Genomic DNA, 257,238 nt, shown 5'->3' with positions numbered 1-257,238 from the left:
CCTGACATCCACCTCCCCCACCCCCGCAGTTCCTCCCTGACATCCCCCCCCCCCGCAGTTCCTCCCTGACATCCACCCTCCCCCGCAGTTCCTCCCCGACATCCACCCCCCCCGCAGTTCCTCCCTGACATCCACCCTCCCCCGCAGTTCCTCCCCGACATCCACCCCCCCCGCAGTTCCTCCCTGACATCCACCCTCCCCCGCAGTTCCTCCCTGACATCCACCCCCCCCCGCAGTTCCTCCCCGACATCCACCCCCCCCGCAGTTCCTCCCTGACATCCACCCTCCCCCGCAGTTCCTCCCCGACATCCACCCCCCCGCAGTTCCTCCCTGACATCCACCCTCCCCCGCAGTTCCTCCCTGACATCCACCCCCCCACACCCCGCAGTTCCTCCCTGACATCCACCCCCCTCGGCTGCAGAAGGAGGAGTTGCTGCAACTCTGTCTGGAGTTTACGCAGTTCCCTCTGCCCCTGCCTTGCTCTCTGGATGCCCTTGCTGATGAAGAACCTCTTGATGTTCTCCTTGGTGGCTTCCCACCAGTGAACCGGGGAATCAAAGAAGGCTTTCAAGGTTCTCCAACCTGTGTACTCCTCTAGTTCCTCGATGTTCTCTGGGGTCAGCAGCTTGACGTTCAGCTTCCACGTCCCCCTCCCTGCCTTCCGGTCCGCCCGCAGGTGACAGGTGGCTCGCAGGAGGCAGTGGTCAGAGAAGACCACCGGCGTGACGTCGGTGGATCTGACCGTGAGGGGCTCTGACAGGAAGAGGAAGTCGATCCGGGAACAGGCTGAGCCGTCCGATCCTGTCCAGGTGGCTTGCGGCTGAGCTGCACCTGTGGGGTCGCCAAAGGCATCGCGCAGCTTGGCTGTCTTTACCGTATCCATCAGGAGTCTGGAGGTACTGTCCAGCCTGACGTCGGCGCTGCCGGATCATCCAGCCGCATCTATGGTGCAGTTGAAGTCTCCGGCCAGAACGACGGGCCGGGACGCCACCAGCAGCGGTGGAAGCTGCTCGAGGACGGCCCGCCGCTCGCTCCGCACGGGGGAGGCGTACACGGTGATCAGCCGGAGTGGAGTGCCCCGGTATTTGACGTCTGCTACCAGGAGGCGCCCAGCAACCACCTCTTTGACTTGGGTGATTGAGAAGTTGCCTCCCCGTAGCAGAATCCCCAGGCCGGAAGCACGACAGGCGTTGCCCCCCGACCACACCGACAAACCCCGGGTCCACCAACGTGACCACCTCCGGTAGTTGCCGAGGTGTGGCAGTCCACACTCCTGGAGGAAGGTCACGTCGGCCTTTACCGAGTCCAAGTACTGGAGCGTGCTGACGCATCACCCGGTACTCTTCAGACTGCGCACATTAACAGACGCCAGTGAAATGTCCGCCATTTAAAGTTCTTTATTTCAGAAGCACACTGTCCTTACCTTCGCAGTCCTGAGCCTTCATGCCCACGGCCTCTGTGAAATCCTTCACCTTCTGTGGGCTCAGGAACTGCAGGTTGTTCTCCCCTGGGTGTGGCAGTTCCTGTTCTGTGCCTGGGGGCTTGGTGTCTCCCAGGCCTGCTGCCCCTTCAGGCTGCGAGGCGTCATACGTGGCTCCGCTCCCAGGTTCCCCGAGCGGGGGGTCTCTGGTGGTCTCCGCCTCCTGTGCTTGTGCTTGGGGGGGTGGCCAGCAGGCTTTCCCCACTCTCTCTCCTCCTCTCCGCTGGCTTTGTCTGCTGCTTCGTCTTCTGGGGCTGCTGCTGGCCTCCCCCAACTCCTTCCTCGTCTGATGTGGACAGGCTGTGTGGTCCCCTGCCCTTGTCTTCACGTGCTCCTTCTGTTCCGCCCTCTGTCGTTTGGCCAGAGCTTTTTGGGCCTTCTTTCATTTGCCCACTGTTCGCTGATGACACGGCCATAGTGGGGTGTGTCAGGAATGGACAGGAGGAGGAGTGTAGGAAACTGATACAGGACTTTGTGATATGGTGCAACTCAAACTACCTGCGTCTCAATATCACCAAGACTAAGGAGATGGTGGTGGACTTTAGGAGATCTAGGCCTCATATGGAGCCAGTGATCATTAATGGAGTATGTGTGGAGCAGGTTAAGACCTACAAGTATCTGGGAGTACAGTTAGACGAGAAGCTAGACTGGACTGCCAACACAGATGCCTTGTGCAGGAAGGCACAGAGTCGACTGTACTTCCTTAGAAGGTTGGCGTCATTCAATGTCTGTAGTGAGATGCTGAAGATGTTCTATAGGTCAGTTGTGGAGAGCGCCCTCTTCTTTGTGGTGGTGTGTTGGGGAGGAAGCATTAAGAAGAGGGACGCCTCACGTCTTAATAAGCTGGTAAGGAAGGCGGGCTCTGTCGTGGGCAAAGTACTGGAGAGTTTAACATCGGTAGCTGAGCGAAGGGCGCTGAGTAGGCTACGGTCAATTATGGAAAACTCTGAACATCCTCTACATAGCACCATCCAGAGACAGAGAAGCAGTTTCAGCGACAGGTTACTATCGATGCAATGCTCCTCAGACAGGATGAAGAGGTCAATACTCCCCAATGCCATTAGGCTTTACAATTCAACCGCCAGGACTTAAGAACTTTTTAAAAGCTATTATTAATGCTTTTTGAGATAGTGATTTAGATGCATATCATATTTTTTACTGAGTTAAGTATTGTATGTAATTAGTTTTGCTACAACAAGTGTATGGGACATTGGAAAAAAGTTGAATTTCCCCATGGGGATGAATAAAGTATCTATCTATCTATCTATCTATCTATCTATCACAACGCTCCAGCCTTCCTTGTGTTAGATATGGCCCTTGTGGCTAAAGGGATCAGGGGGTATGGAGAGAAAGCAGGTACAGGGTTCTGAGTTGGATGATCAGCCATGATCATACTGAATGGCAGTGCAGGCTCGAAGGGCCGAATGGCCTACTCCTGCAGCTATTTTCTATGTTTCCTCCCTCTTGGCTCTCCCCTCCTCCGTGGACTCCTCCTCCTTTTCCTGTGGCAGGTCTTGCAGGGTCTGCAAGGGGGAGGGGGCCTTCGGGGTGGCTGCGTCTTCTCCTCCGCTGGGGTCTTCCGTTGCTTCAGGCGCCGTCTCTGCAGGGGTGGCGGGTACATCCGATCCTGCCGGGGCCCTTCCAGTGCCAGCACCTCCCCTGGTCGCCTGTGCATGGGTGCCGGCACGTTTCGGACAGACACTGTACAGGTGGTCGGTGTCTCCGCAGAGGTTGCAGGACTTGGCCTGCGTGCAGTCCTTGGTGAGGTGGCCCTCCACCTTACAGTTCTTGCAGATTTTCGCTCTGCACTGGACTGCGACATGCCCCGCCTTGCCACAGTTGCGGTACAGCCTGGGCTGCCCGGCGTAGACCAGGTAGCCTCGGTTCCCTCCGATGGCGAAGACAGAGGGTGGGTGGACGATGCAGCCATTGGAGTCGACCTTCAGCTTCACCTTCACCTGCCGTTTGCTTGTCCAGCACCCCAGGCTGTCCTTCACGACCAGACAAGCTCCTACGCTCTCCACGTACAGAGCGAGGAATGTAAGGACGTCGGCCACCGGCACGTACGGGTTGAACATGTGCACGGTGGCGGCCCGTTCCTGCTGGGCGGCAGCGAAGAGGGGCTGTGCTTGCAGCAGCGACAGCAGCGCCTCTCTCCCCTTCTCCTGGAACAGCTGGAGCAACTTCTGCCACCCTGCGGGTCGTCGGAAGGTGACATCGAAGAGCCCAGCAAAGTCCTGGACGCAGTAGATGTCATCGATCATGAAACCGCAACAGTCCATCAGGACCTTCTGGATGAAGGTCACTCTCGTAAATCCATTGCCCTCGCTCTGGCGTCGCACTGTCAGCCGGACAGTGTTCTTGATGCCCAGGCCTCGGTCCGATGCGCTGTTGTCTTCAGCCATCCTCTTCACCACTGACTGTCGTTGTTGTTGCTGGAAAGGGGTGTTAGATTGGGAGCCAATCAGCATTAGGATCCACCCCTGCATCAGCGCAAAACCTTCTCTGCCTTCTGATCATCGCGTATACCAAGGGAACTCCACTTGATCTTAGCCAAAAGGCCGAGATCATTGATATAGATGACAAAAGACGGACCCAGCACTGATCCCTGTGAAACGACAAGTCACAGGCCTCCAGTCCTTGTCAAATGCCTTACTAATGCCTTATTGTAGCCCATTTCAGCAATATTTACTGCCTTGCCTTCATCAACTTTCCTGGTAATTTCCTCGAAAAGCTGTATAAGATTGGTTAGACATGACCAAAGCCATGCAGACTATCCTTAATCAGTCCATGTCTATGCAAATAATCATATATCCAGTCCCTTAGAATATCTTACGATAACTTTCCCACTACTGATGTCAGGATCACTGTCCTATAATTTCCTGGTTTATTTTTAGAGCCTCTCTGAAACAGGGTAACGACATTGGTTATCCTCCAATCCTCTGGTAACTCACCTGTCACTGAGGATGATTTAACTATCTCTGCTAGGGTCCCTGCAATTTCTACACTTGTCTTCCGCAGGGTCCGAGGGAACACCTTGTCAGACCCTGGGGATTTATCCACCCTAATTTGCCTCTAGACAGCAAACACTTCCTCAGATTCGATGGGCGGAATGGAGCAGACTTGATGGCCCGAGTAGTTGATGCCGCTTTGCCTCACTTCCATAGATCCTGCGTCTGTCTCCTGAGTACATACAAATGAAGATCTTCCCCCATCTAGAGGACCAATTTTGTCCCTTGCAATCTTTTTGCTCTTTACATATCTGCAGGATCCCTTAGGATTCTCCATCACTTTGTCTGCTAGAGCAACCTCATGCCTTCTTTATCCCTCCTGATTTTCTTCTTAAGTGTTCTCTTGCATTTCTTATACTCCATAAGCACCTCATTTGTTCCTAGCTGCCTGTACCTGCTATGCATCCCCTTTATTTTTCTTAACTAGGGCCTCAATCTCTCTTGAAGACCAAGATTGCCTACACCTGTTATCTTTACTTTTTATTCTGACAGCCATCTACATGCTTTGGACTCTCATAATTTTACTTTTGAAGGCCTTCCACTTACCAAGTACACCTTTGCCAGAAAGCAAACTGTCTCAAACCACACTTGACAGATCCTTTCTGATACCATCAAAATTGGCCTTTTTCCAACTTAGAATCTGAACCCATAGGCCAGGCCTATCTTTTTGCATATTTACTTTGAAATTAATGGCATTGTGATCACGAGATGCAAAGCGTTCCCCTACACACTAACTTCCATCACTTAACCGGTCTCATTCGCTAATAGCAGATCAAATATTAAACACTCTGTTAGAAACAACCTACAGCACAATACAGGCCCTTTGGCCCACAAAGCTGTACCGAACATGTCCCTACCTCAGAAATTAGCTAGGTTACCCATAGTCCTCTATTTTTCTGAGCTCTCTGTACCTGTCCAGGAGTCTCTTAAAAGACCCTATCGTATCCGCCTCCACCACTGTCGCCGGCAGCCCATTCGATGCACTCACAACTCTTTGTATAAAAAACTTACCCCTGCCATCTCCTCTGTACCTACTTCCAAGCACCTTAAAACTGTGCCCTCTCATGCTAGCCATTTCAGCCCTGGGAAAAAGCCTCTGATTATCCACATGATCAATGCCTCTCATTATCTTATACACCTCTATCAGGTCACCTCTCATCCTCTGTTGCTCCAAGGAAAAAATGCCGAGTTCACTCAACCTATTCTCAAAAGGCATGCTCCCAAATCCAGGCAACATCCTTGTAAATCTTCTCTGCACCCTTTCTACGGTTTCCACATCTTTCTTGTAGTGAGGCGACCAGAAATGAGCACAGTACTCCAAGTGGGGTATGACCAGGGTCCTATATCAGAATCAGAATCAGACTTTAATCGCCAAGTACCTATGCACATACAAGGAATTTACTTCCGGCAGATGCTGTCTCTCTGCTCATAACAATAATAATGATAAATATAAATGAAAATATAGATTATACATATAGATTATATGTATAGAAAATATAGATTACACAGGTAGTGCAATCCAAGTAATAGTTAGCCGACAGTTAACCGGCAGTTAACTGTTCAACAAGGTGACCGCAGTAGGGAAAAAACTTCTCCAGTGCCTATTAGTCTTAGTCTGGAGGGATCTGAAGCGCCTACCAGACGGAAGCAGATCAAACAGTCCGTGCGCAGGATGAGAGGAGTCCTTTATGATGTTCCCCGCCCTCTTCTTCAACCTGGAAGAGTACAGGTCCACAATAGAGGGCAGGGAGGCTCCAATGATGCGCTCAGCAGTCCTCACTGTGCGCTGTAGTCTGGTTCTATCCTGCTTGGTGGCAGCTCCAAACCACACAATGATGGAGGTGCACAGGACAGACTCAATGACTGCAGTGTAGAACTGCAGCAGCAATTCCTGCAACATTACCTCTCGGCTCCTAAACTAAATCCCATGATTGATGAAGGCCAATGAACCATATGCTTTCTTAACCACAGAGTCAACCTGTGCAGCAGCTTTGAGTGTCCTATGGACTCAGACCCCAGGATCCCTCTAATCCTCCACACTGCCAAGAGTCTTACCATTAATACTATATCCTAACATCATATTTGACTTGCCAGAATGAATCACTTAACACTTATCTGGGTTGAAATCCATCTGCCACTTCTCAGCCCAGTTTTGCATCCTATCAATGTAACCTCTGACAGCCCTCCACACTGTCCACAACACCCCCAACCTTTGTGTCATCAGTAAATTTACTAACCCATCCCTCCACTTCCTAATCCAGATCACAAAAGAGTAGGGGTCACAGAACAGATCCCTGAGGCATACCACTGGTCACTGACCTCCATGAAGAATATGACCCATCTACAACCACTCTTTCCCTTCTAGAGGGCAAGCCAATTCTGGAACCACAAAGCAAGGTCCCCTTGGATCCCATGCCTCCTTACTTTCTCAATAAACCCTGCATGGGTACCTTGTCAAATGTCTTGCTGAAATCCATATACACTACATCTACTGCTCTTCCTTCATCAATGTGTTTAGTCACATCTTCAAAAAAATTCAATCTGGCTCATAAGGCATGACCTGCCTTTGATGAAGCCATGCTGACTATTCCTAATCATATTATGCCTTTCCAAATGTTCATAAATCCTTCCTCTCAGGATCTTCTCCATCAACTTACCAACCACTGAAGTAAGACTCACTGGTCTACAATTTCCTGGACTATCTCTACTCCCTTTCTTGAATAATGGAACAACATACGCAACCCTCAAATCCTCCAGAACCTCTCCTGTCGCCATTGATGATGCAAAGATCATTGCCAGAGACTCAGCAATCCCATCCCTCACCTCCCACAGTAGCCTGGGGTACATCTCGTCCAGACCCGGTGACTTATCCAACTTGATGCTTTCCAAAAGCTCCACCACATACCCTTTCTTAATATCTACATGCTCAAGGTTTTCAATCTGCTGTAGTCATCCCTACAATTGCCAAGATCCTTTTCTGTAGTGAATACTGAAGCAAAGTACTCATTAAATACCTCTGCTATCTCCTCAGGTTCCATACACACTTTTCTACTGTCACACTTGATTGGTCCTATTCTCTCATGTCTTATCCTCTTCACATATTTGTAGAATGCCTTGGGGTTTTCCTTAATTCTGTTTGCCTTGGCCTTCTCATGGCCCCTTCTGGCTCTCCTAATTTCTTTCTTAAGCTCCTTCCTGCTTGCCTTATAATTTTCTAGATCTCTATCATTACTTAGTTTTTTAAACCTTTCATAAGCTCTTCTTTTCTTCTTGACTAGATTTACAATAGCCTTTGTACGGCACTGTTCCTGTACCCTACCATCCTTTCCCTGTTTCATTGGAACATACCTATGCAGAACTCCATGCAAGTATCCCCTGAACATTTGCCACATTTCTTCCATACATTTCCCTGAGAACATCTGTTCCCAATTTATGCTTCCAAGTTCCTGCCTGATAGCTTCATATTTCCCCTTACTCCAATTAAACACTTTCCTAACTTGTCTGTTCCTATCCCTCTCCAATGCTATGGTAAAGGAGATAGAATTGTGATCACTATCTGTAAAATGTTCTCCCACTGAAAGATCTGACCGTGTTCATTTCCCAACAGCAGATCAAGTACAGCCTCTCCTCTTGTCGGCCTATCTACATATTGTGTCAAGAAACCTTCTTGAACACACCTAACAAACTCCTCCCCATCTAAATCCCTTGCTGTAGGGACATGTCAATCATTATTTAGGGAATTAAAATCTCCCACCATGACAACCCTGTTATTATTACACCTCTCCAGAATCAGTCTCCCTATTTGCTCCTCGATGTCCCTGTTACTATTGGCTGGTCTATAAAAAACACACAGTAGAGTTATTGACCCCTTCCTGTTCCTAACTTCCGCCCATAGAGACTCCGCAGACAATCCCTCCATGTCTTCCCCCTTTTCTGCAGCTGTGACACTATCTTGGATCAACAGTGCCACACCCCCACCTCTTTTGCCTCCCTCCCTGTCCTTTCTGAAACATCTAAAGTCTGGCACTCAAAGTAACCATTCCTGCCCCTAAGCCATCCAAGTCTCTGTAATGGCCACAACATTCTAGCTCCAAGTCCTGATCCACACTCTAAGCTCATCTGCTTTGTTCATAATACTCCTTTCATTAAAATAGACACATCTCAAACCATCGCTCTGAGTGCCTGCCTATCTCCCTCTCACACTGTCTCCAAGCTTTCTCTATTTTTAAGCCAACAGCCTCTTCCTCCGTCTCTTCAGTTTGGTTCTCACCCCGCAGCCATCCTAGTTTAAACTCTCCCCAATAGCCTTAGTAAACCTCCCCACCAGCATATTGCTCCCACTGGGATTCAAGTGCAACCCGTCCTTTTTGAACAGGTCACTCCTGCCCCAAAAGAGGTCCCAATGATCCAGAAATCTGAATCCCTGCCCCGTGCTCCAATTCCTCAGCCATGCATTTATCCTCCACCTCACTCTATTCCTATACTCACTGTCATGTGGCACAGACAGTAATCCCGAAATTACTGCCTTTGTGGTCCTGCTTCTCAATTTCCTTCCTAACTCCCTGTAGTCTGCTTTCAGGACCTCCTCCCTTTTCCTGCCTATGTCGTTGGTACCAATATGTACCATGACCTCTGGCTGTTCTCCTTCCCACTTCAGGATATCATGGATGTGATCAGAAACATCCCAGACCCTGGCACCTGGGAGGCAAGTTACGGGGCCTGTCTGACCCCCTAACTATAGAGTCCCCTATCACTGCTGCCATCCTCTTTCTTTCCCTACCCTTCTTGTTGGGACTTCTACATACTGTTTAAGGAAACTTTTAACAAACTCTATTCCATCTACTCTTTTTACAGTATGGGAGTCCTAGTCAATATGTGGAAAATTAAACAACCTTATGTTTCTTGCAACAGACTGCAATCTCTACAAATTCATTCCTCTAAACCGTTGGACTGCGGGGTAGTCTGTAATATAGCCCCATTAATGTGGTCAGACCTTTCTTACCACTCAATTCTACCCATAATGCCTCAGTAAACGAGTTTTCCAATCTGGCTTGTGAGCCCTGCTGTGACATTTTCCATCAATAGTATCGCAACCCCTCCTCCTTTAATGTCTCCCACTTGCTCATGTCTATAACAATGGAACCCTGGAATATTGAGCTGCCTGTCCCGCCCCTACTGCAACCACGTCTCAATAGTGGCTACAATATCATAATTCCAGGTTTTGGTCCATGCCCTGAGCTCATATGCCTTTCCTATGTGATGCACCATCAATAACTCACGCCGAGACTTAGGAAGTGAGATATCGGCTTTTATTGACTGAAGAACAACACTACATCCTGGGGAAAATGAGGGAGAGCAGCAGGCCACAGTCGCCTTTATACAGGGGTCTGTGGGAGGAGCCACAGGGGTAGTCAGCAGGGTCTTGGGAGGAGCCACAGGAGCAGTCAGACAGGTATATCTAGTTCACCACATTATGATAATTCTTGCATGAAATATAAACAGATTTAGGCATTAGTCACACCGTGCTCAACCTTTTGAAACCTGACTGTGTCTTAACATCTGTCAACTCAATCTCTGCAATAACTGTTCTGGCACTCTGGTTCCCATCCCCCTGAAACTCTAGTTTAACAACCACCACCGCTCCTGTGCAGCACTAGCAAACCTTCCTGCTTCCCACTGGGATATTAGTCCCCTTCCAGTTCAGGTACAAGCTTTCTCTTCTATACAGGTCCCTTCTTTCCTGGAAGAGAGCCTGATGATCTAAAAAATCTTACACCCTCCCTCCTACACCAACTCCCTAGCTACATGTTAAACTGTATAATCTTTCTATTTCTGGCCTCACTAGCATGTGGCATTGGTAGCAATCCTGGAGGTCCTGCCCTTTAACTTAGCACCTAACTCCCTGAACTCACTTTGAATACCTTGTAAGTCTTCCTACCCATGTCACTTCCTACATGGACCACGACCTCTGGCTGTTTACTCTCCCACGTAAGAACGCCGAGGACTCGATTCAAGATGTTCTGGACCCTGGCACCTGGGAGGCCACAAACCATCCAGGAATCTCTTTCTCTTCCATAGAACCTTCACTCTGTTCCTCTAACTAATGAATCACCCTCATTACTGCTTACCTCTTCTCCCTCTTCCCTTCTGAGATTCAGAGTCAGACAGTGCCAGAGACCTGACTGCTGTGACTTTCCTCAGCCAGGTCATTCCCCCACCCACCCCTCCAAAAGTATCCAAAGTGGTATACTGTTGTTGAAGTGGATGGCCACAGGGGTACTGGCTGTTTATCCCCTTTCCCCTTTCTGACTGTCACCCATTTTTTTGTGTCCTGCATCTTGGGTGTAACTACTTCTCTATATCTCCTATCTATCATTCCCTCAGCCTCCTAAATGATCTGGAATTCATCCAGTTCCAGCTCCAACTCCTTATTGCAGAGTGTTAAAAGCTGTACTTCTCGTAGGTACAGTCATCAGGGGCACTGGAGGACTCTCTGCCTTCCTACAACCGGCAAGAAAAGCATTCCACTATCCTTCCTGGCATGTCTACTGTTCTAACTGGGCAAAATGTAAAGAAGGAAGAACTGTGTGTTGGGGGAGGGGGGGTGAAACTCTACCTATAGCTTTTTTTTGCCTTCTCTCACTCAAGCCTCTCCTTGCTGATGCCTAAAAAGCTCCACTCTAAATCTGACCACTCAAAAGATGGCCACTCTGCTTGCCCCAGCCTTACTTTAATTTGTTCTTGCTAATCAATCCTGAATGCTGGTTGGTCACTGCTCAAAACTCCAAACTGCCACAAGTCGCTGCCTTTTCTCCTCAGTCGGTGAACCTGAATGAGCTATGTCTTCTCAAGCTTCTGATCTCTAATTAGCCATTGCTCAAAGTACAATTCATGTACAGTTAGGGGTAGATAATAAAGACTGGTGCAACCAATGATATCCAAAGTCTGTGAATGAAAATATTAAAATAGTATTCAGAAAATTAAAAGCTGACAGCAAGGAAATCTGGATGAACTGAGTAAGTATTTTGCATCAGTCTTCACTGTGAAAGACACTAGTAGTATGCTGGAAGTTTGAGAGTGTCAAGGGGCCGAAGAGAGCACAGTTGCTATTTCTAGGGAGGTGGTGATTGGGAAACTGAAATGTCAGTAGGTAAGTCACCTGGACTACACCACAGGATTCTAAAAGAGGTAACTGAAGAAATTGTGGAGGCATTAGTAATGATCTTTTAAAAATCAATAGATTCTGGCATGGTTCCAGAGGACTGGAAAGTTGCAAATGTCACCACTCTTCAAGATGGGAAAGAGGAAGAAGAAAGAAAATTATAGGCCTGTTAGTCTGACTTCAATGGTTGGGAAGTTATTGGAGTTAATTGTTAAGGATGTGGTTTCGGGGTACTGGGAGACACATAATAAAATAGGCCATAGACATCATGGATTCCTCAAGGGAACATTTTGCCTGACAAATTTATTGGAATTCCTTGAGGGAATAACAAGCAGTGTAGACAAAGGAGAGTCAGTTGATGTTATGTACTTGGATTTTCAGAAGGCCTTTGATAAAGTGCCAAACATGAGACTGCTTAGCAAGCTACAAGCCCATGATATTACAGGGAAGATACTAGCATTGGCTGATTGCATGAGGCAAAGTGTAAAAATAAAGGGATCCTTTTTGGATTAGCTACTGGTGGCTAGCGTTCCACAAGGGTTTACGTTGGGATAGCTACTTCTTATGTTGTATGTCAATAATTTGATGATGGAATTGATGGCTATGTGGCCAGATTTACGGTGATACTCAGATGGGTAGAGGTGCAGGTTGTGTTTAGGAAGCAGAGATTGCAGAAGGACTTAGATTAAGAGAATGGTCAAAGAAGTGGATGGAATGCAGTGTCAGGAAGTGTATGGTTATGCACTTTGGTAGAAGGAATAAAAGCATAGACTATTTTCTAAACAGAAAATTCAAAATCCAAGGGATTTGGGAGTCCTCGTGCAGGAGTCCCTAAAGGTTAATTTGCAAGTTGAGTATGTGGTGAGGAAGCAAAATGCAATGTTAGCATTCATTTCAAGAGGACTAGAAAACAAAAGCAAGGATATAATGTTGAGGCTGTATAGGGCACTGTTGAGGTCTCTGTTAGAGTATTGTCAACAGTTTTGGGCCCCTTATCTAAGAAAGGATGTGCTGACATTGGATAGGGTTCAGAGGAGGTTCATGAGAATGATTCTGGGAATGAAAGGATTATCATATAAGTAGCGAATGATGGCTCTAGGCCTGTACTCGCTGGGATTTAGAAGAATGACCATGCATTTCCATCGAATGTTGAAAAGCCATGATAAAGTGGATGTGAAGAGGCTGTTTCCTTTGATGAGGAAGTCTAAGGCCAGACGGTACAGCCTCAAAATATAGGGATGTCCATTTAACTCAAAATTCAAAGTAAAATTTATCATCAGAGTACATACGTCACCACATACAACCGAGATTCTTTTTCTGCGGGCATATTTAACAAGTACAAATTCCTGCAGCCGGTAGAGAGTCACAGATGTACACTGGACCAATGTTTGAGGAACAGAGATGAGGAGACATTTCTTTCACTGGAGGATGGTGTATCTGGAATTCATTGCCACATGAGGCTGTGGAGCCCAGGTCATTGGGTGCATTTAAGTTAGAGATTGGTATGGGCTTAATTATTCAGGGCGTGAAAGGTTATGGGGAGAAGGCAAGAGAATGGGGTAGAGAGGGAATTAGATAGGCAATGATGAAATGGCAGAGCAGACTCGATGGGCCGAATGGTTTAATTCTGCTCCTTTGTCTTGTGGTATAAGTAATAATTAGTGCATATTTCAGGTTAGAAACAGGTAACTTTATGAAATTGGTTATATTTCTAAAGAAACAAAAATCTGGTATTCATAAACACAAGAAAATCTGCAAATGATGGAAATCCAAAGCTACACACACAAAATGCTTGAGGAACTCAACAGGCCAGGCAGCATCTATGGAAAAAAGTAAACAGTGTTTTAGGCCAAGACCTTTGATTGGGACTTGATCTGGTATTCATAGGTGTAAACTCTGTGCAGTGTGGATTGAAACCTACAGTTGAGCTTGTTCAGATGCATCTATTTCATGCTGAAACATTGAAATGAGATAGAAGACCATGATGGCCCATCAACTTATTCTATCAATCAGTGTGATTTCACTGTATCCCTTGACATTGTTCGTTAATAAACGTCAAGTGTAAGATCAACAACTGACTGAGCCTCAGTTTGCATTTGTGGAATAAAGTTCCAAACACTAAACTGTTCCTAACTTCAATCCCAAAAAATTCTACCTTAATTTTTAGACTATCCGTGAAAAAAACTTTCTTCCAGGGTTCTCAATTTCTCTAATTTCTATTAAACTACTCCATTACCTTTTACGTTTAAGGAAATACAATTGTAGTTTGTGAAACCTCTCAAAATATGACATTTGGGTTGAGGTATCATAATCTCCATTGCACTTGGGGAAAAAAGCAATATTAATGTGCCAAATGTGGTGTAAACACCACCATTTTTGCTCGAGTATGTTTATGGTCAGTTCTTGGAATCAAAATGATCAGCTGTTGTATATAAAAGTAAAAGTAACCTAGACAAGATAAAAATTATGCCATTTGAAGCTTACTTTAAGACTGTTGTCAGGTCTGTGTTTCATATGAAGCTAATTGTTGAGTATAAATAAATAAAATTGCTTTTGATTTAAAGCCAGTGCCATGTTTCCCTCATAATGCTTATTGTCTGCCATACTGGTGGGGAGGAGAATTTGTTTCCACATGTTTCCTGGAGTTGATGTACAGAATAAATACTGTTAATAGCCATGAGTCATGTCATTTAATTAAGTGGACAAGTGTGTCATCCACAATTACAACAAATACTTACCATTAGTTTAAAGCGCACTAAAATGTGACTTGTTGAGGCTGGTAACATCATAATGGAAAGCTGCCTTAAGTTATTAAGGAATTATGTCTGGGGTAATGAGATTAATGTAGGAATTGAAGATTGTGTTTAATTATAGTTCAACCATAGATGAATATAGCCATACGAAATAGTGTTCCTCTGGTGCCAAGGTGCAAAACACAGTAACAACACTAGCATAGGACAAATAGCACGTATGGTTACTATTTCATAAAAACATACAGTCACAAAGTAATACAGCAAAAGTCATTGAGTGTAGAATTACTGTAGAATTCATGGTAAGTTGCCCTGGTTCAGCTTGTTCTTCCACCAAGTGAACATTGGAGGGCAGCACTAATGGGAGGGGCCAGCCCCCAACACCAGAATGGATTCCACAGAGGCTCTCCCACACTGCCTCTACATTTCCTTTCCTGGTTGGCTACCCTGAAGCATGGACTTAGTCCTCTCCACAACCAAGGAAACGCAGCTCCTCTGTTGTTGGTCTCGTCAGTGAACCAGACCTGTGTCGTGGTTTCTCGTGCCCCACAAGTGACCAGGAGACGCAGAAGATTCTTCAAGAAGGGTTAAACTTTAATTTGCAAATCAAAGCTGAGACAGTCATTGAGCTAGTCGCTGATTGCCCACCGATCCTTTGGTCACAGCATTCTTTATAGCAATCTCCTGGTCCAGTTGCATTAGCATATGCAATCGGTCTATAGTTGCGTATCACACGTACATCCTGCCACTATCATTATCATTATCACTATCATTAACATTATCATTATCATTATCATTATAAGTGTATGGGACATTGGAAAAAGTTGAATTTCCCCATGGGGATGAATAAAGTATCTATCTATCTATCTATTGTTTCTACCCATTGACTTAATCATGTTCTAATCTACATCTCTTAGCTACCTCTCATTAACACACCATTGTCTTCTACATTCTTAAGATTTCATTCTCCTACTAAATTGGGTACATGCATAGCAAATAGCAAGTTTCAAAACTGACTACATAGTTTTGGTTACACAGCAAAATTTATACTTTTATACTCCAATATATCCCCCCTTTGAGACACAGAGAAAGAAGACTAAGAGTCTGCGCACAAAAGCCCCAATAAACTCAAGCACTTATTCCCAAATCTCGGGTTAAACTATAATTTTCTGCGCCAAGACCTCAAAGTATTCTCTCCCTGTTACCCTGGGCCGCTGAGCCAAAAACCTGTCCCTCTGTACCTGAGACAGGGAAAAAGAAGCCCTTACAATCTACTCCCACACTGTCGTTTTGCTCTTGTTCATCCTGCAGGTGTTGTAGGCTGTAACGATACATTTTCGGTGTTTCTTTCTCCACTAAGCTTGCTTCAGTAACTGTCACGAGCATTGGAAATTGTTTGGTTGCAGCACGCACTACAAGAGATTTGAGACAAGGAAGAAAACAGCACAGCACAAGCGCACAGCTCAACAATATAATACTGACAGTTATTGCTATCTTAGATAGCCATGCTCCCCATCCTCCGAGTCTACTTTCCAACCAATCAAAGAACTGATGTTCAAATCCTGCATTCTGTTTGACCTCCGTCCGCAGATTCTTTAATTTATTCATTGCTCTGATGAAAGATCCATCTGGGCTAGTATTGTTCGGTATGAAAGTGCAGCATTGTTCTCCAAACCTTACACACACACACACCCTTTTTCTGCCAAAAGCCAATCCAGTACCTGTCTGTTTTGCCACGCCACCCTGCTAGTTGCATCTAGCTGTTGCCCTAAGGCCTCCAGTGCATCATCGGTGTAGTTGATGAACCTCTGTTGATTGTAGTATATATAGTTTATCCATTCAGCATTTTTGCTTACCCCTATCACAGGTATGATAGCTTCCCAGTGAGCATCTCATGCGGTGTCAGGTATGTCATTAGGTTAGTTTGCATGCAGTAACTCATCAATGCTAACGGTAAAGCATCGACCCAATTAAGTTTAGTGGCTGCACAAATTTTGTTTAGTTTGGCTTTCAGGGTTCCATTAATTCTCTCTACCATGCCCTGCAACTGAGGGTGGTATACACATCCAAACCTTTGCTTTATCCTCAGCGCCTGTAGTACCAGTTTGAGCACTTTCTGGATAAAAGCTGAACCATTGTCTGAGCTAACTTCTGTAGGTATTCCAAACCTTGGGATCACTTCATTTGTCAGAAATTTTACCACTGTCTTTGCCCCATGATCTCTTGAAGGTATTGTCATGACCTCAGCCCCCTCCTTTGTGAGAATCGCAAGAGGGAGAGAGCCTTACGGTTTGGAATGTGGGCTGGCCGCTCAGCAAGACAAAAGCCTTGGACATAGCCATTGTCTTGGGAGACACCTTTGTGGAATAAGGAACTGGACTACGTGCAAACCCTCAGGGCAATGTGAGATGGGTGATGGGGGAAAGATTGCCTCGCTCCCACCCTGATTGACATCTACAACCTTGCCAGTCCAGATAAAAGGTGGGCTGCCGAGGCGGGGCCTCAGACGCACCAAGGAGACACACGAAGAAGACACGATAGTGCTTCCCGTCGGAGCGGGAAGCCATTCTGAAGGAAGCCACGTGCGTTAGATTCCGGATCGGGAGTCTGTGGCTGGACCCAAAAGGAAAAACCGCTTTAACTAACAGCAGGGATTTGCTTCGCAAGGACAACGGGCAAGTGTTCCTTTTCTCTCTCTCCAACACGAGAAATGCCAGCGGTTCCCGAAACGGGGAAGCCTGCAGACTTTGAGTGACTCTTATATTCCATTGGACTCAGTATCCCCTAGACAACGATAGAGCTCATTTTTGATTGATTATTACTATACCTGTGCTTTAGATTGAGTTTTGACGATGTATATGATCTGAATGTTTTGTATTAACCATACGTTTGTGCCCCTTTATAAATAAAACGTTTGAAAATAGTATCATCAGGCTTCAGCGGACCTCTCTATCTTTGCTGGTAAGTCACCCGGTTACTGGGGAACGTAACAAGTGGGGCCTCGTCCCGGATTTGAAACCAAAGGGGAGGGTCAGTGAATCGGGCTGTAAGTCCAAACTTAAATCTGGTTACGCAGGTAGCCAGACAGGAAACCAGCAAAGATGGATGTGGATGAATTTATGAGAAACCCGACTGTAGAGGCGCTAGGGGCGGCTACCAAATTAGACTTGGTAAATCTGGCAAAGGGGTTAGACCTCGCAGAGGTGAGGTCATCAATGAAAAAGCAGGAAGTGCGAAGGGTCATAAATCAGTATTACATTGGGAAGAAGGTGTTTGCAGCTGAGGATTTGGAAAATATCCCCGAAAAGAGATTAGCGAGTGGGACAGATCAGTTAGAGTTGGAGAAAGTAAGGTTGGAACATGATCTTAAAGTAAAGCAGCTAGAAGCGGCTGCAAAGGAAAAGGAACGGGCTGAGAAAGAAAAGGAAAGGGAGCAGGCATTCAAACTAAAGGAATTAGAGGTGAAACGGGGTCATGAGTTCCAGCTAAAGCAGCTGGAAGCAGAAGAGAAAGAGAAACAAAGGAGCCATGAATTGGAGCTGGACAGGCAAAGGCAAGAGCGAAGAGCTCAAGGGGAAGAGAGAGAGGAGGGGTTTGATGTTAGTCGGGCGTTGAGGTTGGTCCCCCCGTTTGAGGAGACGGATGTTGATAGTTATTTCTTGCTTTTTGAAAAGGTGGCAGTGAATCAGAAGTGGCCCAGAGAGCAGTGGGTGGCGTTGTTACAAAGTGTGTTACGAGGGAAAGCACAGCGGGCATATGCAGCGTTGCCCCCAGAAGGGGAAGGGAATTATGACCAAGTAAAGGAGGCCATTCTCCGAGGTTACGAGTTAGTACCCGAGGCGTATAGACAAAGGTTCCGAAATTTAAGGAAAGGGTGGAATCAAACGTATACCGAGCTAGCCCATGAGAAGGGTGTGCTCTTGGACCATTGGTGCACCGCGGAAAAGGTGGCCGAGAATTATGGGCATCTCAGGGAGTTATTTTTGATTGAGGAATTTAAAGGTTGCGTTCCGGAAGAGATCCGAATGTATTTAAATGAGAGGACGAATCAGTCCATCTCAGAAATTGCTAGGTTCGCAGATGAATATGCCCTAACCCACAAGACAAAGTTTTCCTCGCCAAAAAGTTACCCGAGAGACCGTGGGAACGGTAGAGAAAGCCCGCCAGCTGAGGCGGAGATCCCGCTGGGAGCTAGTGGTAAAATTGAGGAGAGGCAAGACGGCAGGAGAGGTCCTGGCTTGACCTGTTTTAATTGTGGAAAGGTGGGTCATATTGCATCTAAATGCTTTGCTCCGAGAAAGGAGCCAGAGAGAGAGAGAGCAGCGATCCCTATCGGGCGTGCAGTGGTAATCAGAAAATCGGCAAGAGGGTCCCAGGGGAGCAGAGAGCGCGAGGGGTCGGAGATTTATCTGTCACCCGGAATCGTATCTGTGAGGAAGGGGGACCCGCCAATCCCCGTATGGATTTGGAGAGACACGGAGGCGGAGCTATCATTAATTAGCCGTAACGTATTACCATTCGGACCACCGACGGGCGAGGTAGCCCTGAGAGGCATAGGAAACTGGACCGAGGTAGTGCCTTTGCATAGGGTCCTTCTAGATTGTGAGTTGGTGTCGGGACCAGTGGAACTGGGGGTCCTGCCGGAGTTGCCAGGGCAAGGCGTGGACGTCCTTCTGGGTAACGACCTAGCGGGTGGGAAGATGGGAGCCGCCGTGAAGCTGACAACCCAGCCCGTGAGTGTTGAGGCCCCGCCCATAGAGTCCCCGAGCTATCCCGCATGCGCGGACACTCGCAGCCTGTCGAGAGCGGCAGCTGAGAAAGCGAGCAGTTTAAAATTGGCCCAGACGTCTTTACCGACCCTGTGCCACGAGGGTTTCGAGGGTGGTAAAACGAGGAATAGTAACGTAAAAGGGGGTAAAGGAGAGAAGGGAGAGAAGGTAGATCCTCCCTTAGCGAAGAAAAAGGTCCTAGAGGTAGGAAATAAAGATGAGAAACAGATAAAGCTGTTAAAAGGTCCAGGGTTGGACATGGATGAGTCTAAAGGTGTTCCCGATCATGAAATGAGGGCAGTCCTCGATGAAAAGGATGCCATTACCTTGAAGAAGTCTGCTGGGTTGGCTGATGAGGTTGTTTCAGCCCAAGGGGTTGAGTTTACTTCGGAAGTGAGTTGCCCAGAGAGTAACTGGGAGGATCAGGGGAAGTTAGAATTTGAAAAGGGTATGGGTATTGAAAGCCTGGAAGAGGCCAATGCCCCGTTTGAGTGTGTCCAAGATGGGGAGGCCCGTGGTCCTAAACCTAGTCACGGAGCTCAGAAAAAGTCTGAGGTATTTGACTCGGCTGGACGAGACGGCCGTCCTTTTGGATCAGATAGACTTGGTTCGGGGAAGAAGGTGTCTGTGCTGAAGGGGGTGTTCAGAGTTAAGGTGGAGTTTACGAATGGGGAGATAACTGTTGTTGTGGAGGAGAACGGTAAATCTGTAGTTCCCAAATCGAATGGAAAAAAGTTAAAGTCTAGATTGATGCCTGCGCATCGATTACAGGTTGATTTGGAATGTAAAGGGGCCTCACACACTATTGTTATTCAAGAAAGCGCTGTGAGGAAGCCGAAATTTAAATGCGGCCGGAGGGAAAGGTTCGAACTGAAACACATCAGCCTGTATGGTCTTGACAAAAGGGTTAACTACCTGTGTAGCATTAAAGAATTGGGCAGAAACTCCCATGATGGACTAGGTTGGGGACACGGAGTTAAGAGAATAATCCTCGTAGAAAGGAAAGGCGGGAGAGTACCTCGCCAAATTACTCAAGTTCCCCACGGGGGGACTCCCCGGGACAGAGGCGATGGTTAATAGAAATTGTCATTTTTAAACAGCAACGCCGGTTGTACGGGTTTGTGCCAAAGCATGTGAATAATAAAGACAACCCCTTTGGAGACCTGCCGGTGAAATAACACGACCAAAACGATTAGTATTTGTATAAACTTTTGTAGATGCACCTAAGCTAAGATCACACCTCCTTAGTTGTGTTGCTGAAGAAAATAAATAAAAATAGGTGGTTATTGAGCTGAAGTTTGATGCTACCAGACTTTAGTACGGTACGTGACGTTAAGATATTAAAGAAAGGGCCACTGTAATTGTTACCTGATTAGATACTGACTGGAATGTGTAACGGTAGTACTCTGTGAAGAGAAATGCTTGTGTAGTATGTTAGAGTCCAAAAAAATCCTGTACCAACTTGTTTTTAACCGCTGGTAAAAAACTTTTAAGAGGGGAGGTGTCATGACCTCAGCCCCCTCCTTTGTGAGAATCGCAAGAGAGAGAGAGAGAGCCTTACGGTTTGGAATGTGGGCTGGCCGCTCAGCAAGACAAAAGCCTTGGACATAGCCATTGTCTTGGGAGACACCTTTGTGGAATAAGGAACTGGCCTACGTGCAAACCCTCAGGGCAATGTGAGATGGGTGATGGGGGAAAGATTGCCTCGCCCCCACCCTGATTGACATCTACAACCCTGCCAGTCCAGATAAAAGGTGGGCTGCCGAGGCAGGGCCTCAGACGCACCAAGGAGACACACGAAGAAGACACGATAGTGCTTCCCGTCGGAGCGGGAAGCCATTCTGAAGAAAGCCACGTGCGTTAGATTCCGGATCGGGAGTCTGTGGCTGGACCCAAAAGGGAAAACCGCTTTAACTAACAGCAGGGATTTGCTTCGCAAGGACGACGGGCAAGTGTTCCTTTTCTCTCTCTCCAACACGTGAAATGCCAGCGGTTCCCGAAACGGGGAAGCCTGCAGACTTTGAGTGACTCTTATATTCCATTGGACTCAGTATCCCCTAGACAACGATACAGCTCATTTTTGATTGATTATTACTACACCTGTGCTTTAGATTGAGTTTTGACGATGTATACGATCTGAATGTTTTGTATTAACCATACGTTTGTGCCCCTTTATAAATAAAACATTTGAAAATAGTAGCACCAGGCTTCAGCGGACCTCTCTATCTTTGCTGGTAAGTCACCCAGTTACTGGGGAACGTAACAATATGCACACGTGCAATGAAAAACTAAATTCCAGCAGCATTACAGGAATATAGTGTATATAAGCAGCATTCGCAAGAAAAACATAAACATAAATTATGCACAATTTTTACAAGGAAGTTTTACAATGACTATCACAAAGTATAGTAAAGTATATTTTAAAATAACTATTAATTCATTTTTATTTATTTTCTCTAATTCCATGGCATGCATTGCTATGGATATTAGGTGGCCCCTTCAGCTTGATCATCTCAATACCATATTCCTACTTTTTATCCCATTGCCATTGAATCTTTTTGCATCTAGAATTTTCTTTGTCAGTGGTCTAACTTCCCAGCCCTCCATCATTGTGCATTTTACAGGATCACTACCCTCTGAGTGAAGGAATTTCTCGTTTGTCCTAAATTCTTGTCCTGTAATCTGAAGCCATGAGCCTCTGTTCTCGATGCACAAGGCAGGATAAACATCCTCCAAACATTTCCTTTGCCTGGACCTGTCAAAATTTTTTCAGTTTCAATTAGATCCTTTCTCAATATTTCAATTCTAATGAATATGAACCCTGGTTGACTAAAACTCCCTTTGTACTGCGGTTATTCAGCCTAGTAACAATGTGGTGAATCTTTGCTATTCTCACAATATGGCAGAAATATTGTTTCTTAACAAGGAGATTAATATTCTTGCAGACAGGTTTGCTAGAATTGTTGGGGAGGGTTTAAAGTGGGGGTGGGAAAATGAGTGACAGCTGAGGATGAGGTATTTGGTATACAAGCAGAGGCAGTGTATAGTGAGAGTGTTAGGACAGGCAGATGTTAGGGCAAATTGCAGTCAGTGAAATGAGTTGCAGTGTAATATGGAGACAACATCAAAAAGGGTGATGAATACAGGACTGAAAGTGTTGTAGTTGAATGTACGCTGTATTTGAAATAAGATGATTGTGTAGACTCGAGCAGTTAGAGATTGGCAGGTATGACATGGACATCACTGAGTTGTGGCTGAAAAAAGATTATAGTTGAGAGCTTAACATGCAAGGATACACATTTTATCGAAGTTACAAGCAGTAGTCAGAGGGGGTGGGGTAGCTCTGTTGGTAACAAATGAAATCAAATCCTTAGAAAGATTAGAATTGTGTGTAGAGTTCAGAAACTGCAAGGGTGAGAAGACCCTGATATGTGTTATATACAGGCCTCCAAACAGTCGCTGGGATGTGGGACACAAATTAAAAAGGGAGATGGAAAATGCATGTCAAAAGGACAATGTTACAAAAGTCATGGGGGATTTCAATATCTAGGTAGATTGGTGTTGATTTTGGATCCCAAGACAGAGAATCTGTAGGATGCCATGAGATGGCTTTTTTGTGCAGCTTGCTTATTTATTGACATACAGCACAGAATAGTAGCTTGTGGTGAGCCCACTAGAGATTCAGGTATTCTGGACTGGGTGTTTGATTCAACAGCTTAAGGTTAAAGAGCCTTTTAGAGGCAGTGATCATAATATGATAGAATTCACCCTGCCATTTGAGATGGAGAAGCTAAAGTCAGATGTATCAGTATTACAGTGAAGTAAAAGGAATTACAGGGGCATTACAGAGGAGCTGGCCAAGGTTGATTGGAAGGGGACACTAGCAGGGATGACAGCAGAGCAGCAATGGCTGGAGTTCTTGGGAGCAATTCAGAAGGTGCAGGATAGATACATCCCAAAGCAGAAGAAGATGTATTCCAAAGGCAGGATGACATGACTATGGTTGACAAGGGAAGTCAAAGCCAACATAATAGCAATAATTAGTGGGAAGTTGGAGGATTGGGAAGCCTTTAAAAACTAACAGAAGGCAGCCAAAAAAGCCATAAACAGATAAAAGCCATGAAAAGATAAAACATGAAGGTAAGCTAGCCAATAATATCAAAGAGGATACCGAAAGTTTTTTCAGATATATAAAGAGAAAAAGAGAGGCAAGAGTAGATATCAGACTGCTGAAAAATAACATTGGAGAGGTAGTAATTGGGGACAAGGAGATGGCAGACAAAATGAATAAGTATTTTGCATCATTCTTTACTGTGGAGAACACTACTAGTATGCTGGATGTTTGAGAGTGCCGGGGGCAGAAGTGAGTGCAGTTGCTATTAAAAGGTGCTTGGGAAGCTGAAAGGTCTTAAGGTAGATAAGTCACTTGGAGTAGATGTCAGAACCCCAGGGTTCTGACAGAGGTAGCTGAAGAGATTGTGGAGACATTACTAATGAGCTTTCAAGAATTAATAGGTTCTGGCATTGTTCAGGAGCTCAGGAAAATTTCAAATGTCACTCCACTCCAAGAAGGGAGGGAGACAGAAGAAAGGAAATTATAGGCCAGTTAGCCTGATCTCAGTAATTGAGAAGATTTTGGTGTTGATTGTTAAGCATGAGGTTTCAAGGTACTTGGAGCCACGTGATAAAATGGACCAACGCCAGCATGGATTCTTATGAGAAAATCTTCCTTGGCAGACCTATTGGAATCTTTGAGGAAATAACAAGCAAGTTAGACAAAGGTTCCTTAAGGTTGTTACAGCCAGGGCTGATAATGGGGACAAGCTCCCACTACCTATTAAGTGCTTCCAATGGCGTGCGCCGCAAATAGCCTTTGACAACCAAGATCAGCTCCTGGCCTTCATGTGTGTCTTAGTTACCAAGCCTGGTGGAACCATTTCTACTGACAGGAGAAGGGGCAAAGGTGGGTTACTGGTGCCTTAAAACCAGTCACATTGTGCAGGTGGGGCTTGGTAGTTGTGGTTGGCAGCTCATCTAGGAAAAAGAAGCTTATTATTTCAAACTTCAGTAACTTGTAGCTATACCCACTCATGGGGAAGACTGGGAGTAAACCCGGAGGGAAAAATCTGGAGCTGGAGTCCCTAAGGCAGTCCTACATTGAGTTCAACGCTGAGCAACTCCTGTGATGATGCTGGTACCAAACTGTATCGGTCTCTGCCGTTCCTGGTTCATTGGTTGCGTGGAGAGGGGGAGCTTGCTACATGGGCAACAGCTTGCTCTCCATATCATACTGCCCAGGCTTGCATATCTAGGCAGCTAGGATGCAATATCCATGGTCAATTCTGACCAACAGACGTCCTCACCTCACAGTCAAAGGAGAATTGATGGATGTTGTGTACTTGGATTTTCAGAAGGCCTTTGACAAGGTGCCTCACAGGGTATTACAGGAAAGATATCAGCATGGATAGAGCATTGGCTGATTGGCAGGAGGCAAAGAGTAGAAATAAAAGGATTCTTTCAGTTTGGCTGCCAATGACTATTGGTGTTCCACAAGGTTTGGTATTAGGACTGCCCTCTTTTTACATTGTATGTCTATGATTTGAATGATGGAATTGATGGCTTTGAGGCCAAGCTTGCGGATGATACAAATAGAGGTGGAGAGGCAGGTAGTGTTGAGGAAGCAGGAGGTGTACAGAATGACCTGGGCAGATTAGGGGAATGGGAAACACATGGCAGATGGAATACAGTGTCAGAAAGTGTATGATTATGCACTTTGGTAGAAGGAATAAAAGCGTAGACAATTTTCTAAATAGGGAGAAAATTCTAAAATATTAAGTGCAAAGGGACTTGGGAATCCTTGTGCAGGATTCACTAGAGGTTAACTTGTAGGTTGAGTCAGTGGTGAGGAAGGTAAATTTTAGCATTCATTTTGAGAGGACTAGAATATAAAAGCAAGGCTGTAATGCTGAGGGTTATAAAGCACTGGTGAGACCTCATTTGGAGTATTGTGAGCAGTTTTGTTACCCTTATCTAAAGTCCTGACAAAGGGTCTCAGCCCGAAAGGTCGACAGCGCTTCTCCCTATAGATGCTGCCTGGCCTGCTGTGTTCCACCAGCATTTTGTGTGTGTTGTTGTAAGACAGGATGTGTTGGCATTGGGGAGGGCTCAAAGGAGGTTTGTGAAAAAGATTTCAGAAATGAAAGGCTTATCATATGAGGAGCGTTTGATGACCCTGGGCTTGTACTCACTGGAATTTAAAAGAGTGAGAGGGAATCTCATTGAAACCTATCAAATGTTGAAAGCTCTAGATAGAATGGATGTGGAGGGTATGATTCCTAGCATGGGGGAGTTTAAAACCAGAGGGCACAACCTCACGATAGAGGGACATCCATTCAGAACAAATATGAGGAGGAATTTCTTTAGCCAGAATCTGTGGAATACATTGTCACAGGTGGCTGTGGAGACGAGATCACCGAGAGAAGTTAAGGTGGAGATTGGTAGATTCTTCATAAGTCAGGATGTCAAAGGTTACAGAGAGAAAGCCGCAGAATGGGGTTGAGAGGGAAATGAATCAGTCATGATCAAATGGCAGAGCATACTCAACGGGTCAAATGGCCTAATTCTGCTCCAAAATCTTATGGTTTTTATGGTTTAAAACTGTACACTCTGGTGCCTGATCGTTCAATACGGAGTATTTGGGATAGCAATGAGAACCAAACTTGCGTAGCTGGCTGTCTATAGTGCAGCAGATAAACTACTCCCTGCCCCTAGATGGTAGCACACTTGAAAGCAGTGGCTACTTTAGGTCCAGTTAAAGATTTGTTTGTCTTGTAAGTCATTTTTATAATTAAAAGTCACTGCTGGATACTAAGAACATTAAGTCCTGCAGGACTATCCCATCAATGAGTTACTTGATAGCGATGGAGCTGGACTTATTGCGTATCATTGTTGTGTTGATGTCTGGACTTGGTGTGTACCATTGGACAGGTGTGTGGGTGATTGTCTTTTATTGTGATCACAAGACCCTGTTGGACATTGGTAACATAGAATACTGCAGGTATTGGAGTATAAAAGTATAAATTTTGCTGTGTAACCAAAACTATGTAGTCAGTTTTGAAACTTGCTATTTGCTATGCATGTACCCAATTTAGTAGGAGAATGAAATCTTAAGAATGTATAAGACAATGGTATGTTAATGAGAGGTAGCTAAGAGATGTAGATTAGAACATGATTAAGTCAATGGGTAGAAACAATAGTGGCAGGATGTACCTGTGATACGCAACTATAGACTGATTGCATATGCTAATGCAACTGGACCAGGAGATTGCTATAAAGAATGCTGTGTCCAAAGGCAGCTTTGATTTGCAAATTAAAGTTTAACCCTTCTTGAAGAATCTTCTGCATCTCCTGGTCATTTGTGGGGCACGAGAAACCACGACAAAATTGACAACCGCGGCAGGACCGGAAAGAGACCCGCGGAAAGGAAACGGCAGATTGGGGTCGCTTCCCAGTCCTCTAGGGACCCCCACAAGGCTAACAGAATTAAGGGTGCACCCAAACAAAAGCTAAGCGCTTTTTGCGACAATTTGGACTAAGAATTCTGTTGGCTTTGGGGAGGTCTTGGAGTCTCAGAAGTGTGGAACCACTGCCGAAGGGTCTCTCTAGTCCAAAGAATCTGGCAGAATTGGGGGTTAACAGAGGAGGCTCAGAGGATTGCTCAAGAACACTGCAGTGAGGGTAAGTACAAATAAGTTAATAAGAAGTTAAGAAAAAGTCCACGTGGTGTTGGTAAATCCCTGTGGGTACCGCTTCGTATGAAACGAAGGGCTGAACGGGCAGGGAAAGGAAAATAGAGAAAATCCTCGTAGATACCGCCTTAAGAGATAAGGGTCTGAATAGACAAGGTGCAAAGAGCAAGTTCTGTGGGTACCGCTTTGAATAGAGGTCTGTACGGGCAGAACAGAATAGACTAGGCATAGAATTAGAGTAAATAATATTATCCAGTAAACGAACTGCGAATGTTTGAAATACCTTAAAAAGAGAAAATAACATGACAGGTAAAGGAACGGCAGTAGAGATTCTGAGCAAAAAATTCCCGTTAATTAAATATGAGATCACAAAAACTTCAGAAAAATGGGAAAAAAGAACCAAAAACCTGGTCACAAAGTGGCCAAGAGAAGGAACGTTTGATGTAAGTTTGTGCGAAGAAATGGAGGGACTAATTAAAAATTACAACCCAAAAGATAAATCTAAGAAAAGAGGGCAAAAAAGAGAACGAGAAATGGAAGTGCTAAATCTCTTCAGAACGGAGGGAGAAAGGCTGAGGAGGACAGGTAGAATATTGATTACAAGCGAGGAAGACACTAAGGTGCTGGAGAAACTGCCTGTTAGAGAGAGAGGAAGGTACAGTGAGAAGCTGGCTTCAGATCCATACCCGGATGTGAAAGAAGCAGAAAGACCCCCTCCCTATAATGAGGAAGGAACCCCTAAGCAGTGCCCCCTGCTGACGGGAACAGTAAACATGCAGGGAGAAGTACAAGTTTGGGATAATGAGGAGGAAGAAAAACAATACGAGAAGGAAAAAGCGGCGATATGTGTCAGAAACGAACCACGCTCCCGAATAATGGCTTCAAGACAAATTCAAGGAAACAAAGTTTATTAACAGTTCTGCAGAGCTGGGCCCCCTCAGAGAAGGGAACCCTGAACCTTACAGGGCAGCAGGTTTTATCCTTCTTCCTTACCACCCCCCTCCCTGACTCCATTCCATATTTGGAGTTGTTTTTTTACACGTTTCTATAAAACAATAGTCCATATCTCAGGACTTCAATGATTCCACAAACAGTTAATCTTGTCAGGGCTTCTGCATTCATAATTAAATCACATTTGTTTACAGACTTTAACCCAGACATAATTAAATCACATTTGTCCCCGGACATAATTAAATCACCTTTGTCCTTTGACCTTAACCCAGACCTCTTTCAGAAACGCACATCTTAATTTTGAATCTTACAATACCACCCTTTTTCTTTTTAAGATGTGCGTTTCAGCTAGCATTTCTCTCACTCCCAGGGGGGCCAACTTTCTTCTTTAATAGCATAAGTTTTAGCTCGTTTGTCCCATGTTGGGGTATCGCTACTGCCTGGAGCTGGAATATACTGCGCCTGATCAGTGTTCGTATACAAGGAATCAAACACGGCAGAAGTAAGAGAATCATTAGACCCCTGCCTGCTACTAGGAGAGCGGTGCGCCACCAACTACCTCCCAGTAGCCTGTCTAGCCAACTCATGTTCCCCAGGGATCTCCAGTTTTGTACTGGCACGTGGGCCAGTTTCCAAATTTTGTCGGATATTTTTAACACGGCCTTTCCACTGTCGTCTATCTTAAGGCAACAGTTTGTAAGATTGAACTTCCCACATACCCCGCCTTCAGAGGCCAATAGGTAATCCACAGCCAGCCTGTTCTGGTATATTGCTGTTCGCATCTGACTCTGCTGTTTTGCCAACAGCTCCAATGCCAGTGCCGTGCTGAGGTATTGCTATTGCCTGAAGTTGTGACACACTTTGTCTTATTAGTGCTTGTACACAGGGAATGAGGCAGGGTAAAAGCATCAAACTCATTAATCCACCTCCCACCATCCAGAGTACTGTTCGCCACCAACCGCCTTTATTATAGACCTGATAGTACGGCTTACCATTTTCCCAACACCCTTCTGCTTTTATCATAACAACGGTCATTTACATGCGAGTGGGACACAAATGATCCTGGGAACACCCTCTGCCCCACTCGTACCATGGTTCTGCACTTGTCACATTTCCCTTCAATTTCCCTGACATATAGAATCAAATATATTACAGTCAATAATGTTACAGTCCACATAGAGTTCATTTTTGCTGCCTTTTTAGCTTCACCACCAACGGTTCTTTACCGGGAACACAGGTCCACTCAGTGCGCTTTCGGGCTTCACCGGGTCCTTTTACCCTGGATGCGTGTGTCCACCCTTTTTCTTTTGTCCGTACAGCCGCCTCTGCTGTTAGCAGGACCTGGAAAGGGCCTTCCCACTGTGGCTGTAACTTCTCCGGCTTCCAGGTCCTTACCAGAACCCAATCTCCAGGCACGATCTGATGTAAAGCAAAGTCGAGCGGCAGAGTCTGGGCTAAGAGACCCTTTTTCCGCAGTTCTGCAAAGGAACGGGACAAGGCCAGTAAATTGTTCTTTACAAATAAATCACCCCCCTGTAGTGTGGGATACCCCTCTATTTTATTCCAATATGGCAGTCCAAAGAGCATCTCACAAGGAGATATTCCTATATCCTTGCGGGGCGCTGTATGTATTCTCAGGAGAGCGATTGGCAAACACTTGGTCCATGGTAGCTTGGTTTCCAACATCAACTTGGTTAGCTGTGCCTTCAGGGTGCTGTTCATTCGTTCTAGTCTTCCCGAACTCTGGGGATGCCACGGGGTATGGTACTTCCATTCGATATCAAGTGCATCGCAAATTAACTGGTGCGTATCTCCTTCTTGGTACGTGGTAGTGACATACCCGTTATTCCAGCTATCCTTTCTGGGGTAATGCATCGCTGTCCTTTACTGACCCGGTGTCCCAGATACCTTACTTCCTTTTCTACAAATTGTAACTTTTTCTTTGAGACCCGTAGCCCCTGCTTCCCCAGGAAGTTCAGTAGTCTGATGGTGTCTTCCTGCACCCCTTCCTGTGTTGGCCCGGATAGTAATAGATCGTCCACATACTGTAGCAGTTGGCTCTCTGGAGCACATTGGAATTCCGCTAGTACTTGCTCCAAGACCTGCCCAAATAGGTTAGGTGATTCGGTGAACCCCCGTGGCAGGACCGTCTACCGGAGTTGTCTTTTCCGCCCCGTCGTAGGATTTTCCCATTCGAACGCAAACATGTCACGACTGCTCTCTTCTAGCGGGCAACTCCAGAAGGCATCTTTTTGATCTATTACACTGAACCATTCATGGTCAGGGGAGATCTTACTCATCAGTGTGTAAGGGTTGGGCACTAGCGGGTATCGGGTTTGGACTACTGCATTTAGGCCCCGCAGGTCTTGTACCATCCAATAAGTCCCATCTGGCTTTCGCACCGGGAGTATTGGGGTATTATATGGTGACATACATTCCTCCAGTAGTCCGTCAGCGATCACTCCCTCAATCACCGGCTGCAGCCCTTTTCTTCCTTCCATCGCAATGGGGTACTGCTTCCTTCTCACTGGGCGACTGTCCGGTAACAAGGTAATCTGTAAAGGGCTGATGTTCAATCCTCCCGTTTCCCTCTCTATACCATACCTCGGGCTCTATTTTCCGATCGTCTTCCTCTTTTAATGCGAATAGTTTTACTATTATCTCTCCATTGCTTGGCACTGTTCCAATACCCAATTGAACTTGCAGATTTCTTCCTAATAGATTAAATCCTGCCGAGGGCAGCAGGAGGAGGTCTCGTCTAGTTGCTCTATCTTCATATCCGACTTCCACATTGTCCACAATGGGCACTTGTATTGTCTTTCCTCCGATACCGGATACCCCCATTACCTTTGTTCCAGTTCGGGCGCCGGGAGGTATCTGGATTACGCTAGATCTTTCGGCACCCGAATCTACCATAAAGGTTGTATCTGACCCTTGGGGACCTACTTTTAAATTTACCAGGGGTTTCTGCCGATAATTCATCCCCAAGGGGTGGAACCCCCCACCTCCCTAGTCTTCATCTTCCATCATAGCGTACGAGCGCACTTCCCGTCGGTATCTGGGGCACTCGCGCCTGAAGTGTCCTTCTTCGTTGCAGTGAAAACATCTTAAAGCCTTCCTTAGCCCTCCTCCTTGCTCCTGGCTACTACCTCGATCCAACCATGGTCCCTGTCTCTCTCTCTACTATCTGCGGTTACTTGTCGCACTGTCTGGACCATTATCCTTGCCGTCTTCTGCTTCTCTTCATCCCTTCTTACAAACACTTTCTGTGCCTCCCTAAGTAGTTCACTTAAGGGTTTAGTATTCCAATCTTCTAGTTTTTCCAGTTTTGTTTTTTTTCTTATATCTGGCCATGCTTTAGACACAAACTCCACTCGTATTAACTGTTGTCCCACCTCTTTCTCTGGGTCTACCCCGGCATATTGTTGCATATTTTTCCGAATCCTATCCAGGAAATCGGTCGGGGTCTCATCGGGGTTCTGGTGGTTCCCGAAGGCTTTGGTGAAATTGTGTCCTTTGGGGACCACCTGCCTTATCCCCTTTATTAGGAATTCTCGCATATCCCTCATATTTTTCCGGCCCCCCTCTGTTTGCTTATCCCAGCCTGGGTCCACAAGAGGGAATTTCTGTTGTGGCTCTGCTTCGTTTGGCCTTTCCTTTTCCCACGTTACTATGGCCGCCTGTCTTATCATTTGTCTTTCTTGGGTGGAAAACAAGGTTCCCATAATTGAGTACATTTCATCCCAGGTATAAATGTTGGGTCCTAGGAATTGATCCAACTGTTCGGCCAGGCCCATGGGGTCTTCTAATAGGCCTTTCATTTCCTTTTTAAAATTCCGTACCTCAGCGCTAGTCAGGGGAACATTAACATACCCCGTCCCTCCAATTGCTCCTCCCATAGGCACTTCTCTCAGAGGATATAGTCTGGCGGTCTGTTCGACTTCCTCTTTGTGATTTTTAGCTGTTTGTGACCTGGTTTGCACCCTCCTAGCTTCTACACCCCGCGGTTTTGCACGCTCCGTTCCCTCTTCACCCTGGTCTGCATTTTCTCCAGCTGCAGCTACCGATTCATTTTCACTTTCCCTTGCCTCAAGGTCATCGATTTGCGGAGCGGTAGGGGGCACATATGGGGGCGGCAGGTGGTTGAGCACCTCCCATGTATTCTTTTTCTGTCCCCCTTCATTTATCATTTTCAATTTATAACTATTTGTCGTTGGTAACAAGCATAGGGCATAATCACTTTCTTCGGGTTTAACGTTAGGTTTTGAATTCACGTACAGATTAAGGGCTTGTTGTACCCAATCCTCGCTAGACCCGAACTTAGGCCACCACACAGCCGACCCTTGGATCGGCTGGCGGGACCAGAATTCACAGTACTGTATCATTTTTTTCTTTGACTTCCCTTTTCGCCTCCCGTAATCCCAATTTTCTAGCATCCGTCCCAACGGACTATCAGGGGGTACCCCGGGGTATTTTTCATCATTGGCGCCTGGATTTCCTTTACCCTTTTCTCTCTTAGACCCCTTATTCCCCATCTCGAGGACTTGCTCGGTTCCAATCCACCCGCAGGCACCCCGTAATTCCACAATTCTCGTGCACTACGTCTCTGCAGGAATTTAATTTAAATGTGACCCACCTAGCTCGGTCACTCCTGTCCAATTCCGGAACCTGTATTCCAGCGATCGCCCAGGAATTCACCTGCAGGCACCCCGCAGTTCCACAATTTTCGTGTACTACGTCTCTACAGGAGGAATCACCTGCAGGAACCCCGCAGTTCCACAATTCTCGTGTACTACGTCTCTACAGGAGGATCCACCTGCAGGAACCCCGCAGCTCCACGATTCTTGTGTACTACGTCTCTACAGGAATTCAATTTCTTACCTGGGTCCTGTGCACAGAAATTACTCGATCGCTCACTGTCTCAACTGCCTCGACAACCCCTCTTTGTTTCCTTGAGTCCGCCGGATATCACTCGCTCAAGCCGCGCGGGGCGACGAGCAAGGAATCAGGGACTGCCGAACTCGGCAGGGTGCACCTTCTCCGATGTCCTTCCTTGCCCCCCTCACGGCTGGAGTGTGGATCCCGGACGAGCCCCCAAGTTGTCAGAAACAAGCCACGCTCCCGAATAATGGCTTCAAGACAAATTCAAGGAAACAAAGTTTATTAACAGTTCTGCAGAGCTGGGCCCCCTCAGAGAAGGGAACCCCGAACCTTACAGGGCAGCAGGTTTTATCCTTCTTCCTTACCACCCCCCTCCCTGACTCGGGAGGTACACAGTGTTTTCCCATTCCATATTTGGAGTTGTTTTTTTACACGTTTCTGTAAAACAATAGTCCATATCTCAGGACTTCAATGATTCCACAAACAGTTAATCTTGTCAGGGCTTCTGCATTCATAATTAAATCACATTTGTTTACAGACTTTAGCCCAGACCTAATTAAATCACATTTGTCCCCGGACATAATTAAATCACCTTTGTCCTCTGACTTTAACCCAGACATAATTAAATCACATTTGTCCTTTGACTTTAACCCAGACCTCTTTCAGAAATGCACATCTTAATTTTGAATCTTACATGTTTCTTCTTTGGACTTGATACTATCCCTAATTTCCCTTGTCAGCCACGGGTGCACTACCTTCTCTGGTTTATTCTTTTGCCAAACTGGAATGAACAATTGTTGTAGTTCATCCATGCGATCTTTAAATGCTTGCCATTGCATATTCACCGTCAACCCTTTAAGTATCATTTGCCAGTCTATCTTAGCTAATTCACGTCTCATACCTTCAAAGTTACCCTTCTTTAAGTTCAGAACCTTTGTTTCTGAATTAACTATGTCACTGAATTAACACAGTCCAATAATGAAGATTTGCATGGTACCTCCTTGAAACGACCCTAACGTCTCTACATCGTGTTTCTTCTTCTATTTCCAGCAGTTTAGACGCATCTAGGCATATTACTGCCCTCCACAGGGTGTACAATTAATTACAGAATTTCAAGAAACTCAAATATATACTCGCACGTAGAAACAGAATAAGAATTTTGTGTGTGTTGAATAAACTTTTCAATCAGATGGTGGTTCTCTTGGTGGCCAAACAAAGATTTAATAGAAAAACAAAATATATTTAAATCAGACAGCCTCTTGTGTAATATTCTTCTTTCAATTTTATATCGATTACAACTCAGCAAAACATGCTGAACTGTCTCTGGACTACCACAGTCACATAATCCAGTTGGATGTTTTCCTATTATCTTTAAGTAATAGTTTAGCCCACAATGCCCCAAACCTAAATCTTGTTAATTTCAGCATATCTCTACAATTTAAAGAGTAACAGTCTGAGACCTTTTTAACTAGAGGGTGACTAGAAAAGAAATGCCTTCCCTTTAATTCATTTTTCCAATCCTTTTGTCATTACTTCTCAATTCTGCTCTGCCTAGGGGTATTCTAATTCTTACTTGCCTGCTCTGTAAAGAAGACTTTGCAATGCCATCCACAATTTTATTTCCCTCCACCCCAGCATGCCCAGGTATCCATGTAAATCTAACTTCACAATCCATCTTCCCTACTCTAAACAGAACTAAGAGAATCTCAATAACTATGTCAGGACGAACTTTTGATTTATTCCCTTTTATTGCCTCTAAGGCAGCAGCAGAATCCGAACAGATGATAACCCTGCATGGTCCAGAGTCTTCTATCCACCATAAGGGCCAGAGGATTGCTAATAATTCTGTTGCAAAGACAGAAACACCATCTGAAACCCGGTGACCAATCTCAACTCCAAGTTGAGACACGTACATCTCAAATCCTGCCTTACTGCTCTCTGGGTGCACTGAGCCATCAGTAAAAATCTTCAGATAAGATCCCCATTTACACATCGCGTCTGGTACAGGCATTATCTATTTCCCGCCGTCTCCGAGTCCCGGCCCCCTAGCCTCCAAACCACACGCTCTCAGCCAAAATGGACCCCTTAATGTTCGCTAATTCACATCCTGAGGAGATTCATGCCAGTCGCACAAAAATGTGTCCTTAACTCTACAGTTAAAAAAATATACGTTCTCATCATTGTCGGTCTGAAGTGTAATAAAAATAAAGCCAGGCAGTTAAACGACGAGACAGGCATTCTCGGCAGACGGCTTATTGGGACCTGAAACTTGGAACGAGAAAGGGCGCCAAGCTCCGTTGCTAAGCGGGTGAGTGTGTGGTTTGGTGTTGGTACCGGGGCTCGGATACCGGGCCGGGAGACCTCCGAGTGCCGCGGAGAAGGGGCAGTGATGGGCATGCCAGGCTTGTCCACCGGTCTCTGGCTGAGAGGGAACGGGAGGAAGAAACTAAGTGAGGGAGAGAGAAAAGGGAGGGAATGAGGGGAGGGGGCGGGGAGCAAGAAAAATCTTTACATCGCTTGGCCTTCCAGGTAATCCCAAACAGGGGTTTTAAACAAAGTTCTTTTGAACACTTGGCACTGTTGTAAGAAGTCAGAAGTTAATAAATGAAAGGAGCAAAACAGCTCGGAGAGAAAGTAGAGAAAATAAATTCATTATTTATGTATAAATGAGACGCTTTTTAGAAAAGATGTTATCCATAGGTTGAATACACTAGACTTCGGAGATATGTGGGCCGTCGCTGGGCACTTCAACTGGATTACATTGATCAGATTTTAACATTTCGCGTTTGTAATTTAGAATCACGTACAAATCTTTTAGTAATTCGTCACTATTGTCAACGGTATAATCTAAGCAATAACTTAGCTTCTCCTCTTCGATGCTGTACTTTTGTAACATTAAGTCATCCATGCCCGTGTGTTTATTGATGACAACCTCTACTATCTCGACCCATGTGTCTTTGTTTAGTTTTTGACTATTTGCTAGTAATGAGTACTAAGTTCTTAACAGAATAGTTAAAAGAACTTAATCATATTCTTGAGTTAATGGTATGTTCGTTGGATGAGATGTGGGAACTTTGGGAGACCTCAGTGACCCTGATAACTACATCTACACGAATTGCACCAAGCTTAAGCTCCTTAAAGACAGTGTTAAGGAACTGGAGCAGCAGCTCGATGACGTTCGCCTCAAAAGGAAGAATGAGGAAGTGATAGATAGGAGCTACAGGGAGGTAGCCACCCATAAGTTGCAGGAGGCAGATGCCAGATTGTCAGGAGAGGGAAATGGAATAGACAACCAGTGCTGAGTAGTCTTGTGGCCATTTCCCTCAATAAGTATACTGCTTTGAATCCTATTGGGGTGGTGATCAAGCTACCAGAGAGAATCCACAGTAAGCAGGTCTCCACCACTGAGTCTGGATCTGTTGCTCAGAGGGAGGAGGGAGAGAAGAGGTGAGTTGTAGTATAAGGAGGTTTGTTGTTTCTGTGGATGAGAATTCTGGATGGTTTGTTGGCTCCTGAGTGCCAGGATTAGGGACATCTTGGATTGAGTTCATAGCATTCTTAAATGGGAGGATGAGCAACCAGAGGTCATGGTCCATGTAGGTAACAATAACAGGTAGGATGGATGATGAGGTCCTGCAAAGTGAATTTAGAGTTAGGTGCTAAGTTAAAGGACAGGACCTCCAGGGTTGTGATCTCAGCATTGCTACTGGTGCCACGTGCTAGTGAGACCAGAAATAGTAAAATCATACAGTTTAACACATGGCTAAGGAGTTGGTGCAGGAAGGAGGGCTTCATATTTTTGGATTATTGGGCTCTTCCAAGGAAGGTTGGACCTGTACAGAAGGGATGGTTTGCATCTGAACTGGAGGGGGACTAATATCCTTGTGGGAAGGTTTGCTAGTGCTGCACTGGGGGGGGGGGGGGGGGGGGGAGAGGTTAAACTTGAGTTGCAGCAGGAGGATGGGAACCAGAGTGCCAGAACAGATAGATGAGTGGTTGTGGAGAAAGATGTTGTTAAGCTGATATACAAAGCTAGGAATCAAGGATGAGTAAAGTGGGACTAATGTCTGAGCAGCATATATTTCAATGCCAGGAGTAATGTAGGGAAGGTGGATGAGCTTGCGGCATGGATCAGCACATAGAACTATGACATTGTAGCTATCAGTGAGACTTGATTGCAGAAGGGTCAGAACTGGCAGCTCAATGTTCTGTGTTCCGTTGTTTTAGACGTGACCAAGTGGGAGGGATTAAAGGAGAGGGGTGGTATTACCAGTCGGAAAATGTCACGGTAGTGCTCAGTCAGAACAGATTGGAGATCTTGTCTAGTGAAGCTTTATGGGTGGAACTGAGGAATAAGGTATGACCATGATAATGGAGCTTCATTCTAGACCAACCAACAGTACACAGGATTTAGAGGCACACATTTTTAGAGAGGTTGCAGATTGATGCAAGAAACATGAGGTTGTGATAGTAAGGTGATTTTAATTTTCCACATTAACTGGGACTCCCATACTGTAAAAGGACTAAATGGAAAGAGTTTATCAAATGTGTTCAGGATAGTTTCCTTAATCAGTACGTAGAATGTGCAACTAGAGAGAGAGTATGATACTAGAGACAGGGCAGGTGACAGAAATTTGTGTAGGGGAACACTTTGCATCCAGTGATCATAATGCCATTATTTTCAATGTAATTATGGAAAAGGATAGGTCTGGTCCTTGAGTTGAGATTCTAAATTGGAGAAAAGCCAATTTTGATGGTATCAGATCTGGCGAGTGTGGATTGGGGTAGATAGCATTCTTGTAAAATATCTCTGTATCTCTATTGCATCTATATCATGTTTATAAGCAGTAGTAACCCAAGTTGTGTGCAGTATTTCACGTGTAATGTAATTTCTGTACCTTTCAATCATATCCTTCCACAAATAAATCTTTGTGCTTGGTTTACTTTGTTTAGACTTTTGCTACCCTATAGTGTAACTTATTGAATGTACACCAAGGTCCTTTTGAATCCTTCTCTGCTTCTCCCCATCCTGGTTCACAACTTTCAACTAATTATCTCCTTATTCTTCCTAGCTGAATATACTGCCTCACATTTACCTGTGTTGAGCCTTACCTGTCATTTATTTTCTAATTCTGCAATCTTTTTTAAAGTCCTCTTGAAATTTGTTGTACAGTTTGACAAACATTGTTATACATAGATTTAGAAACACTACTACAGTTTCTGAAATCAAAACCATTAATGTAAGTTAGGAATTGGAGTAGTCCCAGCACTGATCTTTGTGGAATGTGTCTATTGATCATCTTGTGAAGAGTTCGCTCCAACTTTCACTTTTTTTTAAGCCAGCTAGAATAAGTTGTTATTTGCCCCTGAACTCTGCATTCTCTGACTTTATTCATTAGGTGATCACAAGGCACTAAGTCCTAGAGCCTTTGAAATTCTGAATAAATTGTATCCATTCAATAGGGTTGATCAAGCCATACCTGTCCATTTTAAATCTATACTCACTATTCATTAATATCCTTTTTGTTTCTATGACTTTCTGTTTAGTAGTGGAATCATTAATTTTCACAGCAGTTAAACTAAGTAATACTAATTCCCTGAAATGTTCTATCACCTTTCTTAACATTTCGATATTAGCAACTGGTGCTCCGCAACTGAATATTTTATTAGGTTCTAATAAATGTACATAATAATGCCTCTGTAATCTGTTCACTATTATTTAAAATCCAAATTGGTATTTTATGCTCCTGTTTGATTCGTTTTTTGTGTATCCAGTTTTTCTATTAAATGCACATGAGTGCATGTTATTACTTATCATGCAATTATATTCACCTTTACTGTCATTGTATAACATTCAATGAGTCTGCAAGGAATACTAACTATTTTGTTATCTTAAGCAAAATATAAATAGCATAGCATTGTTTCAATTCTTCAGATGCTACAAACTTTTAAAAGAGTTGAACAATATATATCTGAGGTCTCCACGGGGTCAACCATGGATGTTGCATCCTATCTGCCTAGATATGCAAGCCAGGGTAGCACAATATGGAGAGCAAGCTCCCCCTCTGCCTTAGGGACAACACCTCCAAATTTTTCCCTTGGGGTTTACTCCTGAAGCCTTCCCTGTGAGTGGGTTTAGCTAATATATATTGTACTGAATTTATTTAAATCTTTCATCCGTCCCACAACTTGCGGAAGTACAAATCTTTGTGTTATGACTCGGTCGTAATGTACAGACATGTGAATTTGTAAGTTTATTAGTTTGTAGAAAGAAGCTGTCCTATAGCCTGTTGGTTCTGCTTTAATTCTGTGCTACCATTTGCTAGATGGAAGCAGCTGGAACAGTTTATAGTTGGGGTGACTGGTTTCCCTGATGACCTTTCAGGCCTTCTTTATGCTCCTGCTACTGTAAATGTCCTCAGTGAGGGAAGTTCAAAGGAGGAAATGTATACTGTATAGTTAAATTTAAAATCAATAATTTGTAAGATTTTGTCTTTTAAGAGCATTTTCTAATAAGACATTACACTGTGAAATAGTAGAAATCATATCATCATTTCAGACAAATTATAGTGTTTAAGAAGCTCGGAATTATTTTATTAAGGTTGGATTCAGGTGTCTGGCAATCTCAGCAGATACTAAATTTGCATTTTGATCCATTTCCTAATTTAATTTTCGTACTGGTTTCATAAAGCAACTTAAGAGATTTATAACAGGCTTTAAATAGTTCATGATGCACTAAATTTATATACTTAACAAGCTCATATAGCTCTTAGTTATTTAATCCACAATGTTTGTTTCTGTTTTCTAGTAAAGAGGATGCCTGGCCTAGTCCAGAATGAGTGTAATGGAAGGGGGAGCCCTAACAAAAGAAAACGACTTTCCCTTAAATTCTTTCAGAAAAAAGAAGCCAAACGAGCTCTTGATTTTACTGAGAAGGAAGAAACTGAACACTGTCCTTCGGAGCCAAAAAGGCTAGATAAGTATGTTGCAATATTTACTACACATATAAATTTTGCAAACTAAAATTTGCTATCATCAGCATTATTTGGTTTATTTTTTTTCAATCAAGAGAACTATACATAGTTAAATCATAAATGTGCCTTCAAGTGTTAAGTTGAAATAATAAGGGAACTTTCTAGATTGTTTCAAAGGTATGTCATGTTGTGCCATTTTGTTTCTTGAACTTCAGCTTATCAGCACAGGTGGACTCTGGTATCAGATAGAAATGCTAGGACACAGAAAGAAGCCACCTGGCTCAGTGAATTCCTCTCAGTGCCAGTCCCACATCACCCTTTTTTCTTTAACCTTGCTGGTTATTTTCCCAAAAGTGCCTATCCAGTTTTGAAAACCTTCATTGATTGTCTCCATCATCCTTGCTAGCAGTTAGTTACAAATTATAAAATTCTATTTTCTTAAAAATGTTCTCAGTGCTTGGTTTTCATTCAGTACTTTGAATCTGTATCCTCTGCTTCTGTCATATGCACAAGTACATATGCAATTCTGAATATCTTATTAGGTAAAGAGACAGGGCGGTTGACAACTGTGTGTAGGACCTTGTGATCATAATTTTATTAATTTCAAGATAATTATGGAGAAAGATGGGACTGGTCCCTGAGATTCTAAATCGAAGAAAGGGTCTGACAAGTATGGATTGGGAGAGGTAGTTTTCTGGTAAAGGGATGCTTGGTAAGTAGGAGGCCTTCAACAGTGAAATACTGAGTACAGAAACTATATATTCCTGTTAGAAAAGAAGGCAAGGGAATCTTGGTTTTCGAAGGGTATTGAGGTCCTGGTAAAGAAGAAGGTATATATTAGGCAAAGGCAGTAAGGAACAAATGAGGCACTTGTAAGAGAACATTTAAGAGGGAAACCATGGTTAAAAGAAGGCATGAGATTACTCTGATAGATAAGATGAAAGAGTACCTCAAGGGTAAAGAGAGTTTTTGGCATATTGGCCTTCATAAATCAGAGTGCTGAGTGCAAGAGTTGGGATGTTACTGTGAAATTGTTTAAAATGTTGGTGAGGCCAAATTTTAAGTAATCTCTCCAGTTTTGGTCACCTACCAACAAGAAATATATCAATAAGATTGAAAGAATACAGAGAAAATTTACAAGGATTTTGCCAAGATTTGAGACCTGAGTTACAGAGAAAGGTAGAATATGTTCGGATTTTATTCCCTCAAGTGTAAGAAAATGAGGGGAGATTAGCAGGGTACAAAATTAAGTGTTATAGATAGGGTAAATGTAAGCAAGCTTTTTCCAGTGAAGTTGGGTAAGACTAGAACTAGGGTTATAGTTTAAGGATGAAAGGTGAAATATTTAAGAGGAACTTGAGGGGGATCTGCTTCAGATGGTAATGTGAGTGTGGAATGAGTTGCCAGCGGAAGTGCTGGATGCAGGCTCGGTTGCAATATTTAAGAGAACTTTTAATAGGTACATGAATAGGAGGGGTATTGAGGGCTATAGTCTAGGTTTGGGTTGATGGGACTATGCAGAGTAAGTTTGGCACGTACTACATGGGCCAAAGGGCCTGTTTCTATGCTTTAGTAGCTTATTACTATATATGTATGCATAGGTGCTTCAAAAAAAATACTGGATCACAGGCACATGGCATCAGATTTATAACCTTTACAATGAATCCCATCTCTGCTTTTGTATAGTTGTTTTATTAATGTTTAGGATCCCATTTGATTTTTCAGCAAGTTACACGTTGTGTAATTTCAAAAGTTTATGTACGCCCAGATACCTCTGTTACTGAATCCCAAAGGTTCACAAGCTTGTCTGGAACAAGGTCAACCTCAATTTGTTTAGTAAATCCACAGAATAACACTGATCTCTAGAATAATTTTTGTAAATACACACTCCCTTTTAACCTATCACATCTTTCCTAAAGTGCAGATCAGAATAGTCCAGGGTGGCTGAGCTTTTTTTTAAATTTATAATGATATGTTAGCTACTACTTTTGTGACCTTTTTTCTCAACATGCTCTGTCAAAGTACCATGCAAGTATAGTTCCAGATATCTATGTTCTTAATGTTACACAATTATCATATTTTCAAATTGTTTCTTCTAGTTTATACTGTCACTTCTTATTCTCCGTACCAAGAACTTCACATTTACCAGCATTAAAATTCATCCGGAATCTATCTGTCAAAATATTACTAAAAATAGATGGTCCTTGTTGCAAATTAGGTGGTGCTCCAATATGTCTGTCTTTTCAGGCAGCGAAACAATCTTTTGCTATCAGTCTTTCATTTTGACAAGTAAACTATCAAATGCCTTCTTCAGTGCAAACAGTGCTGTGCAAAAGTCTAAGACAGAATGCCAGAGGTGGGGAGATGGTGCAGACACACTTGGCACTGAGACATCAGGCAAGGTAATTTGATTCCAAACAATTGGCTTATTGATCATTACAGAATGTCTCTCTGGTGCTTCCCACTCTCTCCCTTCTCCCTTCACCTTTTGTCAACTATGATTCCCTTCTCTCTGTCCCCTTCCCACTCTCAGTCCATAGGAGACCCATATCAGAGTCAGGTTTATCATCACTCAGATTATGTCATGAAATTTTTTTTTGTGGCTAAAGTATGGTGCAGTGCATAAAATTACTACAGTACTGTGCATAGTTGTCTTGGGCATCTTGGTGCTCTCTCTATATTTAATATCTAAGACTTCACACGCCATTGTATAGACAACATCAAATACATTTCCCTCATTGACCTTTTTGAGGACGTAACTATGAAAATGGATAAGGGAGAGCCAGTGGATGTAGTGTACCTAGACTTTCAGAAAGCATTTGATAAGGTCCCGCATAGGAGATTAGTGGGCAAAATTAGAGCACGTGGTATTGGGGGTAGGGTACTAACATGGATAGAAAATTGGTTGGCAGACAGGAAACAAAGAGTAGGGATTAACGGGTCCTTTTCAGAATGGCAGGCAGTGACTAGTGGGGTACCGCAAGGCTCGGTGCTGGGACCGCAGCTATTTACAATATACATTAATGATTTAGATGAAGGGATTAAAAGTAACATTAGCAAATTTGCAGATGACACAAAGCCTGATGGTAGTGTGAAATATGAGGAGGATGTCAGGAGAATGCAGGGTGACTTGGACAGGTTGGGTGAGTGGGCAGATGCAGTTTAATGTGGATAAATGTGAGTTATCCACTTTGGTGGCAAGAATAGGAAGGCAGATTACTATCTGAAATGGTGTCAAGTTAGGAAAAGGGGGAGTACAACGAGATCTAGGTGTCCTTGTTCATCGGCCACTGAAAGTAAGCATGCAGGTACAGTAGGCAGTGAAGAAAGCGAATGGCATGTTGGCCTTCATAACAAGGGGAGTTGAGTATAGGAGCAAAGAGGTCCTTCTGCAGTTGTACAGGGCCCTGGTGAGACCACACCTGGAGTATTGTGTTCAGTTTTGGTCTCCAAATTTGAGGAAGGACATTCTTGCTATTGAGGGAGTGCAGCGTAGGTTCACGAGATTGATTCCCGGGATGACGGGACTGTCATATGTTGAAAAATTGGAGCGACTGGGCTTACATACACTGGAATTTAGAAGGATGAGAGGGGATCTGATTGAAACATTTAAGATTATTAAGGGATTGGACACGCTAGAAGCAAGAAACATGTTCCCGATGTTGGGGGAGTCCAGAACCAGAGGCCACAGTTTAAGAATAAGGGGTAGGCCACTTCGAACAGAGTTGAGGAGACCAAGGGGCAACTTCCCGACCTGAACTAATTTTTGTAATTACCCTTGTTCTCACATTAACAACCTAGTATCCATGCTCTTTCTACACTGATGTTCTGGGAAGATAGAGGAGCCTGTAGCCCATCCAACTTTGGTGTCATTTGCAAATCTGAAATTTTACTCCACAAATTTATATGGTAGTGGTCGTTGCACTGGTTCTTGGTATCTATGCTAACTACAGTTCTCTTTCAAAAACAGAAGGTTAAATGTTTTCTATCATTGACACTTTTATTCAGTGATTCTCATTTACTAACCAGCCTTTGTAAATCTATATAGACGAAATTCCTTGTATTCCCTTCAGCAACTTTCATTGTTATCTGCAAATAGATTTACTCAAATATTGGGTAATGTAATAGAATTTGAAGGAACATTTATTCAACTTACTTTCAAAGAACATTTACATAAAATTTTTGCAATAAACATCAGTTGAAATATTCACAATTGTATAATCTCCACCAAACAAGTTCATATTATTTTCAAATTCAAAATAGATTTGTACAGTATTAAATAAAATATAGCAAATCTAACAGATTAGCCATCTGTACAATATTAGAGCATTGTTGAAGCATAACTTTAAATTTGGGAGACTGGGCAGCTGAAAGAAGAGGAAGGCTGTGAACAAACAAATGGGAGAATTAGTTCTTCTGATTGAACATTGCTCACCTGGTTTCTGCACCAGAAAGGACTTTATATTAAGCTGATTCAAATCATGTTTAAAATCAAAGTGTTCAAGTAGATTGAGAATAGTTAATAAATCTACACATTTGTAGCCAATCCATAAGGTTCTTTCATATATAGACAAAGTGGATTGGAGAGAGCTTATTAACTTATATAGGTTTATTGTTTTCTTCATATATAACTTTAATTATTCTGAATTGATAATTTCTGCAAATATTTTTTAATATTCTGATTTTGTTATTAAATTCCATAGCTGAAAATGTAATCTCCCTTGCTATGATCAACAAGCAGTTCAGTTTTAATAGTTCATATATGCTACCTAGCAATTAAGAACTATCATTTTTCTTTGAAAATATAACCGATGTTCTTCATTCTTCTTACCTTTGCACTTGCGTATTTTAAATTGTATTAATACATCTCTACCAAAGGCGCTCCTTCCCTCTGCTAGCCTGCAGGCCACCCTTGGGCAATGTGTAGCGCTTGCTTAGCCCACTGACCAGGGTCATGTGAAGACATGGAAGCAGGTGGTGGATGATCGTATGAACAGCTGATGCATATCACAAAGTCCTGGTTATGCAACTATGCCAGGCAGACAACCCCTGAAGGGTATTGATAATAGTTGGGGTCACCCGTCTTGTAAATACTCTGCCCAGAAGGCGGCAATGGCAAGCCACCTCTAGAAAAAATTTGCCATGAAAATCATGGTCATGAGACCATGATCACCTATGTCATACAACACTGCACATGATGATGCTGAATAAAGGATACCTTTAAAATACTTTATGCACCATGTCAAAAAATATCATGTTAGCAGACTATATGGTGAACAGTAGTCTTCAGGTAACTGAGCTGATTTTCTGTGACCCACAAATGACATCTATGCTTCTCATCCTTTTATCAGTTCATGATTATAATGTATTTACCATCTATATTGCAGCTATCCATTGTTCCTTCTTTACATTAAGTCATTCACTTAATGTGATCTGACTTTGAACTATTGTAATATGTTTTTTGTTCAGAATTGATTATTGTTCTAGTGTCCCGATTTATCACTTTTCCCCCATTTGTTCAAATTTAAATAGGTGTGACAAGACTGTTTCTGGAACCCAGCTGGTAGCTTCTACAGTTGATTATGAAAAGAGAGAGCAGCTTCTGCCATTTGTTGGCCTAAACAATTTGGGAAATACATGTTATCTCAATAGTGTGCTTCAGGTAAAGTATTCTGACGTTGGTAGTGCCAGTCCCCAGAATGTCTTCATTAGTAGCATCAGTCAAGTTATATGTTATATATCTGTTTTTGTAACTGAGGAAGCAGCTATTTTAAAAATTGTGATTTTTTGTTAAGTTTGAAATTTGAATATGAGTTTTTAAATCTGTGTTCTTTTGACTTAAATTGTCTTGCTTCCAGTGTGGATTATTATCTTCATGACTTAAACTGGAATGCTAGTCTCAAAAATGTACTCTAATTTTTAAAAAAATCACAATGTTTATTGAGATTTCGATCAATTGACTTGACATTAAAAATGAACATGAATTGGGTGAAAATGGAAGTATTTAGTTTTGAAACTGAACCTTGGTAAACAAAGTGAGTATCTTTTGTTTAAATTTTTGGCTCACATCTTGTTTTATGGGGACTATATGCACATTCACTTCCATAACATCCACCATTGTTCCTGTACCTAAAAAGACCAAGATAACATGTCTGAATGACTAGCGTCCTGTCGCACTCACCTCAATACTAAGCAAATAGTTTGAGAGGCTGGTCAAGGACTACATCTGTAGCATGCTACCACCCACGCTGGACTCCCTACAATTCGCCTACTGATGCAACTGATCGACAGATGACACAATAGCCACAGCTCTACACACTGTCCTTACACATCTGGAAAAGAGGATGCTTATGTGAGAATGCTGTTCCTGGACTAAAGTTCAGCATTCGACACCATAATTCCCTCCAGGCTTGACAAGAAGCACAGAGACCTCAGCCTTCACCCTCCTGGTCTTCCTGTCAGATTGCTAGCAGGTGGTAAGAGTGGACTCCCTCACCTCTGACCTGCAACACAGGTGCCCCGAGAGCTGTACTAAGCCCCCTTTTTTACTCCCTGTATACCCATGATTGTGTCGCCACCCACAGCTCCAATCTGCTAATTAAATTTGCAGACGATACCACACTGATTGGCCTAATCTCAAATAATAATGAGGCAGTCTACAGAGAAGAAATCATCACCCTGACACAGTGGTGTCAAGGAAACAAGCTCTCCCTCAATGTCGCAAAAACAAAGGAGCTGGTTGTGGACTACAGGAGGACTGGGGACATTCCCTATTGACATCAATGGATCCGGGGTTGAAAGGATGAACAGCTTTTAAGTTCCTCGTTATAAACATCACTGAGGATATTGTGTGGTCTGTACATACTGGCTGGGTGGTGAGAAAGGCACAACAGTGCCTCTTTCACCTCAGATGGTTGAAGAAGTTTGGTGTGGGCCCCCAAGAAGAAGTTTGGTGTGGGCCCCCAAATCCTAAGAACTTTCTACAGGGGCACAATTGAGTGCATCCTAACTGGCTGCATCACTGCCTGGTATGGGAACTGTGCTTCCCTCAATCACAGGACCCTGCAGCGAGTGGTGTGGACAGCCCAGCACATCTGTAAAAGTGAACTTCCCACTATTCAGAACATTTACAAAGACAGGTACGTAAAAAGGGGTGACCCGAGTCACCCCAACCACAAACTGTTCCAACTGCTACCATCTGAGAAAAGCTACCACAGCATTAAAGCCAGGACCAGTAGGCTCTGGGACAGCTTTTCCCACCAGGCCATCAGACTGATTAATTCTTGATGATACAATTGTATTTCTATTTTTATGTTATATTGACTGTCCTGCTGTACATAATATTTACGGTATTATAAATCACTATAAATTGCACATTTAGACGGAGACGTAACATAAAGATTTTTACTCCTCGTGTATATGAAGGATGTAAGGAATAAAGTTAATTCAGTAAGTTCCTGTTTTTAGGCAATTCAATACTTTGGGCCATTTCTGGTAAATATATCGAGTAGGTGATGCTAATTTCATTCTCTGCTTAGTATTTCAGTGAGGATAGAAAAAGACCTGCAATTCATTCAGTTCCATTGGATTACTTTGCATGTTTCAGAAACAAGCCATTCAGCCCAACCTGTCCATTTACACCCCATTCAAGCCATCTGCTCTGTTGAATAGCTTTGTACAATTTAGAAGCTAGGAATCTTACATTTTTAGTAATTCACTTAACAAAAGAAAAATTAAGCCAGTAAATAACAGTCTGATTTCTTAATTTATCAGTGAAGAAATGAAAGGCCACAGCTTTTTCCAGGTTACTCCAAAATAAATTAGGAGGGTTTTCATGGGTAGATATCAGTTAGAAAATAAACTTATAATGGTAGGTTAGAATCTGCCATGGAATAACTGGCTATCAGATTTGCCTCAAGTAGTAGCACATTCATTTAGCCAGGATGTAAAAGATCCCAGGGAACTACTATGAAGAACTGTAGGAGAGTTATAGAGGAACATTCTCCTTGTAAGCAAAAATGATTAGATAACCCCTTTTGGGATCATAAACAGGATGCCAGTTATTTCACTATAAAACAATTCTGGATGTCCTAATATTTTCATGCGGAATTTATTGAAACAGTTGATAAAATATTTTAAATTTTATTTGTGTGATAGATTCAAAGAACATTGAATGTTAGATGAAAGCTTGAGGAACAAAGTATTATTGTGCTGTGACATGTTAAGCAGTTCATAATGAGTGATTTAAAGCTGATAGAGTTCCCTCTAAATTCATACAATTGTAACAGTTTTTTAAAAATATTTTTTTAATAATTAGGTGTTGTATTATTGCCCTGGATTTAAAACTAGGATGGAATTTATGAATGACATAATCATCAAGAACCAAGAGATGCTGAAGAGTGACGAGGATCCCAAAACAGACCAGGTAATTAAGAAGGAAAAAAACTTGTATGTTATAAGGCTGAAAGTCTTGCACAATTATTAGGTCATTATAATTTGCCACAATGTATGTAACTAAAATAGGTTTGTTTACTAGTATTGTGTGATCAAAACAATGAATTACTAATATATTGTCCACTGGTAATGCTAAAAACATTTAAACTGGGTAACTTCAGCACTAGATTGGTATCTTAAAACAGTGTGCAGTAGGAGAAATAACAGGATTCTAACAAAATAAAACTTTGCAAAGTCAGTATAGGAGAATAAAAGTAATTAAAAGCACAATGCCATTTTTTACTTTTCAAAATAATGTGAATATGTAAAGAAGAATAGAAGCTATTTTAGTCGAGTATATCCTGATAATTGCTGGATTTGAAAGATTGAAACCAATTAAGTTTTGAACATCATTGCTGATCTGTGAATGCTCATTTGCTGTAGGACATAACAAATGGTCGAGAGGAATTGCCAGTTTGCTTAGAGCTGATCTGTAATTTGCATAGTTTGATTGGGTTGATGGAACAGACTCAGGCCAGCTACCTTCTCAATGCCGAGAATTACACAGAGGGGGAGCTTGCTATTCAGCCTAAAAGACTGATGGGTACATTGAGGTAAGTTTTTAAATGCAAGAATAAATTGTTACGTGTATGTAAGGAAGAAATGTGGAAGTTAGATCTTGGGTGTTTTTAAAAAAAAATTGTATGCATAGGATGATTAGCCATAAGCAAAAAATTGGGGTCTTTGTCACAATCATTAAGTATTTTGTCTTTCACTAATTATCTTAACTATCAGAATCCTTGCTAAGATCAGAACATATGAACATTTATTTATTCATCTCCAGGTGAACTTTCTGAACTACATGTGGTAGGACAGATTTCGCTGCACTATATTGCTGCTTTTTCCTATTCTTGCCTTCGTGTCACTTATCTTAAAGATGATGATTACAGAACCACAATATGACTCCATTGGCATGCTTCAGTCGTTTAGCTTGCTTAAAGTATCCACTTTTCCATGAGCCTAAAAATCATTACTCTGGCTATTTTACTGTTAGCCTCTGCCTGAATTGCATTGGCAGGTTACTCTATCAGAAAAAGATAGGAAGCTAAGATTATCATTTTCCTCCATTTTTATTTGCCCATCTCAGTTTTGCATTGATTTGTATGCTCCTGAAATTGTAATTGAATCATTTAGTTTATCACTGTAATTAAATTCTAATTTATCCTTGGTATTATACACAATTCTGTTACTTAGAGAATCAAAATAATCTTATTTTTAGCCATGAATGTTATATGGAAATACTCTGGGACAAATTCAACTATCCCTATTCTCACTTCCTGCTTCATCTGACCCCTCCCAATCCATAATACATGTTCATATTATTGTGGGATATGGGCATCACTGGCAAGCCATCATTGTTTGAGATTGTGGTGGTGAATCATCTTGAACTGTTGTACACTCTGGTGACTATTCTCAAGTGCAATTGAATAGAGAGTTCCAGTGTTTAGACTCAGTGAGGGTAAAGGAATATAGATCTATTTTCAAGTCAAGATGCTATATGACATAATTCCAATGTTCCTGATGAATTGGTGGTAGAAATTGTGGATTTAGGAGGTGCTGTACATTGTATCTCAATAACCTTTGTAGTGGTATATCCAAAGTATTTTGCAAACCAAATCTACACTGATTGTTTTCCCTTCCTTATTCTAATTATGATTACTAAATCTGTTTTCTGCCTAATTTGGTAAATCTAATAGTGGTAGTTAAAATGCAGTTGTCCCATAGCTCAGTAGCACTAAACCCATTTAAGGTAACTCACTTGATTTTGATTCAAATGGCAACCAATTCACTTGTTTGCATATTACAGAGAGCTAAAATGAATTGATGTTCCTAAGCCTTGTATTTTAAAGTTTAACATTTTAGTTTCTGTATCAAAATCATAGACAGATTTATTATCACTGACTTATTTGTCATCAGTTATCTTGTCTCTTTTGAAGACTGATGACAAAGTCTCTTCATGACTTTGCTTTAATGTAATGACTAAGTTGTATGAATAAGATGATTATTGCAGTTGCCATTTAACAAAATAAATTCTAGTTCTGTGCAAAATTGAATAAAAGAGTACAAGTGTCCCACCAAATAATTAATAGACTGTTCACATATATTTTAGAGAGCTGAATCCAATGTATGACGGATATCTCCAGCATGATGCACAGGAAGTTTTGCAGTGTATTTTAGGATACATCTTAGAAGCTTGCCAGTTATTAAAGAGTCATACATCTGCTGAAGAAAAGATTGATCCCGAAACATGTGTGGAGAATAAACTATCCACTGAAATCACTGAAATATCTTCTGAAATCTCAAGCGTCAGTAATGTTGTACAAGAAAACCATGAAATGCTTGATCTGGAGAAAGAGGAAACACTGAAGAAAAGTGGTAAAAGGAAAAGTGTTACGCAAGTGGGCAATGCCATGAAAAGGTCTAAACTGCCAAAAGATCCAAAAAATATACAAGGGAAGCGACAAACTAAAGGGAAGAGAAAATCTTCGGGAGACAATATTGAGCAAGAGTTTGATACTGATACTAGGAATATATCTGAAAGTGGCACTGCTGGCATCGTTGCCCAGAAAAAGACACGACTTGGGTTAAGATGGCTGAAGCCAACAGTGAACCAACCAAGTATACTTTCAAAATTCTGTAGTCTTGGAAAAGTGACATCAACTATAAGCACAAAAGAACCAAGTAACAACGATGCAAGTGGATGTCAACCAGATTATGCTGTAAACTCAGTGGTGACAGATTACCACTGTTCTTCATCAGGCTCTGCAACCCAATGTGATAAGGAAATCAGTGAGAAAAATCTAGACCTGTGTGAAATTGAGGGAATGAGCACAAGTAAAGCAGGTTAGTAAGTCTACAAGTTGCATTACATTTTTTTCTTTTGAACCAAATCAAGGATTCATTGATTCTCTTAATTGACATTTCATAATGCCATTTGTAAGTTGGACACATCTTCTAATTAAATATTCTGGGAATGGTGCCATTATTATTAAACATCTTTCTATACAGAGTAGTAAGAAGGCAAGTAAGAGCCGGGAGGGGGACAAGAAGGAAAGTTACAAAATGCAAACAAGTTGAAAGTTAACACGAAGAATAGGAGGTGTATGTTGAGATCTTATCAAAAAGCCATCTGGTTAATATTAAAACATTTTAAAATGTTATATACAGTACAGTAGTTAACATCTTTTCCACTGAACTTGGTAGGTTTGAAGGAACATGATAAACTACTAGGTGAGTTTTAAAGGTACTGTAGGAACCAAAGTCTGTGTGTGTTGGAGAGTGTGGTAATTGAGGCTCCAAAGCATCAGGATTTCTGAACAGTTGGATAGTGATTTAGTGATCAGCCAGCTAATACTATACATTTGGAGTTTTATTTAAAGTTGTAGATGAAGGATTGGGATAAAATGGCTCTGGGCCTGTATTCACTAGAATTAAGAAGAATAATAGGTGACCTAATTGAAACCTATCAAATGGTAAAAGATCTTGATAGAATAAATATGGAGTGGATGTTTCCTATGATGGGAAAGTCTAAGACCTGAGGACATAGCCTCAGAATAGTGGGGTGTTCTTTTAGAATGGAGATGTGGACGAACTTCTTTAGCCAGAGAGTGGTGAATCTGTGGAATTCTTTGCCAAAGGCAGCAGTGGAGGCCAAGTCTTTATGTATATTTAAAGCAGAGTTTGATAGATTCTTAATTGGTCAGAGCATGAAGGAATATGGGGAGAAGGCTGAGAGGAAAATTGGATCAGCCATGATAAATTGGTGCAGATTTGATGGGCCAAAATGGCCTATTCTGCTCCTATATCGTATGGTATAACATAGCCCTTTATAGCTTTTTGATAATGGATTATTTTCCAACATATTTCCTATTTAAAACTAAGATCTGACTAATGAAGGTGACACTGGTGAGTATTTTTATAGAAGATGCAAACTACTTATTCCCTTATTTGTACAACTGTATTCCACATGGTATACTTTAACACTTGTGGACAATTCAATCATTTTTCCATGTTAGTACAATGATTTGGTACAATGGTAGTGTAAAATATCAAAGGGGAATCTATTTCCTCCTTTAATCGGGTTTATAATTGTGGCCCTCCACAGGAGAAATTTCAAAATGCTTCTCTAGATTGTACCATATCATTCGAAATTGTATTTGAGCTTTAGCGTTTCTCTGCTTTTTCTTTCAATTTGTGATCAGTTGTTTAGTTGGAATTTACAGAGTAAGTACTCAATTGCCTTGTTGTAAATTTTATGATGAGATTTGTATGTGGCATTCCATATATAGAAATGATTCCTATACAATACAATACAGTACAATACTTAATGGTTTCTAGAATTCATTGTCTCATTCATAATGTTTCAGCAAATAGTTTGGTTTGCTGATATCTGTTCCAATGAATAAAACAAAAAGACATTAAATATTTTGGCAGGCAAGTGTGCAGGAACTTTAACTTTTGCAATTTATCTCTCTCAAAAATCTCAACTCTCTTGGCTCCACAGCTACGTGGTTTCTGTTTTACGAACTGTTGTTTTAACAGTTGCTTTTTGTTTGTCTAGAGCTGTCTGGCTTAGAGATGATAGATGGAATGTTCCAAGGACAATTAGTTCTAAGAACACGATGCTTAGAGTGCGAGTGTTACTCTGAACGAAGAGAGAATTTCCAAGACATTAGTGTACCTGTTCAAGAGAATGACCCCAAGGACAAAGGATCTGAGAGTAAGTTATTAAATAAATAGACTTTTACCATTACTGTGGCAACCTAGAAATAACTTGATTTGCACTTAGTAAATGCAGTATTTAATTTTACGGTGGTGCAGCATCTGATTTTAATGCTGCAAAAGCAAATTACTGAAGTGCTGGAAATGTAATATAAAAGTAGAAAATAGTGGAAGTACTTAATCTGCTGGGTATTCTCTCCTTTCTCTATTTATCTTTCTCTCTTGCACTTGGGTAGATTGGAGGAAGACTGAGGGTAGTGGTGGAGAGGTGTTATTCTGACCGAAGATTTGTGACCATTGGTGTTGATAGTGTATTGTTTGTGTGTAGTCAACATAAAGATTGGAGGAGTTGTAGAAAATGTGGTTATCAAACGATTAAGCAGTATATAGTTCAGTTGGAAAGTTGACAAAGAAATCACAGATGGCGTTTAATCTGAACAAGTATGGGGTATTGCACTTGTAAATGTATACAGTAAATGGCAAGACCGTTGAGGGCACTGATGTATGGAGAATTCTTGGGAATCAAGTTTCCTGAAGATGGTAACACAAGTAGATAGGGTGGTAAAGAAGGTATATTGGCATACATGCCTTCTGTCAGGGTGTTCAATATATATGTTGGAAAGTCATTTTTCAGTTGTATAAAACTTTTCTGAGTATTGAGAGTAGTGCAATACTGCATTACAGGAAGGATGTGGAAGTTTCGGAAGGGTTGTAGAAGAGGTTCACAGAGATGTCTGGATTAGAGATTATTAGCTAGAAGAAAAGTTTGTACAAACTAGATTTTCTGAGGCAGGTTGGAGGCTGATGGGCAACCTGATAGCATACTAAATTATGAGAGACATAGTTAGGGTAAATAAAGTCAATTGTCAAAGTGAAAATATCAAATACTGGAGGACATAGACTTAAGGTGATAGGGGATAAATTTAAAAGATTTACAAAGCAAAGTTTTTGGAGTGTGGTAGGTGCCCTGGAATGCACTGCCAAAGGAAGTAATGGAAGCTAATAATGATAGCAGTGTTTAAGAGGTATTTAGACAGACGAGTGAACAGGCAGAGAATGGAGGGATACAGGCCACATGCAGGCAGGTGTGCAATTTAAGTGAGCATTATGGTCAGCACAGGCATTTTGAACTGAAAGACCCTAAGACATGTGGGCTGAAATAGGATATTCGGAGTGTGCTCCACAATTACATCACGGCTGATTTATTATCCCTCTCAACTCCATCCTCCTGCTTACGTCTCATAACCTTTCCACCCTTGCTAATCAAGAACCCATCAACCTCCACTTTAAACGTACCCATCTGTAGCAATGAAATCCACAGATTCACTAGCTTCTGGCTAAAGAAGTTCCTCACTTCAGTTCTAAAGAGATGTCCTTCAATTCTGAGGCTCTTCCTTCTGGTCCTAGACTCCCCCACTATAAGAAACCTCCTCTTCACATCCACTCTATCTTGGCCTTTTAACATTGCAGAATCAGGATTAGGTTTATTATCACTGGCATGTGATGTGAAATTTGTTAACTTAGCAGCAGCAGTTCAATGCAATACATAATCTAGCAGAGAAAAATAATAAATAAACAAGTAAGTCAATTGTGTATATTGAATAGATTAAAAAAGTGCAAAAACAGAAATACTGTATTTTGTTTTAATGTGACGCAGTGTCCAAAGCTTCAATGTCCAATAATTGAATCAGATGGTAGAGGGGAAGAAGCTGTTCCTGAGTCGCTGAGTGTGTGCCTTCAGGCTTCTGTACCTCTTTCTTGATGGTAACAGTGAGAAAAGGGCATGCCCTGAGTGCCGGAGGTCCTTAATAACGGACGCTGCCTTTCTGAGACACCGCTCCCTGAAGATGTCCTGGGTACTTTGTAGGTTAGTGCCCAAAATGGAGCTGACTAGATTTACAACTTTCTGCAGCGTCTTACAGTCCTGTGCAGTAGCCCCTCCATACCAGACAGTGATGCAGCCTGCCAGAATGCTGTCCACGGTACAACTATCTAAGCTTTTTGAGTGTATTTGTTGACATTCCAAATCTCTTCAAACTCCTAACAAAGTTATAGCCACTGTCTTGCCTTCTTTATAACTACATTGATGTGTTGGGACCAGGTTAGATCCTCAGAGATCTTGACACCCAGGAACTTGAAGCTGCTCACTGTCCATTTCTGATTCCTCTGAGGATTGGTATGTGTTCCTTCGTCTTAACCTTCCTGAAGTCCACAATCAGCTCTTTCGTTTCACTGACGTTGAGTGCCAGGTTGTTGCTGTGGCACCATTCCACTAGTTGGCATATCTCGCTCCTGTACACCCTCTCATCACCACTTGAGATTCTACCAACAATGGTTGTATCGTTAGCAAATTTATAGATGGTATTTGAGCTATGCCTAGCCACACAGTCACGTGTATATAGTGTAGAGAAATGGGCTAAGCACACACCCCTGAGGTGTGCCAGTGTTGATTTGTCAGCGAGAAGGGTATTTTATCACCAATCCACACAGACCGTGGTGTTCCTGTTAGGAAGTCGAGGATCCAACTGCAGAGGGAGGTACAGAGCCCCAGGTTCTGCAACTTCTCAATCAGGTTTGTGGGAATGACGGTATTAAATGCAGAGCTATAGTCGGTGAACAGCATCCTGACGTAGGTCCAGGTGGTCTAAAGCTGTGCGGAGCGCCATTGAGATTGTGTCTGCCATTGACCTATTGTGGCGATAGACAAATTGCAATGAGTCCAGGTCCTTGCTGAGGCAGGAGTTCAGTCTAGTCATGACCAACCTCTCAAAGTGCTACCCGGTGACAGTCATTAAGGCAGCCCATAGGTTTTGATGAGATCTCCCCTCATTCTTATAAAATGTGCGTACAAGCCCAAAGCCATCAAGTGCTTTTCATATGTTTCATACCTCGTATCTCTTCTGGACCCTCTCAAAGTACAGTACATTTATTATCAATCATATCCTTACAGGCAGCCATAAAACAAGGAAACTCAAAAGAGCCTATAAAAAGACCATCAAACACCCAACGTACTGAGGAAAACAACAAATCGTGCAGATGATGAATGTAAACAAATAGCATTCAGAATGTGAGACCACAGACACAAAGCCAGGCATCACTGCAGCACAGAGCCGAGTAAACATTGCAGAGCAGTGAGAAGGTCTGGCCTGACCAATGCCTTTGGTCCCAACACCCTGCCTTATCAATCTGGCTCATCCAAACATTGGCTCATTCTTCACTCTAGGACCTGGGCTCTGTCATTTCGATAAGATTTGTCCCTGGAACTTGCCACCACATTTCTGTCCATACCTGACCTTTCCAAATTGATCTGATGCTTAGATCGATCAAACCTCTGGTCTGTCTGTGCTCTCGGTTTTGGTGGGTGTGCCTCCATGTTAGCACATCTTTTCTCAGATAAGGAGCCCAAAACTGCTCAAAATATTCCAAGTGTGGTCTGATCAATGCTTTATAAAGCCTCAGCATTATATCCTAAACATGAGAAATTCTGCAGATGCTGCAAATTCGAAGCAACACACACAAAATGCTGAATGAATATGGCATCTATGGGAATGAATAAATATTATACCCTTGTTTTTATATTCTAGTCCTCTGTGAATGCTAACATTGCACTCGCCTTCCTTGCCACTGAATCAACTTGCAAGTTAACCTTTGGAAAATACTGCACGAGGACTCCCAAGTCCCTTTGTACCTTTTATTCCTAAATTTGCTCCCTGTTTAGAAAGTATTGCACCTTTATTCCTTCTACCAAAGTGCATGACCATACACTTCCCTACACTGTATTCCATCTGCCACTTTTGTGCCCATTCTCCTTGTGTCCTTCTGCAGACTCCCTACTTCCTGAACACCGCCTGCCCCTCCATCTATTTTTGTATCATCCTCAAACTTGGTTACAAAGCCATCAATTCTGTCATCCAAATCATTGATAAATAATATGAAAAGAAGTGGTCTCAACACCAACCCTTGCAGAAAACCATAGTACCAGCAGCCAACCAGAAAAGACACTCTTTATTCCCATTCTTTGCCTCCTGCCAGTCAGCCAATCTTTTATCCATACTAGCATCTTTCCTGTAATAGATGACCTGTTCCTAAACAGTCTTGTTCTATAATATAAATTTTCTAGTTCTATTTATGCAAATGGAAAGGAAATTTGGGAAATGGGGCCCCAGTGAACACTCATCACTTGGTGAGCCAGATGCTAAACCATTCAGATATCTGCATAGATATCAGATTATTGTAGTTTTACCATCGATGGATTTGCAAAGGTTATTTGATGTTGTGTCTTAGAATGGAATTCTTTCATCAAGGTTGAAATGCATGGCATAGAAGAGGTAACGATAATGGACTTATTATGGTTAAGTAACCATGGTTACGTAAAATGATTAAGTAACAAGGAACAATTGTGATGAAAGTGGGAAGTCTGGGAAATGTACAGTGGAATTCTCCAAGAGTCAGTTCTGGAATCAGTTTTTCTTTATCATTTATTTTATGAGGCCTTTTCTAGTCTATTGCCTTATGACTCCACCAATGACAGGTTACATCTTAAATTTATACAATAAATTTTGGGTAATAGCCAACAGCCAAACATATTTGTTCAAGAAGCACTTCTTGGGTATCAGGAAGTCTATAAATGTTCCTGTGCGATACACGAAATTAGAATTGCATGTCTACAGTCAGTTTCTGTATTAGCTTGACAGTCTCAGATGAAGGTAACAACACATCATTGGCATGACATATTGCTGGCTATTGTTAGCTTGCACAAGCAAGGCAGCGTCTGCATCTTATCCTGTCACCCTCATGATCCAAGTCTTCAGCAATACTTAGCTAGTCAAGCTTGACAATAAAATTTAATTTTCCTCTTAATTTTTCTTCCACACGTGATTGGAGGTGCCTGAGGCCTTTTAGACCATCTAGTTCAGGGCTACTCTCAGCATAACAATCCTATCACACCCATTCCCTTAGCTTAATCTTTCATGTCTTTCTAAGAAGAAATCTCCTGTGACCCCTTGTTCCGGTTCCCTTTTATATTACACTGGTTTGGCAACTGCTGGAGTCTTTTAATCAGTTTTGAGCACCATACTTAAGGAAAGTTGCAAGTACTTTGTGGACAGTTCAGAAGAGATTTTACTAAAATGATTCAGGGATGAGTTACTTTAAAATGTGCATGGGCTGCAGAAGCTGGCATTGTTCTTGGAACCAGAGGCCATAAGGAATCTAACAGAAGTGTTCAAATTCATGAAGGATGTTGATAGAAACTATTCTTATTGGTAGAAAAGCTCAAGAAACAGAGAACATAAAATGAAGGTCAATGGAAAAAGAACCAAATATGACATGGCTTTTTTATTTTCCAAATGCTGCAAATGGTTAGGATCTGGAGGTACTGGCAGCAATCTTGTGTATTTACAGTTGTAGCTTTCAAATGAAAACTGGGCATCTGAAAGAAAATTAAAATCTGACCTTATGGACAGGAGGGGAGTGGAACTACTTGGATTGTTTATATACAACTGATAGGAATCAACAGACCAAATGGTCTTCTTCCAACTGAATCACCAGGGAGTCAGTGCTGTGAAGACTCTTGAGGCTGATTCTAGGAACTAAAGGGGAAAATTACAAGAAAACTTGGAGTGATTTTTAGATTTTTGTAATTTCATTTCTTCTAGTCTCACCAGAACCGAAGATGGAGATAAAAACACTGAACTGGGCAATATCACAGTTTGCTTCAGTGGAAAGAATCGTTGGTGAAGACAAATATTTCTGTGAAAACTGTCATCATTACACAGAAGCTGAACGCAGCTTGTTGTTTGACAAGATGCCAGAAGTTGTGACAATCCACTTGAAGTGCTTTGCAGCATGCAACTCAGAGTAAGTATGAACATTGATTAAATCTATGTATTCTGTTTTATACTACTACCCCAACACTTTTCTTTCCTCTTTGTTATAAATAGCCATCATATCTGACTGAAAACTAGAGGGATAACAAATTCACATTCCTGTATATTAAGAATATGAACAATTTCTCTGTCCCCCAGTAGTGCAAAATATTTATTTTTCAGGTGAAGAGAATGACGGATAGTGGGTGGGTAGTTGTTTATTTATAGTATGCCAATGTTGGCTGCTTTGTTCTGGATAGTTTGAAGCTCCTTGAGAATAACTGTAGTTGTATCCCTCCAGGCAGGTGGGGAATATTCAGCCTTGACTTTTAGCATATAGATGGTGAAAAAGCTTTACAGTCATAGGAAGTCAGTCATTTGGTGCTGCTCAACCAGTCTCTGACCTTCTTTTGCCAGCACACATTATTTGTGGTTGGACCAGTTGAGTTTCTGCTGAATAATGTATGAATTTTTGACGGTGGGGTAATCTGGCATTGAATGTTGATTGCCTTTGGAGATGATCATTGTTTGCCACTTCTGAGATACAGAAGCAGAAGAATGGAACATTTTCAGAGGTCGTCTATGTGAAATTACTTTTTTCATGGACTAGATATAGCAACTAAGACTACATGCAAAATATTATACAAATCTACATTAGAGTTAGAGTTATACAGCACAGCAGTGGGCTCTTTGGCCCAACTGATCCTCTCTAGTATCTTAGCTACTACAGACTTACTGGCCTACAGTTCCCAGGATTTTGTTTTGCTGCCCTCTTTTAGTAAAGGCCCAACATTTGCTATCCTCCACCCATACCAGCACCTCACCCGTGGTTAGCATTGATGCAAATATCTCAGAGCTCTTCCAATTTCTTTAGCCTGCCACTGTGTTCTTGGATTTATGTGGTCAGGCTCTGGAGATTTGCCTGCCTTCATAACTTTTAAAATTTGGAGTATGTCCTGCGCTGAGAAAAGATTAAAAAAAGATTAGCTTCATTTGTCATATGTACATTGAAACATGCAGTGAAATCGAGTGTCACCATCCTTACAGACCAACAGAGTATGGCCAGAACTTACTAACCCTAACCCATACATCTCTAGAATGTGGGAAGAAACTGGAGGCACCCAGAGGAAATCCACACAAGTCAAAGGGAGAATAAGCAGATTACTTAAAGACTGTAGTGGGGTCTTGCAGCTGTTGTTGCAAAGCTTTACCCTTAACCTTTACACTACCATGTCTGCAATGTGGACTACCGCCCAAGACCTCTCCATTCATCTCTCTCTTCCTCTCTCATTATAATTTCTCCATTAAAATACTTCAAATTTCTTTGGATTATCCTTTATTTTCTCGGCCAAAGTTATTTTATTTTTTCCCCTTCCAATGCCAACAGATACCAAATGCTGGAAGAACTCAGCAGGTCAGACAACATCTATGGAAATGAGTAAAGAGTTGACATTTTGGGCTGAGACCCTTTCTTCAGGGCCTCAATTTCCCGTGACATTCACCTAGCATATGACACTGGAAGTAATCCAGAGATTACTACACTCAAGGTCCTGCTTTTTAACTTCCTCCCTTGTTCCCTATATTTACTCTGCAGGACTTCATCCCTTTATCTACCTATGTTATTTGTGCCAAAGTGCACCATGATTTCTGGATGTTTATCCTCCACCTTGAGAATGTTACATGCAAAATTAATGCATTTGTCACAAATTACCAGAGCTGGAAAACATATTTAATGTACCATACCTATCTAGAAGAGTAGAAGTTTCAGTTTATGATTGTGACATTAGAATATAATCAAATGTTTAAATATTTGGAGTCTGTGGCCGGCATTGAATAATGCTATTCATGAATAATCTTGAAATTCCCACAAAAATTCAACCATGTTTTAGACTTTATAGAGTCATTTGGTCTAACTCATCCTTGCCAACCAAAATGCCCATCTAACCTAATCCCATTTACCTGCAGTAGCCCCACCTACATCACTCTACTCCTTTCCTATCCAAGTTCAAATTCCTTTTTAAAATGTGTAATTGTATATACCTTTACCACCTTATCTGGCAGCTCATTCCGTATAACCATTCCCCCCTGGAAAATCTTACTCTTGGATCTTCTTTTAATTTCTCTCTCCCTCTAACCTTAAACTTGTACCCTCTGGTGCTTAGACTTTTCTTCTAAAAAGGTTCTGACTACACTGTCTATGCCTTCAGAATTTTATATTCCTCAATGTCTCTCAGTTTACATTTCAGTGAGAATAGACCCAGCCTATCCAATCTCTTGTAAGTTAAGACTTCTATTCTACCACATTTTTCCTGTAGTATGGTGACTGGAACTGTACATTGTTCTGCATGGCTTGACCAATGTTTAGTAAAGTTGTTACATGAGGGCAAACATGCCAAATGCCACTCTCTACACGTATTGCCATTTTTAGGGAGCTGTGAACTTGCACCCCAAGATCCCTACTATTTATTGTACGTATCCTGTTAGTATTTGACTTCCCCAAATGCATTACCTTCATTTGTCTGAATTAAATTGCCTTTGCCTCCCTACCCAACTCCCATTGTATCTTTCACAATCTTCTTCACTATCTACTGTTCCACCAATTTTTATGTCACCAGTGACCCTACTGAAAAGTCTACCATATATGTTAAGTTTTTGACAAATAACAATGGTCCCAGCACCAGTCCCTCTGGTAAATCACTAGTTACTGTCTAGTCAGAAATAGCACCCCACGATCACTTGATGTGGCAGCACGGTCCAGATAACTAGCACACTCTGTGTAGAAAAACTTGCTCCTTGGATTTGCTTTAAATTTCTCATATCAAACCAATTTAAGCTCATCAATTTGCTTAGTAACGTACTCAGAAAAACTCATCTAATTTGTGAGACAAGATCTCCCCTTGCACAAAATAATCAGCCTCTGCTTTTCCAAGAGAACATTAATCCTGTTCCTTAATTTTTTTCCAATAATTTTCATTTAATTGATGAAATGCTTATTGGTCTGTAGATTCCTGCCTCATCTCAACTGCTCTCCTTGAAAAAGGGAGTATTATTCGTTATCCTCTGTGGCTAATGAAGATGCAAGAATCTTTGTTAGAGCTCCAGCAATCTCCTCTCTTGCTTCCAAAAGTTTCCTGGGATTGATCTCATCAGATACTGAGAATATATTCACCTTTAATGGTGGCAATATCTCTGAACAGTTCCTCCTTTATGACACAGATCTGTTCCATAGTATCAGTGTAATCCCCTCCAACTCTCCTTCCTTCCAATCCTTGCTCCTGCTCATACCTCTTGGCTGCATGTATAAATTCAGCATTGGTAAGTTTTTTTTTGCTTTCCAGTATGCTGTTTGAAAAATGAGATCTCAGCTGTTGGAGATGTTACTATCTGGAATTAGTTCACAAGGTTAACAACCGTGAAGCCCAATTCTCAGCAGTACAAACATTTTTAAACATTATACTGTGCTGCTTAAAGATCAAAATATAATGATGGGGGTGTTAGAAAAGTAGGCAGAATGGAAAGAATGATAGAGGCTGATATAACACAAAACTCTTGTTTTATACTGTTCATGTAACGACATTGCACTTTAAGATAAAATTTTTGGGGGCAAATCAATTCTAGATATGTCTCTCATTAAGATTTATAATGCAATACAAAGGGTCAGAGTTAGAGTTATTTTACAGCACAGCCAGTTCATATTCATCAGCTGGCATTAGTTCGAGTGAATGTTCTTCATATCATTGTAGAAGGCTACAACTGGAGGCAATTGTATTGGTTCTATTACCAAATCAACAACAAAAACTTTGTAATTTCTATGAAACATGGAAACCCCCAAGTTGCTGTTATATTCATGCAGGAATAATGGTGCATGGCAGTTGTTGCACTTATAAAATCTAGACCTATATCATTGCCACTCATGGTCTCTTTGCTTTTAGGTTGGAACCTTATGGCAATCTCTCAAAAGTGAACACTCCCTTACTGACTCCTCTTACACTTTCACTGGAAGAATGGAGTACTAAAGAGGCCAATGACAGCTATGAACTATTTGCTGTGGTCATGCATAATGGGGTGAGTATTAGTAGTGGTCATTACACAGCCTATATAAAAATGACATATTTTGGCAGTCAAGAGATGCCCAGTGAAGAACCTGCATTGAACTGTGCATATAGTATGAAACAGGAATCAGTCAGTGAAGAACAGGCAAAAATCTCTACTTATTCACATGAATATGATGATGGAGAAATATCAGTTAAATTAAAAGGAAACTTTCAAGCAACAGCATCTGGTAAAACAGCAAAGAAGAATGCAGAAAGTGTTGGGCTCCTAGGTGGACAAAAAAAATTGTCTAGCTTTGAACCGTATATCTCCAAGAATAAGATTGTCCCTGAAAAACCTGGATTTGCACTGAAAGAAAATGACAAATTGGACCTGGTTAACTTTGAAGACAAATATAATTGTTTCCTCAACAGCCAAAGCAGTTTTAACGGTCCATGTGGAATACCAAAAATTGGAAGGAATACCCCAGAAAATGGGGTTCCTCAACGCTGCTGTAGTCTGCAGGAGTATGAAGGAAAATGGATGTTGTTTGATGATGCTGAGGTGAAGCTTATAGATGAGCAAGATTTTCTCAGCTCACTTTCTCCATCGACCTCTTGTGCATCAACCCCATATTTGTTGTTTTACAAGAAAATGACAAACCCATAAAAAATGAACTTGAAGAAATTTGTTCTAAGTAATTTAACTGCTTGTTTAAGGGGATTATTTTCAAACCTTGCTAGTGAAGCTTCATGAATCAAGCATAATCAAAACAGTCTGATTAAAATAAGCCTCCAAATTGATGTTCAACTGAAAAAAATTGCAGGCTCTAAATTTCTGAACATTAACACCACTACACTATTCACACAGATTATGTGCAAAATATATATATTTTTTTGTCTCCTTAGGAGATGGTTTTGATTTTACAATTGTACTCCACCTCAATTTGTTTGGCTGTTAGTTTTCAAAGGTGATAAAAATCACAGTTAAGTGTAAAACACCTTGTGATATTTATAACTGTCAACAATGTAAACTGCTACATTTTAGAAGGATGGTAAAAGATAGAGTTTGACCTGAATCCCTCTGACTGAACCCTCCTCCATTCCGAATATTTCCAAGTACCTTGAGGAACTGCTATGTTACTCCATCTAGAAGTCAAAGTATGATTACTGCCAGATATTTGCTATTTCTCCTGCTCCTATTTAGTTAGTTGAGATAAACTCTGAACAAACCTGAACTTTGGACTGCATATATAGTCTGAATGAATCTACTAAATTATAGTCTTGGCACTACTGCTGAGTTATCTTAATAAAACCACACATCTTAAAAGTTTATAAAGTTTTGCTCTTAATTCAAGCTTTTGATGTAGACATATCTGACATTGTGTTCTTTGTCATATGGATGATGATTGTAGATACTTCATATCCTATCCTAAAAAAGGACCTTTCTTTCTAGGTTACCTTCTCAAAAATTCTCCACATGTTTAAGAATATGTATATTAAATCTGGAATATAGTCACTGTCTTCTATTTTCTTAAACATTGTAATGTAGATAATTGTAATGTAAATATAAAACTTTGTACAAAATAACTATAAAGTGTAATTATACAACTAGTGTATAGTTTCTAAGGTATTTTAAAATCTGCCCTATTCACATCAAATTTGTAAATGGACTTAAAGGTTGTACATTGCCTCCATTGGTCTTTCAATAACATTTATTTGAATTGACAAGCCTGCATGCTTATGTTGATACTATGTCTTGGGACTTTTTAAATTTCTCAGAGGTGATACATTTAGCACAATGTGGAGACTAAACAAGTGTCTATCAGTGTGTATTAGTAAACCACAGCAACTTTATTGCAGCATAAACTGATGTGTTTTTTTACATTTAATTTATGTGTTAATTAAAAGCAAAGGCCATTACCACAAATCTGATACCTACCATTATTTTTTGCTTTAACATTAACAATTTTGTCTTCAGTTTAATGTTTTCCTGAATTTAATAATTTCATTGTTGTAATATAGAAATACTATTGTGATCATAAACTTTTTACTTCTGATTTGAACCTTGCCCTGGATATAACTTACTGTAGCATAATGAGCTAATGAAGTTCAACTATTTTTTCACTTCCTAATAAAACAATGGCAAAAGCATATAATGTATTATTACAAATAATTTCTTTAATACTTTCATTAACTTAGTGTACAATTGCATGCTAATTGTGTTAATTAGACTGTGAGCAGGTATTAACACCAATCCAAATCTATTGTTCACAATTCCTGCAGTCATGCAATAACCCTGGCTAATATATATTTCTCACTTTTCGTTCCTAAAGGAATTCACATTCTAATATAAACCATGGGTTATTCAACTGTAGGAAATTACTATTATATCTCACTTTACTTTGGCATTAATATCATTGTAGTCTCATGTGAAATCAACTTTTGAACATTAGCTGAACCTGGAGAGATCTTCAGGTACAGTACTGCACTGAATTGTATACTTGTTAATTTGAGGGAGTAAAATTTTGGATTAATCCAGAGCTGTTAAGTGTCGGAACTCATATTTGATAGTTTATTTAAAACATTCCTATCTTGGGTTATTACCAAGGCATATAGTATGTGGGCTTAATTCCTCTTCATTAAGCAGAAGCTCTCTCAGTAATAAAACACTTGTATAAAAAATGAACAGGCTGGAGCAAAGCAAACCAATGTACTAGATATTTAGTAATTTCATTATTTAATCGTACCTTTTTTTTAGAAAATAATTGCCAATTACACAACAAAATCTAACAAGGGATCTTGTTCAAACTTGATAAATAGTACATGAGATAACAATATATAATGGTACATAAATACATGACTGTTAGTGAATTTGAACAATTGTAAATGCTTGTGACAAAACAAACAACAGCACAATACTGAGACTGTGTAATCAAATGTACCCATAGCATTATCAAAATAATCACTAGTACCATCACGGCTGACATTTATCCTTGCCTTCACATTTAAAGAAATGTAGTGTATTTAAAATATCCACACTTGTATAAAAATTTGAGGTATGAATTTGTTCCTTTTATGTACTTTTGATTACCATGTTTGTTGCCCGATGATGAAATGGAAAGGCTTTTATTGTGTTCCTTCACATGCAATTGTAGATAAATGTCAAGTCCACTTTCAGATGTCCATTTTTCGAAGGCTTAGTCGACTGAAAGAATCCCTGTAACCACAACAATAATGAATCAACAAAGAAGCATTTTTTGTAATTTTCATTATTTTCAGTTATAGTGGGAAAATTGAAGTCATTTTTTAAAAGATATAACTAATACATTGTATGCCACTCAGACAAGATTCTGTATTTGTGGCAAGCTGTTTATTGATGTTTTGTAGTCAGATATGGCATGCTTTCAACCAAACAGCTACTACTGGAAAGCCAGGCAGTTTGTAGTGCTTTAATACTGATCTAAGTTAAGTTTGATAATTACTTGAGATTTGACTGTAAACTATCAAACCAGACAGTTCAAGAAAAATTAATCAAATGGTGGATAATGATAGAGCACTGATGGTATTGTGAATGGCATTTACAAAACAGTCCCCCTTAAGAGTAAATATGTTTTAATAGAATTCTAAGTCAAAAATCAACAGAAATAATGTGATGCTTTTAACGGAAGTATAATTCTGAGAGTATTTCCCATTCTTCCATGACACAACTTTTTTCATGATTAAATCTTTTAGTATTAAAAGAGAAAAATTAAGCAGCCACTATCAGTTTTATCTCAGTTAACTTCATCACCAGAAACAACAACATTCCTGTTTATATGAACTGTAACCTACCTGTGGCAACTGCTTGGTAGAACTGCTTTATAAAGTTGGGGTATTTTCCTGTTTATCAAAGGCTGAAGAGCTTCTTTGAGTCGATGATAGTTCCTTTCAAGCTCACGTTGATATTCCTTCTGGTCAGGACCTATTAAACTCTTGTTCTTCCGTAGTGCATCTTCACATCTTAATTTAAACAATGCAGTCAGTAGACTTCAACATCCTTGTACTGTTACTAACCAGCAGAACTGGGTTTTGGCACTGGATTTGGTTATTAATCATAGCAGTAACTTCTTTTAAGGTTCCCAATACTTCATCTCAATTTTGCCTCTGTTTTTACTATCTCAAGTGACTGACTTAACAATACATTTTAGTTAAATAAAAACATGAAGTGTCTCAAGAAATCTTGCTGTAATTTGGATGTAATTTATATTAGACCATGACTTGACCCTAAATAACACCCAATTGATCCAATGGAAGAATATATGAAAACAGCCATCACTTTCTTGCCTAGAGAGAGAAAGAATATTGTGTCAACCTTTCCTAACTTAATAACATAGCTGAAATACAATGTTCAGCCTCAATATTATTAGCCCTGCAGTTGCAAACAGCAACAGCCAAAAGGTTTCTATGGAGGTGATGAAATGACAGTGCAAGGTCTTTTGAACTAAAGACTTTCTGTTGCACTGATAGTTGGCTGAGAGTTCAGTTCTATCTGAACGTTGTCATGAATAACATCAACAATATGGAAAACAATAAAAAAAACTTACTTTTTGGTGAAGTCTTTGAAGCATAAGCGTAACTTGTTATGGTGTCGGAATAGCTTGGGATCATTTGGAATTTCGGACAAAAATACTTGAGCAACTTCTAAAGGTCCCTGTGTAGAGGGAATAAAAGATAATAGCATGATTTAGCTTTCATTACCATCAAAACCTTAATGCATGTTGAAAGCATAATACAAAGAATTTGGTTATTTGGTCAAAGAACAGATAGATTCATCACCAGCAGACTCCTATACTGATATTATATAATATAAATAGTATAGTAGCATTATTGGTGGATTAATCCAAAACAAACAACACAATTGAAACAAAAAAGCTTATATATTCAAGTTTCAATTTTCTTTTTGCCTGTGTTTCTATTTTAAAAACTATTTAAGATACTTAATTTTCTTGTTTTACACAATATACCTTTCCAGTGCCAGATATAAAAGGAATAAGGCATTTCATTCACAATGAAGTGTTTTTATATGCCAAATATATAAAACAATTATGTAATGATACTTGTATCATCAGTCCTTTCTCTCAGCTTGCCTAAGCATTTCCAGGAATTGGCCTCAATAATTCACAAGCATTAAAATTTAACAACCACCATTTAACTAAAGATTTAAATTAGATCAATATGACAACTTGAGGCTTCCTTTATCTTTCTGTGTATAATCCTTAATTCTAATTAATTCCACCTTGCACATGATCTTTCCGCCCATACCAGCCAACCTTTGTTGCATCATCCAAATAGCTACTATCAATTTCAACATTAAACTGCAAGTAGATTGTAGGACCGGAAACTTATAAGTGCTCAAGTGAATATTTCCTTTTTCCTTCCCAACTGGGGCTTTGGGGTGGGAAAATATGTTCATTTAGGCTGAAGACAATGCAAAACCCAGACTTGCAACTGAGCAACCTTTGAACTTGGCCCATTCCTTAGCTGTGTAATGGCACATACAGTACTGTATATTAAATGAGCAATCAGAGCACCTTGATGTGAACTTTACGTCGGTACAGACTTCCAGTCAGTGACTATAGTAACATGCTAAATTTACTAGATTTTATCCCTCTCAGGTAGGTTTGAAGCCATACTTGATTAACTGTCGTTCCTACTGAGCCCTGCAACACCATCTGAAGCATCTTAGGATCAGCTGGATCTTGATGTGTTGCAAAAGCCAGCTCTTGAGTTTTTTTCTGCATATCTTCTATGGCCACTTCGATTGGTGTTAAAATGACCTGTAGATAATAAAGATAAAATTTCATCATGCTTCACTCAGCATAATTTCACTAAATTCAGATACATTTCTCAAAGCAATTATATCCATGCCTGTCATTTTTGTAAAGTTCAATCTCTACAGAATAGTAATAATGCACGTTTAGTAACAAACCCATCACAAAAGCTTGATCTCCCCAAACTCCATGCAGCTGAGATCTTCATCTCCACTGAGAAAAGTGTGAAGGAGAGAGGACCAAAATGAATGATTAGTCCCTACAAATACCATATTCCATATATGTCATGTCAGAACAGTAAGCATCCATTTACCCTACTGGCTACAATTAGTGCAGTCTATGAAATGAAAGTTACCCAGAAAACAACAGCCATGCACCTTATAAAATACATTTACTGTACATTTAGATATACTCATTGGTCACTTTATTAGGTACTTCCTGCATGTTCATGGTTTTCTGTTGCTGTAGTCCATCCACTTCATGTATACTCAAAGATGCTCTTATGCACACGACTGTTATAACATGTGGTTACCTGAGTTAGTGTTACCTTCCTGTTAGCTAGAACCAGTCTGGCCATTCTCCACTAACCTCTTACTAACAAGGCTACTCTGCTCACAAAACTGCTACTCACTGGACGGTTTAAAAAAAATCACACCATTCTATATAGAGACTGCTGTGCATAAAACCTCCAGGAGATTAGCAGTCTCTGAGGTACTCAAACCACCCCACCTGGCACCAATAATCATTCCACGGTCAAAGCTACTTAGATCACACTTCTTCCCTATTCTGATATTTGGTCTAAACAAAAACTGAACCATGACCATATCTGCATGCCTTTATGCAATGAGTTGCTGCCACATGATTGGCTGATTAGATATTTGCATTAACAAGCAAGTGTACAGGTGTATCTAATAGAGGCCACTGAGTGTCAGTTCCGACAATGTTGGAAAATAATTTAAATCTTTTGAGGCTATTCTTCAGGGTTACAGATGACTTACTTCTATTTCAATTTGGTGGGTTCTTAAGTGACTAAAAGAATCCTGAATGTGTGCGCAAGTGGTTAAGGCATTGGTTTAGTGATCTGAAGGTCACTAGTTTGAGCCTCAGCGTGTTGTGTCCTTGAGCAAGGCAGTTAACTGCACATTGCTCTGCGATGACACCAGTGCCGAGCTGTATCGGCCCTTGCCCTTCCCTTGGACAACATTGGTGGCGTGGAGAGGGGAGACTTGCAGCATGGGCAACATCCGGTCTCCCATACAACCCTGCCCAGGTCTGCGCCCTGGTAACTTCCCAAGGTGCAAATCCATGGTCTCTCAAGACTAACGGATGCCTATTAAAAGATTCTTATCTGGGAAATGCAGACTCTACCACTTGGAACTCAATCTGCAAGAGATTAGAATGATGTATTTCTGGAATGGAGATGATGAAGGTTCGTTAGTTTCCTATCCATCCTGTAGATCATATCTTTGTAAAGTATTTTTTTGAAAATGAAGTACAAAATTAAGTGACTATGAGAAGGGTTTGATGAAATGACGCATTCTAGCTTGACTCCAGTCTATTGTTGTGTCCTGGATTCACTGGTTAATAACACAACTTGCAAGTTGTACTGTTGATGAAACTGAATGATAATATATTTCTTTAGGGGCTCAAATTTGAGAGTTTTATTTATATGATCCATCTTAGTTGAAGCTCATCAAAAAAGACTATTTACCTTTGTTGGTCCTTCCTATATTCTTCATAGATTTCTTGCTCAGTGAAGATAGTCTACAGTGAGTCTAGATGAATAGAACCCAAATTCTAACACTTGGAGGTGCTCTCTGGCCCTTAGGAGGAGGAGTTGAAGAGGATCATTGGAAAATCTTCCCCTGTGGCAAACCACAAGGAGGCCCCTTCTACATTTATTCCCAATAGGCCTATTTTTTTTTTAAAGAATCACAATAATGGCACTACTAAGATGTCTTGCCAGAATCCATGTTTTGGTTCTGCAGCATGGATTGATTTATTCCAATACCCTTGTCAGATGGCAGTTTCAACATCTTGCGGTGGAAATCATTCTAGATAATGCATTATAGAGTGTCAAGGATACTCTTTTCAAAGACAGAATCAGTCAAAGACTTTAATGAGCTACTGAACGCCTTTAGGTCCACAATAAGTTCTCTTCTTGGCTCCCAGTGGAACGTTTGGGTTGTAGACAGCATTGTCAGTGCTGGAATATCCATATGTGGTTGTAATCTGGTTGCTGAATCTCTTGCATTCTTTCCTTCTACACCCACCAAATATAGATAAAATATTCTACAATACTAGGAAGAAAATCATTAAGTTCTGGATTTATAACTGGAATATCAGATTTTCTATTAATGTATTTTGGGAGTGGATGCATGAAAATAAAATATTAGCTCAGTTATTATAAAACAGGGGTTTCCAACCTGGGGCCCACAGACCCCTTCGTTAATGGTCAGGCTCCATAGCATAAAAATGGTTGGGAATCCCTGTTACGAAAGTACATTGATGAATGTACTAAAACCACAAATGTAGGCAGATTGCTCTGAATCGCTGTATATGACTTCTACTGCCTGCTGAATGGGTTAATCACATTCCAATAAAAGATAGGCTAGAGATTAGAACACATCACCATTCTTGCATTCATTGAAAAGTAAGATGCAGAACTTAGTATTTTCTGTTCATTTGGAGTTTCACTGAATGTAACAGTTAATGCTGAAACATGAAATCATTTCCTCACCTCCTCTTTGTGGATTACATTAATCCTAGTCTTAATGTAAGGGAATGCATGTGACACCGTCAGAATTGTTTTGCGTTTGAACTGTTCATGAAGATCACCATGAGCTCGGCCATCTAGTGTGAATGGTGTGCAATACATGAAACGCCTGAGGTTATAATTTTTGTCAAAATAGGTAATCCTGTCCTTCATTTCATAGGTGTCAAAATATGGTTCCACGTAAGTTATCTGAATGTAGGCCTGTAAAAATAATTTATAAAACAAATGATGGTCACAAACAACTTACAACTTCGTCTTTCAAAGTACATCACCAATTGTAAATGGGTTTTTACAGATTTTTGAATTGTCCATTTCCTTACTGAGAACTCTGAGAAATTCAGAAGATCCCATTCTGCCAATTCCCACTGTATCTACTCTTCAGTGGGCTTCTATTCGAGTAATTGTGTCACTGCGCCCAATTTCTGGCCTAAAGCTTTTGGCAACCCAGCCTTTACAAGGAGCAAAGACAAAGAAGATTGCAGGTGTTGAAATCTGGAGCAACAAACGATGATCAAATTCAGCAGGTTGAGCGGCGGGTGGGGGGAACTGTTGACATTTTTGGCTGAAACTCTGCATGAGGTCTGATACAGGATTTCATCCTGAAATGTTGACAATTCCTTTTTTCGACCAACCCACCCCACCAACACACTGCATGACCTGCTGGTTCCTCAAGCAGATTGTTTTACGAGTAGTAAAGCCACTCAGCTGAATCCTGCAAAACTGCTCCTTTACTGAAGATATTTATTGCTGCTGCAGCTTCCCAACCTTCCCCTCCTTCAGCCCTTTGCCTGTTCACCTATCATCTCCCAGCTTCTCACATTATTCTCTTTCTCTCCCTCCTCACCTTTCTACCTACCACCCTCACCTGGATGCACCTATACCTGCCAGCTCATGCTCCTCTCCCTCCCCTTACCCTTTATTCTTGCTTCTGTACTCTTTCTTTCCTATCCTGTTAGGGTCTCGGACTGAAATGTCTGTTCATTTCTCTCCATAGATGCTACCTGACCTGCTGAATTCCACCAGCATTCTGTGTGTGTTGCTCCAGATTTCCAGCATCTGCAGAATCTCTCATGTTTCCTTATAAAGCATTCTGTGTGCCTTTTCAACTATACATTGATCTGTCCTGCTACCTTTTAAAAAAAAATACACTTCAAGGTCCTTTTGTTCTTCTACACCTTTGAGTTCCCCCCTGGCTTGTTGCACCTCTCCAAATAAATCTCTTTGCATTTCTCTGGATTAAATTGCATCTTCTGCCCAACCAACCAGCTCACTTACACCTTCCCCCTTAGTGTCAAGCATTATTTTTGTATCATCTGCAAATCTCATTAGTCCTCACTTTTAATGCTAAATCACTAATTAAAGTGCAAAAATCAAGGGCGATGAGAATTCCATGGCAATGGCCTTCCAGTTACAAAAACACACATCAGCCTTTTGCTTTCTGCCACTGAACACATTCTGCATCCAAATTGTCAATCACCCTTGTGTCCCATGAGCTTTTATTTTTCTGGCCAGTCTTGCACGAGAGGCCCTGTGAGGAACCTTGCTGAAATTCATGTTAACTACAGCAAACGTACTGCCCTCCCTTGCCCTTAAGACCTCGACCAAGTTCTTCAGAGACAAACTTACCTTAAAAAATCTAGTCCTTGATTAATATATGCCATTCTATGATGCATTTATTTGGTATACTTCCCCTCAGAATTAATTCCAATATTTCCCCAGAATCAAAACTAAACAGCAGCCTTGTAATCACAGTTATTTTTAAAATAATAATACAACATGAATGATTCTTCAATTCTCTGGCACTGAGGAAGGTGAGAAAGGAATACATGTTGATAAAAATCAAACGTATTCCTAATCGATTTTGTTTTCAAGCAACCTAACAGACCTCACTAGCTGGACTGACACACGAAGAACCACCATCTGAGGAACAAGAACTGGGTTGCCAAATATCAGCAAAAATCAAACGAGCAGAATTTCTTTTGAGAAGATCATAAAGTGCTCCATACAGTCAGAATATTAAATGTTCTTACCCTATTTGGATCCAATTTGCATTTGTCCACAGGATTGGAATCTTTGATAACTTCCACAACATCCTCACCAAAACGTTCGCCGTAAAATGCCTAAACCAAAAGAAAATGTAATTTTTCATGATGGGGGTGCAGGGTTATTTTTCAAAATACTTGCAAGTCCTTGGAAAAGTGTTGCTATGTGCTTGCAGTACCATTTATGATATTAGGTGGCGCTGGAACTGCCTCGTGGCCCATGAACTTCAATATTTCTAATCATGCATAGGCCTTGTTAAAACCCTTGAAGGAATCCTACATCAGATGGTGCCCCTTTTTGACCTTCAAATAAAATCTCAATCAAGTTCATCAGAGATGGCCCTCCCTTAAAAAAAATCCATGCCTGCTGTTCTTGATTAATATGCACATTGATTTGGTGAGTAAATACTCTTGAAATACTACTACAAAATGCGTTTTACCTACCTTTTGAGACACCTTTCCAAGAAATTTTCTGATTTCTTTTACTATGAGGACCACGATCTGTGTGCTGATTTTAGAGTATGTTCCTAACATCCATCCAAATCAAGCAACCATGCCTCCATTAATCTCCAGTCCCAAGGCTTGTGAGATGTCCTGGGACAATTCCATATGCATTATGTTTGTTGTGAAAACAACTTTGCTACTGCCTCTCTAAGTCTATGTCCAGAAAACACAGAAGTTCCTACCAACACGCCCAGCCCTTTTACCAAGAAAGCATCAGTATTCTGATATATTTCTCCTAATTTTGATCTGGGAAGTGTTCTCTTTTGAGAGAATACATAGTCTATATTATTCCCTACACTATATCTGAACTTATGCTGATTACACATGCAGCATTTTTCTTTGGGCAGCAACCCACTATGTCCACCTCCTTGGCCTTAAGGTTTCTTTACCATATCTTCTCTGGCCTTCTATAATGTTTAGTATTTTCTTGTCATCCAGCTTTCTTTTACTACCTTGGCCCGGCCATCACCTCCTTTCACATTCATGTTCTCTGGCTTCTACCTCTTCAAGTCTTCCTTGTTTTTAAACTTGGATCTACCTACCTCTCTGCACAACTAGTTTGCTTTATCTACTCCAGAATCATATGGTTAAATCGTGTCTCAGTATAATTATCTCCTCTCCTCTAACCAGATAAGATCTTTGGATTTCATCCATTCTTGTTTCCTCATCTACAATGTTATAACTGACTTGTTTTATTGAAGTAAAAGTCTGTGAACAAATGATTCAAACTAGCTACTTTTGTAGAAAGAATATCAATATTATCCCATCACTGTCTTAACATACCTCAAGCCGGTGTGAGATTTCAGCCAGTTTTGTAATGGCTGGTTCTTTGTAAACAAATTCTTGTTCATCCAGATCACCAAACCTGGACCCATAGAAGCCAACACGAAAATAGGTACCAAACATCCTCTTTCCATCCTATAGAAGGAGTAATTTTCATAATTATGTTGGAGAAACTAGATACATCCATACAGAGCAGATTTTGATTTATTAAATCATGAAATGAGAAATACCCATCAAGCCCACTGTCTCCACAGTTTGCGTATACACTCTGCTGTATCTTTTCAAATTTAATGTGAGGCTTGACATAAATATTGTTTGATTTGCAAAAGAACTAATATTTTTCAATCACCCATATGTGGTAGATTTTAAAAGTCCCTGTTGGGGTTTCCTGCAGAAATTCAGGTCACAGAACAGCTGCTTGCTGAGAATATGTGCCAGATTTAAAATGTGAGTGGGACCTGTTGGGACCTTCTATAAAGCTTGAAATTGTTTGGGTTATTGGGCATTTGGCAAAGGCAAAACAAAAAGAACTTGGGTTTAAGCAGAACAACCATTGTGGGCGTGGGCCAGGATTAGAGTGGAGAGCTGAAGCTTTGGCTCAAGACACTTCAGCACAAAGAGATGGGGAGTAATTTTTTTCTTTCTTCTTGCAGTTAGAGCACTGGAAATGCTAGTCATGACAGTGTAGCTCTCCTCTTGCAGGACATGGGAAGACAGGGAGACATTTAGTATTCCTGACAACTACATCTGCAAGAAGTGTATTCAATTGCAGGTTGTTCCAAACTGCCTTCGGGACCCGGAGCTGGAGCTGAATGATCGTTGGATCACTTGGGAGACAGAGAAGTTGAATGACAGGAGATATAGGGATGTAGTTACAGCTAAGGTGCTAGACACAGGTACTCAGGTGACCATCAGGAGAAGGAAAGGAGATGGGCAGACAGTGCAGGGTACCTCTGTGGCCATTTCCCTCAATTACAAGTATATTATTTTGGATACTATTGGGAGCAATGACCCAATAGTGTCAGAGGAAGAGGCAGAGGAAGGCCACAGCATTCAAGTCTCAGGCATTGAGTCTGCTCTGTGACTCAGAGGGGAATTGGTTGGGGGGGGGGGGGAGAAGAGGAGAACAGTAGTGCTGGGGTATTCATTGGTCAGGGGAACAGAAAGGAGTTTTATTGACAAGAACAAGATTCTCAAATGGTATATTGCCACCTAGGTGCTAAGGTCAGTTGCATCTTAGATCAAGTCCATACCATTCTTAAGGGAGAGGATGAGCAACCAGAGGTAATGGTTCACATAGGTACAAATGACACAGCCAGGAATGGTGATGAGCCCTCAAAAGTGAGTTCAGTGGTGCTAAATTAAAGGACAGGACCTCCAGGGTGATTATTTCAAGATTGCTACCTGTGCCACATGCTGGTCAGGCTAGATAACACAGTTTAACACACGGCTAAGGAGATGGTACAGAAGAGACAGCTTCACATTTTTGTCATAGAAGTGCTCAAGCAGGACAGACTGCAGGGCTCGTGTACTGAAGCTCTAATGGGTGGAAAGGGATGTCCACATTAAATGGATTATATTAAATCACTCTCAATAGTTAGTGGGATTTACAGCAGCCAATTTGTAGAGAGGTAGCAGACAGATATAAGAAAAATAAGCTTGTGACAGGTGATTTTAACTTTCCAAATGTTGACTGGGACTCCATTACTGTAAAAAGACTGGATAGGGTAGGGTTGTCAAATGTGTTCAGGAAAGCTTCTTTAATCAATGAATACACAGAGGTTCCAACTATAGAGAGCATGATTCTGGATCTCTATTAGGGAATGAGATAGAATTATATGTAGGGGAACACCTTGGATATAGAAATCATAATTCCGTTATTTTCAAGATGATTATGGAGAAGGATAGGCCTAGTCCTCAGGTTGAGATTCTAAACTGGAGAAAGGCATCAGCAAGGATCTGCCAACTGTGGATTGAGATAGTTTGTTTTCTGGCAAAGGGATGCATTGTAAGTGAGAAGCCTTCAAAGTGAAATATTCAGAGTACAGGGTTTATATGTTCCTGTTTGAATAAAAGGTAAGACTAACAGGTTTAGAGAACCTTGGTTTTTGAGGGGATATTGAGGCCCTTATTAAGAAAAAGGAAATGCATAGCAGGTTTAGTCAGCAAGGAATAAATTAGGTCCTCGAGAAGCACAATAAATACAAGAGAATACTTAAGGGGGGTAATCAAGAGGTTAAAATAAAAGCACAAAGAATTTCAAGAGCAATAGGAAAGCAAGGAACAAAATTGATCCACTTGAGGATGGAGACAAAACAAATGGGTGAGATTTTCAATTTTGCATCTGTATTTACTTGGGTGACAGACAGTCTGTGAACTGCATGTGGATTGTAGAAGAGGATGTGCTTGTGCCTTGAGGCGAATTAGGGTGCTTAAATTTTGCGCACTACAGTTCCCGCGGAGATATTGGATTGTGTAGAGGGAGACGGAGTTTAAAAGAAGTGACCGCAGGCAGTCAGGACATTTTGCACACTTAAGTTCCCAATGAGACATTGGATTGCATAGAGAGAGGTTAAAAGAAGAGTTTGCACATTTTGTGCACCACAGTTCCCAAGGAGACACTGGATTACGTAGAGAGTGAGAGAATTTAAAAGAAGTAAGTGGGAGCAGTTGTGACATTCTGCATCCAGAATTCCCAGGGAGGTTTTCGATTGCACACAATTAGGCACGGGCAAGGTCTGATAAATATAAGTTAAGCAGAGCAACTATTCCATTATGCAAATAGCCAATGTTAAGTGTAGGAAGCTGAGGTTGTGACTCATCGAGGCTTTGACAAGGAGCGGCACAGGCCAAAGGTGGACGTTTTTTTTTGGTTATGCATTCTTTCTTTCTTATTGCACATTTGGAGCAGTGGGGATGCCAGGCAGGATAATGAAATGCTCCTCTTGTGGGTACCGGAAGGCAGGGAGACCTCTAAGGTCCCTGGGGACTACACCTGCAGCTTCTAAAAGACCATGCTAAGGAGTTGGGAGCAGGAACTGGAAGAACTCTGGATCATTTGAGAGGTTGATAGACAGGACATACAGGGAGGTAGTTACACCAAAGGTGCAGGACACAGATCACTAGGAACAGATAAAATCAGGAAGGGGAAAGGGGATAGGCAGCCAGTGGAGAGTACCCCTGAGGTTGTTCCCCTCAACAAAAGCTAAACAGCTTTCGATTCTGTTGGAGGGACAACCTAGCAGAGTAAAGTCACAGTGGTCAGGTCTCTGGCACTGAGTCTGGCTCTGTGCCTCAGAAGGGAAGTGGGGGGGAGGGAAGAAGAGATGAGCTGTAGTGATGGGGGATTTGTTGGTTAGGGCAACAGAAAGGAAGTTCTGCAAGGAGGATGAGATTCTTGGATGGTATGCTGCCTTCCAGGTGCCAGGGTCAGGGACATCTTGGATAAAGTACACAGCATTCGTAAGCGGGAGGGTGAGCAGCCACAGATCAGGGTCCCCATCAGTATCAATGACATGGGATAGGAGGGTGACAAGGTCCTGCAAATTGAGTTCAGAGTTAGATACTAAGTTAAAGGAAGGGACATCCAAGATTCTGACCTCAGGATTGCAACTTGTGCCAAGTGCTGGTGAGGCCAGAATTAAGAAGATCATATAGTTTAACACATGGCTAAGGAGGGAAGGTTTCAGATTTTTGGATCAATAGACTCTCTTCCAGGTGGGATCTGTACAAAAGGCAACTGAACTAGAGAGGGACTAATATCTTAACTGGAAGGTTTGCTAGAGTTGCAGGGGGTTGTGAGGGGGTGGGATTTGGGTTTAAACTAAAGTAGCAGAGGGATGGGAACCAGAGCATCAGAACAGATAGTGGAGTGGTTGTGGAGAAAACTGTTGCTAAGACTACATACACAATCAGGAATCAAAAGAGTGAGCATGGCAGGACTAATGTTCAGAGCTGCATATATTTCAGTGAAGGAGTATTGTAGGAAAGGTGGATGGGCTTGGGGCATGGATCAGCACGTGAAATTATGACATTGTATTCATTACTGAGACTTGGTTGCAGGAGGGGCAGGACTGGCAGCTCAATGTTCCAAGGTTTCATTATTTTAGACATGATAGAACGGGAGGGATTAAAAGGGGAGAGGTGGCATTAGTGATCAGGGAAAATGTCACAGCAGTTCTCAGTCAGGATCCTGATGAAATACTGGATAAATACCATCCACAAACCCGTAAGGAGGCTCAAATCACAGCTTATGTGGGAGAAAGATGACCTGGGACTCAGGACAGGGGGCGTGTACAGGAATCCCTGTTAATGTGGAGCAGCATCTAATCAGTCAGATGGAAGACACAATGGAACCCACATCAAGCAGCACTGGAGGTTGATCCGTTTGGATTACCCAGAGAAATCAGTGGCAGCAGAACATCGCATATGCAATGACCACAGGATTGACTTTGACAGCACAGAACTACTATGCCACGCCAATGGCTTTTGGGAGCGCCTGGTGAAGGAAGCCGTTGAAGCACACCAGAGAATAAGAATTTCAACAAAAACAAAGGTTTTACTCTAAGTAAGAATTGGAATTTGATTGTAAACAAGGTGTAAACAAAGTATTGAGTACATGAGTTGAGATGTTTTGCTGAAGACATGGTAAAGCCAAATTTGGGGTATTTTGTGCAGTTCTGGTCACCTACCAACAGGAAAGATATCAACAAGAAAGAGTGTAGAGAAAATTTACAAGGATGTGCCATCACTAGTGAAAGATTGAATGGTTAGGAATTTACTCCTTGGAGCCTAGGAGAATTTCACGCCACATGCTGGTGTGATTCTGATGAGAGGTATACAAAATTATGAGGCGTATAGATAGAGTAATGCAAGTGGGCTTTTCCCGCTGAGGTTGGGTGGGACTAGAAGGTCATAAGTGAAGGATGAAAAGCTATCTAAGGGGGACCCCTTTACACAGGGGGTACTGCGAGTCCGGAATGAGCTGCCAGCAGAAGTGGTGGTTATGGGTTTGATTGCAACACTTAAGAGAAGTCTGGATAAGTGCATGAATGGGAAGGGTATGGAGGACTATGGTCCAGGTGTGGGTCGATAGAACTCAGCAGAATAACAGTTTAGCATGGACAAAGGGCTCGGTTCTCTTTGACTCTAAACCCATATAGCAGTTTCTTTTTAGGTCAATCATTTTAATTATTTTACCCAAGATGAGAATGGAATGAGAATTAACTCACTATTGCAGACAAGTGTGAGATGTTACACTTCAGAAGATCAAATCTAATGGGAAAGTACACAATAAATGGCAAAACACTTAGGAACGTTGATGTTGAGTTGTAAAGTCTGGAATTTATGCTGCATCTGTTAAAACTTCAGTGAAGCCACATTTGGAGTGTTGTGTCGAGTTATGGTCACTGGATTGTAGGAAGGATATAGAGGCTTTGGAAAATACATAGATGAGGTTTGCCATGATGCTGCCTGGATTAGAAAGTGTTAGCTAAAATAAGATGTTGGACAAACTTGGATTGTTTCTTTGTGAACAGGAAGCTGAGGGGCAAACTGACATAAATGTATAAAATGATAATAGGGTAGATTTAGGGTAGGTGGAGTCTTTTTCCCATGGTGGAAATGTCAAATACTGGAAGGCAAAGCTTTGAGACGAGAGAGGGACCGTTTAAAGGGGATTTACAAGGCAAGTCTTTGTATTACATAGAGTGGTAGGTACTTGGAATGCATTACCAGGGCAAGTAATGAAAACAGATATGATAGCAGTGTTTAAGAGGCATTTAGACAGATAAACAAATTAGCAGAGAATCGAGGGATATGTATTTCATGCAGACAGATGGGATTATTTTAAATAGATATCACAGTCAGCACAGGCATTGTGGGTTGAAGGAACTATCCCTATGCTATATTTTTAGTGTACATTTTTTCATATTTATCCCCTCCCCAAATGTTAACAAATCACTCGGCCAGAACAGGGTTTGCTTCCATCGGTTGTATGCATCTTTCTGCTGCTTGCCTCTGTGTGGCAAGATGAAGCGAGTCATGAGGACATTTAGCTGTGGAATCATCACCACTGATCCAAGTTAATTTAAATGCACACTGTCTAACAGGAGCCTTTTCTGCCCTATCTCTCAAGATTGGGAACACTGATGGAAGTTTTAGTGTACTGATTTCTTGCCTTCATCAAGACAGCCTTACTAAATACAGCCTATAGACTGGATTCAAGAGCTTCTCTGCCTCCATCCAAGAACAATCAAAGGCAATTTTTCAGTATGTGTAATGATATAAAGACTAAAGTCATTAGAATTCTTCTGTTAAACCATGACAATGTCTTTATCCGATGATAACTATAATGTGGACAGACAGGGCAAGAATTTCATTCTGGTAGACACTGGAGGCTTAGGAAGAGTTGGCCAGATTGTGTTGGATACTGAAATGCAAGCCCCACATTTCCAAAATGCTAATACTGTATGTCCCACCATCTCTGAAAGTAATATTTGATGAAGTCTGTCATTCCATCTATAATACATATGATATACATTGATATTAATATTAATGTACAATTCACAGCACATTTTGGGCAGATTTAATACATGAAAAAATTGCTAAAAGCAATCCACACCAACAAGTGTTGAAAACATGAAGTAAACATATTGTTAGTCATTAACGGACAACAAAAGACTAGAATGTTAACAAAGAGTACTTTAATTGCATCTGATGATTTTGCTATATAATTTATAAAAGAATAAAAATTCAAATATGTTTTATAATCCTGAAATATTTTGCCTGTTTTTAATTTATGGTGTCATTTCTAGATGTATGTGATGTATGTTTAAAAACAGGCTTCGAAGAATTTTGCCTAACATATTGCCCATTTCCAGACAAAGAGCAGCTTCAAGCATGTAATCAATGTCTCTATTATATAATGGAAAGGAAGGAACTACTTTTTTACTGCTTTACTCTTATTACTGTAAGGTGTTCTTCAACAGCAGTTTGCATGTCAATATGTAGAAGTTTCAACTGTGTATCATTTATGCCAGTGAGGCGGGAATTGTGCAGGTTGTTGCCTATCTCTTCTATTGCCCGCTTTGGTAGCTTTAAAATCTACATATAATATGGCAACACCACCCACTAGCTTATTTTGATAATAATGTAGAACAGTGAATTAGAACTTGCCTTCCCTATCTGTGCTTCTATATATGTGTTTGTCCATATGAATATTTCTGGTTTGTTTCAATCAGGAAACTGATATTTCCTATGTATTTGCAACATATGGAAAGTCTACAGGCAAAAAAGACACAGAAGGTAACAGCAGAAAAAAGCAACATGAGGATTAGACAGGAATACAATAGATAATTATGTTCTTTCAGACTGCAGGGAGCGCAACATCAATTCATGCAATATTCACTCCAGTTGCTACTTACAAATAAGTAATAAAAATTATAGATTATTTTTCTACATGAATGTGTTTGGAAAAACCTGTGTTTATATGAAGCCATATGCATGTTTATTACAGTTAAGACACATGTAATGAGGTGAACATTCTGATGTCACAATTAAGGTTGATCACTGAACCCTTGTGGACATTCAATATGGTGTGCATGAGATACTACTGGAGAAAGTGAGACTGTGCTATACTGGACTTGTTTTGGAATCAGGGACATGTATTCTGTATGGTGGGATGTCATACATAACATTTTCCAGGGACATACTCTGGAGCCTCAACTTCTCATGATATTTATGAATGACCTGAGATGATGGAATAGGTGGTTGCATTAGTCCTTAAGTAGAAGTGACAGTTAGTGATCTGAACATTATAGAGATATAACAGATTAAGTGTGGGCAAAGGAAGAACAAGTGGTGTTTTATATAGCCAAGTATAAGGCCATCTTCGTTGAAATCAAAATAAAATAAACTGAAAAACTGACATGTATATAAAAAAGAGGAGAGATCAAACAGAAATCAGTAAAAACAAGTAGATCGATTAAAAAAATGAAACTACAAGATTAGGAGGCATTTATTTATGGCTGAGTTACAAAAGAATGTCTCATACTGTCTGGAAATGTCTGGTAATGTCTCTACCCTGAAGGGTGTGGAAGTGAGATGATTGGGGTTACTGATAGAAGAAGTGGATACACTTCTGAAAGGTTAAGGGATTGAGAGCTATGGGGAAGAGGCACAGATGAGGAACACCTAGGGCAAATCGGTCTTGATTAAACTGAATGGACGGCAGGTGTGTAGGGCCAAGTGATCTACTGCTCCTATTTTCTTACATGCCTATGTTCTTATTGATGTAGAAAGCAGCCTCCATTTCTAAGGGGTTGGAGAACAAACAAAACAAGTTATGCTAAAGTTCTACAGGGTATTGAATCCTGGCCATAAATACAAGTTTTGTTTTTGGCACCACTTGTGCAAATAAGTAGTTTGGCCTTGGAGGGCCTGCAGCACAAATTCATTAGAATGATAACAGATTTAGAGGGTTAAGTTATGAAAATGACTTGCACATACAAACAATCTCTTGTACATGCAGGCGACTGATAGGTAATTTGATGAGATATGAATGTTTATTATGTAATTAGCTCCTGATTCTATAGATGCTCCAGAAACACCAGTTAGACTATCTGTTCTTCATGGTTTCAAGTGACAGAAATCATAACTCTTGGGTCTCCAAATTAGCCAATGAAGAGCAGATTTATTATGGTAATGACAAATCCCTGACCATTTTGTCACTATTTTTTATGTTATATAGTGCAACAACCTCCTTTTATGATCATACTTGCATTCATGACTCCACATTAAAACAGTATGTAGAAAATTGAGTTTTCAAAATAGGTCTTTGCTTGGGGTCCTCACAAGGTTAAAACCATTCCTAAGAGAAATTATGACTACAGAATGAAACAGTTTCCATGGGATCTTTAACACCAGTCAACACTATAGATATAGCTAAGATATTGGACAATATAGGGCTCTATTTCATGGTGTTCCAAGGAAAGGTTACCAATCCAGTGGAACAGAAAACTTCTGGTCTCTGCTCCTCATACACCATCTTACAATTGAGAAATTCCTGTGAGCTGGAGTGTCTGCTTCTATCATAGCCCATGAAGAGCAGAGCGGCACATTTGGAAGTTGTTCCTGCTCTTTCACCTGAATGTCCTCTGCGACCCAGTATGCTGCCCATTTTAAAGAGAACTTCGAGAAAGCAGGTCAAAAGAATGGAGAGTGAAAGTCAGCAATAAGAGAAACTAACAACAAATTTAATTTAGCATGGGGTCAAATGACTAGGGAGCATCACCACAGGACTCAAGGCTCTCTGGACAACAGCCAGTAGAGCTGATCCAGCAGCACTTTCCTCTTTCCAGATGGGATGTGTTCAGGAACTGCCTAGCATTTTAAATGACTAATCCTGCAAATAACGCTGGGTTCCATTCCATCAGAGACAAAGATTGGGTGCAGTACTCATACATATACTTGTCAGCACTCAACTGAAAAATCAGGCTTAATGTCCACAATAGTTACATTATATTGAGAGTCATGGGTCACTCATTATATAATTACATTTTAGTAAATTCAGAATATTTACAAAACTTCCTAAGATTACAGAAGGTTAAATATTGATCCAACAAAAATCACCTGTTTGAGCTTGGTCATCAATTGCAAAATCATCTTGAGAAGTAGCTTTAAACAGCGGATCAATTCTAACTGGTTGAAGAAGTTTTGCAAAAGGGAATGATTAGATTCCTGAAGCTCTCGGACCAGTTAAGTCAACATCATATGCCCAAGTATATGTACGCACAGGTACAATGAAAAAGTACTTCTTCTGGAGAGAAGTGGGACCTGGACAGGAAATATGGAATGCCTTCTTGACAAAGCTGCGACCAATGTACTTGCAGGGACAACTGCTAGCCTTGGACAGAGAGGATTATATTAATTCAGCAGGGGACAGGTGCAGGAAGGTAGCATTGAAAGGAACTTAAAACTATGCTGAAAGGATTGGAAGAATTAAACAGCATCAGGAATGAATATAAACTATTTTTGATAGGGTTTGATCAAGGGAGAGATGACAGGTCTAAGATATGTTTACATATTAAGACACTAACAAAGATTTACTAATGATAAGGGGAGAATCAATGATGAAAATGCAGAATAATTTAAACATTTTAAAAGGAGGATAGTAATACAAGTTAAAAATCTCTACTCTGGCATCCTTGTGACCTCACCGGTGCCTGACCACAGGATCCTCTGATCATCAAATTTTGAGCAGGGTGACTGTTCTTTTAAATATAGGCACTCCCCAACTTACGAGTTCTGAGAACTGACAATACCCTGGAATTTCTGTAAATTGAAAACGCTGTCAATCAAGACGCAGAAGTTGCATTCATAAGTTGATTAACTAGAGATTAGTAGAAATCTTAGTTAATTTAAAATCTGAATTAAATCCTACTTCAAATTAGTTTATTAAGTTCAGATTTGTACTACAGATTCAGAATATGTTGGATAACAGGAGCTACCAGACCACAGAGTCTCAAGCTGTAAAGAACAGGGCAGATGGAAATGGGCAGGTAGCAAATTAACTTATTATTTTTTTTAATTTATAGATCCTTTCCAGTCCAATGAGCCTGTGCTGCCCAATTACACCCATGTGACCAATTAACCTACTACCCCGCACATCTTGGGACTGTGGGAAGAAACCAGTGCACCCGATGTAAACCCAAGCAGTCAATGGGAGAACATATAACCTTACTCCCTGTTTTTAAACAAAGTTTTTAAAGGTTGCAGCACCTTGTCCCATGTCCTAGTTGCTGTGGCGTAAACTACAAAAATATTCATGACAGCCCATTCCACATGGTTTGACCTGTTGAAATTGTGTTGGAGTGATGGGGGCTGGGATGCTGGCTTGTGGGAAGGAGTTTCTTGGCATGTTGTAAATGTTAAGTTTTGCAAAGAATGAAAAGAGGCAAAATTCAGAACAACAGAGAGATCTGGGAATCTATGCGCATTATTAATTTAAAGTGGTAGGCTACGTTACGAAAGTAGTTTAATTGGAAATAGGATCCTAGGGTTCAAAAACAGAGACATCAATTATAAGAGTTATGAAATCATGAATCTCTAAAATCTCTGGCTTGATCACATTTGGAGTATTCTTTCTGATTCCTTCCCTTAAGGAAAGATTTAAAGGCTTTAATAGGTGAGGGAAATATTTACTAAAGTGATTCCACAAGAGAGGCATTCATTATGTGGATACAAATTCTTTGGAGAAGCTGGTGCTGTTCTCTAACAAAGGGAGGAAATTCTGCTGAAATATGATTAAGGATATTATAATTGTGAAGAGCATCAACCAAGCAGGCAGAGACAAAATCATGGATCAGAAAACCTAAAATAAAGGTAACTGGCAACAGAACCAAATGTGACATGAGAATAAACCTGTAACTGTATAGAATTTGGAAAGGAGGTTCACAAGAGACTGGGATAAACAAATGAAAGATAAGAACTTAGAGCTGTGGGGAGAAAGTAGGGGAGTGGGACTGCTGAATTGTTCTTAAATAAAGCCTAACTGGACTTGATGAACCAAATGATCTTCACTTGGACTGTAATCGTTCTGTGATAACTAGAAAGCTTTCAGGTATTCAATTCTGTTGAACTTGCTACAGAAAGCAAGTAACCACTGTGGTGTTTAACATAAAATGAAGAAGATATAGCAAAACTATTCTACCTATGTTAGGGTTATTTGCCCCACCTTTTCCTCTACTGAAATTAACAATAACTACAGAAAAGATGTTGAAATTAAAGCTTACAGGAGTGAATGTTGCAGATTTATTAGAATATTTAGTCACACCAAACAGCATGATTCCAACATAATAAATACAGGTATGTAGAATGCAATACCAAAAATGCCCAGAGAGAAAACAAAAAGTTATGCAATTGACAGCAAATTTAATATCTTTTCCTCAGCAAGGACTGCTCAGTGATTGCATCAGCTATTGCAAAAGATCAACAAAGTGCAAAACTTACCACAATAGGAAAGTAATAAAAGTGGGAAGAAGGGGCCAGCACCAGGGCGAGCAAAAGGGAGAGAGGGGAGAAAACAAATTACTTTAATCAGGGTGGGGATCTTTGAAATAAAAAAAACAATAAATTCCAGCAATAAAATTAAATAAGAAAAAGACAAATATCAAACCCACTCAAACAGCACAGCACAACAGGCAGTACCTGTATAAGAGGGTTAAAATATTCACTATACCATAAGATAAATGATCAAGAATGTAAAGGAAGCTAACAGTGATCACAATTGGACAAGCAAACAGACTAGAAAGATATTTTACCATGCAATGTTGTAATGTGTGACTTGTGAACAATGAACATAAATAATCGCACTGAGAAAAGAATGTATAAATCAGATCTAGAAAAATAAAAATCTTACTGCCAGCAGCAATGAGAGGCAATAAGATGTCTGTGAAACAAAAAAAATTAAAGCTAGTGATAATGGAAGTGACTCATTCACAGGACTCTTCATTAGTGAGAAAATGTTTATTTGACATGCACCATCTGTGAGATCTGTTCATCTGAAAGCATTTCATATGACCTCAGCAGAAGGATTTACAATTCTGAGATCAAAGGAAATGTTTTCTTAACTAGACAACAACAGAATACCCACAGGCAGCACACACGGGCAAAGCATTCGCATGAGTCTTAGAAAAGACATTAGTGCTCCAACATCAACTGAAGTGACACCTACCTCCCAGCCAGTACTCTGTATAACAGAAAGTAGAGTCATGTCAAATAGTCACACAACAGACAAGTTCCTGTAAAGTTGGGATTACATATGCAAAAAGCAAAGCATGCACGTACACATTTAAATGTACTGTATTCTTCTGGACACGTAATTCCAATTGTGCTATTCATAGAGGGAAACTGAATTAAAGTCACTACTTTAAGAACTTACCTAAATCAAATATTCACAATTATATTTTTTCAAAACTTCTGAATTTAAATTTAAGTGAAGACCATAAATTAATTACCTGATGAACTATTTTGCTGAATGCATCTTGGAGTCGACCATGAATAGTTGCTAGTTTTTTTGCATCACGATTGGCCTCATGGATTGGAATTAGAATTTTGTAAACTTCATTAACTGCTTCGTACATTCCAGCCTGTTATTTGAAAGCCCAAAGTTATTGATAATAGCAAGTACAATGAGCCTCCTGTTTAACAGTATTTGTTTAAATAAAGTACATTCAAGGCAAGTTATGATTTTGCAGACATCAACAAACAATTGAGAATGTTTTCTTGCATCAAGAGGCCAAGCTAACAAGTTTCTTAGAGCATTTTTTCCCTGTATCTGTTAGTGGTCACTAAGTGAAGCACTGCTCAGTTATAAATAAAGGTGGTGAGCGAGATCTGTGAACTGATTGTATTTATAGGCAACCTAATTTTGATTCATATAGATAGCCATCTAAGCTGTTACCAAAGTAACTATTATTCAATAAATCAACAGTATTATAGTCTAGCAATGCTTAGTAAATTCTGATGAAGTCACATAGAGGAAACAGTTGATATATTTAGACTTTCAATAGGTCTTTGATAAAGGACATGTTTCTCATTAAGATTGAAGGCTGAGGAATGAAAGAAACATCAGGGATATAAAACTAGATTGTGTAGCAGGAAACAGGAAGTGGTTAAGAGTTATTTTTCAGACTGTAAGTATGTGTTGGAACCTGGACTGCTGTTTTTCTTAAAATATACAGCACTGTGTAAAAGTCGTAGGCACATAGATATAGCTAAGTGCAAATTACTGTAGTAATTTTATGTAGTGCACTGTGCTCGTGCTAAAATAAAACAAATTTGGTAACCTGAGCGAGAGGTGATAAACCTGATTCTGATCTGGGTCTCTATTGTGGTCTGAGATTGGGAAGGAGCCAGGAAGAGGGGAATCATGGTAGGCAAAATGGGAAGGAAAAGGGGAGGGAGTGAGATGTAACAGAGAGACGTTCTTTAATGATCAATAAATAAATCGTTTGCAATCAAATTACCTGGCCTGGTATCTCAAGGCTGGGTGTGTCTGCACCCACACTCCCCCCCCCCCCGCCCCCCCACCCCTGGCATTCCTTCTCTGCCACCTGTCCCACAGCTGTCCTGCAGCGCTCCTCCCTCATCCTTTACTCTCGTCAGATTTACAAACTTGCTCTCTGCTCCACATTGACTAATACAGTACTGTCCAAAAATCGTAGGCACCCTAGCTATACATGTGTGTGCCTAAGACTTTTGCATGGTGCTGTAATCAATGACTTTGAGCTGAATGCACAGAGCACAATTTCCAAAGTACCAAGTGTCAGGGACAGAGACAGTTTCAAGGAGAAAAGCAGAAATGAGGGGCTGATAGCAAATAAAAATTACTAAGAAATGCCAGGTTTGGTATTTTGGTAGGAAGAAAATAAGAAGTACAATCTAACCCTCTACGATCACAGCGGAGACAGAGAGTACAGCAAAAAACTCAGTTACCTGTGCGACATACGTCTGCGGTACAGACACCATAATGATGTCAGTGGTTGATATAGCGCTGGTTACAAGAAGATCACAAAGGGTATACAGAGAGAGAAGATATGGGGAAATTGTTCCCATTATTTTAGGGAACAAAGAATGAAGATGACTGGGAAAAAATGCAAAAGTAACATGCAGAAAAACATCTTTATTCAGCCAGGTATAGTAGCAGAGAGGGGTCACAGTGTCATAGTAGTACAGCACACATCCTCACTAAGCTGCTCAATTAAGCTCACCCCATTTGCCTGCATTGGGCCCATGTCTTTCTGAACTTTTCCTATCCATGTATGTCCAAGTGTCTTTTAAATGTTATAACTATGCCTGCCTCAAGCTCTTTCCACATATTGCTCCTCAGATCCTTTTTAAGTATTTCCTCTTTCACCTTAAAACTACACCCTTGCCTTGGAAAAAATAGACTGTGCACATTCAACTTAGTTATACCTCTAATAGTTTCATGCACTTCTTTAAAGTCATCCTTCCGTCTCCTACATTCAACAGGATAAAGTCCTAGACGGCCCAACTTTTCACTATAACTCAGACCCTCGAGTTCTGGCAAAATTCCTGTAAATCTTTGCTCTCTTCCCAGCATAGTGATGTCTTTCCTATAACAGAGGGACCAAAACTGTATACGAAGCTGATCAAAATGCCCCTGTCACTTTTGAAAACCTTATTCACTGTCTATGATACTTTCTATTCCAGTGCATTCAAAAGGAATTTGGTGAATAGCCGAGGAAAGATTTTCAGGGAAGGGGGAACAATTTGGGGGAGTGGGGTAGAGACTCACTGGACCCAATATCCTTCCACTGTGCTGCAACTGCTCTCTGTAAGGAGCCCATGTTATAACTCATGACATACACTCAAGTTCAAAGTTCTCTGGCTAAGGTGCGCTACTTAATTGCTAAATTATATTTACCTACATTCTAAACAGTAATTGGCACAGCTTAGGTTGTGAAAGATGAGTGTTCACCAAATGGGATAGCCCTAATGACAAAGATCCACCAAAATCTGAAAATGTAATCCAAACTTAAATTCAAATATTCTTGTTCAGGGAAGAGTAAACTCTCTTATTAATCGTTGACCGCTGTATAAATGGATTTATTAACCTGCTGCAGTGACATAATGAAATATTCCCTTTGGGCACCCTGATGGTAATTGTTTGGCACTGCATTAGAACAATACAAAAGCAACAAAGCTACAAACTACAGAATGGGATGGAGAGGAAATTGGCCGCGACTCTCTGCACTTTGTTATACAGCATTTGATAAACAAACATTGTGTTGCTTGATCAATATTCTACCAAACAGATAAACTTTCTTTGGCTTTTTTTGTTGCCTAAATAAAATTTCATTGAGGGGACTCAGCAATGTATATATTGATGTAAGGCATGAATTAACTATGCTTAAACTACGGGAAACTCAATGCATAAACTCTTATCTATGTTAAATGCAGGAGATGTTTTCTCATGCCTCCTTATTTTCCATTATTAGTATTGATTGATCAGGTCATAATGGGCCAAATGGCTTACTATCCTATTCTACATTCTGGAGTCTACAAATAAACTCTTGATCTGTTTCCTCCACACGTCTGTACACAGAACTTAAAATGCAGAAAACACATCCAGGAACCAAACATCAGGCATTTTTTCTAACTATACACAAAAAAGCTGGAATTAGATTTGTCACTGGTACATAATAAGTCCACCTAAATGCATTCTGCAAGCAGATAAACAGGGAAATAATACATATACACACACACTATATATACTTTTGTTCCTTTACCCCATTAGAAAATGAGGAATGTGAAATCAGAACAGGTTGTTCAGATCATCAGACCCACTCTTTTGATGGACTATGCACAATGTACCTAATTTTAACTCTAATTAACTCATTTAAGCTCATCTTTCTCAAATATGACGTGTCTATCTGTAAAAGATAGGCATTCACTAACTTTTATTTCATTCACATTGCACTTGGTCTGGTGATCTTCATTGCACCCACCAAGAGAGCAAGACAAGTGAAACAATAAGTACCATTGAAAACAGGTCTGCAGCTTGTTCCATCAATCCTACAAGACCAGCTTCTGTAAAATATTTTCCAGAGCAGATTCCTTCCTCATCTGGCGAAAGTACATCATCCGAAACTGCAGACTCCTCCAAAACATTAAAAGAGATGTTCTGGAAGGAAACAGAGAAAGATATAGTTAATTTCAATGACAGAAAGCTTTTAATTAAGGTCATCAATTCAGCTCACTATTGATTAAAGTCTCCACAAATACAGATGAACAACCATGAAAAACAATTTGCCTATATTTCTCTCAAGAGTTATGAATGTAACCAATTAACTTCAGTCCATTCAAAGAGAATTTCTAGAGTCCTCACGGGGATTGTGCCTCTGCAGAACAGGTAAATCCTAACCTAAGCTTTGTTCCACTTTACAGTTCTGCAGAATTGCTGTGAATGAAGAGCAGTTGTTTCCAACTTTATTTGGGTTACTACCCCCTTGGCTCTCAGACCACAACCCCAGTGACCCCTCTGTTCCTGGCCGTTCCATAAAAACTATAATGGATCTAAAATATTACTAAGCAACTGCCATCAACCGATCACTTGCAATACCAGAGAAACAACAGACTGGATCATTGTGACGCCACCATCAAGAATATGTACTGTGCTATTCCATGTCCTCACTTTGGGAAGTCTGATCACTTGTCTGTACTTCTACTCCCTGAGTACAGGCAGAGACTGAAGACTGCAGCACCAGTAGTGAGGACCAAGAAGGTTTGGACAAGGGATGCACAGGAGCACCTACAGGACTGCTTTGAATTGGTGGACTGGACTGTATTCAGGAATTCATCTTTGAACCTAGATGAGTATGCTGCAGTTGTTACCGACTTCATTAAAACCTGTGTGGATGAGTGTGTTTCTACAAAGACTTACTGTACATTCCCAAACCAAAATCTGTGGATGAACCAGGAGGTACGTTGTCTGCTGAAGGCTCGGTCTGTGGCATTCAAGTCTGGTGACCCAGGCCTGTACCAGGAAACCGGATATGATTTGCGGAGGGCTACTTCAAGGGTAAAGAGACAATTTTGAACGAGGTTGGAGGCAACATTGGATTCACAGCAAATCTGGCAGGGTCTGCAAGACGTTACAAAGTGAAACCCAATAGCATGAATGGCAGCGATGCTTCACTACCAGATGAACTCAACGTCTTCTATGCCCACTTTGAAAGGGAGAACACAACTACAACTGTGAAGACCCCTGCTGCACCTGATGATCCTGTGATCTCTGTCTCAGAGGTCGTTGTTAGGCTGCCTTTAAAGAGAATGAACCCTCGCAAGGCAGAAGCTCCTGATGGAGTACCTGATAAGGATCTGAAAACCTGTGCCAACCAACTAGTGGGTGTATTCAAGGACATTTTCAACCTCTCACTGCTATGGGCATAAGTTCCCACTTGCTTCAAAAAGGCAACAATTATACCAGTGCCTAAGAAGAATAATGTGAGCTGCCTTAATGACTATCACCCGGTAGCACTCACATCTACAGTAATGAAATGCTTTGAGAGGTTGGTTATGACTAGACTGAACTCCTGCCTCAGCAAGGACCTGGACCCATTGCAATTTGCCTATTGCCACAATAGGTCAACAGCAGATGCAATCCCAGTGGCTCTCCACATGGCTTTAGACCACCTGGACAACACAAACACCTACGTCAGGATGCTGTTCCTTGACTTAGCTCAGTATTTAATACCATCATTCCCATAATCCTGATTGAGAAGTTGCAGAGCCTGGGGCTCTGTACCTCCCTCTGCAATTGGATCCTCAACTTCTTAACCGGAAAACCACAATCTGTGTGGATTGGTGATAACATATCCTCCTTGCTGACGATCAACACTGGCACACCTCAGGGGTGTGTGCTTAGCCCACTGCTCTACTCTCTATATATGCATGACTGTGTGGCTAGGCATAGCTCAAATGCCATCTATAAATTTGCTGACGATACAACCATTGTTGGTAGAATCTCAGGTGGTGACGAGAGGGCGTACAGGAGTGAGATATGCCAACTAGTGGAGTGGTGCCGCAGCAACAACCTGGCACTCAACGTCAGTAAGACTAAAGAGCTGATTGTGGACTTGAAGGAGCACATATCAATCCTCAAAGAGGGATCAGAAGTGGAGAGAGCGAGCAGCTTCAAGTTCCTTGGTGTCAAGATCTCTGAGGATCTAACCTGGTCCCAACATATCGATGTAGTTATAAAGAAGGCAAGACAGCGGCTACACTTTATTAGGAGTTTGAAGCGATTTGGTATGTCAACAAATACACTCAAAAACTTCTATAGTTGTACCATGGAGAGCATTCTGACAGGCTGCATCACTGTCTGGTATGGAGGGGCTACTGCACAGGACCAAAAGAAGCTGCAGGAAGGTTGTAAGTCTAGTCAGCTCCATCTTGGGTACTAGCCTACAAAGTACCCAGAACATCCCCAGGGAGCGGTGTCTCAGAAAGGCAGTGACCATTATTAAGGACCTCCAGCACCCAGGGCATGCCCTTTTCTCACTGTTACCTTCAGGTAGGAGGTACAGATGCCTGAAAGCACACACTCAGCGATTCAGGAACAGCTTCTTCCCCTCTGCCATCCAATTCCTAAATGGACTTTGCAGCTTTGGCCACTACCTCACTTTTTAAAAAATATACAGTATTCTGTTTTTGCACTTTAAAAAATCTATTCAATATATGTAATTGATTTACTTTATTTATTATTATTAATTTTATTTTATTTATTACTACTTTTTTTCTCTCTTCTAGATTATGTATTACATTGAACTGCTGCTGCTAAGTTAACAAATTTCACCTCACATGCCGGTGATAATAAACCTGATTCTGATTCTGAATCTTAAATTCGGATATACAGTGAAAGAATATAGGAACTACAAACTCAAAGCAGTGAAAATAATAGCAACAAATATTCAAATCTCTTTATAGCTACAAATGAGATTATTTCCTTAATTACAGTAAAAACAACTTTCATCAACAATTTTAGAGTGTACATTAGTAGTCCAACTATTCACTGCATCATTGCTTTTTCAAGTTTCAATGAGATGGATGGGCTTGATGCAATGATATCAGCTTCTCAATATCAGGCTGAATGTCACTCAGGAGTTTCCAATCCATATGTTCAGTCATTTGTGTCTGTTTCTTTGCTTTGAAAGAAGTCGGGTAATTGCACTGAAATCGCGCTCCACTAAATATGATATTGGAAAGGCAATAAAGAACATTTTGAAATTTTTTACACAGTACAGGATATTGTTCAGAGATTTCTTTCTGCAAGCAAAAGTCGTGATATGATTTTTTAAAAATCCCAGCTTCAGCTCAAGATCAATTTGTGGAGAGATCAGTTCTTCCACCATCCTTCCTGTTACTACCTCATTACAAGAATCCAGGAATTGATTTATTACCCAATCTAGAATTTGGATCAAGAGAAGTTCCTGAAATTTCCCTGACATGTCTTTGTGCAGTTCACCCAGGTGGTCACAATACGCTTGAAGATCATTATCTGGTATGCTTTCTCTCTCTTCCAACTCAGAGAGACTTGGCAACTGGAAAAGGTTGTGAGGGCCAATGTTGCACTTAAGTAGGGTTAGCTTGGACAGAAATGTGGATAAAACTGATTTGACTTTGATAAGATTCATATCATGTCCTTGCAATTAAAGATTGATTTCAGTAAATTTTGTAAATAATTCTGACAGGCAATGTCATGCCTAATATTCTTGAATTGATTATTGAATGCATTTGAGTCTTCAAAGAATTTCATCAGTTACAAATAGTGCATAAAAGTAACTCAGGAAGTTTCCTTTTGAGAGCCACCTGACTTCCGTGTCCAAAGCAAGCAGATAAACCATTCATCAATACAAAGCTCTCGAAATAGTTGAGAATTGAGAGTACGGGACTTGATTTTATTTACCGATGTGATAACAGTATTTAATGCTTTGTGCAACTGAAAACTTAAGATTTTTGCAACAAGATATTGTCCGTGAATTACACAATGGTACATATGTTAGGTACAACTTTTTTCAAGAAAGTAATAACCCCATGGTGATGGGACTGCCCAGACTTGTTGCCTGGCAAAGTTGATTCATCCAACTGTAGAGCAAATTCTGTTGTCCTAAGTATGTTGCACACGTATCTTCCACATTCTCAGACATTTAATTTATTCATCTTTGAACAGAGTTGTCGCCGAGTGGAGTTGCTTTAATTATTTGGTTTGATGACTAATGCAAAACTGTTTTCAGAACCTCCTTTACTGCTGGCAGATCAGTTCTTCTCCAGTTGTAGGAGGCTTTCCAGATTTAGCAGTGTGCAATGAAATGTATGAAGCACACAAACCATCACTGTTTCGTTGTGAAGTGCTGGCAAACATGTTTTGAAGTGTTTTTCATTCCTGATTGAAAGTAAGCCAATTTCCTGTTTGCTTTATCAGAGTGTATTCTCTTCAAATGTTCAAGAAGCCTGGACAGTTTAATTGTCTCATTTGAAAAAAACTTTTTCACACAACAGATACATTGGCTGAGTTGGTTGTTTGCTGCTGGTATAACTCCATATTTCAGATATTTCTCTTATACTGTCTATACATTTTTTGTTTGATCAGTTTCTGCCATTTTCATTATGGATTAATGACCAGAGTCAGTCACCTGTTGTTTAAGTCCAACCTCAAGCACTCTGATCAATAATCAGGAAATTATTAAGGAAATAATTTATAGGCACTGTATCTGATGATATGGTAACATATTGTTGAAGTAGCACTTAAATGTAAAATAGTGTAAGGAAATGCATAAAGCACCAAAAACCAAGGAGAGAGGGAGCATATGAGATAATGTCTCACAAACAAATGTGACATTTACAGAATAGAAAAGAAAAGTGATTTTCATTATTCCTAGTTCAGGACCTGAGCATCGCTGGTGTTATTTTCCTTTTTCAAGTCACCTTTGAACTGAGGTTTTGTATGACCATTTCAGAGGGCTTTGAGGAGTCACCACACGTAGGCCTGAGTTAATTGCTTGCACATTAGTGCCAGTAATGATATCAGCAATAAGTCTAAATAAGTCTAAACTTTAGCAAAAGCTGCCCATTTGAGCAGGTTATAAGAAATAGCAAAATCCGTGATTCAAAGGTTCTCTGTGAAGTGGAAATGGCTGGTGGACATCTCCCATAGTGGCTACAAGTCCACTCACTGGAGGGAGGATGGAGCACACCATACACGTTTGTTAGCTTGCCTATGGCCCTCATCCTGGATCTTCTAGTCATTGTAATTTGGTACTGCATTTTGCCGTGATCAAGATTCTCTATGAGAGTTTGAGGGCAGCTTCCATTTTTTGCCAGTAGAAATGCTGAGTTTCTTGAAAGCTTGCTTTACCTAATCCTCACTGTTAAAGAGCCTAGGATATTGTACAGTTAGCCCTCCTTATCTGCAAGTTCCGCATGAGCGAATTCAACCAACTGCGAATTGGGAAAACCTGGAAGTGCTCTTCCAGCACTTGTTGTTTGAGCATTGTTCGCCTCGCGTCTCGTTCGTTCACTACTTTGTTCCTGTGAAAAAAATGGCTCCTAAAAAGCAACTAGGTGGTCAAAGCAATTCCTCAAAGGCTAAGAGGGAGTGTAAAGTGCTATCTCTCACCAAGAAAGTACAAATATTAGAAGCATATCACAGAAGCATATCCCTGTCACTGGCCAAATTATACGTGAAAAAGCTCTTAGTCTCTATGAGCACTACTGTGACGGGGTTGATGAGTTTCAAGGAGTTTAAGGCTAGTAAGGGATGGCTGGCTGGCTACGTAAAGCGCTATAGCCTCAAGAACGTAAAGATGACGGGAGAATTGGCATCGGCTAATGCCAAGGCTGCAGCAGCGTTCCCAGAGGAGCTCAAGAATCTCATAGAAGAGAAAAGCTACCTTCCAGAGCAAGTCTTCAATTGTGATGAAACGGGCTTGTTTTGGAAGAAGATGTTTATCAACAGGTGCAAGTGTTAAAGGATATGATTCTTGACTACAATCCTTCGATGGAACGAAGCCTCCATGTCACCCGATGGATAACAACATGCCGACAACCACTGCAAGATTTGTTTGATGATGCAAAGAAAAAGAAGAGACAGCTTCCTAAAACAATGTTTCTAACTAAAGCATCTGCAATTCTGAAGTCTCGCTGTTCAATGCTGTAAGATCCTTAGCCCTCAACCTCCACAGTTCCTGACTTTAGTATTATTGAGCCTCCTCCAATGCATCCTTACTCCCTAAACAAGTGTAGCAACTACTGTAGGGTATTACAAGTTTTACTCGTTGTTCGATCATTGTTCGCCACGTGTCTCGTTCATTTGCTGCTTGTGTTGTGAACGAGAGGAACATGTTGGTTTTTTTCTTGTCAATATTCCCTAAACACGACAGTGTAACAACTATTTACATAGCATTTCCATTGTATTAGGTGTTATAAATTCTGTAATCTAGAGATGATTAGAAGTTTTACTCATTGTTTGCCTCGCGTCTCGTTCGTTCGCTGCTTGCGTTGTGAGCGAGAGGAACATGTATAGTTTTTTTTAATCAATATTCCCTAAACATTACAGTACAACAACTATTTACATAGCATTTACATTGTATTAGGTATTATAAGTAATCTAGAGATGATTTAAAGTATACGGCAGGATGTGCGTAGGTTATATGCAAATACTATGCCACTTTATATAAGGGACTTGAACATCCACATTTTTTAGTATCCGCGGGAGATCCCAGAGCCAATCCCTCGCGGATAAGGACTGTATGCATTTGTTGCATTCTGGACTGTATATAGAGTACCATCTTTAGCAGATAATCTTGAGGGATGTGCTTAAGGTGACCATGCCAGCAAAGCCTGCAAGCATTTGGCATAGTACATGTGAACTGCAAGCCAGTTCTCTTAAACATTTCCTTGTCAGTAACAAGGACTCTTCATAATTTTTCTGAGACATTGAAGGTGCTAGCTCTTGAAGATCTCAGCTCTTCTTTGGAGAATCTGATCCGGCTTTTGCAGCCATGACTACCGAGGACTCCGGCTAATGGACTTACACATTTGTGTCCACGATTGGCAGCTTTTGCTTCAGATACCTTCTTGAGTTAGATGAATCCTGTGGAAAGTTAATTCATGGAATCATACAACATTTATATGGGACTTGTCAGAATAAATCCAAACTCATTATGAAAGTTTGGCCAAGACAGAGAAGAAATGTCTTCACATAGATGGTGGAGAGTCTTTGGAATTCTCTAACTGGGATGTGGAGGTTGAACTAATGTGCAACCTCAACACATACTGTCCTTGTTAGCTATTAAAAGAATTTAGAGATATGAGGCTGGTGCAAAAAAATAGCATTGAGATAAAAGATTAACCATAAATTTATTAATTGGCAGAGCAAGCACGAGGAGCCAAATGGAACATTCCTGATCAGCTTCTTACTTTCTCATGATACATGAGGTGAATTTGCCAAAGAGGACACAGAATAGACCAAATTTGACATCATCCTCTTTCGTCCAAGCTTAACCCTGAGGATTTGCCTAATTTGCACAGGTAGAACATCCCCCTCCCGATATAACTACTGAGTGGCAACAGTCCGTTTCACAAAAGTTTCAAATATACTGAATCAGGAAGTCCAGTTTGAGAAATTAGATTTTAAGTAAAGAAGTACAAATGTTCAGGTAAATAGACTGTAACCATAAAAGGCCTGTGAAATGTAGGTCTGATGCGGTATATAAAGAAGACAAAGGAGTACAGCTTCAAGAGTTCCTTGAAGACCTTTAGAGACATGGAAGCAAAAAGATACTACATTTCAAAGCATTTAGGCCATTCACTGAACCACACATTGAAGTCCTTCAGAATGCTACGTTACAAAGTGCCATGTGTTTATCTGCAATGTGTTGTTAGAAGAAAGAAGATTGACTGTCAACAATAGCTTTAGGTGAGGAAAGGTCCTCATCTGCAGTTATTTTTAAAAGTAAGTAAATCTGGCTATGCAATAAAAATAGCAAGTCAGTCAGCATCTATGCATCTAACTCTGTTAGAGTTACTGTTCCAGGTCAATGAGCGTTCATCAGATCAGTCATCAAGCTTGATAGATAGATAGATAGATAGATAGATAGATACTTTATTCATCCCCATGGGGAAATTCAACATTTTTTCCAATGTCCCATACACTTGTTGTAGCAAAAACTCATTACATACAATACTTAACTCAGTAATAATATGATATGCATCTAAATCACTAACTCAAAAAGCATTAATAATAGCTTTAAAAAAAGTTCTTAAGTCCTGGCAGTTGAATTGTAAAGCCTAATGGCATTGGGGAGTATTGACCTCTTCATCCTGTCTGAGGAGCATTGCATCGACAGTAACCTGTCGCTGAAACTGCTTCTCTGTCTCTGGATGGTGCTATGTAGAGGATGTTCAGGGTTTTCCATAATTGACCGTAGCCTACTCAGCGCCCTTCGCTCAGTTACCGATGTTAAACTCTCCAGTACTTTGCCCACGACAGAGCCCGCCTTCCTTATCAGCTTATTAAGACGTGAGGCGTCCTTCTTCTTAATGCTTCCTCCCCAACACGCCACCACAAAGAAGAGGGCGCTCTCAACAACTGACCTATAGAACATCTTCAGCATCTCACTGCAGACATTGAATGACGCCAACCTTCTAAGGAAGTACAGTCGACTCTGTGCCTTCCTGCACAAGGCATCTGTGTTGGCAGTCCAGTCTAGCTTCTCGTCCAACTGTACTCCCAGATACTTGTAGGTCTTAACCTGCTCCACACATTCTCCATTAATGATCACTGGCTCCATATGAGGCCTAGATCTCCTAAAGTCCACCACCATCTCCTTGGTCTTGGTGACATTGAGACGCAGGTAGTTTGAGTTGCACCATATCACAAAGTCCTTTAGTTTTGGATGTAGTTTTACATCCAAATGAAGGACTTTAAATTCAGGTATAACAAGATACCAAATATAAAACAGGTAGTTCTCCACATGAACTAAATTCACAGTTTCATACCACCATGTAGGGCGTGTTTCTGTAACAAAGATCTTATCAAACGATATAAACCATCACTTGGCCCAACTGCTCTGTGCCTGTACTGGGAACCTACAGGAGCCCGCTCCCATTCTACTTCAACTCACTCTACCAGTACATTCTTCTGTTCCCTTTTGGGATGGATCTTCACTTTGCATCAGGCCACAGGTACCTTAGGAATACCAAAAGTCAGAGGATAAAGCAGGAAGGTTCTATCTTACCAGGTAATTTTATGCAAAGGGGAAAAAATGTGACTGGTACAACTTTACCTGAAAGCTCACACACCCAACAGGAAGGTACTTGCGATCCTCCAGCATACTTAGGTATTCTGCTACAAGTGCTGCTGAATGCACCAGGCACTGTGCTGCTTCAGCACGATTACTCTTCTCTGAGTGCTTTCCAGCCATGTTTTGGAGCCATGTCAGACGTAGATCTGGTGATGTTTGGTATCCTTTAGCAATCCTTTAGATGAAAAGAAAAGAAATAAACATGCAACCTCAAATCAAAATGCTACAAATATACCAGTTGTTATTAGCTTTCTTCTCCTCTACCTTGCCACCCTTGTCCCTGCCAATCTTCAAATGTTATTACTTCCTCTCCTGAAATCATCGCTTCATCTCTGCATGGCTCAATGAGTATAATCCAGCTCTCAGGTATTTCACTTCATCTTTGACGAGCGATATTCAACCACAAAAGAAAGCACTACCAACTCCACGGACATACAGTGGCCATCAGTGATCACTTATCAGCCACAAGCAATTGCTTTTTCAGCCTACATGTGAGTGCGCTTAGTGAGACCAGACCATGTAATGAAGCTTGAAATCTTAGTTGCATCAGTCACTTGTATGCTAGGTAGTGGATCAAACAATGCTTTACAGGAACTCTAGAGCTTGTTGCAATATTTCATCTATTTTGTGAATCAGCCAAATGATTTGTTTCCAGAGATTCTGTTCTTTGATTATCTTAATATAAATGTTTAAATACATCTAGCCATACTTCTAAATCAATATTCTATTTTCCTTTACTGGATACATTATTATCAATTACAATCTACATTGGTACTACTTATAGCATAGAATAACAAGTGTTTAAAACTGCATGGTTACTCTTACGCCGAATTTAGCATGGGACGGCTTCCATGTGAACCCACTTCTCTACTTGTCATTCAGTTAAATGTCTGGTATGTTTTAGCTGTTACAGGTAAACTGTCAAAATCAACTAAGTGGAACCACATCTATGATAGTTCAATGTTCTCAAATGCCTTTGGTGATTATTCAAATGTTACACTGTTCAACACAGAGTATCCCTCCATCATATAAGCTTGGGAAAACTTAGAACTGTTCTGCCAGGATTCAAATTAAAATTTCTTACACACATTCTTAGCTATTATTGACATGTATTAAATATGTTTTTGGGTCAAGCTAGACACTATGTTTTCAGATAAGTTGTCAAACTTACATACTTCTGTGAGGGGAAGAAAAGGCAGGCACTTTTTTAATGGCTACGTGAAGTGGCCATTCCCATGCACACCCCAACCATCAGTTTCAATGTTGGAAGCCAAGCAGTCTCTTTAACTTTCAAACAATTGCATGATCAGATCAGAAGGATAACAAATGGTACTTAGAGAGTAAGACAAGCTGGGCACTAAAAGACAATGAAACTCGGACTGCACAATGGTAGTAGTGGAAACTCCAAGCAAATTTCATAGTCTAGATTGGTATCCACTGATTCCTACTCAGACATGCATTATCCAACATGCTGCATCGCTGAACAAGTATGGAACAAATGCCTACTGCTAATTTAATGTCTGAGTGATCAGGAATGCTGGCAACCATGTGGCTTCGTGTATCAGACTCTTAGAAAAGCAGAGGATAAAGGAATGAACTTAGAGGGAATATAGAGAGTATCCCACATTACCCGCCTGAGAGCTGCTGAACGGTACCTGTACATGAGATCAATCAGCATCTCTGGATCTTCTTGGTGTTCTTTCATTTTCACGGTGTCTGACAGGATCATGTGCAGATTGAAAACTAGATCCTGCACCTAGAATGGACAGCAGTGATAGTGAAATACATGAAGAATAGCCCAAGTTGCTTGAATTTCTTTTTCAGACATTATTCAAAAGCAAGTCCAAGCATGAAAACGAGAACATGTAAATAAATATAATTTAAACAGTGAAACTCATGCAAAGCCAAATCAAAGTTTTTTTTAAAGATTCCTACATTATATCAATCACAGGCATGTGTTCCTAAAATGAGCAAGAAGATGGATGTCCTGAGCTTCAGAGTGCCTTCTACAAAGATCAGGCTACTTCCCACCAAACATTTAAAGTAGAAAGTTCAAAATTCAAAGTAAATGTATTATCAAAGAACATATATGTCACCATATACAACACTGAGATTCATTTTCTTACAGGCAAACTCAGTAAATCCATAATCAAATCAATGAAAGACTGCATCCAACAGGATGAACAAACATCCAATGTGCAAAAGACAACAAACTGTGCAAATACAAAAGAAAAAAAGTAATAATAATAATAAATAAGCAATAAATACTGAGAATATGAGATGAAAAGTCCTTGAAAGTGAGTCCATAGGCTGTGGGAACAGTACAGTGATGGGTGAATGAAGTTGAGTGAAGTTATTCCCACTGATTCAAAAGCCTGATGGTTGGTAGTAACTGTTCCTGAACCTGGTGGTGTGGGTCCTGATGTTCACGTACCTTCTTCCTGATGGAAGCAGCGAGAAGAGTGCATGGCCTGGGTGGTGAGGATCCTGGATGATGGCTGCAGCTCTCCTGCAACAGCATTCCTTCTAGATGTGCTCCATGGTGAGGAAGGCTTTACTCGTGACGGACTGAGCCATATCCACTACTTTCTGTAGGATTTTCCATTCAAGGGTAATGGTGTTTCCATATGAGGCCATGATGAAACCAGTCAATATACTCTCCACCACACCTCTATAGAAGTTTGTCAAAGCCTTAGATGTCACAACGAGTCTATGCAGACTCCTAAGGAAGCAGAGGCGCAGCTGTGCTGTCTTCATAACTGCACTTATGTGCTGGGCCCAGGGCAGGTCCTCTGAAATGATAACTCTGAGGAATTTAAAGTTACTGACCCTCTCCACCTTTGAGCCCCCGAAGAGGACTGGCTCATGGACCTCCAGTTTCCTTCTCCTGAAGTCAATAATCAGCTCCTTGGTCTTTCTAACGTTGAGTGAAAGGTTGTTGTTGTTCATTCTGCAGCAGGCATTCAATAAATTAGGTCTTCCTTTGACAAGAGGTTGCTTCAGGTCTGGTCACAGTCTTCTCCAATTCCCATATTCTGGAATATAATCTACTCCTCTTCCCGATAGTGCAAATTCATAGAAACATAGAAAAACTACAGCCCCTTCAGCCCACAAAGCTGTGCCAAACATGTTCTTACCTTAGAAATTACCTAGGGTTATCCATAACCCTCTATTTTTCTGAGCTCCATACACCTGTCCAGGAGTCTCTTAAAAAACCCTATCGTAACCACACCTCTACCACCAGCCCATTCCACGCACTCACCACTCTGCGTAAAAAAACTTACTCTTGACATCTCCTCTGTACCTACTTCCACGCACCTTAAAACTATGCCCTCTCATGCTAGCCATTTCAGTTCTGGGAAAAAGCCTCTGACTATCCACACAATCAATGCCTCTCATCACCTTATACACCTCTATCAGGTTACCTCTCATCCTCTGTTGCACCAAGGAAAAAAGAGTGAGTTCACTCAACCTATTCTCATAAAGCATGCTCCCCAATCCAGGCAACATCCTTGTAAATCTCCCCTCCACCCTTTCTATGGTTTCCACATCCTTCCTATAGTAAGGTGACCAGAACTGAGCACAGTACCCCAAGTGGAGTCTGATCAGGGTCCTATATAGCTGCAACATTACCTCTCGGCTCCTAAACTCAATCCCACGATTGATGAAGGCCAATGCATCGTATGCTTTCTTAACCACAGAGTCAACCGGCACAGCAGCTTTGAGTGTCCTATGGACTCGGACTCCAAGATCCCTCTGATCCTTCACACTGCCAAGAGTCTTACCATTAATGCCATATTCTGCCATCATATTTGACCTACCAAAATGAAGCACCTCACACTTATCTGGGTTGAACACCATCTGCCACTTCTCAGCCCATTTTGCATCCTATCAATGTTACACTGTAACCTCTGACAGCCCTCCACACTATCCACAACACCTCCAACCTTTGTGCCATCAGCAAGTTTACTAACCCATCCCTCCACTTCCTTACTTCAGGAAGAGGATTAGAGGACCGTTTATTCAGTGATCGAAATCAAAAGGGGTTGTATTTATGATTTCTTACTGACACCAGTTAGAATTATTCTAAAAATTATGAGGAATAGGTTTTGAAATTTAGCTTACTTGTAGCTGAATGGGTGAATGTTGCTGTGTGTGGAAATATATAAGACAGTTAGTGAATACTTCTCTTCAGTTTTCACTGTAGAGAAAATGATGGAAGTTAAGGAAATGGGAGAAATGACTGGTGATGTCTTGGGCCACATTAGTGAGGAGGTATTGGAGGCTCTAAAGTCCATGAAGGTGATAAATCCCCAGGTCCTGTCTGGTGCAATCTTGGACCACATAAAAAGCTAGAGAAGAATTTGCAGAGGTCCTCGCAGAGATTTTTGCTGTACCTTTGGCCAAAGGTGAAGTTCCACAGGACTGGAGAGTAGATAATATGGCATCACTGTTTAAAAAGGGTAGCAAAAACAAGCCAGGAAACGACAGGTAGGTTAGTCTGACACTGGTGTTAGGTAAAGTGGTGGAGGGGATTCTGGAGGGACAAGATCATTTGGAGAGACAGAGTCTGATTTGGGACAATCCATATAACTTTGTGCGTGAAAAGCCGTGTTTGACAAATCTTCTAGAGTTCTTTAAGGAGAGAACAATGGATGTTGTCTATATGGACTTTATCATGGCCACTGACAAGCTCCCTCATAGTAGGCTACTCTGGAAGGTTAGATTGCATGGGATGCAAGAAAGATAACCTACTGAGTTCATAATTGGCTTAGTAGTAGGAAGAAGAGGATAATAGTTGAGGGATAGTTCTTAGAGAGGAGGTCTGTGTCAAATGGAGCACCACAGGGGTCGGTGTGGGGACCTTTGTTGTTTGTGGTTTATATAAACCACTTGGATGTAAATGTATAAGATATGCTCAGTAAGTTTACAGATTATACTAAAATAGGTAGTGTTGCAGATAGCGTAGAAGGTTATGAAATCTTGTGCCCCTTGGTTCAATTGGCACGTAGGCCAAGGACTGGCAAGTGGCTTTCAATCCAGGTAAATGTGAGGTATTGCGTTTTGGGAGATCAGGGTAGGACTAGGGCCCGGTGAAGGGTAATAGAACAGACAGAGGAACTTATGAGTTCAAGCGCATAGTTTGCTGAAAATGGCACAGGGTGGTGATGAAAGCATTTGGCACACTGGCCTGAAGTCAGGGCATTGAGTACAGGAGTTGGGAAATTATGAGACAGGGGAAGTTATGCCATTATATAAGACATTTGAGGTTGCACTTGTACTGTGTACAGTTTTGGTCAGCCTAGTATAGCAAAAATGTTATTAAACTAGAGAGAATGCAGAAAAGATATAGCAGGATGTTGCCAAGACCTGGAGGCCAGTGTTACAATGACAGGTTGCATAGACTAAGGCTTTATTCCCTGGAATGTATATGGAAGGGTGACCGGATAGAGGTATTTAAGATCATAAGGGTAATAGACAGGGTGAAAGTATACAGATTTATACCAAGGAGGAGATGCCAAACACAAGAAGACAAAGATTTTAGATCAGAGGTGAAATATTTTTAAAGAACATCAGCGTGGTTTCTTTGTGCAAAGGGTGGTGCATATTTGGAATGAGCAGCCAAAAATAGTGACTGAGGGAGGGATATTAGCAGCATTTAAAAGCCATCTGGATAAGTAAATGGACACAAAAGGTTTAAAGACCATGGGCCAAATGCTGGCAGATGGCAGCAGCTTGCAGGCCAACACAGTTGGCGTTGACAAGTTAGCCAAATGACCTGTTTCCATTCTGTATGACTTTATGGCCAATATTCATTCTTCAAACAACATCACTAAAACACAATATCTGGCCATATATTTCACAGATTTGTTGATGTTGCTATGTCAGTTTCTACATTATAAGAGTATGAAAACTTCTGAATTAACTGCAAAGGACTTGGTGAGATACTGTAGTTCTAAACTGTACTATGTAATGAAGTACCTGATCAGGGAAGGTTGTTTCTCGCAATTCCAAGTCTTCCTCAGCATATGTCAGTATTGTTTTTAAAGAACGCCTGAGGAACTCTTCATTAAAATTTTGTGATGTTCCAACCAGCGAAGAAAGGGACATGGTTACTTGCATCTTCACCCTTGCAAAATTCTGTGAGCAAAAAAAGTTAATAATTAATTTTCCTACTCATACTCGATTTTTAACATCAATTAGAAAATACAGCATCTGAAGAGGTTAAGCAAAGCTCATTCATGAAAACACTTACATTGCCAATCTCAAAGTTTTGCCTCATGAGGAGGTAGAGTGAGGCACTGGCATGTGCTCGGATTGTGCCAATACTGCTGCTGCAATGTCGCAAAAGCCTTAAGCAAAGATCAGCACATTGTTCCGTTTCTTCTTCAAAAAGGAGCTCAGGAAACTGTAACATCAGAAATTAATCAAATGAATTCCTATCTTTTATCTTATATTCTTGAAGACAAGGATTCATATTTTCTGCAGTATTCACCAAAGGTGATGAACAAAGCCTCTCAATATTACATATTGATAATAATTTTCCCTTAATAATAACAAGTATAAACACATTTTATACATGGAGAATCTCAGAAAATCCCTTTATATGAAGAGTGTCTGACAACTACATCAAAGTGGATGGTATCAAATGTGTCCTCTACTCTCTGATTATCCCCTTTTCACAATGCTTCATCCTTAGTGTACAGTCAGTTCATTTAAGGCAGGATTTTCCAGAGTCCAATTTTAAATAGTTGAACATAACTAAATTCATGACATGGCCATACCAGTGCTGGCCTACTATTGAAAATAAGCTACTTTTAAAGTCAAGATTTAAGATCTGGCATGGCAATGACGATTACCTGTCTGCCTAAGTTCACTGCTCAGGTTCTCTGTGGAAAATAATGCAATTCAGCTATAGAATCAAAGGAAAGCTAATTATCAAAAACAGAAAATACAGTATTACAGTATTTGTCAAAAGAGATTAGTAGGTGACTTATAGTTTGATATTTCTTTTGATCTGAAAGAAACTAAATGGAATCTTTTCTTTTGCATATTACAGCTTAACTGTAATAAAAATTTGAGATTTTTTTCAATAAACTGATGGATTTGCAATTAATCCACTATATAACAATGATCTTTTACATTCATCAAACTGCAGGCTTTCAATCGGTGCACGGAGCAACCTTTCAGTCTGTTTTAAGTACACGAGGCTTGCTGCATCATGTACAGTGAAGTTCATCACAGTGGCTCCAAACAAAATCAGATATCAAGATTAGAGGAGCTATCCTACTTCATTCTGGGTTTTGTTTTGCATTCTTCCGATGTCCCCAGGAATGGGTAGCAACAATGACAAATTCTTCCTGCATCAAATCCTTACAAACAAAAAACGAAATAGCACTGATTCCATGAACCTGGGCTTAATTCAATTAATGAAATGTTGGAAGTTTTGTTTACTTTTAACCATTTCAGAGGAAATCGTTAAAATTTGAAACCATGCAGAAAATGTTCGTGCATTAAATGTTTCAAAACCAAGATAGAATGTAAAACCAGCAAGACAAGACTGAGAAGGAAAAGATCTCTTTGCATTTTAATAGGACTTAATTCCATATGACTTCAAACCTGAATTCCTCACAATTAATACTTTCAGACTGGAAACAGGAAGGGGTGGTGGGTAGGTTGGGGCAGGGGAGGTGCGGGCTGCCTTTCCATTTCATATTTTTTGTAATAAAAACCAGGAGCACATTACCAAATTATCTCAAGAACCGTAGTATGAAATGTCCAACCTAACAAAACTATTGGTCCCAGGTATTTTCTCTCATTGTTTAGTTGTGCAATGCTTCACACAATAATAATTTAGATGGGTTTCACTGGAATCAACTGATCTTGAAACTCAATTTACCATTTAATGTCGTATCTTAATATGGCACAGTGTGTATTAAAATTCTAGGAAGTAACCCTTGAGTGGTTTATGGGCTACATTAAAGTCCTGTAGTGATTGAGCACTTACTTTGGACACCAAGGCTCTCTGTGTGGCAAAACAATGCTGTAGGTAAAGAGCACTCTGGTTACAGGCCATTGTGTGAAGAAGAACCTTCAGCACCCCTCCAAGCACACTCTCTTTCGACTCAGTCACCGAAACAGTCTGTAGTAGTAGAAAATAAAGATTACAGCAACAATTTTAAACATTCAACAAAACGTTTTACAGTGTCAATAATTAATCCTCTTTAAAACACAACTTAGCAAGGGCACTGATATAAAGAATAACGATCCTGGGAGTACAGGAAATCCATCAGGTGCAACACTGGGTGGCTGCGAAGCTGGCCCAGCCAACATTGTGCAATGTCAGTTCTCAGGAAAGGGCGATCAGATCCAGGTCTATTTAGTATCAATGGTGTAAAATAACTTAACACCTCAAAAATGCATTCCGTGTTACCAAATGACCAATCATATCTTCTACATACATTTCTGTTATTCAAGGATATTGAAGAATTCAATTCTATTAGCCAGCTTTAAGGAAATTTTACACCTTACAAAAATGATCAAGACTACGTATATATCAACTTACACAACTGAATTAAAGTAAACTTTCAACCTTTGCACAGGCTGAATTTTTCATGATCTTAAGGTAGAAGGCATTGTAACCAATATTAAATCTAGGTTAGTGTGCAAATTAATGATTTCTGGTTCCTAGTTCTTGTTCTCTTACCTGAACAATTATTTCCAATGTATCCAAAATAATAAGGTTTGCTTCTGTTGCAAGGTTACCATCAATCAGTGCTTCATGTTCCAACTCAGCTCTCGATCTACCATACACAAATATACTGTCAGAAACTGTTCGGATTTCTTTTTGCTGTGCTTGTATTATGAGCATCCTTAATTTATTACTAAAGATGGCAGACTTGTTTAATTTGAAGGATTACCAAGATGCATACATTCAAATTAGTCTGTATGTTAGAAATATCCAATGTAAGATTAATACTTGTAATCAATATATTTTGTAAGATTTTGTTTTCTTCCCTATGTGCAATTGGTAGTCATTTGAATTGATGCCAAGCAGAGATCCCAGTACCTCACGATGGCCTAAATTGTCAGCATCCTGGGGTAGACGAAGAAAACAAATTGTTTGCATAATTTTATCTATCGTAAATCTGAATAACTTGATAGCAAACAATTTGAAAAAGAATTGCTAGTCAGTTCTCCCCACTACAAATGATAAAATATACAGTCTTAATACTTCTTCCATAAGCTAACCAGTAACCTGGGAACTTGCTAACCAATGTAGTTCAGTTTCATAAATTGCCAGTGATAGCACATTGAGTCACTAGGGTAAGTTCAAAGTAAATTTATTAGCAAAGTACATATACAGTACTGTGCAAAAGTCTTAGGCACATATATATATACACACACAGCTAAAGTGCCTAAGACTTTTGCACACTACTGTATTTGTCAATGTGGAGCGGAGAGCAAGTTTGTAAATCTTGCGGGAGCAAAGGATATTGGAAACGATGAGGGGGGAGTGTTGTGGGACAGGTAGCAGAAAAGGAGTACCAGGTGCAGGGAATGGTGTGGGTGCCAACACACCCAGCCCTGAGGTACCAGGCAAGGTTATTTGATTCAAAACAATTGGTTTATTGATCATTACAGAATCTCTCCCTGTGCTTCCTGTTCCCTCCTCTCTCCCTTCCTCTTTTCACAACCATCATTCTCTTCTTCCTGCCCACCTTCCCACTCTCAGTCCACAATAGAGACCCTTGTAGGAGTCAGATTTATCATCATTCACATATATCATGAAGTTTGATTTTTTTTTGCGCAGCAGCACAGTACAATAGATCAACTTACTACAGTACTGTGCAAAAGCCTTAAGCTCCCTAGATATATATTTATATATAGGTATATGAGCCTAAGACTTTTTGCACAGTGCTGTATGTCACCATATATAATCCTGAGATTCATTTTTTTGCAGGCATACTCAGTAAATCCAAGAAACATAATAGAATTGATGAAAGACCACACCTAACAGGACGGATAAACAACCAATTAATTAAAGTTAAAGCAAATAAAAATTAAAAAAAAGCAACAAATATCGGGACCATGAGAGTCCTTGGAAGTGAGTCCAGAGGTTGTGGGAACAGTTCAGTGTTGGGGTGAGTGAAGTTGAGTACAGTTATCCCCATTGGTTCAAGATCCTGATGGTTCAGGCGTAAAAGCTGTTCCTGAACCTGGTGGTGTGGGTCCTGATGATCCTCTACCTTCAAAGTATGTCAAAGAGTAAAGCAAAAGTTCTGCTTTAAATCATTGAAATTGGGGAGGGGAAAAAACTTGCAGATCAAGAAAGAAAATGCTACTTTCTACAGTGGGATGTATTCTGCTGAAATGGATACCTTTGTTTATTTATTATGCCTTAATTAATCAAGCACAACAAGAGTTATGTCTTCTAGACACCATCGCTTTTACAGAAAATGTAATAAATATATTGCTCAATCTCTCTTTTTGTGTGCTTCTATTGTCTGGAAATCTGTATGAAGTCTGTTAAAGCTTACAGCATCTGTAAGGCAGCTATGTAAAACTCGGGTCAGGGTACATTTGGATTATTGTCACAGTACAGGAAGGATACGGAGGCTTTGGAGAGGACGTAGAAGAGATTCACAATGATATTACCTCTTTTAGTGATGAGAATTTGTACTGACTCAGGATAGTTTTCTCTGGAGTGTCGAATGCTGATGGGATGACCTGACTGAAGTACACTAACTAATGAGAGGCATAGATAGTGCAGATAATCTTTTTCCCAGTATGGAAATGTCAAGTACTAAGCGACACAGTTTTAAGGTGAAGGGGGAATGTTTAAAGGAGTCTTACATGGTTAAGATTTTTAATGCAGAGAGTGCAAGATGCTAGAACGTGCTACCAGAGGAGATGGATATGACAGCAACGATTAACAGGCATATGAACAGGCAGAGAGTGGAGGGATACATGTCCAAATGCAGGCAATTTAAAAAAGGCTTCATGGTCACCATAAACATGGTGGGCCAAGGAACCTGGTTCTGTACTGTTTTATGTTTTAAATCTAATTAACCACCAAGATAATGTGGACTTTCTAATTGTGATCAAAAGATGAAATGAAGCTAAGAACGTAAATAGATGTGCAGTTAACCATGTATGTGGTAGCTGTTAGTTGGTGGAAATAGGGCAGCTTTGATCAGCTTGATGGCCTATACTTGTCTTCTTGCAAAGGGGAAAAATGAAGGTGGCTTACAGCACAGGTTTAAGCAATTTAACACTATAAATAAACTTTGGTTAGAAAGAAGTATGGAAAATCCATAGGTAGTGTCCTTTATTTGAGCATTTGAGTGAAAATGAGAAGTTCCCCATAGTTTCTGCACCCAAATGCAATGACATCTGGGAGAAGATCCAACAGAATATAGCAGTACTTAAACAGTAATTCAAGCATTAATTTTGAAACCATCTTCTGCATGTACTTCACTAATGAATCTATCGAATGTTGAAAGGTCTTGATAGAGTGGATGTGGAGAGGATGTTTCCTATAGTGGGGGGGGGGGGGGGTCTTATATCAGAGAACACAGCCTCAGAATAGAGGGACATCGATTTAGAACGGAGATGAGAAGGGATTTCTTTAGCCGAAGAGTGGTAAACCTATGGAATTTGTCGCTACAAGCAGCCGTGGAGGCCAAGTTATTGGGTATATTTAATGCAGAGGATGATAGATTCTTGCTTAGTGAGGACATAAAGAGATACGGGGAGAAAGCAGGAGATTGGGGCTGAGAGGGAAATGGATCAGCCATGATGAAATGGTAGAGCAGACTTGATGGGTTGAATGGCCTAATTCTGCTCCTATATCTTGTGGTCTTAAAATGGGTGATCTCCCCTTATCAAATTCTATGGCCAATAATATAATTCCCCAATTATATTTAAAGTGCACATAGGTGAGATTACCTTCATTAAGGGAACACTAAGTCACTAAGTTACAGAAACAAACTCAACAAGAAACAAGAAAATATCAGCACCTTGCCGGTGACTCCAAAAGATGGTTTTTATGAGTCACTGTTAAATGTTTTCTAATAGAAGATGTAATCAATGACTTTCAACTGGTTATAATCTAAAAATAGCAATTTAATTAGTGGGATGACATAAAAAGAGATTAAGTACAGAAGTAGAAGACAGCAAGAGGTAAAGGACTACTCAGATTACAAGGTACAATAACTTAAAAAGTATAGCTTGAATAAATTACACAAGTTACAGGAGACGTATGTAGACTGAAATGTGAGAATAAAGGAACAAAGGTTTGAGAATGAAGTAGAGAAAGGTTTGCAGAGGAAAATAGATGAAGAAAAAGCTGGAGAAGATACAGGGTAGCATATGGAGAAAGAAAAATAGAAATTTTAATCTGCAAGATCCAGTCATAGCATAGAATGTTTTAAATTGGAATGTAAAATTGCCAGCAATATACTTTGATTAAAGAAACTCTACTGTAGTATACATCTCTTACTAAATGTAACACTTTCAATCAGAACAGCCTATGGAATTAAACGTGAAAAAAGATTGTTAAATGTCACATTCTGCATTTCACTATTCATGCTACAAGCTTTATGCAAATGCAGTTTTAATGCTTTAATCTTCAAGCCACATGCAGATCAGCAAAGAAACCAGAGCAAGCAGAGTTCCACCATGGCCCTCACTGCCCATGTGGTGTGCATAGCAAGCAGCCTACACAGCGTTGAACTAAATGTAGAGAAACGATGACTGCACTAGAAGATTCAATAGATCAAATTGCTTAAAGATGGGCAAAGTCTTTTATGATTTTAAATGACCATTCTTTCAAATTGCTAACAATACTTATATACTAATCTTTAGACAGTTATTTGCGCTAAATCCTGAGAAAGTGTAAATAGGTTAGTGGCCAAAAAAAGCATAAAGCAAAAGAGTGAAGAATATAGATTCACATAGATTCAAACATAATTTCCCTACTACTAAACTTGATGCCTTGACTGATGAAGACCAGCAACCCTAAATGCCTTCTCCACCAGCAATGTCTACTGGCACAGCTGCTTTCAGTGAACTGTCCACTTGTAGTCCCAGGTCCCTCTGTTCCACAATATTCGTCAGTACCCTGCCATTCACCGTATAAATCCTACCTGGTTTGACGGTGTTCAAAATGCAATACCTTACACTTACATAAGTTGAAAACCATTTGCTGTTCCTCAGCCCATCTCCATAACTGATCAAGATTTCTTTCCAATTCATTGTAATCTGCTTCACTATCAACAAGCTCCCCAATTTAATACCATCAGCAAACTTACTAATTATGTCATGTACATTTATATCCAAATCATTTACCGTATATGAATAATGAATAACAGAGGTCCCAAAACCGATCCCTGGAGTACCCCACTAGTCACAGCCCTCTAGTCAGATATTCGACCTTCAACCGTCACCTGTTTCCTTTTATTGAGCTGATTCTGAATCCACCTCGTAAGCTCCCCCTCATCTTAATCAATCTAATCTTCCCGATCAGTCTGTTAAAAGCTTGTCACAAGCTTCACAAAAGTCCAAATAGACAACATCCACTGCCCTGCCCTCATCTATCTCTTCAATAAACTCCAAAAGATTTGCCAGGTATGACCTCCCATCCACAAAACCGTGCTATTTCTGATGAGGCCTTGATTATCCAAGTGATGGTAGAACTTGTCCCTCAGAATCTCCTCCACTAACTTCTCCACAAGTGAAGTCAGCACTTGTCAGCATTCTGTACCTCAGTCACCGCTACAAAATCGAAACTGTGACCTCGCTGCCTACTATCACAGTAAGAATATCTTCAACCCTCGGAAGGAAATGCAGCTGATCACTGTCCTGTTAGGTGCAGGAGAGAAATGCAGGCTTTGACAGAGAGACCCACCTTCAACAAAAAATTTTTAAAAATGTCTCCAACAGGTTAACTGTATTCAAAATAAAAATAAATGACAGATGCGGTAGATGTGAAATAAAAACAGAAAATACTGGAAACACTCAGCAGATCTGGAAGCATCTGTAGAAAGAGACATAATGGTTAAAATTCAGGCTGAAGAGTATTTGTTGGAATTGAGAACAGTAAGAAACAGCTTAGTTCTAAGGAGCAGGAAGAGTGAATGGATCTACAGCATAGAGCAAAGGGCAAGCCAGAGAGAACCTGGTTGATAGATTAGTAACATTTAGTGAGAGAAAATGTGGCTTAATCTTCTCTCTCTTTCTAACTGTTCTCACTAACCTGCCAACTAGATAACTTAGGATATCAGAGTAGGTATGTCTGGTGCGCTTCTATCCTCTATCCAAGATCTTAAGGCACAAACTAACGGAGATGGGAGTAGACTCTCACATGGTGGATTGGATAGTGGACTACTTGACAGATAGACGGTATGTGCGGTTGGGAGACTGTAGGTCTGACACGGTGGTCAGCAGCACAGGAGCGCCGCAGGGAACCGTACTCTCTCCAGTCCTGTTCACCCTGTACACATCAGACTTCCAATATAACTCGGAGTCCTGCCATGTGCAGAAGTTCACTGATGACACGGCCATAGTGGGGTGTGTCAGGAATGGACAAGAGGAGGAGTATAGGAAACTGATACAGGACTTTGTGATATGGTGCAACTCAAACTACCTGCGTCTCAATATCACCAAGACCAAGGAGATGGTGGTGGACTTTAGGAGATCTAGGCCTCATATGGAGCCAGTTATCATTAATGGAGAATGTGTGGAGCAGGTTAAGACCTATAAGTATCTGGGAGTACAGTTAGACGAGAAGCTAGACTGGACTGCCAACACAGATGCCTTGTGCAGGAAGGCACAGAGTCGACTGTACTTCCTTAGAAGGTTGGCGTCATTCAATGTCTGTAGAGAGATGCTGAAGATGTTCTATAGGTCAGTTGTGGAGAGCGCCCTCTTCTTTGTGGTGGGAGCGCCCTCTTCTTTGTGGTGGCGTGTTGGGGAGGAAGCATTAAGATGAGGGACGCCTCACGTCTTAATAAGCTGGTAAGGAAGGCGGGCTCTGTCGTGGGCAAAGTGCTGGAGAGTTTAACATCGGTAGCTGAGCGAAGGGCGCTGAGTAGGCTACGGTCAATTATGGAAAACTCTGAACATCCTCTACATAGCACCATCCAGAGACAGAGAAGCAGTTTCAGCGACAGGTTACTATCGATGCAATGCTCCTCAGACAGGATGAAGAGATCAATACTCCCCAATGCCATTAGGCTTTACAATTCAACCGCCAGGACTTAAGAACTTTTTAAAAGCTATTATTAATGCTTTTTGAGATAGTGATTTAGATGCATATCATATTTTTTTACTGAGTTAAGTATTGTATGTAATTAGTTTTGCTACAACAAGTGTATGGGACATTGGAAAAAAAAGTTGAATTTCCCCATGGGGATGAATAAAGTATCTATCTATCTATCTGATTATGCACCCTCCACTGTCTGTATTAACCTATCCATCTAAAACTATCCCAAAAGCAATCCTGTCCTCACTCTCACAAAGATATCACAAACAAGAGAAAGACTACACATGCTGGAAATCCAGGCCACACACACAAAATCCTGGAGGAACTCAGCAGGCCAGGCAACATCTAAGGAAAAGTGTAAACAGTCGACGTTTCAGGCCGAAACCCTTCACAAGTCCTGCAAGGACTGTTCTCTTTTTCACAGATGCTGCTTGGCCTGTTGAGTTCCTACAGCATTTTGTGTGTGTTGCTCTCAAAGATATTCCCTTTTATGCTTTCCATCAATCCCAAATCTCTCTGTAAAACTAACACATTTTATGTTTCCTAATTCGGTTTCTTCCTTTTTATTTATTTAGGGAACAGGCCTTTCCATCCAAATGTACCCATGTGACTAATTAAAATATTAATGTGTATGCCTTTGGAATGTGGAAAGAGATCAGAGCAGCTGGAGGAAGCCCATGGATCACGAAGAACATACAAACTCCTTCCAGACAGCAGCAGAATTGAACCTGGACTGCTGACACTGTAATGGCGTTATGCTAACCACTACACTATCGTGCAGCTGATGAAAGAACTTCAACCTGAAGGGTTAACTCTGTCTCTCCACAGAATCTTCCTGATCTACTGAATATTTCCAACATTTTATATTTTTGTTTTGATTGCATGCTTGAGTTACAAAGGAGAGCATCATGGAACAGTAAGGAATAATTTGCAACCCATTGCTTCATCAGACATGCTACTGCAGGACCAACAAGGAGCGATATGCCAGAAGAGGGGGCACCATGGGGGAGGAGGAGACCCTTTTTTACTTTATTGAGTCATAAAGAAGCAGATCTTTTTATTTGTTTGACATTCGACATTGCATAGGATTATGAATAAGCACTTCCAAAAGATGTCACAATTTCAGAATAATATTATTCGTATTTTTTCATTTTGTCACTTCTTGTCTACTTTACAATATTTTTTAAATTTCAGTTTCATCTCTTCTTGGTTCTTTCTGGGTACATTTCCAAAATATGCCAGATCTCCTGCTTTTTAGTATTTCACCCCAGAGGACATTGCTAACATCTAGGTTTCAGCAGTGAGTATTAGGGAGATATTTTAGCCATGGAGCCAAGATCTCTGTCCACGTGCAAATCCATTACATCTGACTTGATAGCCTTTAGGGCAGAATTCTCAAGGAATACTGCCATTGGTGTAAACTTCCAAACACTTCCCAGAGAGAAAGGGTCTTTTCTCTTTGTTTGGTATTACTTTTCTGCATTAACACCCTGGCACGAAGCATCACTTTTATCTAGTGCACCCGGCTAGGTTGGCCAAACTTCTTCATATCATTGAATTTTAAATCGAGAAAGATTTGGAATAAAAAAGGTGAACAACATTACAGGTAAACTACTTTTCTTGGAAAAAAACCCAAAAAATATCAACATCTGCAACTAGTTAACATTTTTGGAAGATGTGTTCTTTCTGGCATTTAACAGAATCTTGTAATTTTGGAATTTTAGGCACAAAAATGGCTTTTGCTGATGATCTCCGGACAAAAAAATAATTCACTCTCACACACACAACAAACACACTGTATGTATATATCAAGCAGACATGTGCACAAAACAGAACTCAATCTCATCCCGGCTGTAAATCAATGTTTTAAGTGTTTCATCCACGTTATGCTGAAGCAGGAACTGTAGCAGCAGCCAGTGTTACCATACCTGATAGATTTCTGGCTTCTTTAACAAACAGCACATGTGAAGAAATAATTATAGCTGTGGGTTAGGACATAGGCAGCGAGAAAAGTAAGACAATCTAAACAACCAAGAATACAAAAGCAGGCTCACACCTGGTAACTCAGCTGGTTAAAGCCACTACCTTTGGGCACTGAGCCATTCAGACTGGGCAGATACTGTATTCCATCCAATGAATCACTGAATCACTCACAGCAGAAACTGTGCATACTATCACTAGATTAACATGGGATTTCAATTGTATCAAAAAGAGCATAAAAGCATTTGATCTGTCGAGCTTGTCCAATCACAGAATCTTTCTTACAAATGTCCCCTTTGACCCTCCAACAATGTTTTCCATCCCCTCCTAACCCTATACCTCCAGAACAGAGGGCATTAACTAAATGGCCCACAGACCTAAGGCATTTGACAAGGTCCCGCATGGGAGGCTGGTCAAGAAGGTTCAGTCACTCTGCATTCAGGATGAGGTAGTAAACTGGATTAGACATTGGCTTTGAGGGAGAAGGAAGAGAGTGATCTTAGAGGGTTGCCTCTCTGAGTGGAGGCCTGGGACTCGTGGTGTGCCGCAGGGATTGGTGCTGGGTCCTTTGTTGTTTTGTCAACTATATCAATAGTCTGGATGATAATGTGGTTAACTGGATCAGCAAATTTACAGATGACATGAAGATTGGGGGTGTAGCAGACAGTGAGGAAAGCTATCATGGCTTGTAGAGGGATCTGTATCAGCTGGAAAAATAAGCTGAAAAATGTTAGATGGAATTTAATGCAGACAAGTGAGAGGTATTGCAGAGGTATAGGACCAACCAGGGTAGGTCTTACCCTGTACATTGTGAACAGTCGGGCACTGAAGAGCGTGGTAGAACAAAGGGACTTGGGGATACAGGTACATAATTCATTGAAAGTGGCGCAACAGGTAGACACGGTTGTAAAGAAAGCTTTTGGCACATTAGCCTTCATAAATTAATGTATTCAGTACAGGAGATAGGATGTTATGTTGAAGTTGCGTAAGATGTTGATGAGGCCTAATTTGGAGTATTGTATGTAGTTTTGGTCAGTTACCTACAGGAAAGATGTTAACAAGGTTGAAGGAGTACAGAGAAAATTTACAGGGATGTAGTCAGGTCTGGAGGATCCGAGTTATAAGGAAAGATTGAAAAGGTTAAAACTGCATCCTTTGAGACGCAGAAAATTGAGAGGAGATTTGATAAAGGTATACAAAATTATGAGGCGTATAGATAAGGTAAATGCAAGCAAGCTTTTTCCACTGAGGTTGTGTGGGACTATAACCAGAGGTCATGGGTTAAGGATAAAAGGTGAGAAATTTAGGGGGAATTTGAAGGGAAACTTCTTCCCTCAGAGACATGACAATGTGGAAAGAGCTGTGGTGCATGCGAGCTTGATTTCAACATTTAAGAGAAGTTTGGATAGACACATGGATTGTAGGGATATGGAGGGCTATGGTTTCCGTGTAGTTTGATGGGAGTTTAAATGGTTTTTGGCATGAACTAGATGGGCTGAAGGGCCTGTTTCTGTGTCTTACTTCTCTAAGACTCAATGGCCAAAGCACTAGTGTGCAATGAATCTTGGTGGATTGTGAGTAACCACGAATGCCACGTAAAAAGCACAGCAACTATTGTTTCATATAGCTAAACAGCCTTCTGACACATATATAAGAATGGTACATAGATAAGGGATTGGGTGGGGGGGGGGGAACTGCAGACACTTGGGGAGTCACATTTTAGCATGAATCGATGATTTTAAGAGAGAGGAAAAATAAAGGGTCACAGTGTCTGTTGGAAGTATCCCACAAAATTAAACAATTTTATCTGGAAAAAGAGCTACTATAATGCTAAAATATAATTCTTGGCTGGTACTTTCATTCCAGATTCTACATTGCATCCATATTGTTTATTAGAAATTAAACATAGAGTTCGGAGGGTTACATAAGTCACCACGTGTCTAAGTCTAATCTTTCCCTGACTTCTCGTTATTGTATCATCATTTTTACAAAAGAGTCGACTTGCACTGGAATGAAGTGAAAATACAGGATTTTTTTTGTTGCAAGTCCTCCTTACTTGTCTCGGCCATTGAGAATCATTGGGGTTCCTTGCATAAAACTACCTACAAAATAAAGAACACCTCTACAGAAGTGCAGTGAAAATATTCTCCGTACGTACTGAAATGGAACGTTAAATCGTGGAGTAAAATAGAGATATTTCACTTGGCTGTGGGAGTGTTTAAATCAATTGATCTCTTGCTCTACCAAATCCACATGGGTCTCTTAACCAGACGGACCAAATTACCTGTGCAATGCAATTCAGACTATCTTCTGGATACAGTGCTGGCTCACATGGTTAAATATCAGAGTCAATGCTCTCATCCAGCACTAGAAACCTGTTGAAACAGGTACCACTAGAAATAAATGGTTTAGGATTAACAACTTTTTAATGTACTGTCCATCTATCCTTAATCTCCATTTTTACAAACTATAATGGCAACAATTCAATATGGCATCTCTTCATCCTTTTAACAATATTAACATCAATATACTTAACGCACTTATCAAGCTTTTCACTGTTCTGGCGCCAGTGGGTCATATCTTTCCTCCACCTCAGATTTTCTTGACTTCCAAATGCACTCCCAGATGGACTTCGCTCTGCACATGAAGCATAGAACATTAAAGGAACTTCCTTGTAGTTGATACTTACAGGGATATGGCATATGTTTAGAAGCACCTTTTAAATACTTTCTTAAAAATGTGTTCATCACCTCTGCATTGTCAGGATTAGACCACTATAAAGATATAACCATTATTTATAGGGTTTTTAAAACATGTACTGCCCTTGCAAAACAACAAATTTCACAATGAATGTCAATGATAATATAACTGACTCTAATTCTGAGACGTGGATAGGTCAATTGGTTAATGTAAATTACCCCACTGAGTAAGTTAATGGCAAAAGGAATCAGAAGAGTTGATGGGCAGAATAAGTAGAGGGAAATGAAGAGAGAGGAAATATGGCCCATGATATTGATTCCAGGAATTGGGATGGACCCAACAGAGGAGGCTGAAGAGTGACCTTACAGAAGTATATAAAGTCAAGATTATCAAGGTGAACGGTCACAGTTGTTTTTCCAGGATAGCTGACTCTAAAGCTAGGTTTAAGTTGAGAGGGGGAAAAAATTAAATGGGACCTTATGGGTACTGGGAATACAGAACGAGCTGCCAGTGGAAGTGCTAGAGGGGCAGGTACAATCACAATGTTTAAAAATACTGAGACATGGTTAAGATAGGTTTAGAGGGATATGGGCCATATGTAGAAATATGGAACTACTTTAAGTAGGCAAATTGGTCAGCATTGATGATTTGGGCCAAAGGGCATGTTTTTATGCTGTATAACTCTATGACCCTAATGGGCCACAGGGTCTCCTTCTGTGCTGTTATAGGTATATACAATGAAATTCAACAAAGGGCTGAATTTCACCACCATAAAACCGTAACACTTACAGTAACTGTAAGATTTTCACACAGGGACAGGAATGCACAAATCTCAAAGCTGTTGCCAGTAATTCCACTCTCCTACTCAGACCACTCTTTTGCAGTCTTCCCCAGTGAAACAAAGAGCAACCATTCTAAGTGGTGAGAATTTAATTAAGCACGTTAGAGGTCAGCATTGAGCACTGGTGATTTGCTGACCACTGCAAAAGCCAACCCAGTGCCCTATTTAAGTAAAAAGGGAAGGAAATCCACTGAGAGGGTGAAGCTAAAAAAGACAGTTCATAATCAATCAAGTGGAAGTGGTAAATATTCAAAATTCAGTAAATTACAATAAAGTATGTTTGGAAGAAATATGTTTGGAAAAAGTGACAGAAAAAAATGTCTAGCACCCAAATGTAACTTTCATGGCTTGTCCTTACAAGGAAAAAATACTATTTTGGTTGAAGAAATTAATTAAAAAGTTTGTGAAATGCAATGGCATCCAGACTGAATTGACAATGTTTATTAAGCAAGCAGTAAAACATGGTAGAACAAGATGATATGAAATGCTGAATGTTGTGGTACATATCCTAAACTTACTGCAAATTACCCATAATCCATGTGAAGTGATGCGTGACTGGAGGAAGGTGCCAAGAACACATTAACAGTAGAGACTGAGATCTTACAAACATACAGTTGAAATCACAGTGGAACGGGTGAACAGACTGAAAATACCTAACTGGCCTCTGCTGCGTCGAACCATTTCCTGCCGGGCTCCAATGCTTCCCAGAATTGCTTCTTCAAGTTTTGCTTTCATGTCTTTTGATTTTTTGAATGTGAGGCTGTTCATTCGCTCAAACGCTTTCTTGCCCTGTTACATTTGACACAAAATAGACAGCTTAGCAACTTTTAAAGCAGGCATGTACAAACATGATGGTATTTCTTTACAATGTGGGATGAAATTCACTTCATCTCTCCAATACCTTACCTCCAAGATAGCAATACACGTTTGTGAGTACAGACATGAATGTTTGGAGGACACTTGTCTATAGAGAGATTTTAAAAAAAGCCCAATTCTGTCCTCTTCTGACAGATAGAAACATAAAGAAAAAAAATCATATCAGCAGTAAAAGAACAGGATTCATAGCTCTGCATTAACCTGTCACAAAGATATAGTGAAACCAAGTTTAAAATCATTATCACTGTTTCCTGGCTGATTAAATGTTTGGTCTACACAAACATCAACAAAGTAAGAAATTTAGCGATTTTGACTACCATACCTTGTACTCGTAACAGGACACACAAAGATACATCAAGTCCAACAAGCGGTTTAGTTGAAGGACAGAGAGATCCGCAAACCACTTCTGCAAAATCACACCATCTGCATTCTTCAAAACCCAGAGAAGACAAATCAGCAAACTGCGGCTTGATTCTGCAGAGAAGGCTGTATACTGCCGTCCACTCTAAACCAAATCAAAATTGAGACTTGGTTATTTGAATTTTAACTTTGTGCCTTAAAACAATTGCTGACATTCAAAGGTATTGAAGAATATTTACTTTCTCCATGGGCTACGTTGGCACCACAGGCATGCTGACACTTGTGGGGCCTCCAGCTCAACCATGGACTGTAATGGTCACTGACACAAACAACACATTTCCCTGTATACAGGCAGTCCCCGGGTTCTGTTCCTGAGTTCATATTTAAGTCGGATTTGTACGTACGTCGGAACACGTACATCTGGTATTATTTAGCATCAGTCAAACGTTTGTCTTAGTATATAGTATATATTTTACCTTTCTATGCATATAAAACACTTAAGAAAAGTATGTATTCCAATAATTAAACCACTGCATTGCTTAGTAATAATTGTAGCTTTCATCGGGGCAGGGCCTTTCAAATGCTCCATTATTCTTGCTTTATCCGTTATCCTTTAAAATTGTTCCGATCGTTGACCGACTGTAGCCTAACACTTTTCTAATGACTGATGGCGTTTCACCTCTTTCCAAACAATTTATTATTTCCACTTTATTTTCAATCATGATCGCTTCCCGTCAATGGAACAGAAACACTGCGGGCATCGGGTCCCGACCTCCACCGGCTCCCGAGGTCCGCTGGGTCTTAAGGACCACCGCGCACCGTCAACGGAACAGAAACACTGTGGGCAGCGGGTCCCGAGCTCCGCCGGCTCTCGAGGTCCGCTGGGTCTTAAGGACCACCGCACACCATCAACGGAACAGAAACACTGCGGGCAGTAGGTCCCGAGCTCCGCTGGGTCCTAAGGACCACCGCACTGAGACAGGCTGAATGGGACAAGTGGGGGCTATGCTGGGTTTGTGTATTTGATCATCCACAATATTCTGCGTGGGAATTTAAACTGGAGGTGGCAGTGTTTTTTTTTATGTGGTCGAGTTGCGAGCTCGATATCAACCCGGCACGGATGGTACGGGAGTCACTGGATTGACATCAACCCGGCACGGAAACCTCCGTTCTCCAGCCCGGCGCTGATCTCACTGCGCCACTAGCCAACCGGAATGGGGGGGGGGGGGGGGGGGGGAGCGGGGTCAGGGTAAATCTTACTAAGAAAATTTTAAGCCAAATACAAAGTTAAACACTCAACACAGTGAGTGGCAATGACTTAAAATGGCGGACGGCGTCGGGATCCGACTTAAAGTGGCAGATGGCGTTCTCCTTCCTCGGTTCATAAGTACGAGTTGTCCATAAGTCGGACGTTCGTAACTCGGGGACTACCTGTATCTCGATGTATATGTGACAAATAAAGCTAATCTAAAATTATTCTTCTGTCACTATTAGGTTCATGGATACTCTAAATTTTCCTCCCGCAACAGCCTGATCTTTTAGCCCTTTCTCCTTTAAGTCGAAAGGTCAGTGTTCCCCTACTCAGGATTTCTGCACATAATTCAGACTGATATTTGAGTGCCGCAGAGAGGGAGTTTTGCAGTCATGGTGCTCTCTATTGCATTGGATGCTCAAACCTGCCCACCTCCTCAACTGAACGTAAAATATGAAGAGTTCCTCCAACGTCCTGGCTCAAATCAATCTCGCAGCTTATGTGCTTAAAACACGTGATCTGATTATTTATCCTACTGTGGCTATAAAACTTTGGTCTACAAATTAGCTGCCACATCCCCTCACGGAAACACTCAAAGGCTACTGTACTTAATAGACTGCAAAGTGCTTCAGCTTGGCTTAAGATCAGAAAAGGTGTTGCAAGTACATTGTTCTACTTGTCTTTCTTTGTAGTCCTCTATGACTATATTAAAACTGATCCTTCCTTGATTCCTTTACAAGATGTTGTTATGCCGTTGGCCCCCTCCTTTGTGAAAATCGCAAGAACTCTAGTTAAGGGGGGTCAACTGACCCAAGAGAGAGAGACGTGCGAAAGACCACGTTCTCCCAAGAAGCAGAATAAAAGTGACTTTGACTATTGTCTCATGGAGACCACCTGAAAAGCCCTCGGGCAAAGTGGGCTGGTTGAGAGAGAGATCGCATTACCTGCAACTTGATTGACACCTGCGATCCCGTGAAGAAGTATAAAGGCGGGTCTGAGGGGAGGACCCTCAGATGCACCAAGGAAACACACGAAGGAGAAACGCTAGAAATCTGGCGACAGCATTTTAATAGCTACAGCCGGTGGTGGGGTTCGTGTGCGTCCTTCCCTTGCCTGGGATTGGCGACTTCACCACGGAAGACGGCCTAGCTACAGGGGAAGCCACAGATGAGAGTCCATTCCCCCAACGAGACTTCCGACTACCTCCTACAGGTTGGAAAACCTGTCGGGTAAATGCTTCATGTTCTCTGTCTTTCTAACTAAAAGTGCACCAACGCGACACTTCCGCCGGCAACTAAGTGAAACTGCCGTGATCTAAAAGACTTTTAGATATCCAGTGAACGATATAAAATCTACATTACCCCTAGACAACGATCGAGCTTGTGTTTTGAATGATTATTATTACACCGGTGTTTTAGATTGAGTTTTGATGATCTGAATGTTTTGTATTAACCATACGTTTGTGCCCTTGTTGAATAAAACGGTTGAAAATAGTAGCATCCGACTCAGCTGATCCATCTATCTTTGCTGGTAAGTTACCTGGTTACGGGGTTTTCGTAACAAGTGGGGTTCTCGTCCTTTAAATTCAGGATTCCTTCCTGATAAAGTATAAAAACTCACAAATCTTAGTTAACTATTGACATATCCAACTTTTGCTTCTATTCCTTCTCAGTGAGCCGCAGGCTCTCATTTAAACCCTTAAGAAATAAGGAAGGTTTGCCTTACCCCAGATGCCAGCAGGAAACTGCTCGGTCGGGAAAGTTGAGGGACAGATGCTCCTGCAATTGCCATGGCAACAGTTTGATTGATCATATTACTACTCTCGGTCTCATAATCATCTGTAGTTACAACATTAGGGCGTCCTCGTTGATTTTGGGATTCTTGAAATAAGCAGGAAGAGCAGAAAAAGGAGAAAAAAAATAACATCTTAGATGACGCTTGAAATGTTATCATCAAATAGTTATTCTCAAATAAAACTTACTTCTTCGTAATGTGGATTTAAAGGCTAATGCTTATGTTTTCTGAAACAGTTACTCTCCACTTAAGGTGGTTTTAGGACTCAAAATACAGTTTACTTTTTGTGAAATGTCTATAATTACTCCATTTAGTAAATTAGTAAAGTGCTATAGAAGCATGATTAGCTTCCTGCTAAGGTAGTGTTGGATTCAGGTATTTAAATCCAAGGTTCTTGTAGAATGCAGAAATAGAGGCACAAAACAGGTTGCTTCCAATTGTTTTATTAAGAGTTGATAGAACAAAAGAAAGTTGAAACAGATGGTGATACGGGGTGTATTAGTTCAGGGACAAAGGAACAAAGATGGCACCTCTTTTTATACTACTGAGATAAGAAAAATTCCATTCAAATCTGTAGACAAGAGACAACCAAGTAGAAGTCTCTTATTCAATGTTGCAGTACCAAGCTAACCAATGAGAAGGCACTTATTTAAGTAATGGAGAACAAAAAAACTTCAAGAGCTTTCCAGAATTATATTTTGTATAACCACTACAAGCATATTAAGCTATTATACACATAACAGCTATTTAAAATACAAGCAGATAATTGTTAAACTGCAAAGAAAATAACATTTAAACAGTCTATGCTAATAGATCCAATAGTAGATTGTTTTACATCAGACCGATTCACTAGCTCAATATCGCCAGGTAAGAATCACTTGTGTGATCAAATGCTCTTCGCAACAACCTAATGCCACTTGTAAGTAAACTCTGCAGCCTACTGAATGAATTAGAGTTGATTAATTTATTCATTTACCACTCTGCTTAAAACTCTGATGTTCAAAGTATAATTTTCGATAAGCACAAATCTGGTGATGCTGGAAATCAGAAATAAAAACACAGCAGGGCAGGTACACCAAAAGACTGAGAAAAATGGAGCTACATTTCATTAGGACTGGACTTTCTTTAACCCCAAGATGAGGGATCTCTGCCATGGGAACAATTTCCAATCTTTTGTCAACATTGCTCAACAATCTTTCCATGGATTAGATGTAAATCCATCTAATAATGCTTCCTCTCCTCTAATAATGGGCATTAACTTCAGCCTTGAAAGTGTAACATGTGGCCAGTGTAACATTTTTCATTTCCAATCGGTGAATCTGGCTTCTCATGGACAATCACAAACCAAACTATAAATGGAACTGAGAACTATCTCTCAGCAAATTCATCTCCCATACGAGAAAGACTTCTGTATAAATTTAAGTTGGATTTGGACACAGATATAAGAGGACAGTTTGAGAAAACAAAAGAGCCAGGGAGGTTGAAGACTGGATGCAAGACAGAGCAAGCAAATGAGAGCACAAAATAGAAATCATAATGATAAAAATGTATCTAACAATGAAGAAAGTGGAAATCACACAGAAAGAGGCAGAATAAGAATTTATAACTTGTTGATAAAAGATAAAGACTTACATTTTTGTGAATATCAAAGGGATTCCATATTGTACACCACCTATTTTGTTGACCATTAAATACTTTCTGCCACAGTATACCAGTGCATCTCCCAAATTGCCCTGAGCATTAGATCCTTTGCAAGTAATCAATGCTTGAAGCTGTTTTTCCTCAAAAACATGACATTCATTAGATCACTGATTTAAATATTTTTTATAATGAAACTTAAAAAGTTAGAAGGTAAATCAGACATGATGATGGGGAAAATTTATTTTAGCTAAATGAGTTTGGTTGGAATTGTGATCTTTATTATCTATATCCATCATTTGATTTTGCTGCATCTGCAGTTAATTTCATATCTTCCTTATTTTCTTTCATCTAACTTAGCATCTCCTTGGAACAGTGTTCACACTCACAGTATTTCCTGATGTTGTTCTTTCTGGCTGCATTAGAGCCTGGTATGGAAACACCTTTGAGTAGAAAATCTACAAATCACAGTGAATTCAGCCCCGTACATCACAGGTAAAACCCTCCCAACCATTGAGCACATCTACATAAAACACTGCCATATAAAAGTAGCAGCCAGCATCAAAGATCCTCACTATCCAGGCCATGCTCTTTTCTCACTGCTGCCATCAGGTAGAAGGTACAAGAGCCTCAGAACTCACACCACCAGGTTCAAGAACAGTTACTATCCCTCAACCATCAGGCTCTTGAACAAAAGGGGATAACTGCACTTATTTAAGGACTCTTTTATCCTGTTACTTCATGCTTGCTATTCATTATTATCTGCATTTGCACAGTTTACAGTTCCTGATGTTTACTGTTCTATAGGTTTGTTAAATAGGTAGCGTTGCCAAAGAGAAAATGGTGCCAAAAGGATTGGTAGAGATAAAAGCAAATTAGAAGTTCCTGGACCGGACTAAACTGAAGGAAAGTACAAGAAGGTGTAGGCCAGCATTACAGTGCTCATAAGCAAGATTAAGAAGTACACTAAAAAAAGTTTGTGAGCTGCAGGATTTAACCATGTTAGAGAATGACGCTGTGGCAATAAAAGAGGACCACTGTTAGACCACAATGGATCTAAACGTTACCGGATACAAAGTGTTGAGGCAAGAAAAAGGAAAGAAAGTAGGATGAAGGAAATTGCCACGGTGTTCTACATGCATGTGAAGAATAGGAGGATAACTGAGGGCAGGGACAAAAGAGATGTGCCTGGAGATGGATGAGCTAGGGGAGGTTCTTAATGAATATTTAGCTTCAGTATTCATCAGTGAGAGGGACCTTAATGAATGTGAGGACAGCATAAAACAGGCTTCAGACAGCTGGAATATGTCAGCTTCAAGAAAAAGGATGTGCTGGAACTTCTGAAAAACATTAGGATAGATAAGTCCTAGGGGCCAGACAGGATATACCTCAGGTGAAACAAGGGAAGCAATGCTATGTCACTGGCAATTACCTTTGTGTTCTCACTGGCCACAGGAATAGTACCAGAAGATTAGAGGGTGACAAACGTTACTCCTTTGTTCAAGAAAGGCGATAGGGATAATCCTGGGGATTATAGACCAGTGAGTCTTATGTCAGTGATGGGCAAAGTACTGGAGAGGATTCTTAGAGATTTACAAGCATTTAGAGAAGCATAATCTGAGGAAGGATAGACAGTATTGCTTTGTGAGGGCAGGTCGTGCCTCACAAGACTGGTTAAATTATTTGAGGAAGCAACAAAACAAATTGATGAAGGTAGAGCAGTGGCTGTGGTATATCAATTTTAGAAAGACATATGACAAGGTTCTCCATGGTAAGCTCATTTAGAAGGTCAGGAGGCATGGGATACTAGGAAATTTGGCTGCACGGCATCAGAATAAACTTGTCCACACAAGGCAGAGGGTGGTAGGAGAAAGAGCACATTCTGCCTAGAGGTCAGTGACCTGTGGTTTTCCGCAAGAATCTGTTCTGAGATCCCTCTTCTTTGTGATTTTTTTTATAAGTGACGGATGAGGACATGGAAAAACAGTTTAGTAAGTTTGCAGAAGACACGGTAGTGTAGAATGTTGTCACAGGTTACAACAAGACACTGAGAAGGATGTAGAACTAGGCTGAGAAGTGGCAGGGGGAGTTCAATCCAGAAAAGCATGCAGTGATACTCTTTGGAAGATTGAACTTCAAGACAAGAGTATGGGGATGCTGCCTGGCAGAATTCTGTGTGTGTTGTTTGAATTTCCAGCATCTGCAGATTTCCTCGAGTATGGGAGGATTATTCGCAGTGGGAAGAACAGAGGGATGTTAATGTTTAACGTCCACAGATCCTTCCAGGGTACCACACAAGTTGTTGGGTGGTTAAGGAGGAGTATGGTGTGTTGGCCTTCATTAATCAAGTGATTGAGTTCAAGAGCTGCAAGTTAATGTGCAGCTTTATAAAACACTGGTTAAACCACACTTGGGAGCATTGCATTGGGTCTAGTCACCTCATTAAAGGAAGGATGTATTAGTGTCAGAGAAGGTGCAGTGGAGATTAGCCTGTATTAGAGAGAATATCTTATGAGGGAAGGCTGAGTGCGCTACTGGTTTTCCCTTTGGAATGAAGAAGGATGAGAAATGGCTTGCTAGGGGTGTATAAATTGATAAGGGACGTAGATAGACTGGACCCCAGAGACTTTTTCTCAGGGTGTAAATAGCTAATACAAGGGGGCAAATTTTTAAAGCGATTGGAGAAAGTATAGAGATGTCTGAGGTAGGTTTGTTTGCTCTTTTTACAGAGTATGGTGGGTGTGTGGAACATGCTGCCAGGGGCGGTGGTTGAGGCAGAAACATTAGGGGCATTTAAGAGACTTTTGTATAGGCACATGGATGAAAGAAAAATGGAGGGCTAGGTGGGAGAGAGGGGTCAGAGTACGTGAAAAGGCTACACCATATCATGGGCTGAAGGGCCCAGACTGTGCTGCAGTGTTCCACGTTCTATACTGCTGAGATCATGCACTGGATAAAGGTCATCAAGGAGAAAACAGCAGGGAGCTGAGAGTATATAAAAGGATGCCGAGTAAAGAGAAAAACTGAAGCGATCTGAGCCATTATCTTAAAACATGTAAAAACTACAAACATTTACACCTTTGTTCAAGAACGTATATCCATTTAAAATGAGCAACTGAAGACTAGTCATGTTAATCCCAAAGGAGGAGAAACAATAAAGAGGACAGACTTAGCAGTCATTTGGACAAGTATATGACGGCTAGAGAATGAAAAAAGGATTTATTAAAAGCAAAACATGTTTAGCTTTTTGAGGAAGCAGAAGACAGGGTTCAATGAGAGACATTGAGTTGATGTGGAACACACAGAAATCTAAAAGACAGTGAGGGATATGGGGTTGATGTGGAACACACAGAATCTAAAAGACAGTGAGGGATATGGGGTTGATGTGGAATACACAGAATCTAAAAGACAGTGAGGGATATCAGGTTGATGTGGAACACACAGAAATCTAAAAGACAGTGAGGGATATGGGGTTGATGTGGAACACACAGAAATCTAAAAGACAGTGAGGGATATGGGGTTGATGTGGAACACACAGAATCTAAAAGACAGTGAGGGATATTGAGTTGATGTGGAATACACAGAACCTAAAAGACAGTGAGGGATATCGGGTTGATGTGGAATACACAGAATCTAAAAGACAGTGAGGGATATGGGGTTGATGTGGAACACACAGAAATCTAAAAGACAGTGAGGGATATTGAGTTGATGTGGAATACACAGAACCTAAAAGACAGTGAGGGATATCGAGTTGATGTGGAATACACAGAACCTAAAAGACAGTGAGGGATATCGAGTTGATGTGGAATACACAGAATCTAAAAGACAGTGAGGGATATCGGGTTGATGTGGAATACACAGAATCTAAAAGACAGTGAGGGATATGGGGTTGATGTGGAACACACAGAATCTAAAAGACAGTGAGGGATATTGAGTTGATGTGGAATACACAGAACCTAAAAGACAGTGAGGGATATCGAGTTGATGTGGAATACACAGAATCTAAAAGACAGTGAGGGATATGGGGTTGATGTGGAACACACAGAATCTAAAAGACAGTGAGGGATATTGAGTTGATGTGGAATACACAGAACCTAAAAGACAGTGAGGGATATCGAGTTGATGTGGAATACACAGAATCTAAAAGACAGTGAGGGATATCGGGTTGATGTGGAATACACAGAAATCTAAAAGACAGTGAGGGATATCGTGTTGATGTGGAATACACAGAAATCTGAAAGACAGTGAGGGATATCGTGTTGATGTGGAATACACAGAAATCTAAAAGACAGTGAGGGATATCGTGTTGATGTGGTATACACAGAATCTAAAAGACAGTGAGGGATATTGTGTTGATGTGGTATGCACAGAAATCTAAAAGACATTATGAAACAGGAAACAAAGTACCAGTCTGGAAATGGAGTTCCCTAGAAGTCTCTTGTCCATATGACATGGAGTTTTTTAACCGGATCTCCCGTCCATACGATATGGAGATTTTACAGGATACAATCCCCAAATGTACAAATGGCACAAAATGTGAACAATGAAGAAGATAGCGATAGGCTTACAAGCATGGTCAAGAGGGCAAATATTTGTGATGTGAGATTTAATGCTGAAGAAAACGAGATTTGGCTGGAAGAATCAGATCTTAGAATTAGAATTATAAAATCAGAGAGCAGAGTTCTCTAACCAAAAAAACAGAGATCCTGGAGTCCACGTACACTAAGAGTGACAGAGCATGTGAGAAACTGTCTAAAAATGGACAGAGTCCCAAGCTTTATAAGTAGAGCACCGAGTACAAGTGAACAGAAATCTTAGTGAAGCTTTATAAAACACTCACTTGGCTCAGCTCAACTGTGCCCATTTCTGGTTATCTCGTTTTAAGAAAAAAATAAAGTCTTGGAGGTGGGGGGAATAGGTGGAAGAAATTTGATGAAATAATTCCAGTGAAGAGGGAGTTCGGTCATATGGATGGACTGGAGAAGCCAGTGTTGTTCTCTGTGGAACAGAGGAGATTCTGAGAAAACCCATCGTAGTAATTTAAAATGAAAACAGAGGGGATAAAGACATTCCGATTGGTAAGGGAAGTTGAATGTACATTCCTGGCAAAAGAACCAAAAAGAACTTGAGGGAATCTTTTCTAAGGAGTTCGCTGAACTGTTCCCACACCTATGGACTCATTTTCGTGGACTCTTCATCTAATGTTTTTGATATTTATTGCTTATTATTTATTATTTCCTTGTTTTGTATTTGCACAATTTGTCATCATTTGCACACTGGTTGTTTATCTTTCCTGTTGGCGCAGTCTTTCATTGATTCTATTATGGTTATTGGATTTATTGAGTACGTTGGCAAGAAAATGAATCTCAGGGTTGTAAACTTTTAAAGTATTTGGAGTCTGGAATTACAGATTTCAAAGGAAGCTGGAAAAATACTTGAAAGGAAAAAAAATTGCAGTGCAGTAGGGAAAAGGCAAGGAACCAATTAGAATACAGTACTCTTAATAGCCCTATCACATGGAAGAAATCCTTGTGCATTTGAAATTCAAACAGTTCTTTTTTTGTATCAAAGATCCAAAGATGTTCCCTGCAGTTACAAAGTGATACAGCAGAAGATCAAATTACCTGTGAAATCATACAGCTGTGGTACAGTCTCCATAATTATGCCAATCAGTGGCAAGTATAACATTGCCACACGAGCTTTCACCTCCGGATCAGCATACCGAGGATCTGAATCATGACTCGACAGCAAGTTATGAACAACACCTACAACCTTCTTGTGTAATCCAAACAAGCTGTAAAAAAAAAATATTGGAAAAGATCACCGAAACCACAGTGGTCCAATGAACAGACAGATTTGTTACAGAGGCAGGTATGCCATTGTGCAAAATTATAAACACAATATCACTTCAAAAATAAGCTTGCCTCTGAAATTTGGAGTTTCAGGAATGAAATAGAACATGCAATCATAACAAGATGCCATTTATTAGTACTGGCACTTGAGAATGAAATTCACCTGAGTCAAAGGCTTAACAGTCAGGAAAGGTTTGATATAGACCAATAATCTAAGTGCTAGGAGTACTAGGTCTGGAACTTAGTGCAGAAACAAAATGGTTCACCACTCTTCTATTGCTCCCAACAGAAGATATTTCCTCAGACACACGTAGTTACATGTAATAGTAACTTCTCTGCAAACATGTTGGGGACATGTATCTTTTCCAACTCACCCTTCTGCCTCTGGGTCTAGAATAAGTGCTAACTCAGTTAGCACAAGCCCTGCTAGATAATGCTGCTGGCGGAATGGCATCGATAGCTCAAACATATTTGCAATCTTCTGGTCTTGAACAATTGTAGAAAACCCAGAGCTCTGGAAAAGAAACACAACAGAATGAACTGTAAGCAGAAAGGTCTTCCAGCCCTACTCATTTACTTATGACCCTCAAATAAAAAGCACCTGCTTGCCTTGTTCCAATGTATATTTATTTCCATTTCTCTGAAGAATCTTTTGACTTTTCTTTTGATACAGGATAGCTCCTTGCTTCTCAAACCTGAGTGTAAAATAGTTCCTTTTGTACTCTTTTAAAATACCTTGGGTCTAACTATGTCCACTTCCATCAAATATAGTTCACTCACTTGCTAGAAGCACTTCGTTTCTTCTTAACCTTTCCCCATTATTTATTAATTTTTTAAAAATCTACTAAATCTCTGTGATGTTACAAGCAAAAAAATTCTATTTTCTTATAAAGCAACTCACTGAATCCATCTTTTATCTAATTTTCTCAACACTTTTCCAAAATGCTATATCACCAAAGACACACTCCCATTATATTTTAAGACCATATCCATATGAGATGCCCCTTTTAACATTTTGTGAACCTGAATTTCAAATCTCTTTACTCTTTTACATCATTCCACCATGCAATTATTACTTTTCTTTAACTTTCAAATTTACTCTCACATTTATTCTTAATGATTTCAAACTATTTTTTTGTTACCAAAGCATTTTATTATCTTCTCATTAAATATTCCTGTAGTCTACAGTATCCTTCTTATATTTAAAGGTATTGATAACAACTGCAGTTGTCTCACAGCAGAATCCTGTGAGACATCATGACACACGTCCAACCGTTCTGAGACAGACCTTAGTTCCAATTCTTTCTCCCCTCTACCAATCTCTTTTCAATCCACTTTGCCTACTTACGTCTAATTCCATATCCCTTATCACATTGAATATTATTCAATAATCATATCTGATCATCTATGACTGCGTTATAACAAGAAACTTTCAAATCAATTGCCAATGAAGAATTCTACCTGACTAGTTGCAGAAGATACGGAAGGAGATGGAGAGGAAGGCGGTGTGAGGAGGCTGCAAGGCAAATTCAGGGTGACGTAATGTTCATGACTGCAGACGATCCGTAGAAAGTCTAATCTCAGTGATACAAGCATACTTGGTGTCTGCAATGCATAAAGCTTTGAGGAAACCTGCAGAAATAAACAGCAAAATCTTATTTTAAATAAAAATGATAAACTTTATCAAACTACAAATTCAAGCAATCCATAACAACAAACAATCTTAACAACCTGTGCCACATATTATCAATGTCACCAAGAATATATTTCTATGCCTGACTGGACTTGGCTACATGTGAATTGTCTGCCATGCTTCAGCATTTGCCAACAGTGATAGTATTTCATGGAGTAATTTTCAAATGGGAACATGAAAGGTTGACTTGCTATTAAACAAATACATTTTTTTCTTTTAGTCCAACTGAATATTTAAATTTCATGTTAAAATGTATTTTTAAAAAAGTAATGTCTTATTTAATGGTAACTTAATAACTTAAGGTATCTGCTCCCTGGGAAATTTGATTTTCCTTATCCAAAATTTTCCTTGAATTTTTGTTTTGTTTACATAGGTTAAGTAAGGTCATGGGTTTTTGAGTGTGAATATTTACATTTCATTCCTGTAGGAGTGATGAGTCAATTGCAGTAACAAATCAAATAGAATCAAAGTTATAAAGCTTTCATGGAACAAAGAATGACTCTGTAATGTTCCTACATCACATTGCTACCAATTTTATCCTTTAGAACTAGGGTCAAACACAAGTTTAGACACCTTCATTTTCATACCTGCTTCCAATAGGTTTTGATAAGTGAAAAGACAAAGCCACGATCCATCACCGAAAACAGGTCATTGAGAAAAAATGCAAGACTGACATTTAGTCTCTCAATCAATTCTATATCCTAGAAATAAAGGATTAATTAGTTACACCAGCAGTATTCTGCTGCAACTTTAATTTAGTAAATAATAATGATACATGACATATCTTGAAATACAATGGAAATTTCTCACTATAAATCAGTACCGTACACAGATAAAAAATTAAAATTTCCTTTCATTGTCCACGATTCTTAAACTGGACTATCTGTCATTCTTACCCCTTTCTTATTATTCTTAAAATGTTTCCTCTTTTTCTAAAGGCACTTCCTTATCCAAACAGTAACCAGTAGTCATCCTGTCCAATACATCTACTTATGATGTCTACTGAGCTGTGAAAAGCTGGGTTGTAACAAAATCCATATTATGTTGTTGCCTTACCTTCACCCAGAACTTGAGGTAACAATGAAAAACAAAAAGTATATTTTGCTTTTCTTCTCTTTAGACTATTAACTTTCCAATGACCTGACTGAGATTGGCCAAAGTGGCACAGAACCAAGATTAAATTTGGTTCTATCACATCCGGACATTGAATACTGCAATAAGAATGAATTGAGTCATTACCTTCTGAAATCTTGTAACGATATCACCTGCAATCATGCTAACCAGCGCAGCAATGTCATCCATGAACCTCTCTGGGAATCGCGCTTTCCTCGGGATGTCAAGTTTGTCAGAAAAATATAAATGGTGCACCATACTTTTTACCTGTTCAACAGCACATTAAGCACAGCATTACTCCTAGATATATATTAATAATTTTAAAGGAAGAATTGTCAGGGTGCTTTTAGCCCTATACATTGAGTGCAAAACAGCATAATTAGAAACCTGAATTTTGGAATTATCAGAACATTACTTGGATTCAATGGCCTCTCTCTTTCTGAATCTAATTCAAATTCATTTACCTTACATTTTCTTCCAAATAGTTTCTTCATCAACAGCAAATCTATTTATTTTCTTAATATAGTTATATTCTCTACTTCCATTAACATCCCTTGAAACTTATCCTATTATTTTACTAATTTCCTGAAGGGATTGCAGAAGAAAAAATAGTTTCTTGATAATTAAATGTCAAATAAGACAATTTCCCTACAAGCACCTTGTCAAATCCTATCACAATCTTGCAAACATCAATTGGATCATCCTGAAGTCTTCCCAGGGCATGAATGGCCAATGTAAAGGGACATAATTTTATGTAACTGAAGGAAAGTATAGGGAGGGGGGATGTCAGAGGTAGACTTTTATACAGAGAGTGGTGGGTTTATGGATGATGGTAGGGACAGTTAAGAGAACATGGATGAAGGGAAACTGGAAGGGCTATTTGGGAGGGAAGGTTTAGACTGATCTTAGAGCCTGTTAAAAGGTCATCACAACATCATGGGCTGCAGGGTCTGTACTATGCTGTAATGTTCTATGTTCTTTTAAAGGAAAACAGACTGCCTAAAACTAGAGGGCAAAGAATGGCAGCTGTAGGGGTTTCTGAGAAATTATCTTTTCAGCAAGAGAGTGGCTGAAATCTGGAACAGACTACCTGAGAGGGGTGGTGAAAGCACAGAACCGCACATATTTAAGTATCCAGACAAGAGCCTGAATCATCAAAGCATAATAGAAGGTATTACGTAAATACTGGTAAATGGGATTAGTAAAGATGGGTTCTTGATCTTCAGCATACACACGATGATCCAAAAGGCCTGTTTCTGTGCCAAATGACTAATAATCCATTTTTCAATAATATATCTCAAAAATGAGTTTCTTTTGTATATGTTATGCTCACTTTTTTTACACTTGGCTGATTAGAAGTGGAACCTGAAGTGGAGTACAAATGTGAAAATTGTGGTTCAGGTGGAAGAAAGAATCAGGGGTTTTTTCAAAGCTCAAATCTGCAAAATCCAGAATACGATCCTCTCCACAAAGTTTACCTCAACTAAGAGTGAACTCTTCAGCACTAAAGAGCAGAATTTTAAAACTTAGGGCTAGTTTTCCACAGAGATTTTGCTTGGTGTCTATTTCACTCACCATTAACTCAAAGAAGAACCAGGCTTGATGGATGGCAGATTCACGCACACCCCCACTGCTCACAACCCACTGCAAGGCCAGCTCCTCGTGCAATAGCTATGTTACACAAACCACACAACACAGTAAGCATTAAAACTTCATCCAACATGCTATTTTAAAATGAGGAGTAATGTATTAATGCTGCCAGATCTAAACTAGTTGCAACGAGATGGTGACTTTACTACAGAGGATCAGCCATTTCACAGCAGATCCAGGATGGAACTATGATTTGAGAGAGGAAAAAAATACCATGAGAGATCTACCATTCCTCCCTACCTATAAAGTAAATTCTCTCCCTTTGCAGAGGATGCTATTTAATTATTAAAGCTTTCTGAACAAATTTTAATCACTCTTATTGCAAACTTAAATCTCTTGGAAACCGAAGATATCACCTTCTACTACAAATGTGAAAATAGTTCAATGGAATGTCATACAAATTTTGTCATCATTAATAATGACAGTAGTTGTGTCTATCAAAGCCTGTGAAAAGTGGTAATATTAATAACAAGTTGTAAATGCATTGGAGTCATACAACTAGATCTCAGATTTTAAAAAAACTATTATTATGCCTAAAGCTGTCTGCAACTTTGTATGAATTAAATTGAGCTAAGCCAAGCTAAGTGATTAGTATGACACTCAGTGTGACAACTAGGCATTGGGTAACACACAAACTGGGAATGGTCACTTTAGCCCATAGGTTCTGCAACAAATTCTCCCACAAAGCCTAACTTGATCTGGGTCTGACTTGGAATCTCCTAAATTTGAAAAAGTAGAATTAGAGACGAGGTTCAAGACTTCCTGGAGTAGATTAATCCAACATTCCTTATGTGGCTCACACAACAGTACCGTGCGCTACCTTCTTAGTTGGCAATCGTCCCGTTAACGTTTGTAAGAAACTTGTACTCTCGGTATGCGATGACATGCGATTACTTCGATCCATAGCCTATGGAGTGGAATGAATGTTGGCAACAGATTGGTGATGGAAGACGAGGCACAAATGAATATATTAATTTCAACACACAACAGTTGGAAGCACATAATGGCTGCTATGAAATTAAAACCTCTAGTGATTGTAGTTTCACATCCATAACAAGGGTTATCAATGTTTATCCCTGAAAGTAAGACTACAGCAGATCAAGGCCTTGACGTGTTTAAGACCTACCATGTGTTTTACGCAAAGTTGTTTTTAATTGAAAATTTTAATTATCTTTCAAAGGGGTGGAAAATCAAGGCAGAGTAATTTTTGTATAAGTTCCCCACCAATATACAACCAATTATTTCTTTAACATTTTCCTTGTTCTAGGTTGAGTCTATCATCTTCTGATTAATTCTGGTGTCAAACTGACTAATTTTATTCTTTCTCTCTCAGTTCAGCTAGATCCAATAACCAGTATTTTAAAAAAATAAAACACATAGATAATCCTCCTATTCTCTCATCTCCAATCCCATTTGCTCCATATCATATTTTCTAGAACTTGCTTTAATAATACTTCTATAGTAACTAAAACAGAGCAGATACTGAAAATCTGAAATAAATTCAAGAAATACTTAAAACTTTACTGCCCTTCTGCTCTCACCAAACTCTTCTTAACCAAGCATTCAACAAACCATTATCTGTAAGTTCTGCAATCTGCACAAAATACCCCACTAATAGACACAACACCTTCCCTTTCTCTTCCAGTCTCTCAAAAAGACCAGTCTTTCTCCCTCCTTGGTTTGCTCCTCCACCTCCAACAACCGTCCCCTTCTCACATCATTTTCTCCGCTAATCATCCTCCTAGCAGTCTCTACCTGCAACACTACCCTCACTCCACCTCAGCCCACTTACCTCTCTGCTGTTTGCCTCAAGTGGTCATCCACCTGTCTCTCTCCCTTTCCATCCCCTACCTCCCTCTATTTGCCTGTCATCCTTCACCCCTCCTCGGTTCTCTGATCACCTACTCCAGATCTCCCCTTCATAACGGCTGCCTTTCCTCTCCATTCTCTCAGTCCTGAAGCAGGGTTCGATCCAAGATACTGACAATTCCTCACTCCCAACAGCTGCTGCACAACCCACTAAGTGCCTCCAGCGAATTGTTGGTGTTTCAGATTCCATCATCTACACTCTTATTTCTCATTGTTTCTCTTCCCCAGTTCTGACTTAAAGCAATCTCATTTAAAATGCTGCCTGTTTCCAGGATTCTCTGTTTTATTTTTTCCCCAAATTTCCAGCATCTGTATTGTTTGCTTTTCAGATAATACTGGACTTTTACACCCTCTCTTAGACAGTACCTACAAGCATATGTATCACCTGAATTCCCATGGTCTTTACTCTACCACATACATTTCCTTTGCCTCCATCCTTTCCCATCTCCAATAACTTAAAGACAAGCTTGCATTTCCATATTTCTTGTTCTGAAGAAAAGCCATTACCCCTGAAACGTTAAATGTTTCCCTTCCACTGCTGCTGTTTGACCTACTAAGTATTTCCAGCATTTTCTGTATCTTTAGCCAAATACATTATCGATCTTTTCTCTTCCTCCTTAATTCCTTAATCCAAACCAGAACTTCTAAACTGTAATATTTTTTGCCTGTCTCAGTTTTTACTTCCACTTACCAGGAACACATAATTTGAAAAATCATTGTATGATTAGCAGAGCTGGCACTATTTCACTGATAGTAACGTTTTTGTAAGCATAATGAGGGAACTTGGCTGGATGCACTAGCAGTGAGTTTTCAAAGACATTCATATCAGAAATAATCCACACTCTTTCCTGCAACTCGATTTTGAGGTTTAGTCTTTTTATCTTTAACACCATCCCAAGGTCTGGTATTGTCTCCTTTGGTGATAATAAAACAAGCTGCTAGCAGACAGTATTTGACCAAGGCCAACAACATAGCTTTCCTGAATTCATCCCTGTTAGTTTTCTATACACTTGTAATCTGGAGAATATGTATATATTTAAATTCTGCATTGGTGAGACTCTCCTAAACACACAGAGATGCTGGATAATGTGACACAATAAATCATGACTTTTCTCTCAATGATGGTAATGGATGACAAATGTATATGCTGCATGAGCAATGTTTAATACCCTTCAGTTTAAATAATGTCTATCAGACAACAATAAAATTACTCTGTTCTTTCAAGAACATGAATTAATTCCAACAAGAGCACTGTACACCATTGAAATGAGTTAGAGAAATAACAAGAGCATTGCAAACAATTTACATGAGTCAGTTTTGAGACCATGTCACCAACAAGCACTGGTAGATACAGTATACAATAAATAGAAGGCACTTGCAAATTTAGAGAAATTTCAACATTTTGCGGAACAGCATAAGTAGACATAAATTAATTTACTAAATATACAATGAAACATATTCCAGAATTAAGTAAGGATTGCTACTTGGCCTATAACCAGAAATTCATAATTGTGACGATACATACATTTGAAACATATGCAATCATGTCTTGATGTACCATATATCACATGCATTTTAATGACATGCACAGGCACTTAAGCTTAAAGCTATGGGAAATGGCTGAAAAAAAAGTTGGCTGATAACTTTACAAGAAATAAATTAATCATAGGCAAGCACCATTGAAACTCAAAGGCTTTGTCCAAAGTAAACAAAATAGCCAAAGAATGAAAGATGGAAGAAAGTGAAAGAAAATGATCTGTAAAAATAATATCCTAAAAAAGATATATTAGCATCTGAAACAACCTGCATTACTTCAGTGCTTGATCTGGGGGGACTTCTCCATGGGACAGTTGGGCCACCAGCATTAACCCAGGAATTGGAACGATCTAGTCCCTAAGCAGGTGAACGAAGCAAAGGGAAAAGCGAATTTAAAAGTATTTAGCTGGAAAATCCCTAAACTTCTCCAAAAGCATACACGTTATAAGGAAAGTCTGAGAAAGTCCATCTCAGATTAATCTTAATAAAGATATATTGTTCTCCCATCCTCATCTCAAGATATTGATCGTTTCTAGTGTATGATTTTACAAAACTGGGAATAGTCACTCTTTATTTTTGACTGTGAAGATTGAAGGTAAAGAGCAACAAAGCAGAATTACATAACTTACTGCTGTGAAATACAAACACTACTGCTGTGATGCCCAGATGTGTACACTTTCCAGCCTGGGCCATTAGACAATGATCAGAACAATGGCACTGACTTTCGCCTTTTTCCCAAAACAGCGACAGAAGGTTCCTTACAAGTTACAAGAGGCTAACTCAGTATAAAATACTGATCAAATTTTCCAAACCTACATGGTCTGAAACTAGTCAGTTCAATTCGATCTGATCCACTAGAACATCATAATTGAAAAGAAGCAGAGGGATGAAATTGCAGAACACAACAGGAGCATCAGGAAAATAATGATTTTACTTGCAAAGCTGTTTAAGTATTTAAACATCTCCATTAAGATAGATGAACACTATGCAACACAATTTTAACCACAGAGTTATGGAGGTAACAAATGTAATTAATTAATCCAAATGCTGGTGTTACAGAGAACAGAGAAGTACATCAAATACATAACATGACTGACAATCGGAATATGAGATACAACAGAAAATGTTGGAAATACACATCAAATCAGGCAGCATATGTGAAATGAGAAACAGACTTAATGCCTCAAGTTATCTCCTTCAGTCTCCACCTTATCACAGCTCTCCCCTTTGTTTTCTCTGTAATTTAAAACTTGGTTCAATTTCTAACCTTTCTCAGTTCTGACAGAAGATTAATTGTGTTTCACAGATGCTGCTTGACCCACTGAGGAACAAGTCAATTAGATGCAGGACATTAAAAACAACAGATATATTAACTATTGTTAAATAGAATGTGGTTTCATGAATCTGGAACAAAGTCCACATAGGAAATAATGATGAATGAATTCAGATTAAACACTACATAAAATCCTCATTACAAATATCATGCCAATAATGAAAAGAAACTATTTACCTTGCTGCCAATAATTGTCCTAACTTCATCATCTGGTGAGGCTGGAGTACCGGAGATGTCGGGGTTGCTATTACTGAGACTTCTGGACCGACTGAGACTCAGGCTGGCTAGCCGTGCCACTGAACGTGCCATAGTAGCATAATGCATAGATCCCCCTAACACACAGCCACCAGGTCCTGCAGCAAGAAGTTCATCATAAGCAATATGTGCAGACTGAAGCCCTGCCTAAATTCAGATGTGCTGCAAAATGAGATATCAATCTGGCAAAAATAATCAAAGACCAGGTATAAACAAGGTTTGGCAGACAGTTTTACACAACCAAAATACTGGGGAATTTGGTTTTAAAAGGAACATATAATACAGGATAGGAAGAAAAAGTTGGTCATCGTGGAAATACAAGGATAAATAGTCATAAACTAGTGAACATTTTAAGAACTATTAAATAATGAGAATAGATTAGATTTAGATTCACTCAGTCAACTCTTTAGTCATTGTAAAGTAACCTTACAATTTTTGAAATTTTGACTTCTCTCGTCAGAAAGACAACCACGGAGATATTAATTATAATCAGCTCCTTGTAACATCAACTCCAGTCAGGATATCCAGTGAAAGAGAGGTGGGTCTGGGAAAATCTGTTATTACAGACTAATTGAAGAGGGATTTTAAAATGTTCTATAAGAAGACTGGAACACAAAAGCAACAAATAAGAAATGACAAATTAAGTTATTAAATGAAAGCCATAATTAACTGCCAGGGTCACAAAGTCCTTGACCAAAGCCCAATAATTTAAAAAATGGATATCCTGTTTTAATAGGCCGATTTTACCTTACTGCAATGGTCCCCGACTGGTACCGGGCCACAAAGCATGTGCTACTGGGCCCCGAGGAAACAATATGATTTGCCGATATGAAACAATATGAGTCAGCTGTACCTTTCCTCATTCCCTGTCACGCCTACTGTTGAACTTGAATGCATGCGAGGTCATCAGTTGCCTAAACGCAGTGATACCCTAGAGGGATCACTGGTTGGCCTAGGGTAACCAGCTGCCTTGCATGGCTGGCGAAAAGTGCCCTTGATACTGGCCTGGAGAGCGGACAGATGGGTGCCGCCTCTAACCTGTTTAGGACACCGAATGTTCGTGGGGAACCCGGTGCTAAAATATTCACAGATGACCTAATTCAGGCTCAGGGTTTCGTAAGTAGCACAGCAGCTACCTCGCTGCGATCTACTGAAAGTCATCCCTTGAGCCAAACTTTTGTCGGCTGATAGATCCTCCCTACCTACAAGGAGGGCGGGCCCGCGCCCTGTCGCACTCCTCACTCGGTTGGTCGCTCTCTCCGGACTGTAACCGCAGCAGCCCCGACACGGGGACCTCCAACCCTTACCTTGTCCTCTCACCCCACCCACGACCAGCTGCACCTGGCCAAGGCGTCTGGCAGCAGGCGGGCAGGAAGCTGGAGTTCGGGCCCAGAGGCTGTCTAATGAGGCAATCAAGCCTTCAAAACTGCTTCGGCACCTTGAGTCCAAGCACCCCGCACTTAAAGACAAACCCGTTGAGTTTTTGGATTGGAAAAAACGTGAGCAAGTGGGACAGGAGCAAGTGCTGAGAGCCACAAAAACTAAATTGCAAAATATACTGGACATAAGGAACCCCCTTCGAATATCGCTGTCTCCCATCACCCCTCGATGGGACCGTCTTGTTGCAGGGAAACAAGCCCAGGGCTCCCACTGATTTAGTGATATTGGTGTGTTGCAATAATTTTATACGTTCCTACGAGGAAAATATGAGCTGTGTGTTTAATATCCAAAAGTTACTTAAAATGTTATGATGCTATTGACTTATAATTGACTTTATCACCATATTCATGCGAGGAAAATATACGCTGTGTTTAATATTGCATTCATTAAATTCGTCAGATAAACCCTTTTAGAAATTGAGTGTATTAGCCACTTATAAGTGGCTTATAGTTGACTTATCACCCATATTCCTGTCGCGATTAACACCACCCTCCCCCCCGCCCCATTAGTTGGTCCGCAAGAATATTGTCAATATTAAACCGGTCTGTGGTGCAAAAAAGATTGGTGACCCCTGCCTTACTAGGACACAGGGATGATTTGAGATGTCTGTTCAATATAGCCACAGCCTCACAAGAACATAAGAAGTCAAAAGAGCAGGTCTCAGCAACATTCCCCCATATTAATCCCATATCCCTTGACTCTTCTAATATGCTGAAGTATATTGATTTCCGTCATGTAAATACTCAGTCTCCACAGCTAGACTGGGTAGATAATTTTAAGGATTTATTACATTCTGGGAGAAGAATAATGTCATCCTCTAGTCCAAATGGATTAATGCCTGAGTTTGTGGAGATTGCTCTCAAACAGCTAGAAATTCTAGACCAGGTAGCCATGTGAAACACCACTGCATCTACCATGTCAAGGCCCTTTAAGAATTTAAAGTATTTCAATGAACTCCTCTCTTTCTTATAAATTTGAGGGTATGGGCCCAGTCTGTTTAATTTCTCCTTTGAGGGTAATCCCCACAAACCCAGGAATCAATCCAGTAAAACCTCATATTACCCCCTCCAACCGTCACTTAGTGACAAGAATCATACACAATGCAGTTTCACCAGGATCCTCTCACAATGAATGCCAACATTTTGTGTGCCCTCCTAATTTATATATTAATTCTTCTCTATTAATTAATCAATCCTTTCTTATTGCTCAAAACTAAGTGTAACATAAGCCAGGTATCTGTACGATTCTTTTATTGAATGGTACATAGATGTATAATATTGGCTGTGAAAAAAAAGCCAAGAATAGAACTGAAGTAATTATTCTTGAAAGAATACACCTAATGGGTCTTCTTTTTCTTGCTTTAGTAGGGTTTTTTTTCCTTCTCTTTTTTTGGTGTCACCATATTTTTCAATCCTTAATATTGTTTTCTTTTTCTCTTTTGAGACATTGTGTTACTTACTTTGATGTACTCTTGTATTTTTGGATAACAATAATAATAATAAAAAAATGATTTGAAAAGAAAAAAGAATAAACCCACTAATCAAGTAAGTTATGGAATCTGAAGAAAGTGAGACTTTACTCAGACCTGGTGACGAAGGGGTTGACTCTGTGCTTGGAAGACGGAAAACATAGTAAATGTAGGATGCCAACAAATTGTTTCTGCCATGCTGGTCCTGGCTTGTTTCTAAATTCTTATGCAATCTGTTCACAATGGATGTCATTGCTTCGAAAGATGGCTGTCCCATGTTTACTGAAAGAAAAAATGGTATATGTCAATTTACAATCACAAAACATAAAGTTGCAATTTAACCTTCAACATCTGGAAGGTCAGAGTGGGTATGGAGAATTAAAGAGGCTGGCGTGGGGCACTTAGGTCATGCCTGCAGATTTTACTTGCTCTTTCTGTCTAGTGAACTGTATTTAATGTTCACAATGTGGTCTCCTCTGCAGTGGAGAAAATAAACACAATTCGGGTGATTACTCTGCAGGGCTTCAGCATTCAGTCCTCAAAGCTGACTCACAGCTCCTTATCACCTGCCATTTTAATTCTGCCTCCACTCTCGTTCTGATCCCCGTACATTGTTATAACGAGGTCCAATGTAAGCTTGATAAACAGTATCTCCCTTTCTGTTCAGGCACATTGCCACCTTCCAGACCTAATATAAAATTCTATCAAGTAACTCTGTCTGCATCAAAACTGGTCAATTCTGCTGTAAGTTATCCATTTATAATATTAGCCCAGTTTTTCTCTCTTTGTGATAACAGCATGACCTGCTAGGTTATCCTACCGCCGCGTAGTGTCCTGACCTGCATATCCTACAGTTCTGCAGTCCATACTTTTTAAAATTCCTTTGTCTGAATGCTCTTTCTCCTTCATTCTGCCTCCATTAGCCATCAACAAAATAACCTTTACAACATATCCCAATTGTAACCTTGGTCTTGCCCTATCAAAGATATTCTTACAAAGAATGTTTCTACTTCCACACCCATAGCCTGTGGCCTTTTCACTACTTATACCTCTACAATGTTCAATGTAATCAGCAGAAACAACTATTCCAATAATGGAATATTATTTCAATTAGGCTTACTCTTTATAAACTCATTCAGAACATTGATGTCTGTAACCCAATTTACATTCAAGTCCACAAACACATTACCAGCTTTGCCACATACATTTCCCGTTGTGTAACATGCTTTCTGACATTTGACCTGCAAGCACTAGCTGATGTTGATGCACCACACGCAAACATTTCACGACAGAAGGGCACCACGGAAGCGTCGCAGTTAGCGCAATGTTATTGCAGCTCAGAGCATTCCGAAGTTCAGAGATCAATTCTGACGCCATTCTGAAAGGTGTCTCTGTACATCCTCTTCATGGAATGCGTGGATTTTCTCTGGGTTTTCCAGTTTCCTCCCACAGTCCAAAGGCGTACTGGGTAGGTTAAGTGGTCATTATAAATTGTCCTGTGATTAGGTTAGGGTTAATCGGGTTTGTCTGGGGTTCCTGGGTGGCGTGGTTCAAACGGCCAGAAGGGCCTACTCCGCTCTGTATTGCTAAATAAAAAAATTATTCATGTGGAAACTTGGATATTAGGTATTAGCTATTGGAATAACATCCATTCAAACACGAGTGCATGCTCAGAACCCATCAGTGGTCATTGTTTAGTGACCAAAGGTTAAAACTTAAACAATTTATCCTTCTGCTTACCCTGATCCAACAGTAGCAAACTTAATGCTTACACAGTAAAGGTATCTACGTCAGCGTAGACCTACTATTCTGCACACATTGGGAATTGGCTGTTTCTGATATATATTCACAAATATGTCTGAATGTACATTTGTCTTCTAAGACCACAGCCCATGGCCAACAGAATATTGCAAACTCATGACTATCCCACAAAAGTGTCCATTTAAAAATAAAGAATAATGCAAATGACATACCAATCTGTCCAGCAATTACTGGGGGCTTCACAACCAACAAAACAAGTTTGTCCAGTAGCTGATGCAGGAATCGAACAACTGGCTCCAGCTGAGCTGAGCTAAGGCCTGCTATACTGCTCTTCAACTCATTCTCCAAGTCGATCTCCAGAATTCTTAGATCTCCAATCCGTACGGGAAAAGCATGCTCCTCCAGGGCATGGACCAGTGAAAAGAACTTGTCGAGGTATGAATCCTGGGATAAACATTTACAATAATTCATATCTTTATCAAAAAACAGATTCAACCCTGGTTTCAAGGTTGCAAGTACAAAAAGTACATGAAATGAGATATCAACATGCAAAATAAGATCATAATCATATTAATTGTTGCCATTTGACAATTCACACTCTATGTTTTAAATGAAAACATCTTTGATGTTATTCCTTGCTCTATTCTGTGCGCTAGTCTCAATGAATAATATCAATGTGAGAACAGAATAGGTGGATTCCAGTTATTTAGAATAGTTAATCAAGACCGCCAGTTATATGGGATAACTCTCAAAAGGGCAAAACCTAATCGAGAAAATAGGTGGGATTCCTTTCATTTATTTGGGACACTATGCTGCTTAATGGGTCAGGAGACTGTTGCCGAAGATGCTAACTAGTGCCAGTTGCATGCATTTGTATGGTCATACACCATGCTTAGATTGAACAGTTTTTAAATAGCGTCAGTTGCATGTGTTTGCATTCAAAAAGCAGTGAGTTTTGGCGCTGATAGTTGGCAAGAAATAAGCAGTAAGACAATCGGAGCTGTTTTGCTCACTGAGGTTTCAAGCATTCAAGCTTGGAGAGGTCAGAAACTGCCAGGAGAGAAAATGGAACAATTTCATTACTTCAAAAAGTTAGTAACTATGAAAGATTTGAAGGTATCGACAATCATCTTGAAGGTTAGAATGAAAATGAAGATTTGGAGGATGCAATCATTGTATGAAGTCAGTCTATTACCTGCACTGATTTTGTTTATTTACAGTCAATCAAAAGAGCATTGTAGCGTACACTGGATGAATTCCTCTGTTGATAACTACTAAGAACTACAATTTTATAGCACTGTAGTAGTATTGTTAAGGATCTAATTTGTTCTGTATTTCATTTAAATATATAATTTGTTCTTCAATTAAATGGTGGTTTTTAAAAAATACATCTTTTAGCTATTTCAATGAAACTTCAGCTAATTGGGGCAGCCAAGATGTACTGGTCCTGAAGTGTCCCAATTAAACAAAATCTACTTAAAATTTTTATGAGATCAAACAACCCACTGAGTAAAGAAATACCCCCCAAACATCTTTCCCTACATTTACAATTCACTAAACAAGAAAATAGTATTTATTCTACACAACATTTAATAACTCTTCAGATTTCCTATTTTCAAATGAGCAAAATTAATTCCGATATCTCCAGTCTGCACAAAGTTGAACATTATTGACATGTTAACATGAGGAAATCTGCAGATGCTGGAAATTCAAGCAACACACACAAAATGCTGGTGAAACGCAGCAGGCCAGGCAGCATCTATAGGGAGAAGCACTGTCGACATTTTGGGCTGAGACCCTTCGTCAGGACTAACTGAAAGGAAAGATAGTAAGAGATAGTAAGATCTCTTACTATCTTTCCTTTCAGTTAGTCCTGACGAAGGGTCTCAGCCTGAAACGTCAACAGTGCTTCTCCCTATAGATGCTGCCTGGCCTGCTGCGTTCCACCAGCATTTCGTGTGTGATTATTGACATGGTTCTTTTGATAAAAATCCTACCCAACTAATATCCAGGACTTCAGATTACTCATTATCGCCTGGAAATGAATGAAGACACCACCATCAGTGTATACTCAGTAATAACCTGCTAACCAATGCAGACTTCAGTTCTGTCTGGGACTAGAACTGAAAACAGGTATTAAAGTGACTAAGCAGAGAACATAAGCAACACACAAAAATGCTGGAGGAACTCGGCAAGTCAGGAGGAATCTATGCAGAGGAATAAACAGTCGATGTTTCTGACTGAGTCCTGATGATGGGTTGCAGCCTTAAATGTCAACTGCTTATTCTCCTCCATGGAGCTGCCTGATTGTTGAGATCCTCCAGCATTTTGAGTGCTTTGCTTGTAAAACTGAATTTTGTTTCTCAGAATGGAGGCCTGTGTGTAGCAGTGTGCAACAGGGTCAGTCTTGGGACCCTTGTTATTTGTTATTTATATAAATGATATGGATGTGAATGGACAAGGCTTGATCAGTAAGTTTGCTGATGACACGGAATTAGGAGGTGTTGCTGATAGTGAAGAAGGTTATTGTAGATTACAAGAGGATCTTGATCAGTTATGGAAGTGGGCTGAGAGCAGCAAATGGATTTCAATACAGATAAGTGTGATGTAATGCATTTTGTAAAGTCAAACCAGTGTAAGATTTGTACTAAGAATGGCAGGGCCCTAGGGGGTGTAATGATACAGAGCGATCTAAGAGTACAACGCGAAGTTTGCTGAAAACGGCATTCATCAGTCAGGGCACTGAGACATCATGTTGCAGTGTGTCCACACTTGGAATACTGTGTACAGTTCTGGTCACACTGTTTAGGAAAGAGATAAACTGAAAGGGGTGCAGAAAAGATTTAAAAGGACGTTGCCAGAACCAGATGGGATGAGTTATAGGGAGAGGCTGGACAGACCAGGTCTATATTTCTTGGAACGTAGGAGAATGAGGGGCAACCTTATAGAAGTGTTCAAAATTATGAGTGTGATAGGTACCGTGGATGGTAATGGTCTTTTCCCCAGGGTAGGGAAAACCACCCTCACATGGTTTGTCAGTCTGTTGTGCTGTGAGGGCTTGTGCGCATCAACGATACTGAGAGCTAAGCCATCGGTACTTCATCTACTGGCAGGGCAGGGTCTCCCATGATGGACCGGTCTCGACCGAGGTGTCACACTAAGACAAACCACCCACCTGGGTAGCAGCAATACAAACGCAAAGAAAGGCCTGGCGATCTACTTCTGCATCTTGCCACGGAAACACTAGCAAAAACACCTATCACCTTGTGTTTCTCTCTCCCCTCCCCCCACCTTTTAAATCTATTTCTCTTTTTTTCTCCAGACCTGCCAAAGGGTCTCAGCTCGAAACATCAACTGTACTTTTTTCCATAGACACTGCCTGGCCTGCTGAGTTCCTCCAGCATTGTGTGTGCGTGTGTTTCTTGGACTTCCAGCATCTTCAGGTTTTCTCCAACTGTATGATGCAGTTGGAGTAAAGCCTTTGGGACCTTCAATTGCTGATGTTCCTGGGCACGAAATGAAGGTCAGAGGCTGCAAAGGTGTGTTGATTTTAGGTACGTGGAACATACATAGTATGAATCATGGAAAGCTGGAGACGGCAAAAGATGAAATGGAACACTTGCAAATTGACCTACTTGGGATCAGTGAGCTGAAGTGCACTGGCGTGGGACGCTTCCAATCCAATCAACACTGGACATACTATGCCGGAAACAACAAGTACAGGAGGAATGATGGTGCATTTACAGTCAAGAAGAGACTGGCTGGAGCTGTACTGAAATACAATGCAGTCAGCAATAGCCTAATCTCAAATAATCTACGAGGAAGACTGATCAACATTACCATTGAACAAATATATGCACCAACAACAGATGCAGAGCAAGGTGAAATACATTACTTCTATGAGCAAGTGCAGGCTGAACTTGATGGAACGTGCAAACAAGATATACTGATAGTTATGGGAGATTAGAATGCAAAAGTTGGGAGAGAAAAAGATGGTCAAGAAGCTGGGAAATATGGGCTGGGTACCAAAAATGATGCTGGACAACATTTAGTCGACTTCCGCAAAACTCTAAACTTGTTCATTCCAAACATGTTTTTCCAATGACACAATTGCAGACTGTACACTTGGACATCTACCAATGGATTACACAGAAACCAAATAGATTATATCTGCAAAATCAGTGATGGAAAAGTTCTATGATGTCAACAAAAACAAAACGTGGAGCTGACTGTGACTCAGGCCACCAACTACTAATATGCAAGCTCAAAGTAAATTTAAGGAAGCACTAGCTTTTCACCAAGGTACCAAAATGTAATCTTTAAAATATTCCATCAGAATTCAAAGATGGCCTGTACAATTGTTTCGCTGCTCTGAACACAACTGATAGGACACCAGCAGGATTGTGGGGAAGTATCACGAATGCTGTACACGACGTGTGAAAAGGCTCTGCATAAGGTAAAAACGCAGAAGAGTCCAAAATGGACGAGTGAAGAAACTCTGAAATTTGCACAGGAAAAAAGCCAAAGCTAAGGGAAAAAGGATAGCAGTCACAGTTCTCAATCACACTTTCTAATGTTCCACTAGGCTAGACAAAGAAAACTACTACAATAATGTGTGTGAAGAAGTAGAAATGTAAAGTAAGAAAGGAAGGACAAGATCAGATGTCTGAAAGCTACGAGAACTGAAGAGAAAATTCCAGCCTCGCATGGGTTATGCTGAAAGATGCACAAGGTGCTACCATGCTCAATGAATCAGAGAAGATCAAAGAATGGAAGGAATACTGTGAGTCATTATACCAGAAAGATCAATGGAATCAAAAGCTTTATCTTATATCTCACAACCAGGAGCTGACGGTGATGAAAGAAGAAGTTGAAGTAACAATAAAAGCTGGACAAAAGAACAAAGCACCTGGAGTTGATGGAATTCCAATTGAAATACTACAGTAATCAGACCCAGCTGTTGCAATTCTGAACAATGTCATGGCCAAGTGAATCAGTGTTTTTACCAATACTGAAGAAACGTGATCCGATGGAGTGTGAAAATTATCATGCAATCACCCTCATTCCTTATGCCCGCAAGATTTTACTAAAGGTTATTCAGAAAAGACTTCAAACTTATTTAGAGTAGGAGCTTGCTGAAGTGCAAGCAGGTTTCAGGAAAGGAAGGGGAAGAAGAGACATAGCAGATATGAGATGGATTCTCGAGAAGACAGAAGAATACCAGGACATCGATATATGCTTTATTGACTATAAGACCTTCAACTATGCAGCACGTATAAAAGAACATAGCCTCCAGATGGGTCTGCTCCTTAACCTGAAGAAGACTAAGATTATGACTACTGGCAGCACAAACAATTTCAATCTTAATGAAGAGGAAATTGAAGTGGTTGACATTTTCAACTTACTTGGATCGATGAATAACACCGAAGCAGTAAGCAGTCAAGAAATCTAATGAAGAATCGCCCTTGGCAGAGCAGCCATGAAGGATTTAGAGATGATCCTCAGGAACAGGAATCTATCTCTACATACAAAGATTCGACTGGTACAGGTGAGGGCATTCTCAATGACATTATATCCATGGAAAGTTGGAAGGTAAAGAAGAAGGGTAGGAAGCACAACGATACCTTTGAACTGTGGCACTGGAGAAAAATACTACTCATCTCGTGGACCTCTCACAGAACAAGTGAACTGGTCCTCATCAAGATCAAACCAAGTCCCTCTCTGCAGGATCAAATGAACAGACTCTGCCTATTATACTCTGGGCACATCATGTGGAAAAAACAGCTCCTTGGAAAAGGATATCATGCTCAGCAATGAGGAAGGACAACGGAAGAGAGGAAGACTGCCATTTAGATGGATGGACACAATAAGGACAGATATGAGTACAATGCTATCACCAATGAGCCGTCTTTGTAAGGATCAAAACTCATTTAGGGCTACTATCCATTGGGTTGCCATGAGTCGATGACAACTCAATGGCATTTAACAACAATAACAGGGAAGTCCAAAACTAGGGGACACAGATTTAGAGTGACAGGAGGAAGGTTTAAAATGACCTGAAGGGCAACTTTTTCCACACAGAGAGTGGTGAATGTATGGAACAAGCTGCCAGAGGAAGTAGTTGAGACAGGTACAATAAGATAATTTAACCCAGGCAACCTGCTCGTATTCTATACCTTCACAGTATGGTCCAGGTCAATTTTGACCCGGCCCAAGAATCCCCTCATAACATGTGTCTATACCAAATTTTGAACCACAGATCTATTTAGAATGTATAAATAGCCTATCTGACATTAGTAAATGGGTGATTAATCCTTAATTAATGTTTCAGAGATCTAAAATGCATTTCAATAGATACAGGTCAAATTTGACCCAGAATAGCCTCAATGTACAAAAATTTGTAGCACCTGTACAAAAGTATAAAATTTTAAAATATTTTCATTTTTGCACATTTTGGGTCACTTTAGGAAAAGTCATAAAATTTCGGCTAAAAAATGGCATTTATGGTGTTTTTTTACTGCTGTCAAATGTCAAAACTGGTCAAATTTGATCCGAACAGTATGTAAGGGTTAAGATACATTCACTGGGATCCTCCACTAAACACACCTTTACCTGCCCCACACTCTCCGCTTTCCACAGGGATCGCTCCCTCTCAGAATCCCATGTCCATTTGTCTGTCTCCCTCCACCCCCACACCACTTTTCTCCTTTCTGCAGAAGTGCCACATCTGCCCATTCACATCCTCCCTCACCTCCATTCAGGGCCCCAAACAGACCTTCCAGGTGAGGCAGCACTTCACCTGCATATTTGTTGGGGTATCCGATGCTGCCAATGTGGCCTTCTTTACACTGATGAGATCAGACATTGGTTGGGAGACCACCTTGTTGAGCACCTTTGTTCCTTTTGCAAAAAGCAGGATTTCCTGGTGGCTAATCATTTTAATTACAGTCCCCATTCCCATTCCAACATGTCAGTCCATGTTGCCAACTCTCAGGTTGAAGGAGCAACACCTCATAGTCCATCTAGGAAACCTTCAACCTGATGGCATAACAATCAATTTCTCTAACTTCCACGTAATTTTTCCCCTCCTCCTTCCCCTTTTCCATTCCCCACTCTGGCTCCTCTCTCCTCACCTGCCTATCACCTCCACCCTGTTGCCCCCTCTTCCTTCTCTGTCTCCCACTGTCCACTTTCCTATCCTATCAGACTCCTTCTTCTGCAGCCCTTTACCTTTTCCACCTATCACCTCCCTGATTCTTACTTCCTTCCCCACCCACCTGGCTTCACCCATCATGTTCTAGATTATACTCCTCCCCCACCTTCTTATCCTTTCCAGTCTTGATGAAGGGCCTCGGCCCAAACCGTTGACTGTTCATTCATTTTCAGAGATGCTGCCTAACCTGCTGAGTTCCTCTAGCATTTTATGTGTGTTGCTCTGGATTTTCAGCATCTGCAGAATCTCATGTGTTTATTATTTAAGATACACCTGGATAAATACATGGAGAAGAGGGGCTGAGAGGGATATGGGCTGATTTCAGGAAATTAGGACCAGCTAGGTGGGCAGTGTGGTCAACGTGGACTTTTTGAGCTAAACAGCGTGTATCTTTGCTGTATTGCTCTTTGAGCCTATGACATTACAAGAGGATTTCCTCAAGGAAATATGCAAGGCCCAAATATCTTCAGCTGTTTCATTAACACCCTTCTCCATTTTATTCCAACAGGTTAGACTGTCTGCACTAACTACAAAGATCACACTTACTCAGAGAATGGAGCAGTCCGTTCATTAATCCACCAAGAAGTGGAAAACAATGAAGTCTATATTAACAAGTAGCAGTAAAAATTTTCACTGTAGCAGTTGCACACTATAGCTGTGGAGTGTACTACTGACAACATACATAATGTACACTGTCAGGGATTCCTTGAGTTTAATTTTCAAACGAGTGAACATCACTTGTTCCCAGCTCTGGTTCAAAATTATCCTTATTTGGATATATATTGCTTATCCTTCATCCCTATTGAGTCAAAATCCAAATGGTACTTTCTAGATTTCTAGAAGTGTCTCTGTGTGGGCCACAGTGGTTCCAGAAACAAAGTTAACTAGGGAGAATGAATAAACATTGAGCTTCCCCAGAAAAGTACATACTCTGAGAGTGAGAAACAGGCAAACAAATTCCCATTCCTGGTGGATCAGTGTTACACTTTCTCTGTCACTTGATGGACCATGGATGCTCATCTCCTTCTGGACATGTTTCTGTATCTGTAGTTCTTAGGAGAGTTAAAATCTCTATATCCCTCAGGAACTTCTGTCAAAACCTTCATCTACAAAATATATTAAATTTGCTTCCTTCTGCTATCACACATCTATGGAATATAAAAGTATCAAAATTCTTTTGGTTAACTCTTAATAATAACCAAGCCTGTGCTAGATTGGAAGCTTGCCTCTCCCATCAGGGCTGCCCTCCGGTGGTACAGGCTGGATTCCCGGGAGCTGGAGCATCAGGGACTTGGACTGTACATGAGTTTTCTTGTGTAAGTGTGTGCATGTGTGCAAGCATTGCAAGTGCATGAGCGTTTTCTCTTGCTATTTTGAATGTATATTATGCACCTCGGCCCCCGAGGAATTCTGTTTCGTTCAAATGTATCCAATGATAAGTAAACATGATTTGACTTGATTTAATTTGATTTCCATTAAAGGGACACTTTAGTACAAAATAAATGGTTTGAGACCGAATTTTCAGCCCAAACTCAATCCTTGGAGCTCCATACATAAAAAGAACTTCAGTTTTACAACTAAGTACAAACTAACTTCAGCTTTGTTCTCACCTGGGTGTGAATGGAAGATACAGCAACCACCTCTACATTGAATACTCCCTTGTGGTTATCCACCCATTTCATTCCAGGCAATGGTACCTGCAAAAGTAGCAAACTCTTATGAGTTAACAGATATAAAATACCTCATAAAGACTCATTTACTAACTACACTATTCATGTTTTACACAGTTTGAAGTTCTGGTTAATATGTAGATGGAATTTATTTTCAGCCAGTAGGTGTGGAGAGGGCCAGTGGCTCTCAGTCCCATGGGGGTCCAGTGGAGAAACACTGACATATTGATGCACCATCAATAAACTCTCGGAGACTGAGGGAGGAGCAGTGCCTCCAATCGCCTTTATATAGGGGTCTGTGGGAGGAGCCACAGGAGCAGTCCGCAGAGGGGCGTGTCCAGACAGGTATACATAGTTTACCACACATGTCGAACTCTTAACAGCAATAAAGGAATGATGACATGTGTCAAAGCTGGCTGGAACAAGGATGGTGCTGATCAACAAGCTCATTAAAATGTCTTAGTTAATGCATGTGGTTTATTTTTTTTTTATTTTTAGATCTATAATTCTTTGCTTACATTTTAAGGTATTTTAGTTACACCAGATTTTTTAAAACTCTTTCTACATTACTAACTTTTATGTTTCCTTTAATTTAAGTCTATCTGACAATTCAGGACATTTAAAAGGTGACGCTATTACAGCTCGGGGGCATCGTGGTTCAATTCCAGCGTCAGCTGTAAGGAGTCTGTATGTTCGCCCCATGGAATGTGTGGGTTTCCTCTGGGCGCTCCAGTTCCCTCCACAGTCCAAAGGCTTACCGATTGGTAGCTTAATTGGTCATTGTAAATTGTCCTGGGATTAGGCTAGGGTTAAATTGGAGGTTGCTGGGTAGCACGACTGGAAACGCTGGAAGGGTCTATTCCTGCCCTGTCTCTAAATAAATAAATAAACAAATAGATAAAAGTTATTGCAAAAACCTTTGATGGTGACAAGCAGCCAAAGGTTGTCAGGGCAATCCAGGAAAAGACCCCAAATTCTAGGGCCCAAGACCTGTTCACTACATGGATTGCCATTTCATTGAAATGAACACCTCTCACCTCTCATATGGAGGGATCCTACATACCCAGACAGATTATTGCTGGTGGAGGAGCACTGAGGATGATAAGCAAGAGCAATGGTAGAGTACCAGAATGTTTCTGGCCACTGATTCTCATGGGGAACTAGTTACAGGAATGAGAGAACCCCAAATCAACTGGGGAAAGGTTCATGTGAACAGACTCAACCAAAGTAACAGACAAATTCAAATGAAGACTCAGGCTATCAAATTTAAAATAATACTGACACCAAAGAAAGTGGCTACATAATTAAAAAGCAAAAATCAACAACGTTACCCTAAAGAAACTGCCATTGTTCTACTGGACTATGTCCTGATTATAAGAACAATTTATAATCAGCTAGGAATTCCAACGATATTGGACACAGTGCTGTGCCTATGAACCAACTATGCTAGCAAAACATGAGAAGTGAAGCTCTGATGTGCACCTTTACAAAGCATGGATGTCTGTTGAAATATTGCCCGCTATAATAATACAACTACACATAATATACCAGGTAAAACTTGGGTGTCGAAGAGGTCGATAACTTTTGAGACTTTATACTGAAATGGAGAAATTTCTGACAGCATTATGAAACACTGCATCGTACACCCTGAATGATGTATAGATTGTTCACATAGCTAATGAAGGAAACATGATAATCCTTGCATCGATCAGCCATGCCTACATGAACTGATGTTGCAAAGATTAATGCCTCACATATCCAGCTTTCATACACAGTCTATGCTAATACTATCAAAACATAAGCACTTATGATTGATTTCAGCTTTATTAATCTAAGGCAACAACGGACAAATTATTAATGTTATTATTAGACCTAAAGATGACTGTATTCTTATTCTTAAATTTAATCCGAAGGCTGAATTTTACATTAAAAAATGAAAAATGATAGCCATTCCATGTCAAACTGTTGCCAAATTCTCAACTTAAGTACCACTCAGTTTGAGATTCTGATATATAGTAAACATACAATTTCCATACTTGCTGCCTACACTAAGGTTTTCCTGAATGTGCTCCAACAATGGGGTCATCCTAGAGTCCAGCAATGCCACAGGTTCTTGATGAAATCCCTCAACCATTGCCATTTGAGCCCATCCATTTCAATGTAAAGGAGAAGGGCTTCTAATTCACATTTTTAAGATGAATTTAATTATATCGTTCAATTTTTTAAATTGTTTTATTAACTTAAACATTTGTTTTGTTTTTTAATAGTTCTGAATATTTCTGAAATATCCTTGATATTTTGACAATTAACAAAACCTAGATGCAAACTGTCAACTATTTTGTGAGTTCTTCTGCTCTATTAACATGAGGGCACTGCTTTACTGTTTTATATCAACACAACTTTCAAAAGAATTCTAGTTAAGATTGAAGCAGAGTTATTGTCAACCCACTATTTTCTTCCAAGCAAACTCACAAGCATTCATAGAACTAATCTGGTCACAGAAGGCAAGATGAACGTTTTTCATTCAATGACCTGCAAAACATTTATCTTTTGTTTCCTCTATCTTTTGTTCTGGCACAACTGACATTTTATTTTTTTAAAGTGTTATGTTGCTATTGTTACAGAGAATCATTCTTGCCAACACCAGTGAAATTCAAAACCTGATACCTGAGACGAAAGGATGAACAACTCTATATCTTTATCACCTCATATTACAGTAATCAATGTTCACAAACAGCGAGTCTATGCAAGTGTGATACAGAGAGAAGGTAATCTGAACTACATATGAACTTAAGTAACTTACTTCTGGGGATAAAACTGAATAAGACTGTGGAGGCTTCTCAAGTGACACAGGAAGACATAAATGACCCGTTTTCAGACGTCCATTCTGCAGCATTGGGATCCACTGCATTGGAGGGAATAAGGAGAGTGAAAAGTTAATACCAACCTGTGTCTGGACACAATACTTTTTGTTAGAGAAGGCAGAATTCTAAGTTATTTGCATGAATTATGTTGCCTTATGAATCTTGTGTAAGGGAAGCAGCTCCCTACAGTTAGATAACTGAGATCAGGAGATGCATGGTCAGAGAGAAATCATTTCTGCCATAACCCCATCACATCTTTTATTTCTGCACAGTGAGGGGGAAGTAGAAAGAAATGATGGAATAGGGTGCAAACTAAAATTGTCACAGGTACTGTTAGGGTTAATGTTAGGGTTAATTCGAGACTGCCACTACAGGTCAGGAGTGGCTCACGTGATATTAGGAGACAGGAGTACAAGGGAGGGAGGAAGCGAAACTGGGGATTCCGCTACACCGAAACTGCTAGTGTCACGCGATTCAATAAACAAAAGAAACAGGTAACTTGTGAGTGAATGGCATCGGGCCAATAAGGAGGACACAAGTGCCCGATATTACCTAATATGTACAACAAAGTTCGGCCTTACCAAATATGTGTAGCGAGGGGTTGGAATAGGGTAAAGGGGTATAAATAAGAGCAGAATGTAAGGGGAAGGCAGAACGCGCCTTCTCCAGCGACACCGTGTACTCGCTGTGCCAGTTACGATTCTGCAATAAAGCCACGCTTCACTATAATCAGGTGTTGGTTGTCTCTCTTCCAAACGAACACAGGGCAGAATTTCAAGAATTAAAAAAAATCAGCATTTAGTGATTTTAAAAAAATCAACTTTAAACAGGAATTACAAGAGGACAAGGGTGGGTACCTGAAAGAAGGGTTTGCAAAATATCCAAATGAAAATTACGATGATTACATTGGGCATTGTTTGAGTAATACAGGAGACCAAAGACTGAGAAGTGAGAGTGGGAATAAAATGCAGAATTAAAGTGACAGGCTACAGAAAATGCTGGGTCATTCTTGTGGAGTTAATGGAGGTGTCCTGCAGAGCAGTCACTCAATATCCATAAAGTTTCTTCACTGTAGGGGGACCATATCATGAGCAGCAAATGCCAGGGAATAATTGTTTTGATCTCTAAGAAATATTTAGGTCCCTGGATGATAGGAAAAGAAGAGATGAAAAGGCACATGATTATATGGAAAACTGCAAAAGGAAGATGATTCATGGAACAGCCAAAGAGGGAGTCATGGAGGTAATTGTTCCTTTGAAATGCTAAAAGGGGAGGGAAGGGAAAATGAGTCTGCTGTTGAAATCCTGTTGAAGGTGGCAGAAAATGTCCAAATCACCGATACCCCTTGGAGTACAGTTAAGTCAATCATTAAGAAATGGAAAAAATATGGCTCAGCTATAAATCTGTCTAGAATAAGCCATCCTCAAAAACTGAGTGACCGTGCAAGAAGGGGACTAGTGAGGGAGACCACCAAGACACCTATGACAGCTCTGGAGGAGTTACAAGCTTCAGTGGCTGAGATGGGAGAGACTGCGCATACAACAACTGTTGCTCGGGTGCTTCACCAGTCACAGCTTTATGGGAGAGTGGCAAAGAAAAAGCCACTGTTGAAAAAAACTCACATGAAATGTCAGCTAGAATTTGCCAGAAGGCATGTGGGAGACTCTGAGGACAGCTGGCAGAAGGTTCTGTGGTCTGATGAAATCAAAATTGAGCTTTTTGGCCATCAGACTGAACACTACGTTTGGTGTAAGCAAATCATCAAAAACACACCATCCCTACCATGAAGCATGGTGGAGGCTGCGTCATGCTGTGGGGATGCTTCACTGTAACAGGCCCTGGAAGGCTTGTGAAGGTAGAGGGTAAAATGAATGCAACACAATACAGCGAAATCCTGGAGGAAAAGCTGATGCAGTCTACAAGAGAACTGCGACTAGGGGGAAGATTTTTTTTACAGCAAGACGACGACTCCAAACATAAAGCCAAAGCTACATAGGAATGGTTTAAAAACAACAAAGTTAATGCCCTGGAGTGGCCAAGTCAGAGTCCAGACCCCAATCCAATTGAGAATTTATGGTTTGACTTGAAAAGGGTATGATTCCCATACAACCTGACAGAGTGAGAGCAGTTTTGTAAAGAACGGGGGAAAAGTGTCCAGATGTGCAAACCTGATAAAGACCTACCCACACAAGCTGTATTGCTGCCAAAGGTGTATCTACTAAATGGTGACTTGAAGAGGGTATATACTCATGAAATCAATTATTTTGTGATTTATATTTGTAATTAACGTAGATCAGTTTATAGAGATCTGTCTTCACTTTGAAATAAAAGTATTTTTTTCTGTTGATCAGTGTCAAAAAAGCCAAATTAAATCCACTGTGATTCAATGTTGTAAAACAATACAACATGAAAACTTAAAGGGGGGGGGGGTGAATACTTTTTGTAGGCACTGTAGGTTAATTTGCATTAGCCGCATACCATTTGTCAATCAAATAGCCTGCTTAGACTCACTCACCACGCTCACGCAGAGTAATAAGAAATGATGAAGTATGAAAGCTTTAGAGCCTTTGCAGAGAATAGGTGTTGGTCAAACAATATTTACATAGAGAGTGTTAATTTCCTTGAATTCTCGCTTTGAACCTGGAATAATCAGTACCGATACGTTAAGATCATACCGTGTATCCAACTGGGGTTTCTAAGGGTGTATTCTGCTTCTGCTGGCAGCTGACGTGATAGAAGGTGAAGAGCAAGTGATGGTGATCAGTCAGATACGCAGGGAGTTTGATTTTAATCTCTTCATGAAAGTCAGGGGATCTAACAAAAGAAATAAATGCATTTCACATAAAATAGTATTTACTCACATTAAGTGAAATGTATTATTAAACAATATCAGCAAGCTTCAGTAATTAAAGATGGCTCCACCATTCAATAGTTAATTCCTACCATCTCATCTGGTATTTGGGTGTAAATATTAGTTTTATATAATTAGTTCATCCCAGATATGCCCTATAATTGAAGTAAAAGCCCACCAGGCTGACAGGAAAATGTCTGCATCACTAATAACTACCAATTCATTCCTTGGAAAATATGTTTATATTCATGAAGCTTAGATCATAAGACCATAAGATATAGGAGCAGAATCAGGCCATTTTGCCCATACAGTCTGCTCCAAAATTTCATCATGGCTGATCCATTTTTCCTCTCAGCTCCAATCTCCTGCCTGCTGCCCGTATCCCTTCATGCTCTGACCAATTTAGAATCTATCAACCTCTGCATTGAACATACATAAAGACTTGGCCTCCACTGCTGCCTGTGGCAAAGAATTCCACAGATTCACCACTCTCTGGCTAAAGAAATTCCTCCTCCACCTCCATTCTAAAAGGTCAGCCCTTTATCTGAGGTTTGTCCTCTGGTCTTAAGACACTCCCACCATAGGAAACATCCTCTCCACATCCATTCTGTCAAGGTTTCAACTAGGTCACCTCTCATTCTTCTGAATTCTAGTGAATACAGGCTCAGCCCCTGTTAAACATTCGTCATATGACAAGCCATTCAATTCTGGAATCATTTTTGTGAACTTCCTTTGAACCCTCTCCAGTTTCAGCACATCCTTTTTAAGATAATGGGCCCAAAACTGCTCACAATACTCCAAGAGATACTTTGCCAATACTTTATAAAGTCTCAACATTATCTCTTTGTTTTTATATTCCAGTCCTCTTGAAATGAGTGCTAACATCACATTTGCCTTTCTCACCATGGACTGAGCCTACAAAGTAACCATAAACTGCGTTCATTCAAATTTAACACCTTCAGTCCTGTATTCACCCTTTTTGATTTTGTTTGCCTTTTACGTTGCAACTCATCCTGTTCTATGCAATTTTGCCCTGTCAACAGCTTCTCCTCACTACACATTGCTTCTGTTTGTAAACCAACTACCTCATCTTCAGCACTATCGCTCCAGTTCCCATCTCCCTGCCAAATTAGTTTAAATCCTCCCAAGCAACTCTTGCCAACCTGCCTGCAAGGATATTGGACCCCCTCTGGTTCAGGTGTAACCCATCCCTTTTGTACAGGTCGTACCTTCCCCAGAAGAGATCCCAATGATCCATAAATCTGAAACCCTGCTCCCTGCATCAGTCCCTCAGCCATGCATTCACCTGCCAAACTCTCCTAATACCCTTGTGGCACAGACAGCAACAGAGATTACTACCCTGGAGGTCCTGTTTCTCAGCTTTCGACCTAGCTACCCAAAATCTCTCTTCAGGACCTCCTCACCTTGTCTACCTATGTCATTGGTGCCAATGTGTACCAAGACTTCTGGCTGCTCATCCTCGCCCTTGAGAATGCCATGGACTCAACCTGAGACATCCCTGATCGTTGCATCAGGGAGGCAACAACCCATCTGGGTAACTCTATCGCGCCCACAGAACTCATCTCTGTTCCTCTGACTATTGAATCTCCTATCAACACTGCAGCCTTCTTCACCTCTCTGCTCTTCTGAGCCATAGAATCAGTGCCACAGACCTAGTCACTGTGGCTCCTCCCAGTAGGCCACCCCCCCAACAGTATCTAAAGTTGCGATTGAGGGAAAGGGCCCCAAGTGTACTCTGCATTAACTGTGCATTTCTCTCCTTCTCCTGACAGTTACCTATCTCCTGCAATCTAGGTGTGAGTACCCCCCCCCACCCCGTAGCTCCTGTCTATCACTTCCTCATTCTCCCACACGAGTCGAAGGTCATTGAGCTTCAGCTCTAGTTCCTTAATACATTCTCTCAGGAGCTGCAGCTCGGTGCACCTGGTGCAGATGTGTTCATCTGGGAGACCTCCAGTCTCCCAGACTTCCCATATCCCACATATAGTACAAAATACTACCCCTGGAGCTATTCTCACAGCACTACTACATCCTAACAGATAACGATGAACAAATTAGAACAGAAAGAGAGAAACCTACCAAATATTTAACCTTTCCCAAGCCTGATGAGCCAAAGCCACTTTAAACACGGGCACACTCAAAAGAACGGCCACTCCGTTTTATCTGCCCTTTTAATGAATCCCTCTTGCTGACTGGTCGCTCCTCAACTCAGAGAAACTGCCACAAAGCTCTGCCTTTAAAATCTCGATCACTGTCCTGATTGAAAGCTAGCTCTTTTTACACAGCCCTGATGTCAATATGATTTGATTGTATTGCATTCCACAACTCAAAAAGCTGCACATCAATAAAGGTTTCACATTAAAATAGTTAGCCCGGGAAGCTGTTGGAAGAATCTCTGAGTTAAAGACTCCAAGAGGGAAGGAGGGTGTGACTGGGGTGAGACTGGCAAAAATAATGCATTCATTGCTTTAAGTATTTAATGGTTTGTGCAATCATTTTCATATTCACGAGTATTGGTATTGAACTTTTTTTTACAAATCAAAGCAGTTCTTTAATATGAAGTAAATTATAGTTGGTCTGTCAAAGGGCCAGTTTTCCAAGCACTGATATCACAGAGCCTCATTTAGAAAAGTTGCATATTACAGATTTGTAAACTTATTTCCCAAGATTCCATATTCATTTACAAATGGAGCATTGGAGGAATCTTGAATACATTTCTAAGTATAAATTGCTAAAAGGGGAAGCTTCTTTAAGAAATTAAACATTCTGCAAAGAATTTATAGTCATTAAAAACAACTGGAAAGAGAAACTAAATGATTTCATCACACTGTGAACTCAAAGGCTCGACATGTCATTGACCATAACTACCGTACATAGAACTCATGCACTCTCTAGTGTACAGTATAACCGGCGATGAAATCCTCAGTAAGTCACCTCAGTGATCAGTAATTTCACAGTCATGCTTACTCAATAACTAATACTTAAGTTTTGCCATCAACTATTTCTGAATACTTTTTCAACCAAAGGAAAAATAATTCCATTATATTTCACCCAACACGTCTATGTTCACAATGCCAGATTTCACAATGAGATATAATTGATCAGTTAAATTTACAGTACTCTATAACTGATCATTGATGGGTCTACATTATGCATTAACAGGCACTCTAACTACTGAGGATATTACAGCCAAGTTCAATCTTGCTTTTATCTACTAAGTAGGCAACTGCACTTTCGAACAGGAGTGAGCTAGATAGGTGTAGGGGGCACAGACCTCAGCTGATATTTTTCAACTACCCGGTAGCCAAAGACCAGAATGTCATGACCAGTTCAAATGCCTCAGCTGCCTTCTGCACCAACATAAAATTATAGTGTAAATACACGTGGTTATACTGTGGTTTAGGGTAAAAAAGGAATGAAATTTAGTTGTCAAAATTAACACTTTAAGATTTTGGTAGATATAATATTCAAAGAATTTTCATATACTGAAGCAAATACTCATTTTTATTCAACTATTTTAAATTGTATAAAAATGTTATACCTCAGAGATCTTTAACAAGAGTAGATGATTAATGTTGGACCCAATAGTTACTGACCATATATAAAACAAACCTATTGTTTACCCTACAGAATGCAGAGATCTAACATGTTTGATGTCACATTCTCTAACGTGACAATGAAAAAAAATTGGAAAATGATTTATTCCTAAAAGAGAAATACAAATTTTAAAAACTTGGTGCAATAAAATAGAAAGACATTCTAAACAACATCAGCAATCGAGGGACCAGGAAGTTTCTGTGAAGAGCAAAACAAAGCTGATGTTTCAGGTTGTGGAAAATCATAAATCAAACATGGTTACAGGGTGAGTGTTGTCGAAAGCAAAAGGACGTCTCTGATAGGTGGGGACTGAATCGTACAAGTGGTGGTGGTGCCAGTTGAAAATGGGTTGGGAACAATGGTTAATTGAAGTTGCATCAATAGCAATGACCAGGATATAACCGTACTTTCATAAAGACCCTTCTGGTTCACTACTGTCGTTCAGTAAGGAAATCCTTCCTTATCCAGTCTGCCCTATTTGTGAGCCCGTGGTTGATTCTTCCCTCTCTCTTCATTTGAACCCAATTAGAAATGACAATTATGACAGCTTTACTAGTGGTGTCTGCGTAACTGTGAATATTTCTAAATCACTCAAAAGGTATCATTTCTCTTTTTAGTCCTTATAAAATGAAAAACTAGGCTGAGCAAAAATATTTATGATAAGGCAAGTAATTTTTGACATTTTCTTACCTGTTATGATATATAACCGCAGTATATGACTCTTTTGTAAACTCTGCACAACTTGATTTTCCAAAAATAACCTAAAAATGCGTAAGAATCATTTCCATCAATTATTGTGAGCATTTGTTCAGTGGTTGTAGTCTTACACAAGCAACTTTAGAAATGAACATGTTATCTAAGCCAATGCTCAGAGAGCACTGTTACAGATGACAGTGGCACGAAAGACTCCACTTTCATCTAAATTGAAGTGAGATATGTCCAAACCATTGAGTTTTCTGAAGAATCATTTCCAATAATGTTTGGAGAATATAGTCACAAGTCAAATTCCATGGAAAAGAAAGGTTTAAAACTGAAAACGCTTTTTTTTCAAAAATAGAACAGTTATGTTTTGCATCTCCAAAACATAAAAAGTAATTGACAGGAAAACAAGGGAGCCAGAAATGTGGGTCTAACTTCATTTTTACTTTGTGAGGTACATTGTGGTGGAATGATCCATATGCTATTTCATATTTTTTACATATAATCCTTAGTGAATTATTTATAAGAACTAGTATGCTTAATCGAACAATATATTTACATTACAGGCAGTCCTGGGGTTACATACGAGTTCCGTTCCTAAGTCCGTCTTTGTACGGAAGTCGGAACAAGTACATCCAGTATTATTTAGCGTCAGTTAGTCAAACGTTTGTCTTAGTATATAGTATATATTTTACCTTTCTATGCATATAAAACACTTAAGATTCCAATAATTAAACCACTGCGTTGCTTAGTAATAATTGTAGCTTTCATTGGGGCAGCGCCTTTCACATGCTCCATTATTCTCACTTTATCTGTTATCCTTTAAAATTGTTCCGATCGTTGACGGACTGTAGCCAACACTTTTCCAATGACCGATGGCATTTCACCTCTTTCCAAACGCTTTATTATTTCCAGTTTATTTTCGATCGCGATCACTTCCCGTCAATGGAACAGAAACACTGCAGGCAGCGGCTCCCAAACTTTGCCGGCTCCCACGGTCCGCTGGGTCCTAAGGACTACCGCATTGAGACAGGCTAAATGGGACAAGTGGGGGCTGTGCTGGGTTTGGGTATTTGATCATCCACAATATTCCGTGTGGGAATTTAAACTGGATGTGGCAGTGTTTTTTTTTACAAGGTCGAGTTGCGAGCTCGACATCAACCCAGCACGGATGGTACGGGAGTCAGTGGATCGACATCAACCGGACACGGGAACGGTCTATCACTGGATCAAACTCGGGAAACTCCGTTCTCCAGTCCGGCGCTGATCTCACTGTGCTACCGGCCGACCGGAACGGGGGGGGGGGGGGGGTTGGGGGGAAGGTGGTGGGCGTGGTCAGGGTGAATCTTACACTCAACACAGCGTCAACGGCAACGACTTAAAATGGCAGACAGCATCATGATCCAAGTTAAAATGGCGGACGGCATTCTCCTTCCTCGGTTCGTAAGTACGAGTTGTCCGTAAGTCGGACGTTCGTAACTCGGGGACTACCTGTACTCAAATATTACTGAAATATTAAATACACAATGCTCCTTGCTTAGCTATACACTCCAACTCAATATAGAATGCAACCCGACTCAAATATGTAATCTAAATGCTGTATCTTATATATACACCTACACACACAATATATTATATAGTACAACTACTGTATAGTAGTATAGTAAATTTTAAATTGTCCCATTCAGGCCTAAAGATTTATCGCTGTGGAGGCTTTCTAACTCTTGTGGGATAACATCGTTCCTGACAAGGGGATCACTCTGCTTAGCAAGTGAGACTTGTGCCTGTAGAACAATCTCAGGATCTGGGGTTTCCTCCGTCTGGTTGTAAGAGTTTTCAGGAAGTGGTTCTGACAGCCCTGAACACCTTTGTTCTGGACATGTTGGCATTCAGAACAGTCCATGACAAGCTTAACTGGACGATGTGGATCACAATGTGTGAGTACAGTGTCTGATATGACCATTTCTGTTACCTTTTGGAAAGCCACCTCTCACTGCTTTCTCCATTCTACATGATCTGGAGAAATGAGTCAAGAGGTGGAGCACAGTTCCAGTTTGGGCAGGAACCTGTTATAGTTACAGACAAATCCTAAAAGAATGACAACTATGACACATCCTTCAATGCTGGGGTATCCACCATTGCTTGAATTTTCTCAGCACACTTGCTTAAATCTTGTGTGTCAATGGTGTGACCGCAGTAGGTGATGCTTGACTTAAAGAATTAACGCTTGTTGTGTCATGCTCTAAGCCCATAATCTTCTAATCTTTTTAACACTGCCTTGAGATTTTGGAGATGTTGCTTATCCTTACTGGTAACAATGATGTCATCCTGGTAATAATGAATGTTTGGGCAGCCTTGCAGCACCTGGTTCATTGCTTTCTCCAGAATGCAGGTGCAGATGCTACTCCTAAAATGTCCATTATAGAGATAAAACCCTTCGTTAAATGTTTATGGTGAGAAACATCTTGAACTTTTCTACCATTGCACTGGAGAGGGATAGGAACAAACAAGTTAGGGAAACGTTTAATTGGAGTAAAGGGAACTATGAGGCTATCAGACAGGAACTTAGAAGCATAAATTGGAATCAGATGTTCTCAAGGAAACGTACCGAAGAAATATGGCAAATGTTCAGGGGATATTTGTGCGGGTTTCTGAGTAAGTACGTTCCAATGAGACATGGAAAGGATGGTACGGTACAAGATCCATGGTGCACAAAGGCTGTTGTAAATCTAGTTAAGAAGAAAAGAAGAGCTTACAAAAGGTTTAAAAAACTAGGTAATGATATGAATCTAGAAGATTATAAGGCTTGCAAGAAGCAGCTTAAGAATGAAATTAGAGAGCCAGAAGGGGCATTAGAGAAGGCCTTGGCGGACAGGGTTAAGGAAAAGCCCAAGGTATTCTACAAGTATGTGACGAGCAAGAGGATAAGATGTGAGAGAATAGGACCAATCAAGTGTGACGATAGAACAGTGTGTACAAAACCGGAGGAAATAGTGGAGGTACTTAATGAATACTTTGCTTCAGTATTCACTACAGAAAAGGATCTTGGCGATTGTAGGGATGACTTGCAGTGGACTGAAAAACTTGAGAATGTAGATATTAAGAAAGAGGATGTGCTGGAGCTTTTGGAAAGCATCGTTGGATATGTCACTGAGACTGGACGGGATGTACCCCAGGCTACTCTGGGAAGAGAGGGAGGAGATTGCTGAGCCTCTGGCAATGATCTTTGCACCATCAATGGGGACAGGAGAGGTTCCGTTGGATTGGGAAGTTGCGGATGTTGTTCGCTTATTCAAGAAAGGGAGTAGAGCTATCCCAGGAAATTTTAGGCCAGTGGGTCTTACTTCAGTTGTTGATAAGTTGATGGAGAAGATCCTGAGAGGCAGGATTTATGAACATTTGGAGAGGCATAATATGATTAGAAATAGTCAGCATGGCTTTGTCAAAGCCAGGTTCTGCCTTACGAGCCTGATTGAATTTTTTGAGGATGTGACTAAACACATTGATGAAGGTAGAGCTGTAGAGGTAGTGTGTATGGATTTTAGCAAGGCATTTGATAAGGTACCCTATGCAAGGCTTATTGAGAAAGTAAGGAGACATGGGATCCAAGGGGACATTGTTTTGTGGATCCAGAACTGGCTTGTCCACAGAAGACAAAGAGTGGCTGTAGACGGGTCATATTCTGCATGGAGGCCGGTGACCAGTGGTGTGTCTCAGGGATCTGTTCTGGGACCCCTTCTCTTTGTGATTTTTATAAATGACCTGGATGAGGAAGTGGAGGATTGGGTTTGTAAATTTGCTAATGACACAAAGGTTGGAGGTGTTGTGGATATTGTGGAGGGCTGTCAGAGGTTACAGTGGGACATTGATAGGATGCAAAACTGGGCTGAGAAGTAGCAGATGGAGTTCAACCCAGATAAGTTTGAGGTGCTTCATTTTGGTAGGTCAAATATGATGGCAGAATATAGAATTAAGACTATATTACGAATATATAGTCTATATAGAATTAAGAATATAGAAGTAAGACTCTTGGCAGTGTGGAGGATCAGAGGGATCTTGGTATCCGAGTCCATAGGACACTCAAAGCTGCTACGCAGGTTGACTCTGTGGTTAAAAAGGCATACGGTGCATTGGCCTTCATCAATCATGGGATTGAGTTTAAGAGCCGAGAGGTAATGTTGCAGCTATATAGGACCCTGGGTCATACCCCACTTGGAGTACTGTGCTCAGTTCTAGTCGTCTCACTATAGGAAGGACGTGGAAACCACAGAAAGGGTGCAGAAGAGATTTACAAGAATGTTGTCTGGATTGGGGAGCATGCCTTATGAAAACAGGTTGAGCGAACTAAGCTTTTTCTCCTTGGAGCGATGGAGGATAAGGTGACTTGATAGAGCTGTACAAGATAATGAGAGGCATTGATCATGTGGATAGTCAGAGGCTTTTCCCCAGGGCTGAACTGGCTAGCACAAGAGGGCATAGTTTTAAGGTGCTTAGAAGTAGGTACAGAGGAGATGTCAGGGGTAAGTTTTTTTTTTTTTTTTTACGCAGAGAGTGGTGAGTGCATGGAATGGGCTGCCGGCAGTGGTGGTGGAGGAGGAAACGATCAGGTCTTTTAAGAGACTCCTGGATGGCTACATGGAGCTTAGTAAAAATAGAGGGCTATGGGTAAAGCCTAGATAGTTCTAAGGTAAGGCCATGTTCGGCACAGCTTTGTGGGCTGAAGTGCCTGTATTGTGCTGCATGTTTTCTATGTTTCGTCTCCATCTGCAGGTAGGCCTCAGCTAAGTCCACTTTGCTGAAGTGTTTCCTTCCAGAAAGGTTTGTAAAGCTATCCTCTATCCTGAGCCGAGGGTACTGATCTACTTTAAGTACTAGGTTGATGGTGATCTTATAATCACCACAAATCCTGGCAATCCCATCCTTCTTGGATACTGGGGCCATGGGTGCTGCCCAGAGGCTCCATCAACCTTGGAAGGAATTCCTTCAGCCTCATTGTGATCTAGCTCACTGGCTACTTTATGACAGAGGGCATAAGGAACCGGATGAGCTTTGTAAAATCTGGGTGTGGCTTTTTCATTTAACCCTTGATATGTCTGAGTTTTCCAATGCCATCCTTAAATGGTGCCATGACATCATCTAGTACCTTTCTTAAATATAAATTTCAGTTGACTCCAATACAGGAGATGTGACATGCAAATGGTGGACAGATCGCCACTCAAGTTGTAGTTGTCTCAGACAAACACAACCCCACCATGTTGGCCCTCCTGATTTTACCACATACAAGCTCAATGTGGCTTGTTGGTTGTTGTATTTCACTGTTGCAAATGCCATACCCACAGGAGTTATCGCTTCTCCAGTATAATTTCTTAGCCGGATATCTGCAGGCTTCAGTTCAGTATCTTTGAAGTACAAGTCAAACTCTTTTGAGAAATGACTGAAATAGCCGAACCAGTGCCCAATTCCATTTTAATTAATTTGCTGTTCAATTCTAGTTTAGGCCATAATGTTTGTCAATTGTTAGATTTCACATTATAAACCTCAAGGCTACTCAGTCCTTTGTCACTCTCATCATTATCAAATTTTTCATCACAGTATGCAGATTGGTGCTCTTTTTGAAACTGCAACTTGACCTTTTTTTTTCTCTTCCCGGAACAATCCATTTAATTTTGTCTGTCCGATATGCTCTTTGTATATGTCCTACTTTGTTGTGTTTTCTGCAAATTTCACCTTTCAACCTGCACTGGTGTGGCGTATGTGAGCTCCTGCCACAACTATAACACAATTCATTGACAGGCCAGTTCCTGTTTAGATGTTGCAATTTTGTTCACACTCATTTTCATTCCAGACCACAACACAATTCTGTCTCTGTCTGCTGTTTCCATTGATACAGATATTTCAACTGCTCTTTTAAACGTGAGTTGTGCTTCAGTTAGGAGCTGTTCTTGAATGCTTTCTTGTAAGATTCCAACAAACAAAATGATCTCTCAGTGCATCAATCAATAAGCCCATCACTGAACTGACAATTTCAGGCAATCTCTTTAATTTAGGCACATATGCTGAAATGGACTCCCCTTCCTTTTAATTCTGCATATAAAACCTAAAGCATTCTGCAATCAACAGTAACTTCAGTTCTAATTGTTCCTGCATTACTTTCATGATTTCAGCAAAGCTCATTTATGCCTGGTTTGATGGAGCAGTCAAACCTCCGAGCAAACTGTATGGTTTTCCATCCAATGTACTCAGCAAAACTGGTACACACACATATACATATTCATACAAATTCATCCCAGTTATCTCTAGGTAATCAAACATGTCTATCTTTCTGATGTAGCCAGCCATTTCTGCTTTTTTAATTTATAATCATTATCACCCAGTACTCACTGTTTATGAATCCGTGAATCTGTCCATTATTTTTCTTTTTTTTTAAAAAAAACACAAACATCTCCTTTTCTGAAGACGTACACGCTGTGCTTTTTTTAAAACTGGAATATCTCACTGTGTTTCAACAGGTAGGTAATCGTCTTGGATTTGTTTAAAACTTCATTGCCAGTGTTATGTTTTGTAACTCCAAATCATAAAACATATCGATAGGAAAACAAGGGAGCCAGGAACATGAGTCTGACTTTATTTTTACTTTAAGCGAGGCACACACTTACGAGGTGGTGGTGTGATGATGTATGCCATTTACGTACCTTTACATATAACCCATAATGAATTATTTCAATGGCAAAAAATGTTTAGATCAAACAATATATTTACAATATTACTGAAATGTTAGTGAAATATTAAATACACACCAAAAATCTCTCTACCTCTGGTGCCATCTCTAGAATACATTGGGGGAACTATTTTTCCATTGAATTCTCTCTGACACAACAAAGAGATACTGGTAACAGAGGCAGTGGAACACATATTGGAGTATAAAATATTATGGAGTATAAAACTTGTATTATTTGCTGTGTAACCAAAACTATGTGAAATGCTAGGAATGTAGAAGACAATGGTGTGTTAATATGTGTTAATAAGAGGTAGCTAAGAGAGGTAGTCAGCTTTGAAGTTTGCTATGTGCTCTGCATGTATCCAATTGAATGTAGCCGACAATGGTGTGGTAATGAGAGGTAGCTAAAAGATGTTTTGCTTTGAACTTGTTTGCTGTGTAACCAAAGCTAAGTAGTCAGCCTTGATGTAGATTATGTAGTTTGAACTTGCTATTTGCAATTTTAAGAATGTAGGAGACAATGGTGTGTTAATAAGAGGTAGCTAAGAGATGTAGACTAGAACATGAATAAGTCAATAGGTAGAAACAATAGTGGCGGATGCACTTGTGATATGCACCTATAGACCGCTTGGATATGTTAATACAACTAAACCAGGAGATTGCTTTAAAAGCTGCTGTATCCGAGGATCGGGAGACAATCAGCGACTAGCTCAATGACTGTCTTGTGGCGACCCAATCACTAGCACACTCGAACCGGCTGACAATTAGCCAGAGCCAGAGACAAAGGTAGATAGCCTCAAGGAGTTTCAGTTACGTGCCTCTCAAAGTATCGAGTGGGGGAGACAGGCTTTAAAGCAAGACTGTGTTTTTGAAATAAACTTATTCTGTGGTTGCAGTTTATCGACTCCGTGTCGTAATTTCAGCGCTGCGCGTAGCACCCCGCTACATTGGTGACCCCGACGGTCCAAACGTTTTTTTGGACCGGAGATGGCAGACGCTGCGTTTGTTAACGCGGTTTCCTTGAAGCTGCCAAGCTTCTGGACGCTACAACCTCACCTATGGTTTCAGCAAGCAGAAGCCCAATTCCATGTTCGGCAAATAACCTCAGAGGACACCCGTTACTACTACGTGGTGAGCTCCCTCAACCAGGACACAGCGGCCCAGGTCGTGGAGTTCGTACTGTCTCCCCCGGCGGACAGCAAGTACACGGCATTCAAAGCCCTGCTCATAGGGACTTTCGGGCTCTCCCGCCACGAGCGAGCTGCCCGTTTACTGCACCTGGATGGCTTGGGAGACAGGCCTCCATCAGCTTTAATGAATGAGATGTTGTCTCTGGCCGACGGACACACACCCTGCCTCATGTTTGAGCAGGCTTTCCTGGAGCAGCTGCCCGAGGACATACGCCTGCTGCTGTCCGACGCGGATTTCAGCGACCCCCGGAAGGTGGCAGCCCGGGCGGACTTGCTGTGGAACGCCAAGAAGGTGAGTGGGGCGTCCGTCGCACAGATCACCCGGCCACGCTCCCAGCAGCAAACCAGTCCAGGCCCGGCCGCAGAGCCCGCTAAACCCAGAGGCCGGGGTGTGGAGCCCAACGAGCACTGGTGTTTCTACCACCAGTGGTGGGGCGCAGAAGCCCGCCGTTGCCGCCCGCCCTGCCAGTTCCCGGATGCCCTGCCAGTTCCCGGGAAACGCCAGGGCCAGCCGTCGCTGATGGCTACGACGGCTGGCCGTCGGGATAGCCTCCTGTATGTCTGGGACAAACAGTCGGGACGCCGGTTTTTGGTCGACACCGGTGCCGAGATCAGCGTCTTACCTCCGACGAGTTACGACAACCACAGCAGGGCGCCGGGTCCCCCCCTATGGGCCGCGAACGGCAGCACAATAAGGACTTATGGCACCCGTCCGGTGCAGCTACGGTTCGACTCCAGCCAGTTCACGTGGGACTTCACACTGGCCGCCGTAGCCCAACCGCTTCTGGGTGCGGATTTCTTGCGGGCTCACAGCCTACTGGTCGACCTGCCCAGGAAGAGACTGGTTCACGCCGAGACCTTTCAGACATTCCCCCTGGGTGCAGCCCAGTTGCCAGCCCCTCACCTCGGCTCCATCACGCTGTCCGACAACGACTTCACCAGGGTCCTGGCGGATTTCCCATCGGTTCTGGCACCGCAGTTCACGGCAGCCATGCCCCGACACGGTGTACAGCACCACATCCTGACCCAGGGACCACCCCTCCATGCCCGCGCTCGGCGGCTTCCCCCGGACAAGCTCCGACTGGCGAAGGAGGAGTTCAAGCGGATGGAGGAATTGGGGATCATTCGGCGGTCCGACAGCCCATGGGCCTCTCCCCTGCACATGGTGCCCAAGGCGACAGGGGGCTGGAGACCGTGCGGCGACTACCGCAGTCTGAACGAGGCTACAACACTGGACCACTACCCTGTGCCGCACATTCAGGACTTTGCAGCAAACCTGCACGGCGCGCGGATCTTCTCCAAGGTAGACCTCATCCGCGGATACCATCAAATCCCGATGCATCCGGACGACGTCCCCAAAACGGCTCTCATCACCCCGTTCGGCCTTTTTGAGTTCCTCCGCATGCCGTTCGGCCTGAAGAATGCCGCACAGACGTTCCAGCGGTTGATGGACGCGGTGGGTCGCGACCTGGACTTCACATTCATCTATTTGGACGACATCCTCATAGCCAGCAGCAGTCGTCAGGAGCATCTGTCCCACCTCCGACAACTCTTTGCCCGGCTGAGTGACTACGGTCTAACGATCAACCTGGCCAAATGCCAGTTCGGGCTCGACACCATTGACTTCCTGGGCCACAGGATTACCACAGACGGGGCAACCCCTCTGCCCGCTAAGGTAGATGCGGTCCGCCATTTCCCCCGACCCACCACGGTCAAAGGCCTCCAGGAATTCGTAGGTATGGTCAATTTCTACCACCGCTTCCTCCCTTCAGCTGCCCGGATCATGCGCCCCCTGTTCGCCTTGCTGTCCGGTCCGGGCAAGGACATTACCTGGGACGAGGTGTCTGCCGCCGCTTTCATTCAAACGAAGGAGGCCTTGGCGAATGCCACGATGCTAGTGCACCCCAGAATGGACGTCCCTACCGCCCTCACGGTGGACGCATCTAACACGGCAGTCGGTGGGGTACTGGAGCAGCTCATCGCGGGCCGCTGGCAACCCCTGGCGTTTTTCAGCAAACACCTGCGGCCACCTGAGCTCAAATACAGTGCTTTCGACCGGGAACTGTTGGCGCTATACCTGGCAATCCGACATTTCAGGTACTTCTTAGAAGGTAGGCCCTTCACCGCGTTCACGGACCACAAACCGCTTACCTTTACATTCACAAAGGTGTCCGATCCCTGGTCGTCCCGCCAGCAGCGCCATCTGTCCTACATCTCTGAATACACGACGGACGTCCGGCACGTCTCGGGTAAGGACAATGTCGTGGCGGATGCGCTCTCTCGCCCTAACATTCACGCCCTTTCCCAAGGGGTAGACTTTGAGGCACTGGCTGAGGCACAGCTGGCAGATGAGGAGATCCCGTGTTACAGAACCGCAGTCTCCGGTTTGCAGCTCCAGGACCTCCCCGTAGGCCCAGGTGAGAGGACCCTACTCTGTGACGTCGCCACCGGCCAGCCCCGTCCCGTCGTCCCGGCACCTTGGCGACGACGCGTTTTCGACTCCATTCATAACTTGGCCCACCCCTCCATCCGCACTACCGTCCGGATGGTCTCCAGCAGGTTCGTTTGGCACGGACTCCGCAAGCAGGTCCGTGACTGGGCCAGAACGTGCCTGCACTGCCAGACGGCCAAGGTGCAGCGACACACCAAGGCCCCGCCGCAGCAGTTCCACCCCACCCACCGGCGTTTCGACCACATTCATGTGGATATCGTGGGCCCCCTGCCAGTGTCGCGCGGGGCGCAGCACCTCCTCACTATCGTGGACAGGTTCACAAGATGGCCAGAGGCGGTCCCACTCACCGACACCACCTCCGAATCTTGCGCCCGGGCGCTGATCGCCACCTGGGTTTCCCGCTTTGGTGTCCCGGCCCACATTACCTCCGACAGAGGCGCCCAGTTCACCTCCAGCCTCTGGTCAGCGATGGCCAACCTGTTGGGGACTCAGCTGCACCACACCACTGCCTACCACCCACAGTTGAACGGACTGGTGGAGCGTTTCCACCGCCACCTGAAGTCGGCTCTCATGGCGCGCCTGCGAGGAGCTAACTGGGCGGACGAGCTTCCCTGGGTCCTACTCTGCGTCCGCACGGCGCCCAAAGACGATCTGCACGCTTCGTCGGCCGAGTTGGTGTACGGCGCGCCCCTGGTCGTTCCCGGGGAGTTCATACCAGCCCCAAGGGGGCGAGAGGAAGAACCCGCAGCGGTCCTGGGCAGACTACGTGAGAGACTCGGTGCCCTGGCCCCCATACCCACTTCGCAGCATGGGCAGCACCCGACCTGCGTACCCAAAGATCTGCAGAACTGTAAGTTTGTGTTTGTACGCCGGGGCGGGCATCGGCCACCGCTGCAACGGCCCTATGAGGGGCCGTTTACGGCGATCAGAAACGACGGGTCCACGTTCGTGCTGGACGTTGGGGGGAGAGAGGAGGTTTTCACGGTGGACCGACTCAAACCGGCCCATGTGGACTTGGCGCAACCGGTCGAGTTTCCGGCACCGTGGCGCAGAGGCAGACCTCCCAAACAGGGCCCGGCCCAGACTGTGGACATTGGGGGGTCTACCGCCGGTTCTGGGGGGGGGGGGGGGGGGGGGGGGGGTTATGTGGCGACCCAATCACTAGCACACTCGAACCGGCTGACAATTAGCCAGAGCCAGAGACAAAGGTAGATAGCCTCAAGGAGTTTCAGTTACGTGCCTCTCGAAGTATCGAGTGGGGGAGACAGGCTTTAAAGCAAGACTGTGTTTTTGAAATAAACTTATTCTGTGGTTGCAGTTTATCGACTCCGTGTCGTAATTTCAGCGCTGCGCGTAGCACCCCGCTACAGTCTCAGCTTTGATTTGCAAATTAAAGTTTAACCCTTCTTGAAGAATCTTCTGCGTCTCCTGGTCATTTGTAAGGCACGAAAAACCACGACACACAGAGCATCAGTTTATCTTCCTTTGGTAGAAGAAAGGAAGAACTAAGTGCGCAATATTTATATTTTTTCTACACCCACTTTCCTCTCAGCATTCTTCGGCCTGATTACCAATTTATTGTGTGACCCATGTCTACAAGGAACTTCACTGAGACTGAGAAATCAACCAGTAGAGGTCTGACAGTGTATCCTGCCATGCAACAAAACAATGAGCACAGATGTTTCAAATGTCCTTCCATTTCTCTATTGACAAAATAAGAAGTCTGAAACACACAGTTGTCTCATTATTGCTGGTTCCCTTGGAAACTGGGTGCTATCAGTCAACCCAATTACATCAGCCAGTATCTCATTGACCAATGTTGAAGTTCATCCACAACATCCAAAACTGTACATGCATATCTCATTCAGTATTCTACTTTAAGTAAAACTGCATTTACATTTTACAATTAAGTAAATTAAGCATTTGCTTTACCTGCATTGCATTGTTCTGATCTTCCCCAGACATAAACTGGACTTTCACGGTAATATTTCTAGCAGATCCTTGACGGTTTGCAAAATTAAGACTCTGCGGATACACGTACAGCAAATTCCTATGGAATTAAACAAAGATCTTGTGTGAAAATTGAATATGGAGAGGTTAATGTATCAATAGCTAACTATGACGTTAGTAGGAAAGGAGCAAGGAAGTGTACAGAAGTTCCACTGCTGTTTCAGGTATCAGATCCTGTTGAATGTACAGGTAAAAGAAACCACAAGAGATAGTATTATATTTTTGAAAGTATACTTTTGATAATTTCATTTGTTCCAATCTATAGCAGTCTATGAGACATTTAAACATTAGCTAAAAATAATGCTTTTTTCCCTTCAGATACATTTTGTGAAAATTCATTGACACTGTTGACTGGTTACCTAGCTCAATGATTCACTACTTTTTTTTATATAAGTCAGAGGTCCCTTAGAACTGTACAAGATAGCATGCACCATTAGAAATAGGAATGCTGACACCATAGAGATCATTAAATCGTGGCACATTTCTCCGAGATCTATACTACTGACAATAAAATCTGGCCATCAGCTCATCTCAGCCAATGCGATAACAATACTAGTGTAAACGGCCTCCGTGTCCCTTGCTCGGTAGGTGTGAGAATAGAATCTGAATTGCCAGAGGTGAGAAGCCTTAGGGTGCAGACTCATACTTGAAGAGATAGTAGGGCCTTGACTATCAATAAAACTGCTTTCAAACGGAATGCCACATTTAGATGACAGGCTGTTGCTGGGGTAGCTCTTGTTCCAAAGCCACAAGCATGAGGCACCATAAATTTAAAAAAGTATTTAAGCAAATCAACTGCTTCAAATACTTAAGAAAATTGTAATTAAGGCTTTAAACTTAAAGTATCCTGAAATAAAGTCCTAAATATAGGAAACGTTCCTAAACAGCAAAACATATTGTGAAAATCACACAAAAAAAACTGCAGGTGCTGTGAATCTGAAATAATTATTACAGATGCTGGAAAGACTGAGCAAATGAGGTAGTAACTGTGGAAAGAGAAACAGTTAACAGTTTCAGATCTGGGCCCCTTCAAAGAGTCCTGCAGCGGAGACATTAACTCTTTCTCTACCTACAGATACTGCCTGATCTGCTGAGTTTTCAGATACATACATTTAAAATGGATGACTGCTAGGATTCCCTTAGACCCTCTGACATTCCTACTTTGCTGAATCTTTCTTAATAGTGGTCAGAAGTCAACTGGATGAAATATATTTAAAGACCAGATATATAATCTTTTAATTCTAGCTTCAGATTCACCTATGAAACATTGATAAGTAACTGCAACAACCCCTGAGGTTGTTAATGAATAACAAGAATAGCAACATCACACACAAAAAAAACCACCTTCCTGCATGAAGTTAAATGAACTATACAGTCGGAAAACAGAATCAGTGCCAGTGTATCATTGAGAAAGGGTTAAAATATACTCATATTAACATAAAATATAAACAGTATACAATTAGCACGTCTCACAGTACTTTTAACAGTCTCCATATCTGCAGTTCCATATAGTCTTCAAATACATTACGGTTTATTCAATATGGCATATCACATTGGGTCGTGCACCTGCCAGATACATAGGCTGTGCACAAGAAATTAGGCCTGAATTGCAGGAAGAAGATCATCACCTTGTTATTTAAAAGGCCTCTCAAATAACCATGGGATTAACTTGAGGGATTGTTAGAAAGAGCTGCAAGGACTGCATGGCATTTACTCACTGTTATAGCAAAGCATTCTATAGTTTTATTTAAAGAATGAGTAGTGATGGTCTCTCCTGGTCTCCAGCACAATCTGAAAAGGAGATTATAGGAAATCTCCTCATCAAGTATAGGAAACATATTCTCCACATCCACTTTATCTAAGCCTTTCAATATTCAATAAGTTTCAATGAGATTCCCCCCCGTCCATTCATTTATTCAATGATACTCATCAATAGCTACTGGCGGTGAACATCTCTAATTCAAAAGATGCCAGTAGAGCACCAAATTTCTTGGTGTTCACCTGGTGGAGAATCTCACTTGGTCCCTCAACACCAGCTCCATAGCAAAGAAAGCCCAGCAGCGTCTCTACTTTCTGCGAAGGCTGAGGAAAGTCCATCTCCCAACCTCCATCCTCATCACATTCTGCAGGGGTTGTATTGAGAGTATCCTGAGCAACTACATCACCGTCTGGTTCGGAAATTGCACCATCTCGGATCGCAAGACCCTGCAGCAGATAGTGAGGTCAGCTGAGAAGATCGTTGGGGTCTCTTTTCCCGCCATTACGGACATTTACACTACACGCTGCATCCGCAAAGCAATCAGCATTATGAAGGACCCCACGCACCCCTCATACAATCCCTCCTGCCGTCTGGGAAAAAGCACCAAAGCATTCGAGCTCTCACGACCAGACTATGTAAGTTTCTTCCCCCAAGCTATCAAACTCCTCAATACCCAGAGCCTAGACTGACACCTTACTGCCCTATTGTCTTGTTTATTATTTATTGTAATGCCTGCACTGTTTTGTGCACTTTATGCAGTCCTGGGTAGGTCTGTAGTCTAGTGTAGTTTTTTTCTGTTGTTTTTTACGTAGCTCAGTCTAGTTTTTGTACTGTGTCATGTAACACGATGGTCCTGAAAAAACGTTGTCTCATTTTTACTATGTATTGTACCAGCAGTTTTGGTCGAAATGACAATAAAAAAGTGACTTGACTTGAGCTTCAAACAATTAAGTTTAAGCTCATATGGTCTCCAAGAGTCCTGATGTTGAATGTGAATGTGAGAAACTATGCAATTAGTGCTAAATGAACATATTAAAAATTGGACAATTTTTGGAAATTATATGTACTAACATCTCCTCTCTTGCCCTTTAAGATATCATTGACTTTTCCTTTACAAGTAATTTCTTCAATAATTCCAAATCCTCTTATTCAACTTTGAGATACCTGAAATTGCTGAATTTGATATTAAATCCTAAAGATTGCATCATGGCCAGACAAAAGATGAAGTGCTGCCTTCAAGCTTGCATTGGGCCTTGATGGAAAAGTGCTTTTGGAGGAAGGGGAAGTCTGGAAGGGAATCTGATGTTGGAACTTGTTAAAGACGGTAGCGATTACAAAGGTTATGCAGACACATTGTAGATATTAGACATGGACAACGTAATTTTGCTGTGATCCACATGGTAAATTAACGTCGTAGCACTCACCATCTAAAATCAGATATGAAAAATGGTAATGAATGCCAGTGAAGGCAAGAACTAGGGGAATTCTATCTCTGTTCTGTCCAGAGTAAAGAAGGTTACAGGCATAGGAAATACAGATTGTCCACCGATTTTCCGGAAGCTGATGGTTCAGCACCTCTTTTAATTTGGCTGAAATTATGAGGCCAAGTATCGCTCATTTTTCAGGAAATGCCAGTTAGAAGAGGTGAATGCTGGCAATTCTGTACAAAAATTCATTAAAGAGTTTAACATGAAGGATGTTCTTTGTTTCATTGCTCGAAGGTGGGAGAAGGTAGAACCTTCAACACTAAAGAATGGCCAGGTTAAGTTGTGGCCTGGCTTGGTATCTGATAATATGCTTGAAGAAAACCTTGACAATGACTTTACAGGATTTCATGTGCCAAAGGAGAAAGAAATCGTTCATGATTTGCTTGCGTATGCAAAAAAAAATGCTACAGAACTTGCTTTCAAAGATATAGCAAGCAGCTTTAACAAAGAAAATCTAGGGAGTGGATAATTGTCCACGATGAAACACCTGTTGTGCATCACCTTATGGACTCGGGAATTATAGACAGTGATCTGAATGCTGATAAAAACATGGCAAGTGTTAAAGATAGCAGTGGAGATGATAAAATGGATGAAACTGGAAGATTTATTATTGACAAGTTAATTGAGGTGTTGGGTTATTTAATCTAAGGGTTAGAGAAATGTACCTTCATGACAGAACAAGACCTAATTAATTTGTATTTGATGCAGGGACAATTACACAGGGAGAGACCAAAACACAAGAAACAACTTCACCTGGATGAGATGTTTAAAAAGATAACTGAGAAGCAATATTCTTTGTAAGCACAGTAATTAATAAATTTACATTTATTTTTTGTTTAATTAACAATCCTTTCAAAGCTTGTACTGTCCATTTACGCCTTTATTACTGCATGACCTCTTTTAATCCGGCAAAAACATTAATCTGGCAAGGTTCAGAAACCGAGGGTGCCAGAAAACCGGTGGTCAACCTGTAAATACCATGCAGTCAGGAGCACTGTCCACTATGGAAGAAGGGAAACAACAGTTCAGGAAAAAGGAAGGGATCTCAGAAGAACAAAAGAACAATCTAATTGTGGAATGTTAAATCCCTAGACTCAGAATAAAACCTTTTTTTAAGATTGAGTAACAACCATAATGCTTACACTCTATTTACACATCAGTATGTTGACTTTACTGGTGGTAACTCCACTATGGATTTAACCCCAGTTCAGTATTAACCTGTTTAATCATCAACTAGAAGACTGAAATGGTCAATAAATGGAGATACTGTATATAAAGGACTTGGCTAGAAAGTGCACTCTCAAATATTGTGAAAAAATGAAAATGCTCTTTATGGCATTCCTTATTTTACTTCTGACCCATTATTCTGTTCAAATACCAGTAAACAATTCTGGCTCAGAACCCGCTTCTAGATTTGCAATGCTGGATGATGTAAGGATTTTAGCCAATGGACTGCTTCAGTTGGGACATGGTCTAAGAGATTTTGTCCAGAAAACTAAAGATCAAGTGAATGAAATACTTGAAAAAATTAGTATTTTCGACAGATCCTTCACTGAACTCTCAAAGGAAACCAATGGGATCAAACATAATGAACAGGAACTGAAAAAACATACTGCAATTCTACAAGCCAAAAATGATGAGCTAAAAACTATGTCACTTGATATCAAAGAAAAATTAAACAGCATCGTGGAGAATCAAACTTTTCTAGAAACAAAAGTAGAAGGTCTGGAAGACAAATTATACAAACTGAATGAAATCAAATCAGAAATATTGGAGATGAAGAAGATCCCATCTCTAACAGTAAGTAGATTTTTATACAAAAATTGTGAAATCTGCAATTTACTATCCAATTACCTCAGTCAAGTGGTCTCCATCTTGAGCTAAGAAACAAGTCTCCATGTCCCCATTTAGTGAACCCTTGCTAGAAAGTTCATTTGTGGATATTAGATGCGAAGAGGGCAAGTTGGTTGCAAACCCACTCGGTCAAATAACTTTATCTAAATTCACATTGAAAAATAGTCACTCGTGTGAATTACAGGAAGACAAAAAATTTGCAATAAATTGGAAAAAGATCAATGTTAAGGTGCAAACTTTCCATTGTGTGCATCCAGGTGTAAAGTATCTCCAAAAAGTTCCAGTAAAATTTTGTACTTCCTTTCATCACCAGCAAGTATGCTGAATACTATTAATATGTGTTATTACACTCACATATAACACAAGAATAATAACCTTCTAAAGATAGAATTATTAAAAACTAATGATTCTATAACATTTTGCCTCTTCCTTAAAAGGAAGTACCCCACTTCCATTTGACAAAGCGTAACTTTTCCTAACAGATATGTGGGCTTGTGTCAAAGATCACACGCACTGATCTGTGTCAGATCCTTACATGGTGCAGTTTACTGGAATCTTCAGAGTAGCGCACAAATATCGTTTGGGGAATAACAATGTTTGAATACTGATTAACATGTAACATTACCATGCACTATACTTACCCTACTGTAATAAACAAAATTCTCAAAACAGAAGGTGATCTCTGTGTAGTACTGAGATGATAGTTTATAGGCTCTCTATACTACTTTATGCTGTAGCACTGCAGAATATTATGCAAATGCAATACATACCATGCTACTTCTTGAAGGGACCTTGTGTAATTATTTATGCAAAATTAAATCAACAAACAGCTCATCATAGAAACTGTTTTGTGCTGGAAAAGGCACATTAAAAGCATTGAAGTGCGATAGACAAAAACACTTTAATTATCATATTTAAAAAATGACGTTAAGGCTAACACTAAACACTATGTATTGTCTGGACCAGGTCAGAGTACTGGCAGTGTGGGCGTGAATGCAATGTGTGAGGTGGTAATTGGATCCTGGAGGAGAATGCCCAGTGTTATTTGAGAAAACAAGGGGTTACAAATGAGAGAGGTTGTCATCTAAAGGAGACATATGTAGATATAAATTCTAAAGTGGTCCTACCTTTACGTTCTCTATCACTAATGGGTTTAATTGTGTGAATTTAGCACTTCCTTTCAATCAAGCACCACTTAAGCAAAGGACCCTGAAGGATTTGAGAACCTTCAGAAAATTTTACTTACATGATCATATAAACATTGCTGTACCTTAAAAACAAAAACCTAGAAATTATAATTCAAAACTAAATTTAGTTTAGTACAGAAATTTATTGTTATTTACTGAGTATTATTTTACTGATTTTACTCCACTAGGTTCTTATTGAAGAACAAACCAAAAATATCAAAAGCCTGATCAATACTTTACAGAAGCAACACAGTAACCTGGACAAGCAGAGCCATCAAATACAGAAACTGGAAGAAAAGTAATTCTCAGAGGCATTTTTCTCTCAAAGAAATAAAATTCTAAAATTGCTGTGTCACATTTAGGAGATTATTGAACGGGGCAGAACTGTCAAAATATTGATAATAACAATTTCACACCAATAGCCAGTTTCAACCCCACACTAGAGTTTACATGGTATCTTGACTAATAATTGGCTTTGCCAAAACGTACAGACCAGCAAAGCCCTGTGTCCAAGTCCCAGATTATACGTTGTCTGGTGATACAGGAAAGTACAACTATCCTCAGTGATTGTGTACATCATATGAAAGATGATCAAGATTAGAAATTCTGCTGCTCTCATTCAGCCAGTCAATAATCATGAGCAAGATGCACAAGGAAGCATGTCTAATCTATTTTAAAAAGGTGCAAGGTCAAAAGCCAAACTTGATGGCCAGTTAAGTCAGAAAATCTACGAGCTATAAAGAATGTGCTTAAAAGGCACTTTTTCTAAAATATAAACATTTACGCAGAACATTACTTTAGGCTTAGGTCTGTGATGTATTGTCTTGAAAGATGCACCCACATTAAATTCTTAGCATTATGTTGATGAATTTGGCAGTAGAGCCAGAATTCTGATAAAAATAAAGGAAGGGTTAAAAGACCAAAGGGCCATGTTGGAGAATCAAGCAACATTTGTCACAAAATTGTTTTTTTATATTAATTTTTTTATGAGTTCCCACACTACAACAGAAAAAAACACCAACAAAATGGAGATTTATACAGTGCAAAACAAACATGTCTAATATACAATTCATAACAATACAAAAAAGCGTCCAAAATAAAATCATATAAAGTTAGTATCCTCCCCACCCTCCCACTAAAAAACTCCAAGCCAACCATTACTATGTAAAGTTAATCAGAGCTTTCGTCACCACAGAGCTGTAAATATAAAAAGTATAATGCCTACTACCTAAACTATAATATATTTCACATCAAAAAAAAGTAGAACTTAACCAGAAAAAAAAGCTGAAAGTAAGGGATTGTAGTACAAAAAAAAGGATAAATCTTTAATCTAAAGACGATTTGTGAAAATATTCAAAAGGTCCCCACACCTTATGAAAATTTATGTCTGAATTAAGAAGTGAATAATGAATCTTTTCAAGGTCTAAGCAGGACATAATGTTTCTAAGCCATTTCAAGTCAAGTCACTTTTTTGTCATTTCGACCATAACTGCTGGTACAGTACATAGTAAAAATGAGATAACGTTTTTCAGGACCATGGTGTCACATGACACAGTACAAAAACTAGACTGAACTACGTAAAAAAAAAACAGAGGAAAGCTACATTAGACTACAGACCTACACAGGACTGCATAAAGTGCACAAAAACAATGCAGGCATTACAATAAATAATAAACAGGACAATAGGGCAAGATGTCAGTCCAGGCTTCAGGTACTGAGGAGTCTGATAGCTTGGGGGAAGAAACTGTTACATAGTCTGCTCGTGAGAGCCCGAATGCTTCAGAGCCTTTTCCCAGACAACAGGAGGGAGAAGAGATTGTATGAGGGGTGCATGGGGTCCTTCATAATGCTGTTTCATTTGCGGATGTAGCGTGTAGTGTAAATATCCGTAATGGCAGGAAGAGAGACCCCGATGATCTTCTCAGCTGACCTCACTATCCGCTGCAGGGTCTTGCGATCCGAGATGGTGCAATTTCCGAACCAGGCAGTGATGCAGCTGCTCAGGATACTCTCAATACAACCCCTGTAGAATATGATGAGGATGGGGGGTGGGAGATGGACTTTCCTCAGCCTTCGCAAAAAGTAGAGACGCTGCTGAGCTTTCTTTGCTATGGAGCTGGTGTTGAGGGACCAGGTGAGATTCTCTGTCAGGTGAAAACCAAGAAATTTGGTTCTCTTTACGATCTCTACCGAGGAGCCGTCGATGTTCAGCGGGGAGTAGTTGCTCCATGCCCTCCTGAAGTCAACAACCATCTCTTTTGTTTTGTTCACATTAAGAGACAGATTGTCGGCTCTGCACCAGTCCGTTAGCCGCTGCACCTCCTCTCTGTATGTTGACTCGTCATTCTTGCTGATGAGACCCACCACGGTCATGTCATCGGCGAACTTGACGATACGGTTTGAGCTGTGTATTGCAGCACAGTCGTGGGTCAGCAGAGTGAACAGCAGTGGACTGAGCACGCAACCCTAGGGAGCCCCCGTGCTCAGTGTGATGGTGTTGGAGATGCTGCTCCCGATCCGGACTGACTGAGATCTCCCAGTCAGGAAGTCTAGGATCCAGTTACAGAGGGAGGTGTTCAGGCCCAGTAGGCTCAGCTTTCCAATCAGTTTCTGAGGGATGATTGTGTTGAATGCTGAACTGAAGTCTATGAACAGCATTGTGCATGAGTGGGTGAGGCAACATCTCTCCACCTAAGGAGATCTAAGTGTCTAGCCAAAAGAGATGCAAAATAAAGAGTTCAACGTTTAGTTCGACTCAGATGCATTTCAACTTCACCCAAGGTGCCAAAAAGAGCAATCAAAGGGTTAAGTTCTAAATGGGATAAAGTTAAAAAAAATCTCTCCAAAATTTCTCCAAACTAGGACAGGCCCAATACATATGAATAAGAGAAGCCTCGCACCCTTTACACTTATCACAGAAGAAACTAATATCAGGATAGAACCGCGATAATTTAGTTTTAGACATATGAGCCCTATGTACAACCTTAAACTGCAAAAGGCAATGGCGAGAAAATAAAGAGGTTGAGTTAACTTATTTAAGAATTGAATCCCAAACCTCGTCGAACAAAGAAATATTTAAATCATACTCCCAGGCAGTTCTGATTTTATCAAAGGGGACACGGCTCAAGGGCGCTAACTTATCGCAAATAGTAGATATTAAACCTTTGCCCAATGGGTTCATACAAAGAAGCAAGTCTACAACGTTTTTCTCAGGAAGGTTTGATATTAAAAGGTTAATAAAATGTCTGATTTGAAGATGTCTAAAGCAATGAGTAATAGGTAGGTTAAACTTTGCAGACAGTTGTTCAAAAGTTGCAAAACGATTATCAATGAAAAGATCTTCAAAGCGCCTAATGCCCTTTTCTGTACCAGTCATGAAATGTTAAGTCTTGCATAAAAGGTTGAAAAAGATAGGACTAGAAAGAGAGAAACCGTGAAGGCTATTATATTTTCTGAACTAAGCCTATATTCTCAAAGTATGTCTAATAAGAGGATTAACAATTAGTCAAGGCAAATGACAAGATTCTGTACTATTAATATAAGAGCCTCAATCAAGGATTAGCTCACTCTGTAAAAAAGTGAGCAGATAATCTGCAGAAGAGAGGGCAAATAAATACCGTAGGCATTTTTGATAGGAAATGGTAGCTTTTAGGTAAAATCAAAGGAAAAAGGCATTTCATTTGGGGAGAGGGAGAGAGGGGAGGGGGAGGGAGAAACCAAAAGGAGGAGAATCTGCAATCAACAGGACACAGCAGAAGAGATCCATGTCACTGTCCCTCAGAGGATAAGCCTCGGTCATCTCAAGAAACAGACTGCATCTATCATTGTTGTGATGTTTTGCTTCTCTGTCCAGGACACATCTTGTTTAATAAATCTGTTATGCAAATAAAAATACACTTGTCTCCATTGTCGTTTGCTATACTCATAAACCAGTCTCTTTTGTTTGTTAAATTAATTATGGCTTGGCAAATCTTGCCATGCCTTTGCCTGTTGATAGATCGAAAGAGCTAAATGCATTGTAAATTGGATCAATTCTGATTCCGATATTTAATCTTTTTTTTAATAAACACAAATCTTCTGACTTATTGCAATGCATTTAATAATGAGAGAAAATACAACAAATCTCCAACTATGATGCAATGTCAAATGCTGCCTATTAATGCTCCTTTGGATGTTTTGGAAGTGCTATATAAATATATGTGCTCCAAGCTAAGTGCAATATAAACACAACGGCAGTAGTATGGTTGTACAGCAGTTAATATTGCTGTCTTTTGGCTCCAATGACCTGGGGCTTAATCTGCAGGTCCAGGCATCTAGTTCCTTTGTTGGCTTTCCTTAAAAACAAACTCACACTACTGTTCAGATTTAAACATGTCCACCTAAATAGGGTAAATTTCCCTTTGAGTTGTTAATTATTACATTGTGCAATCCATGTTATTATGCATATGATATCATCATAAAACTGCTTATTCAATGATCTACAAATACGAAAGCAGCTTTAATGGTACATGAAAGTCACAAATATTAGCATACAAAAACATCACAGCCAATCTTTTCTCCACCACACCATTTTTCTGCCTTTTCCCCAAGCCCTCAATACCTTCAATGTCCTTAAGACAACAATGTGAATTGTTAAAAGGCAGCTACTGACTCCAGAGATCTCTGAGCTAGGAAACTGCAGAGATTCAGTATTCCTAGATAGAAAAAAAACCTTCCTTTATTTCAGTCCATAATGACCGCTCTTTGTTTTGAGACTGCAAGCCCTAATTCTGGACTCTTTTCCAAGCTGGAAAATCTTCCATGTAGTTTCCTCTAATTTTATACATTCTGTACATTTCAAAGATGTATTTCATTGTTCTAAATTCTAGACAATAGAGCTCTGGTCTATTTGATCTCTCCTTTCATGACTGAATCTCCATTACAAGACTAAGTCTGGTAAATATTTTTTACACTCACTCTTACATCAAGTGCATCCTCTTGGTTATATCACACTGGAATATTCCACGTGTGATATAACCAAGGTCCCATTTAATTGTAGTTCATGTTTTAGCAGTTGTTACCTAATGTAAGTGCCTTCACTAAAAGTCTGCTCAAGTATAAAATTAAAACCTAACACAAGCTCAATTTGTCCATGGTCCTAGCACAGGAGGGCTTGAGTTGTAAGGAGAGACTGGATAGGATGGGACTTACCCTGGAGTTGTAAGGAGAGACTGGGTAGGATGGGACTTACCCGGGAGTTGTAAGGAGAGACTGGGTAGGATGGAACTTACCCGGGAGTTATAAGGAGAGACTGGATAGGATGGGATTTACCCTGGAGTTGTAAGGAGAGACTGGATAGGATGGGATTTACCCTGGAGTTGTAAGGAGAGACTGGATAGGATGGGATTTACCCTGGAGTTGTAAGGAGAGACTGGATAGGATGGGATTTACCCTGGAGTTGTAAGGAGAGACTGGATAGGATGGGATTTACCTTGGAGCAAAGGAGGCTGTAGGGTGGCTGAACAGAGGTTTATAAAATCATGAGGGGCAGAGATTTTATGCAAAATTAGCTGCAGGATCATAGAACATAAAACACTACAGCACAGTATGGGCTCTTCTGTCCATAATGTTGTGCTGACCTTTATAAACTTATTCCATAATTAATCTAACCCTTCACTCCTACGCATCCCTCTATTTTTCTTTCATCCATGTGTCTATTGAAGTGTATCTGCCTCTTTCAGCACCCCTGGCAGAGAGTTCAAAGCACTCACCACCTTCTGTGTATAAAGCCTATCCCTGACATCTCCCCAAAACTTTCCTTAACTCACCCTAAACAGATGCCCTCTGGTATTAGCCACTACCACCTTGGGAAAAGTCACCTCTCATCCTCCTTCAGAGAACGGTCACAGCTCCCTCAACCTTTCCACATTAAGACACACTCTCTAATCCAGAGAGCATCCTGGTAGATCTCCACTGCACCCACTCTAAAACTTCCACATCCTTCCTATAATGAGGCAACCAGAGTTGAACACAATACTCCAAGTGTGATCTAACCAGAGTTTCATAGAGTTGTAACATAACGCTATGGCTCTTGAACTCAATCACTTGACTACTGAAAGTCAACACACCATACTTCATTTAAACCGTCCTGTCAACTTGTGCAGCAGCTTCGAGGGATCTATGGATGTGGACCCCAAGATCTCTCTGTTCTTCCACACCGCTAAGAATCCTGCCAATAATCTTGTACTCTGCCTTTACTCTGACAAACTAATTACATTCTGCATCAGAAACATGTTTTATATTTTGCTATTAATTTTAGGGGGAATTTGTACAGACATCTAGTATAGATCTAATGAATCAGCAGATTTTAATCAACCCTTGGCAAGCTCATAAAAATGGCTTTGGTTCACAGGAAGGTAAGATGTTTATATTATTTATATCTTTAAAAAAAACCTTCTCAGTAAATTATATCCATGTCAACTTGAGTCTGTTTGTTAGGAGACAGTGTGGAGGTGGTGGCTGCAGAGACAGCAGGGAAGTTAGATCCACACAATTGCTCTCCAACATTCCCATGGAAACAAGTGCGTATATGCACAAATGAAGATGATGAGAATCATTTTTGGTGACTGGGCCTGCGAAATCTGACCAAACATGCACTCAAAGAATCAGAATTTGGCAAGATATCACAAATGCAGTCCACAGACTTCAGGCAAAAATAAAGTTGAAAAGTTTGAAATGGAACCATCCTTGAACATAATAAATGATAACATTCATATTGGACATTCAACAAAATTTAAATAAAAATTCAAAAATGTCTGATGGTTTAAAATCAGTTCTATCCAAACCTTTCCACAAATCCAAAAAAAGCAGTACTTAATTTTGATGTTATTTAGTACAAGATACAAATTGGCTTAGAAGGACGTAAAAATAAACAAAATTACAGTTAGTGGGTTTTTTTTATATAGATTGTGGAGAAATCACAGATATTTTCCAAATACTTTTAAATTCATAGAACATTACAGCACAGTACAGGCCCTTCAGCCCATGACGTATGCTGAGCTTTTAACTTATTCTAAGATTATTCTATCATCCATGTGTCTATCAAAAAATTTCTTAAATGTCCCTAATGTATCTGCTTTCACCACCAGCCCTGTACTCTATACACCCACCACTCTCAATGTAAAAAACTTACTTTTGACATTCTCCTTTTACTCTCCCCCAAGCACCTTAAAATTATGGTCCCTCATATTAGCCACTTCCACCCTTGGAAAAAGTCCCTGGCTAGCCACTTGATCTATGCCCCTTATTATCGTGTACACCTCTATCACGTCACCACTGATCCAAAGAGAAAAACCCAAGATCACTCAACCTGCCCTCATAAAACACGCTCTCTAATTTAGGCAACATAAGTCTCCTCTGCAACCTCTCTAAAGCTTCCACATCTTTCCCATAAAGAGACAACCAGAAGTGAACACAATATTGCAAGTCTGGTCTAAAAAGAATTTTATATTGAACTCAATTCCCTCCCCCAACCAATGAAGGCCAACACATCATATGCTTTCATAATAACCCTATCAACTTGTGGAGCAACACTGGGGATCTTTGAATATATACCAACCTTTGCATCATCTGCACACTTACTAACCCACCCTTCTACTTCCTCCTTCAACTCATAAAACCACGAAGAGCCGAGGTCCCAGAAGAACTCCCTGTGGAACTCTACTGGTTATCAACCTCCAGGAAGAACTTGATCTATCAACAACCATCCTCTGCCTTCTCTGGGCAAGCCAATTCTGAATCTACACAGCCAAGTTTCCCTGGATCCCATGTTTCCTGACTTTCTGAATGAGCTTACTTTGAGGAAACTTATCAAACATCTTACTAAAATCCATGTACACCAATCCACTGCTCTACCTTCATCAATATGCTTTGTCACATCCTCAAAGAATTCAACCAAGGCCAGGCAAAATCCTAAAAAAAATCAACAAATCTGAAACTCTGCCCACTGCATTAATTCCTCAGCCACACAATCATCTGCCAAATCATCCTATTCTCACTCTCACTGCCACATGTCACAGACAGCGACACACAGATAACTGTCTTTGATGTCCTACTTTTCAGCTTCCTACCTAGCTGCCTATATTCTCTCTTCAGGATTTCATCCAATTTTCCTACCTATGTCGTTGGTATCAATACGTGCCATGACTTCTGGCTGCTTACCCTCCCCACACAGAATGCTATGGGCCCAATCAGAGACATCCCTGACCCTGGCACCTGGGAGGCAACATACCATCCGGTGTCTCTTTCACGTCCACTTCCTTCTCCAACCTTACTTGAAAGTGGTAAATCATCCAATGACAAGTTCTTACAAGGAACCCTATCAGGCATGGGTACAGCAGCTCAGTATAGTGAGTCAGGCAAGGGTACAGTGCTGAATCGGATGGGGTACAATAGCACAACGTGACTCAGCCAGGAGCTTGATGCACAGAGCTGCGAGTCAGGTAGGAGTATGGTTACACAGAACTGTTCATCAGGCAGAGATACTGCAGCACAGTGCAGCAAGTCAGAAAGGGTACCATCCAAGGTGAGATTTGGGGCTTCCACCAAAACAACATTCTATTTGTGCATTACTGCACAGTGGGTCACAGCAAGTGTCTAAATTTTCATGACCATATGACATCATGTAACACTTTGGTACTTGTTTTACATTCAGAACTCTGTGTCTATTAAGGGGGGTAAACCAGCAGCATCTAGCACTGTTTCTCTAACACTCTGCCACAGAACGTTAGTGGGTATCAGTTAACTCTGCAGAAATCATTACATTTTAAAGTAGCTTGTGCTTCTGTATTCAGTATGCTTATAACAAAAAAAAACTATTGCAAGCTTTCAAAGTTCTGCCCCAGACTCTTCAACTTCAGGTCATGTACCTCTTCTTACAGGTTACATTAAAAACAGGAAGGCAATCGATTCAAGCCAACTTTACCTGATGTCAATAACACATTAATCCTAGGACCTTCAATGATAATAAAAGCAAATATTACAATCCTATTTCATAACCCTCCTTCAAAATTACTGATCTTGCATGTTCTTTGTTTAGCTTTAGCAACAATATGGGGTTAGATCAATGAAGGTGATCTAAGGTGGGTTTACAGTGTATTCACATAAATGCAAGAAGTATTCTATCCAATCCTTCCCACAAATCCAAAATAAGTAGTACGTACTTAATCTTGATGTTATTTAGTACAAGTTACAAATCAGCTTAGAAAGGGGCAAAATGAACAAAATTACAGTTAGTGATTTTTTTTAAGACTATCATACTTATGGGCAGATCAGTCCATTAAGGTCCATTGAGTCTGCCCCTACCTTCAATCATGACCATTCTGATTTATTTCCCCTCTCAACCCCACATTCCTGGTTTCTCCCCATAACCTTTGACTTCCTTAGTAATCAAGAACCTATCAACCTCTGCTTTAAACATACTCAATGACTTGGCCTCCACAGATGCTTGTGGCAATGAATTCCACAGATTCATTAAGGTCTTGGTAAAGAAATTCCTCAGCTTCTCTTGTCTGAGGGAGGTCCTTCTATTCTGAGGCTGTGCCCATTGATCCTGCACCCTCTCCACATCCACTCGGTCGATGAATATTCAGAAAGGTTCAGTGAGATCCTCCCTCATTCTTCCAAACTCCAGCAAGTAATACGTGGGTGTTTCTCTGGTTGGCAATCAGTGATGAGTGGGTATGCCACAGGGGTTGGTGCTGGGCCCACAACTGTTCATGATATACATTAACGATCTGGAAGAGGGGACTGAGTGTAGTGTATCTAAGTTTGCTGATGATAAAGTGTGTGAAAGAGCAAATTGTGCAGAGCATACAGAGTCTGCAGAGAGATATAGATTGATTAAGTGAGTGGGCAAGGGCCTGGCAGAATGGAGTACAATAACTACCAAGTCTCTTGCACTTCTTAAACACAAAATACTCTGCAGATGCTGGAGTCAACGCAACACGCACAACGTGCTGGAGGAACTCAGCAGGTCAGGCAGCATCCGTGGAAACGAGCAGTCAATGTTTCGGGCCGAGACCCTTCGTCAGGACTGAAGAGGGAGGGAGCAGGGGCCCTATAAAGAAGGTGGGGGGAGGGTGGGAAGGAGAAGGCTGGTAGGTGCCAGGTGAAAAACCAGTAAAAGGAAAGATCAAGGGGTGGGGGAGGGGATAGGCAGGAAAGGTGAAGAAGGAATGTAATGGGTAGTAGAAGAAGGCGGAACCATGAGGGAGGTGATAGGCAGCTGGAGGAGGAAGCAGAGTGAAACTGGGATGGGGGAAGGAATTACTGGAAGTTGGAGTATTCGATGTTCATGCCAAAGGGCTGGAGACTACCCAGACGGTATATGAGGTGTTGTTCCTCCAGCCTGAGTTTGGCCTCATCATGGCAGTAGAAGAGGCCATGTATGGACACATCCAAATGGGAATGTGAAGCACAGTTGAAGTGGGTGGCAACCGGGAATCCTGTCTGTTGTGGCGGACGGAGTGGAGGTGCTCGACGAAGCGGTCCCCCAATCTGCGTCAGGTCTCGCCAATGTGGAGGAGGCCGCCACTGTGGAGAACGCATCACAAAGTGGGTTCTATTACTTTTACCCTTAGCCTGGACCTCAAATTGCTGATAAGAAGGCAATGATTTTGCAGAAAAAATTTGACAGAGCTGCCAATGTTTACTGACTTCACTTGTGCAAATGGGAGCAATTCCTGCATTCCTATAATTGCACTTATGATTACTGAAATCCTTACATTGCAGTCAGCTTTTCAACATTTTTCCAACTACAGCTCAATGCTGGTGAGTCGCCCGAATTTGCTGTGTTTTCCCCATCGCCTGCATTGTGCCACTTCATTCAAACTATTGTTGTTTGCATTTAAATCTTTCTGTGTATTTAAATGCATTTAATGGCTTTTGAGTTTTCTATGTCATTTTCTCAAGTTAGTCTTTTTAAACAATTTGTTTGCTTTTTAATAATTTCTAAATGCCATAAATACTGTTTTGACAGGTTTAACACTTCCCATTAAATGGGAAACTGGAACAAGGGAATGTGAGGGGGTATTTAAAATCATGAACTAGCTGTAACTGTCAGGGCTTCCTTCTGACTTCTTTCACATAGCAGAAGGCATTGCCATTGCACAGGGCTTCACAAATTCTCTCAGAGCTGGCTCAGAATCACATCCTTGGACTGGAGCACTGCACAAAGCAAAAAGGACTACAGGATTAATGATTGCCTGGAGTTGAGATTGTATCATTGCAGTTCCTGACTGCTTTGAATAAAATGGGGACTGAATCACTCTGCTGTCCCACTTCCCCCAAGTGTTCCATCCCAGTTTCCTGTGATCATCAGTTCTGACTTTCTTACACCCAAGTAAAAAGCTACAATTAATATATTTCTCATGTTTTAACTTCAGTCCTTCAAAGCATCATTAATCCTTTGTGTAGGTGAATTCTGGTTATGGCTTGAAAAGGTACTCTATACAACATATCAGGGAGATTACATTAAAATGGAAGGCCAGAAAAGTGACAAGCGTTTCATAAAGTATATCTCCCACCTGCGTGAAAAGGAGAAAGATTATACTGTCTAACATCCTCTTGGGAAATTTCTTCAGTACAATGACTGAAGAGGCAGGAATTTCTTCTCTACCAAAGATAGGAGATATCACATCACACCAACCGTGTTGAAAATTACTAAGTTGACTGTAATCAAACAAAGACTTAACTATTATGATTATTAACTATTAAGCAGAAAAAAAACAAACAGCATTAGGTGGATTTGCAGAGAGGTGGAGATGAAAAATTCCGATGAGGTAATGAATAGATGCATTCATGAGAAACCATAATAGGACAGGGTTGTTGGGTGTAAAAAATGTGCCTGTTCTATAATATTCTCATTCAGTCAGGTAGCCAGTTCCAGGATTTAGACTTAGCAACAGTAAAAAAAAATAGGCAATATACAGGATCATGTGTGATTTCAAGTGGAACCTGTAAGTGTGTTTCTTAGGTGTCTGTTCAGATCCTCTTGCTCGATGGTAGGGTGGCAGATATGCAGGTGGTTTCAGAATAGCCTCAGCAAGAGATCACAATGCCCTCTGTATACTGTACACATAGCAGCCACAGTGCATCAATGGTGAAGGGAGTGAATGTTTCAATGTGGGGGGGATGGGAAGCAAAAGAGATAGGATGCTAATCAACACACTGCTTTTTCTCTGAATGATTTTGAACATCTCAAGTGTTGCTGGAGTTGCACTCATCCAGCCAAGTGGAGACAGTATTCCTTCACAGACCTGACCACATTTAGAAGCCTTTGGGATGTCAAGAGATGAATCACTTAATGCAAGGTAGCTCTTGTGGCCACAGTATTTATGTGGCTGATTTAGTTATGTTTCTAGTAAACAATGACTCCAGGATGCTGATGGCAAGGAAAGCCATGATGGTATTACCATAAAACTTCAAGGCTGAGAAGTTACGTTTTCTTTTGTTGGAGGCTGTCATTGCCTGCCACTATATGTGGTGCAAATGTTCAATCAACCTCAACCACTAAAACCTTTGAACTCATGTTCTGTATTTACTTGGCTCAGAAAAATAAGCACACAATTTCATGTTCAAATTTTAAACTGCATTATTTTGATGTCAATATTATCAATCTCAAAAGATTTAGGGTGACGACAAGTTAAATTATAAACAGAGGTTCAAGTCGAACTCAGGTACCACAGGTATTCATCTTCCACCTGGATACAAAGCAGACCTCAGGGATTGATAATGAACCCAATAATTTCAGATCACCTGCCTGAGTTAGAACTGTTCCTATCTGATGTAAGATCAGATCAGGGGCCAGAGGGTCAGTGATCGCACTCAAGGGGGCCAGAGGGTCAGTGATCGCACCCAAGGGGACCAGAGGGTCAGTGATCGCACCCAAGGGGACCAGAGGGTCAGTGATCGCACCCAAAGGGGCCAGAGGGTCAGTGATCGCACCCAAGGGGGACAGAGGGTCAGTGATCGCACCCAGAGGGGACAGAGGGTCAGTGATCGCACTCAAGGGGGCCAGAGGGTCAGTGATCGCACTCAAGGGGGACAGAGGGTCAGTGATCGCACTCAAGGGGGACAGAGGGTCAGTGATCGCACCCTGAGGAGTCCACCGTTCGGACCAGGCGTGAGTTCTGAGTCACAGAAGGACTCGTCGGTGTTCTGAAATTTATGTGATTGGACTGCACTTTATATTGGTCTCCATCAAGTCTTTTGCCGTTATATTTCTTACGGCTGATTGGTGAGTGGGTGATCTGTAAGTTCATTGTGTTTTTTTGTGTGGTTGGGGGGAGGGGTTTTTTGATGCCACTGTCGCTGTTCTTTTTTGCGAGTGAGGGGGTTGGTCGCAGTTTATTCCCCTGTAGGGGAGGGTGCTGGGGATTGTTGCTGTTTTTTCTGTGGGGAGAGGGTCAGGGATCGCATTGTTGCTGTTTTTTTCTGCAAGGAGGGGGTCAGGTATTGTACTGTCGCAGTTTATTTTTTGTGGGGGAGGGTGTTGGGGATTGTTGCTGCTTTTTTCTGTGGGTGAGGGATTCGGGGAGTGTATAGCTGTTGTTTTTCTCTGCAGAGGAGGGGGTCGGGGATTGTACTGTCGCAGTTTACTTTCTGTGAGGAGGGGTTCAGGGATTCTGGGGTCTGCGAGTTTTGTTTCTTTTACTTCTTCATGAGTATTTCTTGGCCATCTGGAGAAGACAATTATCAGAGTTGTATTGTACATGCATACTTTGACAATAAAATGAACCTTGAACCTTGCTTCATCTTATTATTCTCTCCAATCACACATTCACTTCTTAACTGAAATACTCTGAAAATATAATGTCACCTGAAAAATCAGACATTCCCTTTTCTCTCTATCCCTCACTACTCTCCATTTTCAGCACATTTCTCATTTTTCCCAGTTTAGATTAAGGACTATCAACCTGACATAACAATTCTGTTTCTCTCTCCACACGAGTTGCTTGACATATTGACAATTTTGGGCATTTTCTGCTTTCATTTGGGCCTGGGTGCAAATCCAGCACAGACTGCCAAAAAAAATTAAACTGTTTTCTTTCCTCACATTCCATAATAATTTGCGCACAATGTTGTTGGAGGGTTACTGTTTGAAGAGATTACAAGGAACAAAGAAAGGAAATATTTAAAATCAATCTAAGTCATGGGTGGATGGCACCACATGGTTTGGAATGCAATGAAGCCAAGATGGACAAAGGGCCAGAAGAACATTGCAATAGGTGAGTCTAGAAATAACAAGATTCTGGACAAGGTAACGTCCTAGAGATCAAAGTAGACTAGTCATATTAAAGGAGAGCATACGAGGTAGGAAGCTCACTTTGAAGTCAAACAGGAATGTGATACATCCCAAGGCAATGCCTACGACAGGAAGTGGATTCACTCGCAAGGGAACAGAGGGTGGAGGGCACAGAATGAGAAGAATTGTGGGTGGAAGTTCGCATGGAATCTGACATCATGTTTTGAATATGGCAGCCACTGGTCTTAACAATATGTTTTAAGTTTGAGAATTATAAATCTGAAACATGAAATGCTTACAAAGTGAACTAATCACTTTACAGGTACAATGCCAGCTAAACTGTTTTTACCAAAAGCACTGTATTTAAAATTGATAGACAAAAAGTTGTCCAAAATTAGTTACAGTGCAATTTCTATATTTACATCTGTATCAATACTAATTCAAAATAATTACATCAATGCCTGGTAAATTAAACTGGAATAAAAGATATATTCTAGGCTATTAATATATCCATTGTATGGAATGCATTATTATTTCCTCATATCATTTCTCTGATCCTTTCATCTAATCTTCATGATTAGTCATAGTCTGGTTTGTCAATAATTAAAGAAAATACCATCTTGACCTAGTTAAGCACTTTTACAGGGTGCCTTTACCCAGTGATCATAGTGAACACAAACATCCTAATTTCACAAAATTGGATGCTTACATAAGGACTATTGCAGAGAAAAGATAGCATAAACTCACATGAAATAATGAAAAAGCATGATTAAAAGAAAAAGGATTAAAATACAATCTACAAAGGGAAAAGAACAACTCAGCAGGATTCTTCAGAAAAAAATATTGTCACCCAAATTACCAGGAATCTAATTCCACTGATTTTTATTTTTAATGACAAATTTTTGTTCTGACAAAGACAAAACTTCAAAATCCTTGCGGTAAAATCTGACCTTCCTTCAGCTTAACAGAAGATATACAATTTGGCCCTGATCGTAGGCAAGGTGAGACAAATTAAGGCACAACATGATCAGATAACCTAAGATACCACTTTCAGATCCTCATTTTGATTTTGATACCTTTGCATTATTTTGTTGGTTATGGTTAACATCTGCGATACAGATAGGATAACAGATTCCTGTCTATTGTAGGCCATGATCACAAGACAGAATTCTCTCACAGGAACCTGTCTGTGTCCTCAATTGCTCTAAATCCAACTTGTTAATAACAGCACATGAGCAAATGTTCATGAACAAGAACTGATTACAATGTGCACCCCTTCCCCCAATGTTCTGATCCATTTTCCCAAAAGAATCACTTGCACATTATACAGGTTATGAAGAATAACTATTGTTCTTACCTGTATGTGGTGTACGGAACATACACATCCCTCGAAGGAAACTCCAGGATATCCTTCGTTGGTCTAACTCGAGTATCTGGGTAGGGTTTGACCTGTAGTAACTCTGGTGTGAGACAATAATGGGGATTTTCTGGAGCTGGAGAAATGTCTATTTTCAGTTGAGCTGTATACAGAAAATAAAAATGAAATCTTAAAAGATGCTCGTTCAGGAAAAGAAATCTTCAAAAAATTTAGTACAAATGAATTTCAAACATGTTAGTTTGTTTTTAAATCTGCACAACAGACAGGATGAAAATAACAATTAATACTTGATACTGTCAATCTGCACTGAAATAAGCAAATACTGGATTTGAAAACAATAAAACAGCATTTGAAAAAGGCGATGCATTTCTTCCAAGCCAAATAGACAGCAGTGGAGATGTTCTGAAGGTGACTGGTCATAGATAATGAACTGAAGACAACAGTTTGATGAGACTGTAGCCCAGTAATACAATGCTTATTCAGTGAACCGTGGGAACCAAGCAGAAACAAGGAAGATAGGTTTGGGAAACAATCAGTAGGAAAGGAGGTAAGGTGATTCTTCAAAGAAAACATATTAGTAACATTTGATAAAAATTTAATGTTGAAGATTACAGGAACATTTACTCCTTCAACAGCTGACAGATTCTGATTGTGCAGTTCCAGTATTTTCTGGATTTGTGAGTAATTCTCAGGAGTGAAAAGCACAATCAGAATCCGTGACACATGAAATGCTGGAGGAACTCAGCAGGTTAGGCAGCATCTACGGAGAGAAATAAACAGTCGATTTCAGGCTCACACCTTTCACTGGGACTGGCTTCTGCCTCCAGATTTTCAGCATGCGTAGGTCTCGTCTGTGTCACCATAATGTTCATTTACTGGGAATCACTGAACTCTTACTGTTCAGTTAGAGAACAAAACCCTCCATCACATTCCTGTTCTTTCCTTAATGTCCTGCAAATGATCTTTTCTATCCAGTTCTTTACTGAAGGCACCATTTGATTGTTTCCACCTCCGTCATCAGATCATGACCACTTTCTAAGCTTAGCATGTCTCCCTCATACATTGTGTGCAAGCTTTTAAATCTCAAGCTTTCTGATGAGAGCAACTTCCCACTATTTATCTGATCCAAAGCAGTCACTGGCATATGCACTTCCAGCAAATCTCCTTTCAATCATCTTTGCTCCAAGAAGAATTCCATCTTCTCTATTTGAAACTTAACTTGAATGCAAGAGCCATTCATATCTTTGCTGCACATCTCAGAATTAGGTCTAGCCTGTAATCCTAGCTTTTGGCAAGTGTCATCACCTTGTTTAATGGTAGACCTAACTTATTCATTAAATAGCTTCATGACTGATGCCAGGAAAACTTTCACATCTTAGTTTTAATTTATTTGTCCATGGGATGTGGGTACTTCTGGCAGAGTAGACAGGAATTTAAATGTAAGCAATTAAATAAAATGTTGTCATTAGTAAGAGTGTTTATAGCCATTTCTAATTCCCTTCAGTAGGTGGTGGTGTGATACTTAATTAAAGCACTGCAGCCTTTCTGATAAAAATGTTCCCATAATATTCTTGGGTAGGGAATTCCAGGATTTAGGAATAGGAATAAAAATATATTTCCAAGTCTAGATAGTGGCAGCTACAAGCTTTCCTACACTCAATTCAATGTCCGAGATGAGTCACACATTCAAAGCTCAAAGTAAATTTATTATCAAAGTACATATATGTTACCATATACAACACTAAGGTTTATTTTCTTGTGGGCATTCACAGTAATCATAAGAAACACAACGGAATCAATGAAAGAACGCACACAGCAGGGCAGACAAACAACCAGAGTGCAAAAGACAACCAACTGCAAGTACAAAAAGAAAACAATGCAACAAATACTGAGAACATGAGATGAAGAATTCTTGAAAGTAAGTCCATAGGTTTAGTGATAGGACAAGCGAAGTTGAGTGATTATCGCCTCTAGTTCTACAGCCTGATGGTTGAGGGGTAATAACTGTTCTAGGACCTGGTGTTGTGGGACCTGCACCTTCTTCCTGATGACAGCAGTGGGAAGAGAGCATGGCCTGAATGGTGAGGGTCCTTGATGATGAACGCTGCTTTCCTGCGACAGTTCTCCATGTAGCTGCGCTCAATGATAGGGAGGGTTTACCCACGGTAGACTAGACTGTATCCATTATTTTTTGTAGGCCTTTCCTTTTAAGGACATTGATGTTCCTTAAATGCAATGCAACCAGTCAATATACTCTCCACCACACACTTATAGAAGTTTATCAATGACAGGCTGAATCTTCGCAAACTTCTTAGAAAGTAGAGTTACTGCCATACTTCCTTTGTAAAGGGACTTGCATGCTGGACCTAGGGCAGATCCAAAATGCAGTCTAGGCAAAGAAATGTAGGCATTCTTAATCATAGTATAGCAGTCGTCGAGTGTTTTGGGATCCCTGATGCTGTAGGTGATATGTTGATGATAATTGGGCAAAGATTTCTTCTGTTATGCCGTTGGCCCCCTCCTTTGTGAAAATCGCAAGAACCCTAGTTAAGGGGGGTCAACTGACCCAAAAAGAGAGAGAGACCATGTTCTCCCAAGAAGCAGAATGAAGGTGACCTTGACTATTGTCTCATGGAGACCACGTGAAAAGCCCTCGGGCAAAGTGGGCTGGTTGAGAGAGAGATCGCATTACCTGCAACTTGATTGACACCTGCGATCCCGTGAAGAAGTATAAAGGCGGGTCTGAGGGGGGGAAACCCTCAGACGCACCCAGGAGACACCAAGGAAACACGATATCGATTCCCGTGGGAGCGGGACGCCATGTTGAAGGAAGCCACGTGCGTTAGATTCCGAATTTGAATCTGTGGTTAGAACCAACGAAAGACTGCTTTTAAATAACAACGGGGAAGTCTGCTCCCCTGATTCCAAGGATTTGCTCTGCCAAGACGACGGGCAAGTGTTTATCTTTTCTAAATCACCTCTTTCTCTCTACAACGTGAAAACCCCAGCGGTTCCCAAAAAGGAAAAGCCTGCAAACTTCTGAGTGACTCTTTATATTTCCGTTGGACTCAGTATTAACCCCTAGACAACTGTAGAGCTTATTTCTGATTGATTATGGTTACACCGGTGTTTTAGATTGAGTTTTGACGATGTATATGATCTGAATGTTTTGTATTAACCATACGTGTGCCCTTTTTTGAATAAAACGCTTGAAAATAGTAGCATCCGACTCAGCTGATCCATCTATCTTTGCTGGTAAGTTACCTGGTTACGGGGTTTCGTAACACTTCAAACAAGCCTGACTGAAGTCCCCGACAATGATTCGAAAGGCATTAGGGTAGTTGTTTCTTGTTTGTTGATGGCAATACTCAGTACCTTGAGTGCGTGCTTAACCTCAGCCTTTGGCAAAATGTAAACTGTGGTCAACATCATGGAGGAGAACTCTCTTGGCAAGTAGAACAGCCGGCACTTAATCATTAGATCTTCCAAGTCGGGGAACAAGAGTGCGACAAGACCACCACGTCCAAGCACCACAAAAAGTTTATCTTGAAGCAAAGACCCCCACCTTTTGCCTCCTCCAAATCAGCAGTCTGGTCCATTCGGTGTTTCAAGAATCCACTGGGTCTTACTAAGGTATCCGGTGTGAGCCATGTCTCTGTGAAACAGAGAACGCAACAATTCCTCTTTCCCTTCAACACAACAATCTTGACCGCAGGTCCTCAATCTTGTTCTCCAGCGACTGTACACTCGTCAACAAGATGCTGGATAGAGTAAGGTTCATACCCCTCTACCCAGCATCTTCTTAGTAAATATAAAGTTGCAATTGGCTTGGTGTGCTCCCCTCCTCCCTCTCTTTTGGCAGTGGTGATGGACCTTCATCCACTTAAAGGTGCCAGATATCTAGCATCAAGCCTGTTCATTTAGCCACAGCATCTCTGTGGCCGATCCAGTTAAGCTTCTGGCCAGAGGCAACCCTTGAATCAGGCCAAAGGCAACCCTTGAATGTTTCCAAGGAGTGGACAGTCACAAGGCTGTGGGACTGGACCGCATCTCAGGGCGGGTACTCATGATGTGTGCAGCTCAACTGGCAGGTGTGTTTACAGACATTTTTAATCTCTCCCTCTCCCAGTGTAGAGTGCCCTCCTGCTTCAAAACATCCACCATTATCCCTGTACCTAAAAAGACCAAGGTAACATGTCTGAACGACTGGCATCCTATCGCACTCACCTCAATAATAAGCAAATGCTTTGAGAGGCTGGTCAAGGACTACATCTACAGCATGCTACCACCCACATTGGACAGGCTACAGTTCATCTACCGACACAACCGATCGACAGATGGCGCAATAGCCACAGCTCTACATAACGTCCTTACACATCTGGAGAGGAGGGATGCTTATGTGAGAATGTGTTGTGGAACTACAGTTCAGCATTCAACACCATAATTCCCAAGAAGCTGAGAGACCTCTGCATTGACCCTACCTTGTGCAGCTGGATTCTGGACTTCCTGTCAGATCACCAGCAGGTGGTAAGAGTGGGCTCCCTCACCTCTGCCCCTCTGACCCTCAACACAGGAGCCCCTCAGGGCTGTGTCCTAAGCCCCTTACTTTACTCTCTGTATACCCATGACTGTGTTGCCACCCACAGCTCCAATCTGCTAATTAAATTTGCAGATGATACTGTATTCAAATAATCTCAAAATAATAACAAGGCAGCCTACAGAGAATAAGTCATCACCCTGACACAGTGGTGTCAAGAAAACAACTTCTTCCACAACGTTGCAAAAATAAAGGAGCTGGTTGTGGTCTACAGGAGGAATGGAGACACCCTATTGACATCAATGGATCTGGGTTTCAGAGGGTGAACAGCTTCAAGTTCCTCGGCATACACATTACCATGGAACCTCATGTCGTCTGTACGCACCAACTGTGTGGTGAAAAACGCACAACAGCGCCTCTTTCACCTTAGGTGGTTGAAGAAGTTTGGGATGGGTCCCCAACTCCTAAGAACTTTCTACAGGGGCACAACTGAGAGCATCCTAACTGGCTGCATCACTCCCTGGTATGGGAACTGTACTTCCCTCAATCGCAGGACTCTGCAGAAAGTGGTACCGTCAGCACAGTGTATATATAGATGTGAACTTCCCACTATTCAGGACAGTTACAAAGACAGGTGTGTAAAAAGGGCCCAAAGGATCATTGGGGACCCGAGTCACCCCGATCTCAGACTGTCCCAGCTGCTACCATCTGGGAATAAAAAGCATAAAAGCCAAAACAAACAGCCTCCGGGACAGGTTCTTCCACCAGGCCATCAGACTGATAAATTCATGCTGATACAACTGTATTCCTGTGTTATATTGACTACCCTGTTGTACATAATATTTATTATAAATTGCATATTGCATATTTAGACAGAGATGTAATGTGAAGATTTTTACTCCTCGTGTATATGAAGGATGTAAGTAATAAAGTCAATTCAATTCAATGTGGGGGCACTTTGAAATAATATCTTTGAATTATGACCAAAAGTAGGAAGTGAGAGTGGTTTTCTTTGACCATAAGATAGATCACTGAGACCAATCATAATGTTTCAACCAAACTTTCTGCTAAGAAAAGCTAACTTAGAGACTAAAACTTGAAACTTTCCAGGTCTGTGGGTATCAAACCATACTGAACAGTATTTTCAATCACAATTCTGCTGCGATCAGGAGCAACAGACATGAACGCAAATTCTTTGAAAAGAAAAACTTGCCTGTGATTGGTCTTAGTCTCCTCAGAACAGATGAAGGTCTTCTCATGTCAGCAAGGAATTTATACAAATCTTCATCACTAAGACGATCTCCCTCCTAGATGTGAGGTACAAGAGGAGCAAAGAAAGTAGTGAAAAATATCTGGTCAATTATGGATAAATTACATCAGACAGTTTGAACTCCTGTTGTGTACAATGTCAAACTATTTCAGGTTACCTGTTTAAAGAAGTTTGTGACCGTCAGCGTAGCTGGTCTGAAGCTTGAAAGGTTGCATGAGTCATCACCTGATGTCACTCGTTCAAGAGAGCGTCTCCCGACAAGACCAGAATTTCTTCTTTCTGACCAAGAACCCTTCCGCTCTATCAGGAAATTATGTCACACTAGTTAAGAAAATAGTCAACGTCACAGAAAGCCCCATGTCCTCACATATTAATCAAAATCCCACTTAAGCTGCCATTCCAAACTCATGTTTCCCTGCAATGTTACTACTCAGGAGCATTCATCTCCTTTAAAATATTACTGTAGTCTACAGTGAAGAAAGCCCTTAACTCCAAGTGGAGTCATCAAGGCGCCATCGTGATGGCGTTTTGTTTTTTTTAGCAGGCTTTCTTGTTTTTACGAGGCCGAGTTGCTAGCTTGATGCACAACCCAGCACGGATGGAAAGCGTGCAAGGGAGCTGGCTGGATTCGAACTCGGGAGCCTTCGTTCCAAAGTCTGGAGCTGATACCACTACGCCAACAGTCAGCGTATTTTACAGTGATACACACAAAATGCTAGAAGAGCCAAGCAGGTCAGGCTGCATCAATGGAAAAGAATAAAAAGTCAATAAAAGAGGTCCAAACCATAAGGGATAATATCTAGGAAAGAAAAGCCATTTGGCTCAACTGATCCTGATAGTACCTCCTAAAATTTCATTAGTTTAAGAAGGAAAATTCAAAATGTAAGCATCCTTTCCCTTTTAAAATCCATGCTGATTATTCTTTACTATAATTTTTCATTCTGATTTTCTTATATTCTCTTTTTTTTTCCTTTTCTAGCAATGGCATTAAGCTGACAGGTCTATCATACCCTGGGCAAAAAAACCCTTTTTTTAAAAAAAAAGCCTGTTTAAAAAAAAACCCTTTATAAAAAATACATACATTAACCCTCTGGGTGGCACTAAGCTTTTAATAAGTTATTATAATTGAATTGGATACTCTAAAAGCAGCTTAACCAGACCACCATATGACTGTAATACAATAATGAGGAATTAAGTCAAATAGTTCAATTATAAAATTCTTCTTCCTTTCTCTTTTTCTCTTCTAAGTGTTGATTTATGTACTCTAACACGGAGGAACAAATTGAATTGATTTTTGGTGGAAATGTACCACAAGTCCACAGAGGCAAGTAAGTCCTTGACTTGGGTCCATTGCCAGATCCCAATGTGCTGAATGATAAATACCTTCTGAAGACCAGTAGTAAACTTCTTTCATGCTAGGAACCCCACAAAACACCCAGTACATTTAAAAAGGCACTAACTTATTTTGATTTACATTAATGCTTTTATTATTTTTTAAAATGAATCGATTTTAACTTATTGTGAATGTTTTTTTGGTAAACTACCTACTGAAATCTTAAGTTTTAAATGTCTCTAAAGATCAGAAATGTTTGAAGTCTGTAACAAAGCTGAATCTGAGGGCAAGAAAACTGAAACAACTGCAGATGCAGGATAACTTTAATAAAAACAGAAAATTATGCATGGAGAAACAAAATTAATAGTTGATGTCAAAGGTGATCTTTCATCAGAGCTTGGAAAGAGAAAACACATCAGTCTTGAGCAGAACAGAGGATGGAGGAGAAATAGATAATGGAACAAAGGGAAGGAGCAAGGTCAGAATCGTCACAGGGCTAAGCAGATGATGAAGCAATTTGCTTGATTGATTAATGAGCGAAGTTAAAAGGAGGAAAAGATAAAAACAAACAAAAGTAGTGAAATGTAGACAGTACAAATGTACAAAAGTAGACAGCCTGGTCAAGCTGGTTGATGTGTGACCTAGAGTAGAAATAGCCAGTTCTGATAAAAAATGTTCGTGACCAAAAGCAGATAAATTCAACATTGAATCTGAAAGATTGCAATAAGCCCTAAAGGAAAATAAAAGTACTATTTCTCAGTCGTATACTAGGCCATACTATAACAATGTATGAGTCAAAGAGTGAGTAGTAAAGAGAATTAAAGGTTGGGCAACAGGAATCTAACCAACAGAACCCCTATGGACTGGATACAGATGCTCTACAAAGTAGTCATCCAAAACACACTTGGTTTCTCCAAAGAAGAGGAGACCACATCGGATGCAGTGAATGCAACACTCTTGACTGAATCATTATTTCACCCTGGAAGAGCAGTAAAGGAGGCAGACATTGTATGTAACATGAGAAACTGCCACAAGAAGGGGAGTAGCTGGTGGAAGTGGATGAGAAGGTGAAGGAGCTGATGAATGGGAATGGGAAAGGGAGATATGACTGTTCCTGCAATCTCATTGAAGGTGGCGGAAGTTGCAGGGACGGTCCATCGATTGTGGAGGCACAATATGGGATCCCTGTTCTGCATTTGCAGGGCTTTCATAATCAAGGCCTCAATGAAAAGGCCTACAAGATAAATATGTTCAGCTACACCTCATTGGGTCCAAAACAGTTGTGAGGGATGGTGGGCGAGGGGAAGTAGGGAGAGAGGACACAATTTTTTCTGTACCAGCAGAGGAGTGCAAAATGAGCAGTGAAATTTATAATTTCTCTCGCACACCCCTCTTTAAGTTAAATCAACATTATAACTACTTGTCACAACCTTATTAGTTACTTATAAATGCAAACATGAGGAAATCTGCAGATGCTGGAAATTCAAGCAACACACACAAAATGCTGGTGGAACGCAGCAGGCCGGGCAGCATCTATAGGAAGAAGTACAGTTGACGTTTTGTGCTGAGACCCTTTGGTCTCGGCCTGAAACGTCGACTGTACTTTTTCCTATAGATGCTGCCTGGCCTGCTGCGTTCCACTAGCATTTTGGGTAGTTACTTATGAAATGGGGAGAGGATTTTTTCCTTTAACATATAATCTGTTTCCTGTTGGTAGTCATATAAATAAATGCAAACACCAAAAGGAAAAGTTAAGTAAAATGAGATTGTTTGCTTCATGACACCCACATCTCTGGGACACAATCTCAACTCTTAACTCAAATGGAAGATATGAAATGAAGCTCATCTTGTCTGTTTCAATCCAGTGTATGGTTGACATGATTCCAAATGGTGCTGAATTAAATCTGACGTAACAAGTGGGAAATACAGAAACATACAATGCTGAACTATTAGCACTCAATTGAACTTGGAGCTTAACACAGAGCAGCTTACTCCTTTTGCAGAATATGCTATGTCAACCACGAGTGAATAATATCCCTGATGCTAGTTGAGTGAAATGATTATATTCCCAAAACATCCCTCAATTTAAGAAGCAATGAGCAATAAACATCAATTAAGATACATAAATAGAAATGTGGACATTAGTGTTACCAGTTCATAAGAAAATTCACTTAAGAGCACATCACCTCCTGCTCCTATCTCTGAGTCTGTGCTGTCGCGCTCCAGACTTCCTGCACTGTTAACAATGTTCATTAGATGTATGGCAGTCCAAGCAAAAGGCATACGGTATTTCCCCAGTCTATGACAGAACAACTCTGCTTGGCTCTTTAGCTTCTCCAACTTTTCTTTGTTCTGTAAAAAAGGTAAATTTAAAAGTGTGCAATTTATAACAAAAACTCTGTGATACTGAAACTCTCTATATAGATGAAATCATCTAGTCCCACGCCATTTTTCATCTTGTGAGTTGGACATCCAGCATTGACAGACCCCCTTCATGTGCCACACCATCAATAACCATATGTGCTCTTGTTAAAAGTTAAAGAAAATTTTAATTACAGTTCAGGAATTATTCATTATTTTTACGCTGGAATCATTGTTTGGTGAATATTAAAGTTTAAAATTCCCAAAATACTTCAGAAAGATTGTTACTTTTGCTGTTTCAGACTCTTTGAAGATCATATAGGGTTCTGCACATTCACCAATATCTCCTTGTTGCAAAACTTTCTCCAACTGAAAAACAAAGAAAAACATTATTTCTAACCATGGGCAACCTGTTCTTCTCAGTTGTAAATACAGGCTAGTAGTTTCATAATTTACATTAGACAAGAAATCACTCTAGTCAACCCAACCTGATACTCAATGCCAACTCTGATACTCTGAGTATATGTACTACTATCAACAGAGATAAACTACGTATTTCACAGAGAAATTACTTAAAAGGCACATAGGATCCACGAAGACAGTAGAATGGATTCAAATTTGCTTAGGCAAGAAGATGGATAGAGGTGGTGAAGGGATGTTAATATGATGAGTGGTCTGTGACCTATGGTGCATTCCATGAAGATCAGGACTGAGACCTCTGATGTGTATGATATATGGTCAAAATGTAAGTGAATCTTACAAAAATTGGCAGAGTTGTGGATAGTGAAGGTCGTCACAAGATTCAGCAAGATACAGACCATTTGGAAACGGGGGACAGACGAGTTTAATCTGGATAAGTATGAAGTTTGGGAGGTCAAGTGTAAGAGGCAGGACCCTTTGACACACTGATGTACCAAGGGATCTTGGTCCATAGCTCCCTGAAAATAGCAACACACCTAGGTAGGATGAAAGAGCAGGTGCATGTTGTACTTTCTCTCATCGGTCAAAGTGTTCAGTATAAAATATGGGAAGTTCTGTTGTAGCTATACAAAACTTTGGTTGGGTCACATTAGATGACCGTATGCAGTTCTAGATGCCACATTACCATTGGATGTAGCAATATAATAAGGCAATGTGATTATGGGTGATTTATTATCCATCTCAACTTCATTCTCCTGCCTTCTCCCTGTAACCTCAGACACCCTTACTAACCAAGAACCAATCAACCTCTGCTTTAAATATACCCAATGACTTGGCCTCCACAGCTATCTGTGGAAATGAATTCCAGATTCACCACTCTCTGGATAAAAAAATTCCTCCTCATCTGTCTTCAAAAGGGATGTCCTTGTATTCTGAGGCTGTGCCCTCTGGTCATAGACTACTTCACTATTAGAAACATCTTCTCTATGTCCGCTTTATCTAGACCTTTCAATATTCAATGGGTCCAATGAGATTCCACCTCTCCCCCATTCTTCTAAACTTCAGTGTGTAAAGACACAGGGTCATCAAATACTCTTCATATATTAACCCTTTCATTCACAGTATCATTCTCGTGAAGCTCCTCTGGACCCTCTCAAATACTAGCACATCCTTTCTGTTACAGGAAGGACGTGGAGCCTTCGGACAGAGTGCAGAAAAGGCTCATCAGGAATTAGCGAGTGGTAGCTTTGAGAAAAGGTTGGACAAACTTGGATTGTGTTCTCTGGAGTGTTAGAGTCCGAGAGGGGTGACCTGACAGCAGCATACAAAATTACAAAAGGCGCAGTTAGGTTAGAAAGTCAGAGTCTTTGTCCCAGGGTAGAAAACCCAAATAAAAAGAGAATAGCTTTAATGTGAGGGGGGTAAAGTCTAAAGCAGATTTATGAGGTAAGTTTTGATTTTATATTAACAGTGGTAGGTGCTGTGGGAGGTGGTGGAAAAAGATATGAGGATAATGTTTAAGAGACATTTGTACAGGCACATGAACAGGCAGGGAATCAAACATGAACACCGACTTTGTGCCGGTAGATGGGATTATTTAGATTGACATGGCCAGCACAAACAAGTTGGGCCATACTGTTCTAGGTTTCAAGTTCTCAAATGGAAATGAACCTAATGTTATAGACAGATTATCAAAAGATTTTACTCAGAGATTGGTGGGTGGATGGAATGCACTGCCAGCAACAGTGGTAGAGGCAGAAACAATGGGGTCTTTTAAGAAACTCTTAGATAGGTACATGGTGTTTAGAAAAATAGAGGGCTATAAAGCGATAGGGTCATTCTAGGCAGCTTCTAGAGTAGGTTACATGGTCGGCATAACATTGTGGGCCAAAGGGCCTGTAATGTGCTGTAGATTTCTATGATTCTATGAAGTTAACGAAGCACCTTGAAAGATGTTAAGGGCTTGGAAGGTATTTCACAGAGTATTTTACACAGGATGAATATGATCTCCAGAATGGATTCTGAGAGGGAGGCAGTCATTGAGTAGTTAAGAGAGGTTATTATTAGAGCATCCTCAGACAATGATCTTCATGTTAGTATTATTGTCACAAAGGGAAGAGTTTGAAATTAATTGTGCAGAACAAGTTGTCTGTATGATAATTTAGTCTATTCACTCCAGTATTCAGCAAGTGGCATGGCCATCCGGGCACATATTTCGGGGAAGGGAGCAGAGGGAAGTACCAGAGTTTGAAAATGTTAGAAGTGCTTAAATAAATGTAAGTAGTAGTAGTTCGTGTTTCTCCCTCCCCTCCTGACTTTCGAGTAACATCTGTCATAAAGTCCAATCCACCCCCCGCCGCCAGGGCCCATCAGTCTCTGGTCTCACACATGAAGCCAAATAAAAGGAAAATTTACCATGTCGCCTTAACGCAACATCAGAGAGCTAGAGAAAGGAAAAAATATTTAAAACAAATATTTCTTACCTTTATAACTAAAAAAACATCTTGACATGGATAAGTGATTGAAAAGATTGCTGATCGGGCCAATGTTGAAATAGCTGCAGGAGGAACATGAGGTCGTAACATGCCTTTAATTTGTTCAGAATTCAAATCAAAGAAAAAGTTTTCAGAAATCTGTGGAATAAAGAAAGTAATTGTTACAAATAAGAAAATGAAAATTCAGATTTTTCAAAATATTTGCATAATATTCAATCAATGGAGCTACAATACATACATTAGCTCTACACTACCCTCTAGAGGTATACACTTGGAACTTCAGTTAATAGGGAACATCACACATTAAGTTGACAAGACAATTAAAGTTATTCATTTAAATGTAACAGCACAACTACTTGGAAAAAATAAGAGAATCTTGTGCCCTTAAAGTGACCATCAGTTACAACAATCAAAGATTCTTTGGTCATTTATAAATAAGTTGGATGTATGGTAGATCTTTGAACAAGTTCACCCTCAGAGAAATATTCCTAATGCAACTTTATGGCAAATTTTCACTTGTATATTGACCACCAGTGTCCAAGTATAATCAGCAACAGAAACAGGAGATTGCTACTGACCTCCATACACCTGTTTTGCTCATATCACTTACTGTCTTCACATAACAATCTCTCATTTAAAATTAACTAAGGGCTCAGCATCAATTGGCATTTGCAGAGGGGTCACTATTCTGCGGGCTAGCAATTTTCCCAGAAGATCTCAAGACTCTTGCAATTCAAAAACTGCGTAAGGATCTGTCACTTGCTGAAATGCAGGTTGATCACTCCATTGCTTTTAACCAGATTATTTTTTGCCATGCACAAGATAGTTTACTATCCTTTTATATATTTTTTGGTATCTAAGCATTACAGGCCAGGGACGACAACAACTGCCACCCTGAATGTTCCTAAGAAGCTGGTGCTGAGCTTTCTTGACCCAATGTTGTCCATTTGTTGAACGTAGTATTTATTGGGAGGAAATTTCAGAACTTAACACTCTGAGACGTGAAGGACCAGCAATATACTGCCAGATCAGAATAATACATGACCTGGAGAGGATCTGCAAATGATGGTGCTCCTAGTCACCTGTTACCTTTGATTTTCATTGTGGTAGAAGTCACAGTTTTGGGAGGTGGCGCTGGATTAGCGTGTATGAATAAACCGCAATGCATTTTACAGATGGCACACATTACAGCAACTGTGCACTAGTGGTGGAAAGAGAGTATGCAGTGTGGATTAGGAAACTCACGACACAGTAGCATAGTGGTCAGCACAACGCTTTGCAGTACAAGTGACAGGGTTCAATTCCCGTCGCTGTCTGTAAGGAGTTTATACGTTCTCCCCGTGACTATGTGGGCTTTCTCTCACAGCCCAAAGACATACCAGTTGGTAGGTTAGTTGGACATTGTAAAATTGTCCCATGATTAGGGAGTGTTAAGTTGGTGAGTTGCTCGAAGGGCCTACTCCACACTGTACCACAATAAATTTATGGCATAGTCCATAAGAAGCTGAGCAATGCAGTGCAGGGGATCCCATACATGAATGCAAATTTGGACAGAGATAGTGAGGAGAACAGGGATAAAGAGGACAAAATTCAATTTGACTCTCTGCTCCCATTCTTGTCCAGTACAAATGTAAATATGTAAACTGGTTCCTGTTTATATTTAACAGAACGCAAGGTTCGTTAACTTGCAACATTCTTTGTTGGTTAACACTTAGAACAGCCCGTAGGGTATGTACTGGGGTGGGATTATCAGCACTGTTGAGTTTTATACCATTAAGATTCAAAATGTCTTTAGGGGAAAAAAAAGGAACAAAACATTAAGAATGGCAAAGTAATATCTCACAGTACCAACCTTTTTCTTTTCTCTGACATCATACAAGGCCAAGCTTGCAAAAATTGGCTCAATTTCAATTTCAAATCTGCAAAGACAAGCATTTTGTTTTAAAGTTGCATGGACATACCTTCCAAATTGCATAGAGTGAGCAGCTAGCCTTTTGAGTCTACTCTATCAATTCATGAATAATTCATTACCTCAAACCACATTCCTGTTTTCCCACCATATCCATTGATTCCTTTTGTACCCTAAAATTTATCTTTCTCTTTCTTGAATACATGCATCAACTTGGTCTCCACCCTATTCTACGATAGATAATCACTCATATCAGGTCTCCATCATGTTGAATAAAGAAATTTCTCCATACCCATACTGCAGCCTTAAAAATCTTTCCTTTGTCCCAAGATGGTAACCCTGATTCTAGACATCGTCAGTCAGCAACCATCCTCCACCTCCACTCCACAGCACCCCCATGCCAGCCAAAATTAGCTTCAATGAAATCCCTTCTCATCCTGAATACAGGCCAGTTGAAGCAGTCTCTTCTCCCTCAGACACTAACAACACCCTTCCCCCCTAGATCCCATCTCTCATCCGTGCCAGGTCTTCATTATTCCCTCTGGCCTTTTTCTCTCTGAGGCAGAACAATCTGTCCTCAGTAAAGGCTTCACCTTTCCCTCTGTGCCCACACCTCACTGAGTTCTGCACCCACCATGACGCTGAGCTTTTCTTCCACTGCCTCTGAACTGACTTCTCCACCCTGCACCAATGACCCCTTTTCCTGTCTTCAGCCCTCCTCCTCTTCTTGGACATTAGACCCTGATCTTCTAATCAGGGTCTCTGGACCTTTTCAGTGCCAACTGCCAACGGGACATCAATCATCTTGACTTCAACACTCATCTCTACAATTCCAACCTCACTCCTTCTGAACCCTCTGCTCTCCACATTAATCCTAACCTATCAAAGCTGCAGATGGGGGGGGGGGGTGCTTTAGTAGTCTAGCATACTGACCTCATACACCTTCTCTTACTTACGTCCTGTCCTCAGTAAGAAGCACCAGGCCATTGTCATCCACACCATTACTGACCTTATTAGCTCTGGGGATCTCCCATCCACCACTCATAGTTCCTGCACTCCATACCTCCTGCTTCTAACTCTTATCCAAGATCCACAAACCCACCTGCCCAGGTAGACCCATTGTTTCAGCTTGGTCCTGCCCCACCGAAATTATATCTGCATACCTCAACTCTGTTTTATCCCCCCCCCCCCCCCCACCCCAGTTCAGTCCCTTCCTACCTACATTCATGGCACTTCACACACTCTGTATCTTTTCAAGTTCCCTGGCCCCCATCATCTTATTTTTACTATGGATGTCCAGTCCCTATGCACCTCCATCCCCCACCAGGAAGGCCTCAAAGCTCTCCATTTCTTTCTGGACATCAGACCCAACCAGTTTCCCTTCACCACCACTCTCCTCTGCCTAATGCAATTTGTCCTTGCTCTAAATAATTTCTCCATTGGCTCCTCCCACTTCCTTCATACAAAAGGTGTAGCCACAGGCACTCGCATGGGTCCCAGCTATGCCTGCCTTTTTGTCAGCTATGTAGAACCGTCTATGTTCCAAGCCTACATTGGTGGCCCATCCTGCACTTTTCCTACGCCATACTGACCACTGCATTATTACTGCTTCCTGCACCCATGCACAACCCGTTGACTTCATCACTTTGCCTCCAACTTCCACCTTGCCCTCAAATTTACCTGGTCCAATTCCAACACCTCCCTCCCCTTTCTCGATCTGTCTGTCTCCATCTCTGCAGACAGCTTATCTATAAATGTCTCATAAATCACAGGACTCTCACGGCTATATGGACTATACTTCTTTCCACCCTGTTACTTGTAAAAATGCCATCCCCTTCTCATTTTCACCACATCTGGTCTCAGGATAAGGCCTTTTATTCCAGAACGAAGGAGAAGTCCTCCTTCATCAAAGAAAGGGGCTTCCCTTCCTCCACCATCAATGATGCTCTCAACCACATCTCTTCCATTTCACGCACGTCTACTCTCACCCCATTCTCCCACCACCCAACCAGGGATAGGGTTCTTGTCCACACCTACCACCCCAATAACCTCTGAGTCCAGCACATAATTCTCTGCAACTTCCACCATCTCCAACGGGATCCCACAACCAAGTGTATCTTTCTCTCTCACCCCCCCCCCCCCAACACTTTCTGCTTTCCACAGGGATCACTCCCTACGTGACTCCTTTGTCCATTTGTCTGTCCCCACTGATCTCCCTCCTGGCACTTTCCCTTGCAAGCGGAACAAGTGCTGCACCTGCCCTGACACCTCCTCCCTCACTACCATTCAAGGCCCAAACAGTCTTTCCAGGTGAGGTGACACTTCACCCGTGAGTCTGTTGGGGTTGTATACTGTGTCCAGTGCTCCCAGTGTGGCCTCTTGTATATCGGTGAGACCCAACATAGTCAGGGAGACTGCTTCGCTGAGCACCTACACTCCGTCCACCAGAAAAAGTGGGATCTCTCAGTGGCCACCCATTTCAATTCTGCTTTCCATTCCCATTCCAATATGTCTATCCATGGCCTCCTCTACTGTTGCAATGAGGCCACACTCGGGTTGGAGGAGTGACAGCTTATATTCTGTCTGGGTAGCCTCCAACCTGATGGCATGAACATCAATTTCAGGTAATGCCACCCCCCCCCCCCCTTCACCTTTCCCCATCTCCCTTCCTCACCTTATGTCCTTGCCTGCCCATCGCCTCCCTCTGGTGCTCCTCTCCCTTTTTCATTCTTGCACGGCCTTCTGTCTTCTCCTATTAGATTACCCCCTCTCCAGCCCTGTGTCTCTTTCACCAATCAATTTCCCAGCTCTTTACTTCACCCCTCCCCATCCCGGTTTCACCTACCACCTTGTGGTTCTCCCTCCCCTCCCCCCACCTTTTAGCTCTACTCCTCGTCTTTTTTTTCCTCCAGTTCTGCTGAAGGGTCTTGGCCCAAAACATCAGCTGTACTCTTTTCCATAGATGCTGCCTGGCCTGCTGAGTACCTCCAGCATTTTGTGTGTTGCTCGAATTTCCAGCATCCGCAGATTTTCTCGTTTGTGAAGCAGTTTCTTCCTGTACATATCACACCATTTTAGGAATCAGGCTGGTGAACCTCCACTGCATTCCCTCTGATGGCGAGTAAGCGGATTCCAGCTACTTGGGCCATTGGTTAATCAGGGCAGCCACTTACTTGGACAAAAACTAATTGAGAAAATGGCTGGAATTCCCCTTGTTTATTTGGGACAATGTGCCACTTAACTGGAACAGGAGACTACTGCCAAACATTCCAACTAGCATCAGTTGCGTACACTTGTATGGCCGTTAGGTACTACAGCATGCTTACAGCAAACAGTTTTTTTAAATAGCGTTAGTTGTGTTTCTTCCTGTTCGTCAGCACATCAACTGCACAGGGGCATAGGCCGCCAACAGTGGCTCACCAGGGTCCTGAGACCTGGGCTGATCAGCCTCGTGCCTTCCGCTTTCACCAGGCAACTTCGTACATCTTTTAGGTGAAGGTCTTTCCCTGCCCAGGGACGAGGACTTCAGCGCTTCTGTTCGCGTTTCTGTAGCAGACTGGGGTTGCTAGCGCCATGTCCGACCCTCCTCCTTTCACAGCCGGGCTTGGGACTGTCCATGGCAGAGTTCAGTTGCATGTGTTTGTATTCAAAAAGCAGCGACTTTTGTCACTGATAAGTGGTGAGAAATTAGCATTAACACAATTAGAACTGTTTTGCTCATTGCAGTTTCAAACATTCAGGCTTAGAGATGCCAGAAATGGCCGGGAGTGAAAATGAATCAATCTCACTACTTTAACAAGTTAGGAACTAAGAAGAGTTTGAAGGTTTCAACATTCATCTTGGATGTTACAATGAAAATGAAGATTTGGAAAATGCAATCACCAAAACCACTGAATGAAGGCAATGTCTGCGCCGACTCTGTTCGTTCGCAGTCAATCAAAAGACAGCATACACTAGATAAATTCCTTCATAGATAACTATTTGAAAAAACTGCAGTTTTTTTTACTGTAGTAGTATTGGTAGTATTTTAATTTGTTCTGTATTTCATTTAAATACATAACTTGTTACTCAAATAGTAATTTGTTTTTTTGTTTATACCTTTTTAATTATTTCATGAAAGTTTGGCTAATTGGGACAACCACTTTATTGGGCCAAAATGCACTGGTCCCGATATTTCCCGTTAACTGGAAACCATTGTTTATCCTTTTTTAGGGAAGGAAACCAAAACCGCAGACAGTTCTCCGCGTGGGTTTCCTCCAGGTGTTCCAGTTTCTTTCCACATTCCAACGTCGTACGGGTTAGCGTTACTAAGTTGTGGGCATGCTATGTTGGAACCAGAAGTACGATCACACTTGTGCCCAGCAGTTTCTCAGACTGTGTTTGTTGTTGATGCAATCAACACATTACAGTGTGTGATTCAATGTTTTCATGCGCATGTGACAGATAAGTTAATCTTACTTTTGTAGCTTCCTTGCCCCATCCAGTTTTCTGTCATCAGTAAACATAAGAATATCACATTCCATTTGGGCAGTATACAACACTCCAGACTCAATGCTGAGTTCTACAACCTCAGGTTTGTCCACTTTCTGATGAATCAGTTCTACCATAAGTCATCCATCAATAATGTTGCTTCAGTTCTTTTCCCCTGATCTGCTGGGGATTTTGTATAGTCCCGTGTTTGTGCAGATTTTGGGATCTGTTGTTTGTATTCTCTCTACTTAAATGTTCTGTTCACAGCTTCTGTACTTCTTTGTCCGTGTTCTCTCTAAGTTCTCTTATTAAGCTAACAACTGGATGACTTCAGCTATAGCTTATCACCATGGAAACCCCAGCTCACCCTGTCAGAGGCTCCCTTTATTCATCTATCCCTCCTCCGCCCTCTATACAACATAAAACTTGCTTGTTTTCTCCTTTTCCTGGTTCCAACACAGCTTGATTTGTGAATGTTTCCATATTATAATCAACTCGGGTAGAAGTACTGATCCCTTCCTTAGCAACCCTAACAACATCCCAAGTATTCCCATTCTCTGTTCTTATCAGTCAATTTTCAAACCATGTTTGTATATCATCCCAATTCTATGACCTTTAATTTTGTACACTAACCTATTATGTAGGATTGTATCAAAGGCCTTATACAAATTCACATAAACCATATCCACTTTTTCTAACATTTATCTATTCAACCAGATACATTCTAGCTCCAGCAGATTTGTCAAAGGTAATTTCCCTTTTGTAATTCTATGTTGGCTTAGTCTAATCACCACGATTTTTTCTGAGTTTCCTTTTATCACATCTTTAGTAATAGCATTTTCCTGCTTTTGATGTTAGGCCAATCTATATTTTTGCTCTTCCTCCTTTCTGAAATTCTCTGTTAAATTTTCACATTATTCAATCTGCAAAATAACTTCACAATTCACAATTTATTTTTTAAAAACAAAAACCCACGTACTTCAAAGATAAGCATTTCACAAGGAGCCTTTGACCGAAGTGCTCCCGGGGAACTTCAGGGACTGTGTGTCTTTCTATTGGTTCATCCTGTAATCAATTTGAAACAAAGCAGAGAAATTACTTCATTGTTAGTCAAGGCAACTTTCATAAACATTTATTGCTGGCCATTGTCTCTCAAGAAAAGGAAACAAAATGTCTGACAAGTTTTTCAGAAAAGCCACAGTCATCATTGGGCCATTCTAGAGACCTTCTCCAATGAGCAATGAGATATTGCACTAAACAAAGAGATAAGTAGCTCACATAAAGACAGGGCAGCTGTTGAAATGCTTCATTTAGATAGGCTCTTCCTTTTCAGGAAGTGAAATCAGACAGATCTCATGTTTCTAAGACCTGCCAATCAGTTATGCCAGAAAGAGTGATCACAGTATGATTAAATTTCTTATACAAATGCAGGTGCAATAGTTTGATCTCAAACCAGTGTATTCTACATAATTAAGGGAGACTATAATGGGATGAGGGAGGAGCTAGGAACTCAGGCTATATAGTGGGACAACTGAGGAACAGTGGAAACTTACGAAGGATTTTTCACAATGCTCACCAAAAGTATATTTGGTTAAGGCAAGGAAAGCAAGTGTGGTGAGAAGCAGCTGTGGATAACCACGGAAACAAATGACAGCATCCAACTATAAGCTCACACATACAAAGTCACTTGGAGTAGTAAAGTTCTCTGAACCCTGGGCACATCCTGGTAGATTGGAAAACAGTGAATATCACGGCTCTGTTTAAAAATTGATGGAAGCAAAAGGGTAACGTAAGATGCAGGAAACTACAGGCCAGTTAGCTTAATGTTTGTTTGGGAATATGCTTGAAGCTATCATTCAGGAAGAAATAGCAAGACATTTATAAGTGGTTCCATCAGGCACTGCCAGGTATCTTGCTATTTCTTCCATCATTCAGGAAGAAATAGCAAGACATTTATAAGTGGTTCCATCAGGCACTGCCAGGTATCTTGCTATTTCTTCCTTAATGACAGCTTCAAGCATGGATTCATGAAGGGCAGGTCCTTACTGGAATTCTTTTGAGGTATTAATGAGCACAGTGGAGAGATGGGAATAGGCCAATGTGGTATACTTTGATTTCCAGAAGGCATTCAAGAAGGTGCCACAAAAAAGAACTTAGCCAGAAGATAAGGGTTCATGGAGTTTGAGGCAATGTGAGGGACAGTTTGGCCAGATGAAGGAGGGTGGTGGTGGAGGGGAACTGTTTGGTTCTTTTATTGAGAAAGAAGTGGAGAGCTTTAAAACCTTCTTGGTGGGGGATAGAACTGTATAGGGACTGGACATCCATGGTGAAAATGAGGTGGTCAGGGCCAGGGAATTGAAAATTAGTGAGGAGATTGAAGGCATGAGAAGTGCTGCAGATGTTGGTGGGAAGAGACTGAACCAAGAGGAATAGAATGGGGTCGAGGCATGAGGTCAGGAGTTCAGTGGGGCAAGAGCAGGCAGAGGCAATGGTCCTACCTAGAGAGTCAGTTCTGTGGATCTTGGGTTGGAGGTAGAAGTGAGCAGTGTGTGGTAAGAAAACCATGAATTTTGTAGCAGTGGGAGGGAGTTCTCCAGAGTTGATGAGGTCAGTGAGATGTCAGACATAGTTTTCTGATAGTCTGGTGTGGGTCATCTTCAAGGGGTAGATATCAGGAGGTGACTAAAAGTTGCTGCCTGGCCTCAGCAAGGTAGAGGTGAGTCCACCATGCTACAACAGCGCCCACTTTGTCTGCAGGTTCAATGGTAGGGTTGGGATTGGTGCCGAGAGGTTCGATGGCAGTGTGTTCAGAAGGGGTAAGGTTCGAGGAGGAGAGAGAGGAAAGAGATTATTGCACTCTGTGAGGATGAGGCCTTAGGAAGGATGAGTCACTGAACAATGGCACCATGGTTCAGAGAGTCATTCAAGAGATGGGAAAGAAGTGAAATGTTGTGCTATGATGAGGCCACCCTCAGAGTGGAGGAACAACACCTCATATTCCATCAGGGTACCTTCCAACCCAATGGCATGAAGACTGATTTCTCCTTCCAGTAAACAAATTCCACCCTCTCATTCCTTATTCTGACCTTTTCCTTCTTCTCACTTGCCTATTACTTCCCCCTGGGTCCCATCCTCCTTTCCTTTCTCCTATGGTGCACTCTCCTCTCCTATCAGGTTCTTTATTCTCCAGCCTTGACCTTCGCCATTCACCTGGCTTCACATATCACCTTCCAGCTAGCATCTTTCCCACCCTCCCACCTTTTTATTCCAGCATCTTCCCCTTCCTTCTCAGTCCTGAAGAAGGGTCTCTGCCCGAAACATCGACCATTTATTCTTCTGAGTTCCTCCAGGATTTTGTCTGTGTTGCTTTGGATTTCCAGCATCTGCAGACTTTCTCATGTTTGTGAAGAGAAATGTAGTTGTAATTGGGAATAGTGTAGTCAGGGGAATAGACACATTCTCTGTCGCATTGATCGAGGGTCCCAAAGGCTATGTTGGCTAGCTGGTGCCTGGGTTCATGTCATCTCATTGGACCCACAAAGAAAATTGGAGTGAGAGGGGAAGGATCCAGTAGTTGTGGTCAAGTTGGTTGCTGGTGACTAGTGGTGTTCTGCAGGGGAAAGTGTTGGGATCAGTTCTTTTCATGTTATACGTCAATAATCTGGATGACACGCTGGTCAGCTTTGTGACCAAGTTTGTGGATGATACAAAGACAGGTGGAAGGGCGGGTAGTGTTGAGAAAGCAGAGAGTCTGCAGAAGGACTTGGACAGATTAGGAGAACGGGCAAAGAGGCGGATGGAATACAGTGTTAGGAAGTGTATGGCCTTAAACTTTGGTAGAAGGAATAAAAACACACACTATTTTCTAAACATGGAGCAAATTCAGAAATTAGAGGTACAAAGGGACTTGAGAAGCCTGGTGCAGGAGTCCCTAAAGGTTAACTTGCAGGTTGAATTGGTGGCAAGGAAGGCAAACGCAATGTTAGCATTCATTTTGAAATGACTAGAATATAAAAGCAAGGATGTTTAAAGGTTTATAAGGCATTGATCAGACCACATTTGGGGTATTGGGAGCAGTTTTGAGCACCATATCTAAGAAAGGACAGGCTGACATTGAATGAAAGGATTAACATATGAGGAGCATTTATGGATGCTGTGTCTGTACTCACTGGAATCTAGAATAAGTCCTATTGAAATCTATTGAATATTGAAAGGCCAAGATAGAGTGGACATGGAGAGGATGCATCCAGTAGTGGAAGAGTATAGGACCAGAGGGCACAGCCTCAGAGTAGAAGGACGTCCCTTTAGAATAGAGATAAGAAATTTCTTCTTGAATTAAATTGCCAAAGATGGCTGCAGAGGCTGTCACTGGGTATATTTAAAGTGGAGGTTGATAGGTTCTTGACTAATAGGGCAACAAATGTTGAAATAAGATCCAGTGCTTTCCCTGCATATATAACGAATAAACTCTTCTCAGGATTCCAGCCAGGTACAGGTATCAACTATAACCAATGTTTCTATGACAACCTCTGCTTCATCTTCAGGGATGATGCCTGGGCACGTCTAGTCCAGTGGTATTTATGCCCTTGTAGTCCATCCCTCCTGATTGGTTAGCCCTTATCCAATCAGGTCTCTGCTCTCCCACTTTGTTTACAATCAAATTCCACTTTTTACTTCGTCTTTGTTAAAATTCTTTTCCTCTAGTTTTATTTCAATAGCTTCCTTTATCAGGCGGTTCCAAAAGCCATTGGCATGGCACAGTATTTTTGTGCTGAAGTCAACCTGATGGCCATTGTGAATGCAGTGTTCTGCTACCGTCGATTTATTTGGGTAACCCAAACAGATACACCTCCTGTGCTCCTCCGATGCAGGTTTCCACCGTGTGTCCCATCTGGCTGATATACACTGCTCCGCTTTCACAGGAAATCCTGTAAACACCCACCGATCTGAGTTCCAGGTCATCTTTGACCTTATAAGCTGTAACCTGAGCTTCCTTATGAGTTTCAGAATGGTGTTAATCCAATATTTCTTCAGGATCCTGGCAATCCTTCCAGGAAATATATGGAAGACAGGCGGTAGCGATGGGCTCCTCCTCGTTGTTAGGTTTCCTGATTTTTCCGTCAGTGATTTGTTTCACCTCGTAGCCATTCTGTAGGAACGTCGTGTGTAATTGTCTGATTTCCTCGAGGAGACTCTGGGTCCAAAAAAGTTTTCACATGGTTAGTCAAAGTAGAAAGAACCACTCTACATTGGGAGGCATGATGGTGGCTGTTATTATTGAGGTATAAGTCCATATGAATGGGTTTCCAATAAACTCCATGTCCGAGGCTACTGTCCAGTTTCCATCAAATGAGAATGTCCTGGAATTGGAGGCAACCATTCTTCTCCATCTCCACTGTAAATTGAATGTTTGGATGTATACTATTCAGATGGTCACGGAACTGTTGGGAGTGCCTGGAGTCCACGAATAAGTATCTGAAGAAGAATTTGGGGTGCAAGGGCGATGAACTCAGAGCCCTCTCCTCAAAGTCCTTCATGCAGAAATTGGCAATAGCCAGTAACAAGGACAATCCCATGGCCAATCCGTCCATTTGTTTGTGGTAGTTCCCCTTGTAGAGGAAGGATTCCAATGTAAGGATGTGTTCAAAAAGGTCAATGGTATCAAACCTTGACTTCAGGAGGGCCAAGCTGCCCTTACTGAGAACTCTCGTGAACAGAGACACCATGTTGAAACTGACCACTAATATCCTCCAGGTTCAGCTGGATGTTGGTTATCATTTTAATGAAATCTGTCAAATGTTACCGGGAGAAGGCAGGAGAATAAGGTTCAGAAGGAAAATAAATCAGCTACGATCGAATGGAGGAGCAGACTCGATCACCCAAATGGCTCAATGCTACTCCCATGTCCTTTGGTCTTACAGAAAGCTGTTTCCACTGTTAAGTGAAATGAGAACTAGGGGAGATAGCCTCAAAGTTTGGGGATGAGAAATTGCTTTTCCCCGTGAATAGAGAATCCGTGGAATTCTCTGCCAAGGAAACAATAGAGTCTACCTCATTAAATATATTTAAGACACAGAGATTTTTGCACAGTAGTGGAATTAAGGGTTATGGGGAAAAGGCAGGTAGGTGGAGCAGAGGCCATAGCCATGATCTTATTGAATGTTGGAGCAGGCTCCATGAGCCAAATAGCCTACAGCTGCTCCTACGTCTTATGTCCTTATGTGGTGGACCTATCTAAATGAACATGGGACAAGGATGGATTGATCAATGACACCCTTCAGCCTGACCTATACTGAGCTGGTTCATGCATGAAAATCAGAATCTGAACAGTGGGCTATTGAAATTTGTGAACTGTAGTCCAGGACTGAGTCATCTTCAAAAAGTAGGGAAGAAAATCACAGAAGTTAGGATGGAAGTAGGAGAGCAAGTCAGTTGTTGGAATAAAAAAAAGCAGTTTCTGACCAAGTGGTGAAAGGGCTGGGAGAAGCTCAATTCTTGTTTCTGTATTTTTTGGAGAATAAGGAAATGAAAGCAATTAGTAGAACCCAAGGAACCGATAATAGGAGGAAAAACCATAGTCATTCAAAATGAAAGTCTTCTTATGACTGGTTACAAATTAACTGCCCACACTAACTGCCGGAAAACAGCACCAAATCCAGAATTTTTGTTTTGTTTTTGCAGGAAAAGTAATACAACCACAAATTAAGCTCTGGAAAGCATATCTTCAGCTAGCTGAGGAGTGTGGCAGAAAATTATATGAAACAAAACAGGAAGGGCTGTATTTGTTTAAAGTGGTCAACTTGTACAGAAATTGTTCATTTGTAACAACAGTTCAGTAGATCATATAAAATATTTAAGTTTTCTAAGAATTTTTAAAAAAATTTTGGACTTATGATATTGAAGAACATTAGCTCTGGACAATGAAACACTTCCCAATACAGCTGTCAGCATCCAGATGAAGTATAGCAATGGCAAGCACAGCACATCAGATGTAAAGCAAACTCAGAGGATTACCTCCTGCTATCAAGGTTGTATCAAGATAACTTTAATTTCTCCCATCTGCAATTGTGTTGTTTTTGAATAAAGTTGCAATTAATATCATTCAATAGCAACCATGGCTCAAAGCCACCCATTCTGCAACAATGTAAAGAACATGAAACGCTATTTTCCAACCTCATCTGGTGCTGGATAAAGTGCAAATAGTTCCTTATGTCGATTTCCCTTCCTCTGTTCTTCATTTTGTTGGTCTATTTCTTCAATAGGGAATCGATCTAGTAGATTTGGAAGGACAGCATCAGGAAGCGAATTCTTGAGATCAAAAATACTGCAGGCCCAGCTACCTCTAGGAGTATCGTCTATGGATACAGAACGCCGTTTCAAATCATCCTGCAATTAGAGACCTTTTTGTTAACTTCCGTGCTCCAACTTTTCGCACTATAATAAAAGTAAATTTAGTGTCCATTTCATTGCTGTGTGGTTGATACCACATTTGTTTCCAAATTGACTACCACTCCAGCAAGTCATTGTGAATACATTTGCAAAACTTGAAATATTCAAGAGGTAGATAGATAGATAGATAGATAGATAGATAGATAGATAGATAGATAGATAGATAGATACTTTATTCATCCCCATGGGGAAATTCAACTTTTTTTCCAATGTCCCATACACTTGCTGTAGCAAAACTAATTACATACAATACTTAACTCAGTAAAAAAATATGATATGCATCTAAATCACTGTCTCAAAAAGCATTAATAGCTTTTAAAAAGTTCTTAAGTCCTGGAGGTAGAATTGTAAAGCCTAATGGCATTGGGGAGTATTGACCTCTTCATCCTGTCTGAGGATGACCATATACCTAATAGTATTTATATATAAAATCTAATTTTGAGTTGAATTCAGCCTGTGCTTAATTCTTGGAACTAGTTACTCTACATGACCCTTTGATTAAACAGAAAGATTTGAATTTACGTAGTACCTTTCACAATATCAGGACGTCACAAAACACTGCAACCAATTAAGTGCTTTTGCTACTGCTGGATGAAGGAAACATGATATTCAATTTGTCTGCACCAAACTTCCAGAAACAACAATGCAATAAAAACCAGATGCACCATTTTATTGATTTCTATGCTTTATGACATTAACTCGTAACTAACTCACCCCGACGCGTGGCCTAGTGAGCAAGGCATCAGACTAGTAACCTGAAGGTCACTGGTTCGAGCCTCAGCTGAGGCAGCGTGTTTGTGTCCTTGAGCAAGGCACTTAACAACACATTGCTCTGCGATGTCACCAGTGCCAAGCTGCATGGGTCCTAGTGCCCTTCCCTTGGACAACATCGGTGGCGTGGAGAGGGGAAGGCCTGCAGCTTGGGCAACTGCCAGTCTCCCATACAACCCTGCCCAGGCCTGCGCCCTAGAAACTCCAGGCGCAGATCCATGGTCTCTCGAGACCGACGGATGCCACCACCACAACTCACCCCGGGTAATGTGTTTGCTATTGTTTTGTAAGTACATTCAATGAAGTGCTTCACCTGTTCATCCTGGTAACTGTTGGGGTCTGGCATTTCATCTGATTCAAAGATCTGCTTTGGCAAACCTTTTTGCCTTTCCTTCTGTTTGTCAAGTGTGTTGGGATTAAATCCTGTGCTGAGTTTGTGATACCTGTTTTAACGAATGTTTAAAAATTACATTACAATTAAAGCTCACTAAACCAGTAGAAAGAAATTTACTGAAAATATACTACCTAAAGCTTACTTGCGATTCACGATGGCCCAGTCCTCAGTGTAGGTTCTAACACAGTCCCTTACATGAGGGTCCATATCACTGAAAACAGGAATAAAAATCGTAATTATAAAAATTGAGTTGAAAACAGGCTTCCAGCATGAACTTTTAAAAGTGACAAAGAAAGTTATCAGATTGTAGGTCCATCCAGAAGATTAAGGTGCATGGGAGCTATGGTAACTTGGCCGTATGGATTCAAATTTGGCTTCCCACAGAAGACAGAGCAACGTGACATGACTAGAGGTGATCTGCAGGGATCTGTACTGAGACCGCTGCTGTGTGTGATATTTATAATCTGCAGATGCCACAAAGGTTGGAAGCATAATTCACAGTACAGAATGTTGCCCATGGTCACTTTATCAGGTGCCTCCTGTATTTAATAAAGTGGCTACTAAGTGTACGTTCATGATATTCTGTTGCTGTATCCCATCCACATCAAGGTTTGATGTGTTATGCGTTCGGGTGGTTATTTGAGTTAATGTCACCTTCCTGCCAATTTGAACCAGTCTGGCCATTCCCCTTTGACCTCTCTCACTAACACGGTGTTTTCACCCACAGAACTGCCACTCACAGGATGTTTCTTGTTTTTCGCATCATTCACTGTAAACTCTAGAGACGGTTGTGCATGAAAATCCCAGGAGATCAGCAGTTTCTGAGATACTCAAACCACTCCATCTGGCACCAACAATCATCCTCAAAGTCACTTAGATCACATCTCTTCCCCATTCTGATGTTTAGTCTGAAGAACTCTAGAACCTGCCTGCATGCTTTTTTGCACTAAGTTGCAGCCACAAGATTGGCCAATAAGATATTAACAAGCAGGTAAGCAAATGTACCTAATAAAGTGGCCACTGAGTGTAGATTAGTTGCAGAAATCAAAGAGTACAGGGGGATCCTGATCAGCTGATTATGTGGGCCAAGGAATGGCAAATGGAATTTAATTTAGATAAGTGCAAGGTATTCATTTTGAAGTGAAAGGCAGAGCCTGAGGACTGCTGTAGAACACAGCGACCTTGGAGTCCTAACTCATGGTTCACTGAAAGCAGAGTCACAGGGTGGTGAAGAAGGCTTTTGACATGCTAGCTTTCATTAGTGAGGGTACAGAGTATAAAAGTCAGGAGGTCAAGTTGTAGTTGGTTGCACAGGACACTGAAGGGTATTGTGTTCAGTTTTGGTTGCCCTGTTATAGGAAGGATCCCCCCCCGTTGTAGTGCAGGGGAAGTGCTGCAGGAGCTCGTGCCAGCATGAAGCCACTCGCCCTGATGGTGACTTCATTGTTGCTGACTTCAATCATGCCAACTTAAAAACAGTCGTGCCAAAGTTCCCAGCATGTCACTTTTGCAACCAGACCTGGTTTCTACCAACGTTAGAGGAGATTACAAGGCTATCCCTTGCCCTCACCATGGATACTCAAACAACATATCCATTTTGCTTATCCCTGCATATAGGCTCCTGGTTAAATGAGTGTTATATGTTTTGTGCATGCACTGTGATCCAGAGGAATGGTGTTTTGTTTAGTTATTGTTGACAATAAACTTGAACTTATTAAACTAGAAAGATTCGGGATGTTGCCAGGACGAGGGACTGAGTTAAAAGGAGAGGCTAGATGGGATATGTTTTTACTCCATGGGGACTGAGAAAGGATCTTATAGAGGTGTCCAAAATCACAAAGGGCATAGATAAGAGTGAAGAATCAGCTTGGAGAATCCAGAACTAAAGGGCATGGGTTTAAGATGAGAGGGGAAAGATTTAATAGGAACTTGAGGGGGCAACTTTCTTCCTACACAGAGGGTGGTATGTATGTGAAATGAGTTGCCAGAGGAAGTGGTTGAGGCAGGTTCAGTAACAACTTTAAAAGACAGCTGGACAGGTACATGGATTGGAAAGGTTTAAGTTCTGGGCCAAATGCTGGCAAATGGGACTAGCTTGGATAAGGCATCTTGGTCGGCATGGGTCTGCCTGGATTAGAGAGCATGTGCTATTGACAGAGGTTGGACAAACTGGGATTGTTTTGCTCTGGAGCAGCAGAGGCTAAGAGACCTGATAGAAGTCTATAAAATTATGAGATGCATAGACAGCTGATATCTTCTACCAGTGTGTAATACTAGAGAGAGGGGATACATTTTTAAGGGGGGGAGATGGAAGAGTTCAAAGATGTCCATGGCAAGTTTGTTCCCAAATGCAGAGAGTGGCAGGTGCTTGGAATGCACTGCCAAGGTTGGTAGCAGAGGGAGAATAATGGCAAATAAGATGCTCTTAGATAGGCACCAGAATATGCAAAGAATGAAGGGATTAAGGATCATGTACAGACAGAAGGAATTAGTTCAATTGGGCATCATTATCTTAATTAATTCCACACGCCATCATGGGCTGAAGGGCTAGTTCCAGTGCAGTGTTCTTCATGCTGTGTAGAATAACTGAAATTCAATCAGTGCCCTGAAACTACTGCTACTGTAACTCAATCAAAAGGATATTCCAAACAACTCTCATTTCAACCACATAGCTTTGCCTGGCCATTCCTATAAATCAAGGCTGAACTTTAGTTTTATTGTGCCATACCATATCCTTTGATTCCCTTAATGTTCACAACTTTACACTCTCATCTTTGATTTTCATCTTCAATATACTCATTGAATGAGAATCATCAACCTGGGATAGAGAATTCCAAAGGTTTGGAGCTTTTTTATTTCAGTCCATGTCTAAAAGTAGAACCCAAGACAGGGAAAATGGCAACTACTATACGCTGTCAAGCCCTCTATGAACTTGTTTTCTGCAACCTCCATGGCTATCCTTTCACTTAAGAAAATCTTCTAATTTCACTTTATCAAAAGTAACCTTTACATTGAACTCCATCTACTCACTCAAAGCGCTAGAGTATGTTGTTAAAAAGCAAGGCTAACTGCTCACTACATCGTTCGCAAATAGCACTTGAACCTAAAGCCACAGGAAACATGCAGAAATGGTGAATGCCGAAAGCTACTGTCTAGGCTGTGCAAATACACTAAAAACGTGAAAATGCAATCTTGCTGTCTTTTTCACCATTGAAATCCATCAAACAGCAAAGTGTTGCATGGTAGATACTAAGCAGCTGCAGAAAAGGTAAGCCATCATAGCAACTACAATTACCGTTACTTTTACATTTTAAGTATTGCCAACTATGCTTCTCTGCATTGAAAATTAGCAATCAAAAGTTCTTAATAAAAATATTTTTTTCTTTATTTTGAAATGTGGTTTTAAAAATTACCTTCTCCCCTTGCTTCATGCAACTTCTCAACAAATTACTCACAAATTTCCTACTTACTGTCCTTTTGATTTGGATTATGGTGCTTATTTTAAAATCAAATCCCTTCTTGAAACTTGGATGTGCAGATAAAGACTAAACTCCTGGTGCTTAAAGTGGAATCCAAATCAGAAAATGCTGATGATAAATAGCAAGTCAAAGAGTAGTACAGCCGAGAAAAAAGCACTTCAACTTGCCCAATCCTGCCCTTCTCTACTAATTCCATTTACCTGCATTAGTCCCATATCCCTCTAAAGTCTGCTCATTCAAGTACCTGCCAAGATGCCTTTTAAATGTTGTTATTATCCCCACCTCCACTACCCCCTCTGGCATATAATTCCAGATACCAAACACTCCATGAAAATAATTTATCCCTTAGATCCCCTTTAAACCTCTATCCTCTCACCTTAAAGTCAAGCAGCAGCCATGGAGAGAGAAGCATTTTAGTCAACAACCTCCTATCAGCTGAAAGGTCATTAACTCTGTTTCTCAATGTCTAGCAATCAATGGTACAGTCGCTTGGCAGTGTACAGATGCACGCAATCTTTATTTCTTTTCCTCTCCAAATAATTGATAAACTTATAGTTTCCAATCCAATAACATTAATTTTTGAATCTAAACTTATGAAAACTCTGACTAATCTAAGATTTTCTCACCAATTTTTTAATAACTCAGTTATTCTCACCCTTTATTAATTAATCATGCGATGTATTGTTTTAATGCAACGTTGAGCTGATGTTTTGTACTCTGCCGTGATAATCTCCAAAAGAATGTCAAATGAAAATATCCAAGCTCAACTTGAACTTCACCCCACATTCTTCCACCTAAACCACAGCAGATGAACATCAATATAGAAATGATAAATTAAAAAAAGAGTAGAATAAATGCATCACAAATACATTAGTCTTGACACCATTTACTACTTTGAATAATTTCCTTGTCTAATTTGGTTTTTGCTATCATATGTTTTCATACTCTCCTGTGGATACAATAACTTTATTTGTTTTGAGTAGTTAAGCATACATCTGATCAAACTATTAGAAAAGAATCAAGTTTTTACCTTTCCTCGGGTACAGCTTGCACCAGCGTTCGGCATTCTCTTGGGCTGTAGATGACTTCAATATCATCTTGTGGAAACTCCAACAAGTCCCTCAAGGGACCTGGATCAATTATGGGAGGGTGCATCATCACATAATCTTCAAAGTCCACTGGATCTACTGCCTCAGTTAATGGAACCTGAAAGGCACACATTGTCAATGTTTTATATTCTCTGTAATATCTCCATCTTATAGTGAACTTCCATATTGCTTTGGTTGTATGAACAAGGAGCACGTTTTGACTCCTTTATCAAATGCAGGCTTTATGGAGACACAAAAGCAAGTTGTTGGAGGACAATGATTCAGTGAAGGAACAACAGTGAAGTTTCTTTCCCTTTTAAACTCTATCATATCTAAGTTAACTAACTGCTGCATTTCATAAACCTAACATATATAACTCAGCTGGTTAAAGTTGCTGGGACATCAGCACGATTCAGTGTCTCATCCATTGTTCCCAGGGTGGAGCTGGAGGAAAAGGATGGCACAATTGTCCTGTGGAATCTTGCTTCTTACCTGAGGGCTGCAGATGGTGAAATCTGGATCCACGATAACTTGTTTGATGGTATGAGTTATAAGTCAGCAAAGATTTGCAATTTCTATCAGTGTAAGGTGGAGAGCATTCTGACTGGCTGTATCACAGCCTGGAATGGAGGCTCCAGTACAGAATTGCAAGAGGCTACAGTGCTGTAGGCTCAGCTAGCTCCATCCTCCTCACTATTGAGAATATCTTCAAGAAACAGTGACTCAAGAAGGTGGCATCTATCATTAAGGATCCTCACCATCCGGGACACACTGTCTCCTCGTTACTACCATAAGTGGGAAGGTACAGGAACCTGAAGACTCGCACTCAACAATGCAGGAACAGCTTCTTCCCCTCCACAATAACATTTCTGAACAGTTCACAAACCCACGAACAGTACTTCATTATTCAGCTTCTTTTTGCACTATTTGTTTACTTTGTGGTTTATCACAATACTAGGTCCTTGCACTGCACTGCACATCTTCACTCTTCCCTCTGTCATTCAGTCCAGATGAAAGGTCTGAACCTGAAATGGCGACCATCCATCTTCTTCCATCGATGCTGCCTGACCTGCTAGGTTCTTCCTGTACTTTGTATATTGCTGCAGATTTTATGAACTTCTATAGAGCCTTGACTGAAAAATGTGATCATCAAATAGAAGCAATTCTATTCAGTCATTCAATTCAATTTAGATCAGGCCTGATCCGTAACTCTACTTCGTTTACCCACCTAACCCCCACCCCCCCCATCACCACCACAATCCCTTGATACTGTTATTGAATAGTCCATCAATCTTCGAAATTTCACTGCCCTTCCTCACATATATAATGATCACTTGGGCAAGTATTGTCAGAACTGTTCCCTAGAAGGAGTGAAAAGTGGAGTATGGAAAATAGATTAAAAGGAGATCACTAGGCAACACCCATGAAAATAGCAAATAACTTTCATTCCTGCAAGACAAAGATAAACTTTCTCAGGCAAGTCCACTGAGCACTAAGAAACAAAATTTTTCTTATGGCGAGGAGACTACGCCAGGCACAATTGCAGAGGGTGAAGACATGACCGCTAAGCTGATTCAGTGTGCTACGTGCATGATGTGGGAGGTCAGGGACACTGATGGTGCCCCCGGCTGCTACAGCTGTGGAAAGTGTGTCCAGATTCAGCTTCTGAAGGAGCATGTTGCAGCACTGAAGAAAGAACTGGATGACCTCAGGTTTATCCGTGAAAACGAGGGTTTTCTGGACAGGACCTACAGTGAGGTCATTACACCAAGGATACCGGAAGAGAGAAAGGGGGCAACAATGAGGAAGGAAAGGCTGCTTGAAGTACAGGAGACCCCAGGGGATGTACCTCTTGTAAACAGGTTCACCTTCTTGGAAGCTGTCAGGACAGAAGATACTGCCAGTCTGAGAGGCGGACAGGTCTGCAAGCCGAAAATTGGTGCAGAAGCAGAGCCGAGGAGTCAGACATCAGGAAGAGCCGTGGTAGTAGGGGACTCCATAGTAAGAGGTACGGAAAGGGGTTTCTGCGGCAACAGGCGAGATTTAAGGATGGTGTGTTGCCTCCCTGGTGCTAGGATCCAGGACATCACGGACCGATTGCAGGGAATCCTCAAGGGTGAAGGTGAACAGCCGGAAGTAGTAGTGCACGTCGGCACAAATGACATCAGGAAGAAGAGGAAGGACATTCTGCAGCAGGACCAGAGAACTTGGAAGAAGGCTGAAAAGCAGGACTTCCAGGGTGGTTATCTCTGGTTTGCTTCCAGTTCCTCGTGCTGGAGAGGGCAGGAACAGGGAGATAATGGATCTGCATGTGTGGCTGAGGAACTGGTGCAGGAAGCAGGGATTTACGTTCTTGGACCCCTGGGATCTGTTTTGGGGCAGGGATGAATTTTACAAAAGGGACGGGTTGCACCTTAATAGGCGGGGGACCAGCATTCTGGCAGAGAGGTTTGCCACTGCAACACGGATGTGTTTAAACTAAGTAGTGGGGGGGAGGGGATGAACTGGAAATATAAGGATGGAGCTAAAGGGAAAGTGAAAATAAGAAAAGTTAAAAAAGTGAACAGAATCAATGGAGTAGAAAGCTCAAGAAGAGATCATACAGTATGGCCAAGTGAAATAGGAATTGATATGAAAGGAGAGGGGAGTACCAAATTAAAAGTATTATATATGAATGCACGAAGTATAAGGAATAAAGGAGATGAGCTTGAGGTTCAGTTGGAAATTGGCAAGTACGATGTTGTGGGAATAACAGAGACATGGCTTCAAGCGGACAGGGCCTGGGAAATGAATATTCAAGGATATACATTTTATCGAAAGGACAGACTGACTGGCAGAGGGTGTGGGGTGGCTCTGTTGGTGAGGAATGATATTCAGTCCCTTGCGAGGGGGGACATAGAATCTGGGGATGTAGAGTCACTATGGATAGAACTGAGAAATTCTAAGGGTAGAAAGACCCTAATGGGAGTTATCTACAGGCCCCCAAACAGCAGTCTGGATGTAGGGTGTAAGTTGAATGAAGAGTTAAAATTGGCATGTCGCAAAGGTAATGATACAGTTGTCATGGGGGATTTCAACATGCAGGTAGACTGGGAGAATCAGAATGGTACTGGACCCCAAGAAAAGGAGTTTGTGGAGTGCCTCCGAGATGGATTCTTAGAACAGCTTGTACTGGAGCCTACCAGGGAGAAGGCAATTCTAGATTTAGTGTTGTGCAATGAACCGGATTTGATCAGGGACCTTGAGGTAAAGGAACCATTAGGAGGTAGTGACCATAATATGATATGTTTTAATCTACAATTTGAGAAGGACAAGGGAAAATCGGATATGTCAGTATTACAGTTGAACAAAGGGAACTATGGAGCTATGAGGGAGGAGCTGGCCAAAGTTCAATGGAACAATACCCTAGCAGGGAAGACAGTGGAACAAAAATGGCAGGTATTTCTGGGAATAATACAGAAGGTGCAGGATCGGTTCATTCCAAAGAGGAAGAAAGATCCTAAGGGGAGTAAGGGGCGGCCGTGGCTGATGAGGGAAGTAAAGAGCAGTATAAAAATAAAAGAGAAGAAGTATAACATAGCAAAGATGAGTGGGAAACCAGAGGACTGGGAAGCTTTTAAAGAGCAACAGAAGATAACAAAAAAGGCAATATGCCAAGAAAAAATGAGGTACAAAGGTAAACTAGCCAAGAATATAAAGGAGGATAGTAAAAGCTTCTTTAGGTATGTGAATAGCAAAAAAAAGTTAAGACCAAAATTGGGCCATTGAAGACAGAAACGGGTGAATTTATTATGGGGAACAAGGAAATGGCAGATGAGTTGAACGGATACTTTGGATCTGTCTTCACTAGGGAAGACACAAACAATCTCCCCAATGTAATAGTGGCCAAAGGAACTAGGGTAAAGGATGAACTGAAGGAAATTTATATTAGGCAAGAAACGGTGTTGGATAGACTGTTGAGTCTGAAGGCTGATAAGTCCCCGGGACCTGATGGTCTGCAACCCAGGGTACTTAAAGAGGTGGCTCTAGAAATCGTGGACGCACTGGTAATCATTTTCCAATGTTCTATAGATTCAGGAACAGTTCCTGCTGATTGGAGGGTGGCTAATGTTGTCCCACTTTTCAAGAAAGGAGGGAGAGAGAAAACAGGGAATTATAGACCGGTTAGCCTGATGTCAGTGGTGGGAAAGATGCTGGAGTCAATTATAAAAGAGGAAATTACGACACATTTGGATAGCAGTAGAAGGATCAGTCTGAGTCAGCATGGATTTATGAAGGGAAAATCATGCTTGACTAATCTTCTGGAGTTTTTTGAGGATGTAACTATGAAAATGGACAAGGGAGAGCCAGTGGATGTAGTCTACCTGGACTTCCAGAAAGCTTTTGATAAAGTCCCACATAGGAGATTAGTGGGCAAAATTAGGGCAACATGGTATTGGGGGCAGAGTACTGACATGGATTGAAAATTGGCTGGCTGACAGGAAACAAAGAGTAGTGATTAACGGATCCCTTTCGGAATGGCAGGCTATGACCAGTGGGGTACCGCAAGGTTTGGTGCTGGGACCGCAGCGGTTTACAATATACATTAATGATTTAGATGAAGGGATTAAAAGTAACATTAGCAAATTTGCTGATGACACAAAGCTGGGTGGCAGTGTGAAATGTCAGGAGGATGTTATGAGAATGCAGGGTGACTTGGACAGGTTGGGTGAGTGGGCAAATGTATGGCAGATGCAGTTTAATGTGGATAATGTGAGGTTATCCACTTTGGTGGCAAGAACAGGAAGGCAGATTACTATCTAAATGGAGTCAAGTTAGGAAAAGGGGAAGTACAACGAGATCTAGGTGTTCTTGTACATCAGCCAATGAAAGCAAGCATGCAGAATGTTGTGATGGAAAATAACTGGTTCTTTGAGTCTCAACAGTAGAGGCCTGGACACACACAGTTTTAATAATAAGGAATTTATTTACAAGGGGAAGTCAGGTCAACACAAGCAACTACAATACACAGGAAGCGGTGTGGGGATAGGGTACAGTTACACAAACAAAGAACAAGGGAAGAGCACTACAACTGCTATCCCCCTTGACCTTGGATAGTTGCGGCTCCCTTACCAGGACAAACGATAGACCTTCCCAAACATAAATCAATGCACTTACCTCCAATGTGGTGGTCTGTAAGAGAGGGTTAGCCAAGGCCAAGTCTCACCTTTTAAAGCATGGGGCTGGGCAAGATAATCCAATTAAGGTGACCAATAATTTAGGTGTGCATTGATTAGTTGGGAGGGACCAAATGTTGATTGGCATGTGGTGTGTCCTCCAACCAGCCAGGTGGCAGTGCATCTGTCACGTGGCCGGTATCTCTGGATACACAGGTACAGCAGGCAGTGAAGAAAGCTAATGGCATGCTGGCTTTTACAACAAGAGGAATTGAGTATAGGAGTAAAGAGGTCCTTCTGCAGCTGTACAGGGCCCTGGTGAGACCCCAACTGGAGTATTGTGTGCAGTTTTGGTCTCCAAATTTGAGGAAGGACGTTCTTGCTATTGAGGGAATGCAGCGTAGTTTCACAAGGTTAATTCCCAGAATGGCGGGACTGTCATATGTTGAAAGATTGGAGCGACTGGGCTTGTATACACTGGAATTTAGAAGGATGAGAGGGGATCTGATTGAAACATATAAGATTATTAAGGGATTGGACACACTGGAGGCAGGAAGCATGTTCCCGCTGATGGGTGAGTCCAGAACTAGAGGCCACAGTTTAAGAATAAGGAGTAGGCCATTTAGAACAGAGATGCGGAAAAACTTTTTCACCCAGAGAGTGGTGGATATGTGGAATGCTCTGCCCCAGAAGGCAGTGGAGGCCAAGTCTCTGGATGCATTCAAGAGAGAGTTAGATAGAGCTCTTATAGATAGCGGGGTCAAGGGATATGGGGAGAGGGCAGGAACAGGGTACTGATTGTGTATGATCAGCCATGATCACAGTGAATGGCAGTGCTAGCTAGAAGGGCCGAATGGCCTACTCCTGCACCTATTGTCTATTAACACGGTCACAGAGGGAGACATTAGGATATGTAATTGTAAACTTAGCAAGAAAGAGAGACTTTAAGAATTATCATAAAAGTAAAGAGGGTTAGAGATGAAATATGAACCTGTGGTTTGGGTAAGTACTGAACTCCAAACAATTGGGATTCGTGAGATGCAAGAGGCCAGAACTGAAAGAACTGAAGGCATGCCAAAATCTTGGAGAGTTCCATGGTTAGAAGGAGTTACAGATGATAGGAGAGGCCAGAGGGACAAGATCATGAGGAATTTGAATATTAAAATTAAAACTTTTCTTCGTTAACAATTTACATAGTTTAAAGTAATAATTGGTCAGCATGAGCGAGATGGACAGAATGACCTTGTAAGAATTAAGATACCTACATCAAAATTATGGAAGGGTTCACATTAATGGAAGTTGCTGGAAAGGAGGCTTTCCAAGATAATTCTAGAAGAACCAAGATTGCAGATAACTACAACATACATTTAAGTGTTTCCCATGAGCAACTAAACTGAGACTGGAGCCAAGATGATAGGTTAAACTCCAGTGAAGGAGAATATAAAAAAAAATCTACTGCAACTCGAAGAACTAGAGAGGCCTCAGGGGAAAAAATATTTTAATACTTTCAAAAGCACCTGATTCTATTTGGGAGCTTGACTTTTATATAATTTACTGATAATTTTGATTTTAATACATTTTTAAACATTGTTAAGCATAAGAACAAAAGATTAGCCCACTCCAACCATTTAAAAACAGGAAGAAACATGCAGAGATGAGTAGAGTTGACAATGTCCTTACTCTCTATGCTGAGGATCAAAGATAAATTTCTCTCTGCCATTAAGTTCATCAGTCACAAATCGAAAGAAAGAAATTTAAAATAATTTAATCTATTTGCTAACGGATGATATTTTTGAGATTATTTGACAAAGAAGTAGCAATTAGGTTTTAAGCAAATACTCCCTTATGATCCTTTTCGTAGTTTTTCACTCATTAACTATTTCAATGAGAACATGAGAAAGAACAGGTATGGGTAACATCCCGTACAGCTTGATCAGCATTCAGAAAAATTTTGACTGATCTGACCATGGCCTCATCTCCAAAAACAGTAAGGTATAAAAATTTAAATCAGCCTTCAATAATGATTCCACCTCCAGAGGTTTCTGGGCTAGAGAATTCCAAAGAAATTCCTCCTCATTTCAGTCTTAAATGGATGACCTCTTTTCCTCAGACTGCCCCAGCAGTCAAAGCCCCTTAACAACATTACATGCAACCTTCCGAATTCAAGCAAATATAAGCCCAATAGTTTTAACCTTTCTTCATAAAATTACCCCTTGTCCTGAAATCAAACCAAACTTCTTTTTGCTGCCTTCAATACAGGTATATCCCATTTAAAATAAGGCACTAAAGCAGTATACAGAGTACTATAGTGTGTCCTTTACAGCTGTAGCCAAACTTTTGCTACTTGTGTACTCCATTCTTTTTTTTTGTTAAGACCAACATCCTTTTTGCCTTTCTAATTCCTTACAGCTCTTGCACAAGAAATTCTTGTGTTTCTTCTAAGAAGACAGCAGGGTACTGAACGATGTCATTCAAGTTTCATAGTAAACACTATTTTGTGGTTTTCTGTTCCTCATCGAAAACAGGATAAGCTCAGATTTCTCCACATGCACCTACATATGCTATAGATCTCCAATTCAATCTGCATCCTCCTCACTTACCCATTTAGTTTTATATTAGCAAAATACTTAAACCAGTATACTATACCTACTCCATTTGTCTGAATGAACTCTACAGGCTGTGGGTAACTGAAATCAACATTATTGGTTGTTCAAGCACTGATTTTTATGGTTTAATTTGCCAAACCATTTGTCCAATCTCTCCTTCCTAACAAACTGCTTATTTCAACACTTTGGGCCTATATGTCTAAATCTAATAAAACCCAAAGACAGAGTTACTGCAGCAATATTTAAATACATACTTCTGATTTATGTTCTGCCTAATCTCTGACATTAAGCTGAATTACCCTGAGCTAGTTTATTTCTCCAATGGAAGGGAGGAAAGCTATGAAGTATTGCACCCCCCACCACTATCGCAAAAAGTGTTCATCGAAAGCCACTCCCTTAAGCTGGCTCAGGATTGGCTCGTTTAAGGAGCGATGCAGGCTCCCACCGAGAGCTGTTTGGCATGTGCGCCGGCTGATGATGTCATGGCATAGGTAGAGTATAAATCTAGCGCGCTGAGAGCACCTATCCTTTTTTTGTTCTCTGGGTCACCATGGACCACAATGCGGATGGTGCCACAGAAATAGCAGACGTGTGCTGCAGTAAGAGAGACCCCAGGCACACACTTTATGTAACTGAGTGTACTTTGAATGGTTTAATGTATATTTAGTGTTTGTCTTGTCCTATAAATAATTGAGTAACTTACTTACTGGTAGTGAGTGTCTTGTCTGCACTCACCAACCACACGAACCTAATTTCATGCAACCTCCTGACCCAACACATCATTCTCTGCAACTTCTGCTATCTTCAACAGGACCCTACCACCAAACACATCTTTAACTCCCCCACCCCTACTCTCTGCTTTCTGCAGTGATCACTCTCTTCGTGAATCCCTTATCCATTCATCCCTCTGCACTGATTCCCCTTTTGACACTTATCTCTACAAGCAGAAGCGATTCACCTGCCCATTCGCCTCCTCTTTCACCTCCATTCAGGGCTCACACAGTCCCTCCTGGTGAGGCCACACTTCACCTGCAGTTCTGTTGGGGCTATCTACTGAATCCGATGCTCCCGGTGTGACCTCCTCTACATCGGTGAGACCCGATGTAAGTTGGGGGACTGCTTGTCAGTTATCTTCAGTCAGTCTGTATCAAGCAGAATTTCCTGGTGGCCAATCATTTTAATTCCAACTAACACTCCCATCCCAAGATGCTGGTTCACAGCCTCCTCAAATGGAACAATGTGGCCACTCTCAGGCTGTCAGTGTGTCTGAGTAGCCTCCAACCTGATGGCATGGACATCGATTTCTCTGACTTCCAGTAACTTCACTCTCCTCCCCCTTCTCTCTTCTTCCATTTCCTACTATGGTTCCCCTCTTACCTTTTCTTCTCCTCATCTTCCTATCACCTCCCTCTGGTGCCTCTCTTTCTTCCCTTTCTCCCACAGTTCTTCTCCTTCAGCCCTTTCTCTTTTCCACCATTCACCTCCCAGCTTCACACTTCACCCCCCTTCCCCCACCTATCTGTCTTTCCCCTCACCTATCAACTTCTAGATGGTCCTCCTTCCCTTTGCCCCACCTTCTTATTCTGGCTTCTTCCCCCTTCCTTTCCAGTCCTGATGAAGGCTCTCAGTATGAACGCCAACTCTTTATTCCTCTCCAGATTCTACCAGACGTGGTGAATTCCTCCAGCTTTTTGTCTGTGGTACTCTAATTCAAATATTTTGCTCCAGTTCTCAATTTCTTAATTGCAAACACTAAGTTTAATGTCTGTAGTTTAGGCCAGGAATAAAATGTAGCAACATTTTATTTATACTGTTACGCCCTTAAAAAAATTAAGTAATTCCATTTTTTTAAAATCTTGCAGAGACTTTTAAGAAGCTAAATGCCATGAAGATTACAAATGCAGGGAACTTCGGTTTTCAAGAGATATTGAGGCCTTGGCTAAGAGAAAAGAGGAGGTGTATAGCAAGTATAGGCAAGTATACAAATGAGGTGCTTATGGAGTACAAGAAATGCAAGAGAACACTTAAGAAGGAAATAAGGAAAGCCAATAGACAGCATGAGGTTGCTCTAGCAGACAAAGTGAAGGAGAATCCGAAGGGATTCTACAGGTATATTAAGAGCAAAAGGATTGGTCTACTGGATGACCAGAATGGTAATCTATGTATGGAGCCAAAACACAGATTGTCTACATGGACTTTAATAAGGCATTTGACAAGGTCCTGCGTGGGAGGCTGATCAAGAAGGTCAGTCACTCGGCACTCAGGATGAGAAAGTAAATTGGATTAGACATTGGCTTTGTGGGAGAAGCCAGAGAGTGGTAGTAGATGGTTGCCTCTCTGACTGGAGGCCTGTGTCTAGTGGTACGCAACAGGGATCAGCGCTGGGTCCTTTATTGTTTGTCATCTATATCAATGGATCTGACTGATAATGTGGTCAACTGTGTCAGAAAATTTGCAGATGACATCAAGATTGGGGGAAGGGTGTAGTGGACAGTGAGGAAGACTATCATGGCATGTAGAGAGATCTGTATCAGCTGGAAAAGCCGGCTGAAAAATGGTAGATGGAATTTAACACAGACAAGTGTGAGGTTCTGAACTTTGGTAGGACCAACCAGGGTAGATCTTATACAGTGAACGGTAGGGCACTGAGGGATGTGGTAGAACAAAGGGATCTGGGAACATAGGTTCATCATTTGTTGAAAGTGGCATCACAGGTAGATACAGTCATAAAGAAAGCTTTTGACACATTGGCCTTCATACATATATTGAGTACAGAAGATGTAATGTTATGTTAAAATTGTATAAAATGTTGGTGAGGCCTAATTTGGAGTGCAGTTTTGTCACCTACTTACAGGAAACATGTAAACAAGGTTGAAAGAGTACAGAGGAAATTTACAAGGATTTTGCCAGGTCTGGAATACCTGAGTTATAAGGAAAGATTAAAAATGTTAGGTCTGCATTCTTTAAGATGTAGAAAATTGAGAGGAGATTTGATAGAGGCATACAAAATTACGAGGGGTGCAGATAGGGTAAATGCAAGCAAGCTTTTTCCGTGTGGTTGGGTGGGACTACAACCAGAGTTCATGGCTTAAGGGTGAAAGGTGAGAAGTTTAAGGGGAACATGAGGGGAAACTCAGAGGGTCATGAGAGTGTGAAATGAGCTGCCAACACAAGTGGTCCATGCCAGCTCAATTCAACATTTAAGAGAACTTTGAATAGGTACCTGGATAGTAGGGATATGGAAGGCCATATGGTGCAGGTCTTTGGGAATAGGCACTTTAAATGATTTTTGGCATGGACCAGATGAACCAAAGGGTCTGTCTGTGTACTGCACTTCTCTATGACACAATGAAATACAAATCAGACTGCAGTTCAATTTACAACTGATACAATGTGAGCTCCTGGGACTTACTGGATTAATTATGTCAATACTTCTTTCACATTTTCAATCACTTATTCTACTAAAATCATGAATAGTTACTGCACCATGCAGAGAATAATTCATTATTTCCTTTCACGTTCAAGAGCTAATATGGAAATCTTCTGTTGTTCCACTATCAGTAATCAGTACCACCCAATATAATTCTGAAACAGGGCAGACCAAGAAGGGAGCAATATTAAATCTTTCTTCATGCCAAGTTAGTGAGATGAAAGTTGATAATATATACAGTATTAAATTACTAATCTAGAAACAGTCCACCTCAATACATTTCAAATCATATTCAGAGACATAACCAGGCTTGTTTGAGGAAAACTCTGCCCAATTAACATCAGCATGTAACCTACACCACCAGAAGTCTCAACATATTAGACCGCTGTTATGCTAAGGTAAGGAAGGCCTACCATTCCTTACCCAGACTGAATTTTGGTAAATCGGTTCACATGGCTTCCTCCTCCTACCTCCATACAGCAGAGGCAAAAGAGCAAGGCTCTGTGGTGAACTACATATACCTGTCTGGACACGCCCCCCCCACACCCCCCCCCCCCCCGCTGACTGCTCCTGTGGCTCCTCCCACAGACCCCTGTATAAAGGTGATTGGAGGCACTGCTCCTCCCTCAGTCTCCAGGATGTTGTATGGTGGTCTCTTGCTGCTGACTGCTCTCTTCCAGCGAATAAAAGCCTATATCTCGCCTCACGTCTCCGAGAGTTATTGATGGTGCATCAGCTCCCAAGATTGATACAGGAGGCAAAGGAGTGGCTACAGGATTGCTTCGAGTCTCTGGACTGGCCATGTTCATGTGACATGAGAGACACATGAAAACAGCAAGGCGTCAATCATCGGTAAAGTCATCCCAACCACTAAGCACAATTACATGAAACATCGCAGGAAAGGAGCATCCATCATCAGGGACCTTCACCACCCAGGATATGCTCTTTTCTCACTGTTGCCTTTGGGAACAAGGTACAAGAGTCTTAGGAATCACACTACCAGGCTTAGGAATAGTCTCTACCCCTCAACCATCAGGCTCTTGAACCAGAGGTGATAACTTCACTCAACTTCACTTGCCCCATCATTGAAATGTTCCCACAACCAATGGACTCGCTTTCAAGGACTCCTCATTTCATATTCTCGATATTTACTGTTTGTTTACTTATATTATTGTTTCTTATTTTTGCATTTGCGTAGTGTGTTGTCTTCTGCACTCTGGTTGAACTCCCTAGTTGGATCGCCATTAATTGATTCTGTTAGTTACTATCCTATAGAATTGTTGAGTATGCCCATGAGAAAATGGATTTCAGGATTGGTTATGGTGACATACATGTACTTTGATAATAAAATTTACTTTGAACTTTGATAATTTGTTCATTAATTTTTGACCAATCTGAAATCAAAGATGGAACCAACAATCAAAACTCTAAGCACTGCAATTTAACAACACTTCGATCACCTTGAACTAAAATTGACTTATTTTGTGTGCTTGTAAAAGTTGTGTTTAATTATGATTAATGTATGTTTTTCATTCGAGTGAATGCTGCTTATACGCCTGTGGTTCTGCCGCAAGTAAGTTTTTCCATTGCATCTGTGTGTAAATGTACTTGTGTATATGACAATAAACTTGACTTTGACTCCATAGTTCACAGCAGCATCCACAGTTGAAACAAAAAAATAAATTCACTAATTGTTTACATTTTCGCACAGGACTCGGTTGCTGGTGAACTATGCAAGGGAAAGATCATGTTTGTCCACGAGGCCACCCACATTCAGATACTGTTGGTCATATTTTCAGCTCATCTGATTTTGAGAATCATAGTTGCTGACAGAGATTTGGTATCATCAGGAAAAAGTGTGGAACTGTTTTAGGAGAAACCCGAATCACAGATTGATTCACATATCAATATTGATTGTAGCCCTACTACTTAAGCTGCTTATTGTACTGTTGTCATTTGTTTCACCTGCCCATTCAGCCCCGAGAACATTATTTGATTACAGTCAGTACTTTTATTCCCTTTTGAGTTAATTAATATTTTACAAAAATTACAAATGTAAATAAATGAACACAGAACAATTTTGTGGGCTTCATGTTCTCCAAGGCAGCAGGATTCCAATGCTTGCACCATCTTTTGGTTCTGCTCAATGTGTATTTCAACTGAAATACACTTAAGTACTATCTATTAAACAAAGCAAGATAGCAACATATCCAGTCACCTCCCAGAATGACAAAGTGGCCATAGGCAGGTACTTGGGTGCATATGACCAAACCATCTTCTATAACAGCACATAGAAACAAGAGACATTTCAAAGCCACAATATTGTAAGCAGCTTTTTGGCAAGGTAATTTTTTTAAATAGGCAGCAAACACTTTCACATGTTTATCACTTTCATTATGTTGTGACCATGATGGTGCACCTTGTCAAATCATATCACAACTTTTATAATTAATCTCTCAGTTTACTAGTTTTTTTTTTGCTTAAGGTAGCAGCTCAATATAACTAAAAATAAGTCTATGTTGAATAGAAATCAAATTAAAAATTCAAACTCAGAAGCTTTAAGAACTCTATCAGGATCATACTTCAAAAATCAAGGTCTAAAATAAATTGCCTTTTGATTTCCTCCTTGACCTCCATAAATTGCATACTTTTTCCAAATGGGGATTTTCCAATCAACATTTCTTTGTAGCCTTAATTTAAAACCCAATTCAATTTACTTGTTTTTGAAAATTGGGATTTATGAAAAGTCAAAGCCACCAGAATTACCTAAACCCATTTAATGCAAAAAATCCAAACAATATGCATGTTCAAACTCCATTGTCAAAGTGAGGGATTTTACATCAGTGAATGAAATGTCTTATTTTGGACACTCATTCTCAAAACGAAACTCTCCAGGTTTAATTAATTGCATAATTTAAGATTCCCTTGAGAATATTGATTTATCCTCAAGCACCATCTTTTCAGCCCTGCTTTCCCACTTATAACGACTTCGTCACCCATCAAAAATTACATTATTACATTAAGATAAATAACTGGAACATGTGATAAAAACATAAACCACTTATCTACAACAGTTTAACATACCAAAGTCGCCAAATGAACAATTCATTAAACCAAAAACAGATTATTTTGGAAACACACAGCAGTTACTTAGCATTCGGAATAGAGAACAAACACGTTAACACATCCTTCTTCAGAATAGATAAAAAGACTTGATTAAAATTTTTGTTCCTTTCATTTTTCATACAGAACAGAGACAGATGTATGGCAGGCAAGTCATCCAAAATTCATTTTAGCTTCTCCAGTATAAAGATGACAACACAAGCAATAGATACAACAGACAATGTTATTAATCTCGTAATACTGATAGAGAGTTTAGAGCTTAAATATTAAGCATTTTTCCACATGCTCCCTGACTTTCCCTTTACTTTCATCTTTGCATTATTATTTCTCATATTAACTTTAAGGTTAGCAATTATTGTTTGGTGTAACTTTGCATTATATATGATTTAATTATCACTTATTCACAGACCAAGATTTGAACAAGCAGCTGTGATTTAAAAAACAGATTAAATAAACTTCAACTTCTGTGAAGGAACTGGTTGATTATTCTGTTGTTCTTTACATAATCTCCCTTAGGGAGAAATAGCCATGTAGTTATTTCCAAGATCAAAAATATAAAAGGAAACAATTCTTATGTAACAATAACTGACGTCTTTTCCCTTCTTCCTCTGAAGATTTAATTATATGTTAGGTATTGTAACTTGGGATTTTGACTGGAATTTCTACTGAACTTGGCCCAAGTATCATCTTAAAAGTTGAAATTTTGGCAAAGCCTAACAATGAGCTATCCGATTATGGCCAATCTGATTTTCCTCTACTTTACGAAGATATCTAATCAGCACATGATAGAGGTAGTGTGGAAGACATCAACTTTAATTAATTTAAAGATACAAAACAACACAAGACTACATTTAGGGCAATACTCATAAAATCATAGAAATCTACAGCACATTTACAGGACTTTTGGCCCACAATGTTGTGCCGACCATGTAACCTACTTGAGAAACTGCCTAGAATTACCCTACTGTTTTATAGCCCTCTATTTTTCTAAGCTTCATGTATCTAAGAGTCTCTTAAAAGACCCTATTGTATCTGCCTCTACTACTGTCGCTGGCAGTGCATTCCACGCACCCGCCAATTTCTGTGTAAAAATCTTACCTCTACATCCCCCTTGTACCTACTTCCAAGCACCTTAAAACTATGCCCCTCATGTTAGCCATTTCAGCCCTGGGAAAAAGCCTCTGGTTATCCACATGATCAATGCCTCTCATCATCTTATACACTTAAATCAATCCCACTTTTGTATAACCATTGGTTCATTACCAAGAAAGGTCAAATTTAGTAAATAGCATGTTCATCAAACAAAAGACCACCAATTCTGAATGTTCCAATATACTTTATCTTTTTTTTTAAAAATGAACTTACTGAATGGTGAGAAATATTTGCCCCCAAGCTGAGGTTTTTGAGCAGCTGTGGAGAGCTGCCATACTGCCCAGAGATCTGTTTCCTTACTTCTGCTGCCACAGTTCTAAAGAAAGAAAGAGGTCTTCAGTTCAGTTTAGTGTCAGGAATCCACTGAACACCAGTTAATTAAAACACATCAACCATCAGCACAGATTGCTCTAATAGACAACAGAAGCCAATGTGAAATTTTAAGATTAAAGATCAAAGATTAGTTTTATTTCTCACATGTACATCAAGACATCAAAACGTACATTGGAATGTATCATTTCGAGGATACGCAGGGGGCAGCTCACAAGTGTCACCATGTTTCCGGCACCAGCATAGAACTTACTAGCCTGTACGTCTTAATGGCATACAAGAGAAAACTGGAGCATCCGGAGGAAACCCACACGGTTGCAGGGAGAAGGTACAAACTCCTTACAGACAGAGGCAGGAACTGAACCCCGATCACTGGTGCAGTACAGTGTTACACTAACTACCACACAAATGTGCTGCCCTGTTTGACCTGTTTGTGAGTATGAAACTGGAGTACTACACTTCTTTGTTCAAAATAATTATCCACTTCATGACGAGAAATAAATTGGGAAAATTTGCAAATAACTCAGAGAAAATAAGATCAACATCTCATTATTCTCAGCAATTCTTTCAGTACCTGTGAGCAGATGTAAACAAAATCTTTACAAATAATTATATAACAATGACATTAGTCAAAATGTACAGAAGATGATAACGATTTTCCTACCTTTCAGATTTAAAAGATAAACAATATTTATCAATTACACTGAGTCAGCCAATGAATTTGAGGCGGGACAGAGCAAATGACTCATAGCAAAAGACTATTTTACAGCAGAAACATCAATTTAGCAGAAAACGGGATATACTGAAAGATCCAAAAACCACAGCATCTTTTCCCAATAAAGGCCACATATTTTCCCCAAAGGAAAAAAAATCATGAATTGGAGATAATTGCATAAATTCAATTTGTTCACCAAGTTTCACTGCAAGGGGAACTACTCAATCATAATAACTGCCTGACAATTGCAATGCCACTTTCAGACAAAATAAAACTGTTAAATCATTATGAAGTAACCACACTGCTCGAAATGCTGTTGAATTTTGCCAATCATCCAGAGGTCTGGGTGACAGAAAAAGACACTGAGTGGGAGTTGTGAGAATTACATTCAGTGAGTGGAAAAGATGCAACAATGTGATTCTACAAATCTTATATAGTTAAAACTCTGGCTTGACTGAAATAATTATCAAAACTAATGATGCTAAATTAAACTGGTAAAACAATTTCTGAACTTTGAACTTTTAAAGTTGGCACGGTATCGGATACACTGCAGCCGAATTATATCAAATTTGCATCACAACGAAATGAGAAGGGCCCTTAAATCAGAGATACAGGCCCCAAGTAAAAAATTGCATCACAACTGGACTATTCAGGGCTTCAGTAACATCCGTCTGAGCTCGGGAATATCTTTACATTTCCATAAATGAAATCCACCAGCCACAAAAGAGGTAATGATTAGTAACAGACATAATTTAAATTGTGCTGAAACTCCAACCCTTCCTAATTTTTCACTGCATGCAAAACATACTGTGTTTGTCCTGATTATGTTTACATAACTTTTAAGAATTGTATTTGAAACAGATAATTCAATTTGAAGTTTAATTTATTAGATCTTGAAAACTATTATAACTTCTGTTCCTTCTTTTATAAATTATGTCTGGAAATTATCCTCTAAATATTATAACCAAAATTCAAAGGATTGTCGCAACATATTTCTTATGGAAACTAAATATTTTTGAAGATATGTAAATAAAACTTTGTTTATATTCATGTGTAACCATGACTAGAACGCCACAGATTGTTCTGAGGCATTAATCTTGCAATGTAAAATAAAATGGTTTGTATTTTAATGTAATCTCAATAACTCCAAAAACCCGTTACATAGTGGACGTGTAGCCCAAAGTAAAGCTAGTAAATCCAACTGGTATTCCACTTTTCTGAAGAAACCTAATTACCAGATGTTATCTGTAAATTTGCATTCTGAACTTCAAACAGTAATATTGGCTCATAGTATCATGAAAAATGCAGCACAGGAATCGGCAATTGAGGGCTCGAATTGACTGCAAATGTGTGAATATCTCATTTCAACAAATTAATTATATTTTTACTTTTAAAAATTGTTGTCCCCAAATGGTGTACACCAGAACCAGAGGTTACAGAGTTTCCACTGATTTAATGTAATATATAAATTACATAAGGCAGTGGTTTATATTTAATATCTAGTATATAAAAGATGCCAACGCAAACATCATCCGTAAGTTATGCACTTCCATAAGTCAGTATAAGACATTTATTTCAGAATTACAATATTTATTTGTTGGTGTTATAATTTGCAATACCACATTCAGGAGCAGGGATTAAACTTTTATTTGAATTAACACATTACTGCCGCTTTAAATATGCAATCTGGAATTTCATCCGATGGGTTGCATCGGGTCCGGGCTGCGCTCTCTCCGGAGTAGATGCACTATTCCACCCCAATATAACAGCAGCTGGCATTGTCGTGTTACATGTAGCAATGAATGCCATTGGAAACTCCCTGTACTGATTTAACTGTAACCAATCTATCGTTCTGTGTAGCATCTCGCATTGTTTATTTTTTTGAAATAATCTGTCCCCTTAATTCTGCTCTATTGATCGCAACGCATTTGAGATTGCCTCTACACTGTATTCAAAGCTGCATTTGTGTTCGCTGCTGCGGGAACTACAAAGCGGGGCTAGGCCGGGCTGAGCGGAGCTGACGAGGCGGTCTAGCCTCTCCGGCCAACCAGCCCGTCGCCAACTGTTCACAGAAGAGCCAAGCAAACAGAAAGAAAAGCTTTACCTGCTAATTTTCTGGGCGAAGGCGCGGCGCTCAGCCATTTGTACCAAGAGAAAAAAAGTGAGAGGGCGGTGGCGCAAAGCAGAGCCCCCAACCGTAATACACCGGAGAGGGCGGCGGGTACCGTAATACACCGGAGGGAGAGGGTCTGCCACCGTAATACATGGAGAGGGCGCCGGCTACTGTAATATCAGAGGAAAAGGCGATCCTGCATGTAACTACCCATTCCACGGCCTCACTTTAAAAAAGCAGAAGGCCTGATTTACTACAACACATCGGAAGTTTAGAGCCAGATGTGCCAGTATAGGAGGGTGGTGTAGATGGGAATTATTACCCGAGGCACCAGAAATGAATGTAGATTATGTTGCTCTAAGGAAATACTTTCAAAGGGTAATAGCTACTGAAATAAGGGAGAAAGCAATACTTTTGCGCACAGTAATAATCGAGATATACTTTGCTGATGTTATTAGAGAGGCCTTCTGGTTTTCTTCAAAGGTGTTATGGAATATTTACCTCTCCCATTAGAACCACCAACAATGCAGTGATTCCTCTGTGTTGTGTTGGTGATTTTGTGCTCTGGACTGTGGAAATTGAATCTAAAAATCACAAGTTCTAAAATTAAGAGCATAGAGCCAAACCATACCTGACAATCTGGCAATTATTGGGACATTTATTGATGATTGAACAATATTCAGTTTCATTCACAACTATGCAGACAATGATGAAGTGCCCACATGTACTGTGTGTTGCTAGGCTTGGACAACGTCTTGGTTTAGAATGGTGAATGGAAATCAACAGTAATTCCAAACTGTAGTATCTATGGTTGAAAAGTGAAAATTGCAGATGTTGAAATTTTGACATTTAAACAAACTGCTGGAGAAAGGCAGCAGGTTAGACAGCATCTGTGGAGATACAGCTGATGTCTTTGGCTTCACTGCCTCACCACACACACACACACACACACACACACACACACACACACACACACACACACACACACACACACACACACACACACACACACACACACACACACACACACACACACACACACACACACACACACACACACACACACACACACACACCAGGAGAATCTTCTCATTCCTGTCAAATGAGTGGCCATTAACCAGAGATGCAGTAGTTTCTGATTTTATTGTACATTCTGTGGGTTTCTTTGGTATTGTTGCAAGTATTGTCAGGTAAAGGCAGCCCTCACAGCAGAATACTCTTGATTGAAAAACACTGTTCTGATTTGAACAGCGTTGTCCAGTACATTGAAGTATTGTCATACCACATGATATAAACTTATTTTAAAATACACTGTTTGTCCATTTTAAATAAAAATCTACAAGTCCACTCAGATCATGAATGAGATATACATATATGAGTTTACACAACTACAAATAAAGGCAAAATACTGCAAAGGCTCAGCAGATCAGGCAGCATCTGGAAAGAGAAACTGTTAATGTTTCAAGTCAAAGACATTTCACTAAAACATACAATTAATGGATTATTTACAGAAATATGCACAGTTATAAATCTACACAATGTCTTGCCATCTATAAAATTCTTCATCACAGTTTAACATTTCATTAACATTTTTTGCAATGCCTACTTATCTGTAATTTCAGTAAATCACCCTTTGTTCAGGACTCATTCATGTTGCCATTGTTCTGGTAATATAAATATCAGTCTAACTTTCCAAGGGTTGTATTAATTGCAACATCATCTAAATGCCACTCTGATTCTGTACACAGTTTTCATAAAACTTAACAAAACTGTTTAATAACTAATTAATACAAGTATCTTTTTCTTATCCAATCCCTCTGGGTTGAAGATAACTTGCTTCAAAATAGTACTGCTTCTTCTTGTTAGAAAAGCTGGGAATATCTTCAGAGATGATGATCGTAGCAGACCAGGGCAGCCAGAAAGCTCCACACAGCTCCTGTAGGCTGGGAGTTAGCAGTTTATTTGTGACGTGCTGTCCAAGAAGCACCAATTTTGTGGGATCATTGAGCGCTTCAATATCAAGCTTTTAGCGACAGGTTTCGTCCCACAATCCAAGGAGATTCTCGTTAGTAGGTTCATTGTTCATTGTAAATTGTCCTATGATTAAGCCAGTGTTAAATAAATGGGTCGCTAGGCAGTGCAGTTTGTTAGGCTGGAAGGGCCCGACCTGCACTGTATCTCTAAATAAATAGGTAAATATTTAAGAGAATTGAGAAGGTTATGTGGTGCCCATTTCAACCATCATCAGCACCAATCATGGCATAAGTGATGCAGACATCTTTGTGGTTCCTTGGTTATTTGACAATATTATCTTGCTGAAGCTGGTCTTGGACAGGGGTTCTGTTCTTACAAAAAGTAGTATTTATTATGATGAAGCTGTGCTCTGAGAAAGCATTTGTTAATGTGGAGAACAAAAGTATAGGAGGTAACATTGGTATGGGTGAAAGTTGGGCTGGCTAATGGGAAACAGAGTTGGCACAAAAGGGTCTTTTTCTGCTTGCCAGGATGTAATACATGGTGTGCTAAAGAGTTGCAGCCAAAACCTTCTGCTATTTATATAAATGAATTGGAAGAAAGCACTGAAGGTATAGTAGATAAGTTTGCTGATGATACAATGCCAGCTAAATTTTTCAATTGTGAAGACAGCAGGAGTCTTTAAAAAAAAAAGGGATTATAGATAGGATCTGGCAAATTGAGTACAACATGGAAAATGGGAAATAGTCCTTTTGGAAAGAAAAATAATAAAGAAACAGATTACCTAAATGGTGAGAGTGTATCAAACTCTGAGATGCTAAGGATCCTGGATGTCCTGGCACAAGATATGCAGAAGTGCTACTATTCATGCACAGCAAGGGAAAGAAGGGCAACAGAGTGTTATTGTTTTCTTCTAGGGAAACTGAAAACAAAAGTAGAGAGGTTCTGCTTCAGTCATATAGGGCATTGTTGAGACCACATCTGGAGTATTGTGTACAGTCTTGGTCTTCTAATACACACTTCTCACAAAGCATGTAAATGCACCGCAAGCAGTTAACTGCACAAATACTAGACAGATACCTGGAACGGGCAGGCGGTTTTATCAGCAAACATTGGATGGATGAGGCTTGTATCCACTGTTTTAAAAGAGTGTATAAGGACTTGATTGAAATGTGCAAGACCCAGTAAATCTTAACAGGGTGGATGTGGGGAGGATGTTTTCTCTTGTGGGAGAATCTAGAATTAGGGGCCACTGTTTAAAAATGAGGGGTTGACTGAAAACATGCTTTTTCTTTCCAAGGCTCATGAGTCTTTGAAACTCTTCCTCAAAGGATAATAGAAGCAAAGCCTTTGAGTGCTTTTAAAGGAGAGGAAAGTACATACTTGTTGAGGGGAGTGTGAAAGGTTAACGGTGATAGGTGGAAATGTGGACTAAGTTATAATCAGATCAACCATCATCTTATTAAATAGTGGAGCAGACGATGAACTGAATCATGTACCCCTGTTTCTAATGCAGACATTCATGTGCTCATCCTTGTAACATGTAGCCATTCGGTCTTCCCAGCACTGTCAGGAAATGTAGAGGGGTCTTGATCCAAACATAGAGCAGCAGAGTCAATTTAGCGGTGAGCAATAGCTTTAAAAATAAACTGCAAAATAACATGCCGCAGGAGAGAAAAAGTACTTACCAGTCCAAGGCAACAAGGTAACTGAAGGCTAAGAGCAACTGGTTGAGGCTGGCTGGTTCGGATGAGTGAACAAGGATTGTGGATGAAAGCCGGGTTTAAATAGGCTGCAGGTGATGAGTTGGAAATGAGTGACAGGGGACTCCTGTTAGCTGGGCAGAGACTGAGTTGAGTCTGCATGTGCAGGCCTGACACACTCATGTGAGTTGCAGGTTTTCTGCTGAACTCATATACCATGTATGTGACTTATCCTTGATGACACTGTGGATCTGATCTACGGGAGTGTACTGAATGCAGCTGCCTCCTGCATGGTTCCTTGATTTTTCAGCCCATTGCATTAACTCATTCTGATTCACTTCCCTCAACAGCTTGTGATGTCATTAGATTGAAATGTCACTTCAAGGTCTGCATTATGTCCTCCTCTGATACCTTAGTGGTAGATCATGGTGTGAATACACTATAATGTTTCATGCTCCTTTGACCCTGTTGCCAATAACATTATCACCTTCTTTCCCTCAACACCATCAAACTTCTCTGATCTGTGCTCTTCACAATTCCTCAGTAATGTTCCCCTTCAGAACTACTTCACATTGTGCATATAGAAGAGAAATGGTTGAGTCTGCAAATCTCCAAAGTAATATATACAGATAATGCTGAGAATATTCAGCAGCTTAGCATCTGTAGAGAGACAAATTGCTCTGTATTTCAGATTGTATTTCTTGAGGGTACACTGAAACAACACAAGTGTAGATTCTGCACAAATCAGTTCCGAGCTCTGGCCATTCCCAATTAGTGTCAGTTCAATGGTATTATCATTGTTGAATCCGACTGTCAACATCCTGCAGACGATCAATTCCAGAATCAGAATCAGGTTTATTATCACCGGTACGTGTCATGCAATTCCAGAGCTGAGGGTTAATACACCAGTGTAGAAATACCACCACCTCAATTTTCTTCCAAGTTCTTTGCAATCAATATTATTATTATTTTATTACTAGGTCAAAATTCTCGAACTTCCTTGCTAAGAAGACAAAGCTGGTATTAAGAGCAACTCTTCCAGGGGCATTACAGATGGTCAATAAATGCTGGCTTTTCCAATGACACATTATATGAATGAAGAAAATGTTGCAATTATGATTGTTTCTGAAAAGATTAATAATATAGAATCCCACAACATTTTATCTTTGAGTATTTAACCTTCCAGTTAATTCAGAGAGTGAGGATGTCAGTCAATACTTAAGCCACCTTAACTTTTATTGTGATAGCAAGCCCCTGTTGGACCTTGGTAACACAGAATACTCTAAATCTGGTTCACAGGTTCACTGACAAGACCAACACCAGAGAAGCTGCGAAGCCTCAGCTGTGGTGAGAACTAAGCCTAGGCTGTGGAGTCACCTGCTGCAGCTGAACATGAGAGGCAGTGAGGGAGAGCCTCAGTAGAGCGTGCTGGAATCTGTACTGGGTTGGGGACTGGCTCTTTCTGTTGATGCTGCTCTCCAATGTTTGCTCGCTGAAAGAACAAGCTGGACCAGAACATTTTAACGCCACAGTCATGTCACTCAGGGACGTGAGCTATATATTTGTTTTTCTTTGTGACTATGTTTTTTTGAAATTGTAACTATATGCAATATTTCTGGTATATGCTATGTGCTGTGTTTTGTACCTTGGAACTGTTTTGTTTGGCTATATTTATGTAAGATTGAATGATAATTGAACTTTAACTTGAACTTAATAGAGGGAGAAAAATGTTCAAACAGTTCTGCAAGTTTCTGATCTAACTATTTTGATTATCATGCTTTTCCAAGGTTTTGATCTCTTTGAGTAATATATCTGAATTAACTTTGTTAATCTTCTTGATGATACACAAAACATGTTCAAAGTAAACAAACCTAATCTTTCCAAGTATCTTAAAAGTTCTGAGATTTTGGAAGCATTTGACTGATCTGTTTGCAGCTGCACTTACTGCTTCTGGAATCTTCTTCATATCCTTACCATCTGTTTTTTTCCACATCTTTCAGTTTTCTACATTACCATTTGAAACTACCGTATTACATTATTCAAAAAGACTTTGGCTCCTTTATCTCAAAAGATCAAACTACCATGTGATCTGGTATTGAGTCTGACAAATAAGAATACACCATTCAAGTTGTTGCTAACTCATCTCTTTTAAAGTGCAATAGAGTACCCCAATCAGATACGGAGGCCCAATTGATAACACCAATATTAAGTAGGGCATTGACTCTGGTTACTGTGGATAAGAAAAAAACCAGCTTATATTTAAATTGTTCATGTATTATATTATGTTGCTATATTATTCATATGTTTTTTTCAAAATTCATTAACACCTATTCCTTTTGACAACATTTGGAGACTACATTATTAATATGAGGTACTGCAGGTATTATAATAGAACAGAATC

At 40.9% G+C, this 257,238-nt stretch overlaps 4 protein-coding genes across 10 annotated transcripts; 2 read left to right on the top strand and 2 right to left on the bottom strand.

Annotated features, from left to right (window-relative positions):
- Positions 1-29,346: 29,346 nt before the first annotated feature.
- Positions 29,347-34,672, bottom strand: LOC140737074 (uncharacterized). Its single transcript, XM_073063223.1, has 2 exons — positions 33,371-34,672; positions 29,347-33,304 (listed from the first exon to the last, which is right to left on the bottom strand). The coding sequence occupies exon 2, from the start codon at positions 32,404-32,406 to the stop codon at positions 30,991-30,993; it is 1,416 nt and encodes a 471-aa protein (XP_072919324.1). The 5' UTR covers positions 32,407-33,304; positions 33,371-34,672; the 3' UTR covers positions 29,347-30,990.
- A 295-nt stretch (positions 34,673-34,967) lies between these two features.
- On the top strand, positions 34,968-64,939 carry usp1 (ubiquitin specific peptidase 1). Its single transcript, XM_073063222.1, has 9 exons — positions 34,968-35,060; positions 39,561-39,732; positions 45,259-45,388; positions 48,044-48,151; positions 48,604-48,773; positions 50,330-51,063; positions 52,781-52,939; positions 58,599-58,800; positions 62,741-64,939. The coding sequence occupies exons 2-9, from the start codon at positions 39,569-39,571 to the stop codon at positions 63,507-63,509; spliced, it is 2,436 nt and encodes an 811-aa protein (XP_072919323.1). The 5' UTR covers positions 34,968-35,060; positions 39,561-39,568; the 3' UTR covers positions 63,510-64,939.
- A 623-nt stretch (positions 64,940-65,562) lies between these two features.
- On the bottom strand, positions 65,563-251,289 carry dock7 (dedicator of cytokinesis 7). Of its 7 annotated transcripts, XM_073063221.1 has the most exons (50): positions 251,152-251,289; positions 248,216-248,318; positions 232,478-232,653; positions 228,111-228,179; positions 227,888-228,017; positions 226,528-226,740; positions 220,334-220,419; positions 214,828-214,894; positions 212,964-213,113; positions 210,349-210,429; positions 209,886-210,051; positions 206,524-206,666; positions 206,310-206,403; positions 200,539-200,701; positions 178,533-178,650; positions 166,232-166,302; positions 161,748-161,886; positions 159,012-159,113; positions 156,149-156,235; positions 147,538-147,769; positions 145,682-145,846; positions 142,579-142,754; positions 141,336-141,425; positions 138,484-138,570; positions 137,589-137,684; positions 136,140-136,280; positions 135,488-135,601; positions 134,669-134,839; positions 133,582-133,721; positions 132,980-133,149; positions 125,649-125,803; positions 122,634-122,816; positions 122,089-122,224; positions 120,435-120,531; positions 109,354-109,450; positions 108,655-108,789; positions 106,903-107,055; positions 106,629-106,787; positions 102,302-102,402; positions 100,629-100,821; positions 91,322-91,465; positions 87,774-87,905; positions 87,491-87,505; positions 74,758-74,883; positions 73,459-73,548; positions 71,393-71,629; positions 68,515-68,658; positions 67,426-67,532; positions 66,674-66,841; positions 65,563-66,059 (listed from the first exon to the last, which is right to left on the bottom strand). In XM_073063221.1, the coding sequence occupies exons 1-50, from the start codon at positions 251,187-251,189 to the stop codon at positions 66,017-66,019; spliced, it is 6,393 nt and encodes a 2,130-aa protein (XP_072919322.1). In that variant the 5' UTR covers positions 251,190-251,289; the 3' UTR covers positions 65,563-66,016. The 7 variants fall into 7 exon arrangements, with proteins under 7 accessions (XP_072919322.1, XP_072919315.1, XP_072919316.1 ...); XM_073063214.1 differs by lacking the exon at positions 138,484-138,570; XM_073063215.1 differs by lacking the exon at positions 141,336-141,425.
- On the top strand, positions 183,128-188,954 carry angptl3 (angiopoietin-like 3). Its single transcript, XM_073062408.1, has 2 exons — positions 183,128-183,656; positions 185,086-188,954. Exons 1-2 carry the CDS (start codon positions 183,174-183,176, stop codon positions 185,197-185,199), a joined length of 597 nt encoding a protein of 198 aa, XP_072918509.1. The 5' UTR covers positions 183,128-183,173; the 3' UTR covers positions 185,200-188,954.
- Positions 251,290-257,238: the final 5,949 nt, after the last annotated feature.

This window comes from Hemitrygon akajei, chromosome 12 (assembly GCF_048418815.1).
Source record: "Hemitrygon akajei chromosome 12, sHemAka1.3, whole genome shotgun sequence".
Classification (NCBI taxonomy): Eukaryota; Metazoa; Chordata; class Chondrichthyes; order Myliobatiformes; family Dasyatidae; genus Hemitrygon; species Hemitrygon akajei.
This window is presented reverse-complemented; position numbering and strand designations above follow the sequence as displayed.

Excerpts from the sequence above, each read along its gene's own strand:
- LOC140737074 (XM_073063223.1), bottom strand. The coding sequence starts at position 32,406 with ATGGGGAATAAGGGGTCTAAGAGAGAAAAGGGTAAAGGAAATCCAGGC.
- usp1 (XM_073063222.1), top strand. The coding sequence starts at position 39,569 with ATGCCTGGCCTAGTCCAGAATGAGTGTAATGGAAGGGGGAGCCCTAAC. Across the intron at positions 39,733-45,258 it reads GAGCCAAAAAGGCTAGATAA|GTGTGACAAGACTGTTTCTG; the intron begins GTATGTTGCAAT and ends AAATTTAAATAG. Across the intron at positions 51,064-52,780 it reads AATGAGCACAAGTAAAGCAG|AGCTGTCTGGCTTAGAGATG; the intron begins GTTAGTAAGTCT and ends TTGTTTGTCTAG.
- angptl3 (XM_073062408.1), top strand. The coding sequence starts at position 183,174 with ATGAAAATGCTCTTTATGGCATTCCTTATTTTACTTCTGACCCATTAT. Across the intron at positions 183,657-185,085 it reads AGAAGATCCCATCTCTAACA|GTTCTTATTGAAGAACAAAC; the intron begins GTAAGTAGATTT and ends TTACTCCACTAG.
- dock7 (XM_073063221.1), bottom strand. The coding sequence starts at position 251,189 with ATGGCTGAGCGCCGCGCCTTCGCCCAGAAAATTAGCAG. Across the intron at positions 159,114-161,747 it reads AAACCCCAGTTGGATACACG|TGGATCCCAATGCTGCAGAA; the intron begins GTATGATCTTAA and ends CCTCCAATGCAG. Across the intron at positions 73,549-74,757 it reads AAATCTCACACCGGCTTGAG|GCATTTTACGGCGAACGTTT; the intron begins GTATGTTAAGAC and ends CTTTTGGTTTAG.